Source organism: Pipistrellus kuhlii, unplaced genomic scaffold (genome assembly GCF_014108245.1).
Source record: "Pipistrellus kuhlii isolate mPipKuh1 unplaced genomic scaffold, mPipKuh1.p scaffold_m20_p_1, whole genome shotgun sequence".
NCBI lineage: Eukaryota > Metazoa > Chordata > Mammalia > Chiroptera > Vespertilionidae > Pipistrellus > Pipistrellus kuhlii.
In genome coordinates this window covers 78,382,116-78,670,473 of record NW_023425404.1, presented here as the reverse complement: position 1 = coordinate 78,670,473, position 288,358 = coordinate 78,382,116, and the positions used below count along the sequence as shown (strand labels likewise).

Genomic DNA, 288,358 nt, shown 5'->3' with positions numbered 1-288,358 from the left:
AAGATGAATTACTTTTATGAGATCTAGTGACAACCAGGGGGATGGGTGGACAGAAATCAAAGGATTTGCTTTTTTCACTGGCATGGTTTCCAGTCCCCAATTCTCTGCTTGTTATGGTAACTGGACCGGACTCGTGTTTTATCCCTCTCAGTGCCAACACCAACATTGTGCATCAGGGATGCACTTGAGACAGGCTTCTCCCCGACAGCTGCCTCGTGTCTTCTTTTGAGAACATAACCTTATATAAATCAACAGGAAAAGCTCTCTGCCTGTCTCCTGGGGCAAAGGGGAGCCCTGTAACCTCCTTCTGGCGAAGTGGAACTGAAGTCATCCGCACGTGCGGTGCGCCGAGGGACCCGCTCCCGCCCTCAGGGAGCCATCTGCTCCCCAGAGGATGGAACAAGCTTCTCTTTGCGGGGATGAGAAGGGAGCACTTTGTTTGCTCTGTGACAGGAATCAAACTGCAAATGCCTGATTCGAGTTAAGAAAGTCTTTTTGGAAAACACTTTGCTATCATGAAAAGGTCCTGTGCAGGCTTTTTGCATTCCATCACTCACCTCTAATTTAAAACTTGGAGACCCTTCAAAACCCTTTGAAAGTATGTTCTGCTCCCTTCTCTGATCTAATTTGAAAGGGTGATCATTTGCTGTGTCTGGACAGGCTGATGCTCCAAATGATTTTTCCCCCCTACGGTTCTCTCTGCCTTGAGAGAAACAGATGCAGATTACTGAATTTGAATGAGATAAATTGAGTTAGACTTGAAGGAATCCTTCAGTTATAAAGTGAATGATTTCTGTAAGTGAAATTCCTTTGAATTCTGGAGGAATATTGGTGAAATGTTGTCATTTATTAAATAGTTTTCAATTTCTCTATTATCTGAAATCATCCTAACATTGCATTTTTATTTGAGTAATCAGTAGAAGTACGTATATCTCTATAAGTACATCTAATATTTAGTTTAATAAAATGATTAGCATTTAGGTGAAGTGTTTAGATGTTCCTGTCCCCAGTCTCGGTAACCAGAAAGAAAAAGTGTTATCAACCCAACACTCATTGCATCCTCACTGTAGACACATTCTCTGTTTTAAATAAAATATATGGGTATGAAGTCAAGTCTCAACTCGCCACACACAATCACTACAGTTTGATAGGTTCCACCAAAAAATATTGTTAGCTTTATAAATGTATCGATTGTGTGGTTCAATTAAACATCAAGAACCCAAAATGATACTGTCTTTTTTATAATGTTAATTGCATCTATTTGCTATAATAACATGTGCTTACTGTAGAACATTTAAAATTTCAGAAAATAATAAAGAAGAGAATAAATATCACCAGCAATCCCAATATCCAGCATAAGTACTACTAAAATTTGGGCATACTCCCTTTCAGTCTTTATACACACACACACACACACACACACACACACACACACACACGGGTCCCATTGCACAAAATTTGTGCATTGGGGGTGGGTCCCTCAGCCCGACTTGCACCCTCTCCAATCTGGGAGCCCTCTCCAATTTGAGAGTTTCTGTCTGTCTTTGAAATCATATGAGAAAATTGTCTGAGACCCCAACCCAGTTTGGTTTGGTGCTCACAAAATAATAGAGGTCTTGTTTTTTTTTCTTTCTTTTTTTTTCTTTGCTCCATTGGTGGAGATTTCCTAGAAGTTTCAGAATATCTTCCTTTTAATTTTTCCTCTACACTCTGACTTTACTTACGTCTCTCACCTTAGCTTCCCCTCCATCCCCCACCCACAACAGTAACTTGCTCCAGGCTCACTGGGAGATTCATCTGCCACCAGAACTACAGTTCCCAGCATTCCTGGTGCTCCCTGCACTCTGGGATTCCGCTTCAAGTCCAGGGGCTGCAGAAACCAAAAGAAGTGGGAACTTCAGCCACCCTTAGGTCAGGCTGACTGGACCGGACACTCCAGTGGCGTCCCTGGGACCATGGCCACTTGGCACCAGTGCACACATGTGCTGGTCACAGGCTCAGAGCGGGCAGGGTCCTGGAGATGCTTGCCAGGTTGCCCAGCTACACACTGGGTGGGTGGGAATGCCTGACCCACCCCTGTCTGATTAGCACCTGCACGTGTGCATGCTGCCCACAGGCCCACCATCTTTGTCAGGTTAATTTGCATACTCACTGTTGATTGGCTGTGGACATTGCAGAGGATGGTAAATTTACATATTTATCTATTATTATATAGACTAGGGGCCCAGTGCATAAATTGTGTACCTTGAAAGGAACTATGGGCTGTGGTGGGCACCGGGGTGGGTCTCGGCCTATCCTCTGTGCCCTTGCCTGGCCTCTCCCACCATAACTCTAGGTCCCCTGTCTGCCAGCAGCCCCATTCCCGCTGCCACTGCTCCCACCTGCTCATGGCATTGGCCCCATTTGCACCTGCTGATGGTAGGGAGCAATTGGCGCTGGTGCCAATAGTGGGTGTGACTGTGGCACATGGGAGCAAAGAATTTTCAGCAGAGGTTCACCCCAATGACAGTGACCCTGGTCTGGTGCCCTGCTCATTTGCTCCACTATCTCGCTGCAGACAATGCCTGCTATGTTCTGCATGCACCTCCTGGTGGTCACCACAAATCATAGTGACCAGTTGTTTGGTTGTTCCACACTTCAGTCTATTTGCATATTAGGGTGATATATACTAGAGGCTTGGTGCACGAAATTCGTGCACAGGTGGGGTTTTTTAGACCTGGCCCATGATCAGGGCTGATTGGGGCCCAAAGGCCCTGATGGTGTTGGGAGAGGAGGCAATGGTAGATGGGTTGGGCATGGAAAAAATGGACACCAGATGCCAACACCACCCTTGGTGTCCCGCCACTACACAGTTCCCCTCCTCCCGCCCCCTTTCCCTCACTGCCTCAGTGCCACTGAGGCCTTCTGGCTGGGGAGGGGAGGGGGGAAGGATCATAGAAGGTTTGCTTGCTTGGTTGAGGGGTTGCGAGAGGTTGGCCACTGGCCCTAAGGAGGGAGATGGCCCTTGCTCTGCTGGGAAAGGGGCCGCATCTGCCGCCATCCACTCCTGGTTCTCCGTCCCAGCCTGGGGCCCAGTCCGATCAGGCAATGGGGCCTGCTAGCCAGGGGGAGGGATCTCAGAAGGTTGACAATTGCATGGGGTTTGGCCAGTGTTCCCTGATCTGGGCCAATCAGGGCCAGGCCGGCTGGGGGAAGGTTGGCCGGCTGACCCCACCCCCAATTGGGGTGGAGAGTGCCAATTAGGGGCCATGCTGGCTAGCAGGAGGAACCGCAGGAAGTTGGCTGGCTGATTCTGCCTCCAATTGGGGTGGCGGGATCTGATTAGGCGTGGGACTGGCATGGGGAAAGACTGCGGGAGATTGGCTGGCCATCCCCAGCCCTGATAGGACCAGTTAGCCGGCAGCAGTGCAGGTCATAGCAATTGGTTGTTCTGGTCATTTCAGTCACTTGGCTTTTATACATATCTATAATAACAAAGGTGTAATATTCTGAGACCGTACAGCCAAAGGGTTTTCTGAATGTCCTTCTGGTGGCTGAGGCAGAGGCAGTTAGAGACAATCAGGCAGGCAGGCAAGTGGTTAGAGTGATCAGGCAGGCAAATGGTTAGGTGCAATGAGGCAGGCAAACAGGGAAGTGGTTAGGAGCCAGTGGTCCCGGATTGTGAGAGGGATGTCCAACTCGGGATTGGGCCTAAACTGGTAGTCAGACATCCCCTAAGGGGTCCTGGACTGCAAGAGGATGCAGGCCAGGCGACCCCCCTGCATGTATGAATTTTGTGCACCAGGCCTGTAGTAGATGTATAATTACAAAATGAAGAACATTCTTTGCATATAATTTTCATGTCCTATTGTTTTCATAACCTTATAGGACTTTTAAGTTATTATTTGAGTTTCAAAAAACTTTTGGGAATTATCTGTTATACAAAGTCATTAAATAGAATGCCTATATATTCTAGTAGGTTGGTCAACATTGATTTCCACTGCTTTATTCGACATTATTTAAAGTTAACCTGTGTTTCCCATCAACTATTCTTACCTATGTATCAAGATTTTCTTCCACCGCTGCTATTACTTTACTGACAATGACTCTCCTGTTTTTTGACCCTTTAAGAAATATGGGCCTTATATAAACTGCTCTTCAAACCTTAGTTAATCTAGCAACTATTTTAAAAAGTTAAGTCACTATTTACTTTTCCCCATTTTTATGAAAAACATGATATCTAGCTGCTTGGATCAGTCTGTTTAGGGCAGTTAAATATTTTGTAGCTAATTATGTTACCAAGACTGCCACTGCTCTAGAGTACCTGACAGCTGGGAGAAATCATCTTTGACTCTCCTTCTAAAAAGACAGCAAAAAAATGAAGCATTTGACCAAGCTGTTCTGTATAGTAAACATTTTCATTATATCTCAGAGTTTGAGAAAATTTCCTTTTTATATTGACTTATTTTACATGAAGTTAAATTACCTAGATGAAAATTAAAAATTCACTCTACTATACAGATATGAAGATTTAACAAGAAACTTTTCCAATAATCTTAAAATATATGTAGAATTCATATAATTTAATGCAATAAAATGAGTGAATGTTTTATACTTTTTCCCAATGTACTGTCAGTGTATTTCTACAATTAATTATTTTTGTTTCCCCACCCCCACCCCCATCTTTTTCTAAAGATATCATATTGTCACTAGAGTTCCAGTGCATGAAATTCATACATGGGGCATGGGGGGGAAAGTGTCCCTCAGCCCAGCCTGCACCCTCTCCAATCTGGGACCCCTCAAGGGATTTCCGACTGCCCATTTAAATAGGCAGTCTAACATCCCTCTCACAATTCAGGACTGCTGGCTCTCAATTGCTCTCCTGCCTGCCTTCCTGATTGCCCATAACCACTTCTGCCTGCCAGCCTGATCACCTCACCTGCCAGCTTGATCTCTTGGTTTCTGGGTCAGTGCTCAACCACTGAACCATACCAGCCTGGTTCTCTATCCTTTTTATATATTAATAGCCATCCTAGTGGATGTGAAATGGTCTCTCATTGTGGTTTTAATTTGCATTTCCCTGATAATGTGGAGTATCTTTTCATGTGCTCTTTGTATATGCTTTTTGGAAAAACGTCTAATAAAGTTTTTTTTTTTTCACTTAAAAAGTATCTTTTTATTATTAGTTTTAATTGTTCTTTAAAAATTCTGACTACTCAACCCTTATCAGATATTCAATTTGAAATATTTTGTCATATTCTGTGAGCTGGCTTTCTACTCTCTCAATAGTGTTCTTTGATGCACAAAATTTTTTAATTATGAAGAAGTCCAGTTTATCAAATTTTTTCTTTGGTTGCTTGCATGTTTGGTGTCTTATTTAAGTCATTGCCTAGTGAAAATGTTCCAGAACTAGACAGTGGTGATGGTTGCAAAACATTATAAATGTACTAAATGCCGTTGCATTGTACCCTTTGTAAAGTGATTTTTATCCTATGTCACTTTTATCACAACAAAGAAAACAAAACCATTACCTTATCCAAAGTCACAAAGATTTACCTCTCTAATTCTTTTCTAATTAATTTTTGTGTATGGGGTCACAGAGGAATCCAACCTCGTGCTGTTTCAACACCATTTGTTGAAAATTTTACAGTATTTTTCTAAGTACATTATTACATCATTTATCACAGTTTGCTTGGTATCGACATTATTTGTGCATGTGTCTGTCCCTCAGTAGATCATGAACTTATTGATTATCTCTATATAATCCTCTCCTCTTCACCACACACAGCTCTAAGATACACTCAGATGTTGTATACAGTAGCTTGTCAATGAGTTATTGATATGAATTTACATTACAAAAAGCAAACAAAGATATCCTTGGTGAGCTTTAACAGGGAAGACTCTTGGATCCTTATTTCTCTAAGAGCTGGTTTCTTTCTCAACAGTTGTCCATTAATCATATCTAATAAAAAAGTAATATGCAAATTGACCATACCTCCACAACACCCTCAAGCCATGCCCACCAGCCATGCCCACCATCCAATCAGAGCGAGTATGCAAATAAACCTCAACCAAGATGGCTACAGTGAGGAAGGCTTGGGTTTCCCTGGCAACAGAGGAAGCCAAGCTTTCTGCCTGCCCTAGCCAGCCTAAGTCTCCACTCAAGGGTACAAAGTTTCAATTATGGAAGGTAAACAAATCCAAACTGAAATGGCTGCAGCCACAGAGCAAGCAGTAGGCTTGGCTCCACTCCAGGCTACAAAGTTTCAATTGTAGAAGATACATAAATTCCATATACCAGGGCCTCTTCTGGGTCACCAGTGGGTGTGGCTGGCCTGCAAACCATTACAGGCCCCTCACCCAGGCTACTCCACACCCCAAGGGAACCCCCACCCTGATCCAGGATGCCCTTCAGGGCAAACCAGCAGGCCCCACCCATGCACCAGGCCTCTACTCTATCTAATAAAAGAGTAATATTCAGATTGACCATCACTCCAATACACAAGATGGCTGCCTGCATGTGGTCAAAAATCTGCCCCCATGTGGACACAAGATGGCTACCATAAGACGGCCAGCAGGGGAGGGCAGTTGGGAGGGACCAGGCCTACAAAGGAGGGCAATTGTGGGCAATCAGGCAAGCAGGTGAGGGCATTTGGGGGCAATCAAGCCTGCAGGGGAGGGCAATTAGGGGTGACCAGGCCTGAAAGGAGAGTAGTTAGGGGCATCAGTTAGGCATCAATCAGGCTGGAAGGGGAGCAGTTAGGGGGTGATCAGCCTGGCAGGCAGAAGTGGTTAGGGGCAATGAGGAAGGCAGGTAGGAGAGCAGTTGGGAGCCAGCAGTCCTGGATTGTGAGAAGGATGGGCAGTCAGAAATCCCTTGAGGGGTCCCAGATTGGAGAGGGTGCAGGCTGGGCTAAGGGACATGAATTTTGTGCACTGGACTTCTAGTATTATATAAGAACAATGTTTTATACTACCTGTGCATTGGGACTTTGATGAGTCAATAATTAGAATTTCCCTCTTTTCTAATTTTAGAAGCAATTGAAAGATAGGCTCAGGAGTTAGGCAGGTGTGTAAAAATAACCTCCCTTTGTTGTTGGGTTAAGTTGTTGGGAGAAGGTGGCTTGAATCTGTAGCCAGGTGAGTTTGCTAAGGCTTTCCCTGGAGTTAGGTATATATAAATATATATATATATATATATATATATATATATATATATATATATATATAATATATTTTAAATATATATATTTTTAAACAGGGCTATGGGCACAGTTCCACCACCATAGACTTCCCTAATAGGGTAGACTGCTTCCCATTAGCAGAGATCAGGTCAGGGGCAGAGGTGATCTGCTAAGTTTCTTCTCCTACATTCACTAATCAGATATTTCATTCAGGGTAGAAGTGAGTGAGGAACAAAAAGAGGAAAAGAGATGAAATCTTCTGTGCATATAGTCTTTAGTGAATGAACCCTGCCTAGTTGGGAAATGTGGGGCAATGTCTGTCGCATATAAGTATGCATCCCTTTGCAGTGGAGAGTTAAGGAAGGACGGTGCAGGAGTGTTCCTTTGATGGAGGTCCCTCCACATGGAAACATGCAGAGTAGGAGTGAATATCCATTTAAAATCGGCTCAGTTTGGTGCCTAATTCCACAGAAAAGCTCCTTAGCTATAGTCCCAGGCTCAGCATAGAGCTACAGGGGGATCAAAATGCTGTTAGGGCTAGAAGCACATTTTGAGATTAACTGTAAATCTTTCCTTAGCCACATTTTGCTCTTGCTACATTGTAGTAAAACATTTGTGATTGACCTCATGAAGACAGGCATTTCCCTGTATTTATTCACTTGAGAAGAATTTTCTTTATCAATTCTTAGCACATATCTTTTTATGTCTCTTTCTATGCTAGAATTTAATAATCCCTCATTTCATAAGGGATCCTTATGTCAACTGAAGTGAGTCATGTGAGATCAGATGATAGATTATGTCTGGAGTCTGTGAGGCTATTCAGTTTATATTTGGGAAAGTTAAGGAAGTTCATAATTTTGTGTTTTATGAAGGAAGCCTTTCTTACTGTAATTTCCTTAATCAAACAATAGTTTATGAGGAGATCCAATGCCTTTTCTGTGATTTTATTTGGTTTTTTCCTCAAAGCCACTTAACATAACCTTTTAACTTGGAAGTTTTTAGGAGACAATCACTGGAATCACATGAACTCATTGTTCCTACTTGGAAAAATGTATTATTCAAAGTGGGCTCTATGAAATAATGAGCTAATGTCTGAGGTTTACATCAGACTTGCTGAGGGAAGGCCTCTACCAGGGCCCTGGGAACTCAGGTAAGCTTTTTGAGGGAAGGACCATGTCTAATATTTGGCTCATCAATAGGAACAAAAGAAATCTACATGGAATGATTGGATAGCTTGTTTGGCTTATGGACCTTTAGAGAATCCTCTGCCCTGGAGGAAAAGAAGACAGGGGAAATGAACAAAAAATCAAGGAGAGGGAGTTGTAGGAAAGAGAAACTAAACAGAAAGAAGTCGAGGCAGGGTCAAAGCATATCTGCAGATTCTTCAGCAACCCTCCCATCGCAGAGCTGAAGACTGCTCTCCATGGGTTCAAGGCCTTTTCTGCCTCTTACTTGATCCCTTCCAGGTAGTCTCTGACATCTCCTTTTTATTTTTTCTGTAGAAATTGCCAGATAAATCTCTCTAAAGCATAACTTTGATTACATTACTCTCTGCCTCAAAAATATTCAATGTCTCCCATTATTTCCTGGACCCAGGCAGGGTGGTGCTTTGTGAGGCCAGCTTTTTTGGGACCCACTGCTCCCACCCAGCAACCAAGATCCTTTTCCATTGGGGCTTCCTCCATCCTTGCCTCCATGCCTTTACTCATGCCGTGCCTTTAGACCAGAGTGGTGGTGGTGGGGAGGGAGAGAGGGAGGCGGGGGGGGGGGGGGGGAGGTTTCTCTGCACCAGGTCTCTTCCTGCCAAAGTTTAGGTATCTTTCAACTTCTAATGTGATTCCCCATAACAATTCTGACTCCATTCAGTATGCTCTTTCTTTTTATTTTAAACCCTATACACTATTAAAAATGTGTCCTTTATGATCCTGTCATATTCTAACTGGTATCAATACTTTGTTTATTTTGTATACTTATTCCCACCTTCCTCTGGTTGTATGCAAGGTCTCTGAGGGCACAAGGAAGGCTTTGCTCCTATTTCCATCCCAGGAAGATGTGAAAGGATTCCTTAAAAGACATTTTCTCTTTCAAGAGCTTCTATTCCTTCTTTCCTCACTTTTAAAAATGACTTTTACAAAGCATGCTGTTTGATTTTTTAAAACAGGTGTTTTAATTTGCCATGGAGTTAATTGTTCATAGATGTACTGTATGCATTGTTTGAAAACTACAGTAAGCTTGTAAAAGAACACTCCACAGAAGCAAACACTTTCGACTTATAGCTCTTCATATACTGTTTTAACAACTGGTGCTATTGACTTCTAGTCCCCTTTTATATAGCAATTTTTATATAATCCTCAAGCATTGTAACCTTATGAAATGACTTTAAAAAATAACAAAACCTTTTATTAAAAGCAGAATATTTGAAAAATATAGAAAAGTAACTTGTGACCTTCAGAGGACAGAGGTTTTCCTTGAAATGAGTTGAAGCCCAAAAAAGGCGGACTCAGATGCATGTTTTTGTGTCCTTGGTACAAGAATAGTATTCAACAAACTCTTGTTATACATCTCCAGGTTGCTTTCAGAGAAGTTACACCAAATGACACCAAAAGAATGACTTTAATGGTGGAGAATGTGGGGTCCTCAATAAAATAATAATTTTGAGGTATGTGCTAGGAATCATTCATCATTCCCTAATACCTTGAGACTATAGAAATTGAGCTTTATGTCAACTTTGGTTAAGATTTATAGTGCATTATTTAAAAAATGACTTGTGAGTGATATAAATCCACCAAATACTTATGACAGTAGCAGTGTTTGTGACTCTGAGAATGATATAGTGTTTTTTAGATTCTAACAAGGCATTTGATGAGATTGCTCACAATAGTCTCCTGAATAAAATTGAGGCCTGTGGTAACATACAACCCTAATAAAAGTGATATAGTTTCTACACAATGGAATTTAAAAGTTAACTGCATTTTCAGCTGAACATTGAGAATCTTTAAGCAGAAGTAAATGTCCAAAAAGAAAAAGGACTGCCTGTCACCCTAGAGAATGGACACTTGTCAGGGAAGGTGTAGTGGGAACTAAAGATGTTTTGGAGTTAATTTGTCCTTTAAAGTTGTTTTTTTAATTCTTATGGTCTGTGATTCTTGCTATAGCTAAAGGCATGGTTACATGAGATATACTCTCAGTTCTCATGTACCACATAACTCAGCCAGGTTCTCACGGTCAAGTCACCATGAATATTATAAAGAGGATGCCAGAGGATAAGGGCAAAACTGTCTCAACCACAGGAAAAGTCCAATGAAACATGTGTCCTATTGACAATGACTTGACATCTCATCATAATAATTAAAAGGACTGTTTGTGTGTGTCACCTTTTCCTGGTCAGCAGGGAGGAATATAGCACAGCTCATGGAAGCCACCATGTTCTGCATTGCACTGGTCAAGGTGGTCATACCTGACCATGAAGGATGGACTCAGAGACTGTATAAGGTTTCTATATGGCTAACAATTCCAAGACACAGTGACTCAGTGACCCAGAAAAAATGAGGATTTCCTGTTAAGCCAGGACTCTGAGCCAAAGCCGGCCACCCACTCTCATCATATCCCCCAGGGGAGAGAAGCAACGTTTTCTGCCTCCCAACCCTTAAAGCAGCAGCCATGGCCCCTTGGCCTCAGAGCTTCTGCTTGCTGCTCTCAGAATGCTCTGGTTGGAAAGAATTGCCCTGAACTTTGAAATCAGCTAATAGCATTCTCATGACTTTCTCACTCGAGGCCTGCCCCATCACCCCTCCTGATTAGGACTGGAAGCTCGGAGTCTGGATGGCTGGCTTCCTGCAGATGAGGCCGGGAGGTTGAGCTCCAGCCAGCAATTGGTGGAGGTCACTAGGTCAGTGCTCTCCTTTTTGTTTTCCTGTCCCCTGAAGCAGCATTTTGAATAAACAGCTCTTTCCTCTCACAAACCAAGACATGAAAAATACTTCTGCTTTTCACTTGCTGCTTTCTGGGTCCTATTTTCTGTGCTCTTTTCTCTCATTCTTCCAGATTTCTGTCCTTTTGGGGGTGTATCACCCTGACTAATAAGGGTGAGGCACACAAGCCACATCAGTGCTGCTCCATTTGGGGGATGGTCTTAGTTACAGGAATCCCTTCTGTGTTTTGGAAAGACTTTGTGTTTCCTTAAAGATCTTTTCCTTACAGCAATCAAGATTTTAAAAATTCCACAGAGAAATATTTCCATTCCTGGTCATGCTTGATATCATGCATCACTTAGAATTGGATGAACATAATTAAAACAAGCAGGAGGATTCGAATACACATGGAAATATCAAGACCTCTGAATGCCAGTGCGGGAATATGAAGTTGGTGCTGTCATTAACCACCTCTGCTGTTCTGCTTTCCCAGTTTCATTGACTCCATTAATGGCTACATGTATCCCCACAGCCCACAGGCGTGCGTGGATGACTCAAAGATGCAATTGCTAACTACAGACAGAACCTCAGATTTTTTTATGATAATGATTTCTTTAGGACAAACAAACATAAAATGTTTGGGAAAAAATGTTCTTAAAACATAAATAACATTTTGAATACCAGCCTGGCTTCTGCGTGATTAGAAATCATTCTGTGTTCTTGTTTACTCTAAGTTCATTACTTAGAAACCACTGAACCTGGAAATTCACAGTAAGACATCTATTCTTCCAGCCTTCTCTTTAGGAGTCTTTTTTCTTTCTTCCTGTTAAATGTGTGTATCCAGAAATGGGGAAATTTTATATTTTCCATTCTCTGGTCCCGTGGTTCATTTATTTGAACCAAATGATAATTATTCCATTCTCTTGAGTTTAAATTCATTAGGGACATCTTCACTGACCCCATCTTCATTCAAGCTACCATTTTTTCTTGCCTAAGTAAGAGTCCTTATAACTGGTCTCATTGTTTTTACTCATTTCCTTATAGTCCATTCTCCATATTCTAGCATGAGAAATTAAAAAGTAAAGCAAATAAAAAAATTTCAGGAATTTAGATTATATAATTAAGTATTTAATTATTAAATTGCTTGGGGTGACATTAGTCAACATGGGCATATAGGTTTCAGATGTGGGTTTCTGTTATAAGATCTGTATATTGCACTGTGTGCCTACCACCCAAAGTAAAAATCTTCTGTCACTTCATGTTAGAATCCTCTTATCCTTCCACATCCTTCCCTCCAGCAATCACCACACTGCTGGTTCTGTTCACAAGTTTCTGTTTTATATTCCACATATGAGTGAAATATGGTTCTTAGCTTTTTCTGACTGAATTATTTCACTTAGCATAATGTTCTCAAGGTACATCCATGTTGTTGTACATGGCGCTATTTCATCCTTTCTTATGGCCATGTTGTATTCCATGCATATGTGTATCACATCTTCTTTATCCAGTCCTCTATCACAGGTCACTGGTTGTTTCCATGTCTTGCCCACCGTGAAAAATGCTGTAATCAACATAGGGGTGCACACATCTTTGTGAATACATGATTTTGAGTTTTTCGGGTTTATACCCATGAGTGGGATTGTCGGGTGGTATGGTAGCTCTATTATTAACTTTTTGAGGAATTGCTAGACTGCTTTCCAGTCTGCATTTCCACCAGCAGTGAATGAGGGTTCCCCTTTTCCACAACCTCTCCAATAATTGTTATTGCTTGATTGCCTGTCTTATTGATAATGGACACCCTAACAGCTGGTAGGTGATATCTCACTGTAGTTTTGATTTGCATTTCCCTAATTGCCAGTGAGCGTGAATATCTTTTCATACATCTATTGGCTGTTTGTATGTCTTCTTGGGAGAGGTTATTGTAAAGAGTGGCTATAGGGCCAAGCCTCGGACTGACCTGTGGCAGGGCCACAAACAAGTCCCAGTTTGGAGGGCAGAGCCCTCTGAGCATAATGAAGCTTACAGTCCTCCCTAGTTCCTTCCCAGGTAGCTAATGGGCTGTGGAGGTGCAGCAAGTGCTGCCAAAACAAGGTGAAACTCACAAGAACACCGTAAACATGTTGACCACTTCTCTTGTTTTGCTTTGTTTGCTCAGTTTGCAGGCTGGGTCACTGTTTCCTCATCCAGGCACAGTGATTCTACCTAGCCCCAGCTGTATTCTATTTGTATCTTTTTAATCCTTCACTGCCCTTCCTCAGGCTCACCAAACTTGGCTGTGCTGGCATGGCACAGTGTATTTTCAGGTCCTCTGCTCACTTTTTGATTGGCTTATTTGTTTGTTTAGTGAGTTTTATGAGTTATTTTTTATATATTTTGGAAATTCAATCTTTGTTGGAGCTACTGTTTGAAATATCATGTCTCATCTAGTTGGCTGCCTCTTTATTTTGTTTTCAGTTTCTTTTGCTGGGCAGAGGCCCCTGTAAACAGAGCCAGCAGATGGGTGTCATATCTGAGTCTTCATCAATTTGATTAACACTGTTCACCCCATCCTGGGGATTCCATCAGCCTCCACCTAATACATAGTAACAAACATTGGGAAGCAGCCAAGCATTAGGAAAACACCCAAGCAAAACAGTAAAAAGGTAAGAATTTAAAAAGGTGAAGATAGTGCAAGGAGCTTCTGGGACAACTTCAAGTGTAAAAATATTTGTATCATGGGATGTTTGAAGGAGAAAAGATAGAGCAAGAAATTAAAAACGTATTTGAAAAAATAATGACAGAAAACTTCCTTAACTTGGAGAAAGAAATAGACATACAAGTTCAGGAAGTGCAGAGTTTCAAACAAGATGAATTCAAAGAGGCCCACACCAAAACACATCATAAGTAAAATGCAAAAGGTTAAAAGCAGCAAGAGAAAAGCAGTTGGTTACCTATGAGAGAGGTCCCATAAGACCATTAGCTTATTTCTCAGTGGAAACTTTGAAGGCTAGAAGAGTTGGACAAGAAATATTCAAATTGATTAAAAGCAATGACCTACATCCAAGATTATTCTACCAAGTAAAGATATCACTTAGAATCGAGGGATACATAAAGAGCTTCCCAGACAAGAAAAAGCAAAAGGAGTTCATCACCATCAAAACAAAACAGTATTACATATAATATTAAAGGGTCTTCTTTAAAAAAATAAAAATAAAAATAAATAAAATAAAATAAAGGGTCTTCTTTAAATGAAAAACAAAACAAAAAACAAACAAACAAACAAACAAAACACACACACACACAAAAAAACCCTTTTTTATTATCCTAGTTGGTTTAATTCAGTAGATAGAGTGTCGGCCCATGGACTGAAGAGTTCTGTGTTCCATTCCAGTCAAGGGCACATGTGTTGGTTGTAGGCTTGATTTCTGGTCAGGTTGTAAGGAAGGAAACCAATCAATGTAGGTCTCTCTCTGTCTCTTCCCCTTCCTTTCACTCTAAAAATCAATGGAAAGATCCTTGGGTGAGGATTAACAAAAAACAAACAAACAAAACAAAACAAAACAAACAAACAAACAAAAAACAAAACAAATAAAAACAACCAACTATATCTCTATCTCTATCTATCTATCTGTTTATTTATCATCTATCTATCATATTTTTATTGACTTCAGAGAGAAGGGGAGAGGGAGGGAGAGATAGAAACATCAATGTTGAGAGTGAATCATTGGCTGCCTCTTGCAAGCCCCCTGCTAAGGATTGAGTCCACAAGCTGGGCATATGCCCCAACTGGAAATCAAACTGTGACCTCCTCCTTCATAGGTTGACGATCAACCACTAAGCAACACCAGCTGGTCAAGGATCTTCTCGAAGAAGAAGACGAAGAAGAAGAAGAAGCAGAAGCAGAAGCAGAAGCAGAAGCAGAAGCAGAAGCAGAAGCAGAAGAAGAAGAAGAAGAAGAAGAAGAAGAAGAAGAAGAAGAAGAAGAAATAAACAGTAAAGTGACAATAAATACATGTCTATAAATAATTGAATCTGAAAAAAAAAATAAACAAACAAGCAGAACAGAAACAGACTCACTGATACAGAGAACATGAGTTAAAAGATGATTGATGGCACCTGGTCAGTGTGACTCAGTTGGTTGGAATATCTTTCCATACAATGAAGGTTTGAGGGTTTGGTTCCCAGTCAGGGCACATACCCAAGTTGCAGGTTCAGGATGGGTGCAGTAGACCAGTGTTTCCCAACCTTCTCTCATGATGAGAATCACCTGGTGGAGTTGTTAAAACACAAATTCCTGAATCCCAACTAAGAAGTGCTAAACTAGAATTTTTGAGAACATATAGGTAAAATTGCATACCTAACTTAGTGCTCTGTATATAAAATCTGTCTTAGAGCACTAGTTAAGTATACAATTTTACCTATATGTTCCCAAAAATTCTAGTTTAGCACTTCTTAGTTGGGATTCAGGAATCTGTGTTTTAACAACTCCACCAGGTGATTCTCATCATGAGAGAAGGTTGGGAAACACTGCAGTAGACAACCAATAGATGTTTCTTTCTCACCCAGATGTTTTTTTTGTGTGTGTGTGTTTTTCTCTCTATCCCTCTTCTTCCTCTCTTTCTAAAATCAATATCTTTGGTTGAGGATTTAAAAAAAAAAAAAGTAAGATGATCGATAGCAAGTATGCTTTGGAAGTTCAATGTATTCAATGTAGAAACTTTCAGCGAGATTAGGATACATCTGCCCTGAAGACATATATTGTTTATTAGAAAGGATAACACAAACTTCACATCCTCTAAGATTTACTTATATTCCAGAGTGAAGGCTTCTCCTCCCTCATACCCCTCAAGTGAAAATGTGCCAGAAGTTCTGTATGTGTTCTGAAATTTATAATTTTGGAAAATTACTCTCCTGTGGTATATTTATTCCAAGTACAGGTAATATTGGAACTCATCACATTGTCCTGAGGGAAACTGGGAAACCAATGTAAGCTGCTCTATAAGTAAAGGCCTTTACCTGAATCCAGAAGTCTCCTGCTTGTCTTTATGTAGGCATACATTGATAAATCAGCCATTAATTATTCCCCTGTATAAGCTGTTTTTCTATTGTTGCTTTTGGAATTTTTGTATTTGTTTTTCTACAGTTTAATTATTATAGGTGTGGATCACTTTGTGTTTATACAGCTTGGCTTTGTTGATTTTCGTGGACCTGTAGATTAATATTTTTTATCAAATTTGTGAAGTTTTTGGTCAATATTTCTTTTAAAAATTTCTGTCCCTTTCTCTCTCTCTTATTTTTCTTGAACTCTCATTACATGCAAACTGATACACTTGATATTGTCCCACAAGTATCTGGGCCTCTGTATATTTTTCTTCAATTTCTTTTTCTCTGGGTACTCTGATAGAATCATCTCTACTGCTCTATCTTCAGTTTCTTGATTCTTTCTCTTTGTTATCTTCAATACGATGCTGAGACCCTCTGGCGAATTTTTAAAATTTTAGTTATTCTACTTTTCAACTTCACAATTTCCTTTTGATTCTTTCTTATAATTTCTATATCTTTATTGAGACTTCCTATTCACTGAATCATTGTCATACTTTTTTTAATTTTATAAACATGAGTTTCTTTAATTCTTTGAGCTTCTTAAGCAAGCTTCATAAAAACGGATATTTCATGTTTACTGTTTTATCTATAGCACCCAGAATAATTCTCAGCATTTAGTACATCTCAGTAAGTATTTGTTGAATGGACAAGTTGACAGTGTATTTTAACTTTTTTTTCTCTATGTGTGTCTGACACTCTTATTTATTTATTTGTTTGTTTGTTTGTTTATTTATTTATCTTTACTCTTAGAATGTTTGCTTCAAGTATCCAGTCTTGAAATGGAAGTTTTTCTTTCCAGAGGATAACCAATGTTTCAACAAACAATGGGAGCCTTTTTTTTTTTTATTTTTTTTTATTTTAAGAATGAGGCAATAGCGATGCAGCAAGGGACGGGGAATTCACAGTGCATTAATGATTGATAACAAGATGCAGGATACCATTAATCCATTTGAGCACATTTATGTACAATATTTATAGAAATGGAAGGAAAACCACCTTCCTCTGAATTTATTGTCCTCTTTTTTCCACCTCACCTTTCTCTTCCCCACTGCTTTGCACTGGTATATAAATAGACTCACATCTCACCAATCTAGGTTGTAATGGAGGTTTGCTCTAAAGACAAGATAACTTAACATGGGGACATTAGTAGAATAATTAATGAAACTGTGTTATGCTAGCATGGCCTTGGTTGAATCTGAGGAGGGGCGGTGAAGGATTAGAAAAGAAAGACAAGAGAATAAAACTGGGGCCAGGTGGGATGCTGCCCTCTCTGAGGGAGAGACATCACCATGGTCTGCAAACCAAGTCTTTATTTTATAGCCACATTTCTTGAACAAAGGGACAAGGAGTTTCCTGCATCCATTGTGGTGATGCATTCAATGCTCTGGCACCCAAATTGGCTGTGCTGCTTCCTCTGAAAAGATACAAACATAACCTCAGCCCCACATAACTGTTTTATGAGTATTATTCCAGCCTCAGGGTCTGCCACAACCCTGCCGATGGCTTGGATATCTTATTTTCTATCTTCTATTTTTCTACTTAATCTGTATCTTATTTTCTACCTCTTTTCCTATTTTCTACCTTATATCTTATCTTCTATCTTATAATTTCTATCTTATTTTCTATCTCTTATTTTCTTTAAATGACAATTATGTTCTCCTTATGTCACCTATGGTTTAATGGTATTTTTAAAGTTTGCCATTTAGAAAAAAATTTTAAGGCTTTTTTGAGTTAGGACTTGGCAGTCCTATTAGTCATGTCTTTGACTTCATTTGAAATGCCCTGTCCTGGCTCTAAGCATCCCACGGACCAGGAGTTCTGTCCTTTGCCTAAATATAAAAGTGCTTCATTGAACATTATTTTAGAAATCCCTTTCCTGAGATCCTGAATTTCCCATGTGTTACACCTAGTTGCTACCAAACCTCTCTCCCTACTCCACTTTTGATTTATGACCTTACTTTTGCTTTTCTACTTTTGCTTTCTGTGTTCACTTAATTGGAGCATCCTTTCCCCTTACCACTGTAGTTCCTTTAAACTCAGGTTTCTGTTCCCACTACTCAGTCCCTGTTCTGAAATGGAAGTTTTTCTTTTCAGAGGGTAACCAATGTTTCAACAAACAATAGAAGCTTTTTTCTCAAGAAGGAGACAACAATAATGCAGCAAGGGACAGGGAATTCATAATGTTATATGTAGTGCCATATGTGCTACACCAGCACAGCCATGGGTGAACCTGAGGCAGGGCAGTGAAGGATTAGAAAAGACAGACAAGAGAATAAAGCTGGGGCTAAGTGGGATACTGCCCTCTCTGATGAAGAGACAGCACCATGGCCTGCAAGCCGAGTCTTTATTTTATAGCCAGATTCCACAAGGCAAAGTAAAGGCGTGGTCAAGATTTTACAATGTTTTCATGGATTTTGAATCTACTCAATTACATGCACCTGATCAAGCTTTATTCACTTGCTGCACCTTGCACAGCCCATATCACTCAGCCACGTGAGACCACAGGTTCAGACCATAAGGTCAAGCTTACAACTATAGACTTTGGCTATAATTGTGCTGGAACTTGCACACGGCTTTGCCATGAGAGGATCATACCCTCTTCTTAGCCCAAGGCTTGAACCTGTCCAAACACTGTAGCCACTCTCCACAGAAACAATCAGAGAGGCAAAAAGAAGTTAACAGGGCACAGTTAAAAAGTAGGGCATTTAGATGATTGTCAAAATTCCTTGGATAAGATAGGGTCTTATCTGTTCTCTGAATGAGGGAGGCAAGGGCAGAATGAAAGAGATCCAGGAAAAGTTGCTGTTATGGAGGAGTAAACAGGAAATTCTATGAAGGACCACAGAAGAGAGGCCTGGTGTGTTTTTCTTGGTGAAAGGAGAATGGTCTGTAAGCAAAAAATGTGTTTCTAAGAAAGTCAAACCTAATATGGATTCTGAAGGATAATCAGGAGTTTGTTGCATTTGGTGGAGAGCAAGGGGAAGGCCATTCCAGGCAGAAAGAGCAGAGAAGTAGCAAGGAACTAATAGTTCACTATATACTTACTTTTCAATGCTGATGTTCACAGTTATGTTTATTTAATTCAATTTGATAATTATGTTAGATTTGAACACATAGCAACTGAGCACAAGAAAAAAAGCCCCCCTTAGAGAGGCTACATGGGAAAGAAAGTCAGACTAAAGTAAAAATGTCTACAGGTAATGTTATGAAAGAACATTTCACAGGGATAATTTGAATGATGCTTGCGTGCCATTTTATTATGAAGTCTCTACTAAGCACATATTTATAGGGATGATTTCTCTAACATTTCTACATGAATGCCATTTATTTTGCTATTGTTTAGTTTTCCTTGCCCTACCAAATTGTTATATGCTTATTCTACTCATTTAGATGAAGGTTACTGTCAGAGTTGATTATTAAAATAAGTAATAAAAATAGGGAGTGTGGGAAACTGTACTGTCTGGTGAACTTTGATTAAATGAAAACTATACTCTAAGAGACCTCAAAATCATTGAAAAATGAGCATGACCTCAAGCAAGGAGGGACAGAGTGTTAGAAAAAAATCTGTATTGCCATTCTTCCAGTAATTGCTTCTTCTCTCTATTAGTCATCTGACTGCAGTTAAAATAACATGTATTGCTTTCTGCCCAATGTTTTAGAGCAGATGACCAGGAAACCATGAAGAGGAGACTATGGGTAAGTCTAAAATCAGTGAGATTTCCCAACCAGCCTTCCTTCTTGACTTGCTGTAATTTATTACAGTTACAGCATATAAAGCATTAAGCTGCTCCATCCTTAGCCTGAATATGTGAGTGTAGCTGAAGCATAATATACAAAGTTAAGACTCTTAAAGGGTCTCCCTTATAGAAAGGCTTAGGAATAGTAGAGTTAGAGACTATTGCTTGGCTTGCTATTGTATAGCCCAAAGCTGGAGACTCCAGTGAATTGGTGGTTGGGGCTGGACTGAGGAAAGATAGGAATAGGAAAGTTACAGCCATCTTTCTTCCCCATGCAGTACTTTTATCCTTGCTTTTTTATTAGTTATCAATGATTTTGCTAAGAGGGGGACCTCAGTGTGGATATTTGGGGGCTACATTGCATTGCATATTATCTTTTTTTTTTAGCAATGTGTGGTCTTCAGGTTTAACCCACAGTTGAAGACCATGATGACAACATACACTGTGATCTTCAAACATTCAGACACTGCCTTTTGAGTTTACAAACTACAGATTTTACTCACCATCTACCCCTTGCAAAGAGTATTTTGGGAAAATGAGTTACACATGGTGTCCTGCTCAGATGATCTCATCTGACTCCTGGTAGCAGGGAATCTGGAGACTCCTCCCCACCCTTCCATACTGCCCTCCCCCACCCCAGAAATTTTGGGTTAGTTACCAAGAGCTCTAAATTGTGACTTTGAAACATCTTTCTCATTTTTTTCTTGGAACGTTTATTTTCTTTTTCCCTCTCTGTTGCCATAACCTCCACTTTTGAATTGAGACTCATTACCCATGTTTGGATGTTGGCATTAGCCCTACTAGCTAGTTGGCCTGACTCCCTGCTTATAAACTAAGTGGCTCCTTATTTTTATGTTATGAAGTGCACATATGCCTCTCTTGCTCTAATGTCCTTCCTCATCTGACCCCACACTAGCCCTACGAGAATCTGTCATGCCAGTGCTCCTCATCACAGTCCCTCTCATATGATCAGGCCAATGTCCTCACTGTCTCCAGGACATTTCTCTGGAAGCCTCGTTTGCTGTTTTGTTTTATTTTATTTTATTTTATTTTATTTTATTTTATTTTATTTTATTTTATGGAAGTCCTTTTTCCCCCCTTCTACCTATTTACATCTTTCTTAGTCTTCAGAACCTCATCTTCTAAGAAACCTCTATGAATGTTCCTGCTCTCACTCTCCTATGATTTTCTCTTGGACTTCATGAGTATCCTAATAACTTAATACAGCTTTGTATTGACTGCTATCATCTAATAGTTGTTTTCAAATAGTGATTTTCCAATTTTAAAAATGCTTGATAATCCTATTATATACTCTTTGAATGTCCTTAAAGTTTCCCCAACAATCCCTGGTCCACAATGATTCTCAATAAATATTTCTGCATTTTTCAGTACTGAACAAGACTATATTCAGTTTCACAAATGTACTACTTGTTCACTTGAGATACTTATAACATATGTAGGGGACTATTTTGGTATTAAAGGGGCAAGATAAAGTTGTTTAAGCTATTCATCTGGAAATCCATTTTCATAATAGAGTTACTCTTTGAGCAGGGTTCTTTTATTCCCTCTAAATGCCACTGAAATGTTTTTTTTCTCACCCTTTCTTTTGCCTTCTAGGAGTGCTAAAAATGATTTTTTATATGAATTTTGTTTTTTACCTGCATTATGGAGTTGCTTTCGCTCCATTCTTCCACACTGCCATATCAGTCAAAACATGTACACTAAGGGTGTTTTGTTTTGTTTTTATCTTTATTGTTGAGAGTATTAGACATGTCCCCCATGGGTTCCCTCCATGCAAATCTTGCCATGCCCCTGGCCTTCACCACCCTATTGTCTGTGTATGTGGACAATGCATATATTTTATGCATATAAGTTCTTTGGTTAAACTCTTCCCACTCTCCCCCTCCCCCACTTCTTTCTGAGATTCATCAGTCTGCTTCATGTTTCCCTGTCTGGTTCTATTTTATTCATTAGTTATTTTGTTCATTAGATTCCACATATAAATAAGATTATGTGACATTTGTTTTTCTCTGACTGGCTTATATCACATAATCTCATTTATATGTAGAATTAGTATAATAATCTCCAGGTGTCTCCATGCTGTCTTAAAAGGTAAGATATCCTTCATTTTTATAGTTGCATAGTATTCCACTGTATAAATGTATCATAGCTTTTAAAAAAAATAATCTCTATTGTTGAAAGTGTTATAGATATGCCCTTTCCCCCATTTACCTCCCTCTACACTTCCCCCATCCCTATCAGGCCTTCACCACAATATAGTCTGTGTCCATGGGTTATGCATATATGCATATAACTTCCCCAGTTAACCTATTCCTACTGGCACATCCCATCCCAGCCTTCCCTCTGGGATTCATTGGTCTATTCCATACTTCCATGTCTCTGGATCAATTTGTTCATCATCAGTTTATTTTGTTCATTAGATTTCACATATGAGTAAAATCCCATGCAATGCCTATGTTTCTCTGACTGATTTATTTTGCTTAGCATAATACTCCATCGGTCCCTCCAAGCTGTCTCAAATGCTAAGAGATCTTTTTTTTAAACTGCTGCATAGTATTCCATGGTATTTACAGCATTTTATCCAGTCATCTAATGGGCACTTGGGCTGTTTCCAGATCTTAACTATTTTAAATTGTGCTGCTATGAACATAAGGGTGCATATATTCTTTCTGATTGGTAGTTTGGGTTTCTTAGGATATAATCCTAGAAGTTGGATCACTAGGTCAAATAGCAATTCCATATATATATATATATATATATATATATATATATATATATATATATACTTTTTTTTTTTTTTTTTTAGGAAACTCCATTCTGTTTTCCATGGTGGCTGCATCAGCTTGCATTCTTACCAAAAGTGTTCTATGGCTCCCTTTTCTCCACATCTTCACCAGCACTTGTCACTTGTTGATTTGTTGTTGTTTATCTTTCAGAAATGAAATTTATTGAGTTTGGATTCAAGTACTCCTGGGCCCCCACTAATATCTAATTAATCAGACCATACTTTGACTACAAAAGTACAGAAGAAATGAGAGGATGTATTATTATTATTATTATTATTATTATTATTATTTTAAATTTTTATTGTTGAAAGTACTATGTAAGTCCTACTTTTCCCCCCATTGAACTCTTCTAGCCCACTCCCACCCTCCCCTCACCAAAGTCCTAACCACAAAAATGGCTTGAGTCAATTTCTGGGTTCTCTGATCTATTACATTGATTTATATGCCTATTCTTGTTCTAGTGCAATGCTGTTTTGATTCTAGTTGCTTTGTAGTTAAACTGGATATCTGGTATTATGATTCTTCCAACATTGTTCTCCTTTCTCAAGATTGTTTCAACCATTGGGGGTCTTTTTGGTTCCATACAAATATTAGGAGTTTTTGTTGTAGATCTATGAAATATGCAGTTGGTATTTTAGTAGAGATTGCATTGAATCTAAAGATTGTTTTAGGTAGTATGGATATTTTGATGATGTTGCTTTTACCAATCCATGAACAGTGTATACTAGTATTCTTCCACTTGTCTATATTTTTTTCTATCTCCTTTTTCAAGGTATTGTAGTTTTCCAGGTATAGGTCTTTTATTTCTTTGGTTAAATTTATTCCTAAGTACCTTATTTTTTATCCTCACCTGAGTATATTTTTCCATTGATATTTAGAGAGAGTGGGAGAGAGAGAGGGAAAGACAGAGATTAAATGTCAGAAAAACACATCAATTGGTTGCCTCCTGAGAGAGCCCCAACTAGGGCCAGAGAGGATCCAGCAACTGAGGTAAGTGCCCTCGACTGAAATGGAAACTGGGACCTTTTGGTCCACAGGCCAACTGAGCCAAACTGGGTAGGGCAATATTTTAACCAAGGAGATAATAGACATGTACTCTGGCCATTGAAAGATATATTGAAAGAGGAAGATACAAACAAGTGGAAGCATATACCATGTTCATGGATCAGAAGAATCCATACTACCCAAACTAATTGATAGATTCAATGCAATCTCTATAAAATACTAATGATATATTTCACATACCTAGAATGAATACTTTAAAAATTTATATGGAACCAAAAACAATCCTGAACAGCCACGGAAATCTTCATAATAAGAACAAAGTTGGAATGATCACAGAGAGAACGTTGCAGTAGATTAAGTAAAAGCTGCACTGACTTTCTTCAAGGACCAAACTGGAATTAAATTAAACTATAGAAAAATCATCAGGAATAACCAACTAAAGACTAGCTGGTGAGAACCCTTATAACCAAGAACACAAGGAGGAGACAGAATTGAAACTGGTAGGAAGTGTAATAATAAGGAATAGAGAGAGAAACATAGACAAAAAGAATAAAAATGGCAATAAGTACATACCTATAAATAACATCCTTAAATGTAAATGTATTAAATGTTCCAATCAAAATACATAGGGTAGCTGAATCAATAAGAACATGACCCATATATTTGCTTTAAAAAGTCCTCCAGAAGTTTTATTATAAAAGGTACCTGGAAAGAAACTTAACCAAAGAGATAAAAGACATGTACTTGGAATACTATAGGACATTGAAGAAAGAAAGAGAGGAAGCTACAAACAAATAAAAATATATACCACATTCATGCATTGGAAAAATTAACATCATTACAACTAGAGGCCCAGTGCACAAAATTTGAGTATGGGGGAGGGAGGGTTGGTGGTGGGTGTCCCTCAGCTCAGCCTGCACCCTCTCCAATCTGGGACCCCTTGAGGGATGTCCAACTGCCTGTTTACAATCCAGAACTGCTGGTCCCCAATTGCTTGCATGCCAGCCTGATCACCCCCTAACCACTCCCCTGCCAACCTAATCAATGTCTAACTGCTCCCTGCTGGCCTGATTGCCCTTAACTGCCCTCCCTTGCCAGCCTGGTCACCCCCATCTGCCCTCCTCTGCAGACCTGGTCATCCCTAACTGCCCTTTCCTGCAGGCCTGGCTCCCCCCCAACTCTCCTCCCCTGCAGGCCATCTTGTGGTGGCCATCTTGTGTGTTGGAGTGATGGTCAATTTGCATATCACCTATATATTATATAGGATGTCTATACTACCCAAAGCAATCTATAGATTCCATGCAATCCCTATTAAAATACCAATGCCATATTTCACAGATATAGAACAATACATATCTCAAAAATATATATGGAACAAGATAAGACCCCAAATTGTCTCAGCAATCTTACTAAAAAACAAAAACACAAAACAGAGTTGAAGGGATCACAATACCAGTTATCAAGTTATATTTCAAAGCTACTGTACTCAAAACAGTCTGGTACTGGCACAAGAACAGGCATATAGATAAAAGAAAATGAACAGAGAACTCAGAAATCATCCCAAGCCATAATGCTCAATTAATATTTGACAAAGGAGGCAAGAGCATGCAATGGAGTAAAGATAGTCTCTTCAATAAATGGTATTGGGAAAACTAGACATGTATACTGAGTTTAAAAAATATATTTTCTTAAGTCATTATAACTATATATGGCTTCAAGCAAACCATGTAAATGTACAAACAGTGTGAACTCTGAAACATAGCTATAGCCTTTTGGTGTCAGAGGGGTTACTGTCCCCAGGGCAAGTGAGAATATTAGTCCCCATACCAATAATACAAAATACAACCCAAACTTCTATTTTCTTCAGGTCACTGGAATTATTCTCTTTTACATAATTGGAGGTGAAAATTAATCAACTTGTAGGATGTAGGTTAATCATCTTTCAAAGGAGGGACAGTTTCATTAATCCCTAAAGAACACTGGTCTTACGTGTCCCTGTTCCTCAACATGTATTCACCAGGTGTTTTCCCCATGCTTCTCAGGCCTTTTACTCTATTCCAGTGTCACTCATACTTTTACAGGTCTGTGTTTGGGTAATTTCTGCTGGAAGTAGAATCTTTCCTGTGTTAAAACTTCACACCTCTAATTCCATTTTCTTTCTCTCTGTATTTCCTTCCAAATTTTGTTTACTTTCTCCACTTTTCATCCTCTAGGTCATTAACAAAATGCCCTATGCTCAGCTCTAATATAATTCAATTGGGTTGTGGCAACAACCCAATTTCTCAAGAAAATTACGTGATGTATTTTCCTACTCATTTTACATTTAGTTTCATTAAGATTCAAAAAATTGAGCTATTGGTGCAATAATTTCACACTAACTTATACTACTGAACCATTTATTGTATTTTCCAAGTTGAAGAATTTAACCTATCATTAATTTGTCAGAGATGGTTAATGCTTTTTTAAAAAATATATATATTTTATTGATTTTTTTACAAAGAGGAAGGGAGAGGGATAGAATTAGAAACATCGATGAGAGAGAATCATTGATCAGCTGCCTCTTGCACACCCCCTACTGGGGATGTGCCCACAACCAAGGTACATGCCCTTGACCGGAATCGAACCTGGGACCTCTCAGTCTGCAGGCCGACGCTCTATCCACTGAGCCAAACTGGTTTCGGCTGGTGAATGCTTTTAATTCACCTGTAAAGCAGCCAATAGTTTCTGTAATATTCTGGGGAAATGTACTTGATTAAGGTGAATGTGTTTAAAGAGAGTTCTCTTGGAGAGACCATCCATAATTAGGATGTATCCCAAATCCCCAAACTTGTTTAGGAGCAGCTTCTTTCTTTTTGGTCATTCTTTTGCTAAATTCATGACATATTCATAGTCTCCAAAGCTTGATCTGTTTCATTATCATTTAATTCACTAACTCTATCATTTCCCCTTCCCTGACACCACCATTTGATTGTTTCCATTTTAGGAGCTTTGCAATAGAGTTTATATATAGGAAGACTACTTTGGGAAGGAAGAGAATTGCACCCATACCAGAGGGGATAAAATTCCTTACTTCTTAGTGAGGCTATTTGTAACCTGGGATTAAGCTTGATTAACAAGTGTTTAAGTTTCAGTTTAAGTTTACGAAAGGAACTCCAAATCGTGTCTGAATGGTGTGTGAGGAATGTGGGTATTAGCAAGAGATTTATGTTGAGAAATCGGAGTTTCTCTGTTGCAAAGTGGCCTCCTCTCAGGAGGAAAGGGAAAAGGAGTCATGTGTATTGTTAATGCATTCACGGGTGACTGAAGAAACTCAACAGACACCCTCATCCCCCAGGCAGAGGTCCTGCCTGCTGCTGAAAACCAATAATCTAATGTCCCCGATCTTCTTTGTCCATGGCTGTGTTTTGGTTGTCTAGTTGTTTGTTTTTGGAAGTGTCATAATAAACAACTGAAGAAAGGATATTAGAGACAGACTACAAATTCTTTGGGGTCATAAAGCCCCATGTATGTGGCCTCTGAGAAGAGGAAATCGCTATACATAATATTTGCTTTTTCTATCTACATTCTCTGAGGATGACAAAATAGAAACAGGAACAAGAGGTAGAAAAAAAAATCTGTTATTTGCTTGCTGAATAAAGGCTTCTATTTTAGTCATTTTGGTCAAACAAGGGAATTGGGGACACTTGATCCTGAGCTGATTCAGTGCTTTTGGATCCAAGAGTTAGATGATTATATCTGGCAGGGTGAGACCCACTCCCACGCCTCCAAGACTGGACGGACCAGCTTTCTCTCTGGGCAAGGCTTCTCTTTTTTTCTCAAGAACTAGATGGATCAGCTAGTTCTCCATTCATTTCATCTGCTGCAGCCTGAGGCTTCCTGGTACAGGGTGAGTTGGAGACAGTTTATAGCCTTGGCTAAGGGAGAAAAGGTCAAAACCAAAGGACCTTTTGTCACAACTGATTGACCGTGTGCCTGTGCACATGCAGGAGCCTCTCTCCTTCCCCATCGTTCTGAGCATGGCTCTGTAAGGGTTCTGGCACAGGCACAACAATCACCACAGGAATCCATGAACCAGAGCCAAACCTGACATCACGAAGATGAAACACACCATGTGCAAGGCCCGCAGACAGAACCCATCGCTCAGGGGACAGCAGAGAGCACTGGCAGCGTCCTAGGTGGTGACCCAGCCCAGGACCTGCTGCCTGCACCCAGAGGAGAAATGTCTGCCAAGGAGTAGCCAGTTACTCAGAGCTCATCAAAGGAAGAACTCTACTTCCCGAAGACTTGCTTATTTTTTCTCTTAATTACCAAAGCATAAGGGTGTCTTTTCTGAAATGTTGATTTGGACATTGATTTGGAATTTAAATTTGTGAGGTCACCTCATTTAGCTTGCAAAGGAGATTCTAAACAACACAGGAGGAAGGATCTTTGGATTCCAGTATCTTCACGCTGGGAGAGATGGGCAGAAGAGCCAAGGAATTCTTAGTTGCTGCTTAAAAAAAAAAAAAAAAAAATCCTCATTTGAGAGTATTTTTCCATTTGCTTTTAGATAAAGTGGGAGGGAAAGGGAAAGGGGGGATTGCTTGCCTCCCTCACACGCCCCAACGAGGGCCAGGAAATGAACTAGCCACCCAGGTATGCGCTCTGAATCCAGGATCAAACCTGTGACCCTTCAATGCTCAGGCCAATGTTCTAACCACTGAGCACACCGACAAGGGCTGAATTGCTGACATCTTCAAAAGAGTTATTAAGATGGACAAAGGCTGACAAATAACCATAAAAGGCGGAAGCCGTTGTACTAAAAGTAGAAGATTTTAGCAAGAAATAGTCCCTAAGCCATCCAAAAGGGGTCACACTGGGATGAAAGTGATTAATTATACTTTAAATCTCACAGAGAGATTCCACTAATGTTGTAGATGACAGAAATGAAGAATTAAGTTTATTATCTGATCGGAAGTGCGGAGTCAGAAGTTGCTGAAAAGATACATATGACTGAGATGGAGGAAGAACAAGAGCAAATTTAAAATAAACCCAGAAAAAAACTTACTGAAAAAAATTTTTTTTCTGGTTTATAAGCAACAGAATACTATTGTTTTTGGATTATAATTGACATTTGTTTTAAAAAGGAAGAAAAAACAACAGGACAGACAGCATAAATATAGTCCTCTGAGGTGTATAGTGCCACCTGGGAAGCTTCCTGTTCAGTCTTTCTATCCACAGGTGTAGTTTGTGGATCTACAAATACTCTGGGTTAATCTGGGTTCTCTGAGAAGTAGATGGCAAGATGAGATTAATGAGCAGAGATTTCTGTAAGGAAAACACCTGTGTGAGAGGACATGCAGAGGGAGACAGGAACAGATGGAGAGCCATCAGACCACAGTGCAAGTCTGACCCTGAGTGAAGGAGAGAAGGAAGGGAGGTTGGGTGGAAATGTCCAAGATTCCTGTGTAGTTCAAGAAAGGCTCAGTGTGGCCACTGGGGCCAAAGCCAATTCTATGTCTGATTAGTCACCGGTCTCCCATATATGCCCTGCTGTGCTCAGTCATTGGCTGGGAGCAGCCTGTGGGAAGCATGACCTGTATTCAAATGTGCTGATAGATTTCAGAGTTTGTGCCGGGCTGATCAGCAGCCCCTGAACGATGGATGAACAGATTACTCCGACAGTTTCACTGTGGGGGAGAGGGCTAAGGGACATCCCAGCTGAAGAAACCAGGCAGCCGAGATTGCCTGCCTCCTTAAGCTCTTATTGGAATTTTTATCTTGGGAAGCAGAGTGGATAATCTTGGAAGACGAATGTGTTTATATTGTCCTCTAGGCAAGGGCATCCAGGGATTAAGCATAAGGATTCCAGTAAACACCCGGGGGTCTGCTCATATACAGACTTGTTTGGAAAGGCCAAGGAATAATTAGGAGCTCTGCCTTTGACAGTGCCCTAAGTCTCCCCTAAGTCAGAATTCCGATAAACACGGCAGGACAGCCTTCTCAGAATGTCCTCCTTACTACTTTCCAACCACATCTCTTTTGCTCCCCATCAGCCAACCACTTGGTCGATTACACTTTCTGTGGTTGAAGGTTTGCATGACAAATTCTCATGGCCCCCACAGTTACTCAACTGAGTATTCGTAATAGCAGTTTTATCTTCTGTGGGATTGAAAAGAACTTTGAAAATAATTGTTCCAACCCTCTCATTTGCACGTGAAGAGACTTGGGCATGTGGGGCTGGATGACTTTCAGTGATGGAGCTGATTTTCTGACTTTAGTGTTCTTTTCACCGTGCCAGTACTATCAACAAAGCTGTCAGGGTGGTCACAGTTCTTAAAAAATAAAGTTTATATTTCTGATGATAAAAATGTATGCATTTTTACAAATTTGGAAAATAAAGATAAATAACAAGAAGGAAAAATATTACTTAAAAATCTTTATTGTTGAAAGTATTACAGATGTCTCCATTTTCCCACCCTGCTCCCACTGCCTCCCGAGGCCTTGACTGTCCGAGGGCTGTGCATATATGCATGTGTTCTTTGGTTAATTTGCTGTCCCGTCCCCCTCCCTCTGCCCCCCCCCCACCTTTCTTTGTGATTGTTCAGTCCTGTTCTATGATTCCCTGCTTTTGGTTCTATTTTATTTTAATTTTATTTATTTTTTGTTAATTCTCACCCGAGAACATTTTCCACTGATTTTTAGAGAGTGGAATGGGAGAGAGAGAGACAGAGAAAGGGAGGAACATCAATGTGAGAGAGACACAAGGACTGGTTGCCTCCACCCAGTGCCCCAACCAGGGACAGGAATTAAGCTCGCAAAACCTAGGTACTTGCCCTTGACTAGAATAAAATCTGGCACCCTTCAGTCTGAAGGTTTATGTTCTATCCCCTGAGCCAAACAGTTTAGGGCTCTCTGGTTCTATTTTATTCCTCATCTTATTTTGTTCTAGATTTCACATATAAGTGAGATCAGGTGATACTTATCTCTCTCTGGCTTATTTCTCTTACGATAGCATAATAATATCGGTTCCTCCATATTGTGTCAAAGGATAAGAGATCTTTCTTTTTTACTGCTGCATAGTATTCCATGTTGTAAATGTACCACAGCTTTTTTATCCACTCATCTATTATGGGCACCTGGTCTGTTTCCAGATCTTAGCTATTATAAACAACCATGCTATGAACATAAGGTTACACATATTCTTTCTAATTGGTGTTTCAAGCTTCTTAGGATATATTCATGGAAGTGGGATCACTGGGTAAAATGGGAGTTCCATTTTTAATTTTTTTTAAACCTTTCTTTTTTTTTTAAATATATTTTATTGATTTTGTACAGAGAGGAAGGGAGAGAGATAGAGAGTTAGAAACATCAATGAGAGAGAGTCATCGATCAGCTGCCTCTTGCACACCCCCTACTGGGGATATGCCCACAACCAAGGTACATGCCCTTGACCAGAATCGAACCCAGGACCCTTCAGTCCCTAAGCCGACGCTCAATCCATTGAGCCAAACCGGTTTTGGCCATTTTTAATTTTTTGAGGAAACTCCATACTGTTTTCCACAATGGTTGTATCAGTCTTAATTTCCACCAGGAGTTTAAGAGGTTCCTTTTTATCTCAGCAACCTTGCCAGCATTTGTTGTTGGTTGATTTACTGATGGTTGCCATTCTGATAGGTGTAAGGTGGTGGTACCTCATTGTCATTTTGATTTGCATCTCTGATAATTAGTGACATAGAGCATTTTTCATATGTCTCTTGGCCATTTGTGTGTCCTTTTTGAGGAAGTGTTTATTCGTGTCATCTGCCCATTTTTTATTTATTTATTTTTTTATTAAAAATATATATTTTATTGATTTTTTACAGAGAGGAAGGAATACAGAGAGCTAGAAACATCGATAAGAGAGAAACATCGACCAGCTGCCTCCTGCACATCCCCTACTGGGGATGTGCCTGCAACCAATGTACATGACCTTGACCAGAATCGAACCTGGGACCTTTCAATCCACAGACTGACGCTCTATCCATTGAGCCAAACCAGTTTCGGCCTGCCCATTTTTTAATTGGGTTGTTTTTTTTCCTTTTGTTGTGTTGTATGACTAATTTATATTTTTTTGGAAATTAACCCCTTATCAGATGTATTATTGGCAAATATGTTCTCCCATACAGTGAGCTCCCTTTTCATTTTGATGGTGGCTTCTTAGTTTGATGTAGTCCCATTTGTTTATTTTCTGTTTTGTTTCTGTTACCCTCAGAGATGTATCTGTACACATATTGCTATGAGAAATGTCTGGTATTTTGCTGCCTACATTTTCTTCCAGGATTTTTATGGTTTCATGTCTTACATTTTGGTCTTTTATCCATTTTTAGTTTATTCTTGTGTATAGTGTAAGTTGGTGTTTAAATTTCTTTCCTCTTCCTCCTCATCTTCTTTCTTCTTCTTCTTCTTCTTCTTCTTCTTCTTCTTCTTCTTCTTCTTCTTCCTCATTCAGTTTTGGAAGATTGTATTTTTATAGAAATTTATCCATTCTGTCCAGGCTGTCCAGTTTGTCGGTGAATAGTTGTTAATAGCATTTTCTTAAAATCCTTTGTATTTCTGTAATGTCAGTTATTACTTCACTTTTATTTCTAATTTTATTTATTTGGGTCCTCTCTCATTATTTCTTGATGAGTCTGGCTAAAAGTTCACCAGTCTTATTTATCTTTTGAAAGAACCAGCTCTTGGTTTCATTGATCTTTTTTTGTTGTTGTTGTTATTGTTTTTTGTTTTTGTTTTTTGTTTTTAGTCTCTATGTCATTTATTTCCACTCTGATCTTTATTATTTCCTTTCTTCTACTTACTCTGGGCTTTTCTTGTTTTCTTCCTAATTATTTTAGTTGTAGTGTTAGATACTTTATTAGAAGTTTTTCTTAGATTTTTTTTTTTTTTTTTTTTTTTTTTTTTTTTTTTAGGGAAACCTGTAATGCTATGAACTTCCATCTCAAGACCCCCTTGGCTGTGTCCCATAGATTTGGGGTTGTTGGGTGTTCATTTTCATTTGTTTCCAGGAAGTTTTCTAGAAAAAATATTACTTTTAACTTGTCCAGCAAAACATCCCAATTCTTAATATTTTGGTGTATTTCCTTGCAGTTTTTTCTATGTATTTTTATATATTGAAGTTTATACTATATAAATTTTTTATCCTGGTTAGCCCAGCCAGTTTGGTTCAGTGGTTGAGTGATGACCTATGAACCAGTTTCATTCCTTATAAAAGCACATGCCTAGTTGCAGGCTTGATTTCCAGTGTGGGGCATGCAGGAGGCAGCCGATCGATGATTCTCTCTCATCATTGATGTTTTTATCTCTTTCTCCCTCTCTCTTCCTCTCTGAAATCAATAAAAATAAGTTTTAAACAAATTGTATCCTGGATTTTTATGTATGGCATTATAATATAGGTATTTCTCATGCAGTAGCAGTTTTATAAATTTAATGTAAATAACTATATAACACATTTGTCTTTGATTCAGTTACTCTGAACTATATAAAAAAAGCAAAATAAGATTTAAGGACATTTAAGTTGAGCATTTTCTTTTAAAGAATATTTTCTGAAGCTTGTTGTTTCAACCTGGGATATTAGACCATGGCTTTCTAGCTTCTCACCACTTCCTGCCCATTGTTTTATTTAAAATTCTGTCTGTTTTCTGAAGGAACAGAAAGATTTTGGGGCTATAGGTTAGGGAAAGAAAGTGTAGGAATGAAGGGGAATGGGAGAATTTATTACAACTCATAGCAGAATTTACATGTATACGGAATGACTGTCCAGATCTGGAATCTCTGAGTCCTGAGGCAGAGACGATTAGTTGACAGTCCTTTCTAGTCAGGTCTTGGTGATGTCTGTGTTTTCATAGGAAAGCACATGTAAGCAGCTCATTGTTTTCTTTCATTCAGCTCTGTAGAACTTAGAGTTGGTGTAAATTTCTCCCAGGTTCTGGTATTTGGCTATTATCTGTCTTGGTCTTGTCTTTCCTCTTGTCTTTTCTTTTGTTTTTTCTTCCCTTCCCTTCCCTTTCCTTCCCTTCCCTTCCCTTCCCTTCCCTTCCCTTCCCTTCCCTTCCCTTCCCTTCCCTTCCCTTCCCTTCCCTTTCCTTCCTTCCTTCCTTCTTCCTTCCTTCCTTCCTTCCTTCCTTCCTTCCTTCCTTCCTTCCTTTCTTCCTTTCAGTTTTCTTTTTTTTTTTTTTCCCAGAGGAAGTTCAGGAGTAGTTTATAGCTTGATTCTAAATATTACTGTTGTTTAGCTCATTCATTTAACAAATATTTTTTCAATACTATTGTAGAAACACCATGTATTTGCTGGGTTCTGGAGATACAAAGATATATAGATACAAAATCTCTGCCTGCAAGGAGATCAGAGTCTGATGAGGAAGGTGTATGTAAAAACAAATAAAAATATAGCATTAAAAACACACACAAGGAATGGAAGAACACCTGAGGTAGAACACATGTCCCAATCCAGCTATGTGTGTGTGTTCATGCACGTGCATGTTTAATTTTGTTTTAGTTCAGGTTTCCTAGAAAAGAGAGTCTTAGGTAAATTATTCCATACCAATGTTTCACTTGTAATTCAAATCAGGGAAGTAGGAGTAAAGTGGGGAATGACTGAAAGCATTCTGAGGAGTACATTTCTGAGCTGGACATTGCTTAGTATCAAGTATAAAGGATTGATTATCTGAAGATGGAACAACACTAAACATCAAAGAAAAGAAGAGTTTATCCATCATTTACCACTGATCACAAGTTTTTCACATGGAATGACCCCTCTCCACACATATGGATTGTGCACCTGTGGGCACTCAGGAGTTCTGTGGCATCTCACACTCCAGAACCAATAGTGAGGTCTGGAGGTGAGAGGCCCCACTACAGGTGTGAGGCAGGTGCTGCTGGGTTATGCCCATGGAAATATGGTTGCCATGACATCTGGTGTGCCAGGAGTGCCCAAGTGGCCTTGAGTAGATGCCTCGGAGAGGAACTTAGGTGGTGTCAATGTAATGTTCTGGAAACATTGTACAGCTCCTCTGTTGCCTGGAACAGGATGTGCTAGGACAGAGGAAGGCAGAGTAGGTCATTGAACAATGGGGTTGGTTGGAGTTTAGAGGGAGTTAGAGGTTCAAACTCCAGCCAAGCATGCCCAGTTGTTGCACCTGTGCCCTGAGTTCCTTGGAAATGGCTGAAATAACTTTTGTAACCTTTGGGTTGTCATCGTAAATGTCCTAACTCCTTTTTGTGGTTTTTCAGTATAAATTTGCTGTAGCACCTGTGATCAGCACTGCTGTTCAGCCTTTATCGTGGTAGAGAGCTGCAACTGCAGTCACTGGCCAGTTTATTAAAGGCTCATACATTTTGATCTCTGGTGGTCGTCTCTTAAGGTCGCCCATAACATAGGTCAACGTGTTGTCCACACAGTTGACAAAGCTGTGGTAGTGAGTTGTGTTTTAAGATTTCACTTATGAATTAATGAACAAAATAAGCTAACAAAATATAAAGAGATACAGAGAACAGAATGGTGGCTATTAGAGGAGAGGGGATTTGAGGATGGTTGAAAAAAGTTAAGGGATTAAACAAAAAGCAATACAACAAAAACAAACCCAAACTCATAGACACAGGTAACAGTATGATGATTACTAGAAGGAAAGGGGGGATGGTGGAAGGTAGAATAAGGTAAACAGGGGACAAATGGTGAAAGAAGGAGACTTGGGATACAATATCTATACTAATAAAAGCCTTGTGTCATCACAAGATGGCCACCCTATGTCATCACAAGATGGTCGCCCCCATGTTGACACAAGATGGCTGCCAAAGGATGTCTCCCCCCCCCCCCCATGTTGGCACAAGATCAGGGAAGGGCAGTTGGGGGCGAGATCAGGCCAGCAGGGGAGGACAGTTAAAGGCAATCAGGCCAGCAGTTGAAGGCAGTTGAGGGCAATTGTGCAGGCAGGGGAGGGCAGTCAGGGGTGATTGGGCTGGCAAGGGAGCAGTTAGGCATCAATCAGACCAGCAGAGAAGTTGTTAGGGGGTGATCAGGCTGGCAAACAGAAGTGGTTAGGGGCAATCAGGCAGGTGAGCAGTTAGGAGCCAGCAGTCCTGGATTGTGAGAAAGATGTTCGACTGCCAATTTAGGCCTGATCTCTGTGGGTCCCCCTAGGGGTCCCAGATTGGAGAGAGTGCAGACTGGGATGAGGGACACCCCCCCCCCCTTCCCCAGTGTATGAATTTCATGCACCAGGTCTCTAGTCCTATATAATTAAACCCTAATATGCAAATAAACCGAATGACAGAATGACCTGTCACTATGACACGCACTGACCACCAGGTGGAAGACGCTCAATGCAGGAACTGCCCTCTGGTGGTCAGTGCACTCCCACAGGGGGAGCACTGCTCAGCCAGAAGCCCGGCTCAAGGTTTACAAGCACAGCAGTGCTGGCAGGAGCCTCTCCTGCCTTTAAGGCAGTACTAAGTACCCCTTGGAGGTCCTGGACTGCAAGACAGCACAGGCCAGGCGGAGGGACCCTCCCCCCAGTGCACAAATGTCATTTTCTTTCTTTTTTATATGTATACTAGAGGCCCAGTGTATGAATTCATGCACAGGTGAGGCCTGGCCTCAATCGGGGAGGATTGGGGCTGGGCCTGTCAGGAGGAGGAGATGTGGGAGATTGGCCGGCCAGCCTGCCCTGATCAGAGCTGATCAGTGCTGGTTGGCTGAGGGGAGGGGCTGCAGGCAATTGACCTGCCCCTGATTGTGGTGGGGGCTGATTAGGGGCAGGGCTGGCCATGGAAGGGGCTGTGGATGGTGGGCCAGCTGGTGGGAGGGCGATTAGGGGGGGAGTGTCTTGCTAGGAAGAGGGGCTGCAGGAGTTGGCCATCTGGACCCACCCTTGATTGGAGTGGGAGAATCCGGCAATGGGCAGAACTTATTAAAGAATACTTTTGTGAATAGTAATTGGGAAGAATGGGAAAAGAGCAGGTTTGAGCAGACGAATAAGTAAAGCTGCAGTGCTGACCAGGGATCAGTCTCAGCTAACCACATAGAGAGCTTTTGGGTCAGTGGGGATAAAAGGAAACATATGTAGCCGATCAGGCTGGTTCACTGGCCACAGTGGGCATCACAGCGACTGGTCATTATGTTCATTATGGCATTATGGTTGCTGGCTTTACATACATACTAGAGGCCCACTGCACAAAGATTCATGCAATAGGCCTTCCTTCCCCTGGCTGCCGGCACCAGTTTTCCTCCGGCACCTGGGACCCAGGCCTTCGCTCTTGCTGCCACCTTCAGTCTTCACTCTGGCCAGAGTCTTCAGTGTTTGCTCTGGCTAGGGTGCTGCTCCTATAGCTCCCTCCGTCCCCTCTTCCCCCTCATAGCAGGTTCCACCCTGTCTGGCCCAGCTGTTCTTTGCCTGCATGCATGCTGCCCAAAGGTCTGGAATGGCTGGGGTACTACTGCCTTTGTTGGATTAGTTTGCATACTAACTCCTGATTAGCTGGTGGGCATCATGAAGTGATGGTCAATTTGCATATTTCTCTTTTATTAGTGTAGATAGACTAGAGGCCCATGGCATAAAATTTGTACATGGGGGTGTCCCTCATGCCCTCTCCAATCTGGGATCCCTTGGGGGACCCACAGGGATTGGGCCTAAACCAGCAGTCGGACATCCCTTTCACAATCCAGGACTGCTGGTTTCTAACTGCTTGCCTGCCTGCCTGCCTGCCTGCCTGACCTCTCCCTAACTGCTCCCCTGCCAGCCTGATTAATGCCTAACTGCTCCCTGCTGGCCTGATCACCCCCAACTGCTCTGCCCTGCTGGCCTGGTTGCCCCCAACTGCCCTTTCCTGCAGGCCATCTTGTGACAATGTTTCGTGATGCCTCCTAGACTTTTATTATATAGGACTGTGGTTGGCAAACTGCGGCTTGCAAGCCACATGAGGCTCTTTGGCCCTTTGAGTGTGGCTCTTCCACAAAATACCACAACCTGGGCAAGTCTATTTTGAAGAAGTGGCATTAGAAGAAGTTCAAGTTTAAAAAAAATTTGGCTCTCAAAAGAAATTTCAATCGTACTGTTGATATTTGGCTCTGTTGATTAATCAGTTTGCTGACCAATGATATAGGATATGTTTTTATTAATTTCAGTGAGGAAGGGAGGGGGAGAGGGGGAGATAGAAACATCAATGATGAGAGAGAATCATTGATAGGCTGCTTCTTTCATGTTCCACCCTGGGAATTGAGACCACAATCTAGGCATGTGCTCTGACCAGGATCGAATTGTGACCTCGCGGTTCATAGGTCAATGCTTAACCATTGAGCATCAATGGCCAGGCTAAAATTTTTTCTTTGATAATAAATTAACTATAGCTTATTGTAAGGTTTATATTTTATACACTAAAAAAACAAACACCTTTTGACTCATTTAGTTTAAAATATAAAGACATTGTCTAGCTATAGAAAAATTTCTTTTTTTACATCCTTATTCTATGTTGATATCTGTGACTAATGCCTTATGCTGTGACTTTACCACAGCTGAGACTTTAAGACATAACTTCGGCTAGAATGTAAGTAACTTCAGCTATAAAGTAGGGACTGCCTGGAGGTTACAGTGACTAGGTGATAGGAATTTTTAGCTCTATCATATATGGATCTGTTATGCATGACAGATGACTGTAAAGGAAACAGCTGAGAGGGAAGGATATTCCAACCAAAGGGAACTGTGAGAAGAAAGGCTCAGGCTAAAGGCATGGCCTGGAGCAGGTGTTACCAAATCAGGGCAAACTTGGTTTATAGATAAGATTTCACTGTAACATGGCTACACTCACTCCTTTGTGTATAATCTGAGCTGTTTTCATGCTACAATGGCAGAGTTGTGTAGTTTTGACTGTGTCTGTATGGCCTGCCAAACCTAAAATAGTTACTATTTGGACCTTTACAGGTAACGTTTGCTGACACCTGGCCCAGAGTGTTACAAGGAACTGCAAACAGTTCAGAGTTTCTGGAACAAGGAGTGAAGGCTGTGAGCACAGGCTGAGAGTGAGGCAAAGGCCATGTTTGCCAGATTAGAAACCTTTGATTGGTTTTAGGAAGCTTCCCCAGATAAGTACCAGAGTGTGAGACCACTTTTTTTGGTGTCTATTCTATGCAAAATTTTCCGTCATTCAGTACAAATCAATTCAGAAGTTCTTGGGTATGACCCACAGGGGCATTGCTGAGGGACACGTGGAAGTGGGTCTTGGGGCAGTGAGTTTTCTTCCCTGCAGCTTCTCTTCTTACCGATCCAGGACCCAGCAGGCCAGCGAGTGCACGGCCCAGGAATGCAGATTTGCTACTTCCTTTGAGGTGAAAAGGGGGCTATCAGCCTCAATGGCAACCATGCAGAGAGACTTAGTGAGAAAAGGCACTGGCAATTTTCTGTGAGGGCCTCTTCCTCCTGAGGCAGGAGCCAGGCTGGCCTTTGTAGCCATTTCAGAAGGGAGAAGGGATGAAGTTCAGAGTTTGGGCAAAAATGCCTCTTAAGTCAGGAGGGGCTGGTGGTATAGGTGGAAGTTAGAAGTGAAGAAAGGATGGAAAGTGAGACTCTTCTACACCTCTCAGATAGTGTCTTTCCCAAACGCTGTCCCGTCTAGTGCTCCTTCTTAAAAACCTGTGACTGAGAGGTAACGATCTGTGGGGCCTTGGACCCTGGGACAGCAGAGCCATGGCTGAGCCTGGGAGGTGAGGAGCACAGTGTGGAGAGAGAACCAGGCCTTCCTGGGTCCATGTAGCAACGGAGAGTCTGGGATCCCACCAGCCTCTTCCGATCCTTTGACACTTCTCACAAAAGTAAATAGAAACATTATATGTGATGACCTGTGTGAACAGGCTGAGAAAAGACTGAAGCCCAGTGGAGCTAAAGCTGAGGGATCATTGCCTCCACATCACAGCTGATCTGCAGACACTTGTTCACCACACCATCTCCTGGAAGACTCAATAAAATGGCACTGAGGTGGGGCTAGAGCTTTCTCCGGACTCAACCGGGAGCAGGAGGTCTGTGGTGTTTCTGAGCCTGAGAAACACTAGGCTTGTGGTTGGCCATTTGGGGTAGATCTCATATCTCCACAGAAAGATGCTATAACTTCTTTACAGACCCTGTAATAATAAAAGCATAATATGCTAACTAGCCTGGACAGCAGCGTGACCTTCCTGACATCATTCTGGATGAAGCTGTGACTTTCCTGAGGCCAGAAAGCTACTGTGGTGACAGAGTTACTGTTGAGTTTGGTGGCAGGGGCTGAGGCAGAGGCAGTTAGGGGCAATCAGTCAGGCAGGTGAATGGTTAGGGATGATCAGGCAGACAGGCAGAGGGGTTAGAATGATCAGGCAGGCAGGCAAATGGTTTAGGGTGATCAGGCAGGCAAGTGAGTGGTTAGGGGTCATCAGGCAGGCAGGCAAATGGGTTAGAGGTGATCAGGCAGGCAGGTAGAAGTGGTTAGGGACAATCAGGCAGGCAGGGAGGTGAGCAGTTAGGAGCCAGCAGTCCCAGATTGCAAGAGGGTTATCCAGCAGTCAGACATCCCCCAAGGAGTCCCAGATTGCTAGAGAGGCCAGGCTGAAGGACCCTCCCTCCCTTGCATGAATTTCATACACCGGGCCCCTAATGTGTCAATAATTGCAAGTAGAATAAAAAAATAGATAGTGGGGTTTGGAAAATGACTCCAATAACTGTGAAGAACTGAAACATTACTAGGAGGTGTCTGAATGGTAATTAAATTTATTATAAAAATTACAGACTGTGAGGAGTTCCAAAGTCTTGATAATTACTGTTTATCCCAAATTTCTAACTGAAAGAAGACTGAAAAACCATTCAGTGTCATGAGAAATGCAATCGGTTAAAAATTAAACCCACTTCCTGTTGAGGAACAGTTAGCTAGAGAAGTTGCCAATGGCTTTGAGCAACAATGGAAATATCTCTAAATTGTATTTGCTATTGAGAACACTGCTTTGGGTCAAATGCCAAGTAGACTACTGCCCAAGTCAAACAAACTGTTTACATTATTTAGATGTAGCTTCAGTTCCTTGTCAAATGGAAAAATCTCTGAAGTGGTTCTTGCTTCAATAAAGTGGGAAGAGAATCAATAGATTAGTGTCAAAGTTACGCTAATAATTTTCAAGAGTTGAAAAGTGTTGCAATAGTGGTATTCCCCCCTGCGCCCTCCCCCACCCACTAAAAAAAGAAGAGTAGTATCAAATAGTTTCTGCCTGTATGGCTTTCATTATTGAAGACTAAACTTAGAATAAAGTCAGTTCTGAAAAGTAAGATCAGCTATGAGAAAAACAAATATTCTTGGATATTTAAATCATCATCATCACCCCTTTTGTCAAATGTGGGATGTAAGGCAAGTTAAACACAAATTAAAAGGGTTTGGTGCAAGATGTGAGGGGCTATCATAACATGTCCACTTAGTTAAAAATGTTTGGTGTACCTATTATGTGCCAGACATATTGCACATGTGTTCACTGATGTGGGTGTGTGTGTTGGGGGTTGGGGGGACAGTAGAAGAACACAGATCTAAGTTTCTGCCTTCCTGACACTTGCATGTGATAACTTTAACAAAGAACTCCTGCAATATTGCATCTTACCAAGGCCAGTATGGCTTGGTGGAGACAGCCTTAAAGGTGAAATTAAGAAACAAATGTTTTAACAGTAACTCTGCCATCACAGTAGCTTTCTGTCCTCAGGAAAGTCACTGCTACTGTCCTCCCTCTGCTCTGCAGTCCTCTGACAGCAGAAAGCCAGCATTGACTGTCCAAATTTCCTAGATTGTCCAACATACTTCGTCTAATAGATGCTCCACAAGTGATTTCTTTTTTTTTTTTTAATATATTTTATTTATTTTTTTAAAGAGAGGAAGAGAGAGGGATAGAGAGTTAGAAACATCAATGAGAAAGAATCATTGATCAGCTGCCTCTTGCACACTCCCTACTGGGGATGTGCCCGCAACCAAGAAACATGCCCTTGACCGGAACTGAATCTGGGACCTTCCAGTCCGCAGGCTGACGCTCTATCCACTGAGCCAAACCAGTTTCGGCTCCACAAATGACTTCTAATGAATAGATCTTATATTCTCTTACATTTCTAGGATTCTATTAAAAGATTATGGTATTACAGATTACTTTTGTCACTAAGAATCAAGCATCTCTCATATGTCAGCTTTTAGACAAAGCCCTTAAATTTTTTTTTTTTCAGGAATGATATCCCTCCTTTCCTTCTCCACACACATGCTATAGAAGCCCAAGAATTATTCACCATGGCCCAGTCACTCTTTGACCTGGTGTACCTATGTTTGGTGTACCTATTATGTGCCAGACATATTGCACATGTGTTCACTGATTTATATGTGTGTGTGGCTCTTCTATTAGTGCCTCTATCCAAAATGACCTTGGCTGGTTGTCTGGCACCTCTTCTTATTGGTTTATTGACTAGGGTTATCTAGCCCCCAACCCTTAATCCCAGCAGCCTAGGTTACCTCCCTGAGGCAAATGGCCCCTGTAAACAATGTAGGTAAAATCTCATATTAGTAATCAGTAGAAGAAGCTTTCAAGGATGGCAGCAAGATGAAAGAGGCAGATGATTGGTATGCCTTCAGTCAATGAAAGGATTCCCATTACTCGGTAGCCATGTCTCCTCACTTCTGATTCGGCCTCTATTGGCTGAACTGATTCCTCCCCTAAATATAGGGATAGTGTCTAACTTGCACACCATTGGTAATTTTCTTAGAAGTGATAATCACAATATAAATGTCTTTATTTTTAGGAGTTGCATGATTATATACTGGGTGGGGCAAAAGTAGGTTTACAGTTGTTCATATGGAAAATAAATAATAAGTAATAAGTAACAATACAAGAATAAACTCTGTTTCACGTACTTACAACCGTACTAGTAAACCTACTTTTGCCCCATTCTGTGTATATAGGGTGTCCCCAAAAATATAACTCTTAATTTTTCACTCCTTTTCAGCTTTAACTGATTTGATATAATGGGTGAAGCTAGACTAAGCTTTGAACAAAGAAAATTTATCCTAAAGTGCCACTAGGCAATTTTTTTGTGGGCATACATAAAAGATAAATTTTACAATATAAAAATGGCAACAGTCGATGAACTGAAGGCACACAGATACCAAATTAAATAATTATTGATTTTTGCAATTCCATTGCTTCACAGTATCAGCAGTGCCTGGCCCAGAAAGATCATCAGTTTGAAAACAGGCATTGATTTAAAAAATTATTCATTTCTGTAGTTTATTTTAAATTTTAAAAATGAACTGTATGTTAATAAACACTGACTTTATAATCTTCAAAGTATGTATACATTTTTGGGATACCATGTGATATATCTAGGGGTGAAGTGTCATATCTGCGATTTACTTTCAAATGACTTGCAATATCTATTATCTATCTACCCAGCTTTCTGCCTAAAACAAATATGACAAAATGTTAACAATTTTGGCTTCTAGATGTCTATGTATAATAACTGTCTTATTCTTCAGTACATTTGAGAATTTTCATCAAAAGCATCGGAAAAAGTCATATAGCAGATGGTTATGATTGTGGGGATAAATGTGATCCCCCAGGGTCATCTGTTTTGGGCTTGCCTCCCACCGAAGTGCACTTGAACCATGAGTGTTGGAAAATAATCTTTCCTTCAAGAAAGCATTCCCCTGTCTTCTTTGACAGCCTGTTCTGTTTTTGCTGTTAAGAAGTTCTTTCTTATGTCTGTTCCAAACAGTAACTGCAATAATTGAGGTTCTTGGCTGTTTGGGTATCTTCCCATTTCCAAAGTTCACTGGAGGTTTGGAGCAGGTGCTAGATTTTTACTTTTCTTCAAGATTCAAATTTCATAAGCATTCTTGAATGGCTGGTGGGACAAGCTTCTTTACAGTGTGGTCTGATATCTATCTAGAACCTCTCAAGGGAAACAGAATGCAGCAGGACGATGCTGAGCCGAGCCGGCTCTACACACGTCCCCATCCCTCACTTCATTCACTGCTCCAAAGTGCAGCCTTTCCTTCTCTGACTCTCTGTCTGAAATAGCAACCCATTACTATATCCCTGTTTCTTTCGTTTATGTTTTTTTTTTTTAATAACATTGATCATTGCCTGACATTACATTACACATTTGTTTCTTGTTTATTGCCACCAAGTGAAGACACACTCAGGGAGGGTGGGGCCTTGCTCTACGCCAGTGGTTCTCCAATTTGCAAATGCACCGGTCTCCTGGATGGCTTGTTAAAAAACAGATGTTAGGGCCCACAAGAATTTGCATTTCTAACAAGTTCCCAGGTAATACTGGTGTTCCCGGTCCCAGCACCACATTTTGAGAACCATGGGTCTATTATTTACCAAGGCATCCATCCTAGCATGTGGAATAGTACAAGCTCCACAAACACTTGCCAAATGAAGGGATGAAGGGATGAACAAATGAATTAATGAATGGATGCATGCTGACTTGCTGATATGGTCATGGGGCTCTGGAAATGGGAGAAATTTGAAAACCAAATAATAAATAACTGTGTGGTTCTTATGTTAGAGACTTCTGACTTAGGGACAGTGTCTAGTCATACTTTATATAAAGAGCATGGACACTCAGAGTCCTTGTTTTAATTAACTCTGACCAACCCTTAACAAGGAATGTAGGATGTTTAGGAACACTTTAAACTTCTGACAGTGACAGGAAGGATAAATCTTATCTAATCCCATTGAGTGTTCTTATCAGAAAGAGAATATAGAAGTAGCTGATTTAGTGGTTTTTATCTGAACTGAATTTATCTGAATTTATAAGATCTTTCTCCCTTTTTGGGTTTGATGTCTTCCTCAGATCTTTTCCTTTGCTAGAGATTCTTCCATTATAAAGGATGTATCATTATAAGAGGTATTTCATTTGGAGTTGCACGCTTACAGATATCTCAGTGGGCACCAGGAAGTCATTCTCCAATTGTATTTGATCTCTAAGAATCCTAAACAGAGTAGCTTTAGCTGTGGGCCCCAACTCATTACCCTCTAACTACAGTTGATGGTTTCTTTTCTACTGATATAACTAAAACATGCTGTCAGCCATGTAGACAACTGGGTGAGTGAACTGAGCACTGGAGAATAAAGAACAGAACAATCCTAGGTGTTATTATTAGCAACATGTTATATTTGTGTAAAGTGAGAGTTTCCAAATGACACAAATGACCTCATCTTTCTTGGAATTATTCTGTATTGGGCAGTTTGGTGTTTAAGGAACTCTGGGTGGGTGGAGTAATTTGTGTTTCCAGATGTGCATTTGTTGGTCAAGACTGTGCATGTATATCATATAGTGAAGGTAAATTCTAGTCTGAAAAAGTGTAAGTGCACTTACACGCGCGCGCGCCCACACACAGGCACACACACAGGCACACACACAGGCACCAACTGAATACATGAGTTTGTGCCCTGGAATCCAGACTGAGGAAGCAGTGCTACCCTGGGTGTGCTTGGATGGTTGGAGGAGTGGGGGTCTGGAATGTTTTCAAGGTTCTGTTTTGGTGTCAGATTGAGTGGAGATAGAGCATTCATTAATTTAACAGAGCATCTGGGATCTTTAAAGCCAGAAAGAGCCATACAATTTATCAATCTTAATTTGCTCGCGCTGCAGTTAGACAGAGAAGATCTCTGGGAAACTCTGACAGGACCCAGATGTTCTCCATTTGGCTGCTATCACACACACCAGCAAGCTTCACAGCTCCACCCCCAACTTCCTTAGTCCCCCTCCCCCAAGCCTGGTCCCTTGCACTTTGGCCTGCTGTCCTCGTGTCTACACAGTATTTAGTAGCAGAAACACACTAAGTCAGTCAGGTATTCTGTGGGCAATCTTCTTTGGAACAGAAAGCTACCCTATTGCCAGCTGTGGGCACTGGGACCAGGGTAAAACTTTCATCTAATAAGCATTTGTGTTCTTCATTAGCAGATCAAGAGGGAATGGCCAACCCACAGTGTACAGGACATTGTTAGATCTCAGAAATGCTCCCCTGCAACAGCCATGTTTAAAGGCCAATGGAAAAGTTAGGACTGTCACTTTATTATTTTTCACTCTTTGATGGTAAGAACTGAATTTTATATGACATTTATTTTCCAACAGTTTCTCCTATAGTGCCTTATATAGCAATGCCCAGTTAATGTGCATGACTGAACGGGACACTGGACTTTCACCAACTTCCTCCTTTTTACATTCATCTTCTCCTTTTAAATTCCTTCTTGAAAATGGGGCTATTAGTCTCATAGGAGTGAAAACAAACAAATACATTTTTCTGTTCTTCAGGTTATGGGTTTCCTATTATGTACCCTATCTTTTTTTTTTAAATATATTTTATTGATTTTTCACAGAGAGAAAGGGAGAGGGATAGACAGTTAGAAACATTGATGTGAGAGAATCATCGATCAGCTGCCTTTTGCACATCCCCTATGTGTCCGCAACCAAGGTACATGCCTTTGACAGGAATCAAATCCGGGACCTTTCAGTCCCCAGGCCAACGCTCTATCCACTGAGCCAAACCGGTTTCGGCTATGTACCCTATCTTAAGTCAAGTTTTGGGCATACAGAAATAGATCAGACAGACATAATTTTGGCTCCTCCCACTTGAAAATCTGGGGGTTGAGACAGAGAAGTAAGCAGCTGTTGCATACAGAGTGATAAATGCTACAGGGGCAGGGAAGGAGGGTTGTACTGGCTTTTATAAAAGAGGGTAGCCCATTTTTAATTCCAGTTTAGGGTCATAGAGGAGGAAACAATACTTATTTTGATTCCTAAAGCATGAGAAGGAGTGAACCAGGTAAAGATGCTGGGTGAATCTTAGCGCAGTTTATAAAGGAGCCAAGCATGATATTTTATTGTCACTGCAGTTGCTTTAATGGCAGAGAAAGAAGGAGTTATTTACCTTCCCTTTCTTAGTGGTGACCCTATGCATGACCTATAGGCATAAGATTCTTGGCATTTGCACTATTCCTTTGAATTGAGCCCTTATATTTCAGGAGGCCTCAATAAAAATGTGAACTCTCCTAGGGAAAGATAATAAAAATCTCATTACCTACTAGCAACTTTAAATGAAGTAAAGTGATCTCTTCATGAGTTTCAATCACCTCTCTGGGCTCTGAGGAAATGAGCAATAAGGATATTGAATTTTGAAGGGATGAGGTGAGGTTCAGAAGAAGGAAGGAAAATCAGAGATGGTAAGGTATTGGTAGGGGAGTTTTGGGGAGCATTATTTCAACCTGGAGTTAGTAGGTCTGACTTTACTCCTCTCAGAGGCCCCATGACTGAATAAGTTGGGAAAACACATGCTTAAAGAAAGGAAAAGTTAATTTGTAATAGGACTTTTCAGAGCCTCCATGATGCCAAGATGCATTGTGGTTCTCTGAGATGTTATCACATTAAAATTTTCTAAATGCATTTGACTCTGGTACCAGTTTGGTAGAAAATATTCTGAGATTATTGTTCCAGGCTTCACACTTTAAGACATTCTGGCCCAGCTAGAGTGGCTCAGTACAGTCCTGTATACCTAAAAGTTGATGATTTGATTCCCGGTCAGGGCACATATCTGAGTTGGATCCCCAGTTGGGAAGTATATGGATGTTTCTCTGTCTCTCTTTCTCACTTTCTCTTAGCATGTACTTGGGTGAGGATTAAAAAAAGAAAAAATAATAATTCTGGTTTGGTGTATGAAGTGGCAGAAAGAGACCACATCATGCCACTGCAATGGTCAAAGTGTTTCATGATGGAGGGTATTGGGTTGACTCATTTTTTTTTAAACCAAGGATCAGCCTTTTTCTTGCATAAGTAACTGTTTGTGCCTGACCTACTATAGAGTTTATTTGTTTATTTATTTATTTATTTGTTTATTTATATAGTTTTTTAGATTAAAGTTATGTACTGTGCGCTCTAAAATGGGCAGACTCCTAAAGTGTCTGAACTCTTATGTACTTGCTTCCCAGAAAAATGCTCTAACTACGTCTGTAAATGTCCCACGCAATCCATCTTGGCCACTTGACCTCTTTTATCTTGCTTAGCTTATCTGTTCATCTTGGAAACACACACTTTCACCAAGCTGACCATGACTATTTATATACATTTGGAAGACATTCCACTGGATATTACTCTCAAAATGTTCTGTTTAGTATAGCAGGGAAGTGGTAATAGGACCCACTGTTTCATCACTGTGTTTTTCTTAAGATAGTTTCCTGTGGTGTTATCAGCCAGTTAAGGATTAAGAAAATCTCCTGCAGGCATTCTGAAACTTCCTTCCAACTCTTTTGTTTTTTTTCTGGAACAAGAAATGTTTAAGCTATTTCTTTGCTAACAGCTGAAAAGGCAAAATCTAAGAGAAGAAAGAGGGAAAGACCGATTTGTTTAATTTCAACTACTTAAATGTCAACCATGCACAAGAGGCTGTGCTGAATGCTGCAAATAATGTGGAAAGGGGCATGAGGTGGCCATGTGGCCATTGCCATCAGAAGGCTGACAAGAAAACAAGATAGCTGCATAATTGATTAACTATCAGGCAAGCAAATAGGAGATAACAAAATGTGCCAAGACTACTCTGAGAAGGGTGAAGGGAGAGTTTTCTGTGACAACTTCATGAGAAAGGTGGTTTTGGAGATAGGCTTTGAAGGATGAATGGGGTTTCACCCCAGAGACAATTGGGGTTGAAAAGAAGAATGAGAACAAAGGTGAGGACATAAAGTATGTTCAGGAAGCAGTAAGCTGTGTTTGAATAATGGCTCCCGCTCATCCTGTAGTGTGAGCTAGAAATCAGAGGTCATTCTTGACTCTTTCTCTGCCTTTCAATATCTTTCTTCAACAGGTTTCCAAGTCCTGTGAATTTTATCTTCTTAGCATCTTTTAAATCCCTCACTGCTCCATTCCCACGTCATCTTTCCTAGCCTATCTTCTTGTGATAGATCCCTAACTGGTTTCCCCCTTTCCTCCCAGGCTGCCTCTGATCTACTCTCCACATTGCCTCCAGAGAAAACATCCTGAAAGGTGAACCTCATTCTTCCACATGCCTTCCACGGTGGCCCATGGCCATCAGGATAGTATCCACATCCCTGACTATGGCCTGAGTTTCACAGTCAGACAGACTTGAGTTCAAATTTTGCTCTTTCTTAACAAGTTGTGTGACCAGCTGTGTTAACGGGAACTGTATAGCCAAACCACAATTTTCTCACCTAGAAAATGAATATCACTGTTAGCCATTATCCATATTCTTGTTATTTGCTTTTTTTTCCTGACCTCTCCTCCTCTCTGTTCCTCCTTCTTGTCTTTCCTCGTAGAAATTTCCTGGAATCTTCCTGGTCCCAGAGCCCATGGTGCATTTCTTTTCTGAGTTCCCATCCTCACCGTCTAGTACATAGCTCACTGCTGTGTGCCTCCTTCTTCCCATTCCTGGCTTTTTCTTCAGAATAGATTCCCAGGAGTGGAATTGCTGGTGAAATTATATGCATATTTTAAACTTAGATATCCAGTGCCAGAATGTTCTCTTGAGAGGGTTATCAGCTTCTGTTTCCAAAAGCAGTGGATCAAAGAGTCTTATTTCCCTTTTCTTACCTAACCCTGGGCAGGTTCACTCTTTTTATTCTTTGCCAATCTGATAGGTGAAATATGATTATCATTGTTGTTTAATAGGACTTTTTTTTGTTCTCTAACAGCATTTCATGACATATGTATTTCTATTTTTGTGAATTGTCTTTTTGTTGTTTGCCCATTTTTCTAGTGGAGAATTCCTCTTTCTCTTATTGACTTATGAAATGTCTTTTTATATTCATCTCTAAAAAGATAAATTGCAAATATTTCCCCTAACTTGTTATTCACCTATAAACTTATTTTATTCCTTTTTTGAAAAAAAAAAAAAAACATATGGAAGTTTTAAATCCATCAGTCTTTTCCTTTGTAATTTCTGAGTTGTTGGGTTTTTGTTTTTGTTTTTGTTTTTGTTTTTTTCACACTTAGAAAAACATTCCTAATGGTAGGATTATAAAAATATTCTGCCTAATTTTCTTAGAGTACTTTTATGTGTGTGTGTGTTTTACACTTCAATCTTAAGATAATTTATTTGGATATAAAATAAAAGGTAAGGATCAATCTTCATTTTCCCCAAATTGATAGTCCATTGTTTCAACAGTATTAAGTAACAGTATTTTCTCCATGAACCACCAATTTAAAATATTTGCATCATGTAAAAAATTCGTGTGTGTGTGTGTGTGTGTGTGTGTGTGTGTGTATAGTTCCTGGACTCTTTACTCCTTTTCATTGGTCTATCTTTCTATTCCTGTAAGAGTTCTATACTAATTTAGTGAATGTGACATGACAGTATGTTTTGATATCTGGCAACCCTCAACAATCGTACTTGCTGTAATTGTTCTATGGCCCAGACCTTGTCATGGTGGAAAGAGGAAAGGAATCATGAACTTCTGCAGTCCCAGGAGATTGCTGGGATGCCAGTGACCTGAGAAGATCTGAATGCTGAGATTGGTGTGTTCTTTTAGAAATCCTCAAAATTGAGGATGGCCACAGATTTGAAGTAGTTTACAAAATCTGGGGTCTTGGTGCTGGCCAGAACTTGCAGGTATAAATGGCAAGTTTGGGCTATTTTTGTAACAGTGGAGGTTTTAGAAATTAGAGATGTACCTTTTGGAGATGGATGGTCACGGAAGGCAAAGAAAGGGGTGAGGGAGGGCCAGAAAAAGAATTATATGATTTTGAACTCTGTTGTCATTCTGATTTATACTCAGTACTAAAGTGATCCCTGAAAAAGGCAATTTCCACATTTATAAAATCATGATGCCTAAGCTGATCTATTATTCTTAAAATAAGAATGTGGAACACGATGGATTGCAAACATGAACAGTGGTGACTAGAACACTGTGTGAAATGTTCATCTACAGAAGAAATGAAGTATTATTTATTCATACCATGAAAATCTCTTAATATTTTTAAGGCCATGAGGGGAGGGATTTTTATCCCAGTACCTTATATGGTCTCATGCCTATCTTTAATGAAGTGAGAGCACTTGAATTTACCATGCCTTCATTCATACATTCATACACCTCGCCACTGAAACTGTCCAGCTCTCTTAACTCAATCCAGTCCCACAAAATACCATCTGCCAGAAACCGATCGGGAAAAGCAGCAAACAAGGTTTGGATTAAGCCTGTGGAGAAGCCCTGCTGTAGAACTGTTATGTGAGGAAGGGAAATGGTTACACAGGTCAAATTCCACTGAAGTAACACTTGGGTTCAATCGTCTATGGTCTGTATTTTTCCAGTGATCAATGGTGTTCCTGTAGGTAGGCCATCCCCTTGGGGTGTAGTGATCTTTGGTTACTGTGCATTTTTGTGGTGACTCAATGTAGCCTATAAATAGAAGTTGCATGAGGATGTTCTCCTGGGAATTAGGAGCAAATCAGTCCTAAACTCAGCTTTCAGAGGTGACTTATTAGATTATGGATGGAGAATAGTTTCTCCTTCATTAGAAAACTACACATTTCTGAGTGGTGCTGTCATCAGGAAATGTGCGATACATTGGAATTTCTCTAAAATGCTGCTGGAGTATAGGCACCTTATTTCTGCTCTGAATTTACAAAATGAAATCCAGATTTTCCTTCTAGATATATAAATGGAATTATTCCCATGTAGAAGCATGATCAGGGTGAGTATAAATGAGTAATTCATTAGCTTCTGGTTGTGTTTTATTTTTATCTATGTTTGAATTCTTGAATACAATCAGTCCTCAGAAACAGAAAAAAATTATATTTTTCACTTAACTCTTCTGTTATAGAAAAATTCCATGCATGATAATCAATAGTAAAAAAAACAAACAAAAACCCAAAAAAACAAAAACAAAAAGCAATTTGAAATGCAATTGACTATGCAATGAGTGCATCAATGTATATCTGGTGTTTAGTTCATTTTGTTTTGTTTTTTGGCTGGCAGCTTGTCTTTGTTACATATACCAGGAGGCAACGAGCCCCTTTAGTGGTGACCACAGACATTTGTTGATTGTCTAGATATTCCAGTCACATAGGTGTGCTCTGGTGCTGAGAAGCAAAGACAGAGTCCCTGACCTAAGAGCTGACACTGGGTAGGTAAAGAAATAAATGTAGAATAGCCATCTATGATGATGTGGGGAAACATAGGAGGGCCAATGACCCAGATTAGGGATAGGGATGAAGAGTCACAAAAGGTTTTCAGTAGGGGATGACTCCACAGAGAAGTCAATCAGTGAAGGAGAGGGATGAGAGAGGTGCTTCAGGAAGGGGGAATAATATTGCAAAATCAAAAAAGCATGATAAGTAGGCCATTTTGGGGAGAAAGTTGGGTGCTTATGGAAAGGGAGATATGTGAGAGTAAAATGGGCAATGCTGGTGTTGTGAAGAACGTCATAGGCCATCATCTTGAAAATGAGGCAGAGCTTCTAAGAAGTGGACCAAGAAGATGTGGTGGAGGGCAGGCAATTGATGATCAGATTAATACTTTGGCAAAGGGATGGAAAATGGATGACAAGGGATTGCCAGTAGTAAAGGTGATTAGCAAGTTGTTGTATGAATGAATGTGAAAAATAAAGTAGGAATGGACCAGAGCAGTGAAAAAGAGATGGATAAGTTGCTTCTGATTTAACAGATGTTTTTTGTTGTTGTTGGTGGTGATGGTGGTGGTGGTGGTGGTGGTTGTTGTTGTTGTTTTATTTTGTTTTTTATGCTAAGGATTGAGAGAGAGCAGTCTAGAATGACTCCTTAGATATTTGAACAAGTGAAAGCAAAACTACTGGCTGAGATAGAGAATGGAGAAGGAGGAGCAAGGGCAAGTGGGTTCTGTAGAGGGAATGGTGATGATGTGTTCAAGTTGGAGTCTAAGTATAAATTTTTCATAGTCGTGCCTGTAGCTTCGAAACAAACTCTGGCCCAGAGACACTGATCCCTCCCTCTAGCCCCTGATAACCATTATTCCACTATCTATGAATTTGACTACTCTAGAAATTTCATATTAGGGAAATCAGACCATATTGTACTATTGTAGCAAGTTTCAGAATGTCCTTCCTTTATAAGTCAGGATAGTATTCCACTGTATGAATATAACACATTGTATTTATCCATTTATTAGTTGATGAATATTTGGGATGTTTTCAACTTTTGGCTCTTGCAAATAATGCTGCTGTGATCATTAATGTGCAAGTATCTGTTTGATTCTCTGCTTTCAGTTCTTTTGGGTATATGGGATTCCTGGGTTACATGGAATTCTATGTTGAACTTTTTGTGAAACCGCCATATTGTTTTCAACGGTGGTTGCACCATTTTACATGGCCACAAAAGTTATAATTTCTCCACATCCTCACCAACACTTATTTTAAAATATACTATTTTGCTAGTAGGTTGGCAACTGTTCTCTTAACTTTTCTCTCTTTGGAATTTGTGGCAGATTGCTCTGTGTTTATCAAATGCCATTTCACTTTTTCTTTGGGGTGCATAGCTAAACTACACTTCCCAGCATCCCTTGCATTTCTGCAGGGCCAGGTGGCTGACTTCTGGCTAACAGATCATATCTGCTGCTCTCAGGTATGGCCCATAAAAATTTCTTGTTTCTTATCCACTAGCTAAATGTAAAATACTCCAGGGACTCAGGGGAAGGCAAAAAGAGCATGATGTTGAGCACACACTGAAAAACTTTCCCATGGTAGACTGTTATGAGAGCAAAAAATAAAATTTTATTGTGTTAAGTCACTAAAGTTTGAGGATGTTTGTTATAGCACTTACTGTGCAAGATTGCATGATCTCTCAATTTCGTTTTCTTAGCATTGCTGCTTCATTTCCTTAAAGAATCAGCTTCTAAATGCATGAGGCAGAAGACTGTCATCCTTCAGTTTGCATGTCCCCCATCCTTCTACTTGGATAATTAGTAGAGATTATTAGCATTGCTGAATTTCAAGTCTAAGTCCTCATGATAGAGAATTCGACAGGCCCCATTGGAGGAAAATATCCTTCCATGTCTCAGACTACTATGGCCAGATGGCAGGGCCACTGTGTACAATCTCACAGCTGCTGTAGGCCCACTCTGTGGGGAAGAAAGTAGTGGGTACCCGTAAAGGCACCTGCCACAATATTGTTTCTTAAAATGTGGTCTAAGGCTTCTCTGATTTAGTTTCATCCAATGAATTAGAATTTCAGAGGTGGATTCAGTAAAGAAATTCACATGCCATCATCTTGAGAGGCTTCTGAGAAGCTGGCAAAGAAGTGGGGTGGAGGGCAGGCAACATGGTTTCAGATTGGTACTTTGGCTCCAGAAATTTGCATTTGACAGGCTCTGCAGGTGATGTCAATGCTCATCGTCCTTGAGGAACCACCACATTCTAGGACTTACAATTGTATTTGAATGCCTGATCTTGATGGATGTTTATGCAAAAATCACCTGAGACAGATTGTTAAAAATCCCATATTAAAGGTCACAAGAGATGGCCTGTGAAAGTTCTCTTTGATTTAGAACTGTATAGTATTTCTTCATATTTAACCAAAGTTTCTTGGGGTGCTTGCAGTGCCTATTTGGTTGTGTACTAAAGGTATAACTGGGCATTACAAACTAAAGAGCTTTTAGGGGCTTGCAGTGATCATAAGTAAAAGCTGCAGAAGGATTTACTACTAAGTCAATTAGAAATGATGGGGCCTGTGAGAAAATGGAGCCTGTGTGCCCGGTAGAGGCTTCCATATTCACAACTGTGCCGACAGCCATGGTCAAACAAAACATACCTCAAGCTTATACTGAGTAAGAGAGGCTGTGTGTTTGGTGCCTTTGTTAAGTAATCCCTTCTTTCTTCCAAATCAAATCATTCTAAATTCTTCATCTTTACAAGGAGTCTTTTCACTACTTGTTTTCAGACACACACTTTTTAAAAAGTGATAGAGAAGGAAATTCTACCCAAGTTCATCTTACAACATGAAATGAAGCAGCAAGGCTAAGAAGACAAAATTGAGAGATCATGAAATCTTACACTGTAACAACTATAACAAACATCCCCAAACTTCAGTGACTTAACACAATAGAATCTTAGCATTGATAGCTTTCATTTATAAGATGAGAAAAGGTCTCTGTTTTCAAATGTCATCATTTCTATTAATATATGTTATCACTGTGTTTGTTTAAAATCATGACTGTTTAAATTTTGTTTTTTTTTCTTTTCTTTTTTATTATTTAAAGTATTACAAATAGTAGTAATACATTAAATAATATTTTTTCCCACAATTGACTTTCCCCCAGCCATCCTTATCCCCCCGGCATATTCCCACACCCCCTTCCCAGTGTCTGTGTCCATTGGTTATGCTTATATGCATGCATACGAGTCCTTCAGTTGATCTCTTCCCTCCCCTGACCTCCAACCCTCTCCAGCCTTCTCACTGTCACTTGACAGTCTATTTGATGCTTCTCTGTCTCTGTATCTATTTTTGTTAATCAGTTCAAAATGTTCTTTATTGTCCATAAATTAGTGAGATCATGTGGTATTTTTCTTTCACTGACTGACTTATTTCACTTAGCATAATGCTCTCCAGTTCCATCCATGCTGCTGCAAATGGTAAGAATTCCTTCTTTTTTATAGCAGCATAGTATTCCATTGTGTGGATATACCACAGTTTTCTAATCCACTCATCTGCTCATGGGCATTTAGGCTGTTTTTAAATCTTAGCTATGGTGAATTGTGCTGCTATGAACATAGGGGTGTACATATATCCTTTCTGATTGATGTTTCTGATTTCTTGCTATATATTTCTAAAAGTGGTATTATTGGGTCAAATGGCAGTTTGATTTTTAATTTTTTTTTACAAAATGCCATACTGTTTTCCACAGTGGCTGCACCAGTCTGCATTCCCACCAGCAGTGAAGGAGGGTTCCTTTTTCTCCACATCCTTTCCAGCACTTGTCATTTGTTGATATGTTGATGATAGCCATTCTGACAGGTGTGAGGTGGTACCTCATTGTTGTTTTGATTTGCATCTCTTGGATGATTAGTGACTTTGAGCATTTGTTCATGTATCTTTTGGCTTTCTGAATGTCCTCTTTCAAAAAGTGTTTATTTAGGTTCTTTGCCCATTTTTTGATTGAGTTGTTTATCTTTCTTTTGTAAAGTTGTATGAGTTCCCTGTAAATGTTGGAGATTAAACCCTTATCAGAGATAACATTGGCAAATATGTTCTCCCATGCAGTGGTCTTTCTTGTTGTTTGTTGATGGTTTCTCTTGCTGTGCAGAAGCTTTTTATTTTGATATAGTCCCATTTGTTTATTTTCTCCTTCGTTTCCATTGCCCTAGGAGCTGTATCATTAAATATATTGATACAACAATGTCTACTATTTTGCTGCCAATGGCTTCTTCTAAGATTTTTATGGTTTCTCATCTTATGTTTGTCCTTTAGCCATTTTGAGTTTATTTTTGTGTATGGTGTAAGTTGGTGGTCTAGTTTCTTTCTTTCTTCTTCTTCTTCTTTTTTTTTTTTTTTTTTTTTTGCAAGTATCTGTATAGTTTTCCCAACACCGTTTATTGAAGAGACTGTTTTGACTTCATTGTATGGTCGTGCCTCCTTTGTCAAATATTAATTGAGCATAATGGCTTGTGTCAATTTCTGGGTTCTCTGTTCTGTTCCACTGGTCTATATGTCTGTTCTTGTGCCAGTACCAGGCAGTTTTGAAAACAATGGCTTTGTAGTATAGCTTGACTAAGGTAATGGATACACCTGAAGGAAAACTTGGAAAAGAAATGAAATGATCTCATCATTTCTCTATCCAAAAACAATCACTGTGAACATTTTTCATATTCTCCCAGTCTTTTTTCTATGTAGTTAGAAAAATAATTTATTTTTTAACTTTACTTTGTTCTAAAAAAGATTAAAGACAACTATAAAAGTCACTTTTAAGTGGTTGCTTATATTCATCCATATTTGTGCAGATATATACAAATATATATGTGTGTGTGTGTTACATATTACAATCACTTTGTACGTGTGCATGAGTGCCTGTGTGTATATTTTTTAAGCCATGTGCCTCAGAGATTTTCCTATGTTATTATTTATAACAACAGCTTCCAATTTATTGAGTAGTTTGTATGTGCCAGATGCTGTTCTGATAACATAACATGTGCTGCCTTATTAATTCTCACAGTAAAGTGGGTGGTGTTGTTAAGTCCCACTTTCAGAAGAAGATCTTGGGGCATAGAGCTTTCTGTACATGTGAATATTAAGTGATGTGATTGGGACATGATATCCAGTAGTTTGATTCCAGAGTTTGAAAGCTTCACCACCATGCAGTACTGCCTCTCACACTTCATAGCTATTGGGTAGTATTTCATAGACTGTACAATAGTTTATTAAACTATAAATATCAATTGACATTTAGGTGCTTTCTACAATTTTATATTACCAACTAGAGGCCTGAAGCATGAAATTTGTGCACTGGCAGCGGAAGGGGTCCCTCAGCCCATCTTGTACCCTCTCACAGTCCTGGAAGCCCTCAGGGGATGTCTTTAATGCTGCCATGGAGGGAGGAGGGACTCCCACCACTGCCACTGTGCTCACCAGCTATGAGCCTGGCTTCTGGTTGAGTGGCGCTCCCCCTGAGGGAGCACAATGACCACCAGGGGGCAGGTCCTGCATTGAGTATCTGCCCTCTCATGGTCAGTGTGCATCATAGTGACCAGTCGTTTTACCATTTGATCAACTTGCACATTAGCCTTTTATTATATAGGACTAGGGGCCCAGTGCACGAAATTCATATATTGGGGGGGAGGTGCATTGTCTCCCCATCCTGCACCCTTTCCAATCTGGGACTCCTTGAGGGATGTCCAACTGCCCGTTTAGGCCTTATCCCATCAGACATCCCTCTCACAATCCAGGACTACTGGCTCCCAACTACTCACCTGCCTGCCTTCCTGATTGCCTCTAACCACTTTTGCCTGCCAGCCTGATCACCCCTTAACCACTCTCATGCCAACCTGAATGATGCCTAACTACTCCTGCCAGCCTGTTTGCCCCCAACTTCCCTCCTCTGCCAGCCTGGTCACTCCTAACTGCCCTCCCCTGCAGAGTTGATCACCTTCAACTGCCCTCCCTTGCAGGCCTGGTGCCTCCCAGCTGCCCTCCCCTGCTGACCATCTTGTGGTGGCCATCTTGTGTCCATATGGGGGCAGGATCTTTGACCACATGGGGGCAGCCATATTGTGTGTTGGAGTGATGGTCAATCTGCATATTACTCTTTTATTAGATAGGATAATATCACAGCAATATCTTAGTACACAAAGACATATATTTCTCTAGAATAGTACAGTATTAACATTTTTGAAAAATTCATTAATTTCTTCAGAGCTTCTGCATTTTGTGTCTTTTTTGAAGGAAACCTTTTCTACCCTAGGGTTGTTAATAACTTCTGTTTATTTTATTGCAAATATAACATTATTTTCTTTTTAGTACATTTGGAATTTATTTTGTGCATAGTGTAAGATAAAAATCTACCCACTCTATGAAAGACACAGTTGATATAAGTGATTTCATCAGGCCCGTCTCTCTGGGGAGATGTTGCCATCTCAGGAGCTCTGCTGTGGGCTGGGTGGGCAGAGCAGTGAAGAGGGATAATCAGTATTGTTGGGCTGTGGATGGCCTCTCTTGTGACCCTTGGTACATACTCTGTCTGTGCCCCAGGAGGCTGACAGCTAATGTCTACATTGCCAGGATTGCCTGCCCTCTGACATCCATCTGGGGCTGGCTGTTGAGAGGTATTGGTGGGAGATCAGAATATGGGATGAAAGAGAAGTCAGAGTATGTATTCCTTTTATTCTTTCCCTGTCCAGCCATATATATGCTCTTTGTAAATAATTATCTTAATGCTCTTCCATTCAATCCTTTGAATGTTCTAAAAGTGTCCCACTGGGATTTTGATTACTATAGCAATGGAAATGAAGTAATGAAAATGTGAAACCATGAAGGTTTAGATAGGAGGAAGGCACTTAAAGCTGACATATGTAACAGAATTTGTTAGTAATCCAGCCCAAAGTTTGTGGATTATATGAAAACATATTGAATAAAATCTATAGTTGATGGCCACTCATTGTATTAGTCATTTTGGGCAAAATAACTAATTATTTCAGCAATACGAAGTGCTCAGTTAAGCTTTAAAGTTTGTGGTCACGTACTGTGGCACAAAACTATCTTCCAGGGTGAATATTTGTGTTATTTCTGCTGGGGGAGGAAAGTGAACTGGAAAAAGAGGGAGTAGATAGCGCTGCTGTCAACACATAATTAAAAGAATTTTTTCAAGGTCATGTTTTTAAGGGACCTTGATTCTTGTGAGATAACAAGGATAAAATGTGGCTTGAGCTACAGAAGCATTGAAAGAATTTTTAGTAATTGTATACAAAACCCTTTGACCTGTGAATTAAGACTTATTCCACACTTAAACTCCTTTAAAAACAACCTCATTATAGCTATGTGAAGGATTGCCACATTTTTACTTGCCTCTTATAAATAAGGACACCATGGCATTGATTTGGTCAGGATGATACAGCAGAAAGATTGAATAAAAAACTTAAAATTCCTTATGTAATGGTATATTCATTAAAGAGAAATAATATTTAAAGCGCTAAATCCATTCTACATAATTATGATTATCTCCTTATTTCTCTTTCACATGACTCATTTAAACTGTTCCTTTTCTCCCCCATTAATTTGTTCTGAGCAGTTTTATACTTCCCACTACTTTAACCAACATGATATTAGACATGAAGTGATTAAAATGTAAAGACCCTCAAATTGCTGCTCCTTGGGATCAGGAGCATGAATTTGGGAGGTATTACCATTTAATATGTTATATAAAACATCTGTTTTACCTGGGACTCTTGGCAGGAAGTGGCATTTCCTATTCACCATGTTTTAGCCAAGGCCATCTCCTTTCTCCAGTGTTCTGACCACCCAGAGGCAGTGTAGACACAGTCCAGTTAGAAAAACAGAAAGCAGTAGAAATCTGAAGACACAGCAAGTATTTTTCAAACAAATTTGGAGAAAAAGAAAGCCTCCATAAAAATAGATAGATTATAATTAAGTATTCAAATATTACTTATGAGTCAGCTGACTTATGGTCTGTTTGCCTATAAAACTGTAAACCCCATGAGGAAAGGGAAAATCTTGCTTATTATTGTATATTCAGTGCCTAACTGTGCCTATGGTAGCTATCCAATGCCTATTTATTTAATGAATGAATAAATTCATGAACAAGGACTTAGCAGAAAGAACTCTGACGAATGAAGAAATCCTGAGCAGATAGTGTAGAGTTAGATCAGCGTGAGATTACAGAAGAAAATTCAGTTTGGACTTTATGGCAGATAAAATAATACCCCATCCCTTTCCCAACATGTCCTTGTTTGAATCCATGGAAACGGCGAATACTCTATGTTACATGTCAATGGGGAATTAAGAATGCAGATGGAACTAAAAATGCCAGTCAAGTGATTTTTTAAAGTAAGGATGTTATCCTGATGGGCCCAATGTAATCACAATAGTTCTTTAAAGTAACAGAGAGAGGTAGAAGAGTGATCAAAGTCAGAGACATTTGAAGATGCTGTACTGCTGGCTTTAAAAGTGAAGGAAGGGACAACAAGCCAAGGAATACAGGAAACTTCTATAAACTGGAAAAGGCAAAGTAACAGGCTCTTGTATGGATCTTACAAAAGGAACACAGTCCTCCTTACACTGGTTTTAACCTAGTGAAATCATTTCAGATTTCTGCCTACAGAATTGGATTCATATCAGGTGTGTTTGTGGGTTTCTGCTCTGGCCAACTGAAATGTTATACTTGCCCGGTCATAGTTATTAGTTAAGAGTTGGACATATTTGAGCCAATTAAAAGTAAAAGACTTTATGGAGAACCTTTTGGAGAAAGGTTTATAAGCTTAAACCCTGAGATGTGGGCAGCCATCTTATTATCATGGAGAGCTGCAAACTGAAGGCAATAAGAGGAGCTCAGAGCCAAGAGAGGGAGACAAATTGGATCATTGGATTAAGCTGCTCTCAATTTTTTCTAGTACACAAGCCAATAAATTCCTTTTTTGCATAAGCCACTATAAATTAGATTTTCTAAATCTGTCACTGAGTTTTTAGTGAGGAAGCACAAAAAAGTGATAGACTTAATTCTATATGTCTCTTATAGTTCACTAGTGGCCCAATGCACGAATTTGTGCACATTGAAAGGAAATTTGTTAGAAGAAATATTTTAATATCGCTATTTGCCCTTTCTTTATAATAGAAATGTCAACCAAATTCACAATGGACAGTGACAGATTGAAACACACATGTGTGATTGGCATCAGTGAGAACTTTTTATATATTGTGCATGTCCAGTCAACTTAGCCTTTTATATGTTTAGAATAAACTTGCTTAATTAGACCTGCTTTCTGATTTAGCTAAACTTGTTCCAGTCCAGTGAAACACCCCAACTTCTCTTTCACTTGTCAGCAACATAGCAGTAAATATCAACACAAAGCAGATTATAATTGAAGACCACACAGGGTAAAATTGTAGATTAAAGGGTAAAATATTTAACTGCAGCAGTATTTGACTGTATTCTGCACAGTGAGAAAACATGAAGTCATATTCAAGGTTCACCATTTCTTACTTCTTTTCAGTCGGGTCAAATTTCTAAGCTTTCTAAATCTCAATTTTCTAGCTAATGAAAAGAAAATAAGATTCCATTGAGTCTCCTATCTACCTACTTCAGGACTTCTGAGAGGATCAAATGAGATGAGGCATGGAAAAATGCTTCACAGACATTTGGTTAAAGTGTAAAATGTTTCCACCTGGCTATAAAGCAAGTCGTGTTCTTAGGCTGAAGAAACTGCAAGAAGCTTAGTCACTAGGAAGAGGAAGCTGGGCATTACTATGTGATATCATTACCTGGATGGTTGGACACTTAGCATAATATATAACTGAGCCTATGTATTTGTGTTCATCCATCCTCAACCATCACATAAGTTAAGCCGTAGGGGTGTCGAACTCAATCAGAGAAGGGGCCAAAATCTAAAATCCAGCCTAAATCGCGGGCCGAATGGTTTACTGAACAGTCATAAACTGTCATTGTGATGGAAACGCAGCGGAGTGCAGTGATGACAGCGCGGTGCGGGCCACATTGCAAGGCCTGGCGGGACGGATTTGGCCTGAGGGCCTTGTGTTTGACACATGTGATAAGGAATCCTCATCCCAACACTGCTGGTTGTAGATCTGTATAGGCATATGATCTGCTTGAGTCTATCTGACTGTTAATGTCAAGATTATATCAGGAAGATGATACCTAATTATGCAATTTTGCTGTAACAAGTCTTCCTTCTATCTTAAGATTCCACATTGTGGAATCTTTTCATTATTCAAAAACATAAGCTATTAGAATTCTAAATATTACCAAAAAGTCATTTTTAAAAATGCCACAAAATTTTTAAATGATTTGTCACTAAATAATCTTGTTTGATTTTCTTGTGATTTAGCCTTATTTAATGAATCTGTTTCCTAAAATCTTAGCAACTTGATTTTACACACATCACCATTTTTATTTGTTGAGACATATTTGTCATTGGGTGACTCACCATAAAAAAACAACAACAAAATGTTCCCTCTATGTGGGAGCCTCTCTTGTGAGGCTCTGTCTTAAACGTGAGGCTGCCCTCCCATCACATGGGAAGGCTCATCAATTCAAGTGCCTGCTGGAAACAGGAGGGTCATGAGTGAAGTGAGCAACTTGGTGATTCTAGTTGACTAGAGAGCCCATGTTGATTTGAAGGTCCAGCTACTTGCTGCTACAAAATACAGCTGATAATTCTAGTTTTTGAAACAAAAGAGGCTATAAATCTGGATTTTTATGTGCAGCTCCAAAGTGTAGAGGGCCACCTGGGAAGGCACATGGGCATTTCTTTTAGTTGTTGCAGCTTTTGTTTCTCACCATATTCTTGTGTTTTGTTTTCTGTAATACCCTCCCCATAATTTTTTAAAATTATTATTATGGTGAGAAACAGAAGTTGCACACTCATAAGGGACACATTATTTGGGAGTAGGGATTATAAGTAGAGGGAATATTACATATGAAAAGTCCATGATATGAAAGAAAAGAAGAATAGTAATTTAAAAAACAGGAAAAATTTTGAGTTGTGGCAATATTCAGCATACAAAATACCAGTAAATAGCTATTAACCTAACACTTTCCAAAAGGATGCTAGCAATTTGATGAAGAACTTGAAGATTATACATGGTCAAAGTCCCATGGATATAACTTTTGTATGTCCTTTGGATCAAGTTCTATCTTATAATGAGGTGGCCAAATTGTGAATATTATAGTTTTCAGGATTTTGTTGTGATATTTATGGGTGTCATCAGTAAAGATATTTATGTGCCTCAACTGAATTTTGATATTGATGGACTGCTTGCTCTTTTTTATTATGATAAAAAACATGTATACACACTTAACAGCTAGCTCAATTGATGTTTCTTTATTTTCAGATTTAACCCACTGGAATTAATAATTGTTTAAAGTTTATACACATTTGGGGGGGAGGGGTGCCCTATGTATATAACACACAATTTACCATTTTAACCATTTTTTAAATGTGCAGTTCAGTGCATTCATATTATGGCACAATCACTACCACCATCCATCTCCAGAACTTTTTCATCATCTCCAGCTGAAATTCTGCACCCATTAAACACTAACTTCCCATCTTCTTCTCCCCCAGCCACTGGCAACCACTATTCTACTTACTGTCTCTATGAATTTGACTATTCCAGGTACTTCATATAAGTGGAATAATTCAATATTTTTCTTTTAAAGCTCTTTTTTTAATTAAAAAGGAGATTTATTCATTAAGTTAACAAATATTTTTGAACCCTTAGTATGTGCTAAAAATGGATCTATGTGCTACAGTTGTGAAACAATAGACTTGTTCCTTGCTATTTGGGTGAGTGGCAGAAGCCAGACAATAAAGAAATACACAAACAATATAATTTTAAAAAGTAGACTGAATGTTAGATGCCCAAGTGGAGATGTGGAGTGGGCAGTTAGATAATAGATGATTCTACCTGGCATGATGAAGATGAAGAGTTGAAGTCATTGTCTAAAGCAGGTATTAAAATCCACCAGCTGGCGAAGATCGTCTAGAAAGAATGTGAATATTGAGCTCCACAAGCTCCAAGATTTAGAAGTTGAGCTGTGGAGAAGGAGCTTGCATAGGAGACCAAGAAAGAATGAACAGTGAGAAAGAAGATAGGTGGATATGGTGATTCTAAAGCCAAAAGAAAATATTTCCAAAAGGATGAAGTGGTCAGCTGAGCTGAATACTGCGGAGAACTGGAGATGAAAGACAAGAAGTGGCCACAGGATTTGGCATCAAGGAGGTCTCTGGGGGACCATGCGGGACCAGGGAAGTGAGTGAAATGGAGATGGCCACTGTGGACAGTTCTTTTGAGAACTTATGTCATGAGAGAAAGTCATGGAGTAAGATAATGTTCCTGAAAGAGTATTTCTCAGTAGGTGGCAGAAGTTTATGCTCAGCTTTCAAGGTTCAGAGAGCCTTTTCCCTCTATTTTGAAGGACATGCCTCAGAAATGCTGCTTTTGAACTTATTAACAAATCTACATATGAGCCGCCGTTGAAACCTAACTTATTTGTAAATAGAAGAGCTTCCGTAAATAATTTTCTCTCGTCATACCTAAAGGAGAATTTAAAACATGTTGGTAGCCCTTAGCCAGTTTTGGCTCAGTGGATTGAGTAATGGCTGTGGACTGAAGGGTTCTGGGTTTGATTCTGGTCAAGGACATGTACCTTGGTTTTGGGCTCCATCCCCAGTTGGTGGCTGGCATGCAGGAGGCAGCTGATGGATGTCTCTCTCTCATGGATGTTTCTAACTCTCTATCCCTCTCCCTTTCTCTCTGTAAAATCAATAAAATGTATTAAAAATTTTAAAAACATAAAACATGTTGGCAGTTGTTTGTTCTCTAAGCAACTTACGGCAGCAACTTGCATAGTAGGTCATGTTTTAGGTTAGATAAAATCATGTTTTATACTCTGATGGAAACTTTTCCATTTCAAAATGGTTTTATGTGCCAGAATTATTATTTATTATTAATCAAATAGTGTAGGTAGATATAACAGAAGAAGACAAGGATAACAAATTCTCAGATGATTCCAACAAAGGCATGATGCTGGCAACAATCAAGGCCATTAATGACCATCCCTTAATGGCTTCAGCTTGGATGATCAGATTGGTAGTCCAGAAGTAAGTAAAGTAAGAGCAGCACAAGCATCAAAGAGGAACAGATAAATAAAAACAGTAAGTTCTGAATGTTTCGCCCACACTTTGTGATCCCCAAGGACCACCAGGGAGCAGAGTCCGATGCAATAAACAAAAGAGCCCGTTCCATGCCAGCATGGGCTCCTCCCACCCACGCCGGCAGCATGGCGGAAGAGAGAGCGAATTTCTCCCAGTCCAGGGGTTTTACTCTGGTCGGTGGTGATGTCACTGCCTCGGCTAACCCTGATTGGTTGGGTGAGGGCTAGGGATAACTCTGCCCTGTGGGGCAGAGTCGGGAGCTCATCCTCGCCCTGCCCTGCCCTCTCACTGAACCATTTCAAAAAGGCACTCCACAAAATCTTAATAATAGTGTTCAATGATTAACTGCTGTACAAGAGTTAGAATTTCTGCACAATCTCCCAATTTTAGTTAATAGTATTTTCCTAGTCAATAAATTTTGGGCCAACAGTGGTTTAAGAGCACGAGTAAACTTAAATTTCCCCTCTAAAAAGACTGTATCCTTTCTCTTTAAATAAAACCCACACCACTGAAAACCCCACGCATTTCAAGATCAAATAAAACGGCTGGAGGAGGAAAGCTGCCCCCTTACATCTACATCTGGAAAGTCCCAGCTGCTGCTTCAGCCCCAGAGGGTAACTCTCTCCAGATGTAACCCCTCACTCCAACTCCCTCCTCATAAGTGTCGTCTTGAGCAAAACACAACTAAAATATTTTTTCCTTGCATGTGAACTCAGAAGCAGGAGACATGGAATTGTGACTTCAGTAATAAATACTTGGTAGAGGATGATTCTCCTGCCCTCGGGTATACATATAAGGGTAATGGTAGTATAAGGGAAAAAAGAATATTTAAGTTGGGTCAGAAGGACTAGATTTAAAAAATATATTATTTGTATCAATGGGGAATTTTGGTTCTGAGCTAAAAAGGACAACTTAACAACTCTCACAGACAATAATATTAAGGATAGAGAGAAAGTATGTGTTTACAAACAAAATGTCATGTATCTGTGAATGGTATCTACATACAGGCAGTCCTCGGGTTACGTCGGACTCGACCTATGTTGTTTTGTGATTATGTTGCCATCTCCCATTTATTTTTTTTTAAGTTGCATCATTTCGATGTATGTACATATGTGCTTTATGTTTTTTATTATTTATTTGCCACCAATAAAGGTCAGGAATTATTATCTTCCTTTTAATTTTTTTTTTTTTACTGTTTCTCTTCATTACTGCTGTGTATGTGCTCCATGTACGTGACATAGGAGCTTATGTTGGTGGGTTCTGACTTAAGGCAAAATTCACATTACATTGTGCTGTAGGAATGGATCTCCAATGTTACCTAAGGACCTACTGTATAGAAAACCCTAATATGTAAATAGACCAAATGGCCAACAACCAGTTGCTATGACATGTATTGACCACCAGGGGGCACACACAAAACATGGCAGGCATCAGCAGTAGGTAGCAGAGCACATAACATGGTGGGCATCGGCTGCAGCAAGATGGTGGAGCAGGTGACTGGGGACGCCAGACCAAGGTGGGGTGCTGGTCACTGTCATCAGGGCGAGCCTCTGGTAGTTACTGAAAATTCTTTGCTCCCGCATGCCACGGTCCCACCCAGTGCTCCCACCTGCTGCCAGCCCTGGTCTTGCTCATTCCCGCTGCTGGCACAGAAACAGCTGTTGGCACCCAGTGCTGGCTCTGATTGCTCAGTGCTATCAGAAAGTGTGAGCAGTGGCTGCCAACCCTGATTGCCCCTCAGGGCTTCTCTACCTCCCCCTGCTCCTGAGAGGTGATCAGGGCTTGCAGCTGCCTCTTGCATCCACTGCCGGCACTGGCCTGGCTCACACTTTCAGCTGGCACTAGAGCTACCACTTGCACCAGTTGCCAGTGCCTTGCACTGGCCCTGATCGCTTGGTGCCATCAGTGGGTGCAAGCTGCGGCTGCTGGCCCCCATCACCCCTGAGGGCTTCTCCACCTCCCGTGCTTCTGAGGAGTAATTGAGGCCAGCAGCTGCTGTTCATACTTGCTGATGCCACTGGCCCCAATCACTTCACACCTTCAGCAGGTGTGAGCGGGGCTGGCACCATTAGCATGTGGGAACAGTGGCAGTGGGAGTGGGGCTGTCAGCAGACAGGGGATCTGGGACTGTGGTAGGAGGGGATTCAGAGGATTGACCAAGACTCACACCTGTGCTCACCTCAGCCTTGTGGCCCACAGTTACTTTCAAGGTGCATGAATTTGTGCACTGGGCCCCTAGTATGTCTTATAAGTATATATGGTTACTTGACTGGAAAAGAGTCTGAAATTCAAAGGAGACAATTTTTTAACCATTCATGAACAATGTCAGCCTTGTAGTAATATTGTCATTATAGTAACTGTTTTGAAAGAAGAGTCCTTTGAAGATAATACTTCAAAGGATGTGAAAGTTGGCAAATATACTAGTTACCTCATTTACAGCCCCATTCATATATGCCTATTGCACTTTCCCATACAATTTTTAAAATGCTTGATGTACATTTAATGTATATCTATTATCATAGACTTGATACTTCATTATATTTAAATCATGATGTGTAATTTAAGAGGTATTCCCCCTTTGTTTTGTTTGCATAGAAACCCTCCTCCAGTGTATGTTAGGGAGAACTATCCTGTAATTATCTCAACACCTGTCGTATGATTGGGTCAGAGGTGAGGGAGAGAAGGTTTGAAGGAAGATCTTCCCTGCTTCCAGAACACCATGGGCCCCTCTTACCATTGGGAACTTCTAGCCATGGCCACCTCAAATGGATGCTGCTCCCTCTACACAAGCCATAGTGGAGGAGAAATTTCAAGATGTGTACCACTTCCCTTTCTTTGCCCTGCATCTTTGTCATCTAAAGCAACTGCATAGCTTAGTGGTTGAGGTGCCTGAAAGCTTATCTTGCTCTCATACAAGCTACTTACATTATTATATACTAGAGGCCTGGTGCACAAAATTTGTGCATGGTGGTGGGTCCCTCAGCCTGGTCTGTACCATTTCTAATCTGGGGCATCCCTCTCACAATCCAGGACTGCTAGCTCCCAACCGCTCACTTGCCTGCCTGCCTGATGGCACTTAACCGCTTCTGCCTGCCAGCCTGATCACCCCCTAACCACTTCCCTGCCACCCTGATATATGCCTAACTGCTCCACTGCTGACTGATTGCCCCTAACTGGCCTCCCCTGCAGGCCTGGTTGCCCCTGACTTCCCTTCCTTGCCAGCCTGGTCACCCCCAACTGCCCTCCCCTGCTGGCCCAGTAACCCCTATCTGCCCTCCCTTGCCAGCCTGATCACCCCCAACTGCCCTCCCTTTCCAGCCTGGTCACCCCCAACTGTCCTTCACTGTAGACCTGGTCCCTCCCAACTGCTCTCTCCTGCAGTCCTGGTCACCCCTAATTGCCTTCCCCTGCAGGCCTGGTCACCCCTAACTGCTCTCCTCTGTCTGCCCAGTTACCCCCTAACTGTCCTCCCTTGCTGGCTTGATTGCTCAAAACTACTCTACCCTGCTGGCAATCTTGTGACAGCCATCTTGTGTCCACATGGGGGCAGCCATCTTGTGTGTTGGAGTGCTGATCAATTTGCATATTACTCTTTTATTAGATAGGATATTACTTGTCTTGAGTCTACAGGTTGGTAGGTGGTCAGCTAATCTACACTGAACTTGGGTGGGGTGGTTCCACTCCATGTGTCTCCAACCTCCCCCTCTTCCTGGGACAAGAAGGTTAACCCTGGTCTTCCACAGTAAAGGCAGACTTGGTGGGGAGTATGCTTTATTAGGCATGTGCTTTTTCAAGCCTCTGCTAACATTCCATTGTCCACGTGGGTTACATGGCCAAACTCAGTATTAAGGATAGGGAAGGATAGGTCGCCTTTTGATGGGAGGAACAACAAAGCCACATGGGAAAGCGCATTGATACAGGGAAGAAAGAAGAACTAGGGCCATTAATGTAGTCTACTACTGACAGGTCAAATTGTGCGGGATGGGATCACTGAAAAGCACTGCAACAGAGGAGGAAAAGGAGTTATAAACTTCATGCTAAACATTACTTTCCCATTGTCCACGGGAAGAGTACCCATGATATTAAGTTTGTTACTCTCCTGTCTTCTTCCTTGCTCTCTTGTCCTCAGTTCTGTCACTATACAAAACTTCTGTCTTCTAATCTGTGTTCTCCAACTCTCGGCCTCAGGGCAACTTCCCCTTTTCACTCACCAGACAGTCCCTCAGATCCATCCCTCTTAGCACTCTCCATGTCTGAGCATTTAGGGTGGAGGGATGTTCCTTAGGATGCTCAGGTACATCTGGCTCTCCCTTTAAGGTTTCTCTATCAGCATGGAGATTGCAGACCACTATCCTCTCCTCTCCTCTCCTCTCCTCTCTTCTCCTCTCCTCTCCTCTCCTCTCTTCTCCTCTTCTCTCTCTCTCTCTCTCTCTCTCTCTCTCTCTCTCTCTCTCTCTCTCTCTCTCAACATTCCAATTCCTAAGGATAAATATTAATTCTTGAAGATAGTGTGTGATTCAAACACTTAGAGAGTGTATTTCCCTCCCTTCCTACCCATCCTGAATGAAATGCTTCCTGCCTTCCCTACAATGGCATCACATAATGGCAGGCAAAGAGATTATTACTTTTCCTTGACCTAGAGTTCAAGCCAATAAGGACCATGGTCTCCCCTATCTCTGTCAAACAGGGGAGTGAGTTCAGATGGATTGATTCTTCTAATTGTACAGAGTGCATCTTGATTTAAAAATAATGAATAGCATTTCAACATCACAGAACCTGAGTTACATATGAACAGACACTGATGTTATATGTGTGTTAGCAGACCTCCTAGGTCAAGAACTAAATTAGAATTCTATTTGTCAGGGGTTAATCCCTCATTACCTCTGGGTTCCAAAAGATGAAAGCAAAATATCAGATTAGTTTCCTAAGCAATGAAATAAGTAGACAGCTATGGTTTGAGGCAGAATATTATATGAGGTAACTGTTTCTTAAAATGAAATTTAAAAAGTCTGGATTTTTTTTATCTGACATTTTAAGTTTCTTCTATCATTCAGGCTTCTAGTCAGCAGCATTGTGGTGTGAGAAAAACTACTTAAAATGAACTGTTTTCAAGTTCTGAAATCCCTATGGCTTTAATTTTGGCAATGACCCAAAGAATGAATTTCTCTATTCATATATTCTGAAAATTGAAATAGAGTCTAACTATTTATGTGTTGAGGATGTTGAGAATCTTTCATTGTGTGTGTGAATATAAATAGAATTTGGAAAGTAGAAGAGGACAAAAGTACTAATTCCCAACTCTGTAAACTAAATGAAAGATTCAGCTTTGTATTCTTATATCTAGAAGTCCTTATTATTTTTGTTTTCTTCTTCTGGGAGGATTTAAAAGGGATCATCAAGGTCATGAAAATCCATTCTAACCCCACTTTTTGTTGTTAATCCTCACCCACGGATATTTTTCATTGATTTTTATGGATCGTAAAAGAGAGAGAGAAAGAGAGAAAGATCAGTGTGAGAGAAACACATTGACTGGTTGCTTCCTGCATGAGCCCTGAGCATGGCCCCGACCAGGGAGGAGCCTACTGCCGAGGTACATGCCCTTGACAAATGAAACCTCGGATCCTTTGGTCCTTAGGCCAATATTCTATTCACTGAGCAAAACCAGCTAGGGCTAACCCCACTTTCTTAAATGGCTGCCTCTCTACTTTCAGCATGGAGGATAGTAGATACTCTCAATTAGTTGAAAATGGCAGGTTGGATAATCCTAGCCTTTGGAGTTAAGCAGACCTGGGTTTGAATCTCAGTTCTGCCATCAACTATGGTGTAAACTGCCAAGCTACTTTCTTTCTCTAGACCTCAATTCATGTGTAAAATAAGGATAATTCTAGAATCTGCTTCATATGGTTGTGAGGATTCAATGAAAAATGCATGTAAAGCACTTAGCAAGGGGCTTGACATGGAGTGAATGCTTAATGCATTTCAGTTTTTCTTGTTGTTATTATGACATTATTTCAGCCTCATCTCCTTCCTCTTTCTCATAATGGTCCTTCGGATACTTATGATGGCTAATATTTCCCCCCAGGACATTCTCTTCTCAAGGTTAAATGACCTGGGTTTTTTAAGGATTCCTTACATGCTTGAGACTTTTTCTATTCTTGTTGCTTTTTTCTCAGTAATGAAATACAGAACAGCTGATGTCTGGAGCTTGTGGCTTGGACAAACTCCTGAAGCTGAGTGTAGGGTGAGAGGCCACTGGCCAAAGGGAAACAATACCCTCTTCCTGGAGTGAGACCTCCCTCCCATGTGAATGGATAGACATTTCCCAGTAAGGACTGGGAAAGACCATGGTGGAAAGAGCAGAAAGGTGAAGTGAAGATGAGAGGTTTGCTCAGTATGCTGTGCTCTGACCGGTGAGACCAGAGTGATCTTTTGTTTTGTAACCCCCCCTTCTACCATCTAGCCTATGGCCAGTGCCACACACTTATACCCAGTAGATGCTACTTATCTTTTTCTTATTTCCTTGGTTCCATCATCAATATGGTAGCTGCTTTTTCCTGCTCTGAATCATTGCTATGTGTGTTTTTTAAATTCTCACCCAAAGACATGCTTTTATTGATTTTAGAGAGAGTGAAAGGGAGAAGGGGATTGAAAGAGAGAAAAGGGAGAGAGAGAGAGAGAGAGAGAGAGAGAGAGAGAGAGAGAGAGAGAGAGAGATGGCGAACTGAGAGGAGAGGAGAGCGGAGACGAGGAGAGACAGAATCTGGAGAGAGAGAGAAGAGAGATCGAGACTAGGAGATGGAGAAGAGAAGAGAGAGAAAACGAGAAGAGAAAAGGATCCGAGCGAGAGAGAACATAGTGAGCGAGCTCTCCGCTCACGAAGAGAGAGAGAGAGAGACAGAGAGAGAGAAAGAGAGAGAGAGAGAAACATTGATGTGAGAGAGAAACATAGATTGGTTGCCTCCCATATGCACACAACCCAGGAATGAACCTCAAAACTGGATAAGTGTCTTGACCAGGAATCGAACCAGTGACTTCTCAGTGCATGAAACAATACCCAACCAACTGAACTATACTGGCTAGGGCTAGGTCATTGCAGATTTAAGCAATGCCTTCTTTGTGTTGAATAGTGGGGCTGAGCATCAAGCCTTGAGCCCAAAGACAGGGACTTCTCACTAACTAAGTGACCAACAATCTTCAGTTTCCAATCAGTGAGGAATTTACTCTGCTATATCACAAAACTGACATTTATTTATATTGTTCATGAGAATAAGATAATTATTTCAAGAGAAAAGAAGAGAATGATAACATGAACGGTGATGGTAGGACATTTCAGAGCAGAGCAGATGAGTAAATTATACAAATAATGCAATTATCTTAATCTTCTAGTATGTGCGTGAAGGCAATAAATGAGAGAAAACATAAATATTTATAAATTTATTATATACTGGGCAACACTAGTCTATTACCGTAATGAGTATAAACCAAAAGACTGATACTCTTGTTAAACTCTTCATATGTGCTTTGTCATCTTTGGCTTACTTGTCAAACTATCTTATATGATAGACACTTTTGAAGGAGGATGATATGAGTTGAATTGTGTTCTCCCAAAAAGTTACATTGAGTCCCAACCCCCCTATTTCAGGATGTGACCGTAGTTGAGATAAGTTCTTTATAGAGATAACGAAGTTAAAACAAAATCATTAGGGTGGACCATAATTCAAAACACCTGTTGTTCTTATGAAAAGAGGAAACATGGTCCTGGCCAGTGGCTCATTTGGTTGGAGCATTGCCCTGTACACCAAAAAAGTTGTGGGTTCAGTTCCCAATCAGGGTACATACCTAGGTTGCAGGTTCAATCCCTGCTTGGGGCACGTATGGAAAGCAACCTATTGATGTTTCTCTCTCCCTCTCTCTCTCCCTCAGACCAATAAAAAACATGTCATTGGGTGAGGATTAATACAAAAAAAAAAAAAGGAAGAGACATGGACATAGACACCCACAGAGGAGAGGTAATGTGAGACTCACAGAGAGAACACGGTGTGAAGGATTGGAGTAATGCATTTACTAGCTAAGGAACACCTGGGACTACAAAAGCTATGACAGAGGTGTAGAAATAATTTCTTCCATAGAGCCTTCAAAGGGAGCATGCCCTGGTGACAATCCTATATAATAAAAGCCTAATATGCAAATTGTTTCCTCAAGCTGTCGTTGGACTGGGGGTTTGACTGAGAGACCCGGAATTTGACCTCTTGCTATGACATGTGCTGATCACCAGGGGGCAGTGGTGTAGAACATGGCGTGTGTTAGCGACATGCTTCAACCTCTTGCAGGCTACTTGGGAGTGAGCTGAACAGGACGAGAGTGCAGTGAGAATGTGAGGTGTCCACCAAGCTTGCTCTCACTCCCCCTGCTACCCTCCCCTGGGACACCAGGGCTTGCTTGCCAGGGAAGCCCCCACACTCAGGTGACAGCCCCCCCCCCCAACCCTCCCCACACCCAGGGGACATTTTCCAAGTGAGCCAGGCTGCAGCCACTGGGACTGCAGAGGCCAGTCGGGCTCCCCATGGGTTCATGCAGGAACTGGTCTACAAGGCCAGTCAGGAGAGAGTGCACTGTCTGCCTGGCTTCCGTGCGGCACTGCCGGGCAGCCCACAGGCCCACGCTGTGCCCCTACTCACAGTGTCTCTGTGTGGGGACTCAGGTTCTGTGACTCCAGCGAAGGGGGCACACGGAGGTCTCGGGGCCCAAGGTCAGCTGGTACCTGCCCTTCCATGCCAGACACTTGCAATTCAATCACTGACCAGGCCTAGGAACCAAACCTGTGCACGAATTTTGTGCACCAGGCCTCTAGTTTAATTATAAACTGCTTGGTTCAAGAATTGTGTCACAATAAATTTCTGCTGTCTTAAGCCACCCAGTTTGTGGTACTTCCAGCCCTAGGAAGCTAAACTAGAGGATAAATATGGAATTTAAAAAAATTGAAAATTCTGACAGAAAAAAAAAAATGTTAAATGTGCTGGTATCCTACAGACAAAGTTGAAATCTAAAATTTTAAAACCAGGGAGGTCCACTTCATTGCTTAAAAATAAATCCCACCTAAAGGTTGGCTAGTTTGCTGATCACTTGGTTATTTCTACAACATAATGCATAACCAAAATAAACAACAGCACAGAGATTTTTTAAGAACATTCCTACTGTGTCATCTCATGGTGCTGATGGAAGTTAAATTCAAGACGTTTTGTTAAGGGGCACTAGTATCAGGCTACATTTCCAAGTGGATTTTAGCCAACAATCATAAATAATAGAGAACTTGCTCATAAACAATTCCAAAAGGCAGCATGTCAGGCAGATGGTATTTGGGGGGGTGGGGAGGGAGTTGAACATGAGAAGCATTGTTGTGCCTTAAGTACGCTGGCCATCCTGAACTCACCATTAACTGAAGCATCACTGGGGGTTATGGTTTTACTCAGCTCTCACATGAGTCCAAAGTTTAATGCTTTAAACTTCTATGCTAAAGAAATTAACCTTTTAATGGCATCAAAGTTCTGCAGGAGAAAACCTTCTATATATAGTAGATTTGGGGGGGAAACTTTAGACTCCAAGGAGGTAGATACTATCTCAACATTCATGGGTATCCACAAAAGGCTTTCATGTTTTGGTCTTCATGAGGGTGCCAGGGCGCTGGGTGCCAGAGAGGTAACCTGTGAGAATGGAGCAAATCTCACAGAGGACGTGTGTAACTTGCAAGAAAATCCTACTTTGCCACAAATTCTGCAAGCCGTGATACTTATCTCATTTGTCCAATCCAGGCACCCAAATCGCAACTCAATGTTTAGAAAGTACTGCCACAGTTAAGGGTCTCCATAAAAAATGTCTGGACGTGACAAAGACAGCAGCAGCGTTTGTTGAGAAGGCAGCTCTCACTGCTCACATTAACCAATCAAGCACGTCACTACTTTCCCCCTCACTTGAGCACAGGTAGCTTTAACCAGGGGGCTGGCCCAGTGTGGATCCTTCCATGTGCTTCAGGGAAGTCTCACCCCACTCAGACTAGTTTTACTGAGATGTGACTTTGATCTTCAACACCAATATCACTGAATCTTACATTTGGCTGAATTTTTTCCCATCTGGGATACACAGACCAAAGTGCCATGAAGGACAGGAAGAGCCTTTGAGTTGGCTAAAGATGCAAAGGAAGGCTTCATAAGCGATTTATATATGGCCAAAATTTGAAAGACAACTTAGAGAAACCAGTTGTATAGGGGGGGGTCAGAAATGACCTAACAAAATTTTAAACATTTTTATTGTAATTTAATTCACATGCCATAAAACTGGCCTAGTTTAAAAAAAAAAAAAAAAAAAAAAAAAAAAGACAGTTCAGTGTTTTTTAGTATTTTCAAAGTTGGGCAATTATTACCACAGTATAAATTGATAACATTTTTATCATCCCAAAGGAGTAAAGCACTTTTGCTCTTTCAAATTTCTTCCAATGTTATTTTTATAATAAATAATCAAGGTGTAAAGACAGACTTTGCTGTCTGCCACTGTGGGAAAGCTTTCCTTCACTTGTGAAACAAACCACAAGTACATCCACGTGTCTTTCATTTTTAATTTTATTAGTGAGAAGGTAAATAGGTACATGAAAATCTTCACAGGTATCTACAAATGTATTTAAATAAAACAGGAAAAATAGTTGAAATAGAATTTTAGTCATGACTAGTCCATATTGTGTACTTACTGTATAAAAACCTCCAAGTTTATAAAACTTCACTTGCCCATTTTCCATGTCTTAAAAACCAGCTGCAAGAATTGTCAAAGGGGTATCTAACACATGGAGAGACTCTACGACAAGCATGGTACATTCTCAGTTATGCAAGTGACTGGCAATCCTGTGAGCAGAAGCAGATGTGCTCAGTGCGTGGTAAGAGGACTCTGCATGTGGAGGGCAGCCAGGAACGTCCCTGACCTCAGTGTCCTCTCCTCCATTTGCTTCCACTTTCTAAATGGGCGAGAGGGCGGTGTGTGCTTGCCAGCCTGGCCTCCGAGAACTGCCTGTAGGTACCAGTGCTCACCCTGCTTGAAGAGACTACTCTTGGCTGGGACCGTGTGGAAGGCAGAGTTTGCCTTTGAAGCCCTCAGACCTTGCTCTATTCGGGGCCCCAGTCTTCGTAGGACCGTCCGTTTCCCCAGGTGGCTGTCTGAGTGCTCTCACGGGGTCCTACATTTATCGAACCCTAAAAGTTCTGAGTTCCTTCACCAAGGTTGTTAGCTTAAAAGGCAACGGGTGTGTTTTCTCAGATACCTCTTGGGACCAAAAATCCTGAGGAGCTCATTTCTATTGGCTAAAATGGAGACAAGAGTTAAGGCATTATTTGGGGGCATAGAGTCCTGCCTGAAATCCCTCCAATCATATCCCGTAGATGGCTACTTCCCTAGTGTAAAGTCAATTCTAGACAACCGACACCCAGGACCAGAGGCTGGTGTGGGGCCCACAAATAGTCTGAGGCACGTGCGGTTCTCACCCACAGTCAGCCGCATACACTGCAAGCCAGACTTCATTCCTGACAGACTTGAAGCCGCTACCATGACAGGATTTAATTCATAAGCAGGAAGAATATGAACTGCATCCGTGTCTTCTTCCATGTGCCTTTCATTTGGTGTCCAAAGACATTCTGCAGCTACAGCCAAATGGCTTGTCTCCAGGTTAAGGCACGGCAGAAATTTAATGTCTGTGAGTCTGGCTCTTCTTTCAAACAAAGTGTGATGTTGAAACTGGGATACAAGTTTTCCAATGGCTCTGTAAACTTAAGGTTTTGGGTCTGCTTGTTCTACCATTCTTAAAATTCAGATATTAATTTAAAAATAACTAGTGCCAGTGTAAACATGCTTTAGGTACATAGGTCTATAAAATATTGCACATAAATATAAACTTTGTTCAGCATTTCTTCCTAGTAATTTTTCATTATTATAAAAAGGATACAAAGTTGTGCAGACTATATGAATTTGCTTGGTCAATTTTGCTTCAAAAATGTTAATCGTACACATAATTATAGCTTATTTACAAGTTTTAAACATTAAGTTTTTGTGATGGTTAAATTCAAGATGATGGGAAAATAGCTTACATAAAGATACTTTTCCAAAGTTGTATACTATAAAGCTTATCAGTAAAAATGAGTAGTAAAGTTTGAATAGGCAGTTTTAAATAAAATCCTTGGGAATCTGTTTTCATCTCACACCTGCATAACTTTGCATTTCCTTTTTATTTATGTGTAACCTATCTTCTCTGTGTACATAATAAGTTTGAGATATAGTAGAAAAAATAGGCATTTAATCTGAAGTTAAATATTGGTGTTGCTTCTTATAGATATTAAAAATGTTTACCCATATTGTTAAATTGCTTTTCAATTAACAAACTCTAGACATTTTTTATAATTACCATAACTTTTAAACACCACACAGGGTTGAGAGTACCTTGAAATATGTGTATTGCTAATTAAGTGGAACGATTATTTTCTTAAATAAAAAGAACTATAAATGTAACTTTACAAAGCTAGATTAAGCAGATGTGAGTCCCTAGAAAATGTGAATATAAGTAATTTCAGGTGGAAGGCAGTAGAATATTAAGTGAAGCTATCTTCTAATACCAATTTGCTTTTCCTTAACATGACCTAAAAAGCTCTATTAAATGACTGATCTGCACATAGTGGTTAACTTAGAAGGAATTAAGAGAGCTATTTAGAAAACCAGCTGACCAAATCTTAATTTCCAAAGCCTCTACATGGCCAGGGAAACAGAAAATAAATAAATAAATTGTTATCCTTGCTTACAAGATTATCTTTGTTGTTTCAAAAGTACTTTCACAGTACCAACAACAACATATACTTGTCTCCCTGAGCTGTCACATCATTAGAAATATCTCTTTTCCATAGGGAGGTGTCAAATATTCTGTAGGATACAGTAGTGTCGGAAGGTTTGGTCCTAGTTCGCCTTCTAAATTCTTTCATAACTCAGTCCTTTTGTCTTTTGTGACTTAAGTTGGATTTACCTGGAAAGCAGCCTTGGTTTTCACACCCTCTTCAACGTATCTGCCAAATACAGAGTGACTCAAGGGAAAGAACCTTGCCTGGTGGCTGTTTCTACAGTGGTGAGCATGTTTCCTTCCCAAGGCTGGCGGGCTCCGTGGCAATGTCTCCACAGGGTGGTGACCATGAGGTGATAGTTCCCAGGCCTTTCCATTTCCCAGGACGCTGGCAGGTCCAGGAAAACCTTCGTTTAACCTTCATGTTCCTTCTTTTTTTTTTTTTAACAGGATGGTGTCAGTTTTTGGTCTTTGGTTTTTCCTTTTCAAGCACCAGGGGTTTTCTCATTTGTCAGCTGTTCCCTGTCATTCATATCATCTTGGGGGGGTCTTGATCTGTCAAAGAATCCGCACTACAGAAAAGAAAAATGGGCTATAAAAGCAAGGCCTCCTGGGAATTTGTGAAACCCTTGTGCCAATAATGTTCACTTTATGGATTGGCTAAGGAAGGAACTTAGAGCTCTGTGGAGGTAATCTTCCTGAGTCTCCAAATGAGAAGGTGAAAAAGGAGTATGTTTAACCTGGAGAGGAATGCATTGCATGGGGCAGTGTTTGTGCCTTCCCGCTGCCTTGCCCTGATAGTGGGAGGATGTCCCTGTTTTATACAAACCAGTTACGGATCTTGCATCTTTCCCTGGGGTTTCAGGGATGTCCTCTCTGCTTTCTTGCGTGGTTTCTGGAGTCTGCAGCAGCACTAACTGCTGACCAGGGAAGGGACAGTCGCTCCTGAAATATAGCTTCCTCAGGATGGATCACAGGAGGAAGAGAGGGGATCCCTGTGTATCCCTCTGCACTTGATGGGACATATAGTATACAGAAGGAGATCTATTTTAATCTTAGGCCCTTTACAAAGATTAACCTGGAACTTCGGGAAGAGGTGATTGTAGAATGTTCATCCTCCTGAATTTCCAATTAGTATTTGGTCTAGGCCAGTGGTCGGCAAACTCATTAGCCAACAGAGCCAAATATCAACAGTACAACGATTGAAATTTCTTTGAGAGCCAAATTTTTTAAACTTAAACTTCTTCTAATGCCACTTCTTCAAAATAGGCCATGGTATTTTGTGGAAGAGCCACATTCAAGGAGCCAAAGAGCCGCATGTGGCTTGCGAGCCGCAGTTTGCTGACCATGGGTCTAGGTGAAACTGCCTACAAACTTGGAACCTCAGTTTGTGTTTAGTGTTTCTTCATTAGAAACCCAACTATTAAGTCATCTTTCTTTTGTAGGATTAGCACAATGTTCTGTCAATTGGCACGTATAACTATAACATTATGGAAATACAGTTACTATAAATAATAGAATAACACAAAAACCTGTTTATAAAGGTGTGCAAGACTAAATGGGCTCAGGATGGCACAAAAAAACTGATACAGATCAGAAACGCCATTTTTTAACTTAAACAGCAAGATTTTCCCAGTTTAAAGGTCTCTTAAGCATGCTTCATATTGTTTTTAAATAAAAACACACTATGATTTTTGGAGAAACACAACAATAGCGGTTAAGTAAGATGTGACTGGCCGAAACCGGTTTGGCTCAGTGGTAGAGCGTCAGCTGCGGACTGAAAGGTCCCAGGTCTGATTCAGGTCAAGGGCATATACATTGGTTGCGGGCTCATCCCCAGTGGGGGTTATGCAGGAGGCGGCTGGTCAATGTTTCTCTCTTATCGATGTTTCTAGCTCTCTATCGCTCTCCCTTCCTCTCTGTAAAAAATCAATAAAATATATTTTTTTAAAAAAGTAAGATGTGACTGGGTTAATTATTCTGACAGTCATGTAATCCTGACATTGTTTCTCTTTTGGAATGGAAAGCTCTGTGAAACTTGATAATCATGTTTGTTTTTGGGCCAGAAATTAATCCCTATTGTAGATTTTTAGAACAAACTTTAGTATAACATATGAAAGAGTAAGTTAAAGCTTCCTAATGAAGACAAACTAATTGGCAAGATTAAAAAAAAAAAAAAGTCCAAGAATATTATAACATGAATGATCTATTTGTCCTACTTGATAGTCCAAGTACCAATTAATTACTATATTAACTACATCTGTGTAGTGCTTATAAAGAAAAATCTCAAAGGATTGTTGATAGGACCATTTAAATAAAAAGCTTAAGATCTTGGTTAATTAAACAAGAAAAAGAAGTCTTCATAATAACATTTTCATTCCAAGCATATTGGAAAAAGTTAATAAGGTCTAATACCCTCTGTATTTATTTATAAGAGATCTCAAGATAAAAGCAACATTCAGCACCCCCAAGTCTTCTTAAATGTCAGTTACACAAGGGGACTGTTTGCCAAAGCAAGCAAGATGCAAGGTTTCTTTTGTTTTTTAGACTGTTAAAAACTCCCAAACCACAGCTCCAGCATAATCTTTTTAAAACCCTAGATGTAGCCTTCTAAATCTCCTCAGTGGCCTCTCTACTCAAAAAGGAAAATAAAATAAAGAAACTTACCTTCCATAAAGCCAAAGTCAAAATGGCCAGAACCAATAATCCAAGAAGTATTGCCAGTATTATCACCCACAATGGGATTGAGAAGGAAACATTTGGTGTTGCCCAAATAACTGATGTCTTAATCTGAAGTGAAAAATAAAGCATATGAGCTTTACTTTGAAAACTCTTTGGTGAAATAAAGCAGTAGTTAGCAATATAATATTGGGAGTAGTTCTGAAAAAAATCCATATAGTAATTGAAATCATCCTAGGAGAGGCTGAAGGGGTTATTGCACTTGAACATGGATCTTAAAAACTCATAATTTCTCATGTCTCCCAGGTTGGGTGAAAAGCCAATTATAATTATATTGTAGATGTTTGGCTTATATACAGCACAGAAACCCTAAAATAGAATTGAAGTGGACCAGGAACCAACAAGGTGGAAAGGAATGAACTTTAATTGGGATGGAACTTTTATAAAAACAATGGCTAAAAGTAGACCCTACAAAAGATCAAGTCTGTTCACTTGTGTTTCTCCACCAAACTGAGCTAACCTCTCCAAGAGGTGAGCTTGTGCACAACCACAGACTGTTGTATGTACAGGAAGGGTAGCAATCATCTCACCCAACTCCTCATTCTACAAACGAGAAAAAAAAAATGAGTCCCACAGGGCTGATTCATAGAGCGAAGCAATGTCAGTGCCTCTAGGTCCTGTGCTCTATCAAAGGACAGCCCAGAGTGGGAGGCTAGCCATCTTGCATTTGATGGAAGTAACTACAGTATGCTGTGGAGCTGCCTTCAATCCTATCTCCAATTTTCAGATACTATTAGAACTCATTTCGTTCCCAGTGTTGCAAGGAAACTTGGGATTAAATGCGGCCTTCTCAGCAGGCCTGCATGCTCAGTGTCTGTGAATGACTCCTGCCTCCCAATACTGGCAGGAGCAGCAGCAGCAGACCCCCAAACAAAACCACCACCTGCTAACACCTTTCATCAAGGAAAAGAGAATAAATATATTCTTGGATCCAAAACTTCTTCACCAAGGAGACTTATCTGGTTACAGATAGAAGTAAGCATTGCCTCAGCTAAACTGGTTGAAGTGATCTCAGGCAACTTGCTGTCAAGTTGGTTGGAAGGCTCATGAGTCCAGTCCTGACAGGCGCTCAAGAACTCTAGGCCACAATTCCCTGATCCACCGGTCAGGAGAGGATGAATTCATGGTGAAGGTTGCTGGGCTCTCACACTTTCCCTGGCTGGAAACATATGGATGTCTTCATAGCCTGCACTCTGGTATCGGGCCCTGACTCTGCTCACTTCTTTGCTTCTGCTTCTTAACTAGGTCTGAGCATCCCGTCTTGGCTCTTCTCAGCTTGTCAGGGTTTTATTGCTCCTTTCATCTTGGCTCACTTCCTCTGTGCATCAGACATACTGATGAGTTAATTCATTGAGTTCTCCGAACCAAATGTCATTTATATTTAGAGCAAACAACAGGATCGACTGGAGTGAAACTGCCAGTCATTCCACATGGACGATGGTGCCAAGGACCAGGCTGGCCAGGGCCTACTCACGGTTACTCATGACCTTTCTGCCTTTGACTGTTAGCTGTCCTTGCCAGTATTGTCTTGATTTCATTGAGCACATCAGTGGAAGTGCAACATTCTGTGATCACGATGGCATTACCCATACCTGGCTTGCCATAGTTTAAGGACAGGGCAGATGGTACTGAAGAAATGCATTACAAGGGCTCAAAGCATCACCATGTCCCTGGTTTCTGCAGCCTAAGTAATTTATTTAAAAACTATCCTTTCATGTGCCCTGCATGAGTGAATCAGGGACTAGATCACTTCTTAATTTTTTTTTTATATCCTGCTCCATTATGCATTCCATCTGATGACATATATGAAATCAGCATACAGTCCTAACATATGAGGTGCTCAGAGAAAGGGCATGCATATTTTAAAATGACCCCAATGCCACTGGGAGCAGACTAACTGTGTTTTGGTAATGAGAATGTCAGAATTTTGGAACTGAAAAGGACGGTAGTTATTGTGAGTTCCCAAGCCTGTTACATTGCCCCGGGAGAGAGAAAATCTGGAGCCATGTAAAATTCTGAGGTTTCTTAGGTTCCTTTCCTCCATAGTTCTAAGTCCATGGAGGAAATACAGTTTCAGTCTATACTTTGTGTGTGCGTTAGAGATTGCCTAAATTATTTAATTTACACTAAGAAAAGCAACAATGCTTCTCAATTTTCCATCCCAATTTACCTAATTTTCTAAGTCATCTCCCACTGTTTCATATTAAACATAGGAAACAGTCCTAGTTTTGAAATAAAAAAAGAAGAAGAAAGCTAAAGGAATTGAAATAAAGGCTATAGACTGTTCAGATTTTTTAATGGAATAAAGAATAGCCACCAACTACTTTGCTGGGGTTTTGAGCCAGTTGATTATTGCAGGTTGCGATGTATTGTCTTTAAATTTTGTCTGCCTGTAGAAAGGAGCAGGGAGGTCACTTACAAAGAACTAATAATGATATCTGAAGGGTTTCCCCCCCCTCCCCCTGAAGTGATTGAAAAGTAGGAGTAAAACATTAAGTTGAACAAGATATGCTTAGTAGGGTCTCTTGAAGAAAACAGTTTTACAGGGTCATTACAAAATCTACTGTTGTTTGAATTCACTTCTTAAAATTCTGACAGCAGCGTCTTTAAAAAGTCCACGTGGAGGAACGCTAGTGTCCCTTTCAGTTCCAAAATTCTGAAATTATCAGCACCACACTGTTGTCAGCCTGCTGCCAGTAACAAATAGCAATCTTTCTCTGAACACTTTAAATGGTAGGTTTACATATGTTGTATACATTTCCTATATGTCATTGTCCATGAGGAAAGGACAAAAAGAGTTTTTAACCAGGTGAATTGGACTTTTCTCCTGAACTTGCACCCTCCTCCCCTTGCAGGCTGCCTTTATGACATCCACGTGGCTCTGAGGCTGCCCCAACTTCTCCATGAAAATGGATGCAGCTTCAGTGTGGCCAGGTGCGGCGCAGTGGCTGAGCATCGACTTATGAACCAGGAGATTAAGGTTCCATTCCTGCTCAGGGTACATGCCTACATTGCTGGCTCCATCCCCAGAAGGGGGCGTGCAGGGGCCAGTCAATTAATGATTCTTATTGATGTTTCTATGTCTCTATCAATCTACCTTTCCCTCCCTCTAAAAATCAATACAAATGTATTTAATAAACAAACAAATAAATGGCTGCAGCTTCAGGGACCTTCCTTGGCCCTAGCTGTTTTCTAAACTTATCCAGGATTTTCACTTTCGTAATCAAGACATCCCTGCACTATGGAGAGAGAAAAACAAAAAATCAGCAATAGTGCCCAGAGCTTTCTTCAGATTTCCAGTGCAGAGGAGCAGACGACTCTGCTGGAAAGAGGTGGATGAGAGTCCCACGTGGCTCACCACTGGGAGAGTCACATGTCTCGAAAGGAGAGGTCCTTCAGAGAACACATTGCTTCAGGGCTCATGTGACATGTCATATCTGCAAATGGCAAGGGGGCATTCCATTTGCATGTGGAGACAGGTAAAGCAAAGCTTTTCCTGAAACTTGATGTTCTGTAAAAGTAAACTAGAAACTTGAGCTGCCAGGCAAGCTAAAAAGGAAAAGACTTAATTGATCATATTTATGGGGCCGGCGTTTATTTTACTGCTGTGGAAATTATAGAAGGGTTTTGGGAAAGCTTGGCCTCTATATAAATGTTGACAAAACACCAAACATTTGTTAGTTCTATTATTGATGTTTTTCTTGCAGCTTCTTTTGACAAGCCCACCAGAAGCTTACATTGTCCATTGGATAATAAAGAATGAGAAAAATAGGTCATAGTTTTTAGAGCTTCTAATGACTAATCCCTGATTTGTAGTAATAATTTTTCATTCATTTGAAAGTAGATTTATTAAACACCCCATGTTCTCTGAAGCTATGTGAGTCTTCTCACCAGCTCCAAGCTGAACCTTCTATAATCCTGCTGTCCAATAGAAGTATAATGCAAGCCTCATGTAAAATTTTTAAATTAAAAATTTTCTAGTAGCCACATTAAAAAAGTAAAACAAGAGAAAAGAGCCCTGGCCAATGTGGCTCAGTTGGTTGGATGTCGTCCCACACATCGATAGATCACCAGTTAGATTCTTGGTTAGGGCACATAACCAGGTTGCAAGTTCGATCCCTGGTATGGGTGTATGCAGGGAGGCAACCAATCAATGTTTCTCTCTTACTAGTACATGGATGTTTCTCTCTCTCCCCCTCTCCCTTCCTTTCTAAAAAAAAATAAAATAAATACAGGTTAAAAAGAAAGATGAGGCATTAATTTTAATACATTCTTTATTTAACCCTAAATATCAAAACTATTATTTCAATGTGCAGTTAATATAAAAATATTCATGAGATTTTTATATTCTTTTTTTTGTTTTTACTAACTGCAAAGTCCCATGTATGTGTATATTAAATAATTGTAACACATAATTTTCAATAGTTAAAGTGAAATACAGTCTTACTCAAACAAGAAAGCTGTGTTTAATGGAAAAAAATATCTAATGCAACTGCAGTTTTAAACTTACATTTAAATGAGTTAAAAAGAAACAGTTCAGGCCCTCAGTCACACTAGTCACGTTTCAGGTCCTCAGTACCCACGTGTGGCTAGTAGCTACCACACAGACTGCGCAGCTCTGGGACATCCTGCACAGTCTCACACAAGCTGCGATGCACTTTCCCCAAGCCCGGATGCTCTCACCGGGAAGATGCTCCCCGGGCAGGAGATGGGGTGCACTTAGGACCAAAGGTTTTCTTTCCGTAAGGACCTGGGCTTGTGGTTACTTACCTTAAGTGCTTTAAGAAAGAAAGAAAGTAATACTGAGTAACCAAAGTACTTAAAATTTAGGGAGGAAAATTGCATTGCGTGCCAGCTAATCCTCAAACCATTGTAATTAATTTTTATGTACCAAGAACCTGTAGCTATTTAAGGAAACAGTATACAGTTTTAACAATTCACTTATTATAATTATCTGCAATTTTAGGAAGTGGGACTCATAAATTGTAAGTGGTTTAGATTTTCTTCAAATGATGCTAAGTAGGGAACATCTAATCGTACCTTCATCATGTCGTAAATCTTGTTGTTCTTTATTATGGTTGGAAGACCATAAATAAATCTTTAATATGCCTACATTTTCTCACTGACATATGATGTTGTTTTTTTTTTTTGCAAATTTTGACAAAAATAGCAAGGTAGAAGGAAAAGGACTCCCTTGCATTATGCAACTGTAATTAATGTTGACATCTGTATTTATGTATCACAAAATCTTGTGTAAACATACTGCAGTGAGGTCACAAGGATGTTTTAAATACATGTACCAAGACACCCTACCTACAGTGCCATTTTACCATAAGGTGGACCAGCTGAACACACATTTTAACAACATTTAAATAGCCCCTGTGCCAAATAGTGCCTAGCATAAGTTCAAACTCCAAACAATTTTCTAACATAAGAATTCCACTTTAGGCTGCTTAAGCTTTGCGAACAATTCTGAAAATCAAGTGTATTCACAGTTCATGGTTGAGTTTTTAAGTAAGAATTTTACATACTTTATAATAGCCACCTTTGGAATTTGGCTTTAGTCACATGGAACACAAGTATTAAAATTAATTGGTAAACAAACAAAAAAGTGTTCAAATAGCAGGAACTGTTTTGTGCATGCTGTAATGAGCCAGCGCTTAGTCCTCTCCCTTTGCTTCATGCAACCTCTCCTCTCCCTCAGGACACGACAAGTATGACGTCGTGTGTGGAGTTCATTTCTACCAACACCATGCAAGCAGCAGATGGGGACTGCCATTTCTTCAATATGTAAAGCTTGTAGAAGCCTGAAGAAGTGTTTGAATTATGACCATGTTGAAAGGGAGTATAAACACGCTAGTCACCCCACACAAGGGCCTAGCAAAACAGTCGAATATTCTCTGGTGTCGTGACGGAAGGAGGAGCCAAGAGACTCTCCCCAGTGGCAGAGCTGGGATCGGAGCTCTGATGATTTTCAAGCTCCTGACGGCAATGAGTTCTACCACCTTAAAGCAATTCTCTCCCTCTGGGATCTTTTCAAGATAAGAATGACAGGAACGCACTATAAAATATGTCTGAATGTTTTTCCAATTACAGTTAAGCTGTCACTTAACATCATGGACAGATTCTGTGACTTTAAGTAAACTGACATAATGAAACCAATGTTACCATAGGCTAATCAACGTAACTGTTAACTTCCTAGGGCATCTCATCAACATCGTAACTAAATTATGGTGAACAAAATGATGTTATTCTAGGACCTGCCGGTGCCTTTACCTAAACGGTGTAGTAAATCATCCACATCAGATAACAAGACTGGTTTTTAAACGCAGTGACAAGGGTGGTGGGGGTAGAGGAAGCATGTATCTGATCGTTTTGTGGATCTTCTGAGATGAGTTGAGAACAGCAGGCTGTCACCTGTGCCAGCATAGAAAGACTCAATACTGTTGATGGAATCAACTGTAACATGTGTTTCTGTTAATGAACATGTGCTCAGAGACAACAAAAGGGCCCAGATTTATCTCCCTTAGAGCTACAAGCCTTTGAACCTCTCTGGATGAGCATTCTATATTAAAACCCAAAGCCTCTATTTTCTAAGTTGAACATAAATCCAGACTATAACAGACTTCTCATGAAAGAGAGGTGAACTAAATGAAGAAAGATGTGGCAGTGCTTGCTTTAAAATGCCACCAAAGTTTACTGAGATAGTTTGACTCTGAAAATCTATTGACATTTCCAATATTGGGAGGGGTGCGGGGAAGTTACTATTATTGAGAATGGAGACTGAGCTTGTTCTGGGTACTATGCGGGAGTTTTATACACATAATTTTATTAATTGTCTCAAAATTCTTTCTGAATGTGGGTAACAGCCTCAGCAAAGTAGAGTGACTTCCTTCCTGATGGTTTGCTAACTCGGAGAAAGCCCAGGAAACTGCATTTTCCCCCGTGTGCCTGCCTGTGCTGGAGGTTCTCAATCTCAGTTTCACTACAGAATCGCCACTTGTCAATCTTTTAAAGCACAGTGCCCAAGCCCTGCTTCAGACACACTTAATCCTTAAAGACTTAGCACACATATATTTATTTAAAGTCGCATGAGTGATGATTCTTTTGAATACTTGGGGTTGAAAATCCCTAATCAATGGGTTAATTTAATTTAAATGACTAAAAGTAGTTAGGCTAGAAAGTTTAAGTATTACAATTATCTTGGAAGACCTAAGAAATTGTGGTAGTATCAATTTCTATATCATCCAAAGCAGTGCTTCTCAACTTTTACCTTGAACATGATACCCTAATGCTTTTGGTGAAATGCAGGTCTGCAGAGAGGCCTGTTTCTGAATTTCTAACAACTTCCTAGGTGATGTTGGGTCTGTTGGTTTGTACGCCGCACTTTGAATAACAAGGATTTGGGGACCAGCGTTCAAGTGGGGGCTGAGGAGTGTCTATGGGTGACCAAGAGATGAAGGTTAAAATCTCAATGCTGCTTCCACAGCCCTGGCTGTGAGCACTCTCACCGCGAAAGCAGAGCTTTGGAGATCCTGTCTGCTCAGCCTCCCACTCCGTCTCCCCTCCGCTCCTCACGGCCTGCCAGGATGCTGAAGGTGTCAGTCGTTGTGCTCTGGCAGATATTTGGGGGTCAGCTTTGTTTAATAGCCTCAATTTTTAATAAAATAAAATAAAATTTTGTCCAAATTAAGTTCATAGTATACCTTTTACTATGTGAAAATCGAGGTTCTCTACGAAGAAAGGAAAGATTTCTGTCTCCTGTCAGGCAGCTGGTCTTTGGCAACCGTCCCTAAGGAAGAGACGTGTCCTTCCCCTCTCATTCATGTTAAAGTTAAGCAATTAGTACAATGTCATTATAATGGTATTGCTGTCTGTACTTTGTCAAAAAAAATGGCTTGATTGAAAATGACATTAGTCCTGCCCTGTGATTTTTTTTGGTTGGTGATGGTGGTGGTGGTAGAAAGTTATATTAAAAGGTTAAAATTTGATCAAATGACACTAAGTAATTTCCAGACTGAAATAATAAAACAATGATCTGAAGGGGAAACTGTTCTCAAGTAGATGTAATAAGCAATTAAACCTAGTACAAGCCAGAAAAGTGATTTAAAAATTATTTAAATGAAATTATTTGTGCCTGTATATTTTTAGATACTTACTGCTATGTTTCCCTCTGGGAGTTTTGCTGGCTGGTCTTTATAAGGCATCTTCTTAACTTCAAACGACACCAGGGATGCAAGAGAATAGGGATCATTCTTTCTCTGCAATTAAAAGTTTTTAAATATATATCATATAAAGCTTTTACTGGCAGCCACCAAATTGTTTTCAGTATTTTCCATTTCCAAAGCAAAATGTCCTCCCGCTTTCTTCTTTTTTTTTTACTTCCCCCCCATGCATTCATCCATCACTCACCCGACATCATCCATCATCTACCCATCATTCATGCAGACATCCATCCATCCATCATCCATCCAAATATCCACCTATCATCTATCCATCATCCATCCATCATCACCCAATTGTCTATCCATCAACCATTCATCCTCTTCTTATATTTTTTAAATTGTCTTATTAACAAAAGACTTGGTACAATAAAGTTAAAATAAAAAACAGAAAATCAGAGTCCTAAAAAGGAGTAAGAACAATCATTTACATAGCTGATGTGAGAGAAAAACTAAGAGGAAACATACTGGGCTAAAAAATTATTGTTAGAGAGGGAAATATTTTAGGGGAAAGACTAGTACTAAGGAATAAAAAAAAATTATCATATTTCATCTTATACAGAAGACCCAGAGTACTGACTCAGTCTGGGCACCATTAAGATTTTAGGCTGGTCGTGGGGCTGTCCTGTGCAATGTAGGATGTTTAGCAGCATTCCTGGCCTCTTCCCCCTAGAAGCCAGTAGCATCTTCCCCTCCCCTAGATGTGACAACCAAAAATGTCTCTAATTATTGCAAAATCCCCCTAGCTACGAACCACAGACCTAGAGCCATATAGTGTTTTTGACAGAATTTTTCAGCAAAAGTCCTTTTTGTTTAATTGGTTCTCATATTAACTGTTGATTAAAGTCAAAGGAAAATATTTAAAAGTCAAGAAAGGACATTCTGAGACTTTAGGCTTCTGTGCTTCTCTGCTTAAGAGAGTGATTAGATTTACCCAGTGGTGGCCAGTGGCTGGCTCCTATGGCTCTTGAGGAATTGTTAAAGTTTCAGGAATTGCGAGGAACAGTTGTTAAATAGAACCATTACTAAAAGGTAAATTATATATACATAAAATTCTGTCAATTATGTATTTTTAAAGGTAATACATATTGAAAGCTCAGTACTTTTAGTTTTTTTATTACATTTTACTATTATCTATATATTTATGTCTATTGTATCTGAAGGGGAAAGACTGTGTGATGGAGAGCTATAGTGCATCTTTTTCCAACATATTCAGCAATGTCATGTTAGCAGCTTGAAATTGGCCCTGGGGAACAATATTTACACCATGGGAATCAGTGAATGCAGACCGGTGCAGTCATTGTGGAAAGCAATATGGAGTTACCTCAAAAAATTAAAAATAGAACCACCTTATGATCCAGGGGTTCTATTTCTGGGAATTTATCCAAAGAAACCTGACACACTAATTCAAAAGAGTATATGCATCCCTATGTTCATTGCAGTGTTATTTACAATAGCTAAGATCTGGAAGCAGCCCAAGTGCCTGTAAGTAGATGAGTGGATAGAAAAGCTGTGATACATTTACACAATGGGATACTACTTCGTTTAAAAAAAAAGAAGAAAATCTTACCCTTTACAACAGCATAGATGGACCTATAGAGTACTATGCTAAGTGAAATAGGCCAGTCAGAGAAAGACAAATATCATATGATTTCACTCATATGTGGAATCTAGTGAAAAAATAAACTAATAAACAAAATAGAAACACTCAGAGATAGAGAACAGACTGGCATCTGCCAGAGGGGAAGGGTCTTGTGGGGCTGCGTAAAGAAGGTAAAGGGATTGAGATGGGGGGGAAAATCTCATAGATACAGACAACAATATGGGATTACCAGGGAAAGGGGGACAGGGGCAAGTAGTGAGGGTAAAGGGAGGAATAAATGGTGATGGAAAGAGACTTGACTTAGGGTAGTGAACACATAATACAATATACAAATGATGTATTATATTATAGAACTGTACACCCGAAACCTATATGTTTTTATTAACCAATGTCACCCCAATAAAATTCAACAAAAAGTAACATAGATAGAATGCTGAAATGAAAAAAATGAAAAAATTAAATATAAAATATTTTGAAATTAAATCTAAAAATTATAAACATATAAAATGTTTAAAACTTAGAAGTCATTTAAGAAGTAAGCTTGGTGCTGAGCTTCGAGAAGAGGTTCTCTGTGAGTGGTGTGTACGTGCTTCAGTGTTTTCTGTCACCTGGAGAAATGTCTTGGCCCATAACCGTGACCTGACTTTCAGGACTGCGCTTTCTCCTCCTCCTAGTCGTCCCACTGCACAGGAGATCTGTAAGCACTTGATATTTGTACAATTCTGCAAAAAACAACAGCAACTTTAGCAAATCAGCATCTTTAAATTGTGGTGGAGAGACAACATTGAAGTGAATTTCCTCAGAAGTAATCACCTAATCCACAAATTATTAATCTAAATGAAGAACAAATGCATTAAAACAACCAAGAAAAAACACAGTCTGGTAGCCGTGATGCATCAACTTCAGTGGTACTGTAGAGATAAAATGGAACATAATACAACATAAAATTGAAGTTCTTTTCTAAAGACTTAAAACTAACTTATTATAGCAACTGAATTGATCTATTTCATTTTAACAAAACTCAGGGAGACATTTCTTTTTTAAAATATATTTTTACTAATTTCAGAGAGTAAGGGAAAAAAAGAAAGAGAGAGAGAGAGAGAGAGAGAGAGAGAGAGAGAGAGAGAGAGAGATCAATGATAAGAGAGAATCATTGATTGGCTGCCTCCTACATGCCCCACACTGAGGAACATGCTGCAACCTGGGTGTGTGTCCTGACCGGGAATCAAACCATGACCTCTGGTTCATAGACTGACGCTCAACCACTGAGCCATGCTGGTTGGGCAGGAAGACATTTCTTATGAACATTCACATTTCTTATGAACATTCTGAGCCTGGACTAAGCAAAGTCCTGAAATGTCTTATGGAAGGTACCTGAGTCCATATTATCTCAAAGTCCCAAAGTTACTAGCCCTTTGACAAGCATTTGTTCTATAACATTCTTCTTTCTGTCTAAATTACTTCCTGGTTATAAAGCAGGATATTCTGAGAGTTCCATCCATTAAGTTGTTTTTAAACTAGTTTGTAGGGCTGTCCAACTTCTAATGGGACAACCTTTAATATATAAAATGCATATTCCTGGAAAGTATTCATTATGATGACATTCTACCTATCAAATCATGCTTTCTGATTGGATTCCATTTTCCATGTTCCCATGTACAGATTATACTTCTTGAGTTATACTCACTGATTTGAATTTATTGTGTGGGCTATGGTTTATTTTTTATGTCTCAAGCACTAGGCACTAGCCTATGGATGTTCAATATTGGATACTGTGTAAAGTAGTTGATTAAGACATTTCACATTAATGAAATTGACAAAATACAGAGTAGCCTGAGGAACATATTACTATGAAAACCTTTTTTAAGACCCTCAGAATTCTCTAAAAATGAAGAAATAAGTATAAGTAACATATATCTGATAAACTCCAATAAGGTTAGATTTCTTCATAATGTTTCCAAATACAGGTTGCTGGGCTGCTCTTGTTCTACCAGAGTTGGACACTTAGGTGTTTGGGTCTTGGCCAGGTTGAAAGAATCCAGGGAAGGTGATGGTTTTAGAAAGTGGTCAAGAGTGTCAAGTGCTGCCCTGGCTAGTGTGGCTCAGTTGGTTAGGCATCATCCCATGCCTTGAAAGATTGCCAGTTCTATTCCTGTTAGGGCACACACCTGGTCACAGCCTCCATTCCCTGTTGGGGGCATGCAGGAGGCAGCCAATCAATGTTTCGCTCTCACAATGATGCTTCTCACTCTAAAAATAAATTTTAAAAAACCTATTAAAATAAAAGAGTATCAAGTGCTAAACAGGACCAAGGAAGATAAAGTTTCTGTAAACTGAGTAGTTAAAAAAGGAGGAGGAGGAGATGGGGGCAATAGCTGCAAAAGCAGCAGGAGCCCAAGATGAGAAAGGCAAGGACAATTCTTAAGTAGAGGAAAAATTGTATCTCAGGGTTACAGATACAGATTTTTCCTATGCAAATTGGAAATTATGATCCCAACACAGGATGTTGGCATTTTGCACTTTCAAATTCCTAATCAGAAATGTGATTCAGTAAGTTGTTTTTAACTAAACAAAAACTGTAGGAGGTCTTATTTAGCTTTTGATTTCAGAATAAACTTTGCATAATCACTTTCTATGCAGAATTATTTTGACTCGAGGACATGGGCAAGCATATCATTTGCAAGTTTTGAACCAATAAGAGAGAACAGGAATAAAGCAGTTTAACAAAATCAGAGGTGGAAGTCAAGGATTGCCTTGCCTTCGTCTGCAAGAAACATGTTTCTATGATATTTAGAGGTTAGAAATCATCTTACATTAAAAATCTTTAAGAGAAAGAAGAAAAAAAATCTGATCCCACAACAAAAGAGCATATAATTTTTCAAAGAATATTAGTTATTGATCCCCACTGCTTTTATATACTCTTCAGTGGAAACACACACCGAAGTGGAAACTCAAAAATATAGGTTAATCTTGATTTTCCAAATTCTTGGTCCCCAGAGATTTGAACATTGATTTGCCAGAGGGCTTCCCCCTGGGACTGCACATTAGAATTCTACAGACGTCAATCATTTTCTTTTTTGTTTATTTAAAAAAATTTAATGAGGAATGACTGATATGTTACATATTAGCTTCAGATGTACAACATAATGATTTGATATTTGTATATATTGCAAAATAATCACCACAATAAGTCTTGTTAACATCTGTTTCCATACAAAATTACACATTTTTTCTTGTGATGAGAACTTGTAAGATTTACTTGCTTACAGCTTTCAAATATACCATATGGTATTATTAACTATAGTCACCATGCTGTAATTACATTCTCAGTACTTAAATCATTGCGTTGTGTTCTACTCCTTTTAAAAGTGTTTTAAAAATGATACTATTTAGAATTTTATTAAATTATTTTAAACTCTTTAGCATATCAATTCCCTATTCTTATGTTTTTTAAAATGTTACAGTGTCATAAAAATGTACAGGGAATCAAATCATATAATCTGCCAACTGCCATGTAGCTTTTGCCATGTAATTTCAGGTTCTTCTATTATAATAAACATTCTTCTCTTGACTTAAGTTTAACTAATCAAGTTAAACTTGCTCATTGTACTTTCACTCCATTTCCATGTTTGAAACTTTTTACACTGTTAAGATGAAATAAATGAATGCCAGACCATATTCCCAAGACATACATTTTAAAAAGCACCCATTTATCCCCTTTTAAGTGTATAGGTCAGTGGCATTAACATTCACATTGGAACAAGTGGAAGAATTGAATCAAAATTGCTGATTCAGGAATGCTGTCCACAGTTTTATTATAATATTAAGTGCTGAATCAGCTCAGACTAGATCAACCACAGACCTCAGTGCTAAGATACAGTTTTTGGCCCAGGAAATTGGGCCAAAGCCCACCATTCTCAGCTGAGATCCAGGGGCAGGGGCTCGCTTAAAACTCTCACCAGTGCAGTGTGTGGGGACAGGCTAACCACCAAATCTTTATGTTCTTGAAATACATTAATAGTCACATTTTATGTTTTCATCGCTACTTCTCCAATGTGGCCTCCATGGCAGGTTTAGAAGAATGAAAATGCTACATTGCAAATACTCATTAGGCCTCACAGAAAAGTCACTTTCATTTCATTTCTCACAATACATACTGACAAAAAACATTAGGCTTAGCTGAGCATTAGAGGAAGAAAACCAGTACTTGAAGTGAAAGCTGTCTGTGCTGGGAATTCTGTCCAGCCCAGTCTTCCCTGGGGGCGCCCTGGCGGGACTCACCAGGATTTTTGCGGGGCTCTGTCTGCGGAGCTCAGGCACCGGCACCGGCACGTCCCTTTTCTGGACAAGATGAGGGATGGTTGAGTTTTGCAAAAATGCGCTCAGTTCAGGGGTGTCCTTTGGGGGAGCAGCAAGCTGTAAACAGAAAGCAGGAGATCACGTACAATCACATTAACACTGTTACCTAGCCTTGAACTCTAGGCAATTTTTTTCACAACTAAATGTGATTCACATTAGAATTCAGACATGCTTGCTTTTACCAGCAGCAGCAAAATGAACCTTGTTCTTCAGGAGCAACTTTCCATTCTCCAGTTACAGGAATCATGAGGCATGGGAGTACACCTGGAAAGTTTATCTTATGAAGATAAGACTTGAAGCAAAAGTGATTTTTCCCACAAGGATAGAAAATGTGGCATGGCTTTTCAGGCATGAATCATTATTCTCTCCTTACTTTCCTCTTCTCTCTCTCTCTCTCTCTCTCTCTCTCTCTCTCTCTCTCTCTTTCTCTCTCTCTCTCTCTCTCTCCCTCTCTCTCTCTCGTCTCTCTCGTCTCTCTCTCTCTCCATCATTTTTGTATAAATATATAAAACTGAGTAAGTTTCCATGTGGAGAGATGGATCTTGAGGTGTAGAAAAGTGAGGTGCTGACCAAGGGGCGCTGACATGGTCTAGGACCTGACTCCAGCATGCCTGAGCCCCAAACTCCTATTGTAAGAAGTGCTCCCTCAGGAAAGAACCAGGTTCTAGTGAAGTGATTTTTCCTAACCATTTCCAATGAACATGATGCCATAATAAAGTTTGTTTTCAGCCCTAAATTGGTGTTGCAAGTTTTCTAGAATTTATGACTTTATCTCAGGCTCCAGGCTAGCCCATCTGATGGCTCAATCCATATTTAGAGTTCCAATAAATTACACATAATATCTCATTAACATTATTGTTTAAAATATATGTTTTTATTTATTTTAAAGAGAGAGGAAGGGAGAGAGAGAGAAACATCAATGTGAGAGAGAAACATTAATCCGCTGTCTCCTGCACACCCCTTAATGGGGATCAAGCCCAAAACCCAGACATGTGCCTTGACCTGTAATCAAACCCAACCAATGGAATGAAATGATACTCAACCAACTGGGCCATACTAGCCAGAGTCCCATTAACATTCTTTATTTTTAGACTAAGTACAGAACCCTAATTTTCTGCTCACATTCCCTCCAGACAAACACATCTTCTTTTATGCAGGTTTGTTTTGTGTGTTGTTGTTGTTTTTTGTAGTCACAGAAACAATAATGGTATGCTCATTTCCGTGGGATGAGAAAAGACATCCTCACATGCAAATGTAGGATGCACCACAAAAGATGAAGATACAGTGCCCAATACATCCTAAGAACCTAGAAAAATCTACTAGACAAACAAAGATAGAACATCTTTTTTTTATATATATATATTTTATTGATTTTTTACAGAGAGGAAAGGAGAGGGATAGAGAGTCAGAAACATCGATGAGAGAGAATCATCGACCAGCTGCCTCCTGCACACCCCCCACAGGGGATGTGCCCGCAACCAATGCACATGCCCTTGACCAGAATCGAACTTGGGACCCCTCAGCCTAGACCGATGCTCTATCCACTGAGACAAACCGGTTTTGGCTAGAACAGCTTTTTAAAAATTATGTAGAGCTACATATAATTTAGAAAGATATAAAATCTTAGTAAGGGGAAAAGGCAGGTTACAAGATGACATGTGTAATAAGATTGTATATTTTAATAAAAAATGAATGCACACTTACTTTGTATATCTAGAAATAGAAAAATAACCTATAAGAATAGTCATCTAAATATCACCAGTGGTAGAGATTTGATGATATTAAGGAAGTGTTGTTAATTTCTCTTAAGGTATGATAATGATATTATAGACTCATAAAAAAGTATTCTCAATTCTGGCAATGTGCACTGAGATGGAGTGATAAATCAATGCATAAATAAGTAGGAAATGTAACAGTAGTTAGATGGTGACAATAGTAGAAATTTATTTTTTTCTTTATTTTTTTTTTACATGTTACCTGACATTCTTATGATGAACATTTAGTATTTTTTTATGAAAGCAAAACATTTTTTGATTGTATTAAGAGTAAAAAATAAATAAGAAAGTAGGAATAGCAAGTATAGTTTGGCTAAAGATGGAAGGGAAGCCCTGGCAGGGGAGCTCAGTTGTCCCAATAAGCCAAGGTTGTGGTTTCATCCCTCGTCAGGGCACTTACAGGAATCAAACAATGAGCGCTTAAAGGGAAAGGAACAAAATGTCAATGTTTATGTCTCTCTCTCTCTCTCTCTCTCTCTCTCTCTCTCTCTCTCTCTCTTTCTCTCTCTCTCTCTCTCTCTCTTGCTTTAAAAATCAATAAAAGTATTTTAAAATGGATATGAAAAGGGTCCAGTTCTTGGAAGAGGATGCAGAGTCAAGTTATTTGCTTACTGTTCTTTTTGAAGATGAAGGAGATGTGACTATGTTTGTAGGACCCAAGGAAGAACTAGTAGAGAGGAGGAGGTCGAAGATGCAGGACACAGAGGGGATACTTTAGGTATCAGGTTAAATTTGGAAGCAAAATAAAAATTCTCCTTCCCCAGAAAGGACACTTTATGTAGCAAAGTTGAATTTGGAAGTAAAGGGAAAAATTCTACTTTCCCTGTAAGTTTGTAAAAAACAGCTGAAGATGAGGGAGAGATGATTAGTTGTATGTATGGGGTGGAGGGAGTGGGAAAAATGGATCATTAGAGATTCTCTTGTTCTAAGGTCACGGGCTAATAGTTATGCTAAAGAAGCTGAATAGGAGGAGAGTAGTGAAGGTTTGAAGAAGCCAAAAAAAAGAATGGGAGGTAGAGATCATCAGAATGGCAGGGAGGTCTTCTCGGGAGCTGGCTGCCCAGTGAGCACTTCCTCCCATCAATCTGCAATGGTGCCCTCAGGTTAAGTGGTAGAGAAGCCTAAATGTGGGACTGGGTATGGTCAAGGTTTTCATGAAAGGGATTTGGAAGGATGGAGGTGAAGGGAGTTTGTAAAAGAGTGTTTCATTGAAATCGGTTTGGCTCAGCGGTAGAGTGTCAGTCTGCGGACTGAAAGGTCCCAGGTTCGATTCTGGCCAAGGGCATGTACATTGGTTGCAGGCACATTCCTGGTAGGGGGTGTGCAGGAGGCAGCTGGTCAATGTTTCTCTCTCATCGATGTTTCTAGCTCTCTATCTCTCTCCCTTCCTCTCTGTAAAAAATCAATAAAATATATTTAAAAAAAATAAAAATAAAAAGAGTGTTTCAACCAACTGATCAAAGAGTTCAGGCAGTCTTGAGAGTAGAATGGGTTAACTGACTAGGAGAAGTTTTCATATCAAGGAAGTGAGAAATTATAAAAACAGAAGATTGAATTTGAGGCTTGGATATTAAGTTAAATATCCGAGACTTAAAACTGAGGGAAGGGTCAGCACATGGACACTGGAATACTCCAGAATAATGGCAGGGTCTGGCACAGTGAGGAGTGTAAGGCATGAGTGGCCCAAGGATGCCCAATGATGGAGAGTGTGATAGAAAAACCTTTAGATCATAAGATTAAAATTTGAGTTTAGATAGAAAATTGTGAGAGCCTCTAAGATTACATTATATATTTTTCTATCATATTCTGTGTTTATGTGTGTGTGTGTGTGTGTGTGTGTGTGTCTTTTACTTTGAGATTTAAAAAATATATTTTTTATTGATTTCAGAGAAGAAGGGACAGGGAGAGAGATAGAAACATCAATGATGAGAATCATTAATCAGCTGCCCTCTTCACACCCCTTACTGGGGATTGAGCCTGCAGCCCTGGCAGGTACCCTGACCGGGAATCTAACTGCAACCTGGTTCATAGGTTGCTGTTCAACTACTGAGCCATGCTGGCTGGGGCTGCTTTGAGATTTATCATGTATAATTTCTTTTCTTTTTTTAATAGGACTTTGGGAGATCTCTTACAGAGTTAACTCTGTAGGTAACCAAACTACAGAGAAGAGGTTTTGGAAAGAATTAGGGAGCGTTTCTTTCCCCCGAGTTACAGCCTACTACTACTACTACTACTACTACTACTAGTAGTAGTAGTAGTAGTGATAGTAAAATAATAGTCCAAAGAGAAGAAAACTCTTCAAATTCCTGTGCAGTTTCACTGGATGCAGCAGCGTGTGTACAAAGAACACATCCTATTGTGGTGGGTCCAGTGTATAATTATCAAATATTTGTAAGGTATTTTAGCAAAACATAGGACTTACTCTGAGCTATAGCATGAATATATCACACAGTGGAAGTTGATAAAACATATTTCTCTTTTTGGCAAGGTTATTTTACAGATAGAGGAATGCCACTCTCAAACACCATAGTCAGAAAGCCTTCAAATGGCTTGCAATCCAGTTTTCTCAAATGACATTCCAGAAATATTTCAAAATACAGAAAAGAAAACAAAACCCCAAAACAAAAAAACAAAAACAAGAAGTTATCCAAGAAATGTAAACAACAGTGAAAGCCTATTTTCCAGATGAACTTTGGGAGTCTGTTTCACAACAGAGTGTGAGCCCACAGGTCATGTTTTTCCTTAATCTGAAATCCTAAGAGGTGAGGAAGGCTGGGCTCTCAGCACTCATGTTAGGCAGACATTCAGTTCCGAGTAACATTTGCTAAGTGCTGAGAGAAGCTGGTGGTAACCACTAAAGTATCTTCTTCAGAACAAATATGAAAATTGCTCCTTTCTGCAATAAGGAAACAGTTGTTAGTTAATATGGCTCTTCCCCCAGCTGCCACTCAGATTTTGACCCCAACTGTAGTTTTCTATTTTCATTGTTCGTCACCAAACTCTTTACTCTGGTATAAGATTAAATTAATGGAATACCGTGTAGCTGGAATGTTGCAGTAAGTTGGAAAACAGCCTTTGAAGAAGAGAAATGGATAAAATGAGATTAAGGGCTCTGTGAACCCAAACAAGTGCAATGTGTACTGTCTTTTTCTTGTTTGTCATTTGCTTTTGGACTTCAGGTATTCCTAGTAAGCAAGAGATGGCAGACTTCTGTCATGTAATTCTCTGCTATAATTAAAGAGAAGAAGAGACAAGCCCAGGGGATCAGACTTCCATGTAATTTTCTTTAAGACGTAATTGTTAAGAATTTGTTTGGAAGAAAGAAACCCACATTTTTTTTTTTAACATCCTGAAAGGTTCATGCAAAGCATAACTAAAAGAATCAGTTCATCCCATTGGTGATTTTGAAGCTTTTCTTAGTTGTTGGACATGTGTTTTACATTTCAGAATATACATGAGAACCTGAAAACAATCTTACAAAGTAGATAAGGCAAAGAGAAATTGACCCTGGAGAGCATATTCTTTTGGGTGGCTAAAAATTGGACCTACAGGTACTATTAAAAAGCAAAGGGTGAATGAAACGAGAGAGTGAGAGGTGCGAACTGGTTGGAAGCTGTTGTTCTAGGAAGTATCAACTGTCCCTGCTTTCTGAATTAATAAGAAGCGGTAAGTAAATGGAGGCAGTTATGAAGGAGAAAAATTCTCCCAAGGATAAGATAAAATTATGCAAATTTTCCAAGCTAAGCCACTGTCTGTGGGCTCACTGATTTACCAAATAAAACGCTATTTGCAGGGCTATAATCTCTGACAAACAGTTTCTGTGTCTCTGCTTTCCATGTTTGTGCTCTCTGGTTGTAATCTGGGCTTCCTCTGGGAATGGTCTTGTTCAAGAGATGAGTTCTCAGTCATGACCTCCTGCTCTCCAGGCTCCAATGACAGCTCTGTATACAAACTGGCTTTCTGTCTTGTGCGGGTTGTCCTAACCTGGTCTCCATCACACCATTTCTAGCTCAGGATTCTCCTTTCTTGTACTTAAGCCCAGAAAATTGTGTTGTGATCTTAGTGCAGGTGGAATGTAAGCATCTCATTTGTCTTCCTCTCAGGGTTCAGTTTTACCTTCCATAGCCCTTTCTCCTAGCATCTCACACATGGCGATTCACTATGAAATCTTGCCAATTAAAAAAATCCATTATTCTTTATGCAGTGTTGGTTCCTTAATAGTACTCACTTTTTCAACTTCACCTGATCTAGAAATCATAGCCTGTTTGCAGGACTCTCCAAACCTCAGGAAAGATTCCACCAAAATTAGAAAAGTGGTAGTTTTGAAATCATTGTTTGACTGCCTTAAGAAGAGTTGAGAAATACTTCACTCAACTCTAACATTTTATGCCAAGTTGGATCTAGGATGGATTTAGATTTAATAGATTGTTCTGAATGCCGCAGAGAGCTGAATGTTACAAAATGTTTTAGATGGTAGAATGTGGAGAAATGGCCACATTAAAGTCCTGTTTTTTGAACTGGACCATGAAGCCTGGAGTCAGAACCTTCAAGCCGTCTGCATATGCAGCTACGTCTATAAAAGACAGAGACACTTGGTGAAGTGAAACCATCATGGGAGAAACCGGCAACCAGAACTGGAACCTTTTCACTGGAGGCAGAAGTGAAAGTAGCAGTGAATGTGCCCTCAGCACTGCCACGCCCTCACATTTACTTGGACTGTGCAGTGCACCTAGCTTTTCCTGAGCCCACCATCTACCCAGAATTCCACTGATCCTCCTACTCACTTATTTCAACAGTGTCAACAAAGCAGGCTAAAAGAATCTCCTTGAAGCTTGATATGAGGCAAATATTTCAATGAAAATCACTGAATTCTAGTGGAATCTGACTATGTCCCTGCTGTCTGCCCACCCCTGCCCACACCATCACCTTAATTTAGTTGCTGATGCTCTGTATTTGGGCAACAAGGAAGGTGTATGTGAGTGAGATCTTTGGCCTACTGTCTCATAAACAGCCACAGGTTACAGAATGATCATGGTGGTGGCTTTCAAAGGCTGTCAGTGTTTACACTTCAAACCCTGAGGACATTAGGCCAAATCTACTTTATGCACAATATGTCTTTGGTACATAAAACTATGTATTTGCAATAAAAAATAAAGCTGGGATAGTTGCTATGTGAATAACTTAAAAAAATCATTGTGTTAAATACAGTATATTAAATGCTGATACCTTTAATTAGAGAGAAATGTGGAGATTTTGCTGAACCTATGTGGGGGAGAAGGGGGTGGCTGCAAAGTTTTCAGAGTTGGTGGCACTGGTTCCTTAGAGTGGGTGGCCTAGAAACTGCTTCTGAGGAAATCATAAACAAGTTTCCTTAGGAATTTGTCATAGTTGGAAAGAGGCAGTGGAGAAGATAGCTACTTTCAGTGGTCAGTAGTTAAAAATGAGAATATATACAGGAGGGAGACATTAACTAAAGAGATGTATGTGAACAAGAGAGAAAGAGATTTTGCTGAAATGAAATTAATGGAATGGTTGAAGAGGAAGAGGAAGACATGGTTGAGGACTTTGCAAATCCTCCAGAGGAAGTGTTTGAAAGATGGGGTGGTAGTTTCAACCTCGGCAGGTCCACAGTTGGAGTACTTTGGTGGCTAGTCCAGTGGGAACTGGGGCGTGCTCAGAAGGAATTCACAGAACAGGGATTGCTCACAGAGGCAGACATTTTCAAAGTCACTTACCACTTATCACTCAACTTATAAAGAAACTGTAGAGCCAAATAGTAAGAAATTTTACCTTCGTCCACCCAGATTTAATACTGGGACTTAGTTCTTGACTATACAATATATTTCTGCTTCCCTGCTCCTTTTACTAAACATACAAACCCTCTCTGTACTTCTTTAAGAACCAAGTTTAAAAAATAACTTTATGTAGTTAAAAATCAAACCATTTATGCCCTAATTTTTAAAAAGCAGAAATTAGCTTTGATGTAAGAAATTAAAATTGATATTAAATTTTAAAATTTCCCAGACCAATTTTTTGAAGATAACAAAATATAATAAATAAATTGTTCCTTACTAACTTCCAACTACTTTTAAAGACAGAGAACAGCTTTTAGCTTTGAGTTATCTAGGAAGAAATAAATTGCCAAGTAAATTAATAGTGACTTCACCAATAAGTAATTTAATATCTTAAGAGAAAAATAATCAAGTACTCAATTGTTTATAGTTACTATATAAAATATACTGGTTATTAATTTTAAAAATATAATTATTGATAAGAGCTCATTTGGACTTTCTGGGTCATGCCTATTGAGAATATAGGTCAAAGCACTGAGAACCTGAAAGTAATAACATTTCAAGTGTCCCATAAATTCAGAATTTCAAGAATTCAATAATTGTAATAATTAGTTATTTTAGGGAACTACTACTTTATATTGTAGTCAAATCCTCTTATATTCACTTTCTATAGACTGAAAAATTTATAAAATAAACATAATTAAGTTGCTATTTAAAAAATAATTACTAACCTTGGACAGATTTTAAGTCAAAGTCTATATGTTAAACACTAACTGGGTAGCAGGAAATACAGGTGTTTAGTATATACTACCACTCAGTTTGCATGAATCTGTCAAAAAAAGTTATCTATTTGTACTACTCCAGTCACTGTAAATGATTGTTAATTGCAAGGAAGAAAAAATAACTCACAACCAACATGGTGCACATTAAACAAGTTACATAATATATACAAACATATATAAATAGTGTCAGACATAAACTAAACATTACACTCAAAGAGAGTTAGAAACCTTCTGCATGAGCTCTAAGAATCCACGACTAAAATAGAGTATATGTGAATTGCAGAACAGAACATATGAATGTTTTAATTACTTGGATGTTCTACATTAACATTTGAAGATGTTAATTTTGTAATGTAAGCTACTGTCTCTGAAGGCATTGAGATGTCAATGAAAAGCAGAGAGGAAATGGAAAATAAAATTCCTGGGAGGAAGTATTTTAAATAATTCTGTGGAATACAAGTAGTCTTCTTTATTACCTCCCCATAAGGAAGGAAGCTTGATGCCCCATAAGTCCTTTAAAACTGAACTCTCTTTCAGTCTTCCTCTCTTTGAACAGAAGGCACATTGGGCTGAAAAAAGAAGGCTTTTATTACAAGCGGTGTCCCCGTGCCCTGAGCGCAGAGGGAGACCTGGTCCTGGAGGCCAGGAGCTGCCCTCCACCCTTTTCTCACAGAGACACTGTCCCTGCAGCCCTAGAGGATGCCATGTGAGGACATCTGATTAACAAGTGGATTTTTCCCCCTTTCATTCAAATGTGACATTTTTCAAGGACTTATGCTAATTAATTTCTTTCCTTTCCAGAAGGAACCTAAAGCCAAATTTGAATCTTAATCTGGATAGGATCAGCTCCATGGATGCTTGAAGTCCTCATTGGGTGAAGTGTGACCAGCAAACCAGGTCTGTGGCTATTACCAGGTTGTGGGGGGGGGGGGGGGGGGGGGGGGGGGAGGGGTGAGGAGGGGAGGAGTGTTTACAGAGAGGCTGAGTCTCAGACCTCACCCAAGACCCTGCGTTCTAGACTCCCAGGTGATAGAGATATGTTTAACAGCTTGAGAAGCACTTTACTGGGCTTCACTAGAGAATGGGGTCCTGGTAATTCCCATTCACTAGAGAATGGGGTCCTGGTAATTACCACAGAGATGGCCCTTGGCAAATTATTGCACTTCAACACTCGCTATTGGCAATAGCTGGAAAAGTAGTTTTGGCAAAAATCCTCATGTCCTTTGGCAATATACCAAAAAAAGACTGTAAAAATAGCATTTTTTTCAAATTCTCCAAATCATGACATGTCTATTTATGATTTGGGTTCGGTTGTGCTGCTAGCCAAACAATATATAAAAAGTACATATAGAAATAGGCTAAATAAATAACAGGCCACCATAGCACTAAGAGAAATTTAAGTTTTCTAGGTGTGATATTTTAAGTTAGGTCTGACATTTTAACTATAAAACTAAAAGAAAAGGTCTAACAATTACCATGGAAAAAAACATGATTACTTTGCTTTTATTTCTTTTTATAAGCCACTGTTTTTGGTTTATTCCTTACCATAAAAAGTAAACAAATCTGTCCTAATTGGTTTGGCTTGGTGGATAGAGTGCCAGCCCGAGGATTGAAGGGCCTGGGGTTCGATTCTGGTCAAGGGCACATACCTCGGTTGCAGGTTCAATCCCTGGCCCTGGTCGGGACACGTATGAAAGGCAACCAATTGATGTGTCTCACATTGATGTTTCTCTCTGTCTCTCCCCATCCCTACCACTTTCCGGGAAGATATCCTCAGCTGAGGACAAACAAACAAAAAGTAAACAAATCTGTAGATTAGACCAGGCTCCTACCTTTATATCCTGTGGGTTGATATCTGGGTTTGTTTGACATCGTAGAGGTCCCAGAGTTTGAACATGAAAAATATAAAGAAGAAACTCATCCCTGGCAGAGAATGGCCAGCCCACCTCCAGAAGGGTGTCACTGATGGTACTCGGTCCAATATTGTGCAACTGCAAGCAAGGAACACATATGTTACGGTACAACACAGGCAGGAAGAGGAGCTCAAACTCCACACAGTCTGCGCCCATTCTGGAAAGCATGACTTTTGGTTTTACGTCATCTGGACTCTGACTGTGAAAAATAGGAAACGGTCTCTAAAAGCAAGAGGAGCTCTGGAAGAAAGATGTGCTGGTGCTTAGGGCAGACTCTTCAACCTGTGAGGCCCTCCGAGCAGATTTCCTCTGCAGAGACCACATTAACCATGTCCGATCATTGTGATGCTTACCTTAAATTTATATTAATTTCATCGCAGTGTTAGAAATGCAGTTTGAATTATATGCTTTCAAAACCCAGTTATTCTTTCTTTACACTGAAATCGCTTCTTTCCTGACTACTGACTTGTCGATTGCAACCATATGTGATGCACTCTCTTTCACCTTCTGGAAACATGGCTATCCATCAAATGCCAGAGACCCAGCTCACCACAGTTCACTTCAAGTGCGCATTTCCAAGCTGAGCTCCTTCTGTTTTAATAAGCAAATTTCAGGGAACGAAGGCCACATCTCCTAAAGAGATGAACATTTTAACAAAAGAATCCTGTACTCACAGGACACAAAACAGCTTACCAAAAACACTAAGACTAAGTATATTCACATTTATTGTGGTCTTAAAAATCCAAAGTTAGCAAGGACCTTTGTGTGTGTGTGTGTGTGTGTGTGTGTGTGTGTGTGTTTGTTTGTTTTTCACAGTTCTGACAATTGTTGTGGTCAATAAAATAATTTATAATTGGTTTTCTTTATTAGGTGGCCCATTTAGTTTGTGTTATCAAAACAATATGGCATGCATTGACAACAGTATATTAGTATTTTGAGACATGTAAGAAACATTTGATGATTTCTTTTGGTGCTGATTATTACCCTAAAATTTTATGATCCATTTATGTTAAGATTAGAACATAATTGATTGAATTTGAATATGTTTTCAAACTTTATAGTTCCACCACTTGTAGGCAGAAACTGGTACATAGAAGGTTTAATAAATTATTTGACAGCTTCCCCCCATCCAGCCACTCCCTGACCCCCAGTGAAGTTGTTAATCCAAGTGGCCTTGGGGACTGTGTTATCCTTTTGCTATCAAAGAGCTGACAGAGCCGTTCCTGTCTACACTGCACAGGAGTCGATGCCTCTTCCCATCTATGTAAACAACTCATCAGGTTTGAAATGGCTTTATTGTTAAGTGTAGAGAGTGGAATTTGAAACGAAAGTCATAGTCAGAATTGTTAGACCAGTGGCATACATTACATAGGAAAGGGGGCATTAATTAAGCAGAAATCTCTGAGCACCGACCTATGAACCAGGAGGCCGAAGTTCGGTTCCAGGTCAGGACACATGCTTGGGTTGCAGGCTTGGTCCCCAGCTGGGGGCTTGCAGGAGGCAGCTGATCAATGATTCTCTCCCAAGTTATTCATGTCTAATTGAGCTTAGCAATGAACAGTAAAATTATTCTTATCTATCCACCATCCATCCATAATATACTATATTATTTACACATCTTTTTGGTATAATAGTGAATAATACATAAAAATTCCTCTGTCTGGTACCTTTGGTTGGTGACTTTCAATTTAGGATGTGGGTGGGTTTTCAGGCTATCTAAGAGTGAGTGAAATAAAGTCTAGGGAGCTAGTTTTATGCTTAAGCTGTCTAAACATTAAAAAGAAAGAAAATAAAGATCAATTAACAAAGAAGAACAGTAACAAGATAAGATGCTTTCCCTTATATAATAACTTTTACAACTATAAGCAAGTGTCTTAAAATACTCCCCCCACCCCCTCCATTGAAATATGATAGCAGAATAGCACAAATCTGAGCAGTATATGAAGCTCAGATTTGTTGTCTTTTAAAAGTCTATGAAGCATTTATTAGTCAAGAGCATATGAATAAAACCCAAACACAGCTTCACCAGACAACAGCTACCTCATAAATATGTTCCACCAATGGTCCAACTCCTTCCTCTTTGCGGGGTTCTTCTTCCGGTTCCCAGTTATGAATGGGCAGAACAATCTGCGGAGGGTGGGAGACTCTGAAACATGGAATGTTACATTAACTGCTGATGATGGCACATGTAAAGAACGATTCACTAGAGGGAGAAACCAAGATGACAGCATAGGGTAGACACCTGAATGCAGCCTACCACAACAAATTTGAATTTAGAACTAGAAAACAGGGGAAGAATTGCCCTGAAATGCCAGATGGCTGGCTGAGAGGAGGCTCTACCATCTGGGAAGGAGAAAGAAGGCACACTGAACCTCAGGAACTGTGAAGGTACGTACGAGAACTGTGCGCACAAAAAGGCAGCCGCTGAACTTCGCTGCTGGCTTGCTTGCGGAGCGCAGAGAGGGCGGGCCAAGTTCGCTGTTGGCTTACTCCCTGCAAGCGCAGAGGGCAGACAGCTAATGCGCAGCACCTAGCTTTCTTGTTCAGGAGGAAAACAGAACCACCCTTTTGCTCTGATAGACAGTCCCAGACAGGGAGAGGCCAGACTGTCAGGCAGTGGACATAGATCTCTCAGAGGTATGTGAAGCCAGTGGCCATTACTGCAGGACTCAGAAATCAGACCCTCATAGGGAGGGGCTGAATAAAGCTTGTCTGCACCACCCGAGACTCCGCCCCATCCAAGTGAAGCACAGAAGCCCTTCCAGTGGCTAGTTTTTGACTCTTCTAGGGAGGGACAGACAGGAATCCAAAGCTTGTCTGTACCTATACCAAAGAGGTGCATGAGCCTGCAACCCATCTTCCGGGATTCACCAAAGCTTGGCTGTGCCACCCCTAGACCCCACCCCATTCAAGCAGAATATAGAAACCCTCCTAGCTGAGACACTTCTGATCCTCTTAGCCAATTGGAGATCAATGCTTACCAGTGATACTAACAACAAGTAAGGCTTAACAAGACTGCACACACAGCCCACAAAGGGCTACACTAAGACTGTCCACCTCAGGTAACTGGGAAGCTGACCCACTCAACCATATAGGACAAGTTAGCACACAAAGCCAACCTACCAACTCAGGGAAGCTGTGAAAATGCCAAGACAAGGAAACAGATCACAAAGGAAATGGAGGACAAAAAGCGACTGGATGTGGAGTTCAAAACCATGCTTATAAGGTTTTTCAAGAATTTCCTAGAAAAGGCTGATAAAATAAATTAGACCTATGAAGATATGAAAAGTGATCAACTAGAAATAAAGAATACATTGTCTGAAATAAAAAAAGATTATACAGAGTCCTAAAAAAAGATTATACAGATTCCTAAGAATCAAGTCAAAGTTTTAGAACACAAAGAGCCAGAGGACACTCCTCTGCAGAAGCAAGAAGATAAGAGAATCCAGAAAGTTGAAGATAGTGTAAGAAACCTTTGGGACAATTTCAAATGAACCAACATCAGAATTATGGGGGTCCCAGAAGAAGAGAAAGAGCAAGATACCAAAAGAATACTGGAAGAAATTGTGACAGAAAACTTCCCCCACCTGGGGAAAGAAATAGACTTACAAATCCAGGAAGCACACAGAACCCCAAACAAAAGGAATCCAAAGAGGACCACACCAAGGCACATCATCATTAAAATGCCAAGAGCAAAAGACAAAGAGAATATTAAAAGCAGCAAGAGCAAAGCAGGTAGTTACCTATAACGAAGCACCCATATGAATGTCAGCTGATTTCTCAACAGAAACCATGCAGGCCAGATGGGAATGGCAAGAAATATTCAAGGTGATGAATAGCAAGAACATACAGCCAAAAACACTCTACCCAGAAAAGCTATCACTCAGAATCGAAGGCCAGATAAAGAGCTTCACAAATAAAAAAAAGCTAAAGGACTTCATCACCGCCAAAGGAGAATTATATGAATTGCTGAAAGGGGTTCTTTAGGAAGAGGAAGAAGATATAGATAAAAATTATGATCAACAAATATATAACTATCAACAAGTGAAACTAAAAGCCAAGGGAATTAAAAAACCTGATGAACAATATTAACTAGTGAATATAATAGAATCAGAGGTATGGAAGGGGAGTGGACTGATGATTCTTATGGGAAAGGGGGAGTATGAGGGTGTGGGAAGAGCCTGAACAAAAACTGTGCACCTATGGATGAGGACAATGGGGGATGGGGAAAGGGCAGAGGGTGGGGTGGGAACCTGGTGGAGGGGAGCAAAATGAGGGGGGGGGGGAAATGAGGAACATTTGTAATAATATGAACAATAAAGATTTATTTAAAAAAAAAAAAGAAGAAGAAGAACGCTTCACTAGTGTCAGTACCACAGTACTAGGAGAAAGTGGCTCTCAATTTTTTGAGTAGACATTGTCTATAAGGAAAACAGTACTGAAAGAGATGTTCAGCAAAATACTATCAGAATGGTGAAGGGTCTGAAGCATCCACCATACACTCTAACTTACCAGTCTCTAGCTCAGAGATTGGCTATTTTACAGCATCTCATCTCATCTCTTGAGATGAATAATTTAGCATATGCATACATATATATTAGATCCTGTGTAAGTGTAAGTGTATGTGGTGCTTGTGTGCATGTGTATGGGATATACAATTCCTACTTTCAGCCATATAAAGAAACAGGACTGTTTTGTGTGAATAAAAATCTAGAATTTTGTGTGGGTGTTAAATGCCCAGTGAAATGCTTTATGATAGAAAAATAACCACTTGTACATTCCTCTTTCTTAGATTTCTTTGGTTCCTATTTAATTCAGTCATACCTCTCAAAAGGCCAGGCTTGGAGCCAAAACAAAATAAGGCCTGTTCATGTTCTAAAGTTGTTTTATAGATTACTCAAGGGGAACTTAAATGGTGTAAATCATGTAAGTAAGATATTAACTTGATAGCTAGGGATTATTGCCTGCAATTTACACCTTGAGAGTGAGCACTGGATAAATGAAATGCAGTACAAGGTGCTATTCTTTATTAAAAGCTGATTATAAACCAAATGATTATTTTCACACAATCTCACAAAAGATAATTCTTAGAAAACCCACAATGCTTTCAAATAATTTTCAGCTAAAGATTTAAGACTTTCCTGACTTTCAGCTGAAAGTAACTTCATCTTGTCTTTTGGCAATCAGATGTCTTAAATGCGCTTTTAAGGGTATCTGGTCATTAACACAGCCTCCAGCAATTTTGAACTTTATCTTTTTTCCCTCCCTCTGGCAACCTCTTTCTAAAGCAGAAGGTACACATTATTGAGTTAAATTCTGAACCAAGGGCAAATAATTTAACGTCTGTGGGTCTCTATTTCCTCATCTGGAAAATTGTGATGATAAATTTTTTGGGTTGCACACCACAAGTAATTGGAAAACATCTCAAATGCTTTTGGTCAAAGCTAATTTGGGGGTACTGTCTTCTAGGGGAGGGTATAAGTATGTTTTTAAAACTGAAAACCACAGAAATATACTAAATTGTAAAGTATTTTGCATTCGTTCTTAAGGTGTAATTATTAAATAAAAAGTGCAGGGCACAGCCTTGCTGGGCAGATACCTCAACATTCTCCACTCTTAGAGTGGTTTGTTGTTATGCCAGGCGTCCTTTACCCACTTAATTTGATTAAATCCTGTTTCGATCAAACATAGGGAACTTGGTAAAGAAAGGAGTCTAGATGACAGGTTTCTTAAGTCCAAAGCGCTTGGGCTCCCATTCCCACATGGTCTTGATGACCTCACCACCAAAGCTTTATTTCACTCTTAGGCGTCTTAGCTTGGCAGCAACAGAGTTGATTCCATCGTGTCTACATCCGTTGTAAGGTTCTAAGAAAACTTTTGTTTTGCTTTGTTTTTATGACCATTCGTCCTAAAGGACTGGTCGTGAATTCTCTAGGGCCACAGAATAATACAGTTAGACCTGGGGCCAGTATTATGGAGATACTGCGATCAAAATCCCTCACTTTATAAACAAAACTAAGAACTGATGGGCCAGAGAAGTAGGGACTTAATTGCAGGTGAAGATTAGAGCTCAGGTTTGCTCAGCACCATCCACTCTATTTCCAATATACAGTGCACCCCAGGGGCCACTGGGCACAGCAGTTTAGTAAGCACAACTTAGAAAGAAAGTTCCCCGCCCATTTCTATAATAAAATCAAATAAAAATCTATAAAGAAAACTATCACAGACAGGGTGAAGCAAAATCATTTAAAAAGTATGTCTCACAAAATTCACATATCCACCCTCTGAAGACCTTTCCAAACCTGGGAATCCATGGCAAAGAATGGCTCTAACGATCTCAGCTAAATAAAGGAAGCATTGCTCAATGTTTTCAAAGTTACTATTTTTTAGAAGGAAGGGAGAAAGAATACCATTAACTAATTAACCTAGGAGAACAGACAGTGCAGTAATCCAACAACCCTTACTTAATAGCCTCACATTCTAAGATGCAGGATAGTCCTTTACTCACAGACACCCTTGAGCAATAAAGAAATTAGGGTAGTCAGTGGTAACTCTGGACATTGGGAAGAGGTTTGAGGGAAAGCAATGAATTAGATTATTTTATTTTATTTTATTTTTTTACATGTTGAGACCACACATCCCTGGCGGCCACAGTGCCACGGCCACAGGGCTTGGAAGGAAACAGTTTTATTTTGAGCAGAGTGCAAAGACAATGCAGCACTTCGCAGCTACATTGTAACTAGATCCTGCTCCTGAATTAGATTTTTGATAATTTAAAATCTATATGCTATTAGGAAGTTAAAATCTAATAATGTAGTAGTATGCAATGACCCAATTTTTGTATGCCTGTTTTCAGCAGTATTAGTCCAAAATAGCAAAGACGATCATTTGTGGAACAAAGTTGGCTCTACCTGCTGTAGACATATCTATGCAGAAAATAATTATTCATGACTGTAGGCTCTCTCAACACAAACCCATTCAATCCCGATTATTTTATAAAAGGCATAATTTTATTATTCTTCGAGATCTTAATATATGTGGTGCTGCTTCTTGTGACCAAGTTTACTTCTTACATAACTATGCTAAATTAATCCTTTGTCCCAATAGGTGACATGTACCTCTACTTAAAGACAGTGTTGAAATTACCTAGCTTTGAAAATTATGAAACAAGTCTCAATATTTTTTCCCATCCCCCAAAATAAATTCATGAGTTTATTTTTAAAATTACAAAACAATACTAAATTTTTTAAGAGAACATTTAGAGACAGTGCATGATAATGTACACTGGAATAAATATAATTGGCCAAAAAGAAAATTAGATTTTCCTGAGGACTAAACATAGAAGATTTTCAACACAGTGACTATTTTTAAGAATTAAACGTGCGAACTAATTTTTTGCTGAGTATTTGGAGGAAAGAGTTTCATTGTGTAAAATAACTAAAAAAAACTTTAACACTAACTTAGAGAAAAAAATATGGTCAATTGTTGAACATTAAGCAATTAAAATAATTGGCACCCATATGAAAAACCCAATTTTAATTATCTGTCTTGATTATTGGCAAAATAAATAGAAAAATTTCCACCTTTTTTACTTAGAAACATTAATGGAATAAGTGATGACAAAAATACATTTAAAAATATTAATCTCGAAAAATGAATATGTAAAAATAAATAGTTACACTAATCTCTTAGCTTCCTTGGACTTAAGGGGGGGGCGGGGGAGGGAGAAGGGGGCATATCTAGGGAGGGGTTTGGGATGGGAATGGGGGAATAAGGACAATTATGTGAGACCATAATCAATAAAAAAAGAAAAAAAGAAAGAAAAGCAGTTCCAAATTTAAAACTTATTTTGTAATAAACAGTTTCAATTTATTTTCTGGTTAGTAAAACAAAGATAAGCTCAATTTAAAGGAGAAAAAATTAACTATATACCAATTATGCTTTTTTTTAAGATCATAGATAATAATGTTTCTGTTTTCTTTTTTGATTTAAAAGATAGTTGTTGTTGTTTTTTTATCAAGAGCAGAATGGGGGAATTAAACTAGAAATTCACAAAAATAAAATAGATTAGCTCCAAATATCTGTAAATCAAACAGGTCACTTCCTATGAGTCAACTCATAAGTTAGAGGAAATCACAAAGGAAATTAGAAAATACTTAATAGTGAATTCACAATGAAAAACCAACATATCAACACTTATGCTTGCTACTAAAGCAGGGAAATTTACATCACAAAATGCTATGTAAGAAAAGAAGACAGGTCTCCCATCAATAACCTAATTTCTACATAGAGGAAGGAGAAAAAAAAAGAGAAACCCAACCCAAAATGAGCAGAAGGAAGGAAATAATAACAATAAAAGCAGAAACAAATGGAATAGAAAACAAAAGCAAAAAAATTTTTAAAAAATCAATGAATAAAAAATTTGGTGCTTTGAAAAGACCACTAAAAGCTAGCCAGACTGATCCAGAGTAAAAGGTAAAAGATACAAATCACCAATACTGGGAATGACGAGGGAACATCATTAGAAATCCTTCCTACAGATAATAAAAGGAAAATGAGAGACTATGAACAACTTCATGTGAAAACATATAACAACTTAAATGAAATAGACAAATTCCTTGAAAGACTACCAAACTTCACTCAAATAGAAACAGAGAATATAAATAGCTTTATATCAAAGAATGCAATTGAACTGTTAAAACCTTCCTGCAAAAACAAAAAGCCAAACAAACAAACAAACAAAAAGCAAAATACTCGACTCACATGGCTTGCCTGGTGATTTTTACCAAATATTTATGGAAAAAAAATACAAATTTTACACAAACTCTTTCAAAAAATAGAGCAGATGGAGAAATCATTCCAACTCATTTTACAAAGCTGGCATCCCCCTGATACCAAAGTCAGAAAAGGATATTGTAAGCAAAGAAAACTACAGATCTATATTTCTCATGAACATACATGCCAAAGTCACTAACAAAATTCTAAGTTGAGTCCCGTAATATATAAAGAGAACAATAATCATGACTAAGTGTACTTCTTCCCCAGAAAGTTTGGTTTAAAATTCAAACACACACACACACACACACACACACACACACACACACTGTAAAATATGATGTCAGAAACATTAATGTTATGCATATGTAAAGGCCTGGGGATGTGTGGGGGCAGGATGAATGGGGTCAATGGGGAAAAAGGGGGACATTTGTAATACTTTCAACAATAAAGATAAATTAAAAAAATAAATGTGGAGGAGTAAAAACTATAGTAGTTTCAGAATGTGTTTGAACTTAAACAGCTATCAACTTATAATGGATCGCTGCAAACATCGCTTGTTGTATATGAAACTTATGGTAACCAGAAACCAAGCAGGTTCAGTCCCCATGTGGGTGCCTATGGGAGACAGCCGAACAGTGTTTCTCCCTCACCTCAATATTTTTCTCTCTCCTTTTCCCTACCTCTCTCTAAAAATCAATAAACAGATGAAGGGGTGAGGAAAATAATAACAACAATAATAGTAATGATGTGGAGTAATGGAAACATTGTATATTCTCTGACCCTAAAATTCCACATCTGAGCATAAACTATTCTGATAGTCAGAAAATACATATAAGAAAGTTTGTAAAAAGAAAGAAAGAAAGAAAGAAAGAAAGAAAGAAAGGAAGGAAGGAAGGAAGGAAGGAAGGAAGGAAGGAAGGAAGGAAGGAAGGAAGGAAGGAAGGAAGGAAGGAAAGAAGGAGGAAGGAAGAAAGAAGGAAGGAAGAGAGAGAGAGAAAGAAAGAAAGAAAGAAAGAAAGAAAGAAAGAAAGAAAGAAAGAAAGAAAGAAAGAAAGAAAGAAAGAAAGAAAGAAAGAAAGAAAGAAAGAAAGACAGACAAGAAAATTCCCAAATATTCATCAAGAGTAGAATGGATAAATAAGTTTTAAGTTATTGTCTTCTGCAGTCAAGATGAATGAACTATAGGCACATGGACTAAAGTGGATGAATGTCAAAACATTAATTTAAATGGAAAAAAAACACACAAAAGAGAACATAAAATGAGATTTTGTGTAGATAATGTTCAAGAAACTCCATTCGTAGGTTGCATAGCTGACATTTATAACATAGGCCAGGGTGCCTGTGCTTACATCCCAGCCCCCACTTCCTAGCTGTGTAGCCTTTAACTCTGTACTCAAAGTTGTACAGCAAGGACACTAGTACACATTCAGATGTCCTAACATGGTGGGTAACACATGGAAGTATCAATAAACGTTAGGCATTATTATTATTATTCTCTGACCCACTAGGTGGAGCCTCAGAGGTGCCAGGATAGCAGGTACACACCCACTTCCTGAGAGCAGCAGCAGGGGGCAGAGTAAGAAAATGCCAGGTGACAAAGGCTCTGAGAGCAGAAATCTATAGTTGCTATTGAGGAGGAATGTGAACCACTCAGACCTAAGGAAAAGGAAAAGGGAACTGGGATTGCTGGAGTCCCAGTGACTATTCAGCCCTAACCCAGTTGATATTTTTTAGCCAACTAGTTGTTCTGAAGAAACAATAAGAATTAAAATAAAAGTAAGGACATCTGTGCTTGCACAAGATAAGAACTACATGCAGTCCATTTCTGATTTTTCCTCCCCACAGGATGAATTTCCCAGATGGTAGTTATTTCAAGCCTTTTACTTGACCACTTTCCGCCTGTCTCCCAATTGATGGCTTATTGGCACCTTCTTCAAAGAATAGGACAGAATGAAAAAGCTTTAAAATGTAGATCCCATCAGCCCTCACATCGCAGACTTAGCCATTTCTTAAACTCAAGATGTGGTATGGCGAGGCTGAATTTTCCCTCTGCGAAAATAATAGACATACTCGAGAAGTGAGACTTTCAGGCAGTCACACGGATGTCCGTTTTATCTGTCTTCTTGCCACCAGCCTTTATAGTTTGATTATTAAGCTGTCAGTTTGAGGAATAAAGTGAGCCCTTGTTTTGATGTCTACAGACTTAATTACCATACAGGATTTACTCTACTTTGCAATGGAAGGCTAATAATGGGCAGAAAAAAATGAAGATTTATACCAAAGTGAACTGTGATCTTGAATGCGTTAGGAAAATTCCATACAATTTTTACTGGCATTTTATCATCACTCTCATATACAGAAAGCTATTATTACATGTAGTGTAACTACTACAATGCTTTGTTTATTACTTACCCTCTTATTTCTACTTGAGCTACAGCAGTGATGTTGATTTGCAGGCTCACAAGATTGCTGTCTGGATTGTCCTTGTTGGAACTAAAACAAAACGACATAAAATTTAAATATATTTTCTCAGACATGTTACTATAACATATGATCATAAAATACATTCTGTATATCACTTGAGCAACACACATTACCAACATGCTAATTCAGAAAACAATGGCATATCCATTCTATAAAATCATAACCACTTATATATGGAAATGCTAAGATCCATTATGATCAGAAGTAATGAATATAACTTTTCATGAAGAGACATCTTATCAGAAAGCACATTTGATATCTAGAGAAGCTAATCTTTTTTCTGATTCAATGGCTACACCCAAAAGGCAGTGAGCTGAGTTCATTTTCCAGCATCTAACTTGGACACATTCCTTAACTTCTCTGAGCATCATATTCATTGCCCATCAAATGAAATAGGACAGCACAGTCAACTTCTATTTTCCATGCTCATAAAAAGGAGGACTGGCAAGAATAATCCAAAAGCTACACATAATGGAAAAAGCATTTGCATTTGGCTCTGGAATGCATCATAGCATGCATTGTTTGGGCAGCAAATTTATCTTCTGTATGGGTTTATTTCTTAAGTAATATTAAAATAAGTTGGCATTCACTGCCTGCTCACTGACCCTCAAGGGTGGAGTTGGGGAGGCCTGGCTAGTAGGGTGAAGAAGGGAGATGAGAGAAAGTTGGGCAGTTCATGCAGAGGCAATGAGCAGATGGCATCAATGTTTGTCACGTGCATCAGGAATCTCAAGCTGGGACCCTGGCCAGGTAGCTCAGTTGGTTAGAGCATTGTCCTGATACACCAAGGTTGTGGGTTTGATCCCAGGTCAGCACACATACAAGAATCAACCAATGAATGCATAAATAAGTAGGACAACAAATTGATGTTTCTCTCTTTCTTAAAGTCAATCAATAATTTAAAAAAAAAAAAGAGTCTCAAGATGGAAGGTACATGCTTAATAATATTCCTTTTACAGCAGCAAAATGATTTTCAAGTTTGCTGTTTCTTTCTCTCCAGCAAATATAAGTAGACATAAATTTAACTATGCCAAGATAATTACTGGAGAAGTGAGTTTCCCCCAAAGAAACTTGTGTTAAGCAGCCAGTACTGTAAGGAAGATGAAATGTGTCTCAAGAGGCTTGACCTAGTAGCTGAGCTTTTGGATGCATTTATTGTCCTTCTGTGCTTTCATTGAAGTCACCCTCATATCCCAAAGACTATGCAGCTTGTAGCAAACTGAGAGGTGGCCACACCCCTACTAACAGGCCATGATTATATTCAGGTCTCATTAGGCAGAGTAAGCACCTCTTCTTCCCACAGAATCTCACAGATTCAACGGACAGGCTCTAACCCTGCAGTGGTGGTAATGGGTATGTTCTGTTTAGCTTTGGAAGCTTTCTAAATGTGGGAGCTGGAGAAGACAGGATAAAAGACTGCTTTCAAAGGAGGAGTTAGAATTGTTCCCACATTGCTTTGTAAAAGTCCCGTTTGATTGTATATACTGATAAGGCAACTTAAACGACAAACACACATAAAAGACATTAACAGGCAAATGTCAGGCTCATTTTCTGTAATGGGGATCACTGCTAAGCTTGTGATGAGCCTAGGGGGACTTGTTCACCAAAGTCTGAACACCCGTCTCCAGGCCATTTTATTATTATCCCATCTGGGGAGGATCAGTCAACTAAAACATTTCTTTCTTGCTTGCTTTTTTTAAAGGCAGAATTCTGAATTACTAACCAATAAGAAGTCATTAAGTAAACTCCACTTGTTGCAGACTTCGTGGTTCCAAACCCATTACAGGAATGTGGTAGTTTGGAAATGTAAGTCTACTTGTTTCACGGATTAATTAGACTTTTTTCTATTTTCTAGTTCATTACCATTTTGTGGAAGTGGAAATTAGAATTGGGGATAGGGGGGGAGTGTCATTTAAGCTATTCCATAATTCTATTGTATTTTCTTTCTAAGAGGTTCAAATAACACAATTTCCATTATTCACAACACCCTGAAAATATAAATATATGGTAAGCACTGAAATCATCTTGGGACAGGAATCCAATATGAGGCTTACAGAGGCAGTTTTGAAATTTAACAAAAGCAAAGGCAGACCCTGAGGCCAGACCTGGTTTGCTGATCAGGTTCATCCTGCCATATAAGCTTCACAGGACACTTGGTACTGCAACCAGTGATGTCAACAAAGCTCCCAGCGAGAAAGGTACCAGACTTGACATATAACTTGGAAACTTCTTTGACCTCTTTCCTGGAAGGAAACCCGCCTCACTAATATAAATGCTGTATTCAAACAAGCAATTTGCCACAGCCCTGGATGCTGAGCTACTTAAACTGTCAGTGCTACCCTGTTTCCCCGAAAATAAGACAGTGTCTTATATATTTTTGCTCCCAAAGATACGCTAGGTCTTATTTTCAGGGGATGTCTTATTTTTTCATGAAGAAGAATATGGTACACATTTATTGTTAAAGGAAATTTATTACCTGTATACGGTACAGTAGTTGTCAACACAAACCAGACAAACTGTGAATCCTACAGTATCAAGAATTTACTCATTTATTCAATGACAATCATGTCATCATCTTCTGGAACATCATCATAAAAATACAATTCCTGAATTTCCTGGTGAATTTCTTTTGACTCCATTTCTTTCAGAATCAGTGGACCAAATCTCTCATGTTTAGCCTGGGGGGGGGGGGGTTATTTTCGGGAGATGCCTTATATTTCACTCAGAAGGAAACCTGTAAGTAGGTCTTATTTTGGGAGGATGTCTTATTTTCAGGGAAACACGGTAGTTCTATGCAAGAAACGCTGAATTTCCTCTCCGTGACTGCGCCCTCTGTCATGCATCAAGGATAAAGATGTTTTTTTTACCTTTTACTCCAATGCAATTTTTTTTTTCTTTACTGTGGCCTACTTTCTATTTTCTAGCAATCCCTCTATGCTTTCTGAGGTCTTTGGAATATCAGCAAAAGCAATACAATGTTCATGTCACCATTACTGAGGAGGCAACAGCAACGATGATCACAAAGATGTGTTCGTACATGGGAATTGCTCTCTGAGACCCACGCTACACAGGGAGGAAAATGTTTACATGTCACACACTGCCAGGGCACGGAGACACCATGTAATGCAAACATTGGTGACACAAAATAGTTTAAGTTTGTTAATTTGTAAATCTCAGTTTTCTTTTGTGAAAAGGGGCATTAAATGTGGGTAACAGTGGTCAATATGGACCAAAGCTTTAGAGTTCAGAGCATTTGGTTTAGTTTAGTTTTGGTTTAAACACATTTAAACTGGACACAAACCATCCATTAAATACTTACTTACATCTTTGGAGTCTGCCAGAAAAGCATGCAGATAAAGGCGCACTTCTCAAATGCTTTTGTAATTGAGAACTAAAAGTATTCTCAAATGCTTTTATCACTGTAACATATGTTTTTGGAATTGATGCTTTATGTAGGCTCCCCAGTTCTTTCCGCATTTTCACATTTTTCAAAATAATGTTAAAATATTGGTAAGTTTTATAGCACATAAGAATGGAATAGTCATGATATTAGATGAAGGGGATATTAAGAATGCGGATATTTCTACTTTCCATCAAATTCAGCACTTTATCATCTAATTCAGTATTTCAACGATGATCTACGCAGGGTGGGAACGTTGGCCTGCAGGCCATTTAAGGTCTGTGATCTCATTCAGTCTGGTCCTGACAAGGCATCAGGGGTGAATTAATTAAATGTTTGACCAAATATAGCAGGCTAGTTTTTAAGTTGATAATTTTGTGTAGCCCGTGAATTATGTTATAAACATCCAAATGGCCCTTGGCAGAAAAAAGGTTCCCCACCTCTGATCTACAGGGTGGAACTGGGGAAGGCAGAGAACATTCCCAGTATCCTCTGCTCCCCGAGTGAATTGCAAACTGTATCTCTTCTATTATCCATAACTGCAGTCAAAGGTCATGGGGAAGGTCGAGGAATTTGCTTTACGTCTTTGTAACAGACTTTTTTTTTTTTTTTTTTTTTTAATAAAGGCTGCATATTTTATGAAAGGTGTAACTTTCCCCCAAGTGACAAAGCTACATGCCACCACAGGTTCAATGTCACAGACAATGATGGTGAGAACTGAAAACTGGCCTGCTGCCTGGAGTGATGGTGGTCCTCCACTATGGAGCACTCTTTCTTTGTTGTTGTTGTTTTTTGTTTTCCCTGAAAACTTACAAATATTAACCAATTACCCAAGTGAAAATATTGATGAATAGCTAAGCCTCTTGGGAAATATATATTTATATGTTTTTAAAAATGATTCAATAAGCTTTTGATAGAATGAAGGATAATTCATTCTATCTATATATTCCATCATTAATTTGGATTAAAATTTTTTAAATTAAGATTCAGCAAAAAATATTTCATTTAAAATTTAAAAGACCCAATTAAGATCAGAAAATGATATAAAAAACCCTTTTCCCTGTAAATGTAGCACAAAACTTGGGGAATATGGTCTGTGACATAGGTTGCAAATTTTGAAATTGCCTATATTCTTAAAGAGTTTATCTTTTTCTTTAGTCTTAAACTTCTAATTAAGTAGCTATTAAAAATAATCCTTTGTGCAAAATAATTTTTCTAAAAATCCTCACACTTCAATGACACCCTTTTGCAGGACAGAAGGTATGTTTAGAGATTCACCATGATGCACACTAGTATTTGAGAATGAAATTATAAATACTGGTGTTCATATTAGAACGTGCTGGGCAAGTTATAAATAATTATGAAAGGCCTGTATGTGCTTTCACATCAGTGTCTTTCAAACTTTTAAAATTGCAGATCATATATATACACACACACATATATATACACACACACATACATCTCCCAGGATATCTTACTATATATTTATATTTATATTTATCTGAAAGGGATGTTTCATGAATAGGACTCTGATGTATTATGTTTCATCAATTGCCTTTTCTTTTGCTACAAGTCTATAGTCAATAAATGGATTCCATTGCTGGATAATGGGTTGCAGTCCACAGCTGGGGCTCCTGGCCCTCATGAACATGCTCTCTGTGGGTCCTCCTACTCATGAAATATATTCGGCCATGAAGAAGCAAACAGAACTGATGGTACAGTCACACTTGAATTCCTGAGCAGGATTAGTCTTAGAAAAAGGGGGGAGCTATGTGTGACTCAGCTCATAGTTGCCAGAGAAGGCTATGCTCTTCGAATTGGTTGGGGGGGGGGGGGCACAGAAAGAGTAGTTTTATAATAGTTTGTATGGAAAATAATACAGCACAAGAATTCATAAATAATAATTAAAAAAAACTCCATGTTTCATGTATTCACAACTGTAAACCTATTTTTGCCCCACCCTATGTATGATCTTATCTGCATCTTGCCTTGGTGCTCATATTAAACCATCAAAGAGAGACTCATTCATTCTTGAAAAGTTAGAATAGTTCAATATTTCTAATGCAAAATCTATGGGTTTTTTTGCAGAAATTTTGTTCTTAGGGATTAGTTAACCCCCACATGAGAGCATGGTAGGGATGTGAGGGGGTGGAGGTGGTAGAAGGCATGTGCATCAGAATGAGGAAAACTGGAGGTGAAGGGAGGTGGAAAGTGCCCAGGACAAAATTTTTCTCTCATAACTTGCAATCTCTTTCAGAACCAAAAACATTGAAAAAACTGAGATAAACAAAGGAAAAATGGGCTGTGAAAATCTGAGTTCAAATTTCAGATGAACTTTTATATATTGATTTTTTTTACAGAGAGGAAGGGAGAGGGACAGAAAGTTAGAAACATCAATGAGAGAGAAACATTGATTCAGCTGCCTTCTGCATGCTCCCCTACTGGGGATGTGCCCACAACCAAGGTAAATGCCCTTGACCGGAATCACACCTGGGACACTTCAGGCCACAGGCTGTTGCTCTATACACTGAGCCAAACCTGTTAGGGCTCAGATGAACTTTTAAGATGAAGGAGCTTGACAAGTAGCATTCATTTCGCTGTGTATTATTTTAGTATTGAGTGTTAGGCATTTAAAGGTCTAACCTTCTGATTTGAAGATCGAAGTTAATGCTCACGTTTGTTTTCTCAAGACGTGGAACTGCAAATCGGAGGCCCAGAGAATACTAAATTAAAAAAACAAACATACACACATACAACACACTATGTTATTACATGGGAGGAACCTTATACACAGCATAAAATATTTTAAAGTTATCCTGCAAAAACCACTCTGGATTGCTGTCCCTTTTCCTGCTTTTATCTTGGATGGCTGAGAGCTGAGAGGAAGTCATGCAGTTGAGGCAGTAGGGCCCAGACAATGCCAGTCCTTACACATTTGGGTTCCCTCTTTTCACTTAGCCCCATACTCACTCTTCTCCTGACACCTTGCTGTGTGCCAAGTTGAAAACAACCTACATATACGAGGTCAGTGATTTAGAAAGCTGTGATTCCATTTTATGATGGACATTTATGTAGTCTTTGAAATCATGGCTATGAAGCCTATGCAACAATGTGAAAAGTGCTTATGACATCATGATGGTCAATAAATAAGAAAGATTACAATGTTGTAGGTGTGATGTGTTTCAGCTATGATTTTAAAAATCTATCAGTGGAAAAGTCATTGTATAAAAGGAAGGATATATTGTAAGAAGACATACCAAACAATATACTCTGCTATGTTAAAGTTATAAATGTGTGGGTTATTTTTTCCACCTTTATTTTCGAAAGTTTTAAAACTCTCTTGTAATTTTTATAATTTGAAAACAGTTTTCTAAACTTGGAGAAAAGTAAGTCCAATAATAATATGGATGAGGTAAAAACAATAGCTAAGGCATAGGATGATCCCAACCCTAACATGCATTGTTTCATGAAATCACAGCAACTAGTCCGTGAGATAGGGACTGTGGTTGTTTACATTTTGCAATCAAGCAGCAATCTGAGGAGGAGAGAGATTAAGTGACTTGCTCCAGGAGCAAAGCAAATAAACTGCAGATTTGGAATTAAAATCCCTTCAAGCTGCCTCCAGAATCTGTCTCCACTCCACTATGAGAATCAAACCATTAAAAACTCAGGTTAATATGATGCAGTAATAACATGAACTAATAATAAACTGTCACTTTTATCATAAATCACCATTTTTCTAGCCCTTACTGAATGTGCTGCAAGCCAGGTGCTGCCCTAGTGTAAAGCCACCAGTGGTTTATATCACGTCATTGCGTTGCTCCAAACATTCCCGCAAATAGGTGTTCTCCCGCTTCAGTGTGCCTTGCCCGAGACATCACAGCTGATAAATGGCAGTTGGGATTTAAACCCAAGTGTGCCTAATTATGAAGCCTATGCACCTTATGTACCAACCATGATGAATGCCTTTAATATTCCAAGTGTGCAATTTTCTGTCAGGCCTCTGGGCCTTTGCCACATGCTCTTCTCTCTTTGGAAATCTTGTATGCCTTTCCCTGCTTTCTCTACTTGGAGAATTCCTGCTCATGTTTCAAAACACATGATAAGAGATGCCTCCTGCAATACATCCTCTGATCCCACATGCCGGATCAGGCAGAATTTTTTTTTTTAATTTCCTCTATCTTTGCTACTCTCTTATCATTCAACCTATGATATTGCTAATTTTTGAGTTTCTTATTGAATGGGGTTGTATATTTTCATCTTGATATTGTCAGATTCTAGCTTAGTCAGGCATCTACAAGGAATGGCAACAAAACTGGTTATCCATAATAATAAAAGCATAATGTGCAAATCGACCAAACTGTTGTACAGCCAAATGACCGTCCAGACATTTTTTCAGACAAAGCCAGGGCTGTGAAGGTCTACTCTTGCATGCATTTCATGCATTGAGCCTCTAGTTTCTCATAAAAAAAGAATGACGAGAAAGAGTGTGCCATAGTTTGTACACTTCCAGTGATGGGGATCTTACTATATTGTGATGAAGTATACCTAATATTGGTCTTCATTATAGAACTCAGTGTGGGGTGAAGATAAAGGTGTGACAAACTCATATTAGCAAAAGATACGTGTGTTCTTAAGTGGAATCTAACATCAGTTCTCTGGCCATTGATTCTAAGAAGTCTTTGTTGAACTATTATACTATTTTCTTGTTTAAAAGATTTTGCAAATTTTTATGAATCTCATTGGTATGTAAATATTTTCTATTACTGTAGCTATTCTATGAAAATGACATTACTACTTACAAATCAGAAGTTACACTTCTGAATACTGCCTTGAATAGTTTGTTAAATTAAAACATAAAGATGCTTGAAAACTATTATGATGTTTTTTAATATTTAGGACTGCTTTTACCTTTGGAATTTTATTACAGCCCATGAGAGCATTTTTTTTAAAGTACAAAATGAGGTAAATAAATCAAAGTGTTTTATAACAAAGCAGAATGCAATAAAATTGGATGGGCATTATAAAGTGAGATAAGAAAGCTATTAGGTGACTTATACTATAGACCTCAGAGATAAATGAATAGAAACAATTTACTTCCTTGACTTCTAAAGATTACTTCCTGATAAAACAGATTGACATGGTTTCACATAAACATATTTGTGGTTAAGACCACACTGTCATTTTACCCTCCACTTTGAATGTCAGTGGTAGCCAGTTTCTGTTCCATGGTTATTCTTAGTTATTGATGAGTTTAGATTACCTCTGGTCTAGATTTAACACCTTTAATAATGAAAAATTGAATTAGTGCCCAGTCATCTACAGATGCTAACACCATTGCCGTTACGCCAATTCATTTCTCTTTGGCCTTAGGGAGAACTCTTCATATCAAATTAGGTGGTTGGATTGTGGTTGAAAATTAGCAAAAGGATTTATTAGCTTCCAGAGAAAAGAATTCTAAAGAAAAATGTTCTAATGTTGCAGCTTAAATTTCCATTCTGTCTTCCATGGCCTTGTTTAAGTATCTCATCTGTTACCCATTAGTTTTCACCCAAGTACTCATCACAATTTTGCAGACAGGCCTGATTCAAATCTTGGGTCTGTCCTCCATTACCTGTGTGACTTTGGGCAATTCATTTGACTTGAGTCTAAGTTTTCTCATCCATAACATGGGAGAAATACCTGACTCAAAAAGTAGTTGGTTGTTGTGAAAATTAAATGCAACAACGTTGAAAAACCACCCAGTAATGGGTTTATAACAAGAGGGTCATCCAATTAGGTTAGCTTATAAAAGTTGATTTTTCATTTAAATATTTACTTTCTTTTTAACCAAGAAGTGAGCTTACTAGACTATATAGCTTAGTACCCTTTTAAAAATTACCTAGTATCAATGGTACAGTGTTTATTATAATGTAAAAAAAGCAAAAAATACTTTTTTGCACAATATCCTAAAGTATAAATTGGGAAAATAGGTATTTGCTTTTTTGAGTGTTTTCTTTAAAAAAAAATTTTTTTTTTTAATCCTTACCTGAGGATATGTTTTTCTAACTGATCTGAGAGAGAGAGGAAGAGAGAGGGAGAGGAAACAGTGATGTGAGAGAGAAACATAAATCGGTTGCCTCCCTTAGAAACCCTGACCAGGATCAAACCAGAAACCTGGATGTGTGCCCTGTCTGGGAATCGAGTCTGTGACTCTTTTGGTGTACAGGACAACTCTCCAAATTACTGAGCCACACCAGCCGGGGCGGGAATAGGTATTTCTTGATAGAAAGTTTCGAAGGCTCAAAGGCATGCGTGAAACTCTGAGCTGAGAGGTCTATTTATTGCAGTGCTTCTCAGTAGCTTTAAAATGCAAACATGCACCTGAGTGTCCCAGAGGATCTGACATTCAGCAGTGACCACAGAACTCTTCTTTAAAGGCTTATCTCAAGAGATTATGTCTCTTTGGAATATAATTCTGGAAGTTGTTCTAATACAAATCTATGTAATTGTAATTTTTTTTTTCAAACAAACCATTCCATTAATCATCATAAACATCAAATTTAAAATAGAGGAATGTATAGGTTTAGTTTATGTAACAATTAATTACATAGTATTTGCAGATTTCAGAACATTTTTTCTGATATATGACTTCAAAAATAATTATTTCCTCTGTGATATTTATTACAAGAAGTGTACACGTAAACAGTAATGTGTACACGTAAACAGTAATTGCATAAAATAAAAGTTTTGTCCAAAAGTAATACTGAATGAAAAGTTCCTAAATCTGGAAACAAAGAAGAAGAAAAAATAATGAAGAGAAGCTAGTGAAGGAAGAGAAGAAAGAAGAAGGGGAGAAGGAGGAGTGGTGAGGGCCAGGGGAGGAGGAAGAGAAGAAGAAATAAACCAACTCATTATTTCATGAGCATGTTACAGATCATTATTAACTCTTTCTTTTTCTTGCTATAATTTTCTGTATTATTCTTCAGCTAAAATATATTGTCCTTCAAGTAAGATACCAGTTCTTCAAGTCATACCTGGTAAAGCTGATTTAAAAGCTGAATTATTATAATATTTTAATATGAAAGTACTGTGAATTATAATCATATGGGAGGTATATTAGAAATAAAAAAGTTAATCATCTTTGCTAAAAATTTTAATTGTTATTCTTAAATAATTATATTGTACTTGTTTTTTAATTCAAGAAAAAGTTGTAGTAAATAAAAAAAGTCAACAAAAATCTGTAGTAAAAAAAAAAGTAGTATTTATAGACTTGTGACTAAAAGATGTGTAAGAGTGATGTCCAAAGATAAAGCACACAAAAGTATTAATCTTTTGTGTTTTTAACCTTAGATTATCCACTCTGTGTTAGTTATAATGATAAATCCCACCACCCTGGTCGGGAAATTTCCTGCCTAATTTGTTTTAATTGCTATGTACTAAATTGCTAAGTGCTAATTGGGGAGCTTTCCATTAGTTCCTTTTAAAATTCAATTAGACAGAAATCAGTCAGTGCTTCTGGCTTTCTCTTACATTTGTTCCAGCCACCATTGGGTTCCCAAGGTCGCACACCACCATTCTGGTTACATTTTCCATCTTGTACTCACAGCTCAGTGGTCGGAATCCCTACAACGAGAGAGAACACGGGGATTCAGGGGCAGTATAAATTACATCCTGTCACAAAAACAGCGCTGGGGTAGGAAGCGCCTCTTGATTTCAAACACCTGTGGCAGCAGCTGTGCCCAAGAATTAATTTGTGACCAACTCAGAAGAAAAACTTGAGAAAAAAGATTGAAGTTTAATTTTAGAAAGTTTTTAGATTGATAAACCCAACTATTGTGTTTCCTTGAAAAAAAAAAAAAGCTTCTTATAGTATGAATACAAATATTCTAGAAATTATTTTCACTGTTAATATTAAATTAGGCTCGTGAATATCACAGATAATTCAACACAGCTAATTTATTCTTGCAAAAATGAAATGGCAGTATACATGACCATATGACTCAGGAAGACTGCTTTGAACACAAATTTCTACACATCATGGTCCCATTTTTGAAATTACACAATCAATCTTAGTTCAATCCTAAACACTTAAGATGGAAAGACGTTGACCCAGTGCTTCCTGTCTCCCTTCTTCCCCATGCATCCTATTCTGATTAGAATATACAAAAACTCAGTTTTGAAGAGATGCTTAGAGCTATGTTGGAAAAGGTCTCAAGGTTACACCAGAGAAGAGAAGAAAGAAAAGGTTTATCTTTGAACTTGTGCTGTCTGCTCACAGCTCCACCTGTGTCCTCATGTTACTCCCAGCTGCCTAGAATTCACACCTTGTTCGCTACCCTGAGCCCTTATCTTATTTCAAAACCTAATGTCCCTATGGCCATGCTCTGCCATTGGTGGTAGCGACCAATGTGTTCACCCATAATTCCATCAAACTTGGTAAGTGCTACTAATATATCCCCTGAGAGAAAGAGGTGAAGGGATTAAGAATCACACATTGATAGTTACAAAATAGTCAAAGGGATGTGAAGTACAGCATAGGTAATAGAGTCATTAATATTTCAGTAGCTAAGTATGGTGCCAGTTTGGTACTGGAAATATCGAGGGGGAACACAATGAAAAGTATATGATTATCTAACCACTATACTGTACACCTGAAGCCAGTACAAAATAATATTGAAAGTGAACTGTAACTGGAAAATAAAAATTAAACTTCTAAAAGAAAAAAAAAATCAAAAAGCCTGTAACCCTCATTCCCAAAGATAAGCTTTCAAGATGAGGACACTTACAAAGGAGCAGCCTTTTGGGGATTTGTGCCCCCTGAGAAGTCCATGGAAGAGCATTCTGAATATGAGGGCCGTTTATCCATCTTTTAGCTGTATTGGAATTTCATGTAAAGAAGTAATGTGAATTTCTAAGTAAAAGTTTCAGAAACTATCCTCCATTCCATCCTTTTCCACTTTATTGAGAGAGAAAAAGATTTAAAACCAAAACAAAGAAAAGACAAACAAACCCCAGACATCTAGATAAAGAATTCTGTAGGTAGGTCATTGCTCTGAGAAAACAAGAATCCGGAGGAAGGGGCTTTGTGTCTGTCCTATTCCCAGGGCCCAGAACAGTGTTGGGGAAAGGGCGATGGTGTCGGGAGATAACAGTGAAAGTAGCTCACACTCTTTGCTAAGGAGGAGCTTCAATGAAATAGACAAACACACACTAACTATAAAGTCCTCCTCCTTAATCACCCTGGTAATTCTCTTCCTATAGCATCCATTGAAAGTCTGTTGCAAGTAATGAGAAAGGTGTGAATCACTCATATTTAGAGGCATAATTTAAAACATGTTCGCTCTAAATATGAATGAATGAAATGTCAATTTCTGATGGAGGCAAGAAACATTTTCTTTTTTTAATTGAATTTATTGGCATGACATTGGGTAATAAAATTATACAAGTTTGAGGGGTACAATTCTATAATACATCATCTGTATATTGTACTGTGTGCTCACCACCCCAAGTCAAGTCTCCTTTCATCACGATTTACTCCCCCTTCACCCCCTTCTTCCCCCACCACACTTTCCCTCAGATATTCACCATACTGTCATTTATGAGGTTTTTCCCCTCTTAATCCCTTCATCAAAATATATTTTTTAAAAGCTGGTAATAATCTCTATCCTGAAAGATTCCATTAGTATCTATTCAACCTTAAGACTTTATAACTAATTCAAGTCATACAGATACGTTTTGTGTTGAAATTATTAACTCAGTCCTGAAAACAACAAAAAAAAAGAAACACAGCAAAAGCCTTTAAAAATGCCCATGTATCCCCTGAATACAATTCAAGGATTCAGTTCCTATAGTAAATATTTTTATCTTATCTTAAAGTTAAAAGTTATATATACATTTTTCCAGCTTTCTAGAAATAGCTTTTCCACATCAATCAGTTATTTCCTCTCCACAGACCATCACCCTTTTTCTTTTTTTAACCTTTGTTTCCTCTGAGTGAGAGAAACAATAATTGTTTTTCTAGATATTTCTAGATTATTTTCCTCTGCTGTTCCAGGAACATTTTTGTTCTAATCCATTTATAGCTCTAAGGGTATCATTCATGCATTTATTCATTCACTGAAAATATTTACTGTTATTTACTAGACACTTTCCCTCACTAAACTTCCTGTTATTACAAATGGAGTAAGTGATCACAAGCAATTGCAATGAGCAATGGAAACACAATACAGTGTGCTAAGTTTATGGTAGAAGAAATTGGTAGTGACAGAGGAGGACTTGCGCATAGATTTAAGCAACCAGAAAAGGGAGCAGGGATTAAGCAAGGGGCCTGGACCTAACAGCAGAGGCTTCGATCTTGGCTCCACTACAGCACAGCTATGTAACTTTCTGCATGTTCCTGAACTTCTCCTGGTCTACTCGTATACAATGAAGGTGATGATAGCCTTGCCATTTCTCAATAAAGCTGTCATGAGGATTAAGTAAATGTATTTTGACCCATTTCCACACCAGACCAATAGCATACCATATTCATTTCAAAAGCCTAAACATTCATAATTTTTATCTTTTTACACCTCATTACGAATATATGTGATAATGTTAAGCCCATTTGAATTGTAATAATGTGAAATTTATTAAAACTACAACAAATTTGGCCTTTTAACTAAGAATTATTGTACATTGGAGAAATCTAGATGAATATATATGAACAATTTTTCACTAATGAAAATTTTGGATATTCATAATCATAATTTAATTATAACACACATTGGTTGATAAATATTTACCTAAAAATATTAAAGGTAGTTCTAGAACCAGAGAAAAATCATGCTGTAACTTAAAGCATTATAAAAAATAAATAAAATATGCGGAGCTTAGGGCAGTGCCCAGCCCACAACAATTGCAAAATAAATTTTAGCAGTCTCAGTCATTAGTAAACTGAGGCCTAAGGTAGGGGAGGGTTGTGAGAGTAAGAGATCATTCATATAAACACAACCAATGGATACAAGACACTGGGCGGGGCGGGGGGGAGGGGGAGATGAGGGCATGCGACAGGGGGTAGGGGAGGCTGGGGGAAGGTCAATGGGGAAAAAATTAGATATATATGTACTATTATACTTTAAATAATAAAATTTTTAAAATAAATAAATAAATAAATAAATAAATAAATAAATAAATAAAATCCTGATGTGCCCCCCCCCCCCAACATATAATCCTTATTATTCAAAAAGTGAACTATTCACATGGAGGAATCCAAAAGGCCATTATCTTGGTCTAAACAAGCTTCCGAAGAACATGGCAACCATGAAAGAGAAAAATTAAAGAATAAAAGGACTGTTGAAGTACTGAGTAAGAAATCACAAAGAAATTGTTAAAATAATAATATGAAGTGATATGAAGAAATAGCAAATAAGTTTCAAAACATATAGCAAAGAACTGAAATGCATAAATATATCACAATATATATTTATATAGTGTATATGAGGCCCCTAGGATCATAAGAAATGCAAAAAAATTCACTGTTAATAACTCATTCTCAAATTTCCTTCCAAAAAAATCAAATTGTCCCCTGTGGAGTTTGGGCCCCACGTTGGGAACTACTGACATAGGTCTTTATTTCTAGAAAAATTTAGAAGGAAGGTCACCAAAGGGAAGGCTAAAGGTTGACTCAGTTAAGGTGTCCAGAGAAAGAGATGATCACCATCTACATTTAAAAAAAATATGTTTTTATTGATTTCAGAAAGGAAGGGAGAGGGAGAGAGACAGAAATATCAATGATGAGAGAGATTCATTGATTGGCTGCCTCCTGCACTCCCCCTACTGGGGATCAAGCCTGCAACCTAGGCATGTGCCCTGACTGGAATCAAACCTTGACTTCATGGGTTGATGCTCAATCACTGAGCCACAGCAGCCAGGTCACTGTCTACATTTTTTAAAAGGTCGGTGTTTTCAACAAAAGACAGCAAAACTTACAATCAGATAATCCCAATACTTTTCCTCCTGATAAAAAAATGTTTTAAAAATACTTGAATTTAGCCAAAACCAGTTTGGCTCAGTGGTAGAGCCCCTTCCTGGCTGATTGCAATCAAATATCACCTACAAATACTTCTCCATGGAAGTATTTGTAGGTGATATTTTTCTATGAAAGTTTTCTCAGAAACTTATAATGACCATATGACTGTTAAAGATACATGATTATTACCCTCCTGGATTTACTTTTTACTAATAAGATAGTTTAACCAAAATATAAAACATGAGACTAGAGGTGTGAATAGAGAATTTTATATTCTCAATGTTTTTCAATGCCTATAAAATACCAATATCACAACAGTTTGTTAAGCTCTCTTTAGAGGAATTATTTTTCATTAAATTATTTAAGCATTAGCATCTTCAAACTCCTCAGAATATGCAGCATTTGGAAACTCGGATGAATTAAATAAGTTAGAGTTTAAGAGAACAAATCCACCAGCAAGTTGCTAAGGAGCGTCCACTATGCCGAGCTCTGAATGAGGGGTGAGTATGAAAGAATATTCACCTTGGTCTCTGCCCTAAATTGTGAGTCCAAATATTTCTAAAAATGAGGAACTCTCTCCATTATTCTACAATGTATTTTAAACCAAGCAATCATAAACACAACAGAACCTTTGGATACTCTGAGTGGGAAGATTCATGTTCTGACAAGGAAGGAAAGACTATAAAAAGCATCCACGTCAGTTTAATAAATAGTGGCATTGCGGGGCCTGGCAAATGATGAAGACATGGCTTTTCTTGGACCCAGTCCCGAAAAGGTGGACCATGGAGAGAGAAAAATGACCATGTTTCCTTCCCAGTGCCTGTCTGGGTCATTATCAGTGCTCAGTCGGGATTGGCTGGACCTTCCTCCATAAGTTGTAATGAGAACCAGACCTCCTGGGACCCGCTTGATACTTAAAGGAACTCAAAACAAAGGCCTGAAAACAGCCAGTGAGAGTAGGCGTGAGCTTGTGAATTTAGCAGAGAAATCAATCCATGTGTAAGCTGCTTCTTTCAGCAATTATATTCTCTTCCTTGCTTCGGCTTTCAAACTTTGGCCAATGTACGTTTGCATGTGTGGCCAAGAAAGACCATCCCCCTTCCTGGCTGACTGCAATCATGATTAACAAGTAAAGTGCCATTTTCTTTTCTTCTTTTAAGGAAGACACTCTTAGCTAAGATGGTTCTACTTAACATTGGTTTGACTTCCAAAATATACCTAGCACTTTAACTTCGAATAATTTGTAGGCATTACCTTGCTGCTGCGCTCAATCCCGACATAATCTGCCTCTTCTGGTATCGTCACCAAGAGCTCCGCTTCATAGGCTCCTTCGCCTTCATTTCTTGCATTGATGATGAGCATAAGGTGATTTTCATCTCCAATGATGACCTGATGCTTATCTCTAGAAATGCAGTTTAACAGGGATCGTTAGATACTCGCTGGATTCATGGGTATTTTAGTTAAGGACTTACCTTTCCTTACCTAAGGAAAAGACGAAAGATGTGGAAATGCAAGACTGAGGCAAAAAGAAGATGGTGGCCATGAAGATGTGTTGAGAAGAATCAAGAGAACCAGGTCTGGCTGGGAAGGACCGGAAAACATCCAATGATGTGCTGGTCAATGGTTAACAACCAGGTCTCAAAAAGCACACCCCACACCATTCGCAACATTTGCTGATTCCAGTGGTATGAATCCTCCCACTATAGTCAATGTCAAGCTACTGACATACCTAATAATCTGCCAGCAAAAATTCTAGTAAATTTAACAATTGCTCAGAAGCCAGAATGAGCAGCTTTCACACATCCCTGAAAACAACCAGCAGGAAGTAAGATGAGCCGTGGAGGGAGGGAGGGAAGAGAGAGACACAGTTTAAAAACTCTGAGTGGGAGACGTGCAATGCAAAATGTACAAGGAGAGGGAAGAAAGTAGCAGATAAAAGATCACAAGTGACTGATTAAGATTGTGAAGTATTTTGAAGAAATGTAATTCACTCCAAACTTTAAATTGAACCAACATCTGGAAATGCCTATTTCACTTTTGACCCTGGCTAACTTGTGAAGTTTGGAGAAAGTCTCCTTGAGAGATATCAAGTGGATTCCAAACATTGGCAGTGAGACAGGCCCTGAGGGGTGGGGTGTCAGGTGAAGGAGCATGCATCTGTTTTGTCCCATCATAGATAGCTCAGATCTTCATTTCATTTCTTTGCATATTATTATAATGTAACACCATTATGGGATGGTGACTCGTCACTATAGGCAACTGGGAAGTCCCCTGATTCTGATAGGATTTTGTGACACCTTTTGCTTTACTCCAAAGAGTGCAATTCCATTTCCCCAGCAAATTAAGGTTGGTTTGTGTTGACAGTTTTGAGGATGCCTTTGAGTCATGGGGTGTGCATACGAAGTTTTGGCTAAGGTGTTGATGGAACCAGCCTGTCTCTGAATTCTTTGCCCACAGAACGGAGACAAGTAAATTCAACCTGACCCACTCCATATATGAATTTACTTTGAACAAAAACTTCTGATTAAAAATGAAACAGCTCAGGCAAAACCTTAGGGTGGCCACTTGACACCAACGATGAAGAACTAACCCAAACCACAGGCTAACGCAAAGTGTAGCCACGATCAAGACTTCCATGCAGTGTATTTTTTGTAAGAGTTGAAAGTGTATACTTTCTCCAGAAAAGCTTTAAATAAACACCTGTATTCCATTAGGTAAATGTACAAGTTTATTTATTTAAACTTACGGTCTGGCTGACAGCTTCAAGTCAGGAACGCACATGTTGTCTTCCCCACAGTCCACCAGGATGTGAGCCTGTGTTGTGCAAAGAACAAATCAGAAATAATCTGGGAAAACTGGAATCACATCCTTTTTCTTGAAAATTATGAACAATTCCATAAACTAAAGCAAAGCTCTCGTTTCACTAGGCATGATTCTACCCAGCTAGAAGCCCCACGTTCAGCAGTGACCTCCCAGTAGAGGCCAGTTTACATAACAGCCCGATTCCAACTCATTCTGAAATGTCTGTAAAGAATGTGAATCTGGCAATGTTTTGAGAATTACAGACTGCATTGCTTCCATTACAGCCACATTTTGAACATATTAAATCTTGGTTGCACAAGGGGATGGGCTGCTGAAAACACAATGATGCAGTGTTTCAGGAAACCTGTTAGAAAAATCTCCCAAATGTTACATATTTGTGTGCAGGAATGAGACAAAAGGGGCTACGTTCCATCGTAAGGTCACCCAGGAATGAGACAAAAGGGGCTACATTCCATCGTAAGGTCACCCAGGGCCTGACTGAGAATACGAAGACGGTCAAGGACCTACCTGTTCAGTAACAACATTTTCCCTGTAGTGGTTCAACATTGGTTTCACTTCCAGGCCTTCTTTAAAGGTGGACTCATCCAAACTGTAATTCAAACTAATGTTGATTGGAGATAATTTATCTCGAAATTCAGTTTCATCCTGGGAAAAATAATGAGAGTCAGGAAGGCTCTGTGAATCAGCTGCAGGATGTTAGTCTGTGAAAGGCACTGGATTTAGCGAAAGAGAGTAATGAAGTAATCATCACCATCACCAGCTTAAGCACTCACTGACTATTCATACAGCTTAATTAATACATATTCAGAGAGGATTCATTTAGAGCTGTGGTTTCATTGAAATATACTCTTCTAGAGGTAAGCTTCAAGGTCTCCAGATCTTCAAAACTCACATAGGTTGGCTAAATTGCAAAGTTAAAAAATTGTCAACACGAAACCAATCTATATATGTAATACATATTTAAAGTTTCACTAATTGGGATTTATATTTCCATGAGGTTGGCACAATCTATGAGTTCTGTTGGGCTCACAGGAAGAAAACATCTTGATTCTCTTCCTCTCTTAACATCTCTCTAAGGCTTAGAGTCTAAGCCCTCACTTGTATGAACTTCAAAACACTTTCAGCACATTTACAGTTCCTTCCGAAAAAGAAATAGAATGCCCTCGAGGTGAAGAAGTGAGTGAGTAGCACCAAGCCTGAACACACGGAACACCTTACTCCATGTGGTGAACATCCCACCCTTCAATTGTGTGCCAGTCAAGGTCATAATGAGACTCCAGGGTCACGTGCCCTGCTTTCCAGACATGTTTGTAAACTTTGCCTTCACCATATTTCCCCTCACTAAGTCCATTAAAGGAGGAGATGAAATAAGAAAGAATAATAACCTCACAACTGGTGAGAAGATGAAATAAGTGTATGATAAATATTTTGGCTTTGTTAATTTCACAGTAGGTTTGGAGTTATTGGTAAAAATCCACTGCTTTAAAAATATAATTATAAATGACTTTTAATAAAGGCTTTGAATGCCTAAATGTTTTCCTGAGTTGGCTCTTAAATGCATATTGATAAAATCTGGCTAAACATAGTCATGTAGGAGAAAAATTCAAATAAATTATGTTATTTTGCGGGGGAGGCAGTTACAAATGAAAACCACCTGAGTTAGTGCTATTATCAAGATTGTGAGCAAAACAAAAAGAAACCATGAGAATTAATAGCAACATATCATTGGGTTAGTCAGTGGAAGGAAGTGAGCCTCGAGACCGGAGAGTACAGCCTTAAAATAAAGTTTCCTCCAATAAAATGAAAATGATGTGGACAAGGTTGATGGTTAAATGGAAAAAAAAAGTGGTTCTGAATGTGATAGGCCAGAAAGGTGATTCTGGAACACTTACTCGCAGGTAAACCACAAAGTCCTGGCACTGGCGGGATTTCTGCTGCTTTATCACGAGAGGGAAGATGAAATGTGACTGATGGTTGTCAAGGAAGAGTGTGCGTTTAATGGCGCCTTTTTGCTTCAGGGAATCTAACTGCACCTCAGCAGTCAGGGCTACAGGAAAGAAATAAAGTAAATATAATCAGGAAAGGAAAAGTATTTGGTGGATGTAGTGCTTTAGCAGAGGTCTGAATTCCTAGTTCAACTTGCTTACTTAGAAAACATTTCTTTTTTCATAATTGGGATCAAAAACAATAAAGGAGCTGAGAAAAAAATTAGGAAATACTCCCCAAGCTAAAAAAACAAACAAAAAATTATTTTTTACATAAATCATGTTTTTTCATGAGGTTGGCAGAATCTATGAGTTCTCTTGGGCTCATAGGAAGAAAACATCTTATCATCTCTATAAGCCCTCACTTGCATGAATTTCAAAACACCTTCAGCACATTTAAAGTTCCTTCAGAAAAAGAAATAGAACTTCCACGAGGTGAGGAAATGGGTGAGCAACATCATCCCTGAGCCCAGGGAACACCCCCAGACAATTATTTCTGTTTTTCTAGATAATATTAATACCTATTATTTGAGTAATATTTATAAAGAAGGTTTCATATATATACACTAGGAGTCTTGGTATTAACAAAGGGCTCATTAAAAGTTCTATGCGGTCTGCAGAGAGAAATGCTTATGGTTGACTTTTCTTAGTATACTGTGGAAATAGAAAAAAGAAAACACTCTCACCTATTGTGTTTGGAATGCTCTGGCCTTCTACAGATGCACATACTCTTAAGGAAAAGCTATGGAAAATAATAGTCAGTTATTTATTGGTTAATAAAGTTTTTAAAATATATTTTTTTATTGATTTTTCACAGAGAGGAAGAGAGAGGGATAGAGAGTTAGAAACGTTGATGGACCTTGATGGGAGAGAATCATTGACTAGCTGCCTCTTGCACACCCCCTACTGGGGATGTGCCCGCAACCAAGGTACATGCCCTTGATCGGAATCGAACCCGGGACCCTTCAGTCCACAGGACAACGCTCTATCCACTGAGCCACACCGGTGCTGGCTGGTTAATAAAGTTTTGAATCTGAAGTAGAACTCTCCCCTTAGCTCAGCCTAGATAGATGAATACACTATTTTCCTCTATACTTCACTTATTATACACACAACTAAAAAATAAATATGCATTTAGGACATACACATATCCCACCAGTTGGCCTCCACATTAATATAATTAAGACTGGTGAGGTTATCTGATTTAATCAATGCATTGTTTAATCAACTGCTTGCTGCCTGTATTCAATAAATGAGTATCTCCATGTGCCAGAGTGAAGAATTGAGCAGTACATCGGGGCAACAGCTAGTGGTAGAGCCTGGAGATAAGCAAGACCATGACCCCATTTGAAGAACTTGAAGAAATGTGGCATTTCTGAAGAAATCGGTGCATTAGAGCAAGATGGGAAAGATTGGGAAGAAACAAGGCTTCGAAATTCATGTTAAAGAACTTGGATTTAATCCTAAAAGGTATGGGTCACCACGGTGCGATTAACCCACACCCCCACTCTGCTTGGAAGAAGAGGAAAACGCAGTGGTAACTTGCTGGGGATGGGGCACAATTTGAGGCAGATACATTAGGAAAGGGAATGGCGAGAGAAAGTACATAATGAGTATAGAGCGGCTGGGTCAAGCTAGATAGGTACAATTATATGGCATATAAAGATGCTAAAAAGAGGGTATATGTGCAAAAGAGACACTTTGTAGTTTTTCCTGAACATAATCCAGAGAGGTGTTTGCCACGGTTTGTAGGATGACCTGCATGTGGGCCTGTTCTGTGGCTGTGGAAGGAAAAGGAAGCAGCCGGTGGACTCTGCCTGCCTTGGCTGAATGGGCTCACCTCCCTTCTGACAAATGTCAAGCCCTGACAGCCAGGCTCTGAGATGGGGCTTTTTCACATTACTAAGAAAGTGAAAATATAAGAAAATACTTAAGTATGATTTAATGACAGCTATAACATTTTTGCTAGTAAAATACATAGTATAATTAGAATATTTCTGCAGAACCCAAAAAGAATAAATAATCCCTAATCATACTTTAATTATGTGTCAGCTTCCTGTGTCAAACCTAATGAAAATGTGTCACATCTGGGATTCATCTATCTCCGGTGACCTCAGTCAATGTTTCCCTTCAGGGTAAATAATTTGCCATATGCCATTAAGCCAAGAGTTTCCTGAGATTTCTCCATTATTACAGCATTTTCACCACTTCCCCAGAGAATTAACAAATTCCAGCCCACTTCTACTTCAGTTAGATATATTCAGGGAAGAGGAATAGTTAATCGCATCTTCAAATTTCTTAGCAGGTCTGCCTTTCAAAATTGGAACATCTTTCTGTGTCTAACATTTTTGGAAGTCTTGGTTATCAAAGAAAGCTGCAAACTATTATTCACTAGAGGCCTGGTGCACGAAAGTCGTGCACTCAGGGGGGTGTCCCTCAGCCCAGTCCGTGCCTTCTAGCAGTCTAGGAGCCCTTGGGGGAAGTCTGACTGCTGGCTTTGGCCAGCTCCCCACTGCACATGCTTAGTGCTGCCATGGAGGCAGGAGAGGCTCCCACCACCACTGCTACACTCACCAGCCGTGAGCCCGGCTTCTGGCAAAGCAACACTCCCACTGTGGGAGCACAGTGACCACCAAGGGGCAGCTCCTGCATTGAGTGTCTACTCCATGGTGGTCAGTGTGCGTCATAGCAATGAGTGGTTCCATTGTTCAGTCAATTTGCATATTAGCCTTTTATTATATAGGAATATTAATTGAGTTAAAGTTTCAAACTAAGATTTATGGTCATAGTCAATATGGTGCATTATAGCTTGAATAGGTCTGATGGGAACAAAAAACAACAATAAATCAACTTAGCACTCTCATTACATAAATTCAAAATGAAACTGTCTATAGTGCTTCCGATATATCAGAGGCAGGACGATCCACTACAAATTTTCTAATACTAGTCTTAACCCAATGCAGTATGGTTGAAAATGCTCTGTGATACAACAGTGCCAATAGCCATGGGTGACGGGGAAAGAATGAGATAAATGTGGAACAGGATTTAAATAGCAATTCATTTTTCACTTTAACCAATTCAATCCTATTTATTGATAACAAACTTAAGATTTTACATAAAGTTAAACATATTTAAAGTTCTTTTCAGATTTGAAAAGTGAATAGTTATAAACGTTTACATTTATAATATGAAACATTTTCACTAAATAGTTTTAACTTTTCTGATTTGTTAACAATTAAGATTGAGCTGTCTTTATGTTTTTATTTATAATTTAGAAATTCTAGTAGCAGATAATTTATAAAACTACCCAGCTGTTTGAAAGACACAGAAATTCAAATCAATGGAAGTGATGAACTATATCTGAGTTAGTTTACTTAATAGTTTCAGATGTGCAATACAAGGTTATATTAAATACATACCAAAATTATGGGGGGGGGAAAATCAATAAATGTTTTTCAATAATTTTAGAAAGACTGAGCTAAATTCTTAGAACAAATTTAAAAGGTATCAGAGAAACACATTCTAGACTGAACCAGTTATTAACTTTTCATCTTTTCATGCTCTGAGCCACCATTCAACATTCTAAATATGAAGATAAAACATCTTTCAGAAAATGTATACAATAGAATAAAATAATTATATAAAGGCATATATTTTATTTGCCCACATAACAAATTGCATTTTATCTTAATAATAATTTAATGCAACCAGGAAAATGATTCATGAAAAGACATTTTCTTGTTACAGAATAATATTCTTTCCATAAAATCAAATAGATCTCATAATCTGTTAAAGCTACTTAAATTTTATAAAAATATTGAAAACTTGCTGAGACCAGTTTGGCTCAGTGGATAGAGCATCCGCCTGCAGACTGAAAGGTCCTGGGTTCGATTCCAGTCAAGGGCATGTACCTTGGTTGCGGGCACATCCCCAGTAGGGGGTGGTGCAAGAGGCAGCTGATCGGTGATTCTCTCTCATCGATGTTTCTAACTCTCTATCCCTCTCTCTTCCTCTCTGTAAAAAATCAATAAAATTATTTTTTAAAAATATATTGAAAACCCCTTTGAAAAAATTATCTCGTTTGGAAAAAACACACACACAAAAAAAACACACACACACACACACAAAACACTTTATATCAGAGTGTGCTACACAGATATGCTTAAAAATTCAGCCTATATAGTCCATTCAGCTATGAATGTAAATACACAGGACTATTAAGGGAAATACTGAATTTCTAATACTCATGCCTATATAGCTGGCACAGCTCATTTCATGCTTATTTAATGATTACAGGCTAAGGACTAGCAAGAGAATTATGGTTCCTGTGCCTGGGCCATATAGAGCACAGCTTGTCCAAATTCCTTCACATATTTTCTCAGATCAGGTTTTCATTATATTTTATGGTTTGAAACCCTTTTAAAATGTGCTCTGGGCATTTCCCAGCTACTTTCTAAAGCTGATTAAGGAGTGGACAGGCCTCCAAGAATGGGGAGCTCCCAGCAAAGGATGTTTTTCAAAGAATCCTTCAAGGCCCTCCTCACCCCCACCCTCCACCCTCAAAGGCTTGACTTCCGAATGAATTCCTACCCAAAGGCCATCCATCACCAGCATGCCAAAGTTGACTGGAAATACTGTAACTTCTTTGGGTCAAGACTGCATTCTGACATTCTTAGGAGCCAAACGGACTGAGTTAGACCAGATCTCTGGAAAAGGAGGGCAAATCTCAATCACACCAAGTATCGGTTGAGTTTTCAGAGGATGTACCTTGCTGGCATTGCCCAGTAGGACAGACCTTGACCCTCGAGAACCTACATATTACAAACAAAGCGGCATTTTCTCCGGCTGTGCGACAATCAAGTTCCATTTTGTAGTCCCTGTGGATAGCTGGATAACTGGCAAGATTCAAAAACAGCACTTTCATAACTTGGATAAGCCATACTCTACATGGCCCAGGCACAGGAACCACAATTTTCCTGCTGTTCCTGCTGATGAGATCTTGGCCACAAAAAAATATAGTTTAGGACACAAAAATCACTATTTTTATAATGTTTACCTTCTGTCTGACGGTACATGATAAATTAGAAGACTGACATCTGTTTTTAGCATAAAAAACCAAGTAATTTAACCCGAGCTTGGCTTTTAAAGGAAAAAAAGGACATTATATATGTCTGAAAAGTGGTATCCATACTATATGCAAATCTAAAAGCTGAGGTATTTTATTATCTTTTCAGTTTGGTTAATGTTTCTTTTAAAATGCCAAGAATCTGAAAGAGCTCTCCAAGATTTGTTTCTTTAGGATCATTCCCATGTTTTTATACTGCTGACCTTGGAAGGAGGTGGGGATCAGGGTTGCTCATCCCCGTGCAGCTTAACTTTTGATTCTACAATTGGCCCTTCGCATCTGCAGATTCAACCAACCCCTTACGGAAACTGTTTTAGATTCATAGTTGGGAATCTGTGGTTGGGGAGGCATTATCGTGGGTAGTTGAATCTGAAGATGTGAAACCTGTAGCTGTAAAAGGCCAACTGTATTTATTTAAAACAAATCTGCTTATAAGTGGACCTGCACAGTTCACACCTGTACTTCTCACCTCACCTGAAGCCTGTAGGCTGGAGAAGTCACCTTTAGGTGGTAAACTGACAGCAAATGATCGGGGCCATGTCATAGATCTCGGCTTTTGTTTTAAAGACATACTGCTCGCTACTCCTATTTGGTGCACAGACCTGCAGCATCAGCACCTCCTGGAGTTTTGTTTTTAAGAAATGCAGATTCTCAGGCCTTCCCAGATGGATGGATGGATCCAGAAGCTGCACCTTCACAAAATCCATCAATCCAATCTAATTCCTTCACACACACACACACACAAAAAAAATCCCTGTGTGATTTAAATGGACTAACTCACCAGGCCACAGAAGTCATAAACTCTGGAACCTGGCAAGTTTTATTTTCCAGGTTGATTATCACTGGGTGTAGCAGAAGCTGGGCATCCACTGTCACCACCGGTCTCGCTCTGCAAAGAGGAAACACAAGATGTAAACGAGCCCCGGGAGCCACTGGCAGAAGCCCACCCCACTTCTAGAGGCCACTGCCAACACCCCTCCTTTGTGTCTAGAATTGTCTCACTGCTTCAGCAGGTGGGCACCAGACTCAACTAATGGCACCCGGGAGCTGGCGGACACGAATAAAGGAAGTCCTGGCCCGGCAAGGAAAACTGCCCTCCATACCTGCACAGTGGTCACCAAGCTCATTAGTCAACAGAGCCAAATATCAACAGTACAATGATTGAAATTTCTTTTGAGAGCCAAATTTTTTAAACTTAAACTTCTTCTAATGCCACTTCTTCAAAATAGACTCGCCCAGGCCATGGTATTTTGTGGAAGAGCCACACTCAAGGGGCCAAAGAGCCGCATGCAGCTCGCGAGCCGCAGTTTGCCAACCACGGGTTTATGGAGTGGGTTTCTAGCATTTTGGCAAGGTTGTTATGAAATACTGCTCTGGCATCTGCCACTATATCTGTACCCACCTTACTGGCTGATTATTTTTTAGTTTGATCAAAGCATTTTCTAGCCATGCTTTATAGATTTAACTTCATATAGGACAGTGGTTCTCCTGACTGTATAATATAAGCATCCAGGAGCTTTCAAACAGGCAATATGCCCCACCCTCGGGGGACCCCACTCCCCCCCCCCCACACACACACACACAGGTAAATCACTAGGGTCATTGGTCACTGGGTCAGGATCAGGCACTAGAAGGTTAAAAAACTTTCCAGATGGTTCTATTGTGCTGCCAAGTTCGAGGAGAGGGGCTAATATAAACTCAATTAAAGTCATAACCAGATGAGAATAAAAGTCACAGGGGAAGGGGACAGGACAATTTTTAAACCTTGGTTCCATGTCTTCAGATGACATGAACTGCTGCTGCATCACATGCGTTTTTCTCTGACAGGTCGGAGGCTGTGCCTTGGGCAGGGTATTGTTTAGGACGCTACTTTAAACAATTTCAGGATTACAATGATGGGGTGCACTGGAATTTTCCTAAACTCTGTTACCTTATTTATCTGTACTCTGTTACATAATTTTGCTTTCAATATATTTTTGGTCTTTTTTTGTTAATCTTCACATGAGGATATTTTTTTTCCATTGCTTTTTCAGAGAGAGTGGAAGCCAAAGAGGAATGGAAGGAGAGAGAGAGAAACATCAATGTGAGATTGACACATTGCCTGGTTGCCTCCCACACATACCCCAACCAGAGGTCTGGGAGTGAACCTGAAACCCAGACATATGCCCTTGGCTAGGAATTGAACCCACTATCCTTTGGTGTGAGAGCTGATGCTTTAACCACCGAGAAACACCAGCCAGGGCTGTTTTTAATATTGTGTTGTGAGCTCCAGTTCTTGGGAAAGTAGATGATAAGACAGGATGAGACATGCAAGACATTTAGGAGGCAAACATTATGAGAAAAAAATGGGAGAGAGAGGAGGAGACTGGGAGCCAGTGGCCAGACTGTGATGCGGGCTGATCCCTGTGAAGAAGCGAGGGAAGAAAGGGTATCCAAGAAAGAAGTTCCAGCCAGGGCACCAGGAGCCAACGCTGCGGTTAGAGGAGCTCCATGTCTCTCAGGGAAAAGCCTGCGTTTCTACCCCTGCTGTGTCCATTGATTGGCTTGAGGCAGCTCATGGGACGCCTGACCTTGGCGAATGTGGTGGTGGATTTGGAGCACAGCGCCTGCCTGCCAATCAGTTTCTCTCCATAAGCTCTGTGGAGTGCTTCCTCGTGGCCACAACGAACACAGCCTCATCCTCTGGTGCTCTGAGCAGTTCACTCATCCGATTGTCCGTAACCTGAAGTGGGGGTGCCTGGCATAAATTGGCCCTGAGGGTGCTGGGACTGATGAAGAAAATCTTGCCTACAGAGAAAACCTACCCATAGACTCTCTCTAGGAATTGAGCTAGGTTAGCAGTATGTGCCTAGGACACCCGGAGAAGCTCTCTGCCTCTGCTTTTGATATCCTGACCTAGTATCTCCTATTCCCATATACTTTATGTTTTAAGAAGAAAAAGAATCTAAAAATGTTGAGCACCAATTGTCTTCCAGTTACTATTGTTGTACTTTGCATGCAGATTCCCAATTAATGCTTTTGACAAAAACAGACTAATAAAGTAAATATTGTTATTCCCATTTTATGGATGAAAAATGAGAGGCTCAGAAAGATGGGAACTTGGCCAATATTACAAATTGTGAGTGTGTGGGAATGGCCAGGTTTTTGAAGCCTGACCGATTGGTCACATTTGAACTGATGTTCAATGCTTGCTATTGAAGGCTACGAATTTCTGATATTTTCTATTCCCTAATTTAGTGTCCTCACTTTTCTTTAGAGGACATAGCTACATTCTCCCACCACACATTCCTTTTCTATCAGCACATTTTAATGCATTTATAAAGCTAAGGGATGCATGTAAATATAGTAACAACAAAATATGTTCCACTTTGTAAGTGCTACTAAGATTTTTATCTTCTTATATTTTTAAATCCTCTCCCGAGGATAGGTTTCCATTGATTTGAGAGAGAGAGGAAGAAGAAACACCAAGCATCAATGTGAGAGAGAAACATCGATTGGTTGCCTCCCCTGAGTACTCTGATGGGTGATTGAACCCACAACCCAGGCATGTGCCCTGACAGAAATCGAACCTGACATCTTTTGATGTATGTGCAATGCTCCAACCAACCGAGCAATACCAGCCAGGACTCATATACTAACATTATGTTAGTAGGGGCTGGAAGTCTTGTCATGAGGTATGAGAATAAAAAGGTAGTAGGATAAATGAACAAAAAAATGAGAGCAGAAATGTCTCCGAATTTTAAATAGAGCATCTAAATGTTCTCCAAAATAAATAGTTGGGATACACTCTTTAATACAAAACCAATAACATAAAGGAAGTGCATTTGAAACAATTAGGAAAACATCCTTTAGTAGGTGAAAAAAGAAAATGTGGAGTATATACACTGAGTGGCCAGATTATTATGACCACCCCATCAGTACTTCATTGGGCCACCTTTTGCCTTCAATACTGTGATTCTTATTGGCATAGACTTCATGAGATGTTGAAAGGTGATGCGAGGAATCTGACACTATGCCTGATGAATAGTACTGTCCAGATCTGTGAGATTTGATGGTTGTGGAACCAGCTGCTTGATAGCTCTTTTAAGTTTGTCCCACAAACGTCAACTGGATTGAGATCTGGTGATTGTGGGGGCCACCTAAGCAAGGTAAAGTCTCCCTCATGGTCTTGAAACCACTCCTGCACAATACGAGCACCGTGGCATGGCGCAATGTCTTGTTGGAAGAAGCCATCTCCTTTGGGATGTGCCATCAACATGATAGGATGAACTTGATCAGCAACAATACTTAGGTATATTGTGCTATTCAGACATTGTTCTACATGAATTAAAGGGCCCAGATCATGCCAGGAAAACATGCCCCAAACCATAACACTGCCCTCACCATCTTGAAGGGTTGTACTCATGCATGTGGGAGTGCATGCTTTCATGCTGTTTCTGCCAGATTCTCACTCTGCCATTTGGAAATGTGATTCATCGGACCACATGGCTTTTTTCCAATGCTCAACTGTCCAATCCTTGTGTTCCTGTGCAAATGGAGACGTTTCATCTTGGTAACTACAGACAGCAAAGGTGTTCAAACAGGCCTTCTGCTTTTATATCTCATAAGATGCAGTGTACAGCTAATTTTCCTACAAATGTCAGGTGGTCATGATAATCTGGCCACTCAGTGTAAACAATAAAATATTATTCAGCCATAAAAAGGGAAATATTGCCATTGCAGCAACATGGAAGGACCTTGAATGCATTATGATAAGTGAAAAAAAAATTCAGATATAGAAAAATACCATATGAGTTCATTTACATATGGAATCTATGAAAAAAAATAAGAAAAAACAAAAAACAAACATAGATACAGAGAACAGATAGATGGTTGTCAGAGGTACCAGGGGTTGTGTGGGGCAGGAAAAAATAGATAAAGGTGGTCAAAAGTACAGACTTCCAGTTATAAGATTAAATAAGATTGGCAATGTACAGTGACTATAGTTAATAATATTGTCATATCACCAAACACATACCTATAAACAGCTACTTTTCCTGTTCCGAATGCACCCACAATTAAATCTAAAAAAGACAAAAACACATGCACAAATTTTAGAGAAACAATTAATCTAAGCTTATCAAAATAAATAGCATCCTGAAACACTGATTGTAAGATGAGAGCCATAGAAATAAGCATAGCAAATTCTAGAAAGCTGGCCTTCCTCATCACATTTTAGAAAGGATATTGGAACTTCACTGTAATTGTTCAATATGACACATGAGCCAGTAGATTTCAAATCCTCTGGATTCAAGAAGGTCAGCTTTCTAGAAATGCTTAAGAAACTCATCATAACACCACCTCTCCCATCCTCCAGACTTAAGGCACATCCTTAAGGAGAGCAAAAGGGGAACAGCGTGTGTACAGTGCCTACTGCGTACCAGGCTCTTAAGTAGGGTGTTCCTAAAAAGTGTATACACACACTTTGAGTAATTATCAAAGCAGTGCTTATTAAAATACATTTCATTTTCAAAATTGAGCTATCAGCTGTTACATTTGGGGGGACACCTTGTATATTGTTTTATTATTCCCCTATATAGCAACAACCCTGTGAGGTAAGTAGTATTACCAATGAAGTGGACATTTTGACTGTAATCTTGACACAACCATTTGTTCTTTACAAATATACACTTTTGGTAAAGTGATCAGTAGTATACAAGACAATTAGCATATCATTATAATGATCTCAAATAATGACTACAATGATAATAACACATATTGAATACCTACTATAGGCTAGAAATTTTTCCAAAATATTTACCCTGATTCCTAGAAAGAAGTTAGGAGTCTCTATTATTAGCACCGCTTTGCCGAAGAGTACATTGGAGCTTAAGGGGGCTCACCTATAAGCTCACACAGCTCTGGCAGAGGTAGAGCTGGGGGACAGCAGTCCTAGATGATTTGAGGGGCAATGCTCAGTGATCTCAGCGATTGGCTAATTAAACAGGCACAATCCCATTTTTCTTATTCTAATTTATAACAGTTATTCTTGGTGGATATAGTCAAACAAAATGAGAATGGCTAATTGTGTGGAATAAAGTTTAAATGTAGAGGTGAGAACTGGATGTGGTAGAAATAGTGGCCGTAGGAGAAAACTTACAAAAGTAAACACTATAATTGGTTAATTCTAGTAAAACTGAGGTAAAAATGAAAAAAAAAGAAGAGGGGACCTATATTTAACCACTGCATATGGAAAAGCAATCAAGGAATTAAATCAGATTGATGGAGTTTGCACAGGAAAATGATTTGTAGTCATATTCCCTCAACACTCATTTTTCCGGAGCATAGAATGGTATCAGACTCAAGCAACTATGATTCTCTTCTGGATGCTTCCCTTGGCTGTGCCAACGTGGATAGGAATTGGAAAGCTAATGGCTCCACCCTATGAGGCAAATAGTATTACCAATGAAGTGGGACATTACTTCTTTACCCCTCAGGAGGGATGACTCTGAGCATGTACTTCCCTGTCTCCCAGATTTCCCCAGCCCTAGTTGCCTAAAGTGTCAACATTTTTATAATAATCTCTTACTATATCCTTCCTTTCCATGTCTCTCTTCCCTACTCCCTTTGCAATGTTTTCTTTGGATTATTTCTCAAATTTTTTCTTTTTAATCCTTGTCTTAAAGTCTACTCTGGAAGAAGCCAACCTAAGACAATAATCCTTGTTTAAAATGTTGTGTGTGTTGTTGTTTTTAATGGCCTTGAACATCTTCAGGGTTAAAACCATGGTCAGAATGTCTCTTGTTTTATCAACACAGAATCCAATTCAGATAATAGCCCAAAACTAGATTCCAAATCTCCATATTTCAAGAGACGTGGGTGCTAATGTTTAAATAAGTCAAATTAAGGTGATCTAAGAATCTCTGTATCTGTGAGATTAAAGAGAGTATTAAGAAAAGGGCTACAACTTGCCCAATGAGAGTTCGTGGAATAAAATATTCTTTTCCAAGGGTTCAAATCTTTGAAGCCAAAGTCAAAGTTTCTAAGTCTACAATTTTTAAAAATCATATCAGAACTGCAACATTTTCAAAATTTTCTGTTATATTCATTTCTTCCAGTGTGGCAGTGCCTTTCTCTTTACTATGTCAGAGAAAAAAGAGCTACTGTCTTGAAGAAATCTGAACTGTTCTTCCTGTGTGATCATGGGCTCCAATATTTAGACAAGTGCAACACAGGTGGCCCCTGGCCGGATCCATAGCTGTTGACATGGTACCAGACAGGAGAGCTCCATTATGGAAACTCATCAAGAGGAACTATGTGCTTTACTTTTGGTTCCAAATAAGTATATACCAAAATTAGACATTTCATAAATAGCATGAATTATAAGAACGGAATCTCTGAAAACGGCGAAGAAAACAGGACCGTAAGCTCATCCAAGGAAGGACTATTTCTTCAGGCTTGCATATCACAAAGTCTTTATAGAATGGTATGGGTTGAAATAAAATGATCTTTGCATCCACAGTACCAGTTACAGAGCCAAATTCAGAGCAGGGGTTTATAAATTTCTATGAAATAGGGGGATAAGTAGTAATCAGATACTATCCTAAAGATGAGAAAGATGAAGGAATAAGACAGTTATTAAGACAGGCTAATGTAAACTATAGCTAAATTTTGTTGTATTTTGGCATGTGCACTTGTAGGTATCAGGGAACACACACACACACACACACACACACACACACACACGGTCCAAATTCTAGAAAATTCTAGAAAGTAATATAGTGACTGCATCATGATTAGATTGTCATTGTAGATGAGAAGTTGACAAACACCCTCCTAATGGTCATGAGCAAGAGGCCTTTTTGTTAAGGAATGTTGGTTCCAGTGCCTTAGGGTGGGAATTTTCCTACTCTGGAAAAATAAAATAACTGGCAAAATAGGCCACAATTTTCTTCATGAGAATGTGGCCACAGTCATTACTAGACCAAGAAAACAGTTATCTACCACAAAAATATGTTTGTCTTTTGAGACACCACCTTGGTATTGTGCCTGCTGGAAAAGGCTAGAAGCGTCTATGCTCAGAACCTTAAAGTTCTCAGATCTCCCAAGGGGAGGAGGATTGATCTGCTGACCTGTGTTCATCACCAGTTTGTCCTTCAAAGTAGGTGATTTGTTTTGATAAGTAGTATGTAGTTTCTGTATATATGTATTTAATGTGCTATATGTATGTTCCATATACATATATTTATATTTGTGTATATAAACAGGGTGGGGCAAAAATAGATTTATAGTTCTTGTGTTATTACTTATCATAATAATTAATAAATAATACAAGAATAAACTGTGTTTCCTGTACTCGCAACTGTAAGCTTACTTTTGCTCCATCTTATATGCATACACACATATATGTGTACATGCATACATAAACACATTTTTTTTGGTTCAAATGAATTGTTTTATTTCCATCTTTAACACCAGCAGAGGGGTCCAAAACACACGCACTGTGGTACATGGATGTAGTTTTAATGTAACAAAGAAATATTTGAACTATGAACAATAAAAAAAAGAAATTAATAAAAAATATTTGAACTATGTACATTAAAGAAGGGAAAGGAATTTCTTTTCATATCAAATTTTTCTTATTTTGTGGTTTCTGAATAGTAGACCCTAAACCTACTTGCCCTCCAATAACTTTGTATGAAGTAATACAACTTTTATGATCACCCATTTGTCTTTAAGCATAAAGACATATACACACAAACACCTATAAACAATTTATTTTTAATATTACAGAACTCTGTCATGTTTAGGAATTTAATGGTAGTCAGAAAACAAAGACATTTTGGTACTGATATTCAGATCCATAACTCTGCAAACTTTCTTCTTCACTTTGAGACAACAGGCCTTATGCCATTACCTAATGTTTACTTTCTTATAGAAATTCCTTGAAGGCAGATTCTAAAAACAAACACATTCAAAATGGTGCCTTACTTTAAACAAAGATACTTACCCATTTTTTTTCTTGAAGAAAAACTGGCAACCAAAATTGGTTTTTCCCCTTAATCAAAAACTGTTCTCAGAATACTGAAGTCCTTTTTTAGCACCTCACATAGCCTGAGAAACACAGTTTATTTTCCTTTTGGCTTTTGATGGAACAACTGAGTACTTTTAAGGACACAAAAAGAGGACATTAGCATGAACGCAGGATCAGCTGACAAGAAAAAATAACCCTAAAAATGCAAGGTCATAGGAGATGTGTAACACCTCTATTTTGTATTTCATTTCTACAAAATTGTTATTTTTAAATGAGGAAGAAGAAAAGAGCCGAGCTTTTAAAGTGGTAGTTGGAGCATAGAGTCAGATTTCATTAAACTATGAAGAAAAATTTGAAGTTCTATTTGAAAACATCAGCCTTGTTTTGAGTGTAGATTTGATGTTTGGGTTGTGGGCAGGGTGCAGGGAAGAGAGAATAAAAACTTCCTAGGAAAGGGGAGCAGATGGAGGGAAAGCCAGCATGAGGAGCAGTGGCCGTATTTAAAAAATCACCCAGTGTTGTTTCCTGGAAATCACCATGTCCCCCGAGTGTCTACATTTCAGTCATGGGCCTTCTTACTCTCTCATCTTGTTGAGAAATAGAGGGGTGGGCAAAAGTAGACTTATAGTTGTAAGCATATGAAACAGTTTATTCTTGATTATTATTTATTAACTAGGGGTCCTGTGCACAAAATTCTTGCACTGGGGGTGGGTCCCTCAGCCCAGCCTGTGCCCTCTCACAGTCTGGGACCCCTCGCTCCTTACTGCCCATCTACTCACTGCTCCTTAACACTCAGCTTGCCACTCTTTAGTGCTGCGCAGGAGGGGGGATAGACTCCTACCACCGCTGTGCTCACCAGCCATGAGCTTGGCTTCTGGCTGAGTGGTGCTCCCCCTGTGAGAGCTCACTGACCACCAGGGGTCAGCTCCTGCATTGAGCATCTGCTTGTTGATGGTCAGTGCGCATCATAGTGATGGTCATTCTGGCCATTCCACTGTAATGGTAGCTTAAGCTTTTATTATATAGACTAGTGGCCCAGTACACAAAATTCATGCACATTAACAGGGAATTAATTAGAGGAAATATTTTAATATTGCTATTTGCCCTTTCTCTATAATAGAAGTGTCAGAGATGAAAGAAAATTAATAAAATGTATAGGAAAATCTCCCTCCTGTCAGAGTCTGGGGCACACCACAAGACCTAGAGTCAAGTCGCAACCTACCACCTGTACGCACTTTGAAAGTGCAGGAGACCCAGACTTGGCCAGCCCCATCCCCACTGGATGAGACCCAGTCTGGCTGGCCCCACCCCCATTGGATGAGACCAAGATCTGGCCGGCCCCACCCCCATCAAGCCCTCCTGATGGGGGCCCAGACTCAGATCCCTCATTCCAGCATTGGGTGGGGTGCACAGCCTCAGGTCCCTGGCCTGATGCCAAGTTGGGGGTACACTCTCAGATATCCTGTCAAGCCCCACTGGGCAGGAATTTCAGCCTCAGGTCCCCCGGCCCAGCACTGGGGTGGGGAAGGGCATGGCCTGAGGTTCCCCATCAAGCCCCGTGGGCAGGGGGCATAGCCTGAGTCCTCAGGCCTGGAGCTGGGGCAGGGGACACAGCATGAGGTCTCTCAGCCCAGCATTGTGGTGGGGGCCATGGCCTGAAGGTCCCCATCAAGCCCTGTCAGGCAAGGGGTACGGCTTGAGGTCCCTTGCCTGGGCCAGGTGCCATGCAGCCTCAGGTCCCTGCTGTTTGGCTAATTTTCATATTTCTCCATTATATAGATAGATGATTATATTGTTTTCCATGCAAACAACTGTAAACCTACTTTGCCAATCCCTATATATTAATGATAAAGTCTGTTGCTGAAAATGCCATTAGGGACCACCATATTTATTCTGAAATTTAAAATACTAATATTTTAAAATAATTATGGACAATGAGAATTGCCACAAAGAACCTCCAAATATATGAGAAACATGGAAATGTAAATTCAATAACTATATGAAAAGATTATAATTAATCAAAAAGGAAGGTTTCCTTAAACATGGCCAAAAAAAGTAGAGGTCACAAAGAAATTGTAGAATTAAAACTTTGGCAAAAATCCAAGCAAGGTCAAATGAGCAATAAAGGAATTGTGAAAGATGTGTGTAATGTATACTAGAGGCCCAGTGCATGAAATTTGTGCACTGGGGGGTTGTCCCTCAGCCTAGACTGCACCCTCTCCAATCTGGGACCTCTTGGACATCCCTCTCACAATCTGGGACTGCTGGCTCCTAACCACTCTGCCTGCCAGCCTGATAGTTCCCTAACTGCTCCTCTGCTGACCTTATTGACACCTAACTGCTCCTCTCCCAGCCTGATAACTCCCAACTGCCCTCCCCTGCCAACCCAGTCAACCCTAACTGCCCTCCTCTACAGGCCTGGTTGCCCCCAACTGTACTCCCCTGCAGGCCTGGTCACCCCTAACTGCTCTTCCCTGCTGGTCCAGTGACCCCCAACTGCTCTCCCCTACCAGCCCGGACCCCCAACTGCTCCCTCTGCAGGCCTGGTTCCCCCCCAACTGCCCTTCCTCCCCTGAAGTCCTGGTCTCCCCCAGCTGTACTCCCCTGCAGGCCTGATTGCCCCCAACTGCCCGCCCCTGCCAGTCATCTTGTGACAATGTGGGGGTGGCCATCTTGTGATGACGTGGGAGCAGTCATCTTGTGATGTGAGGGCATGAGGGTCAATTTGCATATTTCCTCTTCATTATATAGGATGCCTTATCAAATGTGAATATTTTTCAACTAGAGGCCAAGTGAATGAAACTTATGCACTCAGGAGAGAGGGGGTACCTCAGCCTGGATTATACCCTCTTGAGTCCAGGAGCCCTTAGGTGATGTCCAACTGACACCTGTGGGAGCACACTGACCACCATGGGGCAGCTCCTGCATTGAGCATCTGCCCTCTAGTGGTCAGTGCATATTATAGTGAACAGTCATTCTGCTGAGCAGTTGATTTGCATATTAGCCTTTTATTATATAGGATGTTTATAAGAATGTCGCGCATCTAGTAAAAAATAATATTAATTATTATTATCAACCCTAATCCTATCTAATAAAAAAGCAATATGCAAATTAACCATCACTCCACTACACCCACAAGCCATGCTCACCAGCCAATCAGGAGCGAGAATGCAAGTTAACCCATCCAAGATGGCTTCAGCCACGAAGCGAGCAGGAGGCTTGGGTTTTCTTGGCAATGGAGATAGCCAAGCTTTCCATACATCCTGGTGGGCCCAGACATCCACTCAAGGCTACAAAGTTTCAATTGTAGAAGGTAAACAAATCCCAGACCCCAGGGCTTCTACTTGGGTCACCGGGGGGGGCATGGCCACCTGCAAACCACCACAAGCCCCTTGCCCAGGCCGCCCCAGGTGAACCCTGACCCTGATCCAGGACACCATTCAGGGCAAACCAGCTGGCCCCCACCCATGCAACAGGCCTCTATCCTATCTAATAAAAGAGCAATATGTAAATTGACCATCACTCCAATACACAAGGTGGCTCCCCCTATGTGATCAAAGATCCTGCCCCCTTGTGGACACAAAATGGCCACCACAAGATGGCCAGCAGGGAGGGCAGTTCGGAAGGACCAGGCCTGCAAAGGAGGGCAGTTGGGGGCAATCAAGCCTACAGGGGAGGGCAGTTAGGGGTGACCAGACCAGCAGAGGAGGGAAGTTGGGGGCAACAGGGCCTGCAGGAAAGGACAGTTGAAGGGGATCCAGGACTGCAGGGGAGAGAAGTTAGGGGGGACCAAGCCTGGAGGGGAAGGAGTTGGGGGGAAACCAGGCCTGCAGGGGAGGGCAGTTAGGGGTAAACAGGCTGGCAGGGAAACAAATAGGCATCAATCAGGCTGACAGGGGAGTGGTTAAGGGATGATCAGGCTGGCAGGGAGAAGTGGTTAGGGGCAATCAGGAAAGCAGGCAGTTGAGCAGTTGGGAACCAGCAGTCCAGGATTGTGAGAGGAATATCCAACTGCCTGTTTAGGCCCAATCCCTTGAGGGATCCTATATTGAAGAGGGTGCAGATGGGCTGAAAGACACCCTCTCCCCCGCCCCCATACACGACTTTCATGCACCAGGCCTCTAGTCTATAAAAATAAAAGCAGAATATGCTAATTAAACCAGAGGACCTGGACCAAGTAGGACTGTGAGGGAAGCCTGGGTCCCGGGCGCTAGCAGCCAGGGGAAAGAAAGCCTACTCTTGCATGAATTTTGTGCATCAGACCTCTAGTTCATAATAAAAAGTCATGAGTTAATAATAAATAAAACGATAAGCATTCTAATGCAAAGACTACAAATAGTCAATTCACATAAAATAAATAGCTATGATCAATAAATATATGAAAATATCTTCAATCTCATTAGTCATAAGAAATACAAATAAAAGGAACACATGGCTATCACTTTTGACCTTTCAAATTGGAAAAGATACAAAGATTAGTACTGGGCACTGTTGGATAGAGAGCCAACGACCAAGAACTCATATGCTCTGTTTGTGTGAGTATGAATTTGAACAATTTTTTAAAAATATAATTAAAGTTATTGGGGCAACATTAGTTAATAATATTATATAAGTTTAAAGTGTACAATTCCATAATATATCATCTGTATATTGTCTTGTGTGCTCACTACCTAAAGTCCAGTCTCCTTACATCATCATGTATTTGATACCCTTCACCCTTTTCATCCTCCCTTCTCTCCCTTCTGGTATCTACCATACTGTTATCTGTATCAATGAGTTTGTTGTATTTGTTTGTTGCTTTCTGTTTTATATCCCCTATATGAGTATATCATATGGTTCTTATCCTTTTCCTTCTGACTTATCTCATTTAGCCTGATACTCTCAAGATCCACCCATGTTATCACACATAGCAATATTTCATCATTTTTATGGTGAGTAGTATGCCATTATATTCATGTACCACATTTTCTTTATCCAATCATCTATAGAAGAACACTTAGGTTGTTTCTGTCTTGGCTATTGTGATTAATATTGAAATGAACATAGGGGTATACATATCTTTATGAATAAATGTTTTCAAATTTTTCTGAAGAGGAATTGCTGGATCACATGGTAACTATTTTTTTTTTTTTTTGAGGAAACTTCATACTGTTTTGCATAAAGCCTATGCCAATTTACATTCCCACCAGCAGTATACAAGGGTTCCCTTTTCTCCACATTATTTCCAACATTTGCTATTGCTTTCTTATTGATAACTACAGGCCCAGTGCATGAAATTTGTGCATGGGTAGGGTCTTTAGACATGGCCAGTGATCAGGGCTGATCAGGGCCTGCTGGCTGCCAGCCAGGGCCTTCTTTCATTCCATGCTGCCCCCTGGTGGTTAGCACACATCATAGCGAGCTATCAAACTCCAGACTCCAGGTCAAACTCACAAGGGGATAATTTGCATATTAGGCTTATAGATGATAGATAGATAGATAGATAGATAGATAGATAGATAGTCTTTCTGACAGGTATAAAGTAGTATCTTATTGTAGTTTTGATTTGCATTTCCATTATAGTTACTAAGCTTGAGTATCTTTTCATGTCTGTTGACCATTTGTATGCCTTCTTTCTTATAAGATAATTTGATGCTATGTATGACAATGCAAACCTTAGGCAATTTCACTTCCAGGTATTTAACCTGAGGCTATATTGGACAAAGACATATCAAGCATATATCTTTTAAACATGTTAAATATACTAATTCCTTTGTTACAATGATCCATGATGAAACAACATCCATTTGTAATTAAAATGCTAAGTAAAATAGGGATAGAAGGAAAGAACCTCAACATAATAAATACCATATATGATAAACCCTCAGTTAATATTATACTCAAGGGTGAAAAACTGAAATATTTTCCTCTAAAATTTGGGGCAAGACAAAGATACCTGCTCTCACCACTCTTATTCTGCATAGTTCTGGAAGTCCTAGCCAGAGCAATAAAGCACGAGAAAGAAATAAAAGGCTTTGAAACTGGGAAGGAAGAAGTAAAAGTGTCACTTTTTGCAGATAAAATGATTCTTTACATAGAAAACCCTAGTGACTCTACCAAAAAACAATAAACAAATACATGAATTTGCACAATACAAAATCAATGTGCAAAAATCCACTATCTTCCTATATACTAATAATGGAACTTTAGAAGAAGAAATAAAAAAAAAATCCCTTTTACAATTACAACCAAAAGCATAAAATCACCTAGGAATAAACTTAACAAAGAACATGAAAGACCTATATAATGAAAACTACAAAACATTATTAAAAGAGTTTGAAAAAGATAAAATAATTCGGGGGTCTTCATGGATTGGAAGAACCAACATAGTTAAAATGGCCATGTTACCCAAAAAAATATACAGATTTAAAGCAATCCCCATCCAAATCCCAATGTAATTCTTTAAAGAAATAGAACTAAACAAATAATCAGATTTGTATGGAACCACAAAAAAACCCTGAATAGACAAAATAATCATAAGAAAAATGAACAAAGTTGGAGGTATTATGCTACGTGACTTCAAATTATACTACAGAGCTATGATAATCAAAACAACATGGAATTAGCATAAAAACAGACACATAGATCAATGGAACAGAATTGAGATCCCAGCTATAAAACCACATGTATATGCGCAGGTAATTTTCAACAAAGAAGCCAGAACATATAATGGAGTAAAGAAAACTTCTTCATAAATGGTGCTGGGAAAACTAGAAAGCAACATGCAAACAAATGAAACTGGATTACAATTTGTCTCCATGTAAAAAATTAATTATAAAATGGCTCACCGAAACTGGTTTGGCTCAGTGGATAGGGCATTGGCTTGTGAACTGAAAGGTCCCAGGTTCGATTCTGGTCAAGGGCATGTACCTTGGTTGCTGGCACATCCCCAGTAAGGGGTGTGCAAGAGGCAGCTGGTCAATGATTCTCTCTCATCAATGTTTCTAACTCTCTATCCCTCTCTCTTCCTCTCTGTAAAAAATCAATAAAATATAAATAAATAAATAAATAAATAAATAAATAAATAAAATAAAATGGCTCAAAGACCTAAATATAAGATCTGGAACAAGAAGTTACATATAAGAAAGCATTGGTACTAAACTTATGGATCTTGGTTGTAGAGACGATTTTATGAACTTGACTCCAAAGGTAAGGAAAGTAAAGCTAAAACTAAATTAATGAGATTATTCTATGTAATAAAGAGCTGATATGCTAATTAGACCAAACTGCAGAATGACCTTCAAGAACCAGTGGTGGGCAGGGGGTGGGGCCACAGAGGCTTGAGGCAGCCGGGGCTGCAAGGCTTAGCCTTGCACAAATGTCATGCCTGGGCCTCCAGTATCAAACTAAAAAGCTTCTGCACAGCCAAAGAAACCAACAACAAAGCAAAGAAGCAGCTGACTGAATGGGAGATGATATTTGCAAACAATAGTTTTGATAATTGTTTAATATCCAAAATGCATAAAGAACTCATAAAACTCAACACCAAACAAACAACCCAGTTAAAAAATTGGCAAAGGGCCTGAACAGATACCTCTCCCAAGGAGACATACAAACAGCCAACAAATATATAAAGATGTTCAGCCTCACTAGCAATTAGGGAAATGCAATTCAAAACTACAATGAGATACTACCTTACACCTGTTAGAATGGCTATTATCAACAAGACAAGTAATAACACATGTTAGAGAGGTTATGGAGAAAAGGGATCCCTCATTCACTGCTGAAAGTAGACAGGTACAGCCACCATGGAAAACAGTCTAGCAATTCCTCTAAACATTAAGAATAGAGTTACCACATGACCCAGCAATCCCTCTTCTGGTTATACACCCTAAAAACTTGAAAACATGTATTGGCAAAGATATATGCACCCCTACATTCATTGTAATACATATATACAGTGGCCAAGACATGTAGATAATCAAGGTGTCCTTCGACAGAAGATCTGATAAAGAAGATGTGGTGCATATACACAATGGAATACTACTCAGTCATAAGAAAGAAGAAATGAAATACTGCCATTTTCGACAACATGGATGGACCTTGAGAATTTTACAATAAGTGGAATAAATCAGGCAGAAAAAGCTAACAACCATATGATTTCACTCATAGGTGGGATATAAACTGAAATTTTGGACACAAACAGCGATATGATGGTGGCCAGAGAGAAGGGGGTGGGTGGGAGATGGAGAGCTAAATGTGGTGACAGAAGATGATTTGATTCTGGGTGGTGGGCACACCGTGCACTATTCAGATCTTGTAACATAGATATACAGCCAAATAAATTTACTGAAATAAGTAAACAAACAAACAAACCTTATCAACAGAACAGAACAGCCCCATCATGCAACAGTGTTCACCGTGCCCCAGTGAAGCCCAGCCCTACACCCAGCCTCTACATCTACTCATCTGGAAAATGTCGTGTAAATGGAGGCATGCAGTACATAGCCTTTTAGTGAGGACTTTTTCCCTCGGCTTAATGCATTTGTGCTGTTTCTGTGATGTATGTGTCAGAAGTGTGTCCCTTTTTATTGCTTAATAGTATTCCACGGTGTGTGTGGCCCACAGTCTGTTTATCTGGCTAAGGGACAGAAGTTGTTTCCAATTTTTGGAAAGTCACTATGAACATTTGCTTTCAGGTTTTTGTGATTTTGATATGTAAATTGTCTTTTGTTGAATCTCTCTAACATCTTTGAAGCCCTCTTTTCAATGAAATGTTTTTATTTCAAGTGGAAAATTACTGAACAGAGGGCAGAAAATTAGTAATTCTAAATCTCAGTTCACTTTGCCACTGACTTCCTAATGATTCTGGCTTCCTAATGATTCTGGACAAGTGGCCATTCATTGTCAAATCTCTGGTGAAGACCTCAGGGTTCTCCAGATGAGAGAGCTAAGCATCCAATAGAATTGGATGGGGTTCCATGACTGCATTCTCTGCTCTTATTTATAATACAATTCCGGCCTCTCCTTTGCCTCTTGAGCCAGCTTTGCTCCTGCAGAGTTTGGCTTTTCTCTTGTCTCTGTGGTGGGATAGCCACTTTCTGGCTCTATCCCTGGCTTAACCAGACCTGGACATTGGCCTGCTCACTTCTATGACTCAGCTGCCTGAGCTCGTGGCCCCAAAATTTCTGACTCCTGTCTTGGCACTGTTTGTGCTCACAGCTCATAGCATTTCTTCTAGGCACTTCTCATCTGCTAAGGCCCTTCTCACATGAATGAGGATTGTCAACTATAGTTGTTTACCTGGACACACCCATGGTCTGCTCACTTGCATACAAGAATCATGGTAAGAGAAAGAGTGGGATTAAAGATAATATGTAAAATTATGGGGTTAAAGGTGGTGTGTAAATATGGCAATGTTGACCTGCAAGTGGGTTATAAAGTTGGCTTAAGTGTTTGGCACTGGAAAAAGAGTTCATGTCCGTGGGAAGCAGGCATTTAGACAAGTCTCTTCAACAAATCTCCAGATTTTGGCAAATGTGTTCTGCTAAAAATAGACCGAGGCAGCCTGTCTTCCTTGCGTTTTTATTGCAACATGCAAAATATTACTGAGAGGAAGGTTATGAGTTGAGGAAGAAATGTTTGAAAAAAATGCATGATTTTATCCCAAAAAGTAATAATCCTAACAATCTGTCTGAAATGCTTCCAAATGAATTCTGAAGAAAAACATTTATGCATTGGAACATGGCATTAGGTTGCAACATTCAAACTTACTCAGGGTTTATTTTTCTTTAAAAAAAAAAAAAAATAAGAGTGAAATATGAAGCAATGAGTCTGACTTAAGAAAAGTGTTTTTATACATTATTAGCATCCTGTGGCTGCAATAGTTACTTTCCCCTGTCCTACAGCCTGATGCTCACTTATTGCAGTCCTTATCACTCTAAGGCATTTCACTTTCCCCTAGTTGTGGCCATAATTACAATACATGTGCTGTCCAATCAGTTGCTCAAAGTCCTGGAGAAAAATGTGTTTCTTTAATACCAGTCTGATTTGAAAGTGGCTGTCTATTGGGGATGACTGCACAGAAGATACCAGAAAAGCCTGGGATCTCACAAGACACTCCCCTTACATCCAGACTGACAGATAAAATCCTAAAATCTTATGGCTAAAACCTCGTGGGACTTTATGAGTTTGCTAAGTGTTATGAACTGGAAGGTGTCTCCCAAAAGTTTGTACACTGAAGTCCTAACCTCCCAGTACCTCCAAATGTGACTATTTGGATAAGGACTTTAAAGAGGTAATTCAATTAAAATTAAGGTGGGCTCTGATCTAAGCTGACTGGTGTCCCCAAGAGAAGAGGAGATGAGGACACAGACGCACACAGAGGGAAGCCATGGGAAGACATCGGGAGGAGACAGTCATCTACAAGCCAGGGAGAGGGGCCTCAGAAGAAACCCACCCAGCCCACTCCTAGATCTTGGATTTGTAGCCTCTAGAACTGTTAGGAAATAAGTCTCTGTTATTTGAGCCAGCCAGTGTGTGGTGCTTAATTATGGCAGCCCCAGCAAGATGAAGGAGATCCTCAAATAATGTCATTTTGTTCAACGTCATTTCATTAGAGCATTGATGAGATGCCATAAGAACTAGACTCTTGTCTGTGTCAGTTAGCCTGTGGTAAAACTGCTTCTGCTACTCTTCTCTGCAGTTCCAAGAACTTATTGAAGATGTTATGTAAAGACACACTGAACAAATTTATAGAGTTTCAAGGGAGGTAGGAGAGGAAGGGAAGACATCTATGCAGTGGTTCCCTATACTGGGCACCTTCATTCAGCAGCTTCTTTAACACCCACCACAATGAGCCAAGTCCTGTCCCAGCTGCAGTGAACACACATATCCCTGCCCTCCAGGCACTTAGACTATCAGTCAACTCTCCCAGGGATCTTGTTAAAAATGCAGACCAGCACCCACTGGGTCTGCTCATTCCCAGTGGGTGCCACCCACTTCCCTGGGTCACTTCTATCCTGATGAGAATTAAGGATATTAGATCCTTCCTCACTGCACATTAGAGAAAAGGAAATAAACAGTGTAAGCTTCTGTAGCTGGTGTGGAGGTCCCTTGGGACAGAAAGAGGAAGCCAGGGATGAGAGGGGCTAAGCTTCACCTACTCCACAATCTAGACTGAGGGCTGCTCTGTTGGTAGCGTTGATAGTTTTTTAAAAAAGCAGATTAATACTGTCTCACAGGAAAATGTCAGTAAGAAATTCAAAATTATGGTCACATAGAAAGAAGAGCACACATGAACAATGTTTGCAAATAGAAAGGACTGAAGAAAATCCTGCTGCCGTCAGTTATTTTGAAAATCTCTCCTTCCTCATCTCCTAGGAAGATTTAGGCATAAACTACTCAAGTCATCGTTTTAAGGCACAGGCCTAGGTGTGTGCAAAAAGCCTGGACTACAACATTAGAAATTTCCCACAGTCTCTCCCACACCCATTTGGTGGGCTGTATTAAGAAATAACAACATTGGACTTTTCAGTTTGCGCATCACCTTCCCAGCAACTCTGAGGGTAAAGGATGGTCTGATGACCTTCTTTTTATGGCTGGAGAAGCTAAGGTTCAGAGATGTGAGTAATATGTCTAAGGCTACAGGGCTGGTAAATGATGGGTGAAGAAATGAGAATATGGGCCCCCTCACTCCCAGTTGGGTGCTCTTTCTATAATGCTGGCTACTGTGTCTCCTGGTCTAGCAGTTTGAATAGCAGTTGGCATTTAATTGTCCAGTGAATACAGAGCTAGAATCAAGGTTCTGCTTGTCAAGAATGAGTGCACCACCTTGAGTGGTGCCTCCCATGATCCCAGGAGGGGATGTCCAAGTTTATTTTAAAGGGTATCATCTCCACTTACATTTGCAATCTTAGTCTGCACATGAATACAATACTTTACTAGGTTTATAGAGTTGAAAGATGGTGGCCAGGTAAAGAGACAGGAGAGCAACAGTTTATATGGTAAGGTATGTGGCTGTGAAAAAACTGATTAATGAATTCTTTCATTCATTTACTCTTATTCACTCAACAAATATTTAGTAGGTGCCTCAGTGTTGGCCATTGCTTTGGGAGCTCACAGTGAGCAAAACCAAAGCCAGTGCTTGCCATCCACTAATAAAGCATCCGGTCTAATGGGGAAAAGGAGACATTTATCAAGTGTATCATTTCAATCTGATATTTTAGAGGAAGGACAACAGTCAGGAAAAGCTTCCGGAGGAAACGACATTTGACCTGAGTTCCTAAATGGGAAGTGAACTCTGGGAAAACATCCAGGATGTGCAAAGACGGAAGGGAAGCTTCAAGTGAATTACACTCAAATATGGCTTTTAAATTGTGCATTAATAAATTAAAATGACTTATAGAAAGAACATGCAGTGGGAAGTCAGAAATAATGTGGAGGCTCCAAAACAGGAACTTACGCCAGCTCCTCCACATCCTCCCCTCCCCTGGGGCAAGGCAGCCCATTTTTATTAACTATATCTTTACAAGCAGGATCAAGTATAAATGATATCCTGCCATATTTACTCGTACCTTGTGTTTCAGAAAGAAGCCAGCTTCTAGGAGTGAGTGTTTGGAAGGTAGTGATTTCAAACTTAAACCGACTAACTTCCAGTTTCTGGTCCAGCATGTATGAAGCTTGGAAATTGTCACTCTATCCTAACAAGTAAAAAGTTGAACAAACTGTAAAATCAACAACTGTTAGATCCATAAGAGAAGTGAGGTCACAAGGCAGCTGCTGTCCCCTAAATTGAAGACACTGACAGGCAAATACAGAGAATCACACTTAGCAAGGCAGCAATCTCTATGGGAACCAGTGCTGGTGGGGATCTGGACTATAATTGGTGAATACTGCTCAGTCAAAAACTCCAGGGGTATCAAGTCACCTGGGGGACATACTTTTGTGAGTTTATCTCCTAGATATCTACCAGGTTCTCACAATGAATATCAGAAAAGTTCCCTGGCAGGTGGAGCAGAAAAGGAACTATTTTGAAATATTTCAGGACACTGTGCTCTTTTCAACAAGGTCTGCCCTCAGGATAAACTATTCAAACAGAGCTTAACTGACCCAGAGAATGGAAATACCCAACTCCAGCCCATTCTAGCCATCCTACCTCATCCTGGGCAGGGTTGCTGAAAAGGACATGTAAAGTTCACAGTTTGGAGGACAGGTTCACTAAGGACTGAGACCTAACCAAAGGCTCTAAAACACCCCTCCTCCCCTAAAGCCTACAACTACATCACCCAAGGCTAATTACAGCAGTTCCTTTCACCTGGTACAGTGGTTGGCAAACTCATTAGTCAACAGAGCCAAATATCAACAGTACAACAATTGAAATTTCTTTTGAGAGCCAATTTTTTTAAACTTAAACTTCTTCTAACACCATTTCAAAATAAACTTGCCCAGACCGTGGTATTTTGTGGAAGAGCCACAGTCAAGGGGCCAAAGAGCCACATGTGGTTCGGGAGCCACGGTTTGACTGACCTAGTACATCATGCCTGGCTATCAAAAAATATTACAATACATACACATAAATAAAGCTAGACACAGACCTTACAACCTTTACAAATAACTGGTTTATTGATGTAAATGTAAAACACAGAACCATAAAATTCCTAGAAAATAAGATAGGAGAAAAAGTCATACCCTGGATGACATTGGATATGGCTGTGACTTTTTAAACACAACACCAAGGCATGGTCCATGAAAACAAATTAATAAGCTGGACTACATTAAAATATATAAAAAAAATTTCTGTGAAAGACAATGTCAAGAAAATGAGAAGACAAGCCACAGACTAGGAGAAAGTATTTGCAAAAAATACATTTGACAAAAGATGATATCCAAAATATACAAAGAACTCTTAAAGTTCAAGAATGAGAAAACAACCCCATTAAAATTTGCTAAAGACCTTAATAGACACATCAGCAAAGAATATCTACAAATGTTAAATAAGCACATGGAAAGAAGCTCCACATTATAAGTAATCAAGGAAATTCAATTCAAACATCCACAACACCCCTTGAAGAGGGGAATGTTATTAGGCACTATATACCAATTTCACCAGAGGACTTGGCCTAAGGAGGCTGAGTGAGGTTATATAATCAGCCATTGTTACAGCTAGAATTTGAACTCAGGCCCCTGAGGCAGGATCTTTATTTAATTCAGTGATGTATCCTCAAAACTTAGAAAAGTGTCAGAGTAATTTAATATATTGTGTTTCCAAAGCACAATCTCTTCAACATTATATAATCAGTAAATATTCTACTATCATCATCATCTTTAAAAATGAAGAATATTAGTGGCTGTTCTCAACATTAGCTAAATAATATTAAAATTGACTTAATACCTGTTACTGACAACTAAAATGTAAAATATATGTTGAATATTAAAAATGTAATTTATTGATTTAGAGTAATATTGATGGCTTGAAATATAACCATAATATAAAGGAACATGGTAATCTGTAGAATTCAGTGCATTACAAATGTTATCTTCACACCCTATCAGGCATGAGGACTCCCAGTATCAAGATCTTGATTTCTAGATGCCATTCTTTTTAAAAAGGAACTAAAGGTCTTTGAAGAATGGTTGATTCCAACACTGAGCAAGGAAGATACAAGATGAGCCCAAAATATCCTGTCGTAAGAAAGTAAGGACATGCTTATATGAGGATGGAAATGCTAAAGGAATATAGGAAACCAAATGAAAGGAATTCCCACTGGCCAGGTATAGGACAATTTATGCAACAACAACAACAAAAAAATAATGGATGGTAGCTCATGAAATAAATATCCATGGCTCCATAAAGATATAATAAATTGAATAAATAAATAAATAGATGGATAGGAGAGACATCTTTTTTGTACATTACAAATGCAATTAATGAATGTAGAAGGAATAATTTAAATAGAATATTGCAATTAAGCAGTAATAATTGTTGCAGGGAAGAGTCATCAGTGGATGCTAAGATTGGTGTGCAAAGGCATAATGAGAAGAAATAGGAATATAATCATGAACAAATATAATCATGAACAAATATAATCATGTAATATAATCATGAACAAATATCAGACAAATCTAAATTCAGGGACATGCTTCAAATGTCTAGCCATACTTTTCAAAAGCTTCAAAGTCATGACAGCAATGAAAGTTGATCTTTCTTTGATGGGACTATCACAGATTGGAGGAGACTAAGGACAAATGACAACTAAATGTAATGTGAGATCCTGGACTGGATTCTACACTAGAAAAAGAACACAAGTGGGACAGATGGTGAAATTCTATTAGCATTTCGCTAATAACTAAGTATACTCTTATTGTGTAATCTATACTAATAAAAGGGTAATATGCTAATTAGACCAGGTTGACCGGACATCTTCTGGACATCTGACTTCCTTCTGGACAAAGCCACAGTGGCGGGGGCCAAGGCAGAGGTGGTTAGGGGTGATCAGGCCAAAAGGAGAGCAAGCAGTTAGGAGCAAGATCAGGCTGACACAGGGGAGCAAGCACTTAGGGGGCAATCAGGTCTGCTGGGAGAGCAGTTGGGGATAATCAGGCTAGCAGGGGAGGGCAGTTGGGGGTGATCAGGCTGGCAGGGGAGGGCCATTGGGGACAATCAGGCCAGCAGGGGAAGGCAGTTGGGAACAATCAGGTCAACAGGGGATCAGTTAGGCACCAATCAGGCCAGCAGAGGAGCAGTTAGGGGGTGATCAGGCCATCAGGAGAGTCAGTTACAGGGGATCAGACAGGCAGGCAGAGGTGGTTAGGGGAAATCAGGCAGGCAAGCAGAGGCAGTTAGAGCCAATCAGGCAAGCAGGCAGGCAAGCAGTTAGGAGCCAGTGGTCCCAGATTGTGCCAGGATCGGGCCTAAACTGGCAGTCAGCCATCCCCTGAGGGGGTCCCAGATTGGAGAGGGTGCAGGCCGAGCTGAGGGACAGCCCCCCGCCCCCCCCCATGCACAAATTTCATGTACTGGGCCTCTAGTATATTAATATCAGGGGAATCTGACAGGAGGGTTTATGGGACTCTATTTTTGCAACTTTTCTGTCAGCCTAAAATTATTTTTTAGAAAAAGTTAAGAAAAAAGGCCTTACATGTTTTATTAAATGCCCCCCACCCCCCAAGATAGAGCCTTAATAATTTATCCAATATTACAGAGAAATCTGAGGAGGCAGTAAGTTTAGATCTTGGTTTACAGAATCTAAGTTAGAGTTTAAAAAGACCCTTGGAGAAGTGTCCCATACATCCACATCACTCTCAGGTGAAAAAAGTAAGGCCCAGAGAAGTGGATTTGGGCAAACTGGATTTAGAACCTGATTTTTTTTTTTTTTTTATCTCTCCATTTATTTTTACTTATCTTTATGACACTGCTGGACTCAAGTCCGAAAACTCCTTCAGTTGACTTAATTTATTCAATTTAATCTAAATTTATAAAGTCTTTTTTACAAGAAATGTATATTCTAATTTCTAATGTGTTTATAATGAAAATCTTGCTCAAAAAGAACAGAATGTTTTGCTTTTCATAAAACATTTGGTAGCAGTTTGAGAAGCTAAAATAAATTTTACTATAAGATTTAAACTTAGTTCAACTAAACTTCACATCAATTCAATGAGCTCAAAGTTTGATTAAAATGCATTGTTCTCTTGGTTAAAGCCACCCTTTTATTTCTTCTCATGTGCAGCTTCTCTCTAGCCGGGTTGTTTACACACACACACACACACACACACACGCACACACACACAACCACTCATTAAAACATAAAATGGGTCATTTATTACATTTGGTATAATTGTCTGAGATGGCTTCATGATATCACCATGGTCTATTAGAGGCTTGAACAACAAGACAATGATAGTCTTGGCATTCAGCCCATGTTTTCCTCTGCTTTTTATTGCCTGTATGATTTCTGTTCCTCAATAAAACCAGCAATTCCCTCCTCCACCCCTCCCCCAAATGTCTGGACTGTGCATTTAGCAGATGACCTTGTTATACAATCATGTTTAACAGGATTAGACTATATCATTGCATTTTAGGGATTCATGACTATCACAGCTGTTTCTTCTCTGAAAAGTTTTAACTCTATTAATGTATACAAGATACTCCTCTGGTCAGCCATAATTTCCCAGTGAGCACCAGTGTAGAAATCTGAACACATCTATTTTTTTTTTATAGGAAAAAGAATTTTGGTACCAGAAATGAAAATATTTATGATTCTTATTTATGTATGCGTACTGATGACAATGTTTATTGTTTAGAAGTCTAAAAACACTGAGAGGTTAAGCAAAATTATTCCAAATATTGTTTCTACAATAGAATCTCTACATTTCTAATACTAAATCTCTCATGTCTTTCCGTTATACCATACTCTTCTCAGGACACCAGATCAAAAGTCCAGAGTCATCTTTAACATCCCCTCTTCTTTCCACCCTAACTCCTCTATTTTCCATCACAGCCAGACATTAGCAAGTCTTATCAATTTTCCACTTATGCTATTTTGTCAGTTCCTTCCTTTAAATTGCCATTGTTATCTTCTTAATGTGGGACTAATTTATAAGAAATTAAATACCCCTAAATGGCTAAGGGAAAGGAAAGAGCATTTTTCATTTCTGGTACCAGTAAATCACAGTAGTGAGATATGGGAGAAGCCCTTATGCTCATCTCCCACTTAAGGAGGGTGAGTGGTGGAATCATTTCATAGCTAGGCAGCATGAAATGATTAGGGGAATTCTCTATGAGGGTCCAGCCACAGGAATATTATGAGTGGTCTTCAGCCGGTACAGTCTCTATATCTATGTTCTTATGGGTCTGGGACAGGAAAAGTAAATATATTATAAAGTAAGCTTGGGGACTATGAAAATTGAATAAACAAAATAAAATCATATAAATCAGTGTGCTTAAGGAAAAGAATACCTCCAAAATAGTCTGTTTTAAAATATGTTTGAAGAGCCACCATTTATTGAATTATGTTCTATATAATCTCATTTTAACTGAAGACATCATTTCATTATATAAAAATTAAATTTCATCTTTATACCAACATATTATTATCTTATTTTACAGAGTAGGAAATTGATGTTCCGAGAGGTTAAGAAATTATCTCACTCGTACACAGCTGGAAAACAGTGAAGTCAAGTTTTAAACCTATGTTGTTCATCTCCAGCATCCTAGAATGCATGTTTTCCTCAAAATCTTTGGCAGCCTAACATACCTGTAAAGTTAAGCAGCTTTGATTCTGTTCATAGTAATCAGATTGATACTCTTTCCTATTGTAAGCCATTTCACAACATTTTATAAAAAACCTTCTACACCTAGAAAGTGCAAGCACACAACCCAGGGAAGTGGGTATTATTGGCCCCATAAAACCAGAAAAGAAAATAGAAGCTCTGAGAAATCAAATAACTTGCCCGCTGCCACAGCTCATCAGTGAGGACTGGGGAGACGTCCCTTCCCTTGCTCACAGCCACTCTGCTAACTGAGATTAAGTCTGAATCTAGACGTGACTGCAAGATTACGGTTTTCCGCCTTTGTGGAAATGGAAGCTTGAGTGCTAAATGGAATTCATTGACATAAAAATGAGGTAAGTAATGTGTCTGATTCCTGAGTTATGCCTGTAAATTTCAAATCTGTTCTGCTAGTTAACAGAATCTAGTTGCCTGCCTATTAGCCAGTTTTTCTCTTGATAAGGCCCCGGGTACTTGGTGTCAACATAAAAAGGCTTTTTTGAGAAGATGAGTAGCAGGGAAAATGGTATAGGATCATAAATCACAAAACACCTATAGCCCCCTTTAAGAGGCAGAATCTGGACCAGAACCAGTCTACTAATTAATAGGAACTCTGTAAACCTCAAGACTATCTGGAGGAATAAAAATTCAACTTAATGGCCTTTGGTCTTGCCTTAGTGAAGAGCATTTACTTGACATACAGATGGCTGTAACACAGCATTTACATCATCAGTCACTCTAAATTGAATCAGCCTCAGGAGATAAAGGTGTTATCTAGCAAATGGCCTCAAATGACCTTTTATAATTGTGAAAATGGGATGAAAAAGACATAATTAATAAATAGCTTCTTTGTTCCCTGTGCTACTCCTTTTTGTCCCCTCTTCACTGAAGGGAATATTCCTTTGAGAGATAAGTTCTTTCCTATTTCTCTCCTCCAAGGTATTCTTTTTAGAAGACTTCAAAGGAAGTCGGTGGGCTGGCTCTTTAATGGATACTCCCTTTATTTCTTTGCCTAGTATAAGGCACTGCTTAATGAATAGCAATAACTTTCTAAATTTACTGTCTAAAATTGCAACCCAGAAGTTGAATTTCATTAATTACCCTGACATATTTGGGGAAGAAATTACATAGAGGATCTAAATTTTGGATCATTTAAAATAGAACATAATACATCTCAGAACCTCCCCTCAAATACCAAAAACCATCATTGATTAGATTAGTATAGTATGACCTGCAAATATAAATCTAACAAGATGCTCTTAAAATTGGTGTAGGAAGCATGCATTCATAAACAAATTTGTATAAAATGTAATATTGTACTAATCCATGTTGAGCCCACTATAATGTCTATGCTAGTTCCATGAAATATTTCTGGCAAATTTATAAGAACATGTTGCAGGATCCTTTTTGCCTGATCCCAGAAGGGAAGAGAAAGCCGAGTCAGTGATTGGAACACTGCCCCAAATCAGAAAAAGCTCTACTACATATGGAAAATACTCAATTAGGGGAGGGGTGGTGGAAAGAGAAAGGCTTTAATGAATAGCTGAAACTGTCAGTTAACTATTAATGACTTCTAAGTATTTATTGAAACCATCTTAACATAACCAACATAAAAGTGAAAATTGAACCATAAAACCAAGAAGTCCAATGTTCTCTGCTAAAAATCCTGATTACAGAAACAATTCTTTAAGACCAATCCATATTTTCATATGACATGCCCAAAACATGAATGGTAGCTCTCTGCTTTATGGATTTCCATGAGTCCTCAGTATAAATTAGATAATCAAAGCTGGTTAATAATATAATGATGTATGTCAATTCTAATTGAAAAAAAAAGATAGTTTATTATTTCTGTTACAAACCAGTTAATTTTGCTTCACTTTAAAATATTTTATCTATCTTTGGAAAGCCCAAAATATACCTGGAAAATACTTATGCTCTAAAAACGTGAGCTTTATGATAGAAACATTGAGGTTCATAAGTTAATTAATATGAGATCAGAAAGGAATTATGGGATTAAAATAAATTATCTGTCATTGTCAATGATAGAAAGGTATCTGTCTTTGTCAATGGAGATCAAATTGCTGAGGGGTTTCGAAGGAAAACTGTTGCAAAGTCAACAAGTTTTATGTCCAATGCAGTTTTTTAAAAGCCATCTTGCTTTTCTTGACAGGAAAGGGAGTGTTTGTTTCGTCTTCCTTCAAATTCTCATGAAAGTCACTCTGGAATCCTACACCAAGAACCTGTGCAGTGGGGAAGCTTAGCCTCTGAGGCCTGAGAGAGCTGCTTACACAGGAGGCCTTTCCCAGAGAATGGGCTCTTTCTAGGAGGTGAACTCTACCGTGGGAAAAGAAAGAAAATCTCACCTGGGTAATCGTTCTTGTCTATGTCCGAGTCTCCTCGTAAAGTGTAGCCAAAGCCAGAAGGGATAGCCTGTGATGCCCACGCTCCTTGCAAAATTTGGGAAGCCTTGGTGTTCAAGCCATGTTTGTTCCCGTTGTAAATGAACACTTTGCCTCTTTGATCCTGGCCTGCAAAGGGCGCACCAATGGCAACATCTACAGAGACACATGAGTGTATTTTTTAAATAAAGAAGAATGTTTTGAAATAGAAATAAGTGCACTCAAAGAGCAGTGCCATACAGTCTAAAGGGCTTATTGTTTCCCATGAAATTTGCTGTAGTGCAGCAAGAGTAAGTTATTTGTTGTCTTTTCTCCATTCAACATAAAAGGTACAATACAATAAAACCTCGAAATAAAAGACTAATTCAAGCGAGGGGATGTCCATTAAAGCCAAAAGTCCATCAATATATATAAAAGTCTAAGCGACTGGCCAACACATAGTGACCACCAGGGGACAGATGCTCATGCAGGAGCTACCAAGCGACAGCAACTTTGCAGAGTGCCCTCTCACACTCTGGGACCCCTTGGGGTATGTCGGTCTGCCAGTTTCAGCTCCATCCCCACAGGCCAGGCTGAGGGACCCCCCCTGCCAGAGGGCCCCGCTCACTCCACAGATGCCCTTCAAGCTCCAGTGCTGCCCCAGATGTGGCCAGCTGGGGAGGGATTACAGGAGGTTGGCTCCAGGGTGTGTCTGGGTCATCTCACCCAGTCCCACCCTGCTGACCATCTTCTAATTAATTTCCCTTCAATGTGCAAGAATCCATGCTCTGGGCCTCTAGTTATATAATAAAGATTTTTCTAAGGTGTATGTTAAAAAATTGACAAACTAGTTACTTTACCTGTTTTTACATACATAGACAAGTTTATGTAATTAAAATTAAGTATGAATGAAAAGTTTAATTTCACAGAAAAGTTTTCTATATGTATTACAGTAATTTTAAATAGGTCTATTAAATGCTTGTATGCACCAGTCACGATGAGTAAACAAAGGCACACAGTTGGGGCATGGCTTAGCACAACTCCAAGCATCTGCCAGCACACTTTCAAACTGCTGCAGAAAATCACGTGACAACAGAACCAGTCACCACTCTTGCTGTGGTGTAATCAAGTGCTAATCATTCAGGGAATACTTTATGAGCAGTGACACTTGGATTTAAATCTGTAGACCATAGTTGTAGATATATAATATTTATTTATATCAGTGAAATTACTACAGAGTTTTTCCAACATTGCCCTATTTAATAAAATTTGTTAAAAACAACAGTGAATTAATAACAAAAAGTAACCTGTTAATCTATATATATAAAATGCTAATATGCAAATAAGCTGAACTATGACATGTGCTGACCACCAGGGAGTCATGGCAGGCAATAAGTGGCAGAGCATGGAACATGGCAGGCATCAGCCACAGCGGAATTGTGGAGCAGGTGAGCAGGGGCACCAGACCAAGGTGGGGCAAGCCTCTGGTGGTTACTGAAAATTTTTTGCTCCCACATGCTACAGTCCCACCCAGTGCTTGCACCTGCTGCAGGTGCTGGCCCTGCTCACACCTGCTGCCTGTTCCTGGCACCAGCCCTGATTGCTCAGCACTGGCAGCATGTGCGAGCCCCAATTGCCCCTCGGGGCTTCTCCACCTTTCCTAGCTCCTGGGGGGTGATCAGGGCAGCAGCTGCTGCTCAAGCCCGCAGCTGGCACTGGAGCCGCCATTTGCACCTGCTGCTGTCCTGTTTGCTCGGCACCATCAGTGGGTGTAAGGAGTAGGGGGTGGGGGGAGCTGTTGGCCCTGATCATCCCTGAGGGCTTCTCCACCTCCCCCTGCTCCTGAGGGATGATAGGGGCAGCAGCTGCTATTCGCAGGGGCTGATGGTGTCAGCCTTGCTCACATCCACTGCTGGCAACAGCCCCAATTGCTTCTTGCCATCAATGGGTGTGAGCAGAGCTGGTGCAGTCAGCATGTGGGAGCGGCAGTGGTGGGAGCAGGGCTGCCAGCAGATAGGGGACCAGGGTTTGTGATGGGAGGGGATGGGTAGGGGTGCATAGCCCAAAGTTTTTTTCAAGGTGCATGAATTCTTGCACTGGGCCCCTAGTTTAATTATAAGCAAATTTTAGAGGCATTTTAAAATTAATAGGATATTATTTTCACATATGACATATGGACCAGAAATCTGTCCATTAAATATGAAGTCTGCTAAATTGAAGTCTGAAAAAATCGAGGTTTTACTATACCAGATACTTAATACTAATACCTGCCAAAAGTACTAAGGAATACTGAGCTGATGCAATAGCTGAGGCTTTTTTGTTAGAGCAAATTCCTAATCATTCCACCAACTTCAATTAAGAAACCCACTATAAGTTGGTTCTTAATTTAAAGGCCCTGAAAATATATGCAAGATTTTACATGAGCATGCATGTTTTCTGAGAACAGGGTACTTACAAGACATTTATAAATTCCTAACTTAAAGAACCACAATCCTAAACTAATTATTTAACCCTACTTTATTACAAATGTTGAAGCTGCCTTTCAGCTGAAGTTTACAAACCAAACACCTGCAATAATGTAAACATTGAAAGTTTTTAATAAAATTTTTTTTTAATTTAGCAACACCAATATATAAGCCACCAAGTTTAATCAGAAGGCCATAACATACTGGACATATACTTATTTACTAACATACGGACATATACTTATCTGTTTTTGACTTGGTTCATATCAAAGATTCCCTAGTTCTCTTTGAGTCACTAAATCCAAATATCAATTTTTTAACTTTATTTTTATTGTTGACACTATCACGGATGCCCCCAATTTCCCCCTTTTGCCCATCTCCACCCAGCTCCACCCCTTTTCTCTCTGGCCATCACCTCACTCTCATCTGAGACTATAGATTATACATCTATGTTCTTTGGCTAATCTCTTTAAAACTGTCACTGCCTTTATTTAGATCTGTTGTATGACACACAAAATCAACATGAGAAAATTTCTATATAACACCTATATTAATCAAAACATATAAATTTTAAGTTGCCTTGAGATTTTTGATAGCATATTAAGCATCAACTGCATCATACACACCACTGTCAATACTTCAAAATGTCCATGCCACCATAACCATGAATTATGACACACCCACAATTTCCACACATTGGTGTAAATTACCATTGTATCCATCTTGATTCAGGTCTCCTAAGGGAGCCACAGCACTACCAAATCTCCCGAAAACCTCCGTGCCTGCCAGCACCTGTGGGTCTTCAAAGATGAGAGCGCTCACTTGCATATACAGGTAAACTTGACCCACTTCCCTGGGGTTACTCTCAAATTCACGTTCCATAAAGAGAGGTGCCCCAACCAGTATGTCATCCATCCTGTAGGGAACAAGAGAGAGGTTAGCACACTGGCAGAGATGAGATTCTTTTTGGAATATTTTAAATTAACTGGATTAGTATATTTCCACTGGTATTTTTCCTTTCGCAAGGGACATTTTACAATCATCATCTTTCTCTCATTAATTTATTTTGTCTATGAAGTAGAATGCTGCAAGAAAATAAGGTTATTAAATGATCCCATCAAACTCTTTAATTATGTTAAAAGTGGCTGCTTTAAGAAAACCACAGATATTTCACCTTTTTCACTTTGAGAGCATTTCCAGAAACTATAGGTACACAAGTAAAACATCAAAAGGACCAAATTAAGCTTATCTAAAAGTGGATTATAGGTTCCCAGAATTTATATACCTATACACTTAAATTACGAAGTTTTCTTGCAGTAATAAGGCTTAAAAAGAAATTTGTCCTCCTATTTCCTATTGTTACCTTCATTTAAATAAAACATAGACCAGAGAGGGTGATAACACTGGCAAGAAAGATAAAATTTCATACCAAAAGAGAATTTACAATTATTTTTTAAATGAAGATATAACAATAAACTAATAGATAATTCTCAAGGTTGAAAATATTCCAGAAGCAGACACCTAACCAAATTATTTAGAGATAAAAACATAACCACCAAGAGAATAAAAAATAAAAATGGTTAAAGGTGTTTCCTTCACAGAGTCAGATAGCAAACAAAAGAATAAAACAGAGCCTTTTGCCCTAGCCAGTTTTGCTCAGTGGATAGAGATCAGCCCACAGACTGAAGTATCTCGGGTTCAATTCCCATCAAGGGCACATATCTCAGTTTCAGACCAGATCCCTGGCCCTGGTAGAGGTGCATGCCGAAAGGCAACCAATAGATGTGTCTCTCTCACATCAATGTTTCTCTCTCTATGTCTCTCCCCATCCCTTCCACTTTCTGTAAAAAAAAAAAAATCATTGAAAAAAAATGTTCTCAGATAAGGATGAACAAAAAAACAAAACAAACAAAATACCAGTCTTCTAAGCTGTACAGGGTTTTAAAAACAAAAACATGTATTATTTTTAATTAAAACATTTTTTAAAAAGTCACATCAACCAAAATGTGTAATTTGATCTGTACTAATGACCTCCACTGAAATTTGTCTGCAGACACCCTGTCCTAGGAAGTGCAATAATATGAAAATGACTTCCGACAGAAATACAAATTTGCATTTGACTTTTATGTCTGTGTAGATTAGATGATATGTAGAAGTTTGTCAAGTAAACTACTAAAATATTAGCATTGATCTAAAAGGCAGGGCTGAGGTGGGAACAGTTACTGAGAGCAAGATACCACTTTAAAGCAATCTGCAAGACTACCCCTCTCTCCAACTTCTTGCCTTCCATGTGGTGTCATCCACTGTCTGTTTCTCAGTATGATTCAATAGACAGCCTGTGTACTGACTGTGTTTAAGATACTGTGATAAGTGATTTAACAAATATAATGACTATTAGATCAATCCTGTTCTTAATTAACTTATAAGTGAGGTCAAACTGCCACTCATATAACTATAAACAAGGCAGCGCAAGAAAAGTATGAGTGTCCAGCAATGTTGCTCATTGGTTGAACATCAATCCATGCCCAAAAGGTCGCTTGTTTGATTCCCAGTCAAGGCACATACCTGGGGTTGTGGGCTCAATCCCCAGTAGAGGGCATGCAGGAGGCAGCTGATCGAAGATTCTCTCTCATTATTGATATTTCTAACTCTCCCTCTCCCTTCATCTCGGAAATCAATACAAATATTAAAAAAAAGAAAAGGAAAAAAAGTATGAGTGATTCAAACTAAATGCTGGGGGTTCCCAATGGGAGATAGCATTGAACGTGGGTGGGATTCTGATAGATCTACAGGCAGGCTTTCCAGATGGTGGTGCTATAAGCCAAGGCAAGTGTCCCTGAGTGAAGCTAGGAACACTTAGTGGTCCAAGAAAGTTCCATGCTAGAAGGATGCCTATATATTAATTTTATATAAAACTAGAGGCCCAGTGCACAAAATTTATACACAGGTGGGAAGGTGTCCCTCGGCCTAGCTTGCACCCTCTACAATCTGGGACCCCTTGAGGGATGTCTGACTGCCAGTTTAGTCTCTCTCACAATCCAGGACTGCTGACTCCAACCACTCACCTGCATACCTGCCTGATTGCCCCTAACCTGCCTGCCAGCCTGATCACCCCCTAATCACTCCCCTGCCAGCCAGATTTCCCCCAATTGCCCTCCCCTGCTGGCCCAGTCACCCCTAACTTCTCTCCCTTGCCAGCCTGGTTGCCCCTAATTGCCTCCCTTGCTGGCCCAGTCACACCTACTGCCCTCCCTTGTTCTAGCAACTTCACTCTTTACATCAAGTCTAGAAATCGAAGTTTCATTTAATGGAATTGGTAATTTATATTGGGACTAAAAGGTTCTTCCACTGAGAAGTGAATTTACAGCAATTCCTGTAGACACTGTGGGTAAAACAGTACCACCATGACCTCTAATATAATGTATTAAAACATTATACAGGTATGTTTTCTTCCTAGACCATCCAAGAAAAAGCATTTGGGGTGTACAGTTTGATCTTCAATGACTGAAGTTATAGTCTGAAAGGCTGCCAACTGTTCATCATTTAGAGAATTTATCAAAACATCTGCCTGTTGCCGCTCATATGATTCAACACATGTATTTGTATTTGTTAATAAAGGATATTCTGGAAGTTTGAAATGTGAACATTTCATTCAATGCAATGTGAATACCTCTTGAATTTTGTTAAGAGCATGCATTTCACAGTTTACACAGGCACCTTCTCTTTGGTATAATTTCCAACAGAAATCTTCAATAAGATGAGATTTATTCTCAGCCCATAATTTGTCTGCATCAGAAGGACATCCAAACACACATATGAATGCAAAAAGTTGCCGTAGATGTTTGGGCATGTCAAGGATGAGTGCAACGTCAATCGTATCTTTCCAGATAGTGTCACCGATTAATAATCTTTGGTGTTTAGCAGCTTCATGAAATGTAACATAAGTTATACAATAGCTCTTACAGTTCCCAGATCATCAAAACTTGTTGCACCTTTTACATGCAGAAGCAAAAGTCTAAGGTAACATTGTTCTGGTTCTCTAAATCTCAAAGTGAACAGTCTACCTAATACTTTATTCCCACCCTTTTGGCGTTTTGTCCACAAAGAATTATTAAACACATAATGCTGTGAAATCTCCCAATAATAATTATTATGCGTGTCAGAATCTTCTCTATTCAATAAGAACCAAGCAAAGTTCAGTTATGCCTTTTAGCCCTATCTTTAACTTCAGCAGAATCATCAGTATGAAAATACAAATTTTATTCATTTGGCAAATAAATAGGTAATCTTATGATTTCATGAAATTGGTCATGCATTCAAATTGCAAAAAGTTTCCAAACAGCCTCAGGAGTGCTCACATATCTGGAGTCAATAAAGTCCTGTACTTCTTCATGATTGATAATATTTTTTTCAGAAATTTGAATATTTGTACAATCATACCCTTTATAGATATATTTAAATAGGTATTTGACACATTTAATCAATGAGCAGACTTCAACGTTTATATGACAGTTATATTTAAGGCACAAATATGAGTTATAAGAGACAATCCAAGTCTTATCAACAACTTTATTTCCAAAAGACATGGTGCTACCGATCTTTGTTTGTATTTGGGATATACATCAATATTTCCAATGGTCACATTTTGAAATTCTTTTGGATATCCCTTTGAACATTTTACATTTTCCATGCATGGACTATTTGGATTTTGTATTCCACACGGTCCATGTACCATATTTGATTTTACAATTTGAAAAAATCGAGGACATTGGCCTTCATCTGGAATTTCTGCCTTAACTATACGGTCAATGTCACCTTCTGTTTGTAATTTGGATTCACTATCTAATTTCAGTAATATGTGTGTGAGGCAATCCACATTTCTGAAATTCAATGACAGGAATTTTAGCAATTACTTTGCCAAATAAATGAAATTTACATATATCATTTAAAAGAGCATTCAGCTTAATATTAAAAACTCTGGCTACCAAGTCAGAGATTTTGCTGCCTATGGTTTCTTCTAGGATTTTTATGGTTTCATGAATTATATTTAAATATTTTATACCCTTTGAGTTTTTCCTTGTGTATAGTGTAAGTTGGTTGCCTAGTTTTGCATGTATCTATCCAATTTTCCCAACACCATTTATTGGAGAGACTGCCTTGACTCAATTGTATATTCTTGCCTTCTTTGTCAAATATTAATTGAGTATAATGGCATGGGTTAATCTCTGAAAAATCTGTTCTTTTCAATTGACCTATATGCCAGTACCAAGCTGTTTTGATTACAGTGGCTCTGTAATATAACTTTATATCCAGTATTGTGATACCTCCAACTTTGTTCTTTCTCAAGATTGTTGCAGCTATTCAGAGTCTTTTTTGCTTCCATATAAATTTTTGGAGTATTTGTTCTAGATAAGTGAAATATGCTGTTGGTGTTTTAATAGGGATTGCATTGAATCTGTATATTGCTTTGGGTACTATGGAAATTTTAATGATGTTAATTCTACCAATTCATGAACATGGTATATTCTTCCACCCCTGTATATTTTCCTCTATCTCTTTTTTCAACATCCTGTAGTTTTCCAAGTACAAGTCTTTTATCTCTCCTTAGTTAAGTTTATTTTTAAGTATCTTAATTTTTTTATGCAATGGTTAATGGGATTATTTGTTTAGTTCCTCTTTCTGAGATTTCATTATTTGTGTATAAAAATAATATTGATTTCTGGGTGTTATTTTGTATCCTGCTACCTTGCCAAATTCATTTATTAAATACAGAAGTTCTTTGGTGGAGTCTTTAGGGTTTTGTATGTTCACTATCATGTCATCTATGAATAATGATAGTTTTATTTCCTCCTTTCCAATTTGGATGTCTTTTATTTCTTCTTGTCTGATTACTGTGGTTAGGACTGCCAGCACTATGTTAAATAAGAGTGGTGATAGTGGACATCTCTGGTTGTTATCAGCCTTGGTTGTCCTCAGACTATTAACCACAGGACTGAGAGGTTTTCCAACAGGGTGTGACCATTGCTTTCCTCCCAGGCAAAAAACCTCCTGGATAGCAAAGGTCCATCAGAAAAAGATGTCATCCACAGCCAGGTGAGGGAATGTCTCAGCACAGGAAACCAGGGTGATGGCCCTTTAAGCTCCAATCCCTAATCTTGGACTCGCCTCACACACTCTAGTCAACTCTGCCCTCCCTCTGCTGGATCCCAAGGTTGTGGCTGTACACGAAATTTTGTGCATTGGCCCTTTAAGAGGGTGCCTGCATTTCCAGCTCTCTCTTGCTGGTAGACAACAGCCTTGATTCTTTTCACAGCCAGGTGTTATGTGGGCATCTTTCTCAGTTCTAGTTCTCTGGCCTGGGGCACCCACATTGGGGTTTAGACCACAGAGTTCTCAAAAGGAACCCCCCACAACTGGGATATCCCTCCAGACCTTCAGCTGCTCTCTGTGGGAGCCCCTTTTGTGGCTCTGCACTTCCTATACCAGTCTCTATGTAGTCTCCATTTTCTGTCCTGGATTATCAGAGTTCTCTCTAGCTAGTCTTCAGTGTTGTTGTTATTTTCTATATTTTAGTTATATTTCCAGTTGGTCCTGGGAGAGTGCCAGTGTAGCTTCCACTTACTCTGCTACCATTTTTAATACCAAGAATAAAATGAGTTTTGACATCATGCTGATCTAGATTTAAAATCTGGTTTAGTAACTAGCTGTGTCATACTGAACAAGTCACATTACCTCTAAAATGTGGATAAGATAGAAATAGAGTACTTTATTAGGTACATCATATAAGATTCCTCTGTTTGTCCGTCTCTCTCTCCCTCCAATGAGTGCATATACACACTGATTATACAATAGTTTTTAATACTTGATAAGAATTATGAAGGCATTAGGCTAGTCATTTATGGAAACACACAATATTTTACATTATAACAATGCACACAGAAGGGGTTTCTGTTAAAAATGCAAAATGTGCCCTGACTTGTGTGGCTCGGATAGTTGGAACATCGTCCTGTACACCATTAGGTGGTGGGTTCAATTCACAGTCAAGGAACATACCCAGGTTTGGGGTTTGATCCTAGTTTGGGGCACATAAAGAGGCCATCTCTATCAATGTTTCTTTCTCTCTCTCCCTTTCTCTCTCAAATAAATTTATAAACTGTAAAATGTATTCTCCTTTTCCATCTCATATCTTGGAGGAGCCAGAAAGAAGTGGAACATAGCTTTGGGGCCTGAGGCTTTAGGGACAACTAGAATAGGCTTTCATTATTTCTCCACATCAGGGGAAATAACACATGGATAGAAACGCACCTTGAACAGTGACTTCACAGACCTGTAAGAAGGAAGGGAATTGTGGAGGCTGTAAAAACGGGCTCATGGAATGGCTATTATTTTGGTGTCAGATTCCAAAACATAAGTTGGATTGCTACACTTGTATAAAACATTTTTTAATGTTCCGAGACATTTACTTAAAAAAAAAAAAATTACCATTGCTTACAATCCTATTTTGCTCCAGGCAGAGAGAATAGCAGAAATTGAGCCAATCTAGCCTCTGGCATTCCCTTGCAGGAACCTAGCTGCCTCTCTTTCTGTGTTTTGTTGTTGTTGTTGTTTGGTTGGTTGGTTGGTTGGGTTTTTTTTTTTTTTGGGGGGGGGGGGCTGGTATGAAGAAGAATTTATTAAAAACCTAATTGTGTGTATTGCTGTCTTATAGTTAAAAGACATAAAAAATCATCAGTTCCCAATTACAGAGGCTGTGTGGGGCCATTTTCTCATTCTGTAAAGAAGGGAAAAAATAATAATTGGTCCCTGAGGGTATGAACATGACATAGGACTGACACAATTGGCTCACTTCATTTATCACTGCCAACACCGAGTTCTAGAAATGAGAAATTATTTGACCTATCATTGTGAAAGACCAGCAAATCCAAGGAATCTTTGGATTCTTAAAATATTACAACAGCACTGATTTATTGTCTTAGGAATACGTTTTCCTAGATATTTAATGGTAAGTCTTCTAAATGTTCTAAATGCCAAAAAAGGAGGAAGACATTTGTTCTTAATTTATAATTGTGTTCTCATAGGGTTGTGAGACAATAACTGTCTTGTATTCAATTGGTACAATGTGCTTTGTGGAATATTTGTACTTAGTGTCAATATTTTTTCTATTAGCAATACCACTTAAGAGTCAAAGCATATATTATTGTTTAGGCTGGTGTTGTTAAAACTCAATTTGCAGTTCATTAGTGGATTGTGAAATCAATTTAATTGGTCTTGACAAGCAATTTTTTAAGTGAAAAATAATATAATAGAAAATATTAGAGTGAATGAATTATACATAATAAGGGTAAATATTGTTCCATGAAGCTTTTGTTTCAATTGTACATGTGTGTACTGGGTTTCAAAGTCAAATACATTTCCTTCTATAGACCAAAAGGCAAAAAAATAAAAAATCATTGAAAACCACTGTAGTATGTTTATGTGAGTTATTAGGCTATCTCAAGTTTTGTTTGTGAAATCTTTTTTTTTAATTCAATATATATATTTTTAGAGAGAAAGGAAGAGAAGGGGAGACAGAGAAACATCAATATGAAAGTGAAACTGATCAGCTACATCCTGCATGCCCCCTACTGGGGATCAACCAGTAATCTTTTGGTACATGGGACAACAGCCAACAAACTGAACTGCACTGGCCAGGGCTCAAATACATATTTTTAATATATCCAATTCAAGTTTAAAACATTTAAACTATCTATTGGTAAAGGTATTTTCCATTGACTTGCTGATAAAGTAGTTATATAATAGACTATGTTCAATCTTAAGAGACTATATATAGTAACAGTCTGGGTGATATATATATAGTGTATCTTAAAAAATGTATAATTATTAAATCTACATTTGAATAATTACTAAATCCAATAGGTTAAATCTGAAAAAAAAGAAACATCAAATGAGCTATCAAAAAAAAGTGTGTATATACATATTTTGAAGGACACCCTGTATATATATTATATTTATCTATAATAATAAAATCATAATATGCTAATTAGACTGGATTAGGAGAGGGATGTCCAACTGCCAGTTTAGGCCAAATCCCACAGGGAGACCTGTGGGATCGGATCTAAATCGGCAGTCAGACATCTCCTGAAGAGTTTTGGATTGCAAGATGGTGTAGGCGGGCTGAGGGATACCCCCCATGCCTGAATTTCATGCGCTGGGCCTCTAGTACATATAAAAATATACTAGAGGCCCAGCGCATGAAATTCGTGTGTGGATACAGTCCCTAGGCCAGGCCTACAATCAGGACCATCTTCTCCAACTGCACGCAGCCGACTCTGCCTCCTGACACCTCCAGGTTCCCCATTCACCATCGGGTGATCAGTGCCTGACTGCCAGGGATGAGAGGTTGGTTGTTTATGCCCACTTGCCAGCCCTGCCCCCACCCTGGGTGGCCATCAGGTGATCAGAGCCTGACAGCCAGGGAAAGAGACCAAGTGGTCAGTACGCCTCAGAGTGACTGGTCCAGTGGTCTTTCTGCCATTAGGGTCAATTTGCATATTACCCTTTTGTTATATAGGATAGAGGCCTGGTGCATAGGAGGGGACTGGCTGACTTGCCCTAATGAGGTCCCAGATTGGGATGGGAGGGTCCCTGCTGGGTGGCGGGGCCAGCTGGGTAGAGGGATCAGGGGTGGTTTGCAGGCAGGCCACACACCTGGCTTTGTCAGGAAGGATGTCTGGTCTATTCAATCTAATTAGCATATTACCCTTTTATTAGTATAGATATGTAGTAGAGGACTGGTGCATGAAATTGGTACATTGGAAGGGGAGTTCCTCAGCCCAGCCTGTGCCCTCTTGCAGTCCAGGAGCCTTCGGGGGATGTCCAACTAAAGGCTTAGGCCTGCTTCTCATGGGGAGCAGGCCTAAGCTGGTAGTCGGACATCTTTAGCACTGCTGCAGAGGCAGGAGAGACTCCCACCACCACTGCTGTGCTCGCCAGCCATGAGCATGGCTTCTGGCTCAGCAGTGCTTTCCTGAGAGAGTGCACTGACCACCAGAGGGCAGCTCCTGCATTGAGTACGTCATAGCAACCAGTCATTCTGCAGTTTTGGTCAATTTGCATATTAGCCTTTTATTATGTAGGATTATTATGTAGGATACATTTATATATATATATATATATATATATATATATATATATATATATATCCTACATAATATATATATATGTGTGTGTGTGTGTATAAAACAATGATAAATAAAAATGATCAGATTTTCACTAAAAGATATTTTCTCTGTCTGGGTGTGTTGGTGCTTTGGATGAGATCTAAGATATTATGTAAAAGTATGTTATAAAAGTAGGATATATGTACTAAATTTCATTTTATCTGAAATGTCTAATGTTTAAGCTGTTATCTTTAAATCTCTGTAGCTTTCACACACGTTTCATTTATGTCTCTTTTTTATGTATACGTCTATGCAAAACTCAATTTCTCATTCTTTATATGATGTTTGATATAGAAACAATATAAATATATTCCTGAAAAGCAGAGCATAAAAACAATTAAAAAGAGACAGTGAGAGAACCCACCAATAAGAATATTCAATATGAAAAATCTGGATTCAGGTTTTCTGCAACCAAATGGTATTAATGTGTTAATTTAACATATACATTTTTTTTCATTTTTTCCAATAATACATATTATATGCTAATGCCCCTGACTCGTTTTCAAAATGTAGTTATTTATTAAAAGAATTCAGATTAGAAGACAGTATAATTAATCTTTTATGATCTGCAAGAACTAAAATAGCTTATCGGGGAGGATCCAAGATGGCTGCACAGGCAAACACCTAACTGCAGCCACACACAACAATTTCAATAAAATACAACTAAAATATAAAATGGACATTGCCCAGAACTACAGGAAAGTCAACTGACTAAAAATTCTACAACAAGAAGGAAAGAGAAAACCAGAAGGAAAAGCAGAGGAGCTGTAAAAGCCTAAGGTACGGAGACACGCAGCACGTGCGGAGAGGATGGAGCTGGAGAAGAGGGGGGGCTGAGTGCCTGGCTGGCGTTCCCTAGTGGGAAGGAGACAAAAGCTCCGGATTGTGCTGAACCCCAGACCCGAAAACACTGAACCCAGTTCTAGGCCAGACCCTGGGAACCCAGGCTCAAACAGAGGGAGCCGGGGCTGTGAGGCGGAATCCCAGGGGAGCGGCGAAAGACAGAGCCCCCGGAGGCGTGCACATTGCATGCAGAGAATGGACGGTTGGCTGTGCCGTGGGATTGCCCTGGCGGGAAAGAGACAAAAGCTCCAGGCTGCTCTGAACCCCAATTCCACTTCCAACTGAACTGAACCCCAGTTCCGGGCTCATTGGAGAAGAGACTAGACTGTTTGGTAGCAGGCAAAACTCGAGTGCACCTCACTCTCAGAGGAGCTTGCAGCGAGTACAGAAGGACCCTGAGAAACACTGAGACTCAGGAGCCACATAGGGCATGGCTGACATGGCTGACAGAAGCCAAGGCTGTAGGCTCCAACCTGAAACTCCACCCCATCCAAGCAGAACACAGAGACTTTTAAGGCTACCAACTCAGGGAAGCTGAGAAAATGCCAAGACAAGGAAATAGATCACAAATGAAAGAAATGGAGGACAAAAAGTGACTGGATATAGAGTTCAAAACCACACTTATAAGGTTTTTCAAAAATTTCCTAGAAAAGATCGATAAGACCTAGGAGGATATGAAAAGGGATCAACTAGAAATAATAAGGAATCAACAAGAAATAATAAGGGATCAGCAAGAAATAAATATTGTCTGAAATAAAAAATATTATACAGAGTCCTAAAAACAGAATGGAAGATCGCAAGAATCAAGTCAAAGATTTGGAACATAAAGAGCCAGAAGACACTCCTCCGCAGAAGCAAGAAGGCAAGAGAATCCAGAAAGTTGAAGATAAAGTAAGAAACCTCTGGGACAACTTCAAGCGAACCAACATCAGAATTATGGGGGTCCCAGAAGATGAGAGAGAGCAAGATACCAAAAATATACTGAAATAAATAGTGACAGAAAACTTCCCCCACCTGGTGAAAGAATTAGACTTACAAGTCCAGGAAGCGCACAGAACTCCAAACAAAAGGAATCCAAAGAAGACCACACCAAGACAAATCATAATTAAAATTCCAAGAGCAAAAGACAAAGAGAGAATATTAGAAGCAGCAAGAACAAAGCAGGTAGTTACCTATAAAGGAGCACCTATACGATTGTCAGCTGATTTCTCAACAGAAACCATGCAGGCCAGATGGGAATGGCAAGAAATATTCAAGGTGATGAATAGTAAGAACCTACAGCCAAAGATAATCTATCCAGCAAAGCTATCACTCAGAATCGAAGGCCAGATAAAGAGCTTCACCAATAAAAAAATGCTAAAGGAGTTCATCACCACCAATCCAGAGTTATATGAATTGCTGAAGGGGGTTTTTGGGAAGAGAAAGTAAATAAAGATAAAAACTATGAACAACAAATATGTAACTATCAACAAGTGAATCTAAAAACCAAGGAAATTTAAAAAAAAAATCTGATGAACAATATTAACTGTTGAATATAATAGAATCAGAGGTATGGAAGGGGAGTGAACTGATGATTCTTGGGGAAAAGGGGAGAAGGGGTTGTGGGAAGAGACTGAACATAAACTGTGCACTTATGGATGAGGACAATGAGGGGTGGGGAAAGGGCAGAGGGTGGGGTGGGAACCTGATGGAGGGGAGCAATGGGGGGGGGAGAGGAACATTTGTTATAATATGAACAATAAAGATTTATTTAAAAAATAAATAAAAATAAAATAGCTTATCAATTATATTACAGATCAATTTAATTTATGATCTATTACAGATCAATTTAATTTATAATCTCTTTGTTTTAGTCTTTCTAGATTATCTACTTATTTCTATCATAATGATCTCTCTTGTATGAGAGAACATACTTGAACTAAATCTAGCACCAAAACATAGTTTCCCAAAGCTGCTTCCTTTAAAATAAATATTCTCTAAAATACTCTCAAGTTGACTAACTGCTGGGAAACCCTTTAAACTTATTTCCCTTTGGTCCTTCAGAGACTAGAAACAATACAATGGTTAAAATTGTAATTCTGTGAATTTCTGAAATAGTATAAATACTGTAATTTTCAAAAGCCATTAGAAGAAGAAAAAAGATTTGCTTGCTTGGGCTCAAGATGAAAATACCATCTCCATTTGTTGCTAAGTTTGTCCAGAAATTCCAAACAGAGTTTACATTGACTGGGTTTGTAGCTCTGGCTATTTTAAGATAACTAAACTGAAGTTTAATTTCACCAGCTTTGTTTACATTTCCAAAATAATCACTGGCTTGACAATATCAGCCACCAACCAGCATGCACACAACTGTTTGGTCTAAACTTTTGGAGTCCAACCATAATATCTGGAGATTATTTCAATAAAAAATTGAGGAGGAGGAGAAATTCTCAAAAATTTCCTTATTTGATCACATTACATAATGGATTTTCTTTTTTCTTTTTTTCCTGATGTTGAGATTTTGGAGCATTTGTAGGGACTTTGCTTTTGTTGTATAAAGGATAGAAAAGAACATTCACTATGTAACCTCATTCACAATAGTTCTTCATTATCTCTTGGCTGGAGAGAGTTTGGTTCAATCACACAAAATGTAGCTAGTCCTAGCTTCTGAGCACTGAACAACCAACCAGCTGAGTGACGTTCTTAATCCTATTCTGAGTCACTTTACAACATCCACTCAGGTCCTGGGTTTAACGGACAAGATAGAGAGTGGGAGGAAAGCGAGTTTACCAGTACAGTTGTGAGTAAATGAAACAGAACTTATTCTTGTGTTATTATTTATTAATTGTTGTATTATTTTCCATACAAACAACTGTGAGCCTACTTCTACTCACCCTATCTATACATATTATATAAATTTGGGCAAAATAAAAAACTAGATCTCAAATCTAGTACTGAATTCTGCTGGGTGATGATGAATGCTCACTAGTACTTTCTTAATAACTAATAAATGCTTGGAAACCTAGAAAGGGATTTGTAAATTTAAAAAAAAAATGTAGAAGTCATTGATCTATAAAATTATCTATGAATAATAACCCTGGTCTCAGTAAAATGTAGCTGTCACTATTTTTCATATAATCAAACAAACTGATTTTTTAATATACCATGAACTTAAAAGCCATTTACAACTGAATTTTTAAAAATCATCAGTCAGTCCCTGGCTGGTGTGGCTCAGTGTTTATATTGTTGGTCCATGGGTCTCAAATTTTATTCCCAGTCAAGAGCATGTACCTAGGATACAGGTTCAATCTCTGGCCCAGTCAAGATACGTGCAGGAAACAGCCAATTTATGTGTCTCTCTCACATCAATGTTTTTTTCTGTCTCTGTCTGTCTGTCTCTCTCCTTCTCCCCCTCGCTCCCATTCTCTTTCTAAAAATCAATGGAAAAAATATCCTAGGATAAGGATTATTAATAGCAAAAATCACCAGTCAGTTATTTTTAGCATAAAGACAATCTTAAAGTTCTTTGGGTGAAATCACTTTGAAATTATGATTTTATCTATACTAATAATAGAGGAATATGCAAACTGGCCAGAATGCCATTACAAAATGACCAATCAGGATGGGGGCGGGGATGCAGAGGAGAGCTCTCAGCATGCCTGCACCAGGGGTCCGAAGGGCACTAAGAGGAAGGGAGAGCAGATAGGCAGTTAGGGGATCAGGCCAGGAGGGGGAAGCAATTAGGGCCATCAGAGGAGCAGTTAGGGGTATTAGGCAGGCAGATAGGTGAGTGACTAGGAGCCAGTTGTTCCAGATTGTGAGAAGGATCCTGGATTAGAGAGCGTGCAGGCTGAGTTGAGGGACAAACACTCCCCACCCCAGCCCACCCCACACACAAATTTCATGCACTGGACCTCTAATATTTTTATAATGTAAGGACCATACATATAAAAATAATGTAAATTATTCAAATGCATGCTTAATAAATAGAAATGTAGTTGTTGTTTTTTTTAATCAACAGCCAAAATAGAGTAAAACATTTAAAACATAGATATATTTTATTCTTCTACCATAACTTTTATTTAAGGTTACTGGAATCTATATAAATTATTTCTACATGTCTTTAAATATATGTACAAACAAACACACACACATATATTGAATTCATAGAAAGTAGAATGGTGGTTCCCAGGAGGGAGGAGGTAAAGGAAATGAGATATGAGATGTTGGTCAAAGGGTACTAAGTTGCAGTTATGTAGGGTGAAGAAGTCTAAAGCAGCATGAGGACTATAGTTACTGTTACTGTATTGTATCGTGGAAATTTGCTGAGAGTAGATCTCAGGTGCTCTCACCTCCCTGCCACCCCACACATGGATCACATAGTTGATTATTAGCTAAAGATAATTGGATGGAACACAGCGATCATTTTGCTATGTATATTTATATCAAAACACCATGTTGTACACCTTTAATATATAATTTTTATTTTAAAATATAAAAATAAGAGGCTTTTGGATTTCTTCAGTGATAAGTATACTAATTTTTCCAATTCCCCAGCTTTTAAAAACGGGAGTATGCCATTATTTACTCATTTATCTGACTGAAAATTCCTAATACAGCCCTAGCCAGTGTGGCTCAGTTGCACCAAAGGGTCACTGGTTCAGATCTCAGTCAGGGCACATGCTGGGTGGGTTTCAGGCTCTAGCCCCAGGGTGGGGTGTGCAGGAGGCAGCTGGTCAATGCTTCTCTCTCTTTAACTCCTCTCCATGCCTCTTTCTCTAAAATCAATAAAAACATATTTTTAAAGAAGAAAAAAGTTCCAAATACAGATTAGAAAACCTTGAAGACTGAAATTATATATTTTTATAGAGCTTAATAAAGTGTTCTCTGTACACATTAAAAAGAATAAAAACTTGTTGGGAAAATAGCAGAAGGTTCAGGAACTAGTCGATCTTGGGCAATTCACTTATTCTGTGCCTCAGTTTCCTCATGAGTAAGTTTTAGATTGTTTCACTGGCTTGCAGTATTGAATGGTTGTATGTTTTTAGATACATGAAGGCACGCTGAGAAGAAAAAGTTGTTTGCTAATCATAAACATTTTATTGTTTAATAGTAGTATTAGGTTCTATAGCAGCTTCTGTGGAGAATGAGTTTGTTGCATTTGAAACTGGAAGACTGGGGAGACCAGATATATAATATCCAGGAAAAGGGTGGTAAGGATTTGTTTGCTGTAACTCTCATGCAGCCTTAGGATCTCTGCCAGAAATCTGGTCAGAAATTGAGAAAGACAAAAGCACTCTTTCTCAAAGCAAGGCCACATGTGTCTGACCTGGAGCCATCACAGGACTTAGGAAAAGTCACTGCCACACATGATTTTCTGCTGTTCTTTTCTCGTTCCACTGAGGCTTTTGTGGGACTGCAAGTTCATGACTCTGTCCAGAAGAGTTATTCTGTACCTTCCCTGTGGGTGAGTCCATCCAGGAAGGTGGGGACACTGGCTGTCACGGTTTCTAGTGGTTTTCAGACCCGCGATCTGGGATCAAGTATAAGCCCAGACACACAAGATGCCATACTTTTCTTATCTGTGTCTATCTGAAAGCCAATAACGCACATGATTATTTTAGAAAAATAGGCGCTGCAGAGGGGATGGCAAATTACACCTTCATTATAACCTCAGGCTTCGCACGCGTTAGCTAACTTGTTTGAGATAAGAGTTCTCAGTGGCTTCCACGGCATGCTCCTTTTTAACGGGACCTCAAATTTGCATAACATCTAAATAATTAAAAACAGCAAATCACATACAAACCGAGAATCTAGGGCACCTTATGTTTTAAAATAGCAATAGTAAGATAAGTGTGTTTTTAAATGCAGTGTGAAGAGTCCATACGGAGCTCATCTGCGTCCTGTCAAACGCCGTGTGGCTCCCAGGGGGAAGCCCTGTCTTGCTGTGTCACCATCTGTTGAGAGAAATCCATTTACACATATCCCACAGGCCACAGGGGGCTTTTTGGTTTGGTTTTGTTTTGTTTTCCTTAAAGAATTGGCTTCCTAAATCTGGACGACAACATGCCATGTTTTAGGCTCAAGTTCTTCCCTTCTAAATTACTAAAAGGCTCTAATAACAAATGCAGTTCATCCAGGTGGGAACTTGTGAAAGGAGGTCCTAGCTGTTACTTTCTTTCCACAATGCAGACAACTGAAGATTAAAGTAAGTTAATTTTACATCACTTGCTTCCAGGATAAGATTGGCATTCAAATATACCTTATCAAATCTATCCAGAGTGCAGCCACTTCTATCAATACTTCTACTGCCGCTACGGCTCTGGCCCGCACTCCGTGCTGTCTCACCTGGCTTATGGCAATGAGCTTCCAGAGGCCTCTGGCCATCGAGACCCAACAGGCAATGCATGCCTGCCAAAACAGAAGCTGGAGCAAGCCACTGCCTCACTTAGAAGCATCCATGGCTCACAAGATTGGTGCCCTTCTTGGAAACGGACTCATTCTATTCATGACAGAGTCCGTGTGGCACTGTGTACAGCCGCCTAGAGTGAATGCAGTGCTCACACACCTCTGTGACCCCACTTCCCGCTGGTATTTCTCCCCTGCATCTTTGGGAAGTTGAACACTCTTCCCCATATAAGTTTAATTAATGGAGTTTATTTTCTAGAACAGGTTTAGGTTCAAAGCAAAATTTAGCATTTCAAAGAGAATTTCCATATACCCTCTTCTCACCCACACAGGCACAGCCTCCCCCACCAGAATGGGGCAGGTGTTACAATCAATGACACCTACACTGACACATCATAATTGCCCAAGTCCAAAGTTCACAATAGGTTCACCCTTGGTGTTACATATTATATGAGTCTTGACAAAGGTATGCTGACGTGGACCCATCAGTGTAGTGCCATGCAGAACAACAGTTTCACTGATCTAAGCACCCTCTGTGCTCCAACTATCCACCCCTCCTTCCCTTGGTAACTCCTGGTAACCATGAATCTTATTAATGCCTCATAGTTTTGCCTCTTCCAGAATTTCATATAGTTGGAATCATATACTATGTAGCCTTTCAAATGGTCCTCTTTTACTTAATAATATGTATTTAAGTTTCTTTATATTTTTTCATAGCTTGATAGCTCATTTCTTTTTAGCACTGAATAATATTCCATTGTCTGGATATAACACAGTTTGTTTATACTTTTGCCAACTGAAGGACATCTTGGTCGCTTTCAGTCCTTCTATTTATTTCCTACATAGTGCTCATCACAAGCTAACATACTCTTTACTTGACTTGTTTATTTTTGTATGTAGCTTCCACACCACCCCCCAACTCTCATATAATCTTGTCGAGGACAAAGGTTTCTATTTTGTTCTCTATTATAACCCAGCATGCAGAACAGTGCTAATATATATTAGATGGTCAAGAAATATATGTTCAATGAAAGAAAATACAGAGCTATTTTCCAAAAGGTACAAAAGTTACTAAATGTATCTCCAGTCATGGAAAGAAAATAGCGGAAGAATCCTGACTTGTTCCAGGAACCAAGATGGCAGTGTAGATACACTCAATAATCTAATCCTCCCACAACCACATCAAAATTACAACTAAAATAAAGAACAACCATCATTCAGAACCACATGCAATCTGGTTGAACGCAAGTTCTACAACTAGAGAAGTAAAGAAGAAGCACACAGAGGCCCAGAACAAGCTGGTCCAACACTCACATGTGGTTTAAAAAAAAAATGGCAGAGATATCTTGGGGCTTCAGAGGTACCATGTGAGGAGCAAGGGATCCCAACCCCACACCACACCCTTCAGCCCAGGCTTCAAGTCCCAGGAAAAGAAATCCCCATAACTTTTGGCTATAACAAGTAGCAGGGGTTATGGTTGAGTGACACGGAGGCTGCAGGAGTCCCTGGCAGTTCCTCTTAAAGGGCTAGTGCACTGACTTACCTGGACTCACTCCCTCTGAGATCCAGCACAGTGACAGCAGCTTGAAAAAATCCAGGAACATATGGGGAGGAACTAAATTGTCTGGCATCAGGGAAACAACTCAGGGCAGCTTTCTTCCAGACAAAATGCTGGGACTTCCCTCAAAAGAGCTGACTGACTGGTGCTATATCTGAGTCTCCATAACCTGCCCCACACTATTCACCCCACCCTGATGATTCCCTGATATTACACCCAACCTAATTTGCAGTCCCACCCAAGCTGTTTACAGTGTTCTTTCCCATATGAATGGTCTGTTCTGGCTCAGGTTTTAGACTCTCCTAAAATCTCTCAAACAAGCAGCAGCAGGACTCAGTGTGCCCATGACTCTCAATAAGTGGCCGTAGGCCTGGTACTAGCAGCAGCTTGACAAGATTCACAACTTTGCCTCTTCTGGGCACCTATAAGCCCAACACAAGTATCAGGCATCAGCAGACCACTCTGTAGCTCCTGACAGATTGCCCCAGGCAGAGCTGAGGCATTGGCTAACTTTGTATCTCCTGAAAGGCCCTAGAGCCAGTGCACCCAGTGGACAGTTTCAGACAATGCCAGTTTACAAGGCTAACATATCCACAAATAGCACGCTCAAGGGAAAAGTGAATACTAAAGCCACTGAGGCAAGTCCTGCTCCATAGGGGTATCTCCTGCACAGCACCTCTTTTGCTGCAGTCACAGTTGGTCCTCCCAGCCAATTGAACTGGGGGTTGATTCCTCCCAGTGACACCAAGAGTAATTAAGACTCAACTTCAAGGGGACAGTGCATACAGCTTAAACAGGAGCATACCGAGAATGCCCATCTCAGGTGAGTGGAGAGGCTCAGCCATAGGACCCTACAGGACACCTACTACACAAGGACACTCTATCAATTCCAAGAGACATAGAAGCTCTACCTAATACATAGAAACAAACACATGGAAGTAGCTAAAGTGCAAAGACAAAGAAACATGAAACAAATGAAAGAACGGAAGATATCTCCAGAAAAATTACTAAATGAAATGAAAGCAAGCAAACTACTATATATAGAATTCAAAACAATGGTTATAAAGATGCTCAAGGAACTTAAGGAGAGCTTCAAAAAACTTAGTGAGAATTTCAAGGAAATTGGTGAGAAAATAAAAGACATGAAAAAGGACCAGTTAGAAAGTAAGGATACACTAACTAAAACAAAGAATAATTTACAAGGATTCAATAATAGAGGACACTGAGAATCAAATTAGTGGTTTTGAATATAAGGAAGCAAGAAAACACCCATACAGAAAAGAAAAAAGAATCCAAAAATATGAATAGAGTGTAAGGAGCCTCTGGGACAACTTCAAGGATACCAACATTCACATCATGGGGTGCCAGAAGGAAAAGAGTAGGAACAAGAAATTGAAAAAATGACAGAAAACTTCCCTACCTGGTTAAAGAAATAGACTTACAAGTCTAGGAAGCATAGAATCCCAAACAAGAGGAACCCAAATAGGCCCACACCAATGCACAGCATATTTAAAATGCCAAAGGTTAAAGACAAAGAGATAATCTTAAAAGCAGCAAGAGAAAACCAGTTAGTTACTTACAAGGGAGCACCAATATGATTGTCACCTGATTTCTCAATAGAAACTTTGTAGGCCAGAAGGAAGTGGCAAGAAATAGTCGAAGTGATGAAAAGCAAGGACCTACATCCAAGATTACTCTACAGAGCAACACTATCATTTAGAATTGAAGGTCAGATGAAGAGCAGCATTACATGAAATGTTAGAGTCTTCTTTAAGAAGAAGGGGGAAAAGATTAAAAATATGAACAATGAAATGGCAATAAATACATATCTTATCTAATAATAGAGTAATATGCAAATTAACCATCACTCCGTGACAAAAATGGCAGCCCCCATAGCCACAAGATGGTGGTGCCCAGTCCCCTCAGCCCTGCTGCTGGAGTGTCCGGCCTGTCCGCAGGAGCAGCAAGGCTGGATCTGCCTGCAGAAGGTGCATATCCAGCCTCCCAGCTCCATCACAACTTCAGTGTCTGGGTCTGTCAGCCCCCCAGGGGTTGGAGGGGACCAAGCAGTAAGGCTTGATTTGCCCCCAGACATGGCAGACAGAGCCTGGATTGCAGGGCATGGGGGCTTCCTTAATGCGATTGCAGCAGGGAAGCCCCAGGCCCAGCAGACAGAGACCGGACAGCAGGGCATGGAGGCTTTCTTAGCACGGCAGTGAGGGGAAGACCTCCAGACCCCACAGACAGAGCCAGGACAACAGGACATGGGACTTCCTTAGTGTGTTGGTGTCAACGAAGCCCCCAGGCCTGGCAGACAGAGCACACTGCAAGGCATTGGGGCTTCCTTCACACGGCGCATGGTGGAGGCAGGCAGAGAGTGGACATCAGGGGCATGGGGGCTTCATCTCCATGGCTGCAGCGAAACCCCCAGGTACCACAAAGAGCAGAGAACCATGGGGAGTGGGCCTGAGCCATCAGGAGGACATCCCCTGAGAGCTCCTGGATTGTAGAGGTTGCAGGTTGGGCTGAGAGACCCCCGTGCATGAATTTCATGCACTGGGCCTCTAGTCCTATATAATGAAAGGGTAATATGCAAATAGACCAAACAGTGGAATGACCAGTTGCTATGACCAGCACTGACCTCCAGGGGGCAGACACTCAAAGCAGGAGCTGCCCCCTGGTGGTCAATGTGCTTCCACAAGGGGAGCACCACTCAACCAGAAGCCAGGCTCACAGCTGGCAAGCACAGCAGTGGTGGGGGGAGCCTCTCCCACCTCTGTGGCAGCACTAGGGATAACCAACTGATGACTTAGGCCCACTCCCAAGGGCTTCTGGACTGTGAGAGTGTTCAGGCCAGGCTGAGGGACACCCCCCAGCCCCAACTTGAGTGCACAGATTTTGTGCACCAAGCTTCTAGCTAGTCTATCAATAATTGAAAATAAAAATAAACAAAGAATCTAATGAACAGAATAAACTGATTAATAAAATAGAACCAGAGGCATGGAAACATGGAACAAACTGACAAATCTCAGAGGGAAAGAGAAGAAGGAATAGGGAAGAGATCAACCAAAGATCATACATGCATGCTACTAGCCCTGCACACAAATCTGTGCACCAGTAACTCGCTGCCACCCTCCTGTAGCTCCCCCCACCCTCTCCACTCCCTATCCCCCCTCATGGCTTGCTGCCCTGCCCCCTCCTATAGCTCTCTGCCGCCTGCTTATAGCTCACTCTCCCACCCTCCTGCTGACCCATGATCTGGTCGTTACATGGTCAGTCATTACACTTCACAGTGTAAGGACCATTTGCATACTATGTCTTTATTGTATAGGTTATGCATTGCCCATGGACACAGACAATAGGGTGGTGAAGGCCTGTGGTGGGGCAGGATCTGGGTGGAGGAGGGTTATGTGGGGGGAGGGTTGGGGGACATCTGTAATACTCTCAATGATAAATATATTTTTTTTTAAAAGCAATGTGAAGAGAAAAATATTTTTAAAGAGAAAAAATATTTATGTGCAAATGTTTTATGAATGTATCACTTGCTAAATGATTAAAAGAGACACATTAACAAATTCTTCATTAGCTGTGGAATTTGAATTATCAAGGACTATTCAATTCATAAAATTAAGATAAAACGAACTAAAAGAGTCCTTTTCTAGAAATAGCAGATGTGGGAAATCTCCATTAAGACATAAACTAGGATGACAAAGAATTCTTTAGGGAATATAGCCTCTTGCTCTGATCTCCTCCCCTCCGCTTCCTCCCCCGCCCCCTCACACACACACACACACACACACACACACACACACACACACAAAACAAGTTAAAACACGAGAGTTTCAATCTTGTCAAGGAAATATGGAAGGGTGTATTTCATTAAGGGGAAAATATAACATTTTTATGGGTGAGTAAAATACGTGGTGAGTGAGGTGATTCTTATTAACTTACCCATCATTGTTAACATCTGATACTGCAACTGTATATCCAAAATAAGATGCCATCTGCAAAGGACAAAACATAAGATGACATATTTTGTGTTCAAAGTCATTTTTACAGTCATGTCTCAATTTTCCCTGAAATATTAATCTCATTGCAGCACATTTTTACATTTAAATTCATAGACTCTTGAATACAGACAGTCTTGGAGTCATCTAACTTAACCCCTGACCCAATGTATAATTTCCCCCTCTATTCCCCTGACTTCCACTTGGACACCCTGAGAAGATGCTTAACAATCAGCCCATTCAATTTGTGGACTCAGTTACTAGAATGTTCTTTACTAAAATTGACCATTCTGTAACTTCTAATCCATAAGTTCTACAGCTTTGAACCTCACAGAATAAATACAATTCCACTGCTTTATGAAATCTCATATGGAAATATTTTTAGCTGGAACACCATCCTGGCCCTTTCTTCCTAGAGTTACTACATGTGACACCAAAGAGAAGGTGATAACCCAAGATCACACTGACACTCCTCTTAAATAGGATTTACACTCTCTGCTTTGGCCCCTTTACTTCATTGAAGAATAAAAGGGGATTTAAATTGGGGAAAACTGCATTTCAGTATCAATTCATATCGAGTTTATTGTCTAGTAAGGTTCCTACGTCTTTTATGAATGTAACCAGTGTGCCACAATCTCCACATGTTCAAGCTCTTAAGTTTTTGTTTCTCAACCTATGCTTTCAAGATTTATAACCTTTTCAGATTTGGCCCATTGTTTCAGCTTTCCAGGATTTTTTTTGTTTCCATATCCTGCCATCCAGTGCTTCAGCCGAATTAGCTTCCCATCAGCATACAGCCCACTAAATGTTGGCTGTGCTCCACATCAGGCGAAGATGTTGGTCTGTGTTGTTCACCCTTCTGTCCACAATGCCTGACCAGGATTAACTCAAGGCAGGTGCCAGGTGGAAGATACTCTTCGCAAAAAGAATGAATTCAGGAGTGAACAAGTGTCACGGCAATTCAATTCTCCCACCTCTTTTCTCTACTCCAAATGCAGTAACATTCTTATTCTTGGTATAGCATTGTGTAGCTTTCACCCAGAGAAATTTCATCACTTAGGTTCTCAGGTTCAAGATTGCAAAACTAGGTGGTATTAAGGATAAGTTATAGAAAGGCCAAATTTAATAATGTTTAAGGAGCTTATAATGTAAAACGAATCTGGGCATAGGAAAAGACTTGCCAGATTTTCACTAAACCATTATCACTACTTGGGAATAGTTGTTTAAATTAATAAATCAGCCAACTTCACTATCATCTCCACCTTATTTCTCCACATTTACCACAGGAGTATCATGAGAGCTATCATTAAATGCTTTGTTGAAAATTGCAGAGTAATGGATAAACTACAGCCACAATTTTTGAGGGGAGATGACAAAAATGCTCTGTGTTCACTGAAAAAATCTCAGGATCACTAACCCTGGCCAATACAGTGGGACATATGAGAAGCCTCAGTCTTCTCAGATGGAATATGGGAGCCCAGACACTCTATACAACCAGGGCCGCAGTATAACAGGGTTGCTCTCAAATCCCAGTAGTTAGTGCCATTTTGGCTTTTAGAGCCATAAGTTTTATATAACTTATCACTGTCTGAAATTATAATGGGCATTTATTAATTTGTTAATTGTCATCTTTCTCAACTGCCACCCTGATACTGCTGCACGAGAGTTGGATTCTTATCTGTCAGATGCGTGGTTATATATTAACAGTGCCTGGAACAGCTTTCGGAACATAGTAGGTGCTCAGAAAATATTTTATAAAAGAATAAATTATATAAATATTACTACATGCTATTAGAACCAAGTAACATTACTTTATATTAAAATGTCTTTACAGCCCTAACCAGTTTGATTCAATGGATAGAACATTGGCCTGCAGACTGAAAGGTCCCAGGTTCTATTCTGATCAAAGGCATATACCTGGGTTGCAGGCACATCCCCAGTAGGAGGTATGCAGGAGGCAGCTGATCAATGTTTTTCACTCATTGATGTTTCTAACTATTTTTCTCCCTTCCTTTCTGTAAAAAATCAATAAAATATATTAAATTTTTTAAAAAACTAAAATGTCTTTACCTGTTCACCAGTGAAATTCTGGATAAAGGTCATATCTGTAGAGTTAATGATTGAAACCTGAAAGCATTGAAATTAGATAGGTTACATCACTTGATATAGAATTTGAGAGAAAAATTAATTTTAACAAATCATTTTTTGAAAAGAGTGATAAATGTTTAGCTATTTGTAAAATTAAAATGTAAACTCATAAGAATGATCTTTTAAAAATCCTATTGAACTTTTTGTTTATGGTTAAGTCTAGGGATCCTTTCAGACAAAATACATGCTTATCACTCTGAAGTAGAGAAATAAAATTTGAATTCAAGCCTGCTGAGAAAAATCAATCTCATGGTCAGTTAACTGATCTAACCAGGATTTTTGTATAGATTGATTTTTTTTGTATAGCTTCATTTTGTATAGATTCATGTTATTATGAGAAAATATATTATTCATGAAGCAAATTATTCCTTTTCATTCTATTCAGCTAACTCCAAATCTAGAAATATTAAAAGTGTACTAGACTTCTAAAAATCAAACACTATTTAAAATATTTTTATTTAAAAAGATTTTCCTTTTCTAAGGTCTGTTTATTTCCTTTTCCTATTTTGGGAGCAACTAGTTATAATGGATTTGAATAGTATCTCTCCAAAATCCATGTTGCCAATTGTAAGTAGGGTCTTTGTAGATTCAATATGTTAAGGATCTTGAGAAAAAATTATCCTGGATTTAGGGTAGGCCCTATATCTAATGCCTGTAGTCCTTATAGGAAAAGGACTAGATATGCACAGATACAGATAGAAGAAAGGTGTGAGATAACTATTGATTTTACTATTTCCACCATAGGAGATCTATTAAAATGTTGGTCATATCAACAGTGGGGTCCTCTTATATTATTTCTAGATTATGCACAGGATCTGGCTGCCTTCATAGGTCAGTGACCTGTGCCCATCCTTGCACTATTGCCCAACCATCACTGTCCTGAAACTCTTAACACTTTTGAACAAGGGGCCCTGCATTTTCTTTCACTGGGTCCCACCATTTATGTGGCTGGTCTTGCAGTCAGATCAGAAAAAAAAAAAAAAAGAACTAGCCTCCCTTTTAATTAGCAAACAAGTACAACTTAATAAGGGCTTGCTGTATTAAGGGCATTTTAAAGGAGTTAAAAGTTGTATGAAACAAAACATGACTGTGCATACATAAGAAAATATCCTGTAATGAATCATTAGTACTCACATATCCAAAATTCTGTGCTCCTCTTGGAATTCCAGCAACCAATTCTGGTGACAAAAACGGTCATTTAGAAGGTAAGTTACCTATTCCCACTTCACAGCTACACAACAAATCAGTTAAAGATAGTTTTTAAATGAGTACATCATGCAGAGAGCTGGGAGTTTGTAGTCATACTCTTTGCATGCATTAGATTTTGTTTCTGCTGCAGACAATAGAAAACAGAAGTCCAAAGCTGTGCTTTGAGATTTAACCGTCTCTGTCACCAGCCTCCATGTTTCTGCCTCCAGACCATAAGCCTGGCTTCTCTCAGGTCTGCGTGTGATATCTGGGTTAAACCTCTGACCCTGACTTCTCTAGCTTTCACAGCAGTGACAACTTGGTACTATTGTAAAAAGTTGACAGTTCCTGTCACACTAAAATGTTAAAATGATTTGGGTTTTTGAACATGATAGGAGTCTGTCCCTTGGAGCTGTTTGTTGGCAGAAGAATTAGGGGCCAACCTGCCAGCCAAGAAAGAAAGGTTCAATGGTATATACAGGAAACAACTCTGGCCGAAAGCAGGCAGGATGCCAAGGCACACAGATCTGGCTGTTGCAGAAAGAAATGGTTTTGGTTCTTTGCACTGTCATATACTTGGGATGAGTCATTGAGACTTTTTTTTGTTCACTCCCCTACAATAGGTGCAAGTTAGAATCTCTGATTATCAAAGATCTTTGCAGCTCTAATTTCTATAAATCAAACTATTATTTGATTAATTGGAGGTCATGCTGTTAGCATTAATAGAGGAGATTAATTGGGGCTAGATGTTGGACTTTTCAGTAGTATATTAACTCATTTAATCAATAAATATTTATAGGCACACATTGAATACAGTGTGAACAAAACACAAAATCCCCTGCTCTCATGGAGCTAATAACCTAGTTGGAAGAGGCCATCAATTTAAGTAATAGAGTTAATTAAAAGGTATGTTAGAAGCAGAAGAGTACAGCGGAGAAAACTAAACTGCATTGGTACGGGAAGTGCAGTGTTTGGAGGAGGAAGGACTTGTGGTGTATTAGGTTAGTCAGGGAATGACTTAAAAGGTGGCACTTGTGCAAAGACTGAAGAAAGTGGGGAAGTAAATAAAGAAATCTGGCAGAACTATGTTCTAATCAGAGGGAAGAAGTGCAAAGGTCCTGAGGTACAGGTGTGTCTGGATATTCAGAGGAAAGCAAAGAGGCCATGGTGGCTGGAGTAGAAGGAGAGAAGGGTAAAGGGATAGGAGATGAAATCAAAGCAATTAGTGGTTTCATGATTAAGGTTTTTTAGGTCATTGTGAAAATTTGGATTTTACCCTCAATTATTCAGAACATCATTGTAAGCAAAGTTACAGTCTGATTTCTGTTTCTACAGGGCCACTTTGGCTTCTGGGTTCAGGGAAGATTCCAGGAGGGCAAAGGGGTATGCAGGGAGGCCATCTAGGCAGCTACTGCTGATACTCTAGTTGTAAGAGGCCATCAATTTAAAAAATAGAGGGATTTTTTATTATTATTATGTCAGTGGATCAGAGTAGATACTGAGAAGGAGGTGAGAAGTGGTCAGATTCTGGTCTTAATTTGAGAGTTTAGTTAACAGGATTTGGTCATGGTTAAGGGGTGTGAAAGAAAGAACACAGTTCATGGCTGACTTCACGGAATCTTGTTTGAGCACCTGGGAGGTTAGCATTGCCACTTACTGAAATGGAGATGATGGAGGGGAGAGCACATCAGTGGGGAAGGTCAGGAGTTCCGTTCTGAGCACATTAAGTTTAGGACAGCTATTAAGATAGAGATGTTGAGTGTTGGACACGAACTTGGAATTCAGTGTACGCTGGAGAATTGACATGGGATGAGATGACTAGAGAGAGTTCAATGAGTAAAAGAGTTGCAGTATTTAAACCTAGGTCATGTATTTAGATGAGGTGGGGAAATTAGAGGGCAATCAGGAAGAGATAGAGAAGAAGCTGCCACTGTCTGAGAAGCCAAGGAAAGAAATGAGGAGGGAGAGATTAACTCTATCAAATGCTCCTGACAGTCACCAAGAGCATGGCTTTTGACTAAGTTATTTAATCATCTATATTTTTAACCATAACATAGGACCACTGGGCTAATACTTCATTGCTTAACTAGATTGCAGAAAGATTGACATTCATTTGTATGCAATTCTTCAAGACTTAAAAATCTATGTATTTGTTGTTGTTGTTTTTCTACAAAATTTCACATGCATTCTGGGATTCCATTTATATACATTTTGTGTAAGAAAGAAAATTACCTCATAAAAGGTATTTTGGGGTCATTTTTACCTTTATCCCAGGTTTCCTAAGTAACTTACAGTCCACAATGTCTCTCACCTTGCTGAGCATCTCCTGTAAATTCCCCAGCAGCAACTGAATATCCTGTTTTAAAGAAAACAAAAACAAAAATGAATAATTACATGTTCAAAGCTTTATAAATAAATGAGCTATATATCTATTGGGTCGGCAGCTAAGTAATTGCGGATTTTTAAAAGAAAATCAAAGACAATTTTTTCATGGAACTAAATAACTTTATTTTGTAATGTATTGCCCATTTTGATCAATGACCTTTTGCCATCTTTCAGGCAGCATCATAATCCCACGTTCAAAAAACTTCTGGTTTTTATTAGCAAAAAACTGAATCAGGTACGATTTGACATCATCATCATTATTGAAATTTTTACCATTCAAGGAGTTTTGTAAAGATCGAAACAAAAAGTAATCAGATGGTGCAAGGTCAGGACTATATGGTGGATGTGGCAAAACATCCCAACCAAGCTCCATTAATTTTTGCCGAGTGACCAAAGATGTGTGTGGCCTTGCATTGTCATGATGGAATACAACACCTTTTCGATTTGTCAATTCGGGCCGCTTTTCTTCAACTGCATTGTTTAATTTCGTTAGTTGTTCAATGTAGACATCAGAATTGATCGTTCCGTTGGGTGGTAAGAGTTCAAAGTAGACAATTCCTTTGTAATCCCACCAAACTGATAACAAAACCTTCTTTTGATGAATATCAGCTTTTGATGTTGTTTGAGTTGGTTCACTTGACCTGCTCCACGATCTTTTCCGCTTGATATTGTTGTAAACAACCCATTTTTCATCGCCAGTTATCAGTCGTTTTAAAAATGGATCATTTTCATTACGTTTCTTTAGCAAATCGCAGCTTCTAATGCGTTGCATTAACTGTGATTCTTTCAGTTCGTGAGGAACCCATGTATCGAGTTTTTGAACATAGCCAAGTTGTTTTAAGTGATTTTCAATGCATGTATGTGATACATGAAGCTTCTCTGCAATCTCACGTGTTGTACTGTGACAGTCCGAATTGATTATTGCTTTGATTAGGGCGTCATCAACTTCAACTGGACGACCAGGCGTTTTTCATCTTTGAGTGAAAAATCACTAGAACGAAATTTGGCAAACCAATTTTGACACTGCCGTTCTTTTAAGGCTTCGTCACCATAAACAGCACATAACTTTTTATGAGCTTGCAATGCGTTTTTCCCTTTGCGGAAATAAAAAAGCAAAATATGAAAAAAATGTTCCTTTTGATTTTCCATTTTTCAACGAACACCAAACAAAAACTACAAAACAGATAAAAAAAACTTTTTTTACTGATTAACAGCTGAATAGCCAACTATCAAATAACAAAATGTGTTTTACATTTGTACTACGTCTGCAAACCTAAAAATTCAACTGAAGCCATATATGTGTGAAACCCGCAAGTACTTAGTTGCCGACCCAATAGAAAAAAATGAAAGGTCTTCTGCTTTGTACAGAAATCTCAGCAAATAATGTAGCATAAAAGATTAAAGTTCTATAAAAGGAAAAATTAATCACACCAATATGAACACTTTGTGCTAAATCCTGGAAGCATAATATTTCTGACTGTGGCAACAGAGTCTGAGATCACTTTTTAAAGCAGGAGTGCGTCATAACCCACCTTGAAGTATCAATGGTGACCAGTGCATTTTAGTTACTGATTCATCATGATCAGACATGTCACTCAGAAAGGTATGGCTTGTGCTCAGGTTTTGCTACTTCTGATCATCACCAAGGTCTATTTTCTAACTTATGTAATAATGGTTTTCCATAAATTTCACTTAACTCTAAAGTGAGGTACGATCACAAAACGTAACTATTTTTTAAATGCATTGATCAATCAAAATGCCTATTAGCATACCACAGGTGGGAAACCATAGTGGTGAAGTGGCATTGTGTGGTTTGCACATGATGGATTTTCATTCTAGCAACTGGGAAGTCTCTTGCTGCTGTAGAAACTGGAAAGGCCACTGTCATGTTGCCTGCATCGTAGTCCTGGGCAGCCCCACCAATACACGGTCCTATTACTGGCAGCATGTTTTATGTGCCAGAGGCTATCACAGAGCCTATAAAATAGCTGTCAAATCATGTAGGTTATACATCATGGCTGAATCCAAGGAAAGGAAAGTTAAGAGTCCATCTAAGCTAATAAGAAAAGAAAGCATTTATAAGATGCCAACATAATATCAGGTAACTGAGGAATAAACTGTCCACACATTTAATATGTTTGTCTTTTGAATTATCTCACCGAGGTAACTATCATCGTTGGAAGTTGGGGCCACTTGCGTCTGTTTTTCTCGAGCCAGTTTCCTTAGAATATCCTTGAATGAGTAATTTTCAATGATGTCTGCAATATTGGCTGTGATCACCTGACCTGCATTCAAACAAATTATTACATTAACTGCATGTCTGAACCTCTGAACAACACTCTCCTTTAAAAGTGATCATGACATTGCTTGCATTTTCAATGATAGATTTTCTTCCAGCCACCAGAACTGCAAGTTGAAGTTGGGAGAGCTTTCCATTCTAATGGAAGAACCAAGGATGAACTAGACATTTTATGTGTCTCCCTTCACCATGCAGAGCCCCCTGCCTTCAAATGACAAGCATATCTCAGAGTGAAGACATCTGTAGGCAAATTTCATGTGATTGAACTTTTATTCTAGGACATTCTACGTAGAAAAACATGATCCAGCTATGATACCATCTAGCCAAGTTATAACTTCTTACTCGTGGGGAAACTGAGATCTAAAGAGCTTCAGTGCATTCGCTAAGGTCTTTGGCATTACAACCAAGGTCTCCTTTGGCATTCTTTCTAATTAGACCTTTTTTGTTCTCACATAATACAGATGGTTTAAATCTAAATCATTTAATTAAAAATTGTGAAACATAGCTTTGTCAAAGGGAAAAATTACAAAATCTTTGAGCCATTTACTTTGTATGCTAAAATGTACTCATGGAGCATAATATTATGAAAGTGAGAAATAGCTAGGTATATAGTGAGATCCAGAATTTTAGCAAAAAGAGGAATCCATGGCCACCAACATTGATATGATCAGAACTTTGGTTAATCTCTCTCATATAAAGCCACTATCAGAAGTCTTAAAATAAGCTTGTGTTGGGATGAACAGAAGTCAAAAAAGATGGCCAGCAATTTCCCACTACAATTTTCATGCCTTCCGATATCTATTATGGACATCTAAGGAAAATGTGTGATCTCATGCTCTTTGGGAGGAAAATAGAGGAATGCTTTCAAGAAACTAACATTTAATATTAATGTTAAAGCCAAGTTATTCTTTGAGAACTCACACATAATTCCCACAGTCTTGCTTAATGTCCAAAAATAATAAAACTGTCAACGTAGGCCATAAATATATCCAAATAACTGTGCCTAAAATGACTGTTCATTTATTAAAACAATGTATTTACACATGGGTTTCTGAACAATGTCTGTTGAATTTGCCAATTTTCTCTAGGTTAATAAATAAAGCTAAATAACCACTTCTGCCTTTTCTTGTTTCCTCTAGCTGCTTCTATTATATAAACATTACAATCTTAAAACTGAATACAATTTTAAATTATCTGTTTCAGAGAAATGCTTCTATACATCCTTGATATGACTAATTTTTGGCAAATCATCTGTATCAGGCATTTTCCAATTTAAGGAAAAAATTAAATTAATCAAGTGAATTACAAGGCAATCTTTTTAAATACAATTTTAATTTTATATCCATCCACTGTATAAATTATATTGTTTTTCATTTGCAAAATAATTTTTCAAGGCTGAAATGTTAATTATTTGATTTCATAGTTGTATATGTGTGAATTAAGCTTAACAGTAACTTCATATAAACTTTTATAATAAATTCATCTCTCTTATACCTTTCCCATTGCTTTTTAAACATGATCAGGTCTCTTGCAATTAAAAAAAATACCTTCAGTCAATTATTCATTTTTCTCATATTTTACTCTATCTTTATATTAAACTTTACAGCCAAAATTCAGTGTATATTCTCTATAACCTCTCATTAGGCATCCTGTCCACAGCCATGGCTTCAGTTATCACCTTATAAAAGTTTGTTGGGTTATTTTAGCTATATGGGGTTGGCTAAATAGGTTAGTGTGGACCAAATGTCTTCATGGACCAGACATTTTGGACCAAACCAAATATCCTGCAAGACCATTTTCACACATTCCCTCCTCTCTTCATCTAGTCACTTCCCACTCAGGGTTCAGATCTCAGTTCAGGATTGTCTGCTTCCAAATTAATTAACCTGTGAGTCAGAGGGCCTTAGCCAGGTAGCTCAGATGGTTAGAGCATTGCCCTGATATGCCAAGGTTGTAGATTTGGTCCCCAGTTGGAATACTTATCAAAAATCAACCAGGCTAGGCCTGTGTAGCTCCAAGAGGTTGCTGGTTCAATTCCCAGTCAGTGCATGGTCAGGGCACATGCCGGCTTGACCCCGCATAGGATATCTCTCTCTCTCTCTCTCTCTCTCTCTCTCTCTCTCTCTCTCTCTCTCTCTCTCTCTCTCTCTCTCTCTCTCTCTCTCTCTCTCTCTCTCTCTCTCTCTCTCTCTCTCTCTCTCTCTCTCTCTCTCTCTCTCTCTCTCTCTCTCGATAAATAAATTTAAAAATATTAACAATCAGAGTAACTCATCCCCTCTGTGCAGATGCTATCCTGCACCTGAATTCAGGTTTCCCTATTAAGCAGAACGCAGGTTGTAGTCCAGCTCCCTGCCAGCCAGTGTTCAGAGGACGTAACACACCTACATACAGCTAGCCTGGAGGAGCCTCCTAACCCTCATGCCATCATCTTGACATACCCTTCCTTCACAGAGAGTAGCATACCTGGGGTTTCTTAATGCCTGTATGAATATTCCTTTAATGCCTTTGTCTTTCCCCAGGTCGTAGCTTCTGTGAGGGCAGGAACAATGTCTGATTTTACTCATTGTTTTGTCCCAAAGCCTGGCATAGCCTCAATAAATAGTTGGTGAATAAATGAATTAAGTTGCAACAGTGTAACAAACTACAAACTGAAATATTTCACTGAGTTGAGAAACTATGAACATAAATATGAAATTAGCATAATAAAAAGTCAACGTTTGATGTTCCTCGGCTTCATCCGCTTGTTAGTAACAACAAACAGGCACGTCTTCTCCGCTGACAGGACATACCTTGCCAGTAAAAACTCCCAGGTCCTCCCACTATGAGGTCTCCATTCTATAAAACAGAAACAGCAATAATTGGAAAAGAAAAACAGATTTTTTTTAAGGGTGATAAATCACTGTTAATAAGCTTTGTTCTAATAATTTCTTGGACATAAAAAAAATTTTTTTAAGAGGCTTTTATATCTGAGTCATATGGGTCATTTTATTTTCCATTTTTGCTTTCAATTATTTAGTGTGCTATATTATATACTTTTAATTTGACTTAACTAAATGAGCTGAATTCTCTCCCTTGAGAATATATAATTTCAGTTATTTGGCACTGCCTCAGGTAAGCAAATTATCTACATATTTATGTACAATTAGCAGACATGGCCTTTTGAGCCTTGGCAATAAAATGAAAATTCAGTTTCTATTTATCTCAAGGCCACAGTAATGCCTAATTTTTCCATACACTTGCAAACCCTCCTTTCACAACAGAGAGAGCAAAATCCCCAAACTAGCAAATGCAGATTTTCTCCCTTATTTACAACCCCACCTTCTATCCTCTGCACCCGTAACTTTTAGTGGGAAAGCAAAAAAGAGATATTGATAAAAATTTATACTATTTTTAAAACCATGGAATATTTGCCTCCTATATTCTCACTCGGCAACTGTTTTTAATTCGGTGAGAGAATTATGTGAATTTTAACACATGTTAAACCAATTACAGTGAAAAAATAAAATAATTTATAGATTCTTGTTAACTTTTCAGAAGCACATTTCTCTATTGAGTTTTTGAGATTTATTTTTCATTTAAAAATGATAACCTCAAGGAGTAGGAAGAAAGACTGTTATTTTTCATCATATGTACTTTTGTACAATTTTAATAGGTTGTCATGTGCATAGATTACTTTAATTGAAATAAAAAGTAAACAATAAAAATTAAAGTTGTCAAAAGAAGCTAAATACAGTTTCTTTTGGTGGTGATGGTTTCTGGGTTGGGAGTGGGAGTGAGAGGCAGAGGTAAAATAAAAATCAAACAGATAAGGTAAAAATTACAAGCTAAAAGACCAAAGAAATTCACCTTATAAAAATCCAGACTAAATCCTGCTTGGCAGTAACCCTGGCCTTCAGGATCAGCATTACCTAGAATAATCAAAATATGCTTTAATAAGCAATTCAGGATATTCTGTTGCTTTTTCTATAGGCTTCTAAAAGCAAAATTGTCCATATGTGGTTTATATTTATTTCTAAATTCATTCCAAGTAATTTGTTAAACATATTTCAACCTGATTTCCTGTCCCAAATACCATTGTGATTCTAGACTAATATCCACAGGAATAATGTTCCTTGGAGTTATTATATTGGATTTTAGAACCCATGTTTGTTTGAAGAAATAAAATCTCCATCTCTCAACTACTTTCCAAGCAGCAGTAATGTGTTTCTGGGTTGCCCACATGTTCCTAGTGAAGCTGGACATGTCATTCCTAAAGGCAATGTCCTCAGAAGGGAGAGCTGAGTGTGGTCACCTGGGTAGATGCTTTCTGCTAGGGTCACCAATCAGATTTCAATTTTGATCATCTCTAACAGGAAATTAACTTTGAAATATTCTATTGTCATTAGTAAAGTCAATTTGGAAATTGTGTTTCTGGTTACAATGAATCTCACATGAACACTGCAATGCTAGTGTTCACATAGAGAAAACTCTCTAGTAATGGCTTATTTTGTACTCTATCCAATTTACTAACTGAATGTCCAATAGGATCTTATAGAGTGGCCAACATGTGGATTCCCAAGATATTGTTATAAAAAATCTGTAGGACATTTGGATCAGGAATTTATTCCTTGTCACTTATACTTTAAAAGAGTTCCCTACAATGTCTAAAGTGCTGAAATTAAAACCAAAATGTAGTTCAGTTGGGATGATCTTAATAATAATATGGTTGAATAGGAATATGTAAATAATATTACTTCTCTCTTATCAAGGACTAGAGGCCTGGGGCACGAAATTTGTGCACAGGGGTGGGAGTAGGGGTCCTTAAGCCCAGTCTGCACACTCTCCATTCTGGGACCCCGTGAGGGTGTCCAGCTGCAGTAGAGTGAATATACTGGGAAGTTGGACAACCCTCTCACAATCCAGGACTGCTGGCTCCCAATTGATCACCTGCCTGCCTTCCTGATTGCCCCTAACTACTTCTGCCTGCCAGCCTGATCACCCCTAACCACTCCCCTGCCAGCCTGATTGATGCCTAACTGCTCCCCTGCCAGTGCAATTGCCCCTAACTGCCCTCCCCTGCAGGCCTGGGTCCCGCCCCCCCTCCAACTTCCCTCCTCTGCTGGCCTGGTCATCCCTAACTGCTCTCTCCTGCAGGCTTGATTGCCCCCAACTGCCCTCCCCTGCTAGTCTGATGATCCACAACTGCCCTTCCTTGCAGGCCTGGTCCCTCTCAACTGTCCTCCCCTGCTGAACATCTTGTGGTGGCCATCTTGCGTCCACATGGGGTCAGCCATCTTCTGTGCTGGAATGACAGTCAATTTGCATATTATTCTTTTATTAGATAGCATATACCTGAATGGAAACTAAAATAAGCAGGCAGGAAAGGAAATGCACACCATCACAGGATAAATGTATAGGTTAGGCATATGCATCTTGCAGAAACTTTTAAAAATGGATTTGGTCTTCCCAGCTCTTCCTAGAATGTTTTAGGTTTTGTTTTGGGTTTCTTTTGTCATTACTTAGCTAATTTTAGATTGTCATCATCCATTCTTTCCAGATGCTGCTTTTATATTTTAAAATAGTTTTCTACCTCATACATTGTAGATTTTTTATAAGATCTGTTTTAAATTCAAATGTCAATTAATGCTTTGTGTATTTTTAAGCTGTCTTTTTTAAGCTTTATTAAGGTATACTCAATATACAAAAAAAGTATATATTCTGATGTATACAGCTTGGTGAGTTTGGACATATGCATATATCCATGATACCACCAGCGCAGTCAAGGAAATAACATATCCGTCACTTTCTAAAGAATTGTGTCCCTTGCTTTTTGTTGTTATTTTTCTGTGTGTGTGGTAAAAACAGTTGACATGAGTTTACTCTCTTAACAAATTTTTAAATTTTCTTTTTTAAATATTTTTTTAATTTTTCAATTACAATTGACATGCCATATTATATTAGTTTCAGGTGTACACCCCAGTGGTTAGACATTGTATAACTTGCTATGTGATCATCCCAATAAATCTCATACTTGTCTGACACTGTACATAGTTCTTAGAATATTAACTGTATTCCCTATGCTGTACTTTACATTCCCATGAATATTTAAAACAACAAATTAGTACTTCTTAAACCCTTCATCTTTTTCACCCATCCTTCCCAAATCCTTTCTATCTGGAAACCATAAAAATATTTTCTTTATCTGTGATTTGTTTCTGTACTGCTTATTCCTTTATTTTGTTTTTTAGATTGTTGTATTTATTGGCATATTTTTATTCTTTTTTCTTCTTCTTCTTAAAGACTACCTTCAACATTTCATGTAATACTATTTTGGTGGTGATGAACTCCTTTAGCTTTTTTGTATCTGGGAAACTATATGTTCTTCAATCCTAGATGATAGCTTTGCTAGGTAGAGTAATCTTGGTTGTAGGTCCTTGCTTTTCATCTCTTTGAATATTTCTTGCCAATTCCTTCTGGCCTGAAAAGTTTCTGTTGAGAAATCAGCTGACATTCTTATGGGAGCTTCTTTGTAGGTAACTAACTGCTTTTCTCTTGCTGCTTTTAAGATTCCCTCTTTGATTTTAACCTTTTGCATCTTAATCATGATGTGTGTTTTTGTGGGCCTCTTTGGGTTCTTCTTGTTTGGGACTCTCTGTACATCCTGTAGTTATATGTCTATTTCTTTCACCAAGTTAGTGAAGCTTTCTGTCATTATTTCTTCAAATAGGTTTTCAATTCCTTGCTCTTCCTCTTTTCCTTCTAGTACCCCCATGAAGTGAATATTTGTACACCTGAAGTTGTCCCAGAGGCTCTATATGCTATCTTCATTTTTTTTTTAATTCTTTTTTTCTTTTTTCTGGTCTGATTGGGGTTTGTTTTGTTTTGTTTTGCTTTGCTTTGCTTTTTTATATTCCAAATCACTTATTTGATTCTCAGCTTCATCCACTCTACTGCTGATTCCCTGTAAATTATTCTTTATTTCAGTTAGTGTATCCTTCATTTCTCACTAGTTCTTTTCTGTGGTTTTCATGCCCAATTATATGCTGTTTAAGTTTTTACTAAGTATATCTACTCTTCCCCTAAGTTCACTGAGCATTCTTATAACCAGTGAACTCTGCATCCAGTAGATTGCTTATTTCCATTTTGTTTAGTTCTTCTTCTGAATTGTTGTTCTGTTATTTTATTTGGGCCATGTTTCTTTGTCTTCTCATTTTGCCAGCCTCCCTGTGTATTTATGTATTAGAATGAACTGATACATCTTTTGGGCTTGGTAGAATGGCCTAATATAGGAGGTGTCCTATAGGATACAGTGTCACAGCCTCACTATTCACTAAGCTGGGCACTCAGGTATGTCCTTCCCCTCCTCTCTGTGGGCTATGTGCATTCTCCTGTTGTAATTGAGCTTTGACTGCTGATGGTATCTCAATGGGGGGGAGGATTTACCATCAGGCCAGTCAGCTGCAAGGACTGATTGTGATCAACACAGAGGATCAGCTGTGCAGGGGCCCATCCCACAAGCAAGACTCACTTCAGCAGGACTCTGGTCCCACCGAGTCCACCTCTTAAATATGTCACTTGTGGAGGTGGTTGGGTGCTGTTTCAACATGGTCTGAAGCTGTCCACTGGGTATTCTTGCTCTAGGGAGGTACAGGCCATGATCACCCACTGCCTCTGTTCTGCCCAGGGCCACCCTGCATGAACTACAAAGCCATCTGCAGATGGCTGCTACTTGTACTGGCCTTTGAGGTGCCTAAAAGGGGCCAAGCTGTGAACCAAGTCTTCCCTTAGTGCCAGGCTTAGAGCCACTTAGTGAGAGGTATGGGGCATGCTAGAGCCAGATGCTGCTTGTTTGAGAGATTTTAGAAAAATCTAAAGCAGCAGTCTCCAATCTTTTGGACTTCATGGACCACCAGTGGTCCATGGACCACCAATTGGTGACCACTGGTATAAATAAAGCATGAGGCAAGAAAGGCTATTCGTATGAAAAGCTCTGGAAACAGCCTTAGGTGAGTCCACAAATTCTTGGAAGTGGGGGGGGGGGGTCGTGGAAAGGGCAGTCTCAGGGAATCATAGGTGGGGGCAGTGATGGCCTAGTTGATATGCTGCCCATCTGCTGGCTCTATGGAGGAAGGTTTCAGAAAAGGAAAAATGGCCTCTCTCAGCACTTCTGTCTAAGAAAAAGATGCTACTCTACTTCCTCCCCATATTTCCCTGGTGCCTTTCAAGCTGCTGTCCCAGCACTGGAGCTCAGAGGAAATGAGTCTGTGTGCAGGCCCATTAAGAGGAACTGCCTGGGGCTCTAGCAGCTCTCCATCTCAGCAACAATTCCTGCTGATTTTCACAGCTAGTTATAGGGACTTCTCTTCCTGGCACTGGAACCCTGGCCTGGGAAGAGGGGCTGGGACCAGCTCACATCTCTGCCCTTGCTACTAAGCTAGATTTCAGGCACTTCTAAATGATGGTTGTTCTATAATTTAGTTTTAATTTTGATGTTGTTTTGGGAGGATGTGAATACTGCATTTACCTACTCTGCCATCTTGATCCTACCCTCTTAACAATTTTTTTTAATTTTATATTGATTTTTAGAGAGAGGGGGAGAGGGAAAGAGATAAACATCAATGTGAGAGTGAAACATTGATCAGCTATCTCCCACATGCCCTCCACCAGGGTTCAAGCCCACAACTTGAATGTGTACCCCAACTAGTAATCCAACTGGCAATTTTTTGGTACATGGAACAATGCCCAACCAACTAAGCCACAACAGCCAGAGCTCTTAACAAATTTTTAAGTGCATGTCACTTTACAATGTATTTTAACAAAATTTGTTCTTTTTTTCTTTTTTTGTTCTTTTTGTTTTGTTTTGTTCTTTTTTCTTTAAAAAAAATATATTTTTTAATTGATTTCAGAGAGGGAGAGGGAGAGATAGAAACATCAATGATGAGAGAGAATAATCAATCAGCTGCCTCCTGCATTCCCCCCATTGGGGATTGAGCCTGAAACCTGGGCACTTGCCCCGACCAAAAGTTGAACCATGATCTCCTGGTTCATAGGTCAATGCTCAACCACTGAGCTATATCAGCCAGACTGTTACTTTTTGTTCTTTTTTTAAATCCTTACCTGAGGAAATATTCTTTTTTTTTTTATAGAAAGGGCAAAAGAGGGAAGAGAAAAAGAGAAAGAGAGAGAGAGAGAGAGAGAGAGAGAGAGAGAGAGAGAGAGAGAGAGAGAGAGAGAGAGAGAGAGAGACATCAATGTGAGAGAGAAATACTGATTGGTTGCCTTCCTGTATGTGCATATGTGCAACTGGGGATTGAACCTGCAACTTAGTTATGTGCCCTGACTACGAATGTAACCCAAACTTTTCAGTGTATGGGATAACACTCCAACCAACTGAACCACACCAGCCAGGGTGACAAAATATGTTCTTTATAACTATATCTTGTGCTTATTAGTAATGAAGGCTACAAAGCTCCTTAAATGCTCATCTCTGTAACATCAAATATCTATGTCTCATTAAAAATTCTGTGTATAAATACTTGAATGCATCAAGTAATATATGTGAATACATGGTATATACTTATGTAAACATATATATGCAATCTTGAGTATATTTCAGACACATATTTTTTAATGCATAAACCTTTTTTAAAATCTTTTTTTAAAATAAACGCTGATGTTTTTATTTTTAACAGTGTAAATTATTCAAAAGAGGAAATATATGATCATGCTTTAAACAGGAAATTGAAAAAATAAGAGAAAATGGTAATTTTTCTTAAAATTTATTAAGAAAATAGCCAACCTCAAATGTTTAAGTGGTGATTATAGTAGAATGTGGGTTTCTTCTTTTATAAAGTAAGTTTCTGTCTTAGAATTATAGTTCATGATGGCTGAAGGAATCTTTCATCCTGGAACTTCAAAACATCTGTAAACTTTGCAGTTATATTGCAGAGTGAACTCAGGTCAAGGGGATTATGCTGACTGTTCACTATTCTTTGTTGGCTTTCAAAGTAGAATGAAGGATGTGTGTAAACCATCTCCACCTGATTATGAATGAGTAAAGTAGGAGCTATCAGCCTTCCATTAATATGAATGAGCCCATTAGCACCCACATTGCTCACAGTAACAGTGGAGGGGGGTTGTGGTATAGAATGAACATGAGAGCACTCTTTAAATTCTATTTTGAAAATAATATTGCTGATGTTCCCGTTCTGTGAGATTGACCAGATGCTCATGAACAAGCTGGCTTTGTGTTAATAAACTGTGAACTCTGGAGGACAGGAAGTCTGCTCCTTAGGTGGATTGGTGGGAGAAGAAATACTCGTGGTTAGAGAGAGACTAGGAGGATGTGAAACCATATGGGAGTTGAAAGAATTCCCCACACATCTAGATGCCACATGTTGTATTTTAATCTGAGCTCTCCCATCATACAGGCAGTCAGATAAAAAGGCAGAATGGCCCTGGCTGGTGTGTCTCATTTGGTTGGAGGGTCGTCCTGTACACTGAAAGGTCAAGGGTTCAATACCCAGTTTGGGTATTTGCTGGGGTTGCAGTCCAGTCCCAGTCAGGGTGCCTACAATAGACAATGAATCAATGTCTCTCTTTCTCTCTCTCCCTTCCTTTCTTACCTTCTTTCTAAAATCAATAGACATATTATAAGGTGAGGGGGAAAATGGGAGAAAAAAAAGCAGTGACCAATTTTACAAATGATTAACCTATACATTAGTTAGAAGAATATATCATCACACCTATGAAGGATGGGCTCAGCATTTTCGCTAGGATAGTTTAGTTTTATGGGGAAGCATTGTAGTTGGCAATTAGACAGACATGAGCAGAGCATGCCGGTACAGGAGGTCACCAGGGCAGAAAGCCCCCAGGGCCTAGCACCGGACAATTGGAGGTTTGGACCTTGACCCAGGGTAACCTTTCCTTCCCTAGCATAACACTGGAGGCAGTTTAGGCCCCCTGACCTTCCCTCTCTAGACATAACATCTAGGCCTTAGTTGTATTTCCACCCCAGACCCAGAAAAGAAGCAAAGCCAGACAAGCAAACAGGCTGACCTCAGGACCAGCTGCATTGAATAAGGACCCCTTGCCCTGAAAGGACAGGCCTGGAAAACTGAATATTCTACTGAATCCTTCCCCTGGGGCCTGGCCTGAAATCTCCACCCTTAGGACAGAGGACCCACAGGCTCTCATTCCCAGAAGCCCAACAGCACCTTCCCCCTCTTCCTTTCTCTCTCCTTCCCAACAGGAGTCATCTTTACCTTCCTCACTCCGGAACCCCGAACTCCAAGGGCCCTTCTTTTGCCTCTGTAACTTGTTTCCTGAGCCATTTCTTCCACCTCTGTGACTTTCTAAGTAAATGTTCTCTTACAGTTTGAGTCTTGGCTCTAATTCTTTCCTAGCCAGAACTCAAGTACTGAAGTTGCTGAACCAAGTGTGGTCTGACCCCATCAGTTTAACAGCTGGTGCTGTTCCTGCGCCTGCTGCTCACAGTATCTTTAGTAAATCATGAGAAGCTTGATATGGAGAGGTGTACAAATTGATGAGAGAAGTTCCGTATTGAATTTCAGCTCTGCCATGAATTTTCTGGGTGGGTTAGGGATTTATCTTTCTCCCTGATTTTTATAGCTAATAACAACTTCTTACTGAACGCAGGAGCACAGTACCTTCCGTAGAACAGGACACAGAGTACACTTCTTGCTGTAGCCTGTGCCTGGAATGCTCCCCACTTCCCTACTCCCTCAGGCATTTGCGAAGAGAGCCCTTCCCATGGTCCTATTAAAAGTTCCTCTCTCCACCCAAGCCATGTCACTCTCCTCTCTTGACTTGCTATATTTTTCTTGGCAGCACTCTTCACTACCTGACATTATATTAGAAACGTATTTACTCTTTAAATTTTTTTATTGAGAAAAACTTGATATATAACATTGTAATAGTCCAAGGTGTACAACATAATTTGATATATGTATATGCTGTGAAATGATCACCACAATAAGGTTAGTTTATATCTATCACCACACATAGTATGGTTTTCCGTTTTTCTTGTGATGAGAGCTTTTAAGATATATTGTCTTAGCAATTTTCAAATATATGATATAGTATGTATTTTTAACTATAGTTACAAATTATGCTATACATTGTGTCCTTAGGATTTATCTTATAACTGGAAGTTTAAACTTTTCACTTCCTTAGCCCATTTTGCTCCCTCCACCACCACCACCATTGGCAACCACCAATCTGTTTTCTGTATCTATGAGTCTGGTTTTTATTTTTTAAGATTTTGCATATAAATGAGACCACACAGTACTGTCTTTCTCGGCTTATTTCACTTAACATAATGGCTTCAAGATCCATCCACATTGTCACAAATGGCAGAATTTTCTTCTTTTTATGGCTGAATAAATTCCATTATGTATGTAGACCATATTTTCTTTATCCATTCATCTGTTGATTATCACTTAGTTTATTTCCAAGTCTTAAATAATATAAATAATGCTGTAATGAACATTGGGGTGCAGATATCTTTTCAATATTGTGATTTAATTTCCTTCAGATAAATACCCAGAAGTAGAATTGTGGAATCTGAACTTATTTATTTGCATAATTTTTCTGTTGTCCCCTCGCGCCCCCCAATGTAAGTTTCTTAAAGACAGGAGTTTGTTCTCTCTTTTTGTGTGCTTTATTCCCTGAACATAAATAACTAGTGCTCAATGGTTTCTGTAAACATGTGTTGAATGTTACATAATTGATTCTCATTATCTATAAGAAACTCCTCTTTATAAGTCATTTAAAGTGAAATCCTAATTTATTTTTGTTAATCCTCACCAGAGGACACTTTTTTCCCATTGTTTTTTTAGAGACAGTGAAGGGAGGGAGGGGAAGAAAGAGAGAGAGAGAGAAAGAAATAAACATCTATCTGAGAGAGACTTATTGAATGGTTGCTCCTGGACTCACCCAACACACCATAGAACAAAGTCTGTACATGCCATTGATTGGAACCTAACCCTCAACCCCTTCGTCTGCAGGCCGGCATTCATAACCACTGAGCCATGCTTGCAGGGCAGAGAAATCCTAATTCACTGATATTCATTCAGCTGACATTTGTCAAGATATAAGAAAGTGGATAATTTATTTTAAAACATGAAGTCATAATCTTCTTTGTGTCAAAATCCTCACCCAAAACTATCCAAGTTAGCTGTTCCACTCCCATTCACTTAGATCTCTAACTCTCAACAGTCCCTTTATTAATCTTCTTTTGTCACTTCCCATTCTTTTTTAAATTTTATTTTATTATTTTTTTAAATAAATCTTTATTGTTCAGATTATTACATATGTGTTCCTCTCCCCTCCCCCTCCATTGCTCCCCTCCATCAGGTTCCCACCCTACCCTCTGCCCTTTCCCCACCCCTCATTATCCTCATTTATATGTGCACAGTTTTTGCTCAGGCTCTTCCCGCACCCCCACTCTCCTTTTTCCCAAGAATCGTCAGTCCACTCCCCTTCCATACCTCTGATTCTATTATATTCAACAGTTAATATTGTTCATCAGATTTTTTAATTCCCTTGGTTTTTAGATTCACTTGTTGATAGTTTCATATTTGTTGTTCATAATTTTTATCTTTATCTTCTTCCTCTTCCTAAATAACCCCCTTCAGCAATTCATATAATTCTGGTATGGCAGTGATGAACTCTTTTAGCTTTTTTTTTTATTGGTGAAGCTCTTTATCTGGCCTTCGATTCTGAGTGATCGCTTTGCTGGGTAGAGTATTTTTGGCTGTAGGTTCTTGCTATTCATCACCTTGAATATTTCTTGCCATTCCCATCTGGCCTGCATGGTTTCTGTTGAGAAATCAGCTGACAATCGTATGGGTGCTTCTTTATTGGTAACTACCTGCTTTGCTCTTGCTGCTTTTAATATTCTCTCTTTGTCTTTTGCTCTTGGAATTTTAATTATGATGTTTCTTGGTGTGGTCCTCTTTGGATTTCTTTTGTTTGGGGTTCTGTGGGCTTCCTGGACTTGTAAGTTTATTTCTTTCCCCAAGTGGGGAAAGTTTTCTGTCACTATTTCTTCCAGTATTCTTTCGGTATCTTGCTTCCTCTCATCTTCTGGGACGCCCATAATTCTGATGTTGGTTCGCTTGAAGTTTCCCAAAGGTTTCTTACACTATCTTCAACTTTCTGGATTCTATTATCTTCTTGCTTCTGTGGAGGAGTGTCCTCTGGCTCCTTGTGTTCTAAATCTTTGTCTTGATTCTTGCGATCTTCCAGTCTGTGTAATATTTTTTATTTCAGACAATGTTTTCTTCATTTCTAGTTGATCCCTTATTATTTCTAGTTGCTTCCTTTTCATATCCTCACAGATCTCATTTATTTTATCAGCCTTATAACTGTAGTTTTGAACTAAATGTCCAATCTTTTCTTTTCCTCCATCTCCTTCCTTTGTGTCCTGCCTCTTGTCTGCATTTTAGTTGTTTCCCTGATTTGATGGAATAGTTTTGTGTGCTAGGTGTTCTGGTAGAGCCCAGTAGCACAGCCTTCCCAGTTACCTGTGGTGGACAGTCTTGATGTAGCCCGTTGTGGGCTGTGTGTGCAGTCTTGTTGTTAAGCCTTGCTTATTTTTGGTATCACTGGGAAGCGTTAATCTCCAAGCCAATTGGCTGAGAGGATCAGCAGTGTCTCAGCTGAGAGGGCTTCTGTACTCCGCTTGGATGGGGCAGGGTCTTGGAGTGGCGCAGACAATCTTTGGTTCCCTGTCAGTCTCGCCTTAGAAAAGTCCTGTTTGCAGTGAGTTTCAGAAGATTGGTTGCAGGCACAAGCACCTCTTTGATAAAGGTGCAGACAAACTTTGGATTCCGGCCAGTCCCTCCTTAGAGAAAGCCAGCCCCTGGGAGAGCTTCTGCGCTCAGCTTGGATGGGGCGGAGTCTCGGGTTGGTGCAGACAAGCTTTGTTTTCCCTTCAGCTCCTCCCCAAGTCCCGCAGTAATGGCCTCTGGCTTCACACACCTCCAAGATACCTCTGCCCACTGCCTGACAGTCTGGCCTCTCCCTGTCCGGGGCTGTCTATCAGAGCAATAGGGTGATTCTTTTTTCCTCTCGAACAAGAAAACCAGCTGAGCATTAGCTGTCTGCCCTGTCCGCGCACCTGGAGTAAGCCAGTAGCTAACTCAGCCCTGCCCACCCTCTCCGCGCACAGGGAGTCTGGGAGTCCGCCAGCAGCAATCTCGGTCCGGCCCTTCCTTTCCGCACCCGATAACAGAGTCTCCTCTCAGCTAGCCATTTGGTGCTTCTGGGCAATGCCTCCCCTCTTTTCCAGTTCTAAATTCAAATTTGTTGCGGTAGGCTGCATTCGGGTGTCTACCCTATGCTGCCATCTTAGTTTCCGGACGTCACTGCCCATTCTTTATCTTCACTGATTTATTTCTGATACTTGCTAAAGAAATCTCATATTTTAAAAATAATAACTGAAATAGGGAAAGTTTACTTATAGTTTTGGAAATCTAATTTAGGATTGAGTTTTAAAAAATAAATACCCTGAAATCATCCACTAGAATTATCTTCCTAATGCCATTTTCCTCAATGTGGTCTTGCAAATTACCAAGAAAAGGGGTGAAAATCCTGCGCTTGCTTCTTGATAAAACCCAATGACCCTCAGGATACATAGAAAAATGGAAGAGTGTGAGAGAACTCTGAGTGCATTAAACAATCACTAATAATGTCCCAACATCGTTGGGTATGCCACCAAGATGAAGTGATTGAACAGCAGTGTCCTGAAGATGACACTCATGGACTCACTTTACAGAATGCTTCCCTGGACGATTCCTAGAACTACCAAATGAGATGAGGACCCCACATGAAGAGAATCTTTTTTAAAAAATTGGGACTAGATACCTAGAGAGAAGGTTGTATCATGCAGATAACCTGAGTACACAGCTGCTAAAGAAAGAACAGCCATTGAGAGCACAGGCTGGACAGACCACTGACATGCAATGTGTCCCCAGGTCCAAGCATGAATGTTTATGGAAAAATACAAAGCCTTACAAAGTGAGAGGCAATAAGCATTTACTTAAGGTTAAAAGTAATAGCTATTTGGGAATTACTGATTTAGGCAAAAGTCCAAATATTGTTCTGATTAGGAACAAAGGCAAGGGATATTTTTGGGAAAAAGAAGGGGAGCAATTACATAAATAGAAGGAAAGCATAAATGGCACAGCAAAGCTAACAGAGTGACGCTAACTCTAAGCAATGTTTTTAATTTTCAGTCCAGTAGCCATCAGTCAGGTAGTCAAAAGATCTGCTTTCTTGTTATCTTTGCAAACAGTTCTTTGGGACACAATGTTGCTCTAGGCCCAGTCCACAGGGTATTTTGCCATTTTAACATTCCAAAGGGTTGAGGCATACATAGATGTGTTAAGGCAGTTCCTCTGGGATGGCAGCTCCGGCTCCATTTTAAAGCGGCTCCATTTATATTATTATTATTATTATTATTATTATTATTATTATTCACTCACACCATTCTTGTGGTTAACAAGTGAGCAGTCAACATTCCTTAGATTTTTGAATACCAAGTGAGAGTTTAAGCCTAAGATAAGGATCCAATCAATTCTACCGCAAAATATCTAAAACCCAGAAATTTTCTAAAACACGGAAGAGGATCAGCAGAATCCCATGTCTTGGCCCTCCTATCACAGCAAGGTATCTTGTAAGACCGTAGTGATCTTTACCCCCGTCTCATTTCCTCTCTCTTTGACATTACCTGCACAGTTTACCACAGAAAAGCTCTTGAGCTAAATTTCAGTTTCAAGGAATAAAAATAACTTACTGTTCCGACAAGGAGAGTATTCAGCATATGCACTGAAATTCTGAATTGCTACATAGCAAGTGCCAACTGGGTCCTTTTCTGGTGTGGATTTCAGAGTTCTCCAGTGATATAATGGAGCACAAGCCTGTGGAACATCAAAGATAAGCAATATTTTTTATATAGGTTTCCCGTACTATGATTTGATTTGACTTGTTGATTAATACGCTAAATCTGTGACAAACTATGTTAATTATCAGGTGAATTAATTGGCCTCCAGCATGCTAATAAGTACTTCAGTAGTCACAGTTTATTAAACTTACAAAGCCAATTTGTTAACATTAATGCACCATGGAATTGGAGCAAATCAAATATATAGAAAGAAATGCGGTTTTCCCAGAGGATTTTAAGTTAAATAAAAATAACCTGGCAAAAGTAAATATTTCATTAAAGCAAAGAACTCACACTTCTTAAAAATTGGATCTACATAAAAGCAAATGGTTATTTAAACAGTGAATTAATCAGTGTGATGCCTTAAAATGAGAACAAGTTCTGTTCTTTGTCTGTTGCTTTAAATAAAACTACCCTCAGATCAAAGGATGCAGACAAGTTTGTAAACCTCTGTTTTGTGGATTCCCCTAATTTATCATTGAAGGTATATCTAACGATCTTTAAAAGCAATGACTTTCTTTTGGATACACTAAGCTCTAATCACAGTGTTCTTGGCTTTATTTTTCATTTACTGTTTTTTTCTCATGCTAAACCAACAATTAATTTAAACAACAGTAAGGAAAACATGATTCATGTGTGGAACATTCTGGTTCTTCTTCAGAAGCTTAGGTTCTAAGGAGCATAGTATTTGAAAGGATATCAAATGTGAAAGAGGATATATGAAATCCTCTTAAGATCCCTTGTCTTAGGGCCCTCTGAGTGAACTGACAGGGTCTGTGGCTAATATATTTAACATAAGGTGCATGCGAATGGTGAGGTTTGAGCAGTGCAAGCATTCACCTATGTGATTCTATACTGTGCCAGCTGGCCTCACCTTCCCTGTCACCATAGGGTATTTAAATATCTTGACAGTTCTTTCCAGTGCTTGCTTGCTGTCAGCTCTAAAATGTTATTCTTTTTTTTTTTAATATATTTTATTGATTTTTTACAGAGAGGAAGAGAGAGGGATAGAGAGTTAGAAACATCGATGATAGAGAAACATAGATCAGCTGCGTCTTGCACACCCCCTACCGGGGATGTGCCCGCAACCAAGGTACATGCCCTTGACCGGAATCGAACCTGGGACCTTTCAGTCTGCAGGCCAACGCTCTATCCACTGAGCCAAACCCGCTTCGGCTCTAAAATGTTATTCTTTTTATATCTGCACAGTTTCACACTGATCCTATATAATAAAAGCTTAATTGCAAATCGACCAAACAGCGGAATGACCAGTCGCTGTGACGTGCACTGATCACCAGAAGCCAGGTTCGTGGCTGGGGAATGCAGCCACAGAGACAGGAACCTCTACTGCCTCTGTTGCAGGCTGACGGTAAGAAGCAATGGGTCCCAGACTACAAGAGCCTCAGACTATGAGACAGGATGTCTGGCTGCTGGCTTAGGCCCAATCTCTGGAGGGAGCAGGCCTAAGCCAACAGGTGGGCATCCCCTGATGGGTCCCAAACTGCAAGAGGGTGCAGGCCAGGCTGAGGGATACACACACCCACAGTGCATGATTTCTGTGCACCAGGCCTCTAGTGTTAAATAAACTGATGTGATATATTTGGGCTTCAACCCAAACTTAATATGTACAACTTGATACCTGGAATCTTCAAAATGATACTTTTATTTGCAAAAATTTAGTGTTCTAATAATTGTCAGGTAGAGTAGAATTTAATTCTTGATTCTGTTAAGTTTCAGTGCTCAAATAAAAATTAAAAAAAAAAAATGAACTTGCCGGAACTGGTTTGGCTCAATGGATAGAGCTTCGGCTTGAGGACTGAAGGGTCCCGGATTTGATTCCGGTCAAGGGCATGTACCTTGGTTGCGGGCACATCCCCAGTAGGGGGTGTGCAAGAGGCAGCTGATCGATGACTCTCTCATCGATGTTTCTAACTCTCTATCTCTCTCCCTTCCTCTCTGTACAAAATCAATAAAAATATATATATTTTTTTAAATGAACTTGAAAAATTCTAATTATCCTATTTCCTATGCATTTTTCTTGAAAATGTAAGCATGCCCCATAATTAACCACTTTTATTATAAACATGGCATATGGTTTTCTTTTCAGTGATTCTGAAGCCTTCTACAAATATTGAATAAAAGCTCAAAAATCGTTACAGATATTTTTAAGACTTAAAGAATCAATACAGAACACCACAAAATGTTTAACCTCAAATAGTTTATTAGACAGACTAGCTTTTCAATAATAATTCACATAAGTCATACACCACTAACAGATAATAATCTTTTTTTTACCAATTCTGGAATGTGAGAATCATATTAGTCAAATACAATATGTGAGCATATTGTAAAAGCTGGGTTTGTAACTAGAGAGGGCTATGTATATTTTATATGTTACCTGTTTTATGTCAAAATCTTTTGGGGAGTTAACCACATACCAAATAAAGCAAAGCATTTTCTTTATATACTTACTCTTATTAAATCATGATGTAAATAGCTTTTTTTTAAAAAAGTCCTAAAAGCCAAAGTTACTGCTTTATTATTGTGAGGAAATTAAAGCCAACAGTTTTAAAAAGTCCCCCAACAAAGCAAAAAAAATTAAGATTAGCTTAATGCATTCATTTATTTCTCAATAATTTAGACATATATCATTGCTCAGAATAATAAGAGAATAGAATCATAAAGTCATAGTATTTTAAAGTTTAAAGCTATCTATTTGAGAGTGAGATATTTTATATTTTAAAAAATAATAATGTACTCAGAGAACCATATAAGTAGTACTTATATATTTAATATTTTTATTGATTTTTTTCAGAGAGGAAGAGAGAGGGATAGAGAATTAGAAACATCGATGAGAGAGAATCATCAATCAGCTGCCTCCTGCACACCCCCCACTGGGGATGTGCCTGCAACCAAGGCACATGCCTTTGACCGGAATCGAACCCAGGACCCTTCAGTCGGCAGGCTGATGCTCTATCCACTGAGCCAAACTGACTTCAGCAGTAGTTATATTTTTAAATAAAACTTTCCCATAGTCATAAAAAGGATCAATGACACACCATAGATTAACTTTTAATGAATCCTAATAATAATAGTCCTATTTTTCTGGTCTATTTTTAATCAGCTCTTAAATGTACCTCTTTAAGGTGAAGCTATTATTTTCCTACCTTCTTTAGTTGTTTTTGAAAAATATCTCATTTATCTTCAGGAAAAAAAGCTTTATTACCTATGGTTTTAAAATGAAAAATATATTATTGAATATTAAGAACTCAATTTCTGTTTCAAAATGTTGATAAGCTTATCACTAAAAGTCTGACATGTTCTTGCATGAAAGGATTTTTGTAAATATGATTTTTGTAAATATGTACACTTCATCCCAGAGCCACCCCACAGCCCACGATTCATACTCACCACCACTTTCCCTCTGTGAGCTTTCACTGCTGCTCCAAACCATTGGTTCGATTTAAACTCTATGGGTTCCTTGGTTCCATTAACTCTGATATTTCTATTGTCTGGCAAGGAGTACATCAATTATTAATAACTTGTAAAATATGGCAGCCAATTCAAATATGTAATAATAAATTCAACCATTGAAAATACTTGAAAAATAGTTTTTATAGATAGGAGCATTTCTCTTTGACTAAGTCTAAGTTTGACTTTCCATTTAGAACATTATCAATCAAATAAAAAGGTGTATTTAAACATGACATTTTACCACTTAACTTAAAGGGAGCATTTTACAACATATTTTCATAGTACTATAAATCTGATGCGATTCTGACATTCTCCAATCTATACTATTGTCATTTATTTGTATCAGATCAAAAACCAAACATTTATATCTGCTCTAAAGAATTTCTATTTTTTTTTCCAATAGTGAAACACATGGGAATGCCCCTAATAGGGGAAGCACAAGCTTTCTCAGCATGGGTTAGCAAGAATCAACATGAAAGACTCCCAAAAACTTGGTTTTTAACTGATTAACATTTGTCCATGCAGCCACAGAAAATAACACCTCAACACAGTTTTATATACCCTTTACAGATGTCAGCATCAGCCCAGTTATAACACACTTCAAGTCTTAATAAAAAGCAGATATATTTTTCTACTCTACCCTGCTAACATATTCCCCACGTGGTTCTAACTGCATGGTTCTCAGCATCATCAGTAATAGCTAATGAATTTTGAAGACATCTGTACTAGGATACCTTATTGGTATGTGTTTCCGTAGGTATGCTTTTCTTCCTTGAGTTTATAACAAATGCAATACAAAATGAATTTTAAATTCCTATCAAATGAGGCCAAATATACACACAATTAATCTTCTATAGAGTTTACATATAATTACAGACTTTAAAAAAAAAAAGAATAAATCATATAAACTCAATTTCAACCTAAATTTTGCATTTTGACATGTTAGTAGAAAATCATGAATTTCCTTTTTTAAAATGGTATGCAAGTTCTGGAAATACTTGCCCACAATTGGCAAAGAATTAGGGGATCTTACAGATTACAGCATCAAATTAAAAATATAAACATTTCTATTTCCATCAGGAATCTTAAAAGACTGTGGAACTCAGAGTCAAAGGGTCTTGTCGCCATTAACTGGATGATCCTGGTCAATTCATTTAACCTTTTGGAGTTTTTATTTCTGCTATAAAAAGAGGCGGAGAATACCTTTCCCCTTTCCTCTTTCACAAGTGACCAGAGAGTCATAAAGATCACATGAGATAAAGGAACACTAAAGTGCTATACAAGCTGAAAAGTCATATAATTAGAAACCTTGAAGCTCAATCTAGGTCCAAGAATTGGAAAGGACCTCACAGACATGCAAATATAATGTGTTATTATTTGTGATTGGTGGTTCTTAGCAATGAAATTAGTGACACCTCAGAAGATAGTCAATGTGACTTAAACTAAGCCCAGGGCAAACATGTTAACAGGGGCTTTTGAAACTACTAAAAATAAATGTAAAGAAAACCAGAACCTCAGAAATTCAAATATACTTGCAGGAGATCCCAAAAGGACTTAAGGAAAGTAGGATGCTGGGAGGAAGAAAATGGATTGCAGGGAAAGACAAGAAGCCAATTCCAAATCAGGCCTAATTTTGCTAGGGAAAGAAATCACTTAGGAATTTGAGGCATCTTTTCTGCTATTATAAAGTTAAAATGTAAAATTTGATTCAAAATATAAATTGGGGGTTATTTTTTAGCAACAAACTTCTTCTGGACCTATGGCCCTGAACATGCATTGCAGGGAAGCAGAAATCAAATAGCCTGTTATTTCATAAAGAAATTTTCATCCTCAAAGTAAAACAATTGACATTTATTACCAACTAGTTGGCAAATAATAATATTCATTGTTTTCAAGATAATAACTTGATGCAGCACTTTGGAAGGACCATTTGGCAACATACATCAAAAACGTAAATGTAGCTGCATGCTCTGGGACCTTCGCAGTAAGTCACAGAGTGCATGTCACCCAGCCAGAGTTGTGTCACCCAGGCTGTAGGCCCTGGGACTCCTTCCAGCCAGGATGCAGACTCCCAGATCCTCGTAGTGAATCCCAAAGTGCACACCACCCTGGCAGAGGGATCCTGGATCCCCACAGAGAGTTGCAGAGTGCTCATCACTGGCTTCAGACCCTGTAGTGAGTGACAGAGTTCCATGCCACCCCACTGTGGGCTCTGGGACCCTCAGTGACTTGCACAACAGTGGGACCTCGCAGGCAACCCTTACCATGAGAGCTAGGACCCTGAGCAAAACACAACAGCTTACATAATGAGGTTGGAGGTGAGCCACTTAGTCAGACGACCTGTGAGGAGACTTCCTCTACAAAGGGGAAAATAACATCAGTAAAACCTAAATAACTCAAGTATGGGGCTTTCCTGAAGCACTCAGCTCAGGAAATCTAAGAGACTATGCCACCTGGTCCCAGAAAGTACCTACCACATAGGACCATCCCCAAAAAATCTGGGTGGCATAGCAGTTTGATCTAAGACATAGAAATAAATACAAAGGGAGAGAAAAAAATTGGGAGGCAAAGAAACAATCCTGAAAGGAGAGAAGAGGAATCACCAGGAAAGGAACTAAATGAAATGGAGGTAAATAATTTGTAAAATAAAAAATTCAGAGTAATAGTTACAAGGATGCTCAAACCTCTGAATGAGAATTACTAACAATTCAATTAGAATTATAAGGAGCTGAGAAATATATGAGTAAGAATTTAAAAAAAAAGAAGAAGAATGACATAGCTGCAATAGGGAAAACAATGGAAGGTTTCAACCGTAGACTAGAATAAGCTGAGGAATGAATCAGCTGGTTAGAAGACAAGGTAGAAAAACCTCAAGTAGCCGAAGCCAGTTTGGCTCAGTGGATAGAGCATTGATCTGTGGACTGAAAGGTCCCAGGTTCGATTCCGGTCAAGGGCATGTACATTGGTTGCGGGCAAATCTGGTAGGGGATGTGCAGGAGGCGGCTGGTCAATGTTTCTCTCTCATTGACGTTTCTAGTTCTCTATCCCTCTGACTTCCTCTCTGTGGAAAATCAATAAAATATATATTTTAAAAAAAATAATAAAGAAAAAACCCAAGTAGAGCAGCAACTGGGGGAAAAATTAAAAAGCAGGAGGAGAGTCTAAGGGAGCTTTGTGACAACATAAAATGAAATAATACACATAATAGGGGTACCAGAAGGAGAGGAAGCTGAGCAAAGAATAGAAAACCTGATTGAAGAAATACTGACAGAAAACTTCCCTAATTTGGGAAAGAAAAAAGTCACACAAATCCAACAAGCAGAGTCCCAATCAAGATGAACCCAAAAAGACCTACACCAAGACACAACATAATTAAATTGTCAAACGTAAAAGACAAAGAATCTTAAAAGCTGCAAGAGAGAGGAAAACCAAGATGGTGGCCTAGGTAAGCATCTAAACTGCCACCTCACACCACAATTTCAAAACAACTAAAAGACTGAAAGGGCATCATCCAAAAACACAGGAAAGCTGGCTGAGTGGAAATTCTACAACTAGAAAGAAGAAGAAAACCTCACGGATCAGAGGAGCCACAAAGCGCTGAAGTAGGGAGATGTACACACGTAGAGAGGAAGGGCAGCTGAGTGTCTGGCTAGTGGGAGGGGAAAGGAAGCCCCTGACTGCAACTAAACACCAATTCTGACTGCACTGAATCCCAGCCCCGGCCAAAACCCCATGGACCCAGGCTCATACGGGTGGAGTCTGAACTGTAGAGAAAAGCACACGGAGACTCAGAAACTTGGAGACTCAGGGCAGCCACAGCAGGCAGGGTCTAGAGGCATGCACATGTGTGCATAAGTACACGCACAGAGGTCTGACTGTGGAGGTTGCCACGTCCTCTCCCTAGCAGAAGGCGTCAGAAGCTCCTGATTACACTGAATCTCAGTTCCAACTGCACTAAAACCCAGTTCAGGGCAAGCCCCTGGAGGTCCCATGCTCTTAGAGGGGGGATCTGGACTGTCAGGCAGAAACTCAGGGGAGCTGCAGAAGGCAGAGGTCTGAGACACATGCACAAAGTCAGGGCTGACGGGAAACCAAGACTGTCTGTTCAGCCCTGAGACTCTGCCCTATCCAAGCTAGGTACAGAGGCTTTTGCAATTTTGCAAATCTTGTCCTATAAGACTGTCTCCAATACAGAAGGCATCCCAGCATAGACACAGCTGATACTCAAATCCAATTGGCCTGGAGGTCAATTCCTCCCAGTGATACTAACAACAATCAAGACTTAACTATAACAAGGCTGTACACACAGTCCACAAAGGGGTTCACCAAGAGGGTCTACCTCAGGTAACTGGGGAGGCTGACCCACCAGGCCATATAGGACACCAAGCACACAAAGCCACCCTACCAACTCAGGGAAGCAGTGAAAATGAAGAGATAAGGAAACAGATCACAAATGAAAGAAATGGAGGAGAACAAATGACTGGATACGGAGTTTAAAACCACAGTTATTAGGTTTTTCAAGAATTTCCTAGAAAAGGCTGATAAATTTAATGAGACCTTCAAGGATAGAAAAAGGACCAACTAGAAATTAAACATACACTGACTGAAATAAAAAAATATTATACAGAGACCCAACAGCAGACTACGGGAATGCAAGAATCAAGTCGAAGATTTGGAATACAAAGAGGCAAAGGACACTCCTCTGGAGAAGCAAGAAGAGAAGAGAATCTAAAAAGTTGAAGATAGTGTAAGAAGCTTCTGGGACAACTTCAAGCATATCAACATCAGAATTATGGGGGTACCAGAAGAAGAGAGAGAGCAAGATCCTGAAAACCTATTTGAAGAAATAATGACAGAAAACTTCCCCCACCTGGTGAAAGAAATAGACTTATGAGTCCAAGAAGCACACAGAACCCTAAACAAAAGGAATCAAGAGGACCCCACCAAGACACATCATAATTAAAATGCAAGGGCAAAAAACAAAGAGAGAATCTTACAAGCAGCAAGAGAAAAACAGTTACCTATAAGGGAGTACCCATACAATTATCAGCTGATTTCTCAACCAAAACTATGCAGGCCAGAATGGAGTGGCAAGAAATATTCAAAGTGATGAATAGCAAGAACCTACAACCAAGATTACTCTACCCAGAAAAGTTATCATTCAGAACTGAAGGGCAGATAAAGAGCTTCACAGAGAAGAAAAAGCTAAAGGAGTTCATCACCACCAAATCAGTATTTTTTTTTAATACATTTTATTGATTTTTCACAGAAAGGAAGAGAGAAGGATAGAGAGTTAGAAACATTGATGAGAAAGAATCATCAATCAGCTGCCTCTTGCACACCCCCTCCTGGGGATGTGCCCGCAACCGAGGTACATGCCCTGAACCGGAATTGAACCTGGGACCTGTCAGTCCACAGGCCGACGCTCTATCCACTGAGCCAAACCGGTTTCGGCCCAAACCAGTATTATATGAAATGCTGAAAGATATTCTTTAAGAAGAGGAAGAAGAAGAAAAAAAAAGATAAAAATTATGATCAACAAATACATATATATCAACAACTGAATCAAAAAATCAAGTGAATTAAAAATCTGAGGAACAGAATAAACTGGTGAATATAATAGAATCAGGGCAAAGAAAGGGAGTGGATTGATAATTATCAGGGGGAAAAGGGGAGTGGGGGGTGCAGGAAGAGAAGGGATAAAAATTCTACACCTATGGATGAGGACAGTGGGGAAAGGTAAGGGCAGAGGATAGGGTGAGAACCAGGTGGAAAGGAGCTATGGGGAGGAAAAGGAGAAACAATTATAATAATCTGAGCAATAAATATTTATTAAATTTTTAAAAAGCTGCAAGAGAGAGACAAAAAGTGACCTACAAGGGATCTTCTATTAGATTACTGAATGATTTCTCAACAAAAACACATCATGGCACAAAGGAAGGGCATGAAGTATACAAAGTGATGAAAATCAAGGAACTAACTCCAAGAATACTCTATCCAGCAAGGCTATCATTCAAAATTGAAGGTGATATCAGGAGCTTCACAGACAAAAAAGGCTAATGTAGTTTACCACTACCAAACCAGCAATGCAAGAAATGCTAAAAGGAGTGTTGAAGAAAGAAGAAATAGTAAAGGAGGAAGGCATATGGGCATAAAGAATAAAAATGGCAACAAACAAGTATCTATCAATAATAACCTTAAATGTAAATGGATTAAATGCTCTAATCAAAAGACATAGGTAGCTGAATGGATAAGAAAGGATAACCCATGTATATGTGCTGTATACAATAGACCCACCTCAGAACAAAAGATTCACACAGACTAATAGTGAAGGGATGGAAAAATTTTTCAGGCAAATGGGAATAAAAAAGCTGAGGTATCAATACTTATATCTGACAAAATAAACCTCAAAATGAAGGCTATAACAAGAAAGAAAGAGGGCCACTTCATAATACTAAATAGAGCAATTCAACAAAAGGATAGAACTCTGGTAAACAAATATACACCCAATACAGGGGCACCCAAATACATTAAAAAAAAAAAAAAACTCTGGAAGATATCAAGAGAGAGACTGACAGCAGCATAATCATAGTAGTGGACTTTAATAACCCATTGATACCTCTGGATAAATGGTCTAAACAAAAAATAATCAAAGAAATAGCAATCCTAAATGACTCACTAGATCAGATATAACTGACATCATCAGGACATTTCAACCCAAAGCTACAGAATACACATTCTTCTCAAGTGCACATGGGACATTTTCAAAGATAGATCACATATTGGGACACAGGAAAAGTCTCTTCAAATTCAGAAAGATAAAAATCATATCAAGAATCTTCTCAGATCACAATGGCATAAAATTAAAAATCAACTACAATGAAAAAAAAAAATCAAACACTAGGAGGCTGAACAGCATGCTGTTACACAATGATTGGGTTACCAAAGAGATCAAAGAAGAAATTAAAAAAAAAAAAAAACATCCTGGAAGCAAATGACAATGAAAACACAACCATCCAAAATTTATGGGACACAGTGAAAGGAGACCTGAGAGGGAAGTTCATAGTTCTACAGGCTTACCTCAAAAAAAAAAAAAAAAAAAAAGGGGGGGGGGGGGGGGGGGGGAATGGTAATAAATTATCTAATCCTATAACTTAAAGAATTAGAAAGAAAGCAACAATAAAAGTCCAAAGTAGACAGAAGGAAGGAAATAATATAGGTCAGAGAGGAAATAAATGACACAGAGACAAAAAACTATAAAAGATCAATAAAACCAAAAGCTGGTTCTTTGAAAGGATAAATAAGATTGATGACCCTCTAGTCAGGCTCACTAAGAAATGGAGAGGACCCAAATAAACAAAATGAAAAAGATGAAGTAACAACTGACCCCCACAGATAAAAAGAATTGTAAAAAAAAAAAAAAAAAAAAAAAAAACTAAGAAAAACTCCTCTCTAACAAACCGGAAAAGCTTGATGAAATTGGAATATTCCTAGAAAAATACAATCTTCTAAAATTCAAACAGGAAGAATAAAAAAATAAAAAAATAAAAACCTGGATAGGCCAATAACAACCAATGAAACTGAAACAGTAATCAAAAAACTTCCGGCAAACAAAAGCCCTGGTCTTGACAGTTTAATAGGAGTGTTTTACCAAACATTAAAAGAACTAACTCCTATTCTCCTCAGACTATTCAAAAAAAATTCAAGAGGAAGGCACACTTCCAAGCTCTTTCTATGAAGTAAGTTTTACCCTAATCCCAAAACCAGATAAAGACACTACAAAGAAGGAAAACTACAGGCCAATATCCCTGATGAATGTAGATGATAAAATCCTCAACAAAATTATAGCAAATTGGATCCAGCATTACATTAGAAAGATCATAACCATGACCAAGAGAGATTTATTCTGGGAGGCAAGGATGGTACAATATCTGCAATTCAATAAATGCTATACCTCACATAAACAAACTAAGTGACAAAAATCTCATAATCATATCAATTGATGCAGAAAAGGCATTTGAAAAAATCCAATACCCTCTCTTGATAAAATCTCTAAACAAAATGGCAATAGAGGGGTCATACATCAACATATTAAAAGCCTTATATGACAAACCTACAGCCACCATCATACTCAATGGGCAAAAACTAAAACCATTTCCCCTAAAAACAGGAATAAGACAGGGATTTCCACACTCACCACTCCTGTTCAACACAATACTGGAAGTGCTAGCCATAGTGATCAGACAAGAAGAAGAAAAAAGGCATCCAAATTGGAAAAGAAGAAGTAAAACTGTCATAATTTAGAGATGACATAATATTGTACATAGTAAATCCTAAAGACTCCATCAAAAAAGTACTAGACCTAATAAATGAATTTGGCAATTTGCCAGGATACAAAATTAACACCCAGAAATCTATGGCTTTTTTATACACCAATAATGAACTTACAGAAAGAGAAATTTTTTAAAAAATCACATTTATCATTACAACAAAAATTAAGATACCTAGGAATAAACTTAACTAAGGAGGTAAAAGACCTGTACTCAGAAAACTACAGGACATTGAAAAAAGAGATAGAGGAAGATATAAACAAATGGAAGAATATACTGTGTTCATGGACTGGTAGAATCAACATCATTAAAATGTCCATACTACCCAAAGCAATCTATAGTTTCAATTCAATTCCCATTAAAATACCAATGGCACATTTCACAGACCTAGACAAACTCTCAAAAATTCATATGGAATAAGAAAATGAAGACTCTGAATAGCTGTAGCAATCTTGAGAAAGAAGAACAAAGTTGGAGGGATAACAATATCAAATATCAAATTATACTACAAAGCAGCCTGTAGTATACTGTACTCAACAGTTTGGTGCTGGCACAAGAATATGCATATAGATCAATGGAACAAAACAAAAACCCAGAAATCAACCTAAGCCACTATGCTCAATTAATATTTGACAAAGAAGGCAAGAGCATATAATGGAGTCAAGACAGACTCTTCAATAAATGGTAAAATTGGACAGATACATGCAAAAAAATGAAAGTAGACCACTACACTCAAGAATGAACTCAAAATGGGTAAAAGATTTAAATGTAAGACAAAAATATCATAAAAAATCCTAGAAGAAACCATTGGCAGCAAAATCTCAGACATCTCTCATAACAATATGTTTACTGATACATTTCCTAGGACAATTGAAATGAAGGAGAAAATAAACAAATGGGACTACATCAAAATAAAAAGCTTCTGCACAGCAAAAGAAACCATCATCAAAATAACAAGAGAGCCCACTTTACGGGAGAATATATTCACCAATGATACATCCAATAAGGAATTAATCTTCAAAATGTATAGGGTACACATACAACTTAACAAAAGGAAGATAAACAATCCAACTTAAAAATGGGCAAAAGACCTAAATAGGGACTTGTCCAAAGTGGACATACAGATAGTCAAGAGGCATATGGAAAAAAAATGTCAATATCACTAATCATCTAAGAGATGCAAATCAAAATGATAATGAGGTACCACTTCACACCTGTCAGAATGGCTACCATCAACAAATCAACAAACTACAAATGCTGGCGAGGATGTGGATAAAAAGAAACCCTTCCATTTGACCCAGTAATCCCACTCCTAGGATTATATCCCAAGAAACTGGATAAAAATAAATAAATAAATAAATAAAAATTAAAAAAAAAATTAAAAAAAAAGCAATGGTACATTTACACAATGGAATATGACTTGGCCACAAAAGAAGGAAATTTTACCTTTTGTGTCAGCATGCATGAACCTGGAGAGTATTATGCTAAGTGAATCAGAGAAAGAGAAGTACCATATGATTTCACTTGAATGTAGAATCTAATGAACAAAATACACTAACAAAGTGGAAACAGACTCATGGATACAGTGAACAGACTGACAGCTGTTGGGGTGGAGGAGGAGGCCTTGGAGCTGGGTGAAAAGGGTGAAGGGATTAAGCAAATAAAAGAAAGATTCATGGACACAGACAACAGGTGATTGCCAGAGGGAAATTAGTGTGTGGGGAAGGAGATGGAGGTAAAGGGGAGATAAAAGATGATAGAAGGACACTTGACTTGGGGTGGTAAACACACAATACAATATACAGATGTTATATTGTAGAATTGTATATCTGAAACATGTACATTTTGTTAATCAATGTCACTCCAATACATTCAATTAAAAAATGTTAAGCATGGAAGGGTACAAGGATTTAATATGACAAACACGAATTGACAATTTTTAAGTTTTTTCACATTTATAAACAGTACAGAACCCCTAACATCTATCCTTAGTTTGAATCATCTCTTCTCCTCCTCCAGTCATAGCCACCATCATGAATTAGATGTGTATACTTCTGATCATTTACAAAATAATGTCCATGAACAATATAGAGCAAGAGTCTGCAAGTTTTTCTGCAAATAATTGGTAATAAATGTCTTAAGCTTTGCAGTCTCTATGGTCTTTGTTAATTCAGCTCACTTATGCCACTGTTAAAAAAACAAACAAACAAAAAAGAAAACAGCTCACAGCATGTAGAAGAAAGAGCTTGGCTGTGTTCAAAGAAAACTTTATTTACAAACACAGAAATGTGAGTTTCATATAATTTCCATATGTCATTAAATATTACTCATTTAAAAATGTTTTCCATGCATTTAAAAATGTAAAAACTACTCTTAGCTTATAGGCCATACAAAAATAGGTGGTGGATTAGATTTTAGTTATAGTTTGCCAACAATTGATTATTATTGAGTACTAGAGGCCCAGTGCACGAATTCGTGCACTGGTGGGGTTCCTCGGCCTCACCGTTGATCAGAGGTGATCAGGGCCATCTTGCCCAGTCCTGATTGGGGCCAATGAGGGGCCAGCTGGGAAGGGACCACAGAAGGGCTCCAGGACATATCCGGCCCTCTCATGCAGTCCCAGGAAAGCAGCAGCAAACTAGCCTATAGGTGGGAGCATCTGCCTCTTGGTGGTCAGTGCTCTTCACAGTGACGGTTGAAGGGTCAACCGAACAGTTGACCAATCAGTCAAACACTTAGCATATTTCATATTTATTATATAGGATTCTTTTGTGTGTTCTTTGTAACCTAAGAAATGGTATTATGCTATTTGTATGTAGCAGTTTATACATGGATTTGACATTTAATTTTATGTTTGTTGCAAGATATACATATTTCTGTAGATAAAATAGAAAGGTAAATAGATGGTAGATGATAGCTAGCTAGCTAGCTAGCTAGCTAGATCTAGCACATTCTTTTTAACCTCTATATAGAATTGTATCTCACTGAATAGCCACCTACATTTTATTTATCCATTCCATTTACATATGAACGTTTAGGTTTTTTTTATTTTTTCTACTAAAACAAACATGTGCCTTTATATCCCCTTCTATCTCTAGAAACACAAGTTTTCTTCTAACAGGGGACTAGCAATGACATTGCTGGGCCATGAAGAATTATCATATGCATTTTGTCATATATGCCAACTGATCTCCAAAGAAGCTGCACTCTCCGTGAGTACTAGCAGTGCACAAGAAGAGTCCTCATCTCATTGTTGTAGGATTTCTAAGTTTTTGCCAATCCAGATGACTATCAAATGGAACCTCATTTTGTTCTGTTTTCATTTGCATTTCCCTGGTTATTAGTATGGCTTAGTGTGTGTGAGTGTGTGTGTGTGTGTGTAGAAGTCTTCTAATGTTAAGCTACTCCCTGGCCTGATTATTTTTTGTGCTTAATTAAGGACTATACACTTTTTTCTTATGTTAATTGCTAGTTCACAGCCTTTGTTCATCTTCTTGTTTAGTTATTAGTTTTATCAATAAGTAAGAATTCAACATATTGTATTGATTATTTTTCCCACATACATGTTGCCAATATCTTCTCCCAATGTTTGTTAATCTTTTAACTTCTTTATGGGGATTGTTGTCCATCTAACATTAATTTTACATATAATGTGGCATAGATACCTTACTTTCAAAATGAAAGGCCAGTAGTCCTAACATCATTTATTGAACAATCCATCTTTTTTTCTCAGAGAGTTGTAATTCCAATTCCACTCTTATAATAATACCTCTCAACACACATCTGTAATACTTTCAACAATAAAGATAAATTTAAAAAAAAATATCCCAACACAGCCCACGGGGCCCAACATGATCTGGCCCCTGCCTGCCTCCCACTCTCTTATGCTCATTAAGTTTCAGAAACACAGACCTTCTTGAACACTCAGGGTTTCTGTCTCCTCTTTGAGTTTATTCTTCCCACTGACTGAAATACTCTTTCCATGGTTTCTGGTTCCTTTCATTTTCAAACTCAGGTTTCAGCTCAAATGCCACTTCCTCAGAGACACCTTCCTTGCCTTTGGCATTTAGTCTCCCATCATTCTTTTTATTTCTTTCAGCCAAATGCTTTATTATACAACAATGGCATTACATTAAATTGTTCAACTTTTTTAGCATTCAACACTTTTTTATATTAGTTTCAGGTGTACAGCACAGCATATGCTTCTTCTCTTCATAGCACCTATCCTATTTAAGATTATCTTACTTCTTAGTCTGTGTGCTTATTGCCTATCTCTTCCCTTCAGAATACACACAAATCCAGCAATACTCTCTGCTTCGCTTCTGCCTTTCCAATTCCTAGATCAGTGCCTCTCCCACAGCAGGCTCTCCACAAGTGTTTATTGAATGAACAACCAAGCTCCCACCTGTTCATTCAGAAGTTTGTTCGTGACATTGTTCAATATAATCCCACTTTTCCTTAGAAATCGAATGTTCTGTGTGTGGATGTGTACACACGCCTAGACACTATACTGTTAATGACAGTTGTCTTGAAGGCAGGGAGTGTCCATGCTTCAATGGTTTATAAAATTTCCTTTTCATATATTTCTGTTTTGTTTGAGTTTTTACAGGGAGTATAATTGCATCTATGATCTGAAAAGAGAAAAATCTATGATAAAATCAAAACTTGTAGGCCAGCCTGAAAAATGGAGATGGGTGGCAGCAATAAAATGGATTCAGCTTATCCTGAATTTCTTGGCTTTGAAGGCACCTCCGGTAAATTGGCAGCTTTGGTCTCTGGGCAAACGGGGTACGAAGCTACTAACTTTGGGTTCTTTTTTCATGGGAATGCTCATTTCCTAGCAGAAGTGAGGGAATGTAGAATGTGGTGCACATATGGGCAGCAAGGAAATCTTTCTAACCTTTCAGCTCAGTAAAATGGGAGGAATTACAAGAAGTGAAGATAGATCACCATGGAAGAGAAAAGAGAAAAGCTGAAACTGACACAGGTGTGACCAAGCGTTTTGGCAGACGGAAAGGTTTTTGAAAACTATTTATAAAGTCCTCGACCTCACACTGTCCCTATAACCTTCAGTCAACACATCACTTCAAGTGTGTCTCCTTAGCGCTGTTCTCAAAGCCCTGGCAGAAGCTGTCCAGACATTTTTAATCAGAAAAAAACGGGAAAAGAAATCTTTAAACTTTTGTTTATAATCTTTCTGTGGTCAACTTATGCTGTAAAAGTTTCATTTAAATTGAAACTCTGTATGTGAGAATAGAAAATACTGGCATTTAAAATTCAAAATAAAATAGCTGTGACCGGAGAACTGCTTGTCTAAAAGAAACAAAACCAAGAAAAGAAGTTGATCTTTGTGTCCCAGGATATTAAAATTCCAAATGTCTGACTCTCAACACCCTAAAACCACTACTAAAAACCATTAAATAACACTTCTAGCCTTGATGTTCTTGATCATTTTATTGTGAATTATCAAGTATTTAAGGAAATACCATAAATTCATTTTTCTATATAATGTTCAGAAATATTATATGTAATTTTTCAGTTTATTGAGATATAATTGACATACAGCATCGTATGCATTGAAGATGTACAGTATATATATAATTATTTTACTTATATTATCATAAAATGATTGCCACTATAAATTTAGTTAACATCCATGATCTCATATCAATACCAAAATAAGAGAAAAAATATTTTCCTGATGATGACACTCTTAGTATCTCTCTTAACAACTTTTTTATACACCATACAGCAGTGTTAGAGTTATCATACTGTATATTACCCCCCTAAAATTTATTTATCTTATAACTGGAACTCTGTACCTTTTTACCACTTCATCAATTCCCCCTCTTCCCACTCCCAATCCCTGCCTCTGGTAAACACAGATAACAACACTACAACAATTGAAATTTCTTTTGGGAGCCAAAATTTTTTAAACTTAAACTTTTTCTAATGCCATTTCTTCAAAATAGATTTGCCCAGGCCATGGTATTTTGTGGAAGAGCCACACTCAAGAGGCCAAAGAGCTGTATGTGGCTCATGAGCTGCAGTTTGTTGACCATGGCACTAGGAACCCAGTGCACGAATTTGTGCACCTTGAAAGGAACTGTGAGCCGTAAGGTTGTGTTGGGCACAAGGGCTGGTCTTGGCCCATCCTCCACACCCCCACCTGACCCCTCCTGCCATGGCATCCAGTCCCCTGTCTGCTGGCAGCCCCACTCCCACCCACCACTCCTACATGCTGACAGCACCAGCCCCACTCACACCCACTGACAGTGTGAAATGAATGGGGCTGGTGCCAGCAGTGGGTGCCAGCAGGCTGGCGCTGTCAGCAGGTGCAAGAAGTGGCTTCTGCCTCAATTGCCCCTAAGGAGCAGAGGGAAGTGGAGAAGCCCTCAGGGGCGATCGAGGCCAGCAACCACAGCTCACTCCCACTGATGGTGCTGAGCTGCGAGCAATCAAGACCAGTGCCAGGCATCCCCGGTGTGCAAGAACAAAGAATTTTCAGTAACCACCAGAGGCTCGCCCCAATGAGTGACCAGTGTCCTGCTTTGGTCTGGCGCCCCGGCTCACCTGCTCCATCATCCCGCCATGGCCAATGCCTGCCATGTTCCACTCTTTGCCACCTGCTGCCAATGCCCAGCATGTTCCATGTATGCCCCTTGGTGGTCAACACATGTTATAGCAACCGGTTGTTTGTTTGTTCTGCCATTTGGTCTATTTGCAAATTAAGAATTTATATAGAGAGACATATATACAGACATACATGAATACCTAGTAGATCAAATCTAAATACTCTGCCTCCACAATGTAGATTCAAGACCCCACACTTGATCTTCAGGTATAGCGTTTCCTTAAATCTAGGCAACTTTCTCTCTGTTATTTATTGAGTCTTCCTCCCAGACTTCATATATGACATTTCTCTTGTAAAATTCCATTTCCTTGGAATTCCATTAGTTGTTTCCCAGCTAATCCAAATCACTTTCTTAAAAACCTGTTTTGAAATGTGGAGTCCAAAACTATTTTCTTTTCAAATTAAAAATCATTCAGATTGTTGTTTTTAAAAATTCAAACAAACCCTTGCTGGTATGGCTCCATTGGTTGAGCATTGTCTCATACACCAAAAGGTCCCTCATTGAATTCCTGGTCAGAGTGCATGCCCAGGTTGTGAGTTTACTCCCCATTTGGGGTGCGTGCAGGAGGCAATTGTTCAATGTTTCTCTCTCACATTGATGTTTCTCTCTCTCTTCCTCTCCCTCTCCCTTAATTTCTCTCTAAAATCAATAAAAACATTTTTAAAAATTCAAACAAGTAAAAAACACTTGTATAAAGAATTATATTAAAGCTGAAACCGGTTTGGCTCAGTGGATAGAGCATCGGTCTGCAGACTGGAAGGTCCCGGGTTCGATTCCGGTCAAGGGCATGTACCTTGGTTGCAGGCACATCCCCAGTGGGGGGTGTGCAAGAGGCAGCTGGTCGATGTTTCTCTCTCATCAACATTTCTAGCTCTCTATCCCTCTCTTCTCCTCTCTGAAAAAAATCAATAAAATATATATTTTTAAAAGAATTATATTAAAAATGATTATATGAGATAGTAAGTGAATGCCCACTGGAATCCTACTCCATGGACACAGTCACTGTTGAGTTTGGTAAAACCATCTAGACATTAGAGTTTAAGAGGATTCAAGATCATTTCTGAAAATCATGAAACTTTTATTTTAAATTTAAAATAATCACTATTTTAAATTTTGCATATCACTATCTATATGTTAGGTTCCATATATAAGCAAATAACTAATAACATTAAATTAGCTGAATGTATGTTTTAGAGTTCTAATAATAATATTCATAAATATGGTTTTGGGATAGCAATAGTCAATAATATATACTTTTATTAAATAACTAGAGATCTTGTGCACAACATTCATGCATTGGCCAGGGGTTGGGGGAGGCAGTCATCAGCCCGGCCTGCACCCTCTTGTAGTCCAGGACCCCCAAGGGGTTCTTAGGGCTACTGTGGAGGCAGGAGAGGCTCCTGCCACTGCCCACTGCCACTGCACTCCCCAGCCATGAGCACTCCCCAGCCATGAGCACTCCCCAGCCATGAGCACAGCAGTGCGCCCCTGTGAGAGTGCACTGACCAAAAGGAGGCATCTCCTGCATTAAGCATCTGCCCCCTGGTGGTCAGTGTGTGTCATAGAGACTGCTTGGTTGATTTGCATATTTGCCTTTTATTACATAGGATTTTACAATAATAAATGAGAATATAAATTTTGTCCCAATTATTTCCACAACTATATCATCTTCCCAAGAAGAGAGAGCACATTTCCAACTTCCTGTATTTAATAACAAATTGTGCCTACCAGTATTATTCAGACCTTTGCTTAGTAATAACTATGAATGAGTTTTCTATATCATATAATAAATATTATTTTTAATATTTTTCATATGTAAGTTGGTTCAGGTTGTATGTAAGGTTTGTTCTGGAAATATCTATGGATTTTTGTTGTTAAGATACAAGTGAGTTTTTGGGTAGATGTTCTGCTTGCTCATATGCTGATTCTAGAGAAGCAAATTTTATGAAATGAAAAAATCATCTCTCTAAAGGGAAATGACAAGCCATCTATTACAGATCAGATTAAAAACAAAACAAACAGAACAAAACAAGAACTCCCCTAGTATGACACAAAAATCTGAAAGGCAGAGCTGGTTACAATCTGATTGTATAGATTCAGATATCAACTTAGACCTCATCTGCTTCAAGGCACTGTACCTCATCTAAGTTTTCTTTCTCATCTCACCCACCCTTGAGATAGACATATGTTCACACACACATACACACACTCAGACACCCATACTCAGGCATAAGCTCAGACACACATTCACCCTCACACATGCACACATATATCACTCTTTAGCTCTGACCTTTAATGATATGCTCTCTGCAAAGCTGTCCCTGATACACAAAGAGCACCCCCCTACAGACCTCTACTTTAGTCCTGGACAGCAGCTCTTCTTCTGCACATCTAAAATGTCTTCAAGTTCTCTGTCACAGCACCCACCCCTGGGTTAGAACTGGCAGACACTAATCTCCTCATCCCTTGGACTTGAATGTTGTGGGTTCAAAGAGTATGTCTGTCTTGTTCCCTTTATGGCAGTCTCATTAACAAGCCAGTAGGTTGGAACACATCCTTGACAATCACCAATCCTATTGTCCCAAATTCCATTCAGAAGTCAATGCCTATTTATTCTCCCTTCTAAGGATCTCTCAAGTCCATCTACTCCTATCCATCCATGTTGCCACTTCCTTGGTTATGACCACCATTTCTTGAAGCCTCCGTTTCTGCCATGGCCTCCTAACTGATTTCCCTTCCTCCAGGCTTGTGACCTTCAAATGCATTCTCTATCCTGAAACCAGAGTTCTTTCTAAAATGAAAGAATTCTTAAAACCAGGTTTAGATCACCTTGACCTTGACAGCAGCATCTCTTGTCATTCCCAGCCACAGTGATTTTCTTTCAGCTTCTTGAATTTTTATAGCATCTCTCATCCCTAGGTTTTTCTCACACTTGGAACAATGACCTGGGATCAAATATCTTGCTATAGATGTAGCTGGGGAAATGAGAAATCTCAATATGGCTTATATGTCACCTTCCAATGGGCAGGAGGACAGCATGCTTCTGTTTAGTGCCCAATAATTTATTTACTTGAAGAAATAACGAAAACCTCTCCACATGGGAAGCTCAGGAAGCAGACTAAATGACATAAATCTCTTCAATATGACCTCAAAGCAATGCCTTTAAATACAGGATATGATTGGGTTTCAGGATGAAGGTTCTATAAACTTGCCTCCCAATAGTGCTTAAAATGCATTTACATTAGCTCCTGTTGTATGCATGCATTTCCCTCAGGTTCTCACTCTGTTGCCAGACCATGTTGTAATAAAAAGAGTCCAAATCATCTATCAAAATGGTTCATTTTGTGGTTAGAAAAATCACCATTCCCAATGTTACACAAAATAGAAAATTCAGAATTCAAACTTTCTGTGTCTGCAATGTATTTTTATGGAAGTTTAACACCCAAGATGGAACTGTAATCTGGGAGATCTTAAATTCCACCCAAATCAGGCAGGACCATACTATATGGTGAGCAGAGGCAAAATATATTCCTTCTGCACATAAATTCAGACTTATAATTCACATGGTTGCTATGCACTGCCTGAGATCCTGCTACTTATCAATTTATACTGCTACTATTCATATGCTCTCCTTCTCCCAACCTTCTCTGCCTCCTCACCCTCAGCTGATAATCTTGCCTTTTATTTCACTGGGGAAAATGCAAGAAATTAAAAAAAAATCATTTCTTTGTTTTATCAACAAATGCACCAACCTACTCTGAGTTGTCTCCTCACTTTGCCTTCTTTTGTTACTAAGGATGAATTTGTTCACCTCTAAGACCAATCCTTCCATCTGTATAAGAATTCCACCCATCCTTTTTTATTTTTTTAGGGATTTGTTCCTTCCTATTCCCCTTCTCTTTTAATCATCACTGTTTCCCTCTCAACTGAATAATTCCTATTAGACTGTAAGCATGTTATAATAGCTTTGGGGTGTTACATTTCTGTGGTCCCATCTACTCAGCAAAACTCCTTGGGGAAAAAGTGGCTGTAGAGATGTGCTGCCTCCTGTTGACCTCCCTTTCTCTTGACACACTCCACTGGACTGCTTCCTTCAGTTATTAAGAACTTTCCTTTGCCAAGTCAAATGGTTAAATTTCAGTCTTCATTTCACTCCACCTTACAAGACTCTTCATTGGCCTCATGACTTCTTTTACCTAATTGGACACTCCTTTTTTTAATAAAAAAAAAAAGATTATCTTCATTGTTACATATGCTCTCTTTTCCCCCACATTGACCCCTGTCAACACCATACACACACACACACACACACCAAATCTACCGCACTATTGTCTGTGTCCGTGGGTTATGCATATAAGTTCTTTGGGTAATCTCTTTCTCCTCCTGATGGCCCCCCTTCCCTCTAAGATTCTTCAGTCTGTTCCATGCTTCCATGTCTCTGGCTCTGGTTTGTTCATCAGTTTATTTTGTTCATTAGCTTCCACATATAAGTGAAATCTTGTGACACTTGTCTTCTTCTAACTGGCTTATTTCACTTAGCATAATACTCCCCAGGTCCTTCCATGCTGTCTCAAATGGTAAGAGATTCTTTTTTAGTGCTGCATAGTATTCCATGGTATAAATGTACCACAGCATTTTTATCCACTCATGTATTGATGGGCACTTAGGCTGTTTCCAAATCTTAGCTATTGTAAATTGCACTGCTATGAACATAAGGATGCATATATTGTTTCTGATTGGTGTTTCAAGATTCATGTTTCTCTTTTATTAGTGTAGATATATGTCTTACATTTCTAGCCACCATTAAGATTACATATTTCACTAGAGGCCCAATGCACAAAATTCATGCAAGAGTAGACCTTTCTTCTCTGGCTTCCCTCTGGCACCCAGGACCCTTGCTGGCTTCCCTCCAGCTGCCGGCAGGCACTGGGGACCCAAACTGGCTTCCCTCCAGCTGCCTGTAGGCACCAGGAACCCAGGCTGGCTTCCCTACAACCCCAGCTTTGTCCTGAAGGACATCTGATCTAATTATCATATTACTTTTTTATTATTATAGATTTTATATATATATATATATATATATATATATATATATATATATGTGTGTGTGTGTGTGTGTGTGTGTGTGTGTGTGTGTGTGTGTAAGGCATACTTTATTTGTATAAAACAGCCTAGAAATTGTAAATAGAAATAAAAGTGTATCCCTACTTTTCACAGCCTCAAAAATATTGCAGTTGATAGCACATGTACAAGTAAACATAATACAGGATGGACTGTATTAAGGACTTCTTTAAAGACCTATCTGAAATGTAAAATAATCCAGATGAGGAAAGAATACATGTTATTGGGCAGAACTGGGAATGGATTTGAAGGACAAATGGGACTTTAGAAAAAGATAAAACGAGATGAAAAAGTAGGGTTATTCTAGGAGGGTGTATCATGTAAGTAAAGTTGCAGAGGCAAATTATTTCATGATGCAATTGAACCACAGGAAATAGAGCATAAAAGATTCTGGGCTAAATTTTCTGTCCATTTGGATTTCCCATTGCATCTCAAACTGAAATATTTCCAACAAGATATATGTTGTCTGCTAACATTCTAGCCTTTTTCCAAGTTCTCATACCCCAAAACTCAATAATCATTTTAACTTTACTTCATCATATTTAATATTCACTATTTAATGTCTTTTATACATCCTTTTCAACTATCCAATATTTCTCTAAATGTCAGTTTGCTCCAGGATTCAATCTTAACTTGGATCTTCCATCTTCCCTTTCCTCCTCTTCCCTTCTCTTTTCCTTTTGCTTCTCATCTCCTCTCCATTGACACTCACTCCCTAAGTCATGATCTTAAATATCATCTACATTCTTATAACTTCCAATTTAAATCTCCAACTTCTTGCCTGAACTCTGGATTTATTTATCCAACTGCTCATATGACATCACTTGGATATCAACAAGCATCTCAAATTTTACCTGGACTCAGCTCCTGACCTTCCCCAAGACTTGCTCCTTCCCTACTGTTTCCTGTCTCAATCCCATTCCTCCAGTCACTTCGGTCAAAATGTTCTCTTTCTTCTATACTCTTCCTCTGATCCACAATGAAACCTCACCAACTGCACTTTCAAACAAATCCCAAATCCAACCACTTCTCAATTCTAACTGCTATCTCTCAGCCTAAATCATACTTCTCTATCACTGGACAATGGTCTCCTTGCTTCTGCTCTTGCTTGACTACAGTCTATTAAACAGATCCTTCTAAAAACACAATTCAAATTATGTTACCTGCCTACTTAAAAGCATCATTGGCTGCATATCACTGTTGGCATAAAATCCCAGGTCCATGTGTTGGCCTGTAAGGTACTATAATCTTGCTTGTATCTGGCTCTTTGGCCTCATTTTCTATCACTCTTTTCTACAGGGGAGATTGTGCTATATTGTCTGGGTAGGCCTAAGGTAATAATAAAGATAATTTAAGGTGAAAGAAGGAGGCAGAAAAGGAGAACCAGCGATATGGGAGTGTGGGAAAGGCTAAGCTGACATTGCTGGCTTTGGAAACAGAAGACAGCCATAGAAGCTGGAAAATGCAAGGAAACAGATTCTTCCTGAGAATCTCTAGAAAGGAACACAGCTCTGCCAACACCTTGATTTTTGCTCAGGGAGGCCTGCTTTAGACTTGGCCTCCAAATATGTAAGAAAACCAAATTGTGTTGTTTAAAGCCACTAAGTGTGTGGTAATTTTCCACAGTAGCAACAGGAAACTAGTATCCCACTCAATCTAAAATAAAGGTGTACACACACACACAAACACACTCACCACTCTCTGTCCTCTTGTCCTTACCTTACTTTTTTTCATTTTGTCCCTGGCTATTCATTCTAAACTCCACAAAAGTATGGCACGGCGCTCTGTTCATGTCATTCTTCTGGCGTCTGAGACAGTGTTTGCTTGTAGAAAGTCACTAACGTTCTTCCCGTCACTGAAATTTAATTTTACTGTTTGCTAATACTGATCTTTACTTTCAACTTCATTGCTCCCTTTAGATAACATTTTTATAAGTAAAAATGGGTTAAAATTAACCTTTGGTGCTTTGAGGGGAAAAAGACATTATGACTTACTAGGAAGTCTCTATAGTATTCTCTTAAACATTGTAGATACAATTTTTATAGTTATGGATAAATAATGTGTTAGATATTCTAATAAGTTGACATGGATAGCTTTCTAGGCATTCTTTGGACTACCCAAGGTGAGGAGAAGAAATAAATGTCAATTCCTGATGGAAGCTTTAACAGACAGCATGTAATTTGCCACATCCCCTTTCTATTAGGGTGATCCTGAAAACACATGTCAATAGAAACCTTCATTTTCCAGTCCTTGGGTGATTCGAGTTAGCAGAGCCTCCCTACCAACTCATATTAAGCACAGAATAAGCAATAAGCCTTTGTTGTTTTAAGCCAGAGATTTGGGACCATTGTTACTTCAGAAATATCTGGGCATGCCTTGGCCTAATAAATGTGAAGAGAATTAATGTCCTATTGTATGTTTCCAATGGGTTTCTTTCATTTGTAAATTCTCAATGCCTTTTCTAGGAAAATATGCATTGTAAGTCTCATAGAGAGTGTGATGGTCAATTTTGTGTTCACTTGACCTTGATCCCTGATGATGGGATGGGTAGATATTTGACTAAACATTATTTCTGGATGTTTCTGTCAGCGTGTTTCCAGATGAAATTAGCAGTTGACCTGGTGGACAAACTAAAGTGGTTTGCCCTCCCCAAGTGGGTAGGCACCATCCGATTCGTTGATGGCCTGGAAAGAACAAAAAGGAGGAGGAAAAAGAATCTGGCCTCTCTGCCTGATCTGAGACACTGATCTTTTCTTGCCTTCAGTGCTCCTGGTTCTTAGGCCTTTGGACTCAGATGCAATCATAACACTGGCTTTCCTGGGCCACCTGCTTGCAAATGGCAGATAATGGGATTTAGCTTCTAACGTTGTGTGAGCCAATTCCTTAGAATAAGTCCCTTCCTTTATACACAGGAGTTTATATGTAAAAGTAGGTTTATAGTTGTGAGTACGTGATACACAGGTTTATTCTTGTGTTATTATTTATTCATTACTAGAGACCCAGTGCATGAAATTTGTGCACTGGTAGGGCCCCTAGCAGCTGCTGGCTGCAGGCCAGGTACTCTCTTCTATCCCCTGGCTGGCCCTGCCTCATGGTCAAACTCCCTATGAATTCCAGGTCAAGGGGACAATTTGCATACTATGCTTTTATTATGTAGGATTGTATTATTTTCCATATGAACAACTGTAAACCTACTTTTTCCCCACCCTGTATACATTCTATAGGTTATCTTCCTCTAGAGAAACTTGACTAACACAGTAGGGGAGTAAATGCAGCCATTTCCAAATTTATCTGACATGGAAACCTTTTTTTCATGCTCAGTATAAAAGAGATCTTGGGAAATGCTGCTGCAGCCTTCACTCAGCCAGTCATTTCATATCCCCCGCCATCTTTCACTCTTTCCTGTCCAACCAATATTGTTGACAAGTATGTTGACATACTCTTAACTTATGTAAACAGATATATCTTAGCTCTACAGAATATTTGGGAATGAGTAGAATGGCACTCCCCAAAAGAAATACTCTAAATAGCTGTTTTAACTCATCACTGGCACATATGTTATGTTTTAAAGAAAAGAAATACCTGATTATTGTACATCACAGATCACGAACTAAGCACCAAATCATTTTGTAAAATTTCATGCTGCTTCGTAAGTTTGCCAGGACATTCTGACTCTGTTAAATGCCATCCACATTCTGAATTATCTGGACCTGTAGCCACTCTGACTTTTACCAATGGCCTCTTCTTACAAGTTCTGTGAACTGACTGCATTATAAGAAGTTTGTGAAATGATTTCCCTGGCCAGCTTAGCATACTCAGGTACACTGACAAGCAGTTTTACTCACAAACATCCCTCTTATTCTAAAAGGCTCTAGAAACTGCCATGTCAAATCTATATTTCTATTGTTTTTGTTGTGACTGTTGGTAATCCTCTCCCGAGAATATTTTTTCCACTGATTATTAGAGAGAATGGAAAGGAGGGAGGGAGGGAGAGAGCGAAGGAGAGAGGGAGGGAGGGAGGGAGGGAGGGAGGGAGGGAGAGAGAGAGAGAGAGAGAGAGAGAGAGAGAGAGAGAGAGAGAGAGAAAGCATGGATGTGAGAGAGACACATCAGTTGGTTGCCTCCCCAGAAGGCGGGGCTGGGGATTGATCCTACAACCCAGGTATGAACCCTTAATTGGGAATTGAACCTATGACCCCTTGGTGAACTGAGACACTCTACCACTGAGCCACACTAGCCAGGGCTCTCCTGATTTAATCTATAATGAATACAGGTGATACACTGCATGTTCTTATTTTTAAGCATATAATTGTTACTAAAAATACCTTAAGGTTTTTGTAGTTTGAAACATAAGTACCTCTATGTAAATATTTCTAAATGACAGAGCAACTAAGACTGTCATCAGCCAATACAAAACCTTAATTATAAGCATTTTTATTAACATATTTTATTGAGGAAGGGAGAATAAAAGAGAGATAGAAACATCAATGATGAGAGAGAATCATTGATTGTCTGCCTCTTGCACACCCCCTACTGGGGATTGAGTCCACAACCCAGGCATGTGCCCTTGGCAGGAACTGAACCTGGGACATTTCAATCCACAGGCTGACGCTCTATCATTGAGCCAAACCAGCAAAGGCTTAATTATAAACTTTTATTGTTAATCTTCATAACATCACCAAACATGATAATTTCATGAAAAAAATTTCTGCAAAATGGTTTTTGTCATTACTGGCCCTAGTGATAATGGTTTGGAAAATAAAAAAGAAATGTATTTGGGAAAAAAAAATAATCTATATCTCCCAGAAGCTTCTCATTGCATATTCCTTCTTATACTCTTCTAAGATTGTAGATACAATTTTGAATTTTATGTTTTCACTTAGCATTAAAACAAAGCATTTTCCCATTTTATACTGATTTGTGGTAGACAATTTTTATTGTTATATAATACTTAATTTTGTGATTATGTCATAATTTACTTGACTATTTATACTGAGGATATTTGAAAATATTATTTTTTAGTGTTATGCCCCCTTTCTTCTAAAAAGGATTTGCAGCCCTGGCCAGTGTTGCTAAGTGGTTAGAGTGTCATCTGTGCACCAAAGGGTCTCTGGTTTGATTCCTGGGTTGCCTGTCAGGCATGTTTGAGAGGCAACCAATCTATGTGTCTCTCTCACATCAATGTTTCTCTCTCTCTTTCTCTTTTTCTATCTCTCCCTCACTCCCTGCTTTCTATTCTCTCTGAAAATCAATGGAAAAAAAATACCCTCTGGTGAGGATAAACCAAAAAAAGGGATTTGCAGCAACTTTACTCATTTCTGAGACATAAGTCCTGCTCAGAATTGTAGAAAGAGAAAAGCCTGATGCCCCCAGAAAATCATTTCTGGAGAATAAGATGTTCTAGGTGGTGGCCAGCCAGTGTGGCTCAGAGAATTGAGCATCATCCCATGCACAAGGAGGTCACTGGTTCGATTCTAGATTAGAGCACAGGCCCACATTGCAGGCTTGATCCCCAGTAAGGGGTGTGCAGGAGGCAGCCGATTGATATTTCTCCCTCTCCTTCTCTCTCCCTTGCTCTCTTTCTAAAATCAGTAACTATATATATTTGAGAGAGAGAGAGAGAGAGAGAGAGAGAGAGAGAGAGAGAGAGAGAGAGATGTTCTAAGTGGTGAAGAGGTACCAGAACATGGACCCAGAATGAGTGGGAACACGTGTGTACAAAATACACATATGAAAAGTAAGCTGTGCTATGATGTGTTGTGCTACAAAGATAAGGTGTAGCATTATGGCAAGAGGAAGGTGGTTTAGTTGGAGACATCTGGGCAAATCACAGGGGAGGATAACTGAAGTCTGAAAGGGAGCCATCTCTGGCTGAGGGAGTTGTCTTGTCACCGCTACACCTGGGGTGAGATACTCTGCGTGATGCGGGCTGCGTCCGCCTGTTCCCACAGCAGTGGGTGTGCCCTGCTCCCTGATCTCCGTGTCCTGGAAATCAGGGCAGACTGCTATGGAGGCTTTTCAATGTCACATACAAATCTGTGTTCATATGCTCAATATCAGACAGGACAATAAAACTGGCCTAATGTTAATAAGAAAATTATTGCAGTGCAAGTGTACTAATTCTGATAATTACAATAATGTGTTTGAAGCTTGATCTTCTTGATTTAATGACTATCAACAAGGGGTCCCAGGCCTGAATTTCAGTAAGGATGTGAGAATTACGTAAATGTGGCTGTTCATTGCAAATATTCATGCTTACTCAACATGTGTTCATTCATAGCTTTCTTACTAAACACATTCTGAATATAATATCCTTTATTTAAAGGTCCTAGTGATTTGCTCTCTCTTAAGCAATAGCCTAAGCATTCAGAGGGCATATGTCCTTAAACTTCGTTACTATCACTCAGACCTTCCTTTAGTGTCCACATGTTCATAGCAGTGGCCACAAAACCACATTTAATCATCAGATCTAATATATAGCTCTCTAGCATTGTCTGAAAGGTCTTTTTTTCTCATTTCCATTTACATGCAGTAAAATCCCCTGTGGGTTTGGCAAGTGCATTCAATGGAACCCACCACAGACAAGACACAGAAAGTTCCATCCCCTCCCGGAGCGCCCTTGTTCTGCTCCTTCCTACTCCCCATGCCTGCCCCCCACTCCTCTAAAGACGAGTTTCTGTAATCTACATCTTCATTCTGCTAAAAGGGAACGTAATCGCTGTGAGTAGTGCTTATGGATCTGGAAGAGTTCCTCAATTTGGCAGGCCTGGGAGCAATACCCTTTCCTCCCAAACTGAAGAACGCCCATGCAGAATAACACCTCTGAGGTAACTAGAATGTTTTAAGTACAAACTGCTTATTTGTGAATTATAATTTGCTTATCTAGCTCAAGTCTCCATATAGCATACCCCAAAATTAAAATGATTTTAAATATATATTAGGATTTCATTGTAGAGGTACACCTATCTCAAGGCACTAAATATGGTTTTGTAAAGGTGTATTTAAATTGAATTTGGAAAATTAATTTTTTAAGAGAGTGCTTTTAATAAGACCAATAATTATTCTTTCAACTCCCCTCCCTAAACATCCACGTTTGCATATCCGGATGGTGACCATCCGGGCACACTGAGCTTTTAGAGGCACTGGCAAACTCTCCTCCACAGAACCAGCTGCAGGGCTCTTTACCCAGCACAGGTGAAGTCTGAGTGCACACACCTCAACCGGCCAGCTTCCATGGCAAAGTGCATTTTTCTGCTTTCAGAATAATTCCAAGACAGTTTCCTACATTTCTCCCAGAAAGCAGCACTGACCATTCCTGCCAAAAGCCTGGAAGCCTGTTCCGTCACACAGACTTCCAACTTCTTGAAAGAATTTTGCAAATTAAGCAACAGGCGCCTAACGCTCATACAACTCAACCAGCCGTAGAGCAGATCTGTTTCCCATTTCTAGTTGGAGTTTCAAGGACTTCCTTTTTCTAATTGCTTCCTCGGTTGCTATGTGATGTAGGGACCACCGCCTCCTCCCTTTTCAGATCTGGACTTGACTTCATTCTGTCACGTGGGAACTCTGAGCCAACTGGGAGAAGTTTGGGGACGTGGGCTGCATCTGTCAGGACAGCTTATCAGGGGCGGTTGCCATCCTGAATTGTTTCTAGAATGGTAAGCCATCCTGCTAACCTCCCCTGATGACTCAATGGGATCAACCCTTACAGAGTAAGCTTCCTGCCCTAATACATGGGTTTATTCATTCTTAAAAGGAGCAGGTTATCTTTTGGCTTCTCTCTCTCTCCTCTCTCTCTCTCCTCTCTCTCTCGCGCACGCTCGCGCTCGCTCTCTCTCTCTCTCTCTCTCTCTCTCTCTCTCTCTCCATTTTCAATTGAATTTTCCAGAGCCCAGATTTCTGTTCTCACTGAGCTCTGGCACATTTTATTTCCTCTGCCATTTACTTGACTTGCTCTGACCTACATTTTTCTTTTCTTTGTTCCTGAACAAAAGCTGATTTCTTTCTGAGGAAGTTGGAAAAGCTAGACTTATGTGCCCAATATGTTTCCCAACCCTCACATGAGAAAAAGGGCACACCCAAGACTATCAAAAACACCCTATACCAGTCCCAGCGCCAGATGCTCTGCGCTGCGCCTTATTGTGGGCTCGCTCAACACAAAATAAAACAGAGCTCCCAAAATAAAGGCTTCCGGCCTCCAAGCCCGACAACAATTCTCACAAAAATCTTAGCATTCCAGAGCTTTGAATATCTTAACCAAATTTTAAGATGGTGTGATTTATTGTAATTTTATTTTAACCCTACATTAAGGCCAGCCAATCCTAGTAGTCTTTCCCAAGTGGTTTCCAAATCTCAGTGGCACCTCCACCTCTTCCTGTTCACTCCTTATGTGGGGCCCTGTGTGAGTGGTTCCCAGCTGCACTGCCTCTCCATTGTTAGCGCTGTGATGATTATCATCATTAATGAGCACATGCCTCATCTTTCTCTTCAAAATGTTTCATTTGAGCATTTAAAACAGCCAGGTAGGTATCTGTGTACTATTTTGTTACTGTTGTTGCAATTTGCCCTTTCCTCCTTCCTCAGATAAAGTGTCTGTGGTTCTGCTTCTCCACCCCCCTTTAGCCGGAGGGCTGTAATCTCAGTGTTTATTTAATCCACACATGGGTTTGGAAAATGTAGGAAAATGAAGAGATGAACCTCGGAGTAGACTTAGAAACCAGAGGCATGAATTTGGCAGATGTGATGATTTAAGTTAGGACAGGGCATGGTTTAGAGAGTTCCTGAGGCAAAAGTGAAAGAAATCAGCTTGGTGATGGGGGGAATTTTATTCTAGTGAAGTAAGAGGGGAAGAGAGAAGGGAGATGAGAGAAGTGTTTTTTTGGAACCACTTGATTTGGTACAGAGCAGGAAAATTGTCTACTCTTTGCACTTTGCACCTCCCCCACCGCCATATGCTTCCCTAGAGTTTCCTTTACCATACTTGAAAGGACCACAGACTTTAATAGTATTCATGCATTTGAAGTGCTAGGCTATTCCCAGCTTCCTCTGTTGTTGCGTTTATGATGAGAAATAATAAATTTAAAAAAAATCCAAGTTATATGATAACATAAAAAAGTGATTTTTAATTAAAAAAATTTAAATAAAAGATAGGTTTTTTTTTTTTAAGGCATCTGACCTTAAATAAACTGAGGTTCAAGATCACAACCAGATTCAGAGGCTAAATATAGGCCAGTCTCCTTTAGTGTCTAGGCTGAGAGAATTTAGTAGGTTACCACAGCAAACACTAAATTGTTGACACCCAAGGGGCCTGAACAAGTTGAAACAATGTCATTAAAAGGTCAAATTAGTATAGAATGTCCTGAATTCAGATGTAATAGTAAAAGCAGACAGGGGAAATACAGAGGAATGTGTGTGTGTGTGTGTGTGTGTGTGTGTGTGTGTGTGTTCATATGTGTGTTTTGTGTGTGTATATATATTTTGTATGTGTATATATGTAATATATATGTATATATACCTAAAACATCACACTATTACATGAATGTGAGTTTGTGGGTGTCCAGCACTCAGAACTTTGTCAAGCAGAGCTTTGCTTCCTCATTGTGGGGAAACTCTGTTGCTGCCGGAGGGCAAAGGGAAGACAGGAGGCGGATGAGGGGGACACTGACAGGGCTGTTGGCGGGAGCTGCAGCAAACCAGAGGCATATGCAACCCATTATTCCCACCAAGACAAAGGCTGCTTCTACACTCTGGTTCCCACAACCCTCCACCAAAGTTCATTCCCTTTCAGACCTTCTCTATAGGATTTAAATACATATTTGTGAGGCTAAGGTTGGGGTGAAGGGGTGTGGGGGGGCGGGAAGGTGAGAGGAGCCTCAGGTGCAGTTCCGTGAGGAAGGGAGGCAGGCTGCACAGGCAGGTTTTGGAGCACAGACCTCTTTCCCAACCCTGCATCCACTCTCACCATTGTGTGGTCTTCAACATACATGTATTTTAACACTTTTTGTGTCGGTTTCCTTATGCAAACAGTGAATTTCACATGGCTGTTTTCTTTTATGCATTAGAAATAACATACATAAGTGATTGTTACTAGCAGGTGGTCGATAAACGTAATGCATCTGATAACGTTGACTACAAGACCCAGCAATGTCTTTGTTCTGCCTTTGTACCTTTGGTTCCAAGGTCATACCCAACACACAGAACAGATGCTAAAGCTGGAAATAGCTCTACTGGCTCCTACTGTCCCTTCCTCTTTTTCACAGCTTCACAGCAAATGACAGCCACTGGCACTCCCATCCTCTGTGGGGATGCATGGGTAAAGTGGTAGAAAAGATGTGTGGAGTGCTGGCAGCCACTCAGTAGTAAACACCTGAGCCTCTGACTCCTTTCCCCCACCTGTTCTGTTCTCAGGCCATTCCCAACAGCAACCGAGGTTCCTGGGCCCACAGTACCCCCTGATGGCTGACATGGGGAACTTTCTTCTCTCACTAACATCTTTTTGTGAGACTCCCCCAGGCTATGTTCATTCCATCATGAGCCATTCACTTCTCAGAAACGTTCTGTGGCCTTTACTTGCAATTTTTCTTTTTTGCTCAATTATTTTAGAAACATCTACCTCCCTTCCTGGGTCCCCCCCCCCCTTTTCTTCTATTTATGAATCCTCAAGTTACTGTGGTTATGGTTGCTAAGAATAATAGGATGAGTGCATATGGCTATCAAGAAAAACCTTCTACATTTAAAAGTTAAATCAGACATCTCAAAAGTCTTTTGAGAATTAAGAGGGTTTTTTCAGAATCTGGACAAAATATGCTATCTACCCTCTGCTCTTTCTCTAATTAACAGTGAACTTTTCTTGACATTTTATTGTATTCCTATTTATTTATTAATTTCCTATTTATTTAATGGCCACAATTGTACTAGTTTGTTCCCTACTGTTTCATTACAAATGTAAATATTTTCCTAATTTTGTCATAACTCAAGGTAATTCTTGTATAGTATTTCTTTCCTTTGAAATGATATCCACATTCATAGAATTGCAACTATTTTCTCCTTTAAAATAAACAATGCAAATTAATTAAGGCAGCAGGTAAATACCACCCATTCAATTTTATCAAAATTCTGTGAAAATGGATTTTCAACCTAATATAACAATAATGATGTTATAAAATAGTTGTGTGATACAAAAGGTATTTTAAATGATTGTTCATTGAAAAACACTGAGTTGACCTATTCACATATTTTTCTGAAAAGATATTTGCTTTCTTATTTATCTTTTGAATTCATAAAGTTTTGGAGGTACAAATTAGAACATGCAGTGTTAATGTTCTTGAAAGTATTACATTTAAATTGTTTTCTCAGGAACCAAAGAGAAAACACCAGAGGAAACATAACCAGCCTGAATTGTTTAAAATGTATTTTCCCTTTAATTAAATAAGAAACATCTGTCTAGGGATTTTTGGAAATGAATGTAATCCATCCACACTCTGCCTGTACTAGTTTGCCTCCAATGTCCAATATTTTGAAAGAAAATTCTTTCTTTCTGTAAAGAATTAAACAGCAACATGGAGCGATGTCTGGGTCTTGCTTCAGGAGTTTGGGTACTGGAAATGCTAAGGGTTGTCTTTTCCCAGATCTGTCTTTGGGAAGCAACGAAATTCTCTCCATAACCAAGGTTAGGATGTAACTATCTGTACTTCTCCAAAGCATCCACTCACCCTGAAAATGCTCAACTCCGGGTGGAGAGAAAACAGAAGTTATGAGGATGTATGCAAATACTCCAGGTCAAAATAATGCTCCCTTTCGGGGAGTCACTGGCAGTTTCCTCCTGCTCAGGCTTTAAAAAGCTGATTTCCCTAGAAACCTGCACAGCCCACAACACAGACCCATCAGAGGGCCCAAATGAGTAGGAAGAAGACCGGGGTTGACGCTAGGATGGCTCTGGTTCTTGGAAACCAGGGCCCACCGTGGAGAATGACAAGTATCACTTACTGGTGGTGTCGAAAGGTATCTGCTTGCAGGGCGCAGCCCCCTCGGCGGGCCAGGGGCAGTAATAGACGGCTCCCCCCTCCACGATGTCTGGCTGGCTGGTGTTGGCTTTGGGCGCTCCCACCAAGACGCTGGCTCTGCGAAAAGGGGCGCAGAAAACTGCTCTGTGGAACCCGAACCTGCGCCCAGGAGCTGCGGCTCTGGCCACACGCCCACCGAGGCTGCCGGGGTGGGGATGGCGGCAGAAACGTGTACAGGAGGGAGCCCAGGACCATACTTTCGCTCCCCTTGGAACCCTGCGGGGTCCTGAACCTGATCTGCAAGAGGCTGCGAACAGTCCCAGTGCTGCTCTAGGTAGAGCTGTGTGGACAGGGAGGTGCGGGAAGCGGGCGGTTAAAAACGCAGAGCCCAGGGGCCAGCGGCTGGTGGCGAGCAGACGGCACTTGCGCCCAGACACTGAGCTGCCGGAGGCTCCGCGTCACCGACGGTGCGGTGGCCGGTGGCCGGGGTCTAGCTGGCCCGCGTCTGCGTCCCGCTCCCCGCGCCGTGCCACGCTCGCCTTTGTACCTGCAAGTCCCCAAGCCCGGCGTGGCTCCGCCAGCGGCAGGTCTCAGTTCAGAGCGCCCCGCGCGGAGAGGAGGCTGGTGGCGGGACGGGACGGGACGGGACGGGACGCCGTGGACCCCGGGAGGGACCTCCCCTCGGGCTGCGGGACCGGCGCGGCCCCCGGACCCGCGCGCGATCTCCCGGCCCCGGCGACTTACGTGCGAGCGGCGGGGAGGTGGAAGTCCACCGCGTAGCCGAAGTAGCTGCCCTCCGGGCCGCTGTACACCGTTACCTTGTCCTCGTCCAAGTTGAACGCCTGGGAGCCGGGGGACCACAGCATCCCCAGCGCAGCCCAGAGGCAGCAGCAGCGGGGCGCGAGCGGCTGCGCCCGGCTGCCCCGGGGACCGCGGCGGCGCCCGGCAGACATCGCCTCCGCCCCGGCGGCCGCTCACCGCACCGGGGAGGGGACCCAGGTGGGAGACTGCGGGGTGGCGGCTGGCGGCCCCCAGATGCCCGCGTCCCGGCTCGGTGCGCGCGGGTGAGCGTCAGCGGTGACAGCCCCTGCGCTCCGCCACGCGTCCCCCACGATCTGCTCCCTCGGCTCCCGGCCCGCAGGAGGCGGCAGGGGGGCCGGCCCAGCGCCTCCTGCCCTCCGCGGCCGCTGGCGGGCGGGCGGGCGGGGCGGGCGCGCTCGCGGCGCCCCCTAGCGGCGGGTCCGCGGGCTGCGCGAGGGAGCCAGCGACTCCGGGGCCTTCGCAGCCCCCGCTGGCAGCCGGCGCCAGGCGCCTGTTTGGGCTCCTGGTTTTCTATTACAGCTGCATCTCAAGGACGATCTGAGTCTTGGACGTGTCAGTGTGAGCCGTTGCTTTCCGAAGGAATGCTCCACGTGCAGGGCGAGGGGTTTCTCCAGTTTGTCCCCAAATGGAAGAAGGTGGAAAGGTGTCCCACCACGAGGCAAGATAAAGCGCCCTCTTTGCATCACCTCTGCAGTCTGAAGACCCTTAGGGTGGATACGTTTTTCCCCCACTCCTGTGACTGAGAACATCTAAATCCAACAATCTTCTCCTCACCCAACTCCACCCCAGCTCACTGCAGAGGAAACTAAGAAATAAAGAAAGTCTCGAGATTTTATTTAGAACTTTCTAGGACACGCCAGGCATATGAAACGTCCTGGTACCAAATCTTCGTGACCCTGTGTAAGTGTGAGGAAGACTGGCAAAGTTTGGAATGCTGGAGCTTACAGTTTGCCCTCAGCAAGAGTACAAGATATAGAATGAATGTGGAAGAGAGCCCAGGGGGCGTCTAAAGAATAACAAACAGTGAGGAGGGGGCAGAAAGAGCAGGACGGGAGGTAAACAGTGAGCCCGTTGATGGACTTGTTGAATCTGAGTGTGGGAGCCTCAATGACTCTGGAAGCATAAGATGCAACTCAGAGCAGTGGTCAGTCTGGCGAAACAGATTTGGGGGCCTGCCCACAGAAACTCTCTGAGCCCACGGAAAAGCTGACTCTTTCATCTCTCTCACATCAAAACCCACGTGGTAGACAGATTTGAATTTTATTTGTCTATGCTTATCTTGTCCCTATAAAAGTAGTAAAAATTAATAAGCTATATTATTACCTGGCATATCGCCAGGTCTGGATAATTTCCTAACTCAGTGGTGGGCAAACTGTGGCTCGTGAGCCACATGTGGCTCTTTGGCCTCTGGAGCGTGGCTCTTACACAAAATACCACGGCCTGGGCGAGTCTATTTTGAAGAAGTGGCATTAGAAGAAGTTTAAGTTTAAAAAAATTTGGCTCTCAAAAGAAATTTCAATTGTTGTACTGTTGCTATTTGGCTCTGTTGACTAATGAGTTTGCTGACCACTGTCCTAACTGGATAGTCCTTTCCCAGACAAGGATTTAAGAGGAGATGGTAGAAGGCTTTTTTCTCAATTCAAAAGTCCATTTGTGCGAGACATAGAGTCTGCTTCTCTAGTCAAGTTTTTATTGTTAATAAATGTGATATTCCGTGTAGTAAATTTCAGTGAGTAATTCATATGCAGCATTAGCATGGAATGTTCAGAGCTGTGCAGGACATAGAGGCTCGGGAATAAACTCATAGTTATCATTTTCTGACACTGGTATGTTGAAATTTAGAAATTCATTTATGACATGCAAGCCTCAGAAATGGAACATCTAAGTAGATAGAAAGTAATAGCATAGTCCTAGATATGCTCGTGGCCCAGGTACCGTCTCCCTGGGCAGAGTAACAATATATTAAACAATGCTTCAGTTTGTGTGGGGCAGCACATGACCAGGATATCCCTTGTTCTGTGATACTTCTGCCATGATCCTTATCTTTTTATTTAAACTAAGGTCGGTAGGAAAAGAAAATTCTACTTATTGCTACATAGTTGAATACATAAACTTGTTCCTTTCTTCAAAAATATGCTTGTTCTTGCCGTAGCTGGTTTAGCTCAGTAGATAGAGCATCAGCCTGCAGACTGAAAGGTCCCAGGTTTTGTTCCAGTTGGGGGCATATGCCCAGGTTGTGGCTCAATCCCCAATAGGGGGCGTACAGGTGGCAGCTAATCAATGATTCTCTCTCATCACTGATGTTTCTATCTCTCCCTCTCCCTTTCTCACTGAAATCAATAAAAATACATTTAAAAAAATGTATTTTTTCTTGACTTACACAAGCCTATACTGTATTCTTAATAGTATCACTTTCCACTTTACAGATGAGGGCATTACAGTTCACAGAGGTACAATAATATGCATATTCATAGAGCAAGTAGATGGTACAATTTGGACCCAAGACTGTCAGGTACCAACATCAGTTCCTCATGCTATTAGGTCTATAAAAATATCCTTTTAAGTCATAATAGTAAGAATAAATATTTTTACAGTTAGTGAGTTATTCTGGCTAACCCTTTGTGTGTACCTGTGGGTGGTGAGGACAAGTAGCATAAAGCAGCTGTGTACCCTTTCAAAAGTGCTTAGAAAAGGGTTTGATGGTACAGTAGTTTCCCCCTTATCTGCAGTTTCACTTTCTGTGGCTTCAGTAAACCGTGGTCTGAAAATATTAAATGGAAAATTCCAGAAATAAACAATTCTCAAGTTTTAAATTGGGTGTTGTTCTGAGTCTTGTGATGAAATCTTATGCCATCCTGCCCCATCTAGGCCCCCCCCCCCAGATGTGAGTCACCCTTTCATCCAGCACCTCCACACTGTAGACACTCCCCAACCACAGGCCACTTAGTAGCCACCTGCTTATCAGATTGACTGTCATGATATTGTAGTGCTTGTGGTCAAGTAACCCTTATTTTTCTTAATCATGGCCCCAAAGTGTAAGAATTGTGATGCTAACAATTTGGGTGTGCCGGGGAGAAGCCAACAAGTGTTTCATTTAAGTGAAAAGTTATGTATGTATAGGAAATCACATAGCATACTAGTATATAGAATTCAGTACTATCTGTGCTTTCAGGCATCCGCTAGGGGGGATCTTAGAACGCATTTCCTGAGGATACGTGTGGGGGAGATACTATACCTTGGCATTCAAAGAGTGGAAGGAAAGCAAACTAACATGGAGCTGGGAGAGCAGTGAATCTCCCCTGAAGCCAGGACTCGGGGGTTGGAGAGGGTGGGGGAGTTGTAATAACCGCAGGGACAGGGTAGCACACTTTACAATCTGACACATGGGAAGCATGCCAATCAGTGAGATTTGGGGTGCTGTCAATGAAACATGTGGCCAGGTCTCACACTAAAAGAGAAGTTTGACATTTTAAAGATCTACTAGCACTGATTTATTTGTCAGAAAAGCAAGTCTGGGAATTACCATGCATGTGAGTACATGTGTATGTTTAATACTGGGAAAGGTATACATAGTTGTTTCTTTAAAAAGAAAAGAAAAAAATGGAACAGATTTGGTCCAAATTTTCCAAAAATAAATAAGTAAAGAGCACAATGGTTGGGGGGGGGGGGGGCAGGCAGGGGAAGATCTCTGGGTTGTAGCCAGGTACAAAGTACTTAAAAATAGAGATCTTGTAGCATTTAACCATTAGTGCCTACTTTTATGTCTTCCTTTCCCCCCCCCCTATTGTCCTCTCCCAGCCCACTCCACCCCCCAGCCCAGGCCTTCACCCATTGCCTGTGCCCATTGGTTATGCTTCTGTGCATACAAGTTCTTTGATATCTTACCCTCAGCCTACCTTCCTCTGCCTCCCCTCTGAGGTTTGATGGTCTGTTCAATGCTTCTATGTCTCTGGATCTATTTTCGTTCATCAGTTTATGCCATTCATTATATTTCACATATGAGTGAGATCATGTGATACTTATCTTTCTCTGACTGGCTTTCTCTGCTCTCCTGTTCACTCCATGCTATTGAAGATGGTAAGTTATTTCTTTTTTACTATTGTGTAGATGTTCCACAGTTTTTTAATCCACTCACTGCTGATGGGCACTTAGTTTGTTTCCAAAAACTTAGCTATTGTAAATTGCACTGAAATGAACATAGGGATGCATATATTCTTTTTGATTGGTGTTTCTGATTTCAAACAGTACGAAGTTTCCTCAAAAAATTAAAAACAGTGCCTACTTTTTAACAGAAGACCAAAAATACTTGTAACTCAACCAATTTTTATTTCTAACTATGTGTAAGTCTATTTCTTTTGTTGTTATTGTTGTTGTTAATATTTACCCAAGGATATTTTTCCATTGATTTTTAGAGAGTTGAAGAGTCAGAGAGAGAAACATTGATGTGAGGGAAATACATCGATTGGTTGCTTCCCAAATATGCCAGGGATTGAGTCTGCAACTGAGGTACATGCTCTTGACCAGAATCAAACCTGGGGCCCTTCAGTCCACAGGCCAACATTCTATCCATTGAGCTAAACAGGCCAGGACTAAGTCTATTTCTTTATATGATAAAATATGATATCACCTTCAAATCAAGAAATATGAATCCCAACATGATTATTTCATTAATACAACCACATTATCAATATGTTAAACTATTTACCAAAAAAGCCAATGTAAAAACAATGTGTTCTTAAGGTTTCATCAGTTTTAAAAATGCACCATAAATGGAAGGTAGTGTTTCAATCTCTTCTTGTATTTTGTGGAACTGTAACTGAAACCAAGGTTCGACTGCCTGCCTCTACAAAAGCTGGACTCATAAGACAGGTGCTGGAGAAAAGGGAAAGTGGTTTATTCACCTGTGAGACACCTGAAAAGAAGGGGCACTCTTGTTGAAAAGACCCTCTCAATACCTCAGTGCAGGCTGAGGTTTTTATAAGGAGAGAGAGGGAAAGCAGAACAAAGAAATCAAGGGGAGGAGTTGTAAAGTATTCTACATGCAGTCTAGCACAGTCCGTTCTGATAAGGATCTTGAAGCTGATCAAGTGATGGCCCTGTGTGTCACCCTAGTCTTCATCACTCTGGTTCTAAGTCATGCTCATTCTATGGTTGAAAGTCAGAAAATCTCCCAGAACTGGGATGACTGAAGGACAGAGTATGCATCCTCATAAGATAGTTCCTAGGATTCTTATGCATACACTAGAGGCCCGGTGGAGGGTTGTCCCTAAGCCCAGCCTGCACCCTTTCCAATCTGGGGCCCCTTGAGGGATGTTAAACTTCCCATTTAGACCCAGTGGGATTGGGTCTAAATGGGCAGTCAGACATCCCTCTCACAATCCAGGACTGCTGGCTCCCAATTGCTCACCTGCCTGCCTTGCTGATTGCTCCTAACCACTTCTGCCTGCCAGCCTGATCATCCCCTAACCACTCTGCTGCCAGCCTGATTGATGTCTAACTGCTCCCCTGCCAGCCTGCTTCCCTCCTCTGCCAGCTTGGCCACCCCTAACTGCCCTCTCCTACAGGGTTGATCGCCTCCAACTGCCCTCCCTTGCAGACCTGGTCCTTCTCAACTGCCTACCCTTGCAGGCCTGGTCCCTCCCATAAGCCCTCTCCTGCTGGCCATCTTGTGTCCAAATAGGGGCAGGATCTTTGACATCATAGGGTCAGCTATCTTGTGTATTGGAGTGATGGTCAATCTGCATATTACTCTTTTATTAGATAGGATAAAGGCCTGGTGCATGGATGGGGGCCAGCTGGTTTTCCCTGAAGGGTGTCCTGGATCAGGGTAAAGGTTCCCTTGGGGCATGGGGTGGCCTGGGCAAGGGGCCTGTGGTGGTTTGCAGGCCAGTCATGACCCCTGGCTACCCAAGCAGAGGCCCTGGTATCTGGAATTTATTTACCATCTACAACTGTAACTTTGTAGCCTGGAGAAGAGCCAAGCCTCCTGCTTGCTCCATGGCTGCTGCCATTTCTATTTGAATTTGTTTACATTCTATAATTGAAACTTTGTATCCATGAGTGGAGGCCTAGGCTGGCCAGGATGTGTGGAAATCTTGGCTTCCTCTATTGCCGTGGAAACTCAAGCCTCTCAACTGCCCTCTGTGGCTGCAGCCATCTTGGTTGGGGTTAATTTGCATGCTTGCTCTGATTGGCTAGTGAACATGGCTGGTGGGTGTGGCTTGAGCAGAGTGGTGGTTAATTTGCATATTACTCTTTTATAAGATAGGATGTTGTTTATCTACAAGCAACATATTAGAGTCAGCATTTACAGCAGAGGTGGGGAACATCTGGCCCCATGGGCCACAAAGGCCCACAAAATCATTTGGTCTGGCCCTGTCAAGGCCTTAGGGGTGAGTTAATGAAATGTTTAAACAAATACAGCACTGTAAGTTGACAATTTTGTATGGCCAGTGAATTATGTTATAAATATCCAAATGGCCCTCAGCAGGAAAAAGGTTCCCCAACCCTGAATTACAGAAACAATGTCTAAAGAATGGTGGGGTGATTATAATTCCTCACTGTTTTCCACAGTGGCTGCACCAGTCTGCATTCCCACCAGCAGTGAACTAGTGTTCCTTTTTCTCCGCAGCTTCACCAGCTCTTGTTGTTTGTTGATTTGTAATGATAGCCATTCTGACAGGTGTGAAGATCTTTATCTATTTTAAAAGTATAAACTGAAATTTTATTCTCAGAAATTCATATTTCAGTGTAAGTCAATGTCCTTTCCATGCATCTCCAGTTGCTGGAGATGTAAAGTTTTTGCAAAGGCATCAGAGTAAAACAGTAACTGCCTCTAAATGACAAAAAATCTTGCACAAACCCTCTGCGATTTACACTATCTTTCCGCGCCTTTCCTACTCCTCTTATCTGCTTCTTTTTAACTCATTCAGAAATAACTAACTTTAGAATAACCTACTTTCAACTATATATTATCAAAACTACATATTTTTTTCAATGTAATTAGAATTCTTAATTTTTAGAAACCTTAATTTTTAGTGACAATTAAAAGTAAGTAATTAGTGTTCTTTAAATTAGCAAATTTATGAACATATTTCATAACTTTCAGAAACAGGTTTTTCCATTAACACATATGCTCCCATTTCTAAAAAGGCATAATGGGGGGTGGGGGAGGGGGAAGAGAGGAAAAAGAAAATAAAGAGGCATAACAGCAATGACGTTGATAACTTCTAGGCAGCTGGAGAGAAGGCCGGGGACAGCAGACCTGGGCTTGTTCTGGGACTGAAGCAGCTCCTGGACCTCCGGTGGCTTTAATTTAAAAATACCATTTTCCCCTTTCAGTTTGAGGTGGGGCCCTTGACCCTGCAGCTCCCACAGCCAGCACAGGGTTTGGGGTGGAATTAATTTCTCCATTGTTCCTGGGAGCACAACAGCTCCTGGACTTCTGGGAGGAGGATTTGTAGTGTTTGAAAGACTTATTTACTCACATTTTTCTTTTTGAGTTTTATTGTCTGGAAGTGTGAGACCTTTCTCCTATATTTGAACCATCAATTTAGATCTTCCTGAGTAGAATTCTTATGATATAACAGCATGAGAGACAACTCCAATCACAAAATAGTATAGTAGTTCAAAGAACAATTTAGGTGCCCTCGCTCTTCCAACCCCAACACATACATGCTGGCCAAGCTATGTTACAATAAAAGGTCATCTTTTTCTTGGTCATTGACTCATAACCACACATGGACCAATAATCCAGAATATAACCCAGGACGTTTCCACTGGGTGCTGATGCCAAGACCCACCATGCTTAAGAGTCAAGAGTTACACACAAAATAACAGTTAGATAAAAGGAAGGAGCAAGTAACTATATAGCATTAAGATTCCTATGCAAATTCCTCCCAAGTAATAACATCCCAAATCAAAAACACAATTATTAAGATACCCCACAAATGTAGGCAACAAGAAAATCAAACAGTACCTCAAAATCTAAGTACCAAAACCAAAAGAGCACTCCAACTACATCCCACAACAGGGAGCTGGGCTTTCTTTAGTTACTAAGCTGTGCCTACCACCAGGCGGCACTTACTGATGCCCATGGAATTCCAATGGTTCAAAAAGCCCCAAGTGGTGGGGCAGGAACTCCTGGTTGTGCACACCAGACCAGCACTGAGAGAGAGCAGAGGACAGTCCCCGAGAAAAATCACTTATCAGCTGCTAGGGTCTCCCACATTCTCTTGCAGGCAGCCTGGGGAACCCCCTCCAAAGTCCAGGGCCTTACCAGGAAGGGGCAGGGTGGGGGACTCCTGCTTGCTCCTGGCTAGCTTGCCGAAACTGTAACCAGAACCCAAGTTCATTGTATGTCACCACGAATACCAAACTCATGAGACAAATGCTGGTGAAAAATAATAGTGGTTAGTTCAAGCGCTGGACACCTTAGAAGATGGGTTGCAAAGCCCATCTCCCTATTTTGGTGCAGGCAGAGGGTTTTATAAGGAGGGAGAGGGAAAGCAGAGCCAAGATCAAGGGAGGGGTTGAAATGTTCTCTACATGCAGGCCAGTACAGTCCGTTCTGATAAGGATCTTGAAACTGTTCAAGTGATGGTCTGGTGTGCATCATCCTGGTCTTCATCATCCTGGTTCTAAGTCATGCTGGTTCTAAGGTTGAAGGTCAGCAAATCTCCCAGAACTGGGATGACTGAAGGTTGGAGTTGGCATCTTCTGAAGATAGTTCCTAGGCTTCTTATATCGATACAAACACTAAAAGCCCGGTGTATGAAATTTGTGCACTAGGGCGGGGGTGTCTCTCAGCCCAGCCTGCACTCTCTCCAATATGGGACAGCCCTGCTGGCTCCCAACCACTCATCTGCCTGCCTGATCACCCACTAACCACTCCCATGCCCGCCTGATTGATATCTAACTGCTCCCCTGTCAACCTGATCTCCCCCAACTACCCTCCCCTGTAGTCCTGGTCACCCCCAACTGCCCTCCCCTGTTGACCTGGTTGCCCCTAACTGCTCTCTCCTGCTGGCTTGATTGCCCACAACTACCCTCCCCTGCCAGCCATCTTGTGGCAACCATCTTGTGATTACATGGGGGTGGCCATCTTGTGCCAGGGCGTGACAGTCAATTAGTGTATTACCTCTTTATTATATAGGATGTTTTTTATCTACAAACTACATATTAGAGTCAGCATTTACAGAAATAATATCAAACAGAATGGTGGGGTGGGTTACAATTACCCACTGTTGCAGAATTTCAGTGATCTCGGGTTTTTCTTTTGGCCAACAGTCCTGAGGTTTTCTGCAATATAAACAATAACTGATTAGTTGAACCTGGCAAGTAAAACCTACCAGAGGAAGAGAAATTTAAAATCCATCAAATGATCCTAAACATAGCTTATGCTTGGGAATTTCCTATTCTGCTCCCAGGAGCGTAAATTTCATCATAGTAAAATCATTTTTTTCCTTTTTGATGATTTTGTTTGCAATTCTCTTTTATGACTTTCCTTCATGACTTTATTAGCAACTTTTAAGTTAAAGTGTTGCCCAGCAGCCCCGGGTTGGCTGACATTCAAGTGTAGTCATAAGTTATTTTAGCTGAAGGAAAATTCCCACTAGTCAAAACCAGACTCTGACTTGATCTCTTTTTAGAATGAACCTCTTAAACACAGCTCTTCTTTAAACAAAAATAAGGATAAATAAAACACGTCTTCCTCTAAAGGAAAGGTAACTGAGGAAAGCTATGCTCTTCCAAAGCCCTGACATTTGGGAATAAATCTTGAGAGGCAAAACGCCAGGGGCACCTAAGCTTTTACTCAGGATCTTGAATGATTTACAGATTTAAATTAGGGCCAGTTCACTCCAGAATCCTGAAACTACCCATGTCTGATGTGTTGGAAGGATGGGCTTTTAGATAGCTATTGGCCAAAGTGACTAACGCAAACTTCCAGGAGGGAAACACACATCTTGTGAATTTGGAGTCTGACAATTGGGTCAACCAATTCCCCGAATGCTCATGTTTGAGTTCATTGCCAAAGGAGGCTGGGAGAATATTTTTCAGGGGTGCTTTTATCATCATTACATTTTCATAAGGTGCTAGAGTTTAGGGCAGCACCACTTTGGTCTTTGGGGAAAAGGCTTACTTAAAATGGGAAGCAAGCATTCTGCCCACCCTTGTACATGCCAGGTACCTTAGTCCATTCAGGCTGCCAAAGAAAAAGATGGGGTGGCTTATTGGGGGGGGAAAAATTATTTCTCACATTTCTGGAGGCTGTAACTCCAAGATCAGGCAGGGTGCCCCTATCACTGGATTCTGATGGGCACCCTCCTCTGGTTTGCAGACTGCTACTTTCTTGTGTCCTTACATGGCTACACAGAGATAAGGTGTAATAAGAATGCCAGAAGGAGAGGAAATTGAACAAAGAATAGAAAACCTGTTTGAAGAAATAATGACAGAAAAATTCCCTGATATAGGGAAGAAAAAACTCACACAAATCCAAGAAGCTCAGAGTCCCAAACAAAATGAACCCCAAATAACCGATGCCCAGGCACATTATAATTAAATTGACAAATACCAATGACAAAGTAAGAATCTTAAAAGCAGCCAGAGAGAGACAGAAAGTTACCCACAAAGGATCTCCCAATAAGACTAGAGACTATTTCTCAATAAAAACACATCAGGCCAGAAGGGAATGGAATGAAATATACAAAGTTATGCAAAAGAAGGGTCTGAATCTAAGAATACTGTACCCAGAAAGGTCATAAATCAAAATTGAGAGGGGAATCAGGAGCTTCACAGACAAAAAAAAGGACTAAGGGAGTTTATTACCAGCAACGCAAGAAATGCTGAAGGGTCTGCTGTAAAAAGAAGAAATAGGAAGCGAAGAAAGAATAAAAATGGTGACAAATAAGTACTATCAATAATAACTTTAAATGTAAATGGATTGAGTGCCCCAAGCCAGAGTAGTTGAGTGGAAAGAAAACATGAACCATATATCTGCTGTCTGCAGGAAACCCACCTCAGAAAAATGGACACACACAGACTGATGGTGAAAGGATGGAAAAAGGTCTTTTAGGCAAATGGAAGTGAAAAAAAATATCTGGGGTAGCAGCACTTACATATGATAAATTAGATCTCAAAGTAAAGAACATAACAAAAAATAAGGAAGGTCATTTCATAATACTAAAGAGAGCAATCCAACAAGAAGATATAACTCTGGCAAATATATATGCACCCAATACAGGAGCACCCAAATACATAAAACATCTTCTAGAGCACATGTGTCAAACACAAGGCCCGCAGGCCAAATCCGTCCCGCCAGGCCTTGCAATGTGGCCCGCACCGCGCTGTCATCACTGCACTCTGCTGCGTTTCCATCACAATGACAGTTTATGACTGTTCAGTAAACCATTCGGCCCGCGATTTAGGCTGGATTTTAGATTTTGGCCCCTTCTCTGATTGAGTTCGACACCCCTATTCTAGAGAATATCAAGGGAGAGAGTGACAGCAATACAGTCATAGTAGGGGACTTTAATGCCGCACTAACACCACTGGACGAATCCTCTAAACAAAAAATCAGCAAAGAAACATCAATCCTAAATGAATCACTAGGTAAGATGGAAATAATTAACATCTTCAGAACATTTCACCCCAAAGCCACAGAATAAACATTCTTCTCAAATTCACATGGGTCATTTTCTTTTCTTTTTTTAATATATTTTATTGATTTTTTACAGAGAGGAAGAGAGAAAGATAGAGAGTTAGAAACATCAATGAGAAACATCGATCAGCTACCTCTTGCACACCCCCTACTGGAGATATACCTGCTACCATGGAATATGCCTTTGACTGGAATCAAACCTGGGACCTTTCAGTCCACAGGCCAATGCTGTATCCACTGAGCCAAACCGGTTTGGGCCACATGGGTCATTTTCAAAGATAGACCATATATTGGGTCACAGCAAAGACTCTATAAATTCAAGAAGATAAAAATCAGATCAAGCATCTTCTCAGATCACAATAGCATAAAACTAGAAATCAACTACAATAAGAATAATTTTTTTAAAAAAAATCAAATTCCTGGAGGCTAAATAGCATGCTATTAAACAATGACTGGGTTGCCAAAGAGATCAACAAAGAAATAAAAAGCATTATGTCAACAAACAGCAATGAAAACACAACAATCCAAAATCTATGGGACACAGTGAAAGCAGTCCTGAGAGGCAAGTCCATAGCTCTACAGGTCTACTTCAAAAAACAAGAAACAACAGTAATAAATTATTTAACCTACAACTCAGAGTTAGGAAAAGAGCAACATGAAAAGCCCAGCATAAGCAGAAAGAAGGAAATAATAAGGATCGGAATGGAGATAAATGACATAAAGACAAAAATAAAAAAAACACACAATACAAAAGATCAACAAAACCAAGATCTGGTTCTTCGAAAGGATAAACAAGACTGATTAACATCTAGCCAGGCTCACCAAGAAGCAAAGAGAGAGGACCCAAATAAACAAAATCAGAAATGAAAGAGGTGAAGTAACAACCAATCCCAGAGAAATAAAGACAACTATGAAAAAATACTATGAACAACTCTATTCCAACAAAATGGACAACCTAGATAAAATGGACATGTTTTTAGAAAAATCCAAGCTCCCAAAACTCAACCAAGAAGAATTAAAAAACCTGAATAAGCCAATAACTACCAAAGAAATTGAAAGAGTGATAAAAAATCTTCCAGTAAACAAAAGCCCTGGTCCGTATAGCTTTATAGGAACTTCTACCAAGCATTCAAAGAATAATTAAATATATCCTCCTTAAACTATTCCAAAAGATTCAAGTGGAAGGCACACTTCCAATCTTTTTCTATGAAGCCAGCATTAACCTAATCCCAAAACCAGATAAAGACACCACAAAAAAAAGAGAACTACAGGTCAATATTCCTTGATGAACATATATGCTAAAATCCTCAACAAAATTCTAGGAATTTGGACTGAGCAATACAGTAGAAAGATCATATACCATGACCAAGTGGGATTTATTCCAACCATTCAAAGATGATACAACATCTGCAAATCAATAAATGTGATACATCACATAAACAAACTGAGAGACGAAAATTATCATATATAAAAATAATCATATAAATTGATGCAGAAAAAGCATTTGACAAAATCTAACACCCTTTCTTGATAAAAACTCTCAGCAAAGTGGGACTAAAGGGATCATATCTCAACATCATAAAGCCCTATATGAAAACCTACAGCCACCATCATAGTCAATGCACAAAAACTAAGAACAGGAACAAGACAAGGATGCCTACTTTCACCACTCCTGTTTGACATAGAACTAGAAGTACTAGCCATAGTGATCAAACAAGAAGAAGAAATAAAAGGCATTCAAATAGGAAAAGAAGAAGTAAAGCTGTCCTTGTTTGCAGATCATAGAAAACCCTAAAGACTCCGTCAAAAAACTACTAGATCTAATAAATGAATTTGGCAATGTAGCAGGATACAAAATTAATGCCCAGAAATCTATGGCTTTTTTATACACCAATAATGAACTCAGAGAAAGAGAAATGAAAAAGCAATCCCATTTCCATTGCAACAAAAAAATTAAAATACCTAGGAATAAACTTAACTAAGGACCTTTACTCGGAAAACTATAGGACATTAAAAAAAAAAAAGAGATAGAGGAAGACATAAACAAATGGAAGAACATACCATGTTCATGAACTGGTAGAATCAACATCATTAAAATGTCCATACTACCTAAAGCAATCTATAGATTCAATGCAATTCCTATTAAAATACCAGTGGCATATTTCAAAGGTCTAGAACAAACTCTCCAAAAATTCATCTTTAAAACAAATGCAAAGTTGTGCATTTGTTGAATCTTCCATATAACTTCTCTTTTGTATTGTCCCTCTGAATATTCCAAAGTGAATATTCCTTAGCTTTATCTTGGGAGGAGAGTTTAGTTTGGGTGGGTTTCTTCTCACTGAGCAGGGCCTATTTTTGTGTCAATGTTCTGCCACTTCTTGGCAGAAGCCCAGAAGATAAGGAAGGCTGGAGGGTGGGGAGGGCCAGCTCAGAACTGAGCATGTCTATCTGCCTGATGGAGGACTTCCTGTAGGTATACACTAAGACAGCATGTGCAGTCCCTATGTTTGAAACATCCCCACAGTTTTATCCTCTTTTTTAGTCACCAATTTCTTTCTCCCTTTATAGAGAATCTCTGAAAATCCCTGAAGACAGATTTGCTTTTAGATGTTTTGGATTAAATCCTCTATTGTCTTTTCCCTTTGAATATTCTTGTCCTCTCTTTTCCCATAGAGATCCTCCCAGCCTTTTCATTTTATTTTAAGATTATGTTACTGAACCAGATGATTCAGCTTCATCCTTTGCTTCTTGGGCTCAAAAAAAAAAAAAAAATGCTCAGGCTGTGGGATTTAACAAACACTTCTCCGTCTTCCATTCCAGACCCTGTCAGCTGCACTGCTCCAATGGCACTCAGAGTAGATCTACAACTCTGATCCCCATTCCTCCTGGATTTTAGTGCTGGCCTGAAACCAAGCCAAGAACTTGCTCCAGCTGCAACTGGCCTCTAATTTCCTTAACTCTTTACTCTGGTTTTGGGAGTTAGAGATGGGAGAAAGGAGAGTCATTCATTCTTCATGCAAGTGTTTATCAACCATCTATTCTGTGCCAGTCACCGAGGTTACAACAGGGAATAAGGCAGGCGAGGTCCCTGTCCACAGAGAAGCCACATTCAGATGGATGGGTAACAACTATAGAGCACTCATTACTGCTACAAGATGTATCTGCATGTGCGATTTCATTTTGTGTCCTGATGATGGTGGCACTAATGTTATCCTCATTTGCTGAGATGCAGATGCTAACTGAGGTCATGCAGCTGGTAAGTGATGGAGATACAATTGAAATCCAAGGATCAGATTCCTATCCTTGGATTCCTAACCACTATAATATTGGCAAAATTGTTCTTTTGGATAGATAAATACTACCCTAATTCTATCTTTCTCTTTCTGCTATAAAAAAAAAAAAAAGATGTATGCTGTTTGCTTGTTTGTTGTTTGTTTTTTGGTTAATCGTCACCTGAGGATTTTTTAGAGAGTTCTGGAAGGAAGAGGAGAAGGGAAAAGAGAGAGAGAGAGGGAGAGAGGGAGAGAGGGAGAGAGATCACACATCAATTGGTTGCTTCCTAAACACACCCGCACAATTTGATTATGGCCAAGGGCAGGTACCTGCAACCCAGGTACCTGCCCTTGGCCAGAATCAAACCCAAGACCCTTTGGTGTGTGAGCAAAGGCCGATGTTCTATCCACTGAGCACACCAGCCAGGGATTGTATGCTGTTTCTAAACAATATCAGTAACATCTCATTATTGCAATACTAAACAGAAAAAGCAGTTCCTTTTTAAGGAAAATAGTGCAGGTCGCATTCAATAGTCAGTTAAGTAGCACCTATCACCTCCTTCCCACTACAGTGAGCCTCTCCTGTCCCTCTTTCCTCCCCTCCCCCATTGCAGAGTATCCGGGTGGCTCAGGTTAAATGTGGCCACCACCAACGCCACAGGTCGGTACTCATTTGCATGAACCAAACAGCCTGTGCCATCTTTGTGGCCACATGACTGGTAGGGATGAGACCAGTGTCTGGCATTCTAACAGCCACGGTGATTGGTTCAGGTTTGTATAGTAGAGCTGAGAGGTGGGGCTCTCTGTCCGCCCAGTTAGGAGAGAGGACGTATTAATACATAACCCTAACTGCTGCTACAGCCATCAGGGAGAAGAAACTGAGAGCAGCACAAGTAAGTGGAACCAAAGCCCTGGCCAGGCCCCTTGGCTCACCGGAGTGTTGTCCCCTACACTAAGCAGTGTGGGTATGATGGCATGATTCCCAGACAGCAAATACCCAGGTTGGGGATTCCATCCTGGAGCAGGGGCACATGTGGGAGACAGCTGATTGATGTTTCTCTCTCCTTCCTCTATCTAAAAATCAGTAAACACATGCTTTTTGTGAGGAAATAAAATAAAATAATAAAATAAAATAAAATAAAATAAAATAAAATAAAATAAAATAAAATAAAAGGGACTGGAGTTCTTAATGAGCCACCCTGCCATCTGCTTTGCCACTTGACTTGTCAGTGATGTGAGCCAGAAGTAGGCTTTATTGTTTACATCATTTTGAGTTGGAGTTTCTTTTCATTTCATCCCACATCATACCATTTGACACAAGTAACTTCTTATATTTAGGTAGATGAACCCTAAATGCTTAAGTACATTTTGGGTGTTTGTTTGTTTGTTTGTTTGTTTGTTTTTAAATTCCATAAGAAACAAACAAACAAACAAAAGTAAGTTATCCAGAGGGCTTCAAACATCCAGAGAACATTTGCAAATACATTTGGATTTCTCACTTAACTGACAGAAAGGTAAGATACAGTAAAACAGAATTCACCTAGATCTGTTTCACACATGAAGACAATCAAGTTTCTGAGTTAACAGTTTGGGGCCAGATGTAACAGATGGTTAGTTAATTAGCCCATGATAGGCTGGTTTGAGAATGCAGTGTCTTGGATTTTGTTACTAAAAACACTCCTGTTTTTGCCAAACAACACTGTTTTGGAGGATTGCCATCACAAACACAGAGAGCTTGCTGTGATGATTTGTGTTTTTGGTGGGAGCAAGAGACACCACTCGGTTATAACAAAGTGAGAGGCTAGACATCAGGCTGCTTGTGTGTTCAATTACTCACACATTAGATTTAAAAGCATGGCTTCATTGTGTTAAATAAAGAGCGAAGATAACAGTGATTTGATTAGGACTTCAAAATGCATGGGAAGTGGGTATTCTTCCAAGGACATTCCCTCCGTGTCCAATTTAATGTTCCGTGGAGATCTTGTTCTCTGAGCAACAGGCCAGAGATGATTCAGAGTCAGTGGAGATGCAGCACAATAAAACTCAACTTTTACCAAATTGGGAAGATCAGTCTGGAGAGGGAAGTTAGCTCTGTAATCGAGACATCCCAGGGTGTTTTCAGCTCCCTGTTAGCTTTATTGGCCCAAGAGGCCTCTGTAGAATTGTACAGAAAATGACAGCTTTCCACTCTGCTCTTAGAACAAAATATTAAGAAAAGTCTGCCTGGCAGTGGTGGAAACAGAAGTGGTTAGAAGATTTACCTTAATGATATAGGTATCATTAAATACTGTATCTGAGAACTGGGACATGGACAGACATAACCCATATATTCTCATAGGAATAAAATACATCTGGATCACTGCTCTATTAAAACTAATGAGGGAGAAACTTGTGTAAGTAGATAGAGCATCAAGTATACTCATGCAAGTGTAGCATCATATGCAAGCAATGGCTGGGATCTGAACAGATTGTGCCCCAGAAACCAGATTCTACGGGTTGTATGGAACTTGGAACATATTTTCTGATAGGAACAAATGTAATTGTCCAAAGGCCAGCACATGGTGCACTAATAATGGAACAGTTACGGTAAAAGCTAGCCACGATATTAATGTGCTTCTGGGGGATGTGGTTCAGGCCACGCATGGGGCGGGGTCCTCCTTGACTGTCCCATGGAGATGTGTAGAGTGAGGAGAAGGCTATTGATGGGTGGGAAGAGGCAAGGACTCACCTACGGAAGGGAATGGGACTGAGCGGCATGAGAGAGGAGGCGAGAGCATTACAGAGCCCGAGGATGCGAAAGTACATGGCTCCTCAGTCCTGCTGGTGATTCATTTCTCTTTTAAAGCCTCTTCTCTTTGAGGACAACATCAGATTTTGCTTAATGTAACTTCGTAGACAAGGAAATTATGGGGGCATTAATTCAATTCAAATAACTGGGAGAGTTCCAGTGAATCTTGGCACAGCCAGGCTCTTAGAACTCTGAGCTTTAGAACTTTGGCATTGCTGAATACCTCTTCTGAGCTTTGTGTATTTTAGCACTTATGGCCAACGGAGAGGAAGGTCAAAATTGAATAAATGCCAAACATTACCCTGATATGAATATCACTGTAACAAAGGCCTCATTTTATTTTCTTTCTATTCAAGGCAAACAAAATTTGACTTTTTATTGAAAGTTGTTCAAGTCATTCTGCTCATTCTGCTATTAGGGTCAATTTTCATATTACCTTTTAATTATATAGGATAAAGGCCTGGTGCATGGGTGGGGGCCAGCTGGTCTTCCCTGAAGGGGGCCCTGGATCAGGGTAGAGGGTCCATGTTGGGTAGCGGGCCAGTTGGGGCAAGGAGCCATGGGATTTGCAGGCTGGCCACACCCCCAATTGGGATCTCTGCTGGGGGACAGGGCGGCCTGGGCAAGGGGCTATCGGCAGTTTGCAGACCAGCCATGCCCCCAATTGAAGTGGGGGTCCCTGCTAGGGGTGGGGCCAGGGGTTTACAGGCCAGCCACACCCCCATTGGGGTGGAGGTTCCTGCTGAAGGGTGGGGCTGGCCTGGGCGAAAGGCCATGGGTAGTTTGCAGACCATCCATGCTTTTTCAGGAAGGACATCCAGAATGAGATCCAGAAGACATCTGGTCTCTCTAATTAGTATTAGTATAATACTAATTAGTATTAGTATAGATTTATAAATTTTGATTTAGTTCCATTTTATTTCAGGAAATACATGTTCATTCTTCCATGAAAAACTTAAGTACACATCTTTTATATAGCTTTTCTATATGAACAAAACCCACCTACAATGAAATGAATCTTATAAACTTTTTTCTTGGGAGAGGGGTCCTCAAAGCTGGTTAAGATTCACTGCTCTACAAGAATGGAAGTCCAGGTTGCTGTTAATGAAAGAGTATAATGTGTGAACTCTTTTAGGCTGGGAACTCTACTTCTGATGTTCTTTGATTCTCCCTAGACACCCACTTTCTTAATCTCCACATTTTTATATGTGTCACCATCTATTCCACATCCTGGCAGCATAAGTACTCACTGGGGTCTAGTTACCTTTCTTCCCTTTTGTCTTCTAACCACCTCCATCTACTCAGTGTCCTAGTTGTTTTCTTCAGGAATTATTCTCTTTGTCAATATTGTCTGCTACTCCTTTAAGTCTTTCTGATATTCCATTGTAATAATATTTGCTCATTTTACCAGCTTTCTGTTCATCACAGGCTTCCTTCATGCTCCAATCTCTCTTCTTGGCAAAATGGAACCATAGAATGGTAAAATGAACATAAGCATTGCCTCAGCATTGCCTGAGAACATTCTATGGATATTAGGTAATATGTTCACGGTGCTGAGGATAAGATAGGCAGAATATGCCTCAAAGAATTAAATAGCCTGGAAAATCTTCCAGGACCTTCTATCCCTCTGCCATGGGGCTATTGTGAATGAATAGTTTGGGTGCTACCCACCCTGGCATATTTACCCATGGAATGTGTCCCTGGGCATTATATGGTTGGTAAGGCCATTCCCCAGCCTTGTTTTACAGAGGGGCAAGCAGACAGGCAGAGATGATGGTTATTATATACCTAAATTAATTAAAAATTAATCACTAGCCAAAAAGAGCCCCATTCCTTCTTGACTACTATGATTATGTATCAGTACTTTGAGGAAGATTGCTTTGAATTTTTCTTTGATCAGCCAATCAGTTAACATAAATTCACTGAGCACAGGTAGATATATGCCAGATTCTGGGGACACATTCAGACAAAGACTCTTCTGGAGTTTGCAAGCTACTGGAGAGAGAGGGGATAGGGATCTGTTACGCTGTTGGTTCCCTTATTTCTCCCAGACCTGCTCTAATTCCCTGCCCAATTCATATAGGTCTGTACATAGCTGCTTTGGTTCACTGAGTTAACCCAAATTTGGAACTCTAACTGCAGATCTTCCGGGGTATGATAAAGTTCCTCACAGTGGCTCACTCAGCAGCAGTAACAATGGCTTCTCTGGCTTTGTGGTGATTTTACTGGCTATGCATGAATTGCTTTTCAACACAGACAGTGGTAACCTTAACAACACTGAATGGAGTCACAAGAGTATTCTTTGGCCAAATTCTTCTATAGGATAGATGTCTAATTTGTGTGAACTCCTGTGAAACTCATAAGATGAACATGATCCTAACGTTACTAAGAGTTTTTCCAGGGATATTTTAATTTGATTTCTGGGAAACAAATGGAAAATAAAAGCCTGAAATACAGCCTGCAAAGCATCTAGAAGTAAATATCCCAGCAGAATGAGGTATGAACTACGTGAGATTCCACTCCTCCCCTCATTCTAAAGAGATTATAAATACTTTGCTCCAATGAGTTGAGAACATGACCCATGTCTGTCTATTCTCATTAAAGACCTTATACCAACATACAATGGACTCAAGGGTGTTCTTCAAATAGAACTATTGGTCTTTCTCATTCTTTCCAACACTGATTTTTCAGGAGGAATGTATAACCTGTCCAGACAGGCGTTCTTGTTGGTTTGAGGTTCATCCATGCTTAGTTCTTTTATCCACCCATCTACAACCTGGGGGGAGGATGCCCTGTTGCTGACTACCTATACCTGCTATTCTCTGATGTGTGGTCTAGGCTGATTAGGATGCCCATCCAGCACTGTGATTGTTAGTTTTACGTGTCAGCTTGGCTGGATTGTACTGCCCACGTATTTGTTCAAGCATTATTCTGGATATGTGTTAGGATGTTTTCTTGTTCAGGTTTTAAAAAAATATTTTTTAATTATAGTTGACACATAATATTATATTTATTTCAGGTGTCATTATTTATGTCAAATAAATGACATATTTATGTCATTTCGACGTAGTAATCAGACATTTATATAACTTACAAAGTGATCACAGTGATAAGTCTAGTACCCACCTGAACTATACATAGTTATTACAGTACTAGAGGCCCGGTGCACAAAATTCCTGCATGGTCTCTCGGTCTGGCCAGCAATTAGAGCTGATCAGGGCCTTCTAGCTGCTGGCTGGGGCCTTCCTTTGTTTCGTGCCAGCCCCTGGTGGTCAGCACACCTCATTCTGAGTGGTCAAACTCCCAGTCGTTCAAATTCCCAAGGGGACAATTTGCATATCAGCCTTTTATTGTATAGGATTATTGACCATAATCTCTACGCTGTACTTCATATCCCTGTGACTATTTTGTAACTGCCTCTTTGTACTTCTTAATCCCTTTACCTTTAATACCCAGCCCACCAATCCCCTTTCCATCTGACAACTATCAGTTTGTTCTCTATATCTCTATGTTTGTTTCTGTTTTGTTTGTTCTTTTATTTTTTTTCTAGATTCCCTATATAAGCAAAATTATATAGTATTTGTTTTCATCTATATGACTTATTTCACTTAGCATAATATTTTGGATGAGATTAAAACTTAAATGGGTGGACTGTGAGTAAAGCAGCTTGCTCCCATAATGTGGGTGGGCTTCATCTAATCAGTTGAAGGCCTGAACAGATGAAAAGACAGCAACAGTAAATTCTGCCAGCAGCCTTTGGACTTGTCCTGAAATATTTTGGGTCTCCAAATTGCCTACCCACCCTGCAGATTTTAGTTTTGACAGTCTCCACAATTGTGTGAACCACTTTTTTAAAATAATCTATCACTCTATTATCTCTCTCTCTCTCTTTCTCTCTCTCTCTCTCTCACACACACACACACACACACACATACACACACACACACACACACACAGCCTGTTGGTTCTGTTCTCTAGAGAACTCTTGGTCAACAGACAACTATGCTACCAAGATTTCTTTTTGCGGAATTATTGCCCCTCAACCTTCATGATGCTATAGCTCTGACTACCAGAGAGACCCTTCCCTGAAATGAAGAAGCAGTCTTAGAAGCTGGAGGCAAAAGAGAGAACATGGAGGGAGAGTGGCTCGACATAGCAACCATGGAAAGCTGAGCCATGTACTTTGTGCTGTGGCAATACCCCAGCTGACCATTGGATCCATTTAAGACATTAAATGTGATCCAACAAGACTGTTAGTAGCCTTATATCTGCTATGACGCTATGCTGCCAACTAGTTGACATGTCCATGGACTGACTGATTTAGTTAAAATTTGGAACCCATTTTTTTCTTAATCAAATTGAGCATTTTGAAGTAATTGTTTATCAGCCCTATAGTGAAGGTACATTTATCTTTTGCTAATCACTAAATCAGTAACTGTCACCCTGTTTGTCAAGAAGACCTTTCCCTACTCAGATAATCTAAGCTTGTAACATCTCCCCAGATTACCTGGCCCCATACAGCTCCACAGTTTAACTGAGCACATGATAGCAGAATTCACTCATCATTTTGGACCTCAAACTTGTAGAACATTGTCTCAAAACAGTAGTTTATCACTTAGACCAGTGGTTGGCAAACTCATTAGTCAACAGAGCCAAATATCAACAGTACAACGATTGAAATTTCTTTTGAGAGCCAATTTTTTTAAACTTCAACTTCTTCTAACACCACTTCTTCAAAATAGACTTGCCCAGGCCGTGATAGTTTGTGGAAGAGCCACCTTCAAGGGGCCAAAAAGCCTCATATGGCTCAAGAGCCCCAGTTTGCCGAGTACAGACCTAGACTATGTCTCAGAATCACTTGTGGAATCCTAAAAATGTATGTATTATGATTCAGTAGATCTATAATGAGACCCAACAACCTGTAGTTTTAACTTCACAGGTGATTCTGTTGTCAGAACAAAGAGCTGACTGTTCTAGACCTTCCAAGTCTAGTTTCCACAGTTTACTGAATACAGACTATCAGCAACATAGATTGTATCAATTGATACTCAAATGAGAACTCCAGAATAGCACCTATTACTAATAAAATAAAATAAAATAAAATAAAATAAAATAAAATAAAATAAAATAAAATAAAATAAATGCTCAATGTACTCACAAGAGAATTCAGTTGTAATGACTCATCATAGCTGACTGGCCAGAACACTCCCTATAATATCAATCATTGTTCTGTTCCTGCTGGTCCTCTGCCTTCCCTGGCACCACTGTTACCATAACAGCAAGTCAGGATTAAGGAAGCTATCAGCATATGCATATAAGGAGTTTAGTAACTAGTGCTAGGCCCTGGGGGAGGGAGCCAGGGGAGATTTGTGAATTTGGGCTCACTTCTAGACACAATGCACATCCTGCCCAAGCCAGCTTCTGGAGCCACAACTTCTGACCTGCTAAGGAAACAGAAAATCTTATCTTCGAGGTATTCACACACATGCATTTTATTAATGCTCATTTAGGTCACCAAGACACCAAGACTCCAGCCTCCCTTCTCCAGCTCAGACACATAAGTGTGTGCTGGACTAGGTTTTGGGTAACCAATGGTATTAAAATTAGCCACTGGAAAGTATCTGGGTCAGAGAGGTAGGTGAGGAAACCCTTCCCCTAGAAATGTTTTAGGGAACCTTAGGGTCTGCCCTGGGTAAACCCTTCTAAGTTAGCACCATCCCTTCCTTCCTGGCAGCACTAAGGATGTCCAGCTGCAGGCCTAACCTGTCTGTCAGTCATCCCCCAAGGGGTCCTGGGCTGCCAGAGGATGCACCCTCTTGCAATCCAGGACCCCTGGGGTGATGTTAGAGAGCTGGTTTTGGCCCAATCCTGCAGGCTGAGGGACCCCACTGGTGCACGAATTCATGCACCAAGACACTAATCAACAAGTAAAAAGAAAACCCACTGAATGGGAGAACATATTCACCAATGACACATCTGATAAGGGCTTAATGTCATAAATTTGTGAGGAATTTATAAAACGCAACACCAAAAAATAAATAATCCAATTAAGAAATGGGCCAAGGACCTGAATAGACACTTCTCCAGAGGACATATAGATGGCCAATAGACATATAAAAGAATGCCCTATATCACTAATCATCAGATAAATACAAATTAAAACCATAATGAAATATCACCTCACACCTGTCAAATGGCTATTATCAACAAATTGACAAACAACAAGTGTTGGCAAGGAGTGGAGGAAAGGGAACCCTTGTGCGCTGATGGTGGGAAAACATACTAGTGTGGTCACTGTGGAAAGCAATATGAAGTTATCTCAAAAAATTAAAGATGAAACTGTCTTATGACCCAGCAAATCTACTTATGGATAATCCCATAAAATAAAAGGCTAATATGCAAATTGACCGAATGGTGGAATGACAGGTTGCTATGATGGGCACTGACCACCCGGGGGCCCACGCTCCATGCAGGATCTTCCCCCTCATGGTCAGTGCGCTCCCACAGGGGGAGCACTGTTCTGCCAGAACTGGGTTCAAGGCTGGTGAGTGCAGTGTTTAAGGAGGTTCTACTGCCGGCTTAGGCCCCCTCCAACCATCAGACTTCTGAACTGTGAGAGGGTGCAGGTCTTGGGTGAGAAGGGTGAAGGGGTTAAACAAAGAAAATAAAGGCTCATGAACTCCAACAACAGTATGGTGATTGCCAGAGGGAAGAGGGTATGGGGGGAGGTAGAAGAAGGTAAATGAGGGAGAAATGGCGATGCAAGGAGATGTGACTTGGGATGGTAAACACACAATACAATATATAGATGATATATTGTGGAATTGTACACATGAAACCTATATAATTTTATTAACCAATGTCACCAAAAAAAATTTAGTCAGAAAGCACACAATTTAAAGCCAGTGATAGATTCTGTGGGTGAGGGGAGCATAACAAAAGCATGTTAGAAAATATGATTTGGGTTTCTAAGTGTGAGATAAAACAGAAGGCAGGAGGGTTGGTGAGGAGATGACTACGGGAGAATGTGGAAGGGGGCTCAGTGTGAGTTAATGAGCAGCCTTTGTGACAGCCCTTTTCAAGTGATGCCAACTGCCCACACTCAGTGGCTCATCTGTTACTCCAGCTGGGGCCCTGAGTGTGCCTGAGCCCAAGCACTTCACTTGGGGTACTATTTTCAGGCTGACTGCTCACTCGCCTGCTTATTTTCCCTATAAACTTCCTACCACCAGTTCCTAGACCTCTGCTTGCTGCCAGCCGATGCTTATGATTTCCTCTGTGCTGCACTTCTGTGACAGTAAGGCTGCATCTTCCCTGAGGGGATACTCCATGGACATCTCATACAGCTCCTCTAAATTTTAAAATAGTGGACACAGTTAAGTTTTTCATAAATCCTTAAAAAAATAATCAACCCTTTTCACTTTGCATGTGGTGGAGTCTGGGGGTTGTGAGGCAGTGAGAAAGCAGCGACAAGCAAGAGATGCATTTTGGGCCAGATAGGAGGAGTATTTCTGGTGCAGCTTGGCTTTCGTTTTTGTTTTGTTTTTGAGAGTAGTAAAGCCCAAAGCACAACTTGCTTTTGATTATGTATAATTGTTGAAAAAAACCTTTTGTCTTGGGCAAAGCCAGAGCGGAGTTTATACAGCAGTAATATTATCCCAGGTACTTGATTTGGGCTCCGTAATTCAAGCTAAGAGTGACAAGCACAAAATCTCATAGAGAGAGCTGAGGCAATAAGTATAACAGGCTGAAAATTGTGCTAGATTTAAAAGACAGGATTTCAGAAGCATCTGGAATTATGGCCAAATTGACTCTAGTAATGCAGGTGAGCTGTTTAAATCAGAAGCACTGGGTTTCTGAAACGGGCTGAGGTACAGGGTTACGTCTCTGCTTTCATGAGGTCCTGGCCCACAGCTGTGTGTGTGTGTGTGTGTGTTTGTGTGTGTGTGTGTGTGTTTTAGTTTAGCTCTAAGAAACTGACTTAGGGAATCAGAGACTATTGTGTGTGCTTCCCAGTTTTAAAAAAAAATTGTTTTTACTCTTAATAAGTCAGACATTCTAAATCTCATGTGGAAGTATTCAAAAATACAGTAACTGGAAAGAGTTTAGTCAAGCTATTAACAACTTGCTAGTACTAAATAAGGAAATGGAGATGGTCCCACTGGGGCTCAAGAACCTCTGTGTAGATTGCTGAGCTGTTCCTGTCCCATTAGGATGCGCCACAGTTTGGCCTTCCTGCCACATCTGTCTGCCCTGCCTCTTGGATTCCCCGTGCCCCAGGGCCTCCTCCCCCCATCCCAAGATTCTTCAAAGCATGTATTTAACTTAAGAACACTTCAAACTTTAAGTAAATTAAATTAATAGGAATAAAATCACTGAATTTAAGTACAAATCACAAAATATATCTTTATGCTATCAAGTTCATTATGTAATTACATAAGCCTATCAACCAATGACAAAGTTTTAACACAAAGTCATAGTCTTTGAAATGATTATATCACAAATGTCATTGTATTAAATGGAACAGAAACAAGGACAATCTCCATTTCTTACTGAGCACTAAAAACATTGCATGCTAATATAACTGCAGAACTTGCCTTTTATTAAACCACTTATATTGTGTTTTCCATGTTTGCTGTCAGGGCATTAAAGTGCAGAAAACATGCACAGGGCACATTTGCTTCGTGCTGGTAAATTGATACCATGTTGTGTCTGGGGCCAGAAGACTTTCTCATATTATGAGGTCTGCTAATATTTGACTCGGTCTATATTTTGGAAACTATTTCACAGCTATTAAGAGTTCTAGAGGCTGTATTCAAGTTTTTTAAAATGTCAAATTGGAATAAATGGGTATGTTTTCTGATCATACTATCAACACACACACACACACACACATACACACATACACACTCACACACACTTATGGAACAATATTAGATTATACAACTAAGTATAACAAAGAAAATAAAAGGAACCTAACAGATTCCTTCTGAGAATTAAGTCCTGCTTAAGCTTTGGTGCCCATTCTCTCAGGTCCTCTGCTGAGTATGTATGTATGTATGCATGTATGCATGTATGTATGTATGTATACAGCCATCCCCATTTGCCATGGTTACCATGCAGATCATGTAAAATACCTCTTATTTATAACAGCATAGTTTTAAGCTGATGACAACTTAATCTAGAATGCATACTAAAACTACATTTGTAAGACTCCCTCATTTTTATGTTTTAATGTCACACTTTATATATTTTTACCTGTTACCAATTTTGTAATTATAATTATTCTTAATACTTTTGTCTTTTAGCCTTCATGCTAGATTTATATGTGATTTAATCACCATGACAACATATTAGAGTATTCTGAATTTATATTCATCTTTACTAGAACAATTTATACTTTTATATGTTTTCCTGTTACTAATTAGCATCCTATTGTTTCATCTTAAAGGTTTCTTGGAAATTTCTTATAAGACCAGTTTAGTGGTGATGAACTCCTTCAGTTTTGCTTGTCTGGGAAACTCTTTAGATCGCCTTAATTCTAAAGGATAAATTTTTGGTTAAGCAGGTACTTTTTTTTTTGTTTGTTGTTGTTGCTGTTATTGTTGTTTTGAGCACTTTGAATATCTACTGGCACTCCCTTTGGCCTGCAATGTGCTAAAAAAAAAAATCTGCTGATATTTTTATGGATGTTCCCTTGTACAAAACAAGTTGCTTTCTGCTTTAAAGATTCTCTTCTTATCTTCAACTTTTGACATTTAATTATAGTATGTATCAGTGTTTGTCTCTTTGGAATCATCTTATATGGAACATTCTGGGCTTCTTGGATTTGGAGGTCTGTTATTGTTATTCCCAGATTAGGTAAGTTTTTCAGCCATTATTTCTTCAGGTAAATTTGCTCTCTCCCCTTCCCTGCTTATGTGACCTCCATAGTACAAATAATAGTCTGTTTGATGTTGTTCCATAAGTACCTTAATCTGCTCTTACTATTTTTTAATCCTTTTTTTTTTTTTTACTCTCTTCTATTCGAGTGAATCTCACTGACCTGTCTTTGAATTTGTTTATCCCGTTTTTTCACTTTATTTATTCTACTGTTGAACCCCTTTAGTGAATTTAAGTTCTGTTATTGTATTCTTCAGCTCTGTAATTTGTTCAGTACTTTCTTATGTTTTCTATTTCTTTGTTGAAGTCCTCACTTTATTCATGTATTATTCTCCCGAGCTCTGAATTTTTAATCAAGCAAATCTCATTTTTATTTTATTAAAGTCTGTTTCTTAACTGTTAACTCCTTTTGTTGTTGTTTAGAACATATTCCTTTGTTTTTTCATTTTTAATTTTCCTTGGCTCTCTGTGCATTAATTTAAAGAGCCAACTCTCCTAGTCTTAAGAGAGTAGTCTCCTGTATGCGATTAAACATGACTCAGCACTGCCAGTCTTGGTTGTCTCTCTAACCTTTGTGATCATCCAAGCCACCTTCTTTGGTTTAGTGAGTTTGTGGTTGAGGGTGGGCCAAAGCCTTTCAGCATCCCAAAGGGGAGGATGTCAATCAGCTCCTGGATGCAGGTGATTGGAAGCTGCAGTTTTTAAAGCATGCAATAGACCTGTTCCAGGAAAGGACTGGGAGAAGGGTGTTTCTGTCTGCTCCCTGTTCACTAAAAGAATTAAGAACTGTTTCTTGGTTACAATCCTGTGGGACTGTTGAAAGTAACCTCTGCTGACCACCAGAACCAGGTGATCAAGGGTGTGTCCCCTGGTGGCAGCTGGAAAAGCTCTGTCATGTAGCTATTGGCGATCTGGAGCAGATAGGGCAGAGAGAGAGGGAGGGGAAGAGAGATAAAGGATGACACCTACCAGCCTCGCCAGTCTCTACAGAAGATTGTAGTGGACCTCTATATTTGGTTATTTTATGAGTCTGACTCTCAGAATGAGAGAGAGAGAGAGAGAGAGAGAGAGAGAGAGAGAGAGAGAGAGAGAGAGAGAGAGAGAGAGATGAAAGAGACACATAGATTGGTTGTCTTCTGCATGTAGCTGCAACCTGGGCCAGGGATTGATCCTGCAAACCAGGTAGGTGCACTGCACTCCAATTTGAACCTGTAACCTTTTGGTGCACTATCCGTGGCATCAGGCTGAAAGTGTTACGATAAGTAAAGATTAGAAACAGACCTTTCAGCAATTAAGACTGACAGCTAGCAGGTAGGCAAAGGCAGGCAGAGGCAGAGCCCCGGAAACCTGGGGAAGTTTGCTGACCCATCCTGGGCCCCATGCTGCTGACAAACTGGCCTTAGAATGCAGCTTGGTGCCTCCCACACACAACCAAGTCCTGTGGAGACAGACACAAACTGAATTTCTTGAAGCTTTGAATTGGTTGCTGAGAGCCAAATGAGGACTGTTTCTGACAGTGGCAAGCACCAAAGTACCTTCTGGGAAGCCCAGAATCAGCAGACAGAACATCAGCCTTAAGGGGGCTGAAGCCGGTTTGGCTCCATGGTAGAGCGTTGGTCTGCGGACTGAAAGGTCCTGGGTTCGATTCCGGTCAAGGGCATGTACATTGGTTGCGGGCACATCCCCGGTAGGGGGTGTGCAAGAGGCAGCTGGTCGATGTTTCTCTCTCATCAACGTTTCTAGCTCTCTAGCTCTCTCTCTTCCTCTCTGTAAAATATCAATAAAATATATTTAAAAAAAAAAAAAAAGAATTCAAAGGGAGCTCCCAAGAGGCATTAAACTGTCCTGGGACCAAGTCCCCCTCACTAGTTTTTCATTATTTTCTTTTTTCATTGCTTGTTTATTATTTTAGTCTCTCTTTTTTTTTTCATATCTCTAATTTTCTCTTTCTTATCTCTAATTTCTCTTTTTTTTCTTTCATATCTCTAATTTTCTCTTTCTTTTTGTTTTTTTCTTTTTTCCTCCTGCTTTCTCTTATTTCTTCCTTTTCTTATTTTATGTCTTTCTACTTTCTCTTCTTTTTTCCTTTTCATTCTATTTTTTCTTCCTCTTTTCTTTTATACCATTTTGCTTCCCTTATTCTTTATTCTTATTTTCTTTCTTTTACCTCTGCCCTTTCATATTCCTTTTTATTCCCACTTTCTTATCTTCCTGGTTTGTTTTGTTTTTGTTTGTTTTTTTCTTCTATTATTTTGTTCTCTTTCTTCTTTCCTAATTCTATCTACTCTATCTAGGAAGGCTGTCATTTCCTTTTGTGGTTGCTTTAGGTGCTGTTGTGGGGATCTTATGTCTGTTTTTTATTTTGTTTCTTGTTATGTTTTGCTTTGTTCTGAGAGGAGATCCAACCCATTAATGGGCAATAACAATTAAGACCCATTTACAGGAGAGCCAAAAAAAAAAAAAAAAAAAAAAACTCAAAAGGGTAGGAGATCAAAGAGACTGCACTACTGGGTACCACAGTATACTTAATACATAAGGCCATCCCACAAAGACTAGGAGGCATAGCAGTTTTAT

General features: G+C 39.6%; 1 protein-coding gene across 2 annotated transcripts; it reads right to left on the bottom strand.

Annotated features, from left to right (window-relative positions):
• Nucleotides 1-75,675: 75,675 nt before the first annotated feature.
• ITGA8 (integrin subunit alpha 8) lies at nt 75,676-258,524 on the bottom strand. 2 transcript variants are annotated; one of them, XM_036453147.2, is made up of 30 exons: nt 258,106-258,523; nt 257,345-257,478; nt 225,211-225,311; nt 221,653-221,776; nt 208,698-208,759; nt 207,641-207,686; nt 204,712-204,837; nt 202,479-202,523; nt 200,114-200,157; nt 198,902-198,958; nt 196,776-196,828; nt 174,527-174,732; nt 171,337-171,528; nt 146,729-146,774; nt 142,493-142,600; nt 137,273-137,328; nt 136,494-136,648; nt 135,109-135,246; nt 134,525-134,592; nt 133,033-133,180; nt 127,299-127,391; nt 122,430-122,509; nt 116,315-116,395; nt 107,165-107,270; nt 105,044-105,202; nt 94,785-94,919; nt 91,112-91,225; nt 88,838-88,939; nt 80,607-80,729; nt 75,676-78,511 (listed from the first exon to the last, which is right to left on the bottom strand). In XM_036453147.2, the coding sequence occupies exons 1-30, from the start codon at nt 258,312-258,314 to the stop codon at nt 78,425-78,427; spliced, it is 3,198 nt and encodes a 1,065-aa protein (XP_036309040.1). In that variant the 5' UTR covers nt 258,315-258,523; the 3' UTR covers nt 75,676-78,424. The 2 variants fall into 2 exon arrangements, with proteins under 2 accessions (XP_036309040.1, XP_045441795.1); XM_045585839.1 differs by lacking the exon at nt 171,337-171,528 and having other exon boundaries at nt 258,106-258,524.
• Between the last annotated feature and the right edge of the window lie 29,834 nt (nt 258,525-288,358).

Bases quoted from the DNA above. Each gene is read 5' to 3' on its own strand.
- ITGA8 (XM_036453147.2), bottom strand. From the start codon at position 258,314: ATGTCTGCCGGGCGCCGCCGCGGTCCCCGGGGCAGCCGGGCGCAGCCG. The intron at 171,529-174,526 runs GTAATTTACACC...GTGTCTCTGTAG, and splicing joins GAATCAAGATGGATACAATG to ATGTTGCCATTGGTGCGCCC. The intron at 91,226-94,784 runs GTGAGTCCCGCC...TGTTTTTTGCAG, and splicing joins AGAGCCCCGCAAAAATCCTG to AATTGTACAAATATCAAGTG.